Here is a 281,984-nt window from a genome sequence, read left to right as displayed (position 1 = left end):
TGTTTCTAACAGGACACATGAGCAAAGTGATGTTTTTGTACTCGGGCGCTGTACATGTCCTCGCTCTCGCATTTTGAATCCTCAATATTTTTAATGGAGAATGTGTTTCGCATTCACCCATTTCAAAATCACCCATTTATTGTTTGAAATGAAAGCAGAAAATGCTGGAAACACTCAGCAGAACTGGCAGCACCTGTCCTTGGATCCCAGGACTGTGCACTGAGCATATTATAAATGAAAGGCACCGTCATCCCAGAGGACCATAGGCTTTCTCATTAAAAAGAGGTGACTGATGGCGAATTTAACCCGAGGGTCACCATACCTCAGGTGAGGAGCGAGAGGTTGAGAAGGCAGGGGCTTCATGGATGACCTCAGCTGGTACAGGAATTGAACCCACGCTGTTGGTGTCACTCTGCATCACAAACCAGCCGTCCAGTCAACTTAGCTAAATGACACCACCCCCCCCACCACCGCCCCCCCTGCCTCCGACCTCTCATGTTATAAAGATTATTTGGACGCACTGGAGAAGGTGCAAAAGAGTTTTTCATAGAGAACACCAGAACTGAGAGGTTATACCTACCAACAAAAACTGAACAAGCGTGTGCTCTTGGCTGCAGGAAAGTGAAGCCTTGAAGATTACGAAAGGATCAGATATCGTAGGCATAGAGATGATGCTTTCACTTCTGGATGGGAGAGCAGAACTGGGGACCATAAATGTAACGTGGTCAGTAATAAATCCAATTGGGTATTCAGAAAAAAAAGCTTCTTTGCCCAGAGAGTGGTGAGACTGTGGAACATGCTAACAAGCAGCTGAGGTGCATTTAAGGGAAAGCCGGATGTGAAAGAAAGAAAGTTATGTAGACAGGATGAGATAGAGAAAGCTGGGAGGAGGCTCCTGTGGAGCAGGAACACCAGCCTGGGCATGTTTGGGCTGAATAGTCTGTCTCTGTGCTGCAAATTCTATGTAATGTAATCCTATGTTAATGATTCTTGGCAGTTCCAATCGCAGCGTGTATGGAGCATTCACTACCTTGAGTTTCAAGGCTGAGACACATTGCTGGGGCTTTTCAGTTTGGGGGGGGGGTCTTCGTGTTAAGTCTAACCTGGAACAAATCCGACCTGTACACAAACCTGATGTTGAACACAAATGAAGGGAAGCCAGCAAGAAATGAATTTGCAGCCAACTTATGAGTCTCTCTCTTCCATTCTTTCTGTTTCTAAACAGTGAGAGGAATGATTGCCTTTGAGATTTCCACTGTTCATATCACTTAACATTCATGTAATCAGCACCAGCAACTGTGCTTTGCTGTTCACAGACCGCTGATTGAAAGGCACGATTTTATGTCACAAGCATTGCTGTAATACTATTACCTAAATTTGGAGTGAACCATTTTAATAAAAAGCTCCAAGTGATGCTCTGTTTTTCTTAACTTATGTTCAATATTTAAATTTCATTGAAGATAGAACAAATGATAGAAGTAGAACAGGATGCGGGCTTCATTAAGAAACCGAACTACCTGAGAGTGTGGCTGCCAATTCATTTGGCTGGGGAGCTTTTCGTGTAATTAGGAGCGGCTCCTTTGAAAAATATCTGCTCCAATGTGTAAGTAGAAATTGTTTCTGAGCAATTGTTGGCCACAGCCAGCCATTTTCATCTCCCCTTGCTGTCGTGTCACTCATTTCTCAGAACCAAAGGTCTTTTTTCTTGGTGTGGTTACTGCTGTAATGCAGGAAATACAGCAACCAATTTGTGCACAGCAAGATCCCCAAAAAAAACACAACTCGATGATGGCCAAACAATCTGTTGTTAGTTGACGGATAACTCGGATGCTCTTCTTCAAATGCTGTTGCGGGACCCTTGAATGCAGAGGCAGTTTAATGTCTCATCCAGAAGATGACACACCAGACAGTACAGCACTCCCTCCGTATTGCAGTGAGGCATCAGTTCGGATCATGTGAAGCCTCTAGAGCAGGTCTCCTGGATCAGGAGCGAGTGTCCTACCACTGAGGTGAGACAGAGGTATGAGAATGGTAGAGGAAGAATTGAGGCAACCCATTATCCCTTCATCTGGTAAAGATGAGAAGCCCTTGTGGCGCAGTGGGTAGCGGCACTGCCTCTGAGCCTGAATTTCCCTGGATTCGAGTCCCAAAGCCAGTTCATAATGTGGCCAGAATTAGTATTAACCTGTAACTCCTTCCAACACATGCCAACAGCAGGCAATAAAATCAACAGAGATTCCTGGACAGCCATCTGATGGGAAGAATGTTGGAGCTTCTGCCATCACTATCCAAAACTACAACATGTATGTAAAAGTGCACATTACCACAACAACACAGATTTCGTGAGTGACCTTTAACACACCACCACCACCACTTGGGGAAGATGTTCTCTGGCTCAGAAATGATTTCTTGAGACCCAGGTGCTCTCTGACAACTAAGTTATTGAGACTGACAATGACATGATTGTTAAGTTAGGGAGAAATTTGTTGACTATTTTGACTTCTTGTAATTTGCCAGCCCTTTCTGCCCTGCATATGTGGTATTTACATCCTTCACCCACCCAGCCAGCACTCCACCATCAGCTCACACCAGATTTGCCTCTGTGTTGGGATTGGAACTGGGATGAGGTTGAGGTTGAGTTTGGGATTGTGATTGGGTTGAGGTTAATACGTAAATTATAAAACGACAGACCAAAGCACCTTTCATGATCTCAGGATGTTCCAAATTGTGGTGTGGGAACATGTCACCCAGATCTGCAGACAGCCAGGTCCCAGAAGCAGCAAGATAAAAGCAAAATACTGCAGATGCTGGAAATCTGAAACAAAAACAGAAAATGCTGGAAAAACTCAGCAGGTCTGACAGCATCTGTGGAGAGAGAAACAGAGTTAACATTTCGAGTCCGTACGACTCTTCTTCAGAGACAGCAATATGATAATGGCCAGACAATCAGTTTTAGTGATGTTGACCAGGATACCTGACCATCTTTGGGTGACTCACCTCCTGAATTCTCCAAACATTCCCACCATCTACAAGGCACAAGTCAGGGTTGTGGGAAATACTTTCTACTTGCCTTGATTACTGTAGCTCACGGGGCTGGACACGATCTGCTTGGTCGGCACCCCATCCACCATCTTATGCATTCAATTCCTCCATCACGGTGTGCCAAGGCTACCCTGCTTATTATCTACAAGACTCACTGCAGCAATTCACCAAGGCTTCTCCAACAGCACCTTCCAAACATAAGTGGAAAAGATCAGGCTTCATTGTGCTGACCGATTGGGAGGAATGACCACCCTGGACATTGTCTGCGCTCAAATAATGGAAGGCCAGATTGGGCAAAGCACCAGAAGGCAGCCAATTCCCATTCAACTGTCCCCCGGGCAACAGTTGGCACCTTGGTGCAGTGGAGAGAGGATTTGGGGATGTGTCAAAGAAATATGGAACAAATTTCTAACCCTCTTCTTACACTTGAAACATTCTTCTGCCTTTTATGAAAACAGGATCACCAATGCAGAACACATGTCTATGTTTAGTAAAATGCCAAATTAGAAACTTTAAATCATAACTGTTGAGCAGGCTACACAGGACGACGCTTGTCTTGCATGACCTTGCTGGAAGTTATTGAATTTCTGTGTGTTTACTGCTCGTTCCTGGGATCTATTTAGCCAAAGTGCCCAATTCAGCTTCAGTTTTTTTGATAGATTTCACAGTGGGAGACCACATTGCTCTTCAAAACTCAAAGGCTACCTCGTTTATTTCTTAAGCTGGAGTTGAATCAGTCGATTCATTCGCAAAATTATCGTTTGTCAGCTACAAGACTGCTTCAATAAAAAAAAACACACACACGTACACAGTAGTGGTTGGGAATTTATATAGTGCCTTTCATTACCACCAGAAGTATCGGAGTACTTTCTAACTCTATGGCTTTATCGAGCACTAACGCATTCTCATATCTCAGGTGAGTCACTGCTTCCGTGTGTAGGCTTGACAGCAGTTATTGTAACTGGGTTACTCACATGGTTCAAAGGGCAGAAGCCGTGTGGGACTAAGGAACAGACAGCACAGAGTAGCAGTAATAAAAACAAAAAACTGCGGATGCTGGAAATCCAAAACAAAAACAGAATTAACTGGAAAAACTCAGCAGGTCCGGCAGCATCGGCGGAGAAGAAAAGAGTTGACGTTTCGAGTCCTCATGACCTCTTCTCCGCCGATGCTGCCGGACCTGCTGAGTTTTTCCAGAGTAGCAGTGATTGGTTGATTTTTTTCAGACTGGATGGGATTTGATTTTAGGACCATGGCATTTTGTTTTCTGGTAATATATTCATGGCCGAGGATGGAATCTTCTGCTGTTGCTGGGGCCAAGCTTGGAGGTGGGAAGGGCATTTACTTAGGTGGGATTAGGCGGGCTACCTGAATCTGCTCCACCCACCTGCTGCCGCAGTTAGTCCCCGGGCAGAATGACCCAGGGTCGACCTTCCCGCCTCGCTGCCAAACTGAGACCCTTGAGTGGTCAGTTAGTGACCGCTTCAGGACCTCGTCCCATCGCCGCTGGGATTAAGCATGAGGTGTGGGGGCGGAGTCGCTGCTCGATCATATGGGCAATTGGTGCCTGAATGAAGGACTGGACATCGGGAAAGGGAGTCCTGCTGAAATCTACCATCTGCCTTGGCTTCCGAGTCCCCACCACCTTCTCCCCACTCCCCGCAACTCCCACCCTGCGAAATACATCCCCCACCAACCCTCCCCCCACCCCCTCCATGCCCACATCGCTTATTTTTGTCTTGGGTCGCTCCACGATCCTACGACCTTGGAGGATCTTCTTCCCGCAGTAGCCGTGAGCTCCTCGTTGGTGCTGCTGAGCGCGACAGCCGCTGGCCTCTGATTGGCAGGCGGCTCTTGGTAGGCGGGACCTCCGCCCCTGGCTTTTGATTCCAAAGGGATGGTCTCACCAATGCCTGTTTGGCTTGTGGTTTGGCGGGCCTTCCTGAAAAGGGGCACCGTGGATCTATCACCAGCTCTCCAGCCGGGAGGCGAGACCCCCAGTGCCTGAACAGGATTCCGCCCCTTGTCTATGGCACAGGGCAGAATTCCAAAGCTTGTGGATGCCACCAAAATCAGAAGCATACAGCAGGGCGGCAATGGACTTCTCAGAGGACGCTGGCAGACTGGTGCAATGGGTAGGCACATGGCAGATGCAATTTAGCAAAGCCATTCATTATGCTGGTGAGAATGAGGAGAAGCAACACAAGCCAAATGGTATCATTTTAAATGGGGTGCAGGGGCAGAGAGACCAGCGTTGGGGGTGGGGTGGAGGTGGGAGGGCGAGGGGCAGGGGGACAGTGGGGTGTGGTGGTACACGTACACAAATCTTTGAAGGCGGCAGGACAAATTCCGGAGACTTCGACACCATCCCCCACCACCCCCCCCCCCCCCCCCCCCCCCACCCCATTAAAACGTGTCCAGGTCTCTGCTCCGTCATGGCTGCTGCCTCCTCGGAGAAAGAGGAGAGAAGGGAAAGAAAACGCGGATGAGTGGACAATTGCTCTTGGGATGGGTGATACGGCATACAAAGGCTTTAGCGCAGGTAAGCAAATACATGAAGAAGGAAGTCACGATGGGCGGGACTTCACTGTGCAGGATTGGTGGCTTTTTAAACAGAAGCGCAGATAACAAAAGCAAGGAAGCTGTACTGGATCATTACAAATCACTAGAAAGATCAAAGATGGGGTATCGTGTCCAATTCTGGGCACCGTAGTTTCAAAAATACATCATGGACTCAGGGGGAGTGTCAGAGGTTTACAAAGGAAACCAGAGAAGCCCAAATAGTTCTCATTACAACAGCTCCAGCAACACTCAAGAAGCTCGACACCATCCAAGATAAAGCAGCCCATTTAATTGGCATCCTATCCACCACCTTAGACGTTCATTCCCTCCACCAGTGACGCACAGCCGGAGCAATGTGTACCATCTACAGGATGCACTGCAGCAACTCAATGCAGCAAGCCCCTTTCGACAGCACCTTCCAAACCCATGACCTCTATCACCTAGAAGGACAAGAGCAGCAGACACATGGGAACACCACCCCCTTCAAGCTCCCCTCCAAGCCACTCACCATCCTGGCTTGGAAATATATCGCCATTTCTTCACTGTCGCTGGGTCAAAACCCTTCTAAAAAGCACTGTGGGTGTACCAATACCACATGGACTGCAGTGGTTCAAGAAAGTGGCTCACCACCACCTTCTCAAAGACAGTTAGGGATTGGCAACAAACACTGGCCTAGCCAGTGACATCCACACCCCATGAACGAATAAATTTAAAAAAGGCTTAAGGGGAGATTTGGTAGAGACGTTCCAACTCATGATGTGTTGTGATGTAGTAAATCAGGAGAAACGGTTTCCAGCGGCAGAAGAGTTGGTGACCAGAGGACACAGATTTAAGGTGAACCAGAGGCAAAGTGAAAGCACATTTTTTACGCAGTGAAAAATTGTGATTTGAAATGTGCAGTCTGAAAGCATTGTGGAAACAGATGCAACAGTAACACTCAGAAGGCAATCAGATAAATCCTGGAAGGGGAAAAGAGCAGGCAAGTGGGACGAATTGGATAGATCTTTCAAAGAGCCAGCACAGGCATGATGGCCGAATGGCCTCCTTCTCTGCTATAACATTCTATCATTCCACGATAGCCAGCATCAACTTTTAACCAACATGTGTCTTCCACCAGGGGTCTCAGGCAGGGGCAAGGAGCTGAAAACAGTGGAGGATAGTTTCCTTGCCTGCCTAACTCAAAGATCCCAATTCACCTACCTTAACATAAGCTGGGCTCAGGCAAGCAGCTTCCTTGAGTTGTGATATGAAATCGGACATAAAACAAGCTGGCTAACCCATGATCCTGGCTGCCCACCAAACTCCATTGCTTGCCGGTTGCACGCAAGTACATCATGCCGTGCACTTGCAAGGTTCCAAGTCCATCACCTGAGCCAACAAGGAAGGGCAGCCCATTGAGGCAACTCACCGCAGACTTTTATGAAGTTTCTCAAAAGGAGCACTGTGCTGATTTCTCAGTGATTTTCTTTCTGACTGTTTGCGAAGGCCCACAGATTACCAAAGCCCCAATAAATGCTATAATTACAACTTGCATTTATGTAGCACCTCTAACCCAGTAAAAATGACACAAGAGCAATTATCAAACAAAGTGACAATTGTTCCTGACTTGGAATTATATCGCCACTCCCTCACTGTTGCAGGGCCAAAATTACACTTGAGACTGATCCTGTTCTCATCACCGTACCATACAATTACAGAGCGATCACAGCACAGAAGGAGGCTGTTCAGCCCATCACGTCTGTGCTGGCACTTGTTTGGGTGAGTGCAGCTCAAGAAGCTTGACACCATCCAGGACAAAGCAGCCCGCTTGATTGGCGCCCCATACACCACCTGAAACATTCACTCCCTCCACCAGCGCACACTGGATGTACCATCCACAAGGTGCACAGCAGCAATGCACCAAGGCTCCTTCGACCGGACCTTCCAAACCCACCACCTCTACCACCTAGGAGGACAAGGGCAGCAGATACATGGGAACAGCACCACCTGCAAATTCCCCTACAAGCCACACACCATCCTGACCTGGATCTATATGGTCGTTCCTTCTTTGTCACTGGATTAAATTCTTTGAACTCCCTTCCTAACGGCACTGTGGGTGTACCTACACCACATGGACTGCAGCGGTTCAAGAAGGTTGGTCACCACCACCTTCTTAAGGGCAGTTAGGGATGGGAAACAAACGTTGGCCTAAGGCTCACATCCCCCAAATGAATAAAAAAGTAAAATCAAATCGCATAAGAAGATATCAGGGGCAAGTGGGCCAAAAGCTTGATCAAGTTGGTAGCTTTCAAAAAAGCAAAGAAAAATTTGAATGTATATAGTGCCTTTCATACCACCAAAAGTAAAATGCTTTACAGCCAATGAAGTGCTTTCTTTGAAGTCTAGTAACGCAGAAAACATGGTAACCAACTTGCGCACAGCAAGCTCCCACAAATAGCAATGTGATAATAAGCAGTCAACCTCCTATCGTGATATTGATTGAGAGCTAAATATTGGCCAGTACATTCTTCAGAATGGTGACATGGGATCTTTTACACCCGTCTCAGTTCAACATCTCATCCCAAAGACAGCCCACTGACCGTGCAGCATTCCCTCACAACTGCGCTGAAGTGTCGGCCTAGGTTTTTGTACTCAAGCCCCGCAGTGGAATTTGAACTCACAACTCAGAGGCAAGAGGGCTACTCACTAAGCCACAGCTGACCCCAGGTGAAGACAAACTTCAATGAGTCATATTCCATAGAAGTCTGTATGTGTGCCATGCTTATTTAATATGTGCATAAATGATCAGATCTGAAGAATTGAGGGAATATCGGCATTCTCTGACACTTTGAAAGTGGGAGGCATAGCAAGTTTATGACAGGAAGAGCAAAAGACAGCGACAGAGGATCAGGATGGGCAGGTGGAAGACAGAGCTCAATAAAACATAGGGTGACAAATGGGCTCCTTCATTTTGCATCTCGAGGTGGAGTACAAAAACAAGAGGATGTCAATGGACATTTACAAAACCTTAATTAATCCACGTTTGGAGTTGTGTGGGCTGTTGGAGCACCTCATTAAATCAAAGCAATTGGAAAGCTGTTAGATAATGCCACTCGGCAGGGATGGGAATTAGTCAAAGGTCTAACCAGCTCTTGTCTTCTCACTGGAGCTGAGAAGGTTGAGGGGGTGGCCTCATAAAAGCTCTTCAGACTGAACATAACACAACATAAATAGTGATATTTCCAGAGATCTATAGCAAGAGAGCACAAACTTGAGTCACATGAATTGAAAGAGGAGGGTAGAAAAATGTCTTTCCACATTAGTTGGTTAGAATATAGAGCTCCCGCCCATTAAGAAATATTTAGATATTCACTTGAGTTGCCATAGCCTCCAGGGCTATGGGCCAAGCACTGGAGAATGGGATTAGTGTTGTCAGATCTTTGTTGACCAGTGCCGAATGAAGGGCCGAATGGCCTCCTTCTGTGTGCCATAAACTTCTGTGAGTCTGTAAGTCATTGTTGAAGAAGAAAGGCTTAAATGAGGGCCAAGAAATGGACATGTTTAGAGAGGCTGGAAGAACGTCTTTCCACATTAGTTGGTTAGAATGTAGAGCTCCCTTCTGTAACTCATTGTTGAAGCAGAATGGTTTAAATGAGGAGTGAGAGATGGACACATTCAGGGAGGAAATTCCAGAGCTAAGGGTCTTGGCAGATGAAAGCACAGCCATCAATGATGGTCTGATTCAAATTGGGATTACACAAGAAGTGTGAATTGGAGGAGCACAGAGATCAAGGAGGCTTGTAAGGCTGAAGGAGATTTCAGAGACAGGGAGGGCCAAAGCCATTGAAGGATTTAAACACAAGGATGAGAATTTGAAAATAAACACTTAAATTTGTAGTTTTTGCCATGAGAAACTGGAGAACAAACACATACAAACATACGCAATTGGAGCAGGAGTAGGCCCCTTGGCCCCTCGAGCCTGCTCTGCCATTCAATAAGATCATGGCTGATCTGAATGTAACCTCAACTCCACATTCCTGCCTACCCCTGATAACCTTTCAACCCCTTGTTAATCAAGAATCTATCTATCTCCACCTCAAAAATATTCAAAGGCTCTGCTTCCACTGCCTTTTGAGGAAGAGAGTTCCAAAGACTCACAACCCTCTGAGTGAAAAATGTTTCCTCATCTCTTTCTTAAATGAGTGACCCCTTATTTTTAAACAGTGACCCCCTAGTTCTTGTGATTTTCAGCATGGTGCAGAGTAATAAGATTAGAATTCTTTAATAGTCACAAAATATGTGTTAACTTGATCCTTAACTCTAACCTGTTGACAAACTGTGATCAACTTCATTAAGAGACAATGATAAAAACAGAATTACCTGGAAAAACTCAGCAGGTCTGGCAGCATCGGCGGAGAAGAAAAGAGTTCACGTTTCGAGTCCTCATGACCCTTCGACAGAACTTGAGTTCGAGTCCAAGAAAGAGTTGAAATATAATCTGGTTTAAGGTGTGTGTGTGGGGGGGCGGAGAGATAGAGAGACAGAGAGGTGGAGGGGGGGGTGTGGATGTAAGGATAAACAAGCAGTGATAGAAGCAGATCATCAAAAGATGTCAACGACAATAGTACAATAGAACACATAGGTGTTAGAGTTAAAGTTGGTGATATTATCTAAACGAATGTGCTAATTAAGAATGGATGGTAGGGCACTCAAGGTATAGCTCTAGTGGGGTTTTTTTTTATTATATAATGGAAATAGGTGGGAAAAGGAAAATCTTTATAATTTATTGGAAAAAAAAAGGGAAGGGGGAAACAGAAAGGGGGTGGGGATGGGGGAGGGAGCTCACGACCTAAAGTTGTTGAATTCAATATTCAGTCCGGAAGGCTGTAAAGTCCCTAGTCGGAAGATGAGGTGTTGTTCCTCCAGTTTGCGTTGGGCTTCACTGGAACAATGCAGCAAGCCAAGGACAGACATGTGGGCAAGAGAGCAGGGTGGAGTGTTAAAATGGCAAGCGACAGGGAGGTTTGGGTCATTCTTGCGGACAGACCGCAGGTGTTCTGCAAAGCGGTCGCCCAGTTTACGTTTGGTCTCTCCAATGTAGAGGAGACCACATTGGGAGCAACGAATGCAGTAGACTAAGTTGGGGGAAATGCAAGTGAAATGCTGCTTCACTTGAAAGGAGTGTTTGGGTCCTTGGACGGTGAGGAGAGAGGAAGTGAAGGGGCAGGTGTTGCATCTTTTGCTTGGGCATGGGGTGGTGCCATAGGAGGGGGTTGAGGAGTGGGGGGTGATGGAGGAGTGGACCAGGGTGTCCCGGAGGGAGCGATCCCTACGGAATGCCGATAAAGGGGGTGAAGGGAAGATGTGTTTGGTGGTGGCATCATGCTGGAGTTGGCGGAAATGGCGGAGGATGATCCTTTGAATGCGGAGGCTGGTGGGGTGATAAGTGAGGACAAGGGGGACCCTATCATGTTTCTGGGAGGGAGGAGAAGGCGTGAGGGCGGATGCGCGGGAGATGGGCCGGACATGGTTGAGGGCCCTGTCAACGACCGTGGGTGGAAAACCTCGGTTAAGGAAGAAGGAGGACATGTCAGAGGAACTGTTTTTGAATGTAGCATCATCGGAACAGATGCGACGGAGGCGAAGGAACTGAGAGAATGGGATGGAGTCCTTACAGGAAGCGGGGTGTGAGGAGCTGTAGTCGAGATAGCTGTGGGAGTCGGTGGGTTTATAATGGATATTGGTGGACAGTCTATCACCAGAGATTGAGACAGCGAGGTCAAGGAAGGGAAGGGAAGTGTCAGAGATGGACCACGTGAAAATGATGGAGGGGTGGAGATTGGAAGCAAAGTTAATAAATTTTTCCAAGTCCCGACGAGAGCATGAAGCGGCACCGAAGTAATCATCGATGTACCGGAGAAAGAGTTGTGGAAGGGGGCCGGAGTAGGACTGGAACAAGGAATGTTCCACATACCCCATAAAGAGACAGGCATAGCTGGGGCCCATGCGGGTACCCATAGCCACACCTTTTATTTGGAGGAAGTGAGAGGAGTTGAAGGAGAAATTGTTCAGTGTGAGAACAAGTTCAGCCAGACGGAGGAGAGTAGTGGTGGATGGGGATTGTTCGGGCCTCTGTTCGAGGAAGAAGCTAAGGGCCCTCAGACCATCCTGGTGGGGGATGGATGTGTAGAGGGATTGGATGTCCATGGTGAAGAGGAAGCGGTTGGGGCCAGGGAACTGGAAATTGTTGATGTGACGTAAGGTGTCAGAGGAATCACGCTGTTGTTGTCTGGCGCACTGACCTCTACCTCGCGGAGGCTGAGCGTCAACTCGCAGACACTTCCTCCTACCTCTCCCTGGACCATGACCCCACCACTGAACATCAAGCCATTGTTTCCAGGACTGTCACTGACCTCATCTCCTCTGGGAATGTCCCTCCCACAGCTTCCAACCTGATAGTCGCCCAACCTTGGACGGCCCGCTTCTATCTCCTACCCAAAATCCACAAACAGAACTGCCCCGGTAGACCGATCGTCTCAGCTTGCTCCTGCCCCACAGAACTCATTTCTCGTTATCTTGACTCCCTTCTCTCTCCCCTTGTCCAGTCCCTTCCCACCTACATCCGTGATTCCTCTGACACCTTATGTCACATCAACAATTTCCAGTTCCCTGGCCCCAACCACTTCCTCTTCACCATGGACGTCCAATCCCTCTACACCTCCATCCCCCACCAGGATGGTCTGAGGGCCCTTAGCTTCTTCCTCGAACAGAGGCCCGAACAATCCCCATCCACCACTACTCTCCTCCGTCTGGCTGAACTTGTTCTCACACTGAACAATTTCTCCTTCAACTCCTCTCACTTCCTCCAAATAAAAGGTGTGGCTATGGGTACCCGCATGGGCCCCAGCTATGCCTGTCTCTTTATGGGGTATGTGGAACATTCCTTGTTCCAGTCCTACTCCGGCCCCCTTCCACAATTCTTTCTCCGGTACATCGATGATTACTTCGGTGCCGCTTCATGCTCTCGTCGGGACTTGGAAAAATTTATTAATTTTGCTTCCAATCTCCACCCCTCCATCATTTTCACGTGGTCCATCTCTGACACTTCCCTTCCCTTCCTTGACCTCTCTGTCTCAATCTCTGGTGATAGACTGTCCACCAATATCCATTACAAACCCACCGACTCCCACAGCTATCTCGACTACAGCTCCTCACACCCCGCTTCCTGTAAGGACTCCATCCCATTCTCTCAGTTCCTTTGCCTCCGTTGCATCTGTTCCGATGATGTTACATTCAAAAACAGTTCCTCTGACATGTCCTCCTTCTTCCTTAACCGAGGTTTTCCACCCACGGTCGTTGACAGGGCCCTCAACCATGTCCGGCCCATCTCCCGCGCATCTGCCCTCACGCCTTCTCCTCCCTCCCAGAAACATGATAGGGTCCCCCTTGTCCTCACTTATCACCCCACCAGCCTCCGCATTCAAAGGATCATCCTCCGCCATTTCTGCCAACTCCAGCATGATGCCACCACCAAACACATCTTCCCTTCACCCCCTTTATCGGCATTCCGTAGGGATCGCTCCCTCTGGGACACCCTGGTCCACTCCTCCATCACCCCCCACTCCTCAACCCCCTCCTATGGCACCACCCCATGCCCACGCAAAAGATGCAACACCTGCCCCTTCACTTCCTCTCTCCTCACCGTCCAAGGACCCAAACACTCCTTTCAAGTGAAGCAGCATTTCACTTGCATTTCCCCCAACTTAGTCTACTGCATTCGTTGCTCCCAATGTGGTCTCCTCCACATTGGAGAGACCAAACATAAACTGGGCGACTGCTTTGCAGAACACCTGCAGTCTGTCCGCAAGAATGACCCAAACCTCCCTGTCGCTTGCCATTTTAACACTCCACCCTGCTCTCTTGCCCACATGTCTGTCCTTGGCTTGCTGCATTGTTCCAGTGAAGCCCAACGCAAACTGGAGGAACAACACCTCATCTTCCGACTAGGGACTTTACAGCCTTCCGGACTGAATATTGAATTCAACAACTTTAGGTCGTGAGCTCCCTCCCCCATCCCCACCCCCTTTCTATTTCCCCCTTCCCTTTTTTTTTCCAATAAATTATAAAGATTTTCCTTTTCCCACCTATTTCTATTATATAATAAAAAAAAACCCACTAGAGCTATACCTTGAGTGCCCTACCATCCATTCTTAATTAGCACATTCGTTTAGATAATATCACCAACTTTAACTCTAACACCTATGTGTTCTATTGTACTATTGTCGTTGACATCTTTTGATGATCTGCTTCTATCACTGCTTGTTTATCCTTACATCCACACCACCCCCCTCCACCTCTCTGTCTCTCTATCTCTCCGCCCCCCACACACACACCTTAAACCAGCTTATATTTCAACTCTTTCTTGGACTCGAACTCAAGTTCTGTCGAAGGGTCATGAGGACTCGAAACGTCAACTCTTTTCTTCTCCGCCGATGCTGCCAGACCTGCTGAGTTTTTCCAGGTAATTCTGTTTTTGTTTTGGATTTCCAGCATCCGCAGTTTTTTTGTTTTTATCTCTGTGTTTAATTGACTGCCACTGCTCTTCAAGAAATGCCTACCTCCTTGAAGAAGTTCTGTTCCTCTCTGCGACAAGATTTCCGTATCTCTCTGTTGTCTTGCTCACCTTCGTTGCTTTCCATTTCCCTCCTAGTGTTTGACAAGGTGTTTACTAAAACCCGCTTTCACAGCCATATCTCCTTTCTCAGTGACTGTCTCCGTCTCCGACTTACCCCACGTGGATTTCAACTGAAATTCCACCCCTCATGTTTCGAACCCACCCAGGATTACAGGTATCTCCGGGACATAAAACGTTTCTCGGATTGCTGTTCCCGTCACATTCTGAAATCCACACTCAGTGCCATGCGCCGCCATATGAACACACTCGACCTCTCCCTCCAGCAGCACCGCCGTACCCTTTTTCAAAGCTGCGCGTGCCCCCAGTTTCATTTTATCCTTCGGCTCAATCGACGCCTCAACAAGAAACTTTTTCTCTTTCTCTCAAGTGCTAAGGAACGCAAGCTCCAACAACTCATCGACACCAACACCCATCTAGGACCCTCCACCACTGCCTGTCCCTCCGTCCCCACCCTTTCTTCCAATCCCAACCCCAGCCGTGTATTCACTATACCCCCTGACCTTCCCCTCTCCGATGCTGAACGTTCAGTGCTCAGCAAAGGACTTAGTTTCATACCCTTACGCCCTCACCTCAATGAATTTCGGGCTCGGCATGATACTGAACTCTTCTTCCGCCGTCTTCGTCTCCGGGCTCACTTCTTTGGGCAGGAGTCCTCTCCCAGTTCAACGGATCCTTTTACCCATCTCCAAATTCTCCCTCCACCTGGACCCCTCCCTCTGGATTCTTACCTTCTCTCGATCTTTTCATTGAGAACTGTCGGCGCGACATTAGTCGTCTCAATTTCTCTGCTCCTCTCACCCATTCTAACCTGTCTCTCTCTCAACTTACTGCACTCCATTCTCTCAGGTCCAAACCTGACATCATCATCAAACCCGCTGACAAGGGTGGTGCTGTTGTTGTCTGGCGCACTGACCTCTACCTCGCGGAGGCTGAGCGTCAACTCGCAGAAACTTCCTCCTACCTCTCCCTGGACCATGACCCCACCACTGAACATCAAGCCATTGTTTCCAGGACTGTCACTGACCTCATCTCCTCTGGGGATCTCCCTCCCACAGCTTCCAACCTGATAGTCGCCCAACCTCGGACGGCCCGCTTCTATCTCCTACCCAAAATCCACAAACAGAACTGCCCCGGTAGACCGATCGTCTCAGCTTGCTCCTGCCCCACAGAACTCATTTCTCGTTATCTTGACTCCCTTCTCTCTCCCCTTGTCGAGTCCCTTCCCACCTACATCCGTGATTCCTCTGACACCTTACGTCACATCAACAATTTCCAGTTCCCTGGCCCCAACCGCTTCCTCTTCACCATGGACGTCCAATCCCTCTAAACATCCATCCCCCACCAGGATGGTCTGAGGGCCCTTAGCTTCTTCCTCAAACAGAGGCCCGAACAATCCCCATCCACCACTACTCTCCTCCGTCTGGCTGAACTTGTTCTCACACTGAACAATTTCTCCTTCAACTCCTCTCACTTCCTCCAAATAAAAGGTGTGGCTATGGGTACCCGCATGGGCCCCAGCTATGCCTGTCTCTTTATGGTGTATGTGAAACATTCCTTGTTCCAGTCCTACTCCGGCCCCCTTCCACAACTCTTTCTCTGGTACATCGATGATTACTTTGGTGCCGCTTCATGCTCTCGTCGGGACTTGGAAAAATTTATTAACTTTGCTTCCAATTTCCACCCCTCCATCATTTTCACGTGGTCCATCTCTGACACTTCCCTTCCCTTCCTTGACCTCTCTGTCTCAATCTCTGGTGATAGACTGTCCACCAATATCCATTACAAACCCACCGACTCCCACAGCTATCTCGACTACAGCTCCTCACACCCCGCTTCCTGTAAGGACTCCATCCCATTCTCACAGTTCCTTTGCCTCCGTCGCATCTGTTCCGATGATGCTACATTCAAAAACAGTTCCTCTGACATGTCCTCCTTCTTCCTTAACCGAGGTTTTCCACCCACGGTCGTTGACAGGGCCCTCAACCATGTCCGGCCCATCTCCCGCGCATCCGCCCTCACGCCTTCTGCTCCCTCCCAGAAACATGATAGGGTCCCCCTTGTCCTCACTTATCACCCCACCAGCCTCCGCATTCAAAGGATCATCCTCCGCCATTTCCGCCAACTCCAGCATGATGCCACCACCAAACACATCTTCCCTTCACCCCCTTTATCGGCATTCCGTAGGGATCGCTCCCTCCGGGACACCCTGGTCCACTCCTCCATCACCCCCCACTCCTCAACCCCCTCCTATGGCACCACCCCATGCCCACGCAAAAGATGCAACACCTGCCCCTTCACTTCCTCTCTCCTCACCGTCCAAGGACCCAAACACTCCTTTCAAGTGAAGCAGCATTTCACTTGCATTTCCCCCAACTTAGTCTTTTGCTTTCGTTGCTCCCAATGTGGTCTCCTCTACATTGGAGAGACCAAACGTAAACTGGGCGACCGCTTTGCAGAACACCTGCGGTCTGTCCGCAAGAATGACCCAAACCTCCCTGTCGCTTGCCATTTTAACACTCCACCCTGCTCTCTTGCCCACATGTCTGGCCTTGGCTTGCTGCATTGTTCCAGTGAAGCCCAACGCAAACTGGAGGAACAACACCTCATCTTCCGACTAGGGACTTTACAGCCTTCCAGACTGAATATTGAATTCAACAACTTTAGGTCGTGAGCTCCCTCCCCCATCCCCACCCCCTTTCTGTTTCCCCCTTCCCTTTTTTTTCCCAATAAATTATAAAGATTTTCCTTTTCCCACCTATTTCCATTATATAATAAAAAAAACCCCCCACTAGAGCTATACCTTGAGTGCCCTACCATCCATTCTTAATTAGCACATTCGTTTAGATAATATCACCAACTTTAACTCTAACACCTATGTGTTCTATTGTACTATTGTCGTTGACATCTTTTGATGATCTGCTTCTATCACTGCTTGTTTATCCTTACATCCACACCCCCCCCTCCACCTCTCTGTCTCTCTATCTCTCCGCCCCCCACACACACACCTTAAACCAGCTTATATTTCAACTCTTTCTTGGACTCGAACTCAAGTTCTGTCGAAGGGTCATGAGGACTCGAATGGTCAACTCTTTTCTTCTCCGCCGATGCTGCCAGACCTGCTGAGTTTTTCCAGGTAATTCTGTTTTTGTTTTGGATTTCCAGCATCTGCAGTTTTTTTGTTTTTATTATTAAGAGACAATGATGTTGGATGGACAGAATATATATTTTTAAAATTTCGATGGGAAATTTACCACAAATTTCAACCGTGTCTAGTGTTCAGAGGTTGGCAGGGGTAGTGAATCATTTGGGATGTCCTGGGGTGGTGAAAGTTGCTATACGAGCATAGATTTTCCTTGTATTTCATTCAAGAGGCTTTTCTTTGTGGGTGAGCCCAGAAAGTGAGGGTCAACAAGCTGTTCAACCTCAAAGGGGCATTACAGCTGACCCTGATCCCTGTAGAGACTAATAACTTTTTAAAAGAGATGAATTTCCCAGCATGGAATCAGACAGAGGACAAAGTTTTAAGTTTTCAGACTTTTAGTGCAAAAGGAGACTAAAATCAACTTAGTCCAAACATTGCCTAACAGGCAACTCATACATCAAACTAAAGAAAAGGTACTTCCACATTAACTGATTGACGCCACAGAGATATGTCTTACAATTCTTTAGCTGTGCGCTGTACTTCAGGCAGCATTATTAGAACAAATCCAAAACAACTTGCAGCTCTTTCACAGGCTTCCGCCTCCCTGCCACATTCGATTGAAAGGTCTGGTGCCCTTCAAAAATCGTTCCACTCAGCCTGAGCCTTACAGGCCTAATTTTCACCAGCAAGGCTCGCCTTTGTGATTCCCTATGCCTTAAATTTCCAAGAGTCCCATCATTATTTTTCCCTTCCTTTGAAACAGAGTATGACCTCTTACAAGCACCCTGCTTGGATGTTAACACAAAACAGTCCTTCTGCTTCTCCACAGCAGCAGCTGCTTTGTCTCTCTCTATGTGTCTCAAAAAGCAGCTGTCCCTTCTTCTGTGAGTTACTGTATAAAGATGTGAAACTGTCACTTGATATTTCAGTAGCTTTCTGTTTAGATATTCTCCCCCACCCCCATGGCAACCAGATCACATGGGCATGGCTCCAATTGGAGATGTTTGTTAAGGACTCACTGTCCCTCCTTCAGAGCGTTCTATTTTGGCTTATGTTAAAAGAGACATTTTAAAACATAACCGGCTTGAAAAGTCCAGTTTCACTTCTCACTACCTTAATTTGACATCCACTAGTGGTCACTGGATAACCACTGGCAGTGGTAACCTTTATGAGTTTCACCCTCCTGAACCCAAAGTTACCAAGTCCAGTTGCAGCAGTCCAGCTGCCTGACATGGTTTCTTAACTGCAGCAAAACAGAAGCTCAAAGCAAGTGTTTAAATTGTCTGTGGTTCAACTTGAATGGTTTCTGCTAAATCAAAACCATCAGTAACTGCAGAACAGCCGGACGATAAAGTCATCAGATAAGCCTGGTTCAAGAACTAGAATAAAATCCACTTCCAAAAGAAACGGAGAAAATAAACCTGTCAATCAGGGGAACAACTCAAAACCCAGCAGTGCAATTAGTTGGAAATGACGACCTCCAACTGCACTGCAGTGGCTTAGTGCTAGCACTCTTGAGTCGGAAGGCTGTGGGTTCAAACCGCACTCCAGTGACTGGAGCACAACATGTAGGCTGACATTTAAATGGGATTGGAAGGGGTGGGAGGGGATGCCTTTTGGATAATTGCTTAAATTGGAACCCCAGTCACCATTTCAATGAAGAGCAGTGGCGATTTCCTGGTGTCCAGGCCAACTTTTGTCTGTCAATGAACATAATGAAGAAATCATTTTATCTGGTCATTATCTCATTACAATTTGTGGGAGACTGCTGTGTGCAAATTGGCTTCTGAGTTTCCTCTAGTACAACAGTGACTACACTTCAAAAGTGCTTCACTGGCTGTAGAACATTTCAGGGATTCCTTGAGGTCATGAAAGGCACTATGTAAATGCAAACCTTTTCTTCTTCTGCTATTGCTTGAAGTGATGTAAATCCAAATCAGGAACAACAGAGTGGATTAAACAGTGTCAATGCTCGGTCTTGTTACATTCCTGTCTGCCCAACTAGAGGGGGGTTTGCCCCATGCACTGGTCAATACTTTATAACTCAACCACTGAAAGAGATGATGTTACAATCTATCTCGTTGCTGCCTGTGGAGCCTTGAGGTGCAAAACCCCTCTGCTGCACCTCCCTGCCTGTGTCCACTTGAAAGTAGTTCATTGGCCTGCTGAGGTTTTGAAAGGTGCACTGAAAGCGCAAGCTCGTTCAAGCTTTCCTTTGCGTCAGGTTAATACTGTTGACAACTCCTTTACAGCATGTTAGCCATTGCATTAAATTAGTACAGATGTCAGTTTAACGCTTCATTAACCAGTGCACAAAGTAATGGCAGGGAAAGTGAGGAACACAAAGCTCACAGAGTGGGGCAATTGCCAAAATCAAGAATGGAACGAAAAAAAAAGCAGTTTCTTTTCGCAAATTTGGATAAGGCCAGATACAGCCCAAAGGTTACCTGCGGACTCTGTGCTTTCCTACAGTGAATGCAGCACTGAGGAGCTTTTGAATAAAGAAAGAAAGATTTCGGGCCTCTTTTACTCAGTAGGCACTGACAGCATATTGCAGATATTCTTGGACATTTATCACCCATCCTCTTCCCTTGTGTTCGTTTGTTTTTTGCAACCTGAATCATTAATGGAGTGCTGCACTTTAGGCTGTAAATCAACTATTGCAGTAGGGAACACAAGGCACTCACTAACTTCTGATTACAGGTCTGACAACTGCAACTAAAGCAGCAGCTTCATTTACATCTCAAGAGAAAATAATGCATTGATTGACACTGCCAGAGAGAGATACAGAATGGCTTGAGAAGGCATGGCTGCTTTAATCCCATTATATAGCAGTTCATTCTCGGCCAGCTGCCTGTTTTACAACACCATGCCCACCGAACACGGCGTCACCGAACACCAGCGTCGACGTGTTCGCCGGCGTGAGCCCTACAATATGGCGCGATCGGTTTCCCGCCGGCGTGTTTTATAACAGCACGTAAGCGATATGCACTTGGCAGGCTGCAACTCGTTCAGGACTTCAAGGTTTGTTTGCCTACCTTGCTTCGGTCAGCACTCGCAGTCATGAGCGCCAGGCTTCACGGACAGCACCACATCCCTTTCAGGGGACCTCACGGGTAGGTCTCTACCTATCAAATCAGCCCTATGTGGGTGGCTTTTCCATGTCTGCAGGGCAAGGCCTTGATGGCGAAGGGGGAGAAGTGGCCTCAGGCAAGGGAAGAGGCTGCAGGGCAAGGGCTGTACTGATGTTGGAGGGTAAACCAGGGTGTGTGTGGGGGGACACATGTTGATCTGTGCAAGTGGCCTCAAGATGGTGAGGGCTGAGGAGGCAGCCTCCAGAGGGAGATGAGGCCAGATGGACATGCGAGGGTGTGTGTGTGTGAGAATGGGTGGCAGTGAGTGAGGTGCCAGTGAGTGTGTGATGGGTTTGGGTGTGTGAGATTAGAGTGCTGAGATGGTTGCCATATCCTGGCTGCATGGATGAGATCATGCACCCTGTATGTGTGTTGGATGGCCGATCTTTTCTGTGCAGCATTGGCACTGACCACCACTGCCATCGCCTGCCAAGCTGGACTGGTAATGTTGCTGCCCCTCCAGAGCGGGGGTAGAGGACATCACAGTGGGGCCTCCATGGCATTCAAAAGATGCACGAGGGCTGTAATCTTGCCTTTCGGGGCCATGTCTCCCTTGCTGCAGTCCTGGGCTGGAAGCACTGAGCACGGCTGTACTTTAAACGTGGTGCTTGGCCGGATGTAGTGGTGAAGTATTGGCGTGACAGGTGAATCGGAGCCCGCCCACTATGGGAACGGTGTGCTTCCCAGGAATGCATAAATAATGCGGCTGGTTTGGGACGAAACTGCATGAAAACCCACCATTGTGGCCGGCGAGTAAAACAACATTTTATCTGCCCGCTACCACACTTAGTGCAAATGTGGGATGATTCCACCCTCCCAGGACAGGTACAGCACGGGGTTAGATACAGAGTAAAGCTCTCTCTACATTGTCCCCATCAAACACTCCCAGGACAGGTACAGCACGGGGTTAGATACAGAGTAAAGCTCTGTCTACACTGTCCCCATCAAATACTCCCAGGACAGGTACAGCACGGGGTTAGATACAGAGTAAAGCTCCCTCTACACTGTCCCCATCAAACACTCCCAGGACAGGTACAGCACGGGGTTAGATACAGAGTAAAGCTCTCTCTACACTGTCCCCATCAAACACTCCCAGGACAGGTACAGCACGGGGTTAGATACAGAGTAAAGCTCCCTCTACACTGTCCCCATCAAACACTCCCAGGGCAGGTACAGCACGGGGTTAGATACAGAGTAAAGCTCCCTCTACACTGTCCCCATCAAACATTCCCAGGACAGGTACAGCACGGGGTTAGATACAGAGTAAAGCTCTCTCTACACTGTCCTCATCAAACACTCCCAGGACAGGTACAGCACAGGGTTAGATACAGAGTAAAGCTCCCTCTACACTGTCCCCATCAAACACTCCCAGGGCAGGTACAGCACGGGGTTAGATACAGAGTAAAGCTCCCTCTACACTGTCCCCATCAAACACTCCCAGGGCAGGTACAGCACGGGGTTAGATACAGAGTAAAGCTCCCTCTACACTGTCCCCATCAAACATTCCCAGGACAGGTACAGCACGGGGTTACATACAGAGTAACATTCCCTCTACACTGTCCCCATCAAACATTCCCAGGACAGGTACAGCACAGGTTAGATACAGAGTAAAGCTCTCTCTACACCGTCCCCATCAAACACTCCCAGGACAGGTACAGCACAGGGTTAGATACAGAGTAAAGCTCTCTCTACACTGTCCCCATCCAACACTCCCGGCTGGAGTTGGGCAGAAGCACTCATTTTGCAGAACGAGGCAGTAGTCTTGCCTAGGAAGATGGTGAGCTCACAGGGAGCGTTAGGTATTTGGTGCAGGGACAGCCGGTGATTGTCCATCAATCAAAAATCAAAGGGAAGGGATCATGGTTTGTGGCAGACAGTTTTTCAGCCTGCATTTCCCACCAGCAGCATTCCTCGCTGAATTCAGAAGCATCCCTCTAGCCTGCCATACTGAGCAGGCGAGTTCAAACACAATCGCCATAAAGCTCCTTAAAATTCAATCATATGCACCCATTCCCCCTACACCCTATTACATAAGAGTTCAATTTGAACAAACATCCGAGTGAGCATGCCAGTTACAACAAAGTTGGCAGTCGGTGCCGATTCAGATACGTTCAGGATTAAGGTCGCTCCATATTCCTGTTGTGGGAGGCCCCAAGCAAAGACAGAGAGATTTCCATCCCATTATATCTTGCTGTGTTGAAATCCGGGTCTCAGGTGAGCAGGAACCACTCTCTATGTCATTCTGTGTCATTTTAACACTCCCACTCACTTTATGCTAAATTTCCTCTTCAGTGCCTGTGAAGCAAATGCTTGGATTTCGAATATTCTGGTGCAGATGGGTCTTGGTACTGTTCCTGGTACTGAGAGATTCCCCCAACATGAGCTCAAACACAACGTGACAGAGAAGAATATTAAGTTAGAAATAAGCAAGGAAATCACATGGAATGTTTTTGTGCCAACATTGTGAATTATAGGAAGAAAGGGCTTGCATTTTAGTTCTCATTGTGACTTCACGACACTTTGCAGCCAAAACTGTTGGAAGGTAGGAAAAGTAGCAGCCAATTTATGGATAATCAGTCTCACAAACAGCAATTAAGCAGTTGACACCACCAACGCACAACGACAGCAGTGTGTAAGATCTTTTTTTCATTCATTCACAGGATGTGGGCATCACTGGATCGTTCCAGTCTCTGTGGTGTAGGTACACCCACAGTGCTGTTAGGGAGGGAGTTCTAGGATTTTGACCCAGCGACAGTGAAGGAACGGTGATATATTTCCAAGTCAGAGAGGTGAGTGGCTTGGAGGGGAACTTCCAGGTGGTGTTATTACCATGTGTCTGCTTGCCCTAGTCCTCCTAGGTGGTAGTGGTCATGGGTTTGGGAGGTGCTCTCTAAGGAGCCTTCATGAGTTCCTACAGTGCATCTTGTAGATGGTACACACCATTGCTGCAGTGCGTCGGTGGTAAAGTGAGTGAATGTTTGCAGATGGGATGACAATCAAGTGGGCTGGATGGTGTCAAGCTTCCTGTGTGGTGTTGGAGCTGAACTCATCCAGGCAAGTGGGGAGTATTCCATCACACTCCTGACTTGTGCCTTGTAGATGCTGGACAGGCTTTGGGGAGTCAGGAGGTGAGTTACTCACCACATGGTTCCTAGCCTCTGACCTGCTCTTGTAGCCAATATATTTATATGGCTAGTCCAATTCAGTTTATGGTCAATGGTAGCCCCAAGGATGTTGATAGTGGGGGATCCAGTAATAGTATAGCCATTGAACATCAAGGGGTGATGGTTGGATTCTCTCTTGTTGGAGATGGTTATTGCCTGGCACTTGTGTGGCGCGAATGTTACTTGCCACTTGTAAGCCCAAGCCTGGATATTGTCTAGGCCTTTGGACATGGACTGCTTCAGTATCTGGGAGTTATGAATGGTGTTGAACATTGTGCAATCATCAATGAACATCCCCACTTCTGACCTTATGATGGAAGGAAGATCATTGATGAAGCAGCTGAAGATGGTTGGGCCAAGGACACTACCCTGAGGAACGCCTGCAGTAATATCCTGGAACTGAGGTGATTGACCTTCAACAACCACAGCTATCTTCTTTTGTGCTAGATATAACTCCAACCAGTAGAGAGTTTTTCCTCTGATTCACAATGACTCCAGTTTTGCCAGGACTCCTTGATGCCAGCTTGGTCCTTGATGTCAAGGCCAGTCACTCTCACCTCACCTCTGAAGTTCAGCTCTTTTGTCCATGTTTGAACAAAGGCTGAAATGAGGTCAGGAGCTGAGTGGCTCTGACGGAACCCAAACTGAGCGTCAGTGAGCAGGTTATTGCAAAGCAAGTGTCACTTGAATGCACTGTTGATGACCCCTCTAGCACTTTACTGATGATGGAGAATAGACTGATGGGCCGGTAATTGGCTGGATTGGATTTGTCTTGCTTTTTGTATACAGGGCATTTCTGGCATTTTTCCACATAGCCGGGTAAATACCATTGTTGTAGCTGTACTGGAACAGCTTGGCTAGGGGCGTGGCTATTTCTGGAGCACAAGTCTTCAGTACTATTGCCGGAATATTGTCAGGGCCCATAGCCTTTGCAGTATCCAGTGCTTTCAGCCATTTCTTGACATCATATGGTGTGAATCAAATTGGCTGAAGACTGGCATCTGTGATGCTGGGGCCTCCGGAGGAGGCTGAGGTGGATCATCCACTCGGCATTTCTGGCTGAAGAATGGTGCAAATGCTTCAGCCTTATCTTTTGCACTGATGTGTTGGGCTCCTCCATCATTGAGGATGGGGATATTTATGAGTTGTTTAATAGTCCACCACCATTCACAACTGGATGTGGCAGGGTTGCAGAGTTTAGATCTGATCCGTTGGTTCTGGAATCACTTAGTTCTGTCTATTGCTCGCTGCTTATGCTGATTGGCATGAATGTAGTCCTGAGTTGTAGCTTCACCAGGTTGACACCTCATTTTTAAGTATGCCTGGTGCTGCTCCTGGCATGCCCTCCTGCAGAGGTTACAGATTGTGGTTAAGTACAGTTCTGCTGCTGCTGATGGCCCACAGTGCCTCATGGTTGCCAAGTCTTGAAACCTATCCCATTTAGCACGATGGTAGTGCCACACAACACAATGGAGGTATCCACAATGTGAAGCTGGGACTTTGCCTCCACAATGACTGTGCGGTGGTCACTCCTACTGACACTGTCATGGACAGGTGCATCTGCAGCAGGCAGGTTGGTGAGGATGTGGTCAAGTATGTTTTTCCTCTTGATGGTTCCCTCACCACCTTTCGCAGATTCAGTCTAGCAGCTGTGTCTTTTAGGACTCGGCCAGCTCAGTCAGTAATGGTGCCACCAAGCCACTCTTGGTGATGGACATTGAGGTTCCCCACCCAGAGTACATTCTGCACACTTGCCATTCTCAGTGCTTCCTCCAAGTGGCGGCACGTGGTAATCAGCAGGAGGTTTCCTTGCTCATGTTAGACTTTGCCATGAGACATGAAGTCCACATTGAGGACTCCCGGGGGAACTCCATCCTGACTGTATACCACTGTGCCACCACCTTTGGTGAGTCTGTTCTGAGGGTGGGACAGGACATACCCAGGAATGGTGATGCTGGTGTGTCTGTTATGATTCCATGAGTATGACTATATTTCTTTACTAGTCTGTGAGACAGCTCTCCCACTTTTGGCACTAGCCCCCCCCAGTAAAGATGGCATTGCAGGGTCTACAAGGCAGGTTTCCCATTGCCATTTCTGGTGCCTAGGTTGATGCTGGGTGATCTATCCAGATTCATTCCTTTCAGTCATCAGAGCAGTTTGATACAACTGAGTGGCTTTGCTGTAGAGTCAGATAAACCAGACCAGGTAAAGACAACAGATTTCATCCTCTAAAGGGCATTCATTTTTATGACAGTTGACAATGGTTTCATGGCCATCATTAGACTTCTAATTCCAGATTGCTACTGAATTCAAATTTTACCACCTGTCTTGGTGGGATTCAAACCCAGGTCCCCAGAGCATTACCCTGGGTTTCTGGATTACTAGTCCAGTGACAATACCACTATGCTACTGCCTCCCCATAGAATGCACTGCAGAAACTCACCCAGGCTCCTTAGACAGCACCTTTCAAACCCATGGCCGCTACTATCTAGAAGGACAAGGGCAGCAGACACATGGGAACACCACCGCAGGAAGTTCCCCTCCAAGCCACTCACCATCCTGACTTGGAAATATATCGGCCGTTCCTTCACTGTCACTGGGTCAAAATCCTGGAACTCCCTCCCTAACAGCACTGTGCAGCAGTTCATGAAGGCAGCTCACCACCACCTTCTCAAGGGGCAATTAGGGAAGGGCAATAAATGCTGGCCCATCCAGCAAAGCCCATATCCTATGAATGAACTGAAAAAAATGAATCTGAAATGTTAGGGGGTGCAGGTGTGGATGGGCACACAGGACCCCAGTTAAAAATCTTAACAGAAGGCCAATATCATCCAATAGTACAGTAGCCCCTCGGAACCGCACTGGGAGAGTCAGTCAAGATTAAACGGAGGTCTCTGGCGTGGGCCTCAAACCCACATCATTCTGGCTCAGAGGTTGGAGTGTTACCTGTCGAGATGCAGCTGACACCTTCGCTAATTCTTGGGAGAAAGGACATTGGAGGGAACAGTTTAAACAGAAGCCAGCGAATGGAGTAATGCAGCCCAAAGCAATGCAATCATTGGTTGACATGGTGAAGAGCACTGAAATGCTCTTCTGTCTTGTGGGTACATGAGATCAAGGAGACACAACTGAAAATGAACCAGTAAACTAATGTGCATGTTGCCTAATGGCGACTCAGGTGTCAACCATGATCTACAATCTGGTGGTCTCTTAGCAGAACATAATTTCAGAAATGCATAAGCACAATTCCCTCATTCCAGGCTCCTCTTCCTTAAAGCTTCTGTTGTCAAATCCAAGGCTTGTGGCAATTACAACATATGGCTGCATTTGGGAACTGGTTGGCACAATTTACTGCTCAGTCATAATTCTGATGATGGAAAATGCACTTTGTATAATTAGCACTCCGTTTGTGTTTAATATATGTCAAAATTCACTCTGCTTTCGTTCATCTGGATGCAGAGGAAAGGATATTTTATTTCTGCCATGGATACTTTCCAAGGTTTATATTTCTTCCCTTCCAATTTCTATCCTTCTCTGCTGAAAGTGCAGATTCCTATTGGGCTTCTGTTCAATCTGCCCTCCAGTACAGGTGGCAGCCTTGCTCCTGAGTCGAAAGATTGTGGGTACACAGTAACCCTCCAGAAACCTGAACACAAATTGTCCGCTGACAAGTCTGTGCACAGTTCTGAGGGAATGTTGCACCGTTGGGGGCGTTTTCTTTCGATTGAGAGATTAAACCGAGGTCCCTTCTGAGCTCCCGAGGAGGTAGTGGCAAGCCACCTTCTTGGACTGCTGCAGTCCGTGTGGTGAAGGTACATCACGTTGCTGTTTGGCGGGAGGGTGCAGGGAGCGGTGGGAGAGCAGTACTCCCAGGATTTTAACCCAGCAATGATGAATGAACACTAATACTTGCCCAAGTCAGAATGGTCTGTTGGTTGGAGGTGATGCTGGTGTTCCCATGCATCTGCTGCCCTTGTTCTTTTGCATGCTGGGGTCACCGGTTTGGAAGGTGCTTTTGAAGGGTCCTGACGATTTGTTGCAGTGCATCTTGGAGCTGGTGAACACTGCTGCCACTGTGCACTGGGGCTGGAGGCAGTGAATGCTTAATGCCTTTCACGGTCTCAGCAACAGATTAATTTGCGTTCCCATCCCTTGGAAGCATCATGCACAATTGCATTCACTCTGTCGTTTATGCAAATGGAGCAGACATTTTACATGTAACAAGGACCCTTGAGCAAACTTGAAATGCGACCAGTTGATCCAGTTTTGTTGGTGGCGTCGGTTGAGGGAAGCACATTGACCAAGAGAATTCCCTAGTCTACTTTCAGCACTGCTATGAGGCTTTTCGATATCTGTCTCTGAACCAAGGCTTAAGTTTCACTTCAAAGGATTCTGACAAAGCAGCAATGACTCGGTGCTGCCAAAAGTATCAGCCACTTATAAGCATAATCAGGCTAACCCTTAAATATGTCAAGCATGTAAAACAGGATATTTCATGCATTGGTTTAACATTGAGGAAAACTCTGCAGGACAGATTTTCATGGTGTTAGAAACTAAATATATTTTAAGGAAGTTGTATTTGTATTTGTGTGTGTTACGAATCTTTAATTTTAAGTTTTGGCTTTAAATTTAAGTAAGTTATATGTTTTATTTGTGGGTTAAAAGGGTGAAATAGGGTCTAGTTTCATTTTAAATAATGGGCCTGCAACTCTGTGGGTTTGTTTGCAAACCTGAATTTTTAATGAGATTTTACGACTCTTGAAGTGGTTTAGGAAAGTTAAAACAAAGTAGAAAAACTGGGGCTGTTGCCTAGCAACAGGAGGGCCACAGGTATAAAGAAATAGAAAGCAGTTTGAGTTGGTGATTATGCTGTAAGATGAAGGAAGCTGTTTAAGTCTCTCTTCAGCTGGGCATATGAGCAATTTGCTGAGGAAAATAAGTCGGAGAATCTTAGATGAGTTGCTCTAAAGTTAAATTAAAAGTGAATGTCGAGTGAGTTCTGGATCTCAAGGGAGTTACCTAGTTGGCAGTAGTCTACTGGGAGAGGGAACTGCAGGGAGCAGGTCCTAAAGTAAAAAGAGAAAGATTCTAAGAAGATCTTTAAGTTACATCAGAGGACAAGGATGCAAATCCTGTTCAGCTGAAGTGAAAGGAGCAGAGGCAAAGGCTCTGAATTAAAGAGAGAAAGCTGCAGGAAGCAAACTCAAGGCAAATTGGGCTTGCAAGAAGCCCAAAGATCTGAGGAGACAGCCAAAAGTTGGTGACTCCTGACTATGGGGATGTGAAGCAGTGGTGTTCTGTTGTCAAGGCTGAGTATCTGAGAAAGAGAGTGCATGGAAGGCAAAGCTTGAATACACGTGGCAGTCCAGGGGAGAGGAGCATCGGAAGGAGAGTTAGAAACTCTGGATGTGGACACTTGCAGAAGGCATCCAAGGAAAAGCATTGTTTGAGCTAAGTTTCCAAAGCAAATTATTTGATAATCGAGATCGGAAACCCTCATGTGAAAGAAGGAGTTCAATGAGACTGGTTGGTTCACGACATTATAAGCACCAGGGGGACATTGATGGGAGATCCGAGTATCTGTTTGAGGTGACACCTGTCAGTTGTTTCAGAATGTGGTGTGTCTCATCACAGGTCACCTATTGGTTTACATGGACTATGTACTAACTGTGAACATTAGAGTATAAGATAATTTTTGTAACTTGGGTTATCCTTATGAATCTGTTTATATCTGTAAAGGTATGGTTGTGGGTGAAGGAGTATTATAATATAGTTAATCTTTTCTTGTTTAATAAATGTTTTATTCTTTTGTTAAAATTTCATTAGCTGACTCCTGTAACTCTGTTCAGTTGCTGCCCCCATGTTTCTAAACAATAAAATATAAGTTAGGATCTATCAAGCCAGGTTCTACTCTGGGATCTGACTTGTCCAGTAATAACATCAGTTGGGATCATAACACTGGAGTCCATGGATATTTAAAAATAGCAGGTGGGACCAGGTGTGGAAGTCCCACCTCCATTTTCAACACATCTAACTTTTGCTGTTGGAGAAACCCAAACTCAACAGGGCCATTTGAACTTAATGCTCAGTTCAAACAGACCCCATCTTGACTGCTCCAAGGGCCTTAAGCAGCAGTGTGGGAGTCACAAATTGATGGAGTAGCACTCTTGATGGGCAGATAAGGTCTATACAACTGTAATGATCTGAAGGTTTTTCAATCCCCCACTCTTTAAGCAATAAAGAAGGCTGCAGTTAAAAAAAAACCTTTTGACTGACAGGCCATCTGGTGCAGGTTATAAAAAACCATTAACATCTGGTTGTGCAGTTTCAATAGAGTTCTTTGTCAATATTTCCCCAAGGGGTAACATTATATCATTGTGAATGCATGGTTGAGTTTCAAAAGCTATATTTATCTCAGCAAGGGGTCCTGAGTTCTGAGTTTGATTGACAGTTTAAAGAGGCTAGTCAAGGATTAGCTGTCTTTGATGTGAGTTCTGAATAGACGTTTGTCTTTATAGGAGATTAACCACTTGAGGACATTTAAAGCTTTGAATTGATTTTATGAAGGAGTTTTTTCACTATTAAGTGTTTATGAGTGAGAGGTATATTAGATTGTTAGAAGTTTATTTTTGTTTAATCTCCCCAAGGCTCCTAAGGTCTGCCTCTGGTGGATATTGAGTGAGTGGCTGTGGATGGGGTAGGAGAGGGGGAAAGCTTATCGGGGGTAAGTGGGAATGTGGAGTTGAGGTCACAGTCAGATCAGCCTCGAGCTTATTGAATGGCGGAGCAGGCTCGAGGGGCCGAGTGGCCTACTCCTGCTCCCGACTTGTATGTTCGGATGCAGGGGGTTGTGTGGGGGATAATGAGTTGACATTGAGTTGGCACGGAGGTATGGGCAGACATGGGTTAGGTGAGAGGGTGCAATGTTGAGGGCTAAAGGGCTAAACAGCTTCTGAAACAACTGGGCCCTTCTAACTAGTTCAGCTCGGCACTTGCCTGCTCCCATGGCTGACCGGGCTTTGCTTCTGGTGTCAGTGGGCCCTGACTCCAACCGCCACCCACTACCCCCACTGGAGCAAGATTCACGCATCTCGGGGTACCTTTTAACCGAGGCGGGTCCCTCGAGTCGGAAAATTTCCCAACTCGAGCTCCTGCCTCAGTAGCCAAAATCCGGCCCTGTATCTCTCTCTGTCTTCCCTCTCTTCAGGGCTATCTAACTCAAGCGTGGCATCACCTCTTGACTTACCTCATCATCTCGCTCTCTCTCCCTCTCTCTCTCTCTCGGTCCGACCTTGGTGATTGATATCCTTATTTTGGGCCTTGGCTCTATCTCAATAAAGACTCAGATTCCTGAAGACACCTGTTCCTTCATTTGTGAGAATTGTAGGAATGGAGTGCGGATGAGGCCAACAGTTGAGGAAAGAAATCAGAGTTGGAAAGGGTTATCTGTGATTTTATCCGTGTTGCAGTTTTGAACTAACAAGACTTATAAATTGCTGTATCAGTAACCTTCAGAAATGAAAGGCTTGTGGCACCTGTGAACTGTGGGAGATTTGTGAAAATAAGCTGCAATTCCAAAAGTATCTTAAAAGTACGATCGGTAAAATAATTTTAACAGCTCTGCCAGGAAGACATGACTGTCTATAAAATGTCAAGGTTTTTATAGTAATTTGTTAAAAAAAAAACAGTTGATCTTGCAAATTCAGCATCTGTTGTTGCTTCAGTATCCCTGGCAGGATTCTCACTCCGCAACATGTCGTTAACCGTACAGGAACATTACTCTGCCGAAACTTTCCCTTCTCTCCTGGCCGTGATTCGGCCTGTCACAGAGCAGTTCTAAGTGAGCAGGAGGCCCACAGCACATGGATGGTTCGGCTTCACCCTGTGCTCAAAGCCTCACCTCACACAGTGACCTCCTTAAGCAGCCGGTGGTCCAGCGCTTCACACAGTGACCTCCTTAAGCAGCCGGTGATCCAGCGCTTCACACAGTGACCTCCTTAAGCAGCCGGTGGTCCAGCGCTCCCAATGGCTCAGCTAATTGACACACGGGGATGAGCTGAGCCTGTTCAAACCAGGAAGATTTGCCAAGCCAGGGATTCAGTGGCCGAGGTTGAAATGCTCAACTCATTTACAAGATGCCCGGATATGCGCCTGCAAGGCTAGGGACCAGGCACTGGAAAGCGAGGATTAAAAGTAAGCGGCGAGCTTCTGTTTTCTCTTTTTATAGCTGGCACAGACATGATAGGCTGAACCCCATCTTTCTGCACAGTCACTTTTCTCTGGTTCTATGGTTAAAATTCCAAAGTTCAATCCCTCAGCTTGCTAAGTCACCGTGCAAGCATTCTTCCCTCAACCATGCACACCAGAAAAAAAATTCACTATTCATTCATTCGCCTACCAAACTGTGTGCAAATTGGGTAGAAAGCAGTACGAGCAAGGTACAGATAGCCCTAGTGGGGGTGGGGTGGGTGTCCCTTGCTTGTCCTGCTTTCTACCCTCAATTAGCCCATCCCTTAGATAATATCACCACCTTCAACACCTCTTTGTCCTATTGTCTATGACATCTTTTGGTTATCTCTACCTATCACTGGCCCTCTATCCAGCTCTTCTTGCCCCAATACTGCCCCCCCCCCGCCTTAAACCAGCTTATATTTCACCCCTTTTCTATTTTTCCTTAGTTCTGTTGAAGAGTCATACGGACTTGAAACGTTAACTGTGTCCCTCTCCGCAGATGCTGTCAGACCTATGCGTTTTTCCAGGTATTTTTATTTTTGTTTTGGATTTCCAGCATCTGCAGTTTTTTGCTTTTATCTCAGTATCAATGTTGTTGGGTAATGCTCCTGTGATACACTTTGGGATATTTTGCTGTGTTAATGGCGTTATATGAATGTCCTGAAGATGTGCAAGGCACTATATAAATTTTGGACCTCACTTTCTTTTTTTGTTATTCATTCATGGAATGTGGGCTCTGCCACTATTTATTGCCCATTCCTAGTTTCCCTTGAGAAGGTGGTGGTTAGCCACCTTCTTGTGCCATTGCAGTGGACATATAGTGATGGAGTGGTCCGTCCATTCCTTATGGACTTCGTAGCCATTGGGTACAGGTGAGTGGATTGCTAGGCCATTTCAGTAGGCATTTAAGAGTCAAGCTGGGGGTCTGGAATCACATGTAGGCCAAACTAGGTAAAGACAACAGATTTTCTTCCCTCAAGGACATTAGTGAACCAGATGGGTTTTTATGACAAGCCACAATGGTGCCATGGTCATCATTAGACTTTTAATTCCAGATTTTTATTGAATTGACTGAACACAAGACCACAAGAGCAGGAATAGACCATGTGGCCCATCAAGCCTGCTCTACCATTCAATGCGATCATGGCTGATCTTTGGCTTCAACTCTAGGGACCAAAAATATGTCTACCCCAGTGTGGTAAAGTGAGGTACCCTGTTCCTTTAAGAGAATGCAAGCGTACTGATCATACGACAACAGTGATGAATCACTGTACAGCACGGGCAACTGGGAACTGTAAATCTAGTTCTGGAGGTTTCTGAGTGAGCACATATGATCTGGTGCTCTGCCCTATGTCTCAATAAACCATCACTGTTTACTCTTACATCTGTCTCTCCCCATTATTGATTGCAAGCAGCAATTGATGAGAACATAGAAAGGCATGCAAGTTAGAGTTCGGTTGGCCAACAAATTCACTACCCCAAAACATAAAACCTGGCCTTAAATATATTCAACAATGTAGCATCCACAACCCTCTGGGATACAGAATTCCAAAGATTCACAACCCTTTGAGTGAAGTAATTTCTCTTTATCTCAATTCTGTCAGCCCCTTAACTTGAGGCTGTGCCCTGAACAGTGGAAACAATCTCTCAGCGTCAAACCCCTTCAGAATCTTGTATATTTCAATGAGATGCCTCTCATTCTTCTAAACTCCAGAGGATATAGGCCTAATTTACACAGCTTCTCAAGGGTAATTAGGGATGGACAATAAATGCTGGCCTAGCCAGCAATGCACGCATCCCATGAACATAAGAACAAACCTTCACAACACAGGGCAAACCCCTCTTCCCAAGGACCAATCTAATGAGCCTTCACTGTACCTCGAATGCAAGTATATCCTTCCTTAAATATGGAGACCAAAACAATATTCCAGGTATGGTCTCACCAAAGCATTGTACAAATGATTATTTTAACTGTATTCCAATCCCCTTGTGACTTAATTCATAAACATCTCTTGTGGGTCTCTGAAGATGGAGGGTCTCAAATTCCCCTGTTTCTTGCTCTGCAAAGACAGCCTTGATCACCACAGTTTTATCATTTTTATATGTTACAATCCCTCTTTTTGTTCCAAAAGGGTAAGAACAATTAAGTTTAGACGTGGTAGCAAAGCCCCTGGTTTTGTGATCAGCTGCAACCTCAATGACCAATGCCAATGATGACATAGCAGTTGACTGCAACATCCACTGGAGAACAATCCTGGTGTTCCAAATGAGATTCCAAAACTTGAATGTTTGATTTGTGTTGTATTTTACCTTCTCCTTGTAATACACTCTCACTGTGTGTGTTCCTAAGGTAAAAATCTACTCAATGTTCCCTGTCGTGTTTGTATCTTGCTGTACAGCATGAGCTTCTGACTTCTTTCCACCTTTATTTGTGATTCCCAGCAGGTCAGAAGCTGGGAATCTTGCAATGAGTAACCCACCTCCTGACTCCCCAAAGCCTGTCCACCATCTACAAGGCACAAGTCAGGATTGTGATGGAATTTTCTCCACTTGCCTGGATGAGTGTAGCTACCACAACACTCAAGAAGCTGGACACCATCCAGGACAAAGCAGCCCACTTGATTGACACCACATCCACAAACATTCACTCTCTCCATGACCAACGCATAGTAGCAGCAGTGTGTGTACCATCTATAAGATGCACTGCAGGAGTTCATCAAGGCTCCTTAGGCGGCACCTTCCAAACCCATGACCACTACCATCTTGAAGGACAAGGGCAGCAGCTAGATGGGAGCACCAGCACCTGGAAGTTCCCCTCCAAGCCACTCGCCATCCTGCCTTGGAAATATATTGCCATGCTTTCCTGCTGTTGCTTCACAATCCTGGAACTCCCTTCCTAACAGCACAGTGGGTGTACCGACACCACATAGACTGCAACGGTTCAAGAAGGCAGCTCACCACCACCTTCTCAAGGGCAACTAGGGATGGGAAATAAATGCCCAGCGAAGCCCAGATCCCATGAATGAATAATTTTAAAAAACCCTCTCTACAATGGTACTGACTGCTGTAACTGGAGTTAGAGAACAGCCTGTGTGGGGAAACCAGGGGAATTCGTTCCCGAAATCACTTTCATCTCCAAAGTCTTGTATCCTGCATTCCAACAGTGACTGTGCTTCAAAAGTACTTCATTGGCTGCAAAATGCTTTGAGACATCCGATAGTTTTTAAAGGCGATATATGAACGCATGTCTTCCCTTCTTTTTTCATTCATTCTGTCACCTCCTGGATGAATGCCTATTTCTCCTGAAAGTTCTTATTTGTACTCTTCCAATTAAAATTTCCCTCACCCCACATCACCACAATGGTACTTTGCAAACTCGTGGGCCAGGGTTTTATGGGCCCTCCCACCCGGCGGGATATTATGGCCCCGCCAAACTCGCCGCGCCCACCTAGGGAGGCACACTGTGGTGAGGCTGTAAAATCCTGGCCATGGATGCCATTCTTTGGGACTACAACTACGATGCAGTATGTCTCCTCAACCTCGCCGCATCCATTGCCATGGTTCACCACATCATCCTGCACCAACACCGAGAATCATTAGTCAAGATGGCACAAAAGGAAGCCATTCAGCCCATCCTATCCATGTCGGCTCTTTGAAAGAATTCATCAATTCATTCCACAGCTTTGTTCTCTTCCCACAACCCTGAAAAATTGTTCCCCTTCAAATATTTGTCCGATTTCCTTTTGGAACTTACCATTGGACCTGCTTCCAACATCCTTGCCGGCAGTGCATTCCAGGTCATGACAACTTGCTGCATGAAATAATACTTCAATAAGCCGCCCCTTATTTCTTGCAAAGCATCTTAAACCTGTGTCCTTTGTTTTTCTTTATTTGTTCTTTCATGGGTTGCGGGCATCACTGGCAAGGCCAGCATTTGGTCCCCATTCCTAATTGCTGTTGAACTGAATGACTTGCTAGGTCATTGCAGAGTGCAGTTGAGAGTCAAACACATGCCTGTGGGTCAGGAGTCACGTATAGGCCAGACCAGTTAAGGATGGTTTATGCCCTTCCCGAAGGGACATGAGTGAACCAGATGGAGTTTTACAACAATTGATGATAGTTTCATAGAGCCAGAACCTTTTACCACAGGGAAACTGTTTCTCCTCAAATGAAACATCGTAACTTAGGAACTGAGGTTGGTCACTTAGCCAATGAGCCTGTTCCAACATTCAATGAGATCATGGCTGATCTGTGATCTACCTTTATATTCCTGCCTTTGCCTCAAATCCTTTAGCAACTTCAGCTGACAAAATCTTTCATTCTCAGATTTAACATGAGCGGTGGACCGAGCATCAATTGCCATTTGCGGAAGAGAGTTCCAAATTTTTGCATGATGTGGTTTTCTGTCCTGAAAGGTTTGGCTCTAATTTTTAGACTGTGCCTGTTGGTCCTCGATTCCTGAACCAGCAGCAATAGTTTGTCTCTATCTACCCTGTCCGTTTCCTTTACCATAATGAAAACTTCACTCAAAGCATCCCTTAACCTTATAAATGTCTCAGAATACAACTCTAGTTTGTGTCATCTCTCCTCATAATTTAACCTCTGGAGTCCAGAAGTCATTCTAGAAAATGTACACTCCACTCCATCTGAGGCCAATAGATCCTTCCTCAGGTGTGGTGCCTGGAACTGCTCACAGTATTCCATCTGTGATCTAGCTGGGCCTTTGCATAGCTGAAGCTTGACTTCTACCTCCTTGTGTTCCAGGCATCTAGATATAAAGGTCAGCAATCCATAAGACTTTTTGATTTTTTTTTTGGGTAGGTTCAATTGGGGCATTTGAGAGAGCATTGGATGATTATTTAAATAGAAACAATGTGCAGGCTTATGGGGAAAAGACAAGAGATTGGCACAAAGTTAAAATGCTCAGACAGCTGGTGCAGACACGATGGGCCGATTGGCCTCCTTCTAAAGCGCAACAATTCTGTGATTCTGTGATTGTTTGATTATTGTTTTGTGATGAAATGAGCATTTTTTTCATTATATTATTGTGGTTTATTGTACAGTAGGTACATGGGTGTGAGATATGTCTGTGCGATTTAATTGAATTAGAGTCAGATAGACTGCAAGCTTGAAATTATCAAAGTAAGTTAGGGGTAAAAGGTATTTGAAATGCTAATGAGTAAATATGGATGAGGGCAGCATGTAGGGTGTGTAGGAAATTTACATTTTTAGATAAGTGAAGGGGTTGTTTGGATTTGATAGGATTGATAGGATGTTTACAACTAACAAGATAAGCAAAGCCAAGCACTATGTTTATTTTTCCCAAAGGTAATGACCATATTGGCAACATGAAAGATTTTTATATTATGGGAGAAGTAAATTTCCAAAGACATATAGAACAATGGAATTTACAGATTAAAGTGAGGGAAACATATATTAAGAAGGAGGCAAGGTTATGTTGAGGGACCATGTAAGATCTAAAAGGACCATGTTAAATAGCTTTTGGGAAGCTTCCAGCTACTTTCGAAGAATTCTGCTGTGTCCAGTAACCAAAGGTGGAGGAAAGCCTTTGAAATTCCACTGTTGAGTGGGTGCTGTAGTAAACTTGCTGGCTTGCCTATCTAAATTTAAAATCTATTTTGGACTGTTGCCTTAAAGAGGGTGTGTCATTGGGAGTCAGGTTAATTAGGAATTTTGGGATTTGTTATGGTATTAAGTAAGCGTCATCTTATGTATCTTTCCTTTTGTTAATAAATGTTTTAATTTTGTTTTTAAAATCTCAAAAGATGTTAGTGGACACCTTACTTCTGAATTCAGTGCAAAAATCTTCTTGTAATAAATACAAATTGCAAAACCATTTTGATAGTGTGGCCAAGATTCCCTTGTCAGTTTGATCTGCCTGGAACACATCATCTGCCACATCATAACAGTTTACTAACCAATACCAGGAATGGGTGGGTTGTCTTATGAGGAAAGGATGGACAAGCTAGGCTTCTACCCTCTGGAGTTCAGGAGAGTAAGAGGTGACTTGAGTGAAACATATAAGATCCTGTGGGGTCTTGACGGGTAGATGTAGAGAGGATGTTTCCTCTTGTGAGAGAATCTAGAACTAGGGGGTAACTGTTTAAAAATAAGGGGTCGCCCATTTAAGACAGAGACGAAGAGATTTTTTTCTCTCTCAGAGGGTCGTGAGTCTTTGGAACTCTCTTCGTTGAAAGGCAGTGGAAACATGGTCTTTGGATATTTTTAAGGCAGATGTAGATAGATTCTTGATTAATTAGGGGGTGAAAGGTTATCGGGGGTAGGCTGGAGGTTACAATCAGGTCAGACATGATCTTATTGAATGGCAGAGCAGGTTTGAGGGGCCGATTGGCCTGCCCCTGCTTCTAATTCGTAATTCTTATTTTTTGAAACTGCCCGCAACCTTTTCATGATTTATGCACATGGAAACCCTTCGACTGCTTCTAGTTTTTCACTGTTTGGGAAGTGTTCTGTTATTAAGGTTGAAAGTGGATGACCTCACATTTGTCTACATTGCATTCCGTTTGCCACAGTTTTGTCCATTCACTAATCCATCTATATCTCTTTCTAAATGAATGTCTTCAAGCCTACAATACTCTTTGTGTCATCAGCAAACTTGGTTGTGGGAATCTCTATCACATCCGCTAAGTTGTTAATAACATTACAGTGAATAGCTGAGACCCGTTGGCTGTTGGGAGCTGGTCTTCCATATTTTATTCTCGCTCTAATCAGGTAAAAGAACTCCCGATGATCGTCAGAAGAACCCAAAGGCAGACTCGGAGTTGTTTATTTTTCTGTTTTCCGACGCAGCGGGTTGCTAAGATCTGGAATGCGCCGTCTGAAAGGGCGATGGAAGCAGATTCAACAACAGCTTTCTGAGGGGAAGTGGATACAGGCTTGGCAAGGAAATGAAACATAGCAGGCCCGTGGGGGAAAGAGCAGGCGAGCGAGACGAATTAGATAGCTCTGTTGGAGAGCCAGCACAGATACAAAGGGGGAAAACCGGCCCCCTTCTGTGCTGTGATTCACAGTTACCACATCACACGTCAGCTTGCCACAAGATCAACAAATTACAGAAACTTAACAAGCGGGAAAGCAGCAAACTCAGGCAGGGAAAGTAAAAATGACAACTGGAAAAACGACTTTGAAAATCCAGGTCTTGTTTCCTGGAGTGTGCCTCAATTATTAAAGAGTAGAGCAATTGTAAAACCAACTGCCCAATGCTGTGAATTCTGAACCAAAAGAGGAAAAGGTCAGCCTCTCACTCCACAATTATTTGGTGTCTTCTTCCCAAAGCTTTCTCAAGGCTCTGTCCAGTATATCCGACTCCAGGAACCTGAGGTGCAATACTGAGAGAAAGCTGCACAGTCAGAGATGCTGTCTTTCAGGGGAGATGTTAAAACTGAGGCCCTGTCTGCTGACTCAGTCGGACATAAAAAAATCCCAAGGCAACATTCCAAAAAAGTCAAGGGAGTTCTCCCCAGGTCCTGGCTAATATTTATATTTGATTTAAATCAATGAAACTAAAAAAAAACTGGTCATTATACTGTTGCTTGTGGGAGCTTGCTGTGTGCAAATTGGTTGCCTATAATACAACAGTGACTGCACTTCAGAGGTATTTCATTGGCTGGAAAGTGCTTCGGGGCGTTCTGAAGTCTTGAAAGGTGCGATAGAAATCCAAGCCTTTTTTCTTTTCATTGAGTTGGAATCGCAAAATGATACCCCAGTGCAGGAGGCCATTCGTTCCATTGAGCCTGTGTCAGCTCTTTAAAAGAGTTTCCTAATTAGTCACACTCCTTTTCTCCTTCACCCATAGCCCTGCAAATGTTTCCCCTTTAAGTCATTATCCAATTCTCTTGCGCAAATTGCTATTCACTTTGCCTCCACTACTTTTGAAGGCAGTACTTCCAGAACAACTCGCTGTGCGTAAAAAAAAAATGCCTCAACATCCCTCTGGTTCTTTTGCCAATTATCTTAAATCAAAAACCTGGATCTTCCAAGGGGCGGCAATCATCCTAGGATTGACCACTCCACTCGAACCTCCCCCAGCCTCGACGCTGCTCTGCGTTTCTTGCCGGGTCTTCCGAGCCCGGCTTTACCAGGAATACGGAGTGCAAGTCCCTCCGAGAGCTTTGCTGCGGCACCATCGCTTTGGGGGGTGGCGGGGGGGAGACAGGGCACGTCCCATTTTTACAGCACCAGCTGCCGCATTGTCAGTTTACATGTGGGTGTTAGTGAACGGGTGAAGGGATGAATGAGTGAATGGGTAACGTGGCAGGGTAGATAGGTGTGTGAGGTAAGTGGGTAGATCGGTAGGTTGGATGAGTTGCTGGGTGGGCGGGGTGGTGGTAGGGAGTGAGGTGGCAATTGGCTGGGGTTGCAAGTGGGCAGGGTGGTAGGTGGATGGGATGGCAGGTGGGTGAGGTGACCGGTGGGTGAGGTGACAAGTGGTTGCGGTGGTAGGTGGGTAGGGTGATGGATGGGTGAAGTGTCAGATGGGTGAGGTGGCAGATGGGTGGTAGGGTGGTAGGTGGGTAAGGTGGTAGGTGGTTGTGGTGGTAGGTAGGTGAGTTGATAGGTGGGTAGAGTGCCAGATGGGTACGGTGCCAGGTGGGTGAGGTGGTAAGAGGTGGCAGGTGGGTGAGGTGGGAGGTGGGTGAGGTGGCAGGTGGGTGAGGTGACAGGTGGGTGAGGTGACAGGTGGGTGAGGTGACAGGTGGGTGAGGTGGCTGGTAGGGTCAGTTGGTAGGTGGGTGAGGTGACAGGTGGGTGAGGTGACGGGTGGGTGAGGTGGTAGGTCGGTAAGTTGATAGGTGAGTAGAGTGGCAGGTGGGTGAGGTGACCGGTGGGTGAGGTGACAGGTGGTTGCGGTGGTAGGTGGGTAGGGTGATGGATGGGTGAAGTGTCAGATGGGTGAGGTGGCAGATGGGTGGTAGGGTGGTAGGTGGGTAAGGTGGTAGGTGGTTGTGGTGGTAGGTAGGTGAGTTGATAGGTGGGTAGAGTGCCAGATGGGTACGGTGCCAGGTGGGTGAGGTGGTAAGAGGTGGCAGGTGGGTGAGGTGGGAGGTGGGTGAGGTGGCTGGTGGGTCAGTTGGCAGGTGAGTGAGGTGACAGGTGGGTGAGGTGACAGGTGGGTGAGGTGACGGGTGGGTGAGGTGGTAGGTCGGTAAGTTGATAGGTGAGTAGAGTGGCAGGTGGGTGAGGTGGTAAGAGGTGGCAGGTGGGTGAGGGGGGAGGTGGGTGAGGTGGACTGAGGCTGACTGCTGCACCCAATCCACTGCCCTAAAATAATTCAGCAAAGAATGGAAATGGAGGGGGACATAGTGGTAATGTTACTATACTAGTAATCCAGAGGCATGGACTAATGGTTCAGGGATAAGTGTTCAAATCCCCCATGGTAGGTTGAGGAATTTTAATTTAATTCATTGACCTGGAATAAAATGTTATTCTCATTGTCATAAAACCTATCTGTTCCATAAATGACCTTCAGGGGAGGAAATCTACCATCCTTACCTGCTCTGGTCTGTACATGACTCCATTTCCACAGGTTGATTCTGAGCGGTTGACTCTTAACTGCTCTCTGAAATGGCATAGCACAACTCCCTCAATTGGACCAAAGCATGGCAGAAAAAAGCACCCCGGGTACACCTATTCCACATGGACTGCAGTAGTTCAAGGAGGCAGCTCACCCCTATCTTCTCAATAGCGACTGGAAATGGGCAACAAATGCTGGCCTTGACAGTGACACATCCCGAGATCAAATTCAATAAAACCTTGAATCTTGTTTACCTTTTGTACCATACGTGATGCACAGCTAAACCATCAGTGGGGAACGCTGATGTGGAAATAATTCAGCAAAGGAGGAAGAAATTATATTTTAATCCAGAGGAGAGCAATTAAAAAAAAGGATGATTTTTGTCTTGCCTGCAGTCTTTAATGCAGACCTCTACTCTGAAATATCCTGCATTTCTTGTTCCTGCTAATTCACTGTAATGTCACAACTGTAGGTAATATTAATCATTAATGTTGCCCGCTGTGCCAAACTCCAATCTAACACACCATAATTTTAAGCTTTCAATAAAATGGTAAATGCAATGAGGCTTATCATTGACATTGCTGGAAGCTTGAGTTCATATTTCATATATTTCCCCATGGGCTAGTGGTCAGTCTTGAATTATACTCTGTCAGTCAGTCAACAACTTGCTAAACTGGGAACAATGCAATTCTATTATCATTCCCTTTTAAATTTACAAATTATTGTTCTGCAGAGAGAAAGAAAAAAAGTCCTTGGCATTTAGAGATGACCCTCTCAGCAATATAGAACTGAATTATTAAGTTCTGGGAGGAACAGTTCAGCTGTGGTGATAAAGGGGGATTATCTGAGAGGTCAGTAAATCATTATCATGAGTTTTTACGTATGATTAACTGAGACATGCCCAGGATCAGGCTATTTTTTTTGCTGTCAATTTTCTCGCCTGCTCCTCCCCTGAAGGTGTTTATTCATGTTGGGCACAATGCCGTTTCTCACAAGCTGGCACCTCACTCATGTGGCCCTTCTTGACTTGTGAGGCCAGACTTCTTACGGGCCTGCCCTTCTAGACCTACTCCCTGCTTATACAACAGCAATATGCAGACACTTTCCAGCCGAGCGTACCAAATAATCAAGATGGCTGGCTGACCTTTCCCCTCCCTAGAGTACCAGGGCTGCGAGGCCAGTGAGTCATCAGGGGAACCAACCCAATTATTTGCAAGGTTTGCAGGGGGAAGATGATAATGTCATTCGCAATCCAAAGGACCAGATTAATTTTCTGGGCACATGGGTCCAAATCCCACTGCAGCTGCTGGTAGACTTTGAATTCAATTCATAAGATCTGGAGTTAAGAGCTAGCCTCAGCAATGGCAAACTCTGAAACTATCATCAATTGTTGTAAAACCCCATCTGGTTCACTAATATCCTTTAGGGGAGGAAATCTGCCATCCTCACCTGGTCTGGCCTACATGTGATCGCAGGGCAAGGGCAATGTGGTTGACTCTTAACTGTACAGCGAAATGGCCTAGCAAGCCACTCATTTCAAGGGTCAACCAATGCTGGCCTTGCCAGTGATGCCCACATCCCATGAAAGAATCAAGACAAAAGATATAGCTGGGGCCCCATGTATCAGAAGCACTCACTTCCAATTTGAGCCTACGTTCATGACTTAACCAAATCAACCGTCGATAGTGAGCCTTGTATGCTGCTGCAGGTAAAGGGAGATCTTGCACGCAAAGCATTTGGTAGTCGTTTGGTAGCACAGAACTTGAGCATTGCTGAAAAATGAGACATGCTATTAAAGCTGTTCATCTTGCACTCATCAGGACAGCTACGCAAGATAAACCAATAGTAAAGGGAACAATAATTTATACTGCATGAGAAGAGAGTGCCGAATGGTTGGCTAGTGGACTCTGATTGGAAGGTTCCCCGTTGCCATGGGGAATGCAGCAGAGAACAGTTAGCTGTTTGCTGGCACATTTTTGTTTCAAATTGAAACCAGGCAGGTTGGGTCTGGTTGGTCAAGACATTGCCATGAGGAATGAACCAGTGAATGGCTATCCCCAAAGCTTTTGTTTAGTTGGAAAAGGTGTAATGCGTGGAAATGCTCCTTCTATCTGAAGAGGGCAGGGCCTCGTGTGTGAATGTATGTGACCTCTTGCATGCATAAGTCAGCCACACTATGAGCCCAACTGATAATCTTAAATTGGTTTTCAGTGTAATTCTTAGCACAATCAGGGTTGTTTAGCAAGTGTTCTCCAAACACAGAATCACTTCTAATGTTGGGCATTATGTTTTGAGTTTTGCAAGCATGGGCTGCTTGGGTGCAGTTAGCAACTTGCCTGTTGTGAACAGCACAAGGGATATACTGTTTGATACGATCCACCAGCCATTGGGATGTATGGTCTACATACTTGGCACCACACCGGCACTGAAATTCATGTAGCACATTACACATTTACCTGATAGGCAGAGCGTCTTTTTGGCTTGATGGCAGGATCCTGTTAGTGGAGAATACTGCTCGTGTTGCTACTGCATAGTTGCAGTATGAAACGACTGGCTTCACCTGTTGCTTAAATTTTTGAGACACCTTACCATCCCAGGGTAGTCTGAGGTGAATTGAGCACTTTTCAGTGCTGAAAGTGGCGGCCTTAGTTCATGAGTTTGGTTCTGGTACACTCTATTGCAGCATCAACTTTGCATAGTGAGCAAATCGGGCCCTATTTACGAGGTTGCCGATAAGGCCAATGTTACAGCATGTGGTGCTGTAGGAATCCAAACGTGTATAGTGACCAGTGAAGGTCAGCTTGCGGCAGACAGTAGTGGAGAACCCATTGGCAGATTTCTCAACCGGCACGTTGAGGACGGGGAGCTTGTTTGACTGCTCCATTTCAAAGGTGAATTGAAGCGCAGGTTGGGGCCCATTAAGGTGCGTAAAGAATTTCACAACCAAACAAAAGCTTGGGGGATTGCCGCTGCCTGGTTCATTCCCCATGGCAATGGCAATGTCTTGACCAATCAGAGTTGACCTGCCTGGTTTGAATTTAAAACAAGAGTGTGGCAGTTGACAGTTAACTGTTCTCTGCTATACTGCCCACGGCAACACCTCACAGGGGCTAGCTTCCCAGCTAATGTGTCAGTTGGAATTGGACTGTTCACAACCTCAGACCGCTCATCCATGACCCAATGCCAAAATTCCTTGGCATGGCTCTTGACTGTCAGTTGGCTGAGCAGGGCCAAGGTCAAGACCAATGTAGGTCTCACACAGAAAGTGGCAAGGACCACCTGGGGCAACACAGCCAACAAACCACGCACTGCTTCACTCGGCCTGGTCTGCCCAACAGCAGAGCAATGCTGCTCGAGCTGGCTCAGGAACTGCCAAGCGAATCTGGCGAACATCCACCACCGGGAGCCATGGGTATTAATTGAGACCAGCGCGGGTCGAGTGGGTTCCTGTGCTGGCACATACCGAATCCCCTGGGGCCTGCCGTGAAAATACCCTCCTCAAAGGACACCACCGGCTGACAACCAATGAAACATTCCCATTGACGCAGGACCTCAAAAAAAAACCAAAACTCACGCGCTTGTTCTAAATCCTGTCGTCCCAACTGGAGCAGGCTGGGCACCCAACAGAATGGTGACAGCCCCGCCTCTCGATTTCACACCTCCTGGCGGGCTGCAAACATCACCATAGGTACAAAAAACAGAAAACCCTAGAAATATTCAGCAGGTTAAGGCAGCAGCTGTGGAGAGGAGCAGAGTCGATGCTTCAGTCCTGTGAGCCTTCCATCATCAGAACTTGCTTCTCGATCACCAGCCGCAACCTGGTAACTGAACCGAATGGACAAGTCCCAGGTTTCAGCCTTTCACGCAAAATGCGGACAATCCTCAACCGCTTGGGGAATGGGCCAGAGAAGATGCGGCTGCTTGCTCCACAAGTGCAACATGAGGAACAGCTGAAATTGGGACCGCGACCATCGGAGTCAGGCCATCGCTCATATAGTCAGCTTCAGCTCTGAGAGATTCAACACAACCATTCACACTGGATCAGCTGAAGCCACCGAATAGATTGTTAGCCTCGACATCAAACGATCACTGCTTCTCCAGCTATATGGACAAAAAAAAAGCCTCAGAATTAAGCTCAACAGAGCAGCTGCCATTCTCTATCACTAAGACTATCTATGACCACCTCTGTTCCCACCTCAGTCAGTAAAACACTTACCCATAACCTTCTCACCTCCAGACTTTTGACTAGTTCAATACCTTCTTGGCTAGTATCCCACACCTTATCCTCCTTACAGTTCTGTCCATTCAAAGCACTGCGGCCTGTATCCTATCTTGCAAAAAGGCCACTTGGTTATCATTCTGTTCTACAACATCTCCCAGTCTTCTTCTAGCTCCGATTTAAAATACTCATAATTCTGTATAAATTCCTCCATGGCCTTGCCTTTACCAATATACATGTCACCCCCTTCAGCACCACAAACTTCCCAAGTGCTGACTCGCCCCTCTCCATCCAGCCTCTTCAGCATTTCTTCTTTCTTTGCCTTTGCAACCATTGCTGACTGTGCCTGGAGCTGTCTAAGGCCCACACTCTGTGGGATCTCCTCCGTAAATATCTCCGTCCCTCCCCTTCCCTCTCCTTCCAGGGCCGCTTCTTCGAGGAAGCTTTTGGCACTCTTCCAAATATGTCCTCCTTTGATTCGGCATCAATTCCTAACTGTTTATGTCTCTATACACAATACATTTTTACTGCATTAAAGTTCATCCTGCAAACAGTGCTGGAGTTCTTATTGTGTCATAGCTAATGTATATCTTCCTCTAACTTCACGATCAGAAACAGGCAATCAAATTATTCTCATCATTGTGACTTGTGGATGGATGACTAATACTGCACTTGAAAGTAATTCATTTTAAGTTCAGTTAAGTTCTTTCAGATGTATCTGAGATTTGTGCTCAGCTGCTCCTAGACCCAAGCCTTTTCGAAATGAATAGCGCATCTGAGAGAAAAGGGAGAGTCATGTCAATGTTTGGGGTTTAGAGTTTGAAACATGACCTTTTCTTTACACTTTCAGGAGCTGACTGACCTGTTATGTTCTTTTGCTTTTGATCTAGTGATTAACTGATGGACTATATAATATAATTAACAACTGATTAATTACACAGCTTATAAATATGATCTTTGGATGTATATCAGTACAATAACATCATTACAAATAATTATATCCCAACGCAATTGAAAAGCCAATTACTGAGCTATCTTTTCAGGAGCCTTGTCTGATAGCTGTTTTTACATGTTCTACTTAAGCTAATTAATCGGCACTTCAACCTTCGTGTCATTTCAAAGTAATAACATTTCGAAATACATGTGACAGATAAGCTTTAAAGTGAGGTTTACAATCTTGAAGCTAATTGATTTCTTTCAATGTCTGAGGTGAACCGGCAATGAGTAGGTTTTATAATGGATGGGAGTAGGTCTTATTGAAAGAAAACAGTCATTTTATTTGGCTTGCTGGTCATTCTGAGCCATTAATGTAAAGAAGTTGGGTTTTTAAAAAAATTGCAGATGCACCACTGAATGCAAGGCTGAATTTTGGTTCATCTGAAGGCCTTAAAAAGGAAAACTTTCATTTCTACGTAACCTTGTCATGCACTCAAAGCTCTTTACATGATGAATTTGCCCTATGAACAGCACCGCTCCCACCTCCCAAACGCTCTTTTTGAAATCTCCATTTCTCACCGATATCTTGTCTACTCCCTCTCATTTGCCTTACCATGAGCAACTATGGCTTCAACTACTGAGGGTTCACATTGTGGATTCCCCAGTGCTTCTCCACCTCCCTCTCCAACATTAAGCCTCTCCCTAAAACCCAACTTCTGATTAAACCTTGGCCATCCCTCCTGAAATCTCCTTCTGTGGCTTCACGCTCACTTTTAACCTTAAGTGACTGCAAGGCACCATGTACCATGCCCTATGAACGCCAGTTGTTGTTCCGATGTTAGATTGGGCACCAGGAAAACTCTTCTGCGGTCTGAAAGATGGCATGAGAGAAATAAATAGATTGAAACAGGTAGACACCAGCAATTCACCAAGAGAGGATGCAGAGGAGATTTACCAGAATGGCACCACTGATAATTTCATAAGAGCTTTGAATGTACTTCTCTCTCTGAATATAGTCATGGTTTCAACTGGTCTCTTCAGGCTATTATGAAGGAAAGGACAATTACGAACCCTGTAACTTTAGGAATTGCCGGTTGTCCCACACCAGCATTTACAGTGGGTACTTGATGGAGGGACCAATGCGTGGCCACAATGGGGATCAGGAAGCAGCAAGAGAATGGCATTGCAGTTCATTGGTGAGGTAACTTTTGCCTGCATCGCGAACGGTCTCAACTCACGAACGAGTTCCTTCAGATGCCCTTCTAATCAGCACTTGACGAGAGAATAATTCATCTATCCTTTCATTGTGCACCTGAAAGTTGAACAGGAACAGAAAAAACCTGGAATGCAACAAGCTCAGAAGTCAGAACAACAGTAAAACGTCCCAGAGCACTTCACAGGAGTGTTAATCAACAAAATTTAACACTGAGCCATGTGAGCTAGATACAAGGAGAAATGACCAAAACCTTAGTCAAAGAAATAGGTTTTAAGGAGCGTCTTAAGCAGGGAGAGGGTAGAGAGTTGGGCAAGCGAAGGAAGGGAATTGATGATCAGCAAATTTAGGAGTTTGATGGGAAGTCATGCTCATGAAAACATTGAATTTGAGCAGTCAAGTTAAGATCAAGCTGGTGATCTGCTCGGGCTAGGTAGGACTTCTGAGGGAAAGTAAGGGATAACAGTCTGATTGTAATGTGATCTGTACCTAATAATGATTTCTAGGTATAATAATAGCCTGTGCATTGGGAAACTGCACTCAACCTTGCTTCCCCAGTCTTGGATTCAAGTAGTTACAAACAGCACTTAGAGTCCAATGAAACATAGCTCTGAGTAAAACACAATCACTATGACAACAGCTTGTGCCACAGATCTCATGGTGCCTTGATCAAGCAGGAGGGTTCCCAACCTTAATTGCTTTCTCGTTATCCTGAATGGAAAGTTCATGGATGGAATGAAAAATCAGATGAGGGCAGGATTGAGCGCAACTTCAAAATGCATTCAGTGAGACTGAGTGAAGAGTCTGGCCTCGCACAGAATGAAAGGGCCACTCAGATGAGGTACTGGAAGCTCCTTGTAGTTCATGATGGCATGTCTCAGCAGGAACCAGCACTTACAGAAAAACATCATAGAACGGTACAGCACAGGAGGAGGCCATCTTGTTTGTGCTGGTTCTTTGATAGAGCTATCGAATTAGTTCCACACCCTTGCTCGTTCCCCGGAACGCTACATATATTTCCTTTTCAGCCATGCATCCAATTCCCTTTGAAAATTATAATTGAGTCTACTTCCAACTTCCTAATTGGTAGTTCCTTTGAAGTAACTCGCTGTTCTCTTTGCCAATTACGTGAAACCTGTGTCTTCTGGTTACCAACGCTCTTGCCACTGAAAGCAGTTATTCGTTATTTACGCTATCAAAATCTTGCACGATTTTGAACACTTCTAATAAATCTCCCATTAACTTTCTCTCTTTAAGGAGAATAATCATTTTTTTTTAGAAAGAAACCTTTCAGCAAAAAACAGGGTAACATAAAGCAAGGATTATTATTTTATTAAAAGGTCGCTTGGCAAAGAGATAGGGAACCTTTTCCTATTTAACATTCAATATTATTCACTTTGTAACAGATTTCTAACAATGTTCAAGGTGTGAATGGATGTGAAATTGCAGAATAATTCAGTTGTCAGTCATACTTTTTGTTGTTGGTTTGAAGAAATGGTTTTAATATTTTCCGTGTGCATTTGGGCAGAGCATATTCTCTCACAAGCCATCCAATCTGACACATGAGAAAGATATAGAGCTGCTGTGAATAACAGGGAAGCCATAGAGTTTATGTGGGTCCCAAGAATTAAGCTGGCTCACTCTCTCTTGGAGATATGTTTTCTGTTGTCACGCACCAAAGGTATTGTGAAGAAAGCGTTGTTTTAACCAACATTTTGTGGAGAATCCCAAAGAATCTTATTGAAAAACGATTCCCAGGAATGTTCCATCCATTTGGAACATCGGTCTGTAATTCCACATACAATGAGCACCTCGTTTTTGTGTGTCATATTATGTTTCAATATGGTTAGTTTCCTTCTGCGTTCATTTATAAATTTGTGGTTACTGTCCCCCTTTCTTGACACCTGCCATCCTAATTGGCACATTAAAAATGTTAGGACCAGTAATCGCTCAAAATACTGAAGCTTGTATGCCTGGAACAGCAAGTCTGTGGAGGGCCACAGGAAAGACACGAGGAAAGGCAAATTACCCCTGGTTTTCACACCCACCCCCTTTCACAATGGTGGAGGGTGGTATAAGCTCTTTCGGCACGAGGTGGGGTGGGGGGGAGGTGGGGGGGCAACAGGGCACAAGGGACCAGGGAGACAAATGATATAAGAATAAAGAGAATTAGAATAAGTAATCAGAATAATCAAACAGGAAGAAAATGCATGGCAAGCAAACAAAGGTGGGTTTGGAGTCATTGTGTGTTGATGTGCAGGGTAAAAAAGATCGTTGAGCTGCAGGCGCATGTAGCCCCGTGGGATTATGATTCTGTAGCAACGCCAAGAGATCTGACTAAAGCAAGGGGAGGAATGGGCCACTAATATTCTTGGCTACAATGGTATTCAGGAAAGATGTAATTCAGGGCAAAAAAAGAAGGAAGTCAGTTGCATTGTCAGAAGATAATACTGGGTTACTAGAAAGGCATAAAATACCTTTTTTTCTTTTTATTCCTTCATAGGATGTGGGCATTGCTGGCTAGGCCAGCATTTATTGTCATCCATAATTGCCTTTGAGAGGGTGGTGGGTGAGCTGCCTTCTTGAACCGCTGCAGTCCATGTGCTGTCGGTAGACCCAGAGTGCTGTTGGGGAGGAAATTCCAGGATTTTGACCCAGTGACAGTGAAGGGAAAGGTGATGTATTTCCAAGTCAGGATGGTGAGTGGCTTGGAGGGAAACTTCCAGTTGGTGGTGTTCCTATGTGTCTGCTGCCATTGGCTTTCTGCATGGGAGGAAAAACAGAATCTATACGATCAGGATTAAGGAACAATAATGGAGCTGAAATTGCTGCTAACTGCACACTCCATAGACCTCCAAATATTGGAAAGGAGATAATATGCAGCAAATTGCAGAAAATTTTTCAGTAAGATGCAATAACTTTAGAGTCATGACAATAAGGAACTTCAATTATCTTAACATAGACTGGGAAAATAGCGCTGTAAATGGAAAAGAGGAGAAAGAATTCCAGAAACCTGCGCAAGAGAACTTTATTAATCATTGTGTTTCCAGACCAATGACAAAGGAAGCAGTGCTGGATCTAGCTCTGAGGAATGAAGTGGGCAAATAGATCATGTTTCAGTGGGGGAGCATTTGGGAAACAGCAATCACAACATAATTAGGTTGAGAGGTGTTACGGAATAGGACAAGGAAAATAATCAACTGGAGGAGCACCAATTTCAGTGAGTTGAATCGGTATCTGGGCAACGTAAATTGGAATTAAAGGTTGGCTGGTAAAGCAGTAACGGGAGGCCTTGAAAGAGGAGACAATGCTCACACAAACTATGCACATTCCCATCAGAGGGAGAGGGATAAACTCTTCAACTACAGCCCAGCCAGCCAATCTGTTGGGGAAACAATTAGATTCAATAATCTGAGACAAATGTCTTTAGCATTTGGAAAAGATATGGGTTAATAAAGGAACTAGCACAGGCTGGTAAAGGCATATCATGTTTGCTACTTTGATTGAGTTCTTTGATGAAGTCATAAAGAGGGTTGAGAAGGGTAAGTGAAGTTGATGTTGTGTACATGGACTTTCAAAAAGTGTTTGATAAAGGTCCACATAATAGACTGATGAGCAAAATTAAAACCCACAGGATTAAAGGGGCAGTAGACGCATGGCTAAGGCACAGAGAACAAAGAATAGTGGTGAATGGTTGTTTCTCCAGACTGGATCAAAATGTTTACTCATGTCCCACAGGGGCCAGTGCTGGCACCTTGGACTTTGGTATGCAGAGTATCACATCAAAGTTTGCAAATGACCCCAATATAGTAGACAGTGAGGACGACAGCTGCAGATTTCAGGAGTGCACAGACAGACTGGTGAAATAGGATGCCAAGGCTTTGGAGGAAGTGCAGAGATTTACTGGATTGGGATTTCTGATTCATGGGGTTGCCCTCCTCTGGGCAAAGGGAAAGGTTTTATCAAGGTGTTCAAAACCATGAAGGGCTTTGATCAATAAACCAGAAACAGTTTCACGTGGCAAAGGGCCAGTAGCCGGAGAGTACAGAATAATGTAACCGGCAAAATAATTACAGAGCCATAGAAAAGGTACAGCACAGAGAGAGGCCATTCAGCCCATCCTGGGTGCACTGGCTGAAAAACAGAAAAGAAAAAGGAAACAAGAAAGAAGAATAAAAAAACTAGCCACCCATCTTAATCCCACCTTCCAACACCCGGTCCGTAGCCTTTGCAGGTTAGAGCACTTTAGGTGCAGCTCCAGGTGCCTTTCCAATGAGTTGAGGGTTTCTGCCTCCACTGCCAAACCAGGCGGCAAATTCCAAACACCCACCACCCTCTGGGTGAAGACGTCCCCTCTAATACTTCTACCAATCACCTTAAATCTGTGCCCCCTGGTCACTGACCTCCCTGCAAGGGGAAACAGGGCATCCCAGTCTACTCTAGCTAGAAAAATCACCCCAGCCTATCCAATCTTTCCTCATGACTGCAATCTTCAATTTTCATGAGGCATGGTGATGGAAGAATAATGTACACAGCAGGTTGTTATGATTTAGAATATGCTTCCACCAAAGGATGGTGGAAGAAGATTCAAGAGGGAACATTCAGGAGGAACTTGGGTAAATAATTCAAGCGGGCGAACATAACCTGCAGGACTATAGGAAAGAGTGGGTGAATGGAACTAATTGGAGAGTCTGTTGAAAGAGCCAACATAGATATGAGGGGCCTTCCTGTGTGCTGCATCATTTTATGATTCCATGATTGATGAGAACAAATCCATTCTGTCCCCAGCAGAGGGAAAATCGACTGCATAAATAGAAAAAAAGACAGCTTACTCACTGGAACCAGAATAGCTGTCACAAGATGGGACTGTTATTGAGTGGACAAGACAGTTCAATGTGGGCCTTTTAGACACAGTTGCAGGCACTGACAGCCTACTGAAAGTCACCGACTCGAGTTCCACACGAGATTTGCCAAAACAAATGGGTGAGACCTACTCTTTAGTGTTCCAAGCAAAAAATACTCATGACGACAAATCCATAACCCCTCTGCTTTCTTAAGCCTCCATTCAAATGTTGAGCATCTTGACACCTTATTAACAGCGATCTGGTTAGACACAAATTTTCTTGTTACCTTAGCTCCCGTTGTCCTTCATCAGCAACCCCCCCCACCCCAACCCAGTTTAGTGCTTGGCTGAAAAAGCAGCCTCAGGATTGAAGGCCATTCACACTGCTCAGTTGAAAAATCAAGTGTTAGCTGATGGCAAAGTGGGGAGCACAAGAGAAAGGCTCTCAGTAACATTCTTTATGATTCTCAATGAGATGGCATAAAATTCCACCAATAATAGCCAAGAAAATTAAACTGCTGTGTTTCACACCAAAGTGCACAGAATGATTAGCGACCCAAATATCAGTGGATGTGCAGTTTACAAATGAGGAAAAGCAGGGGTGAGATGGGAAGGCAAGTATTTCTCTTTCACCCGAAGAATTAAAGAATTTGAGAAGGTTAAAGGTGGCGAACCTTTGTGGCCTCCTGGCATGAGACCCTGTGCTCCTCACTGATGATGTGAGGACCCAAAGGTAGCACCGGTGCCCTGAGGTAATTGCTAGATCTTTCTCTCTCCTTCCTGACACCGGCTGTGTCTTAGTCTTCAGCATTACTTCCTGCTTCAGCACGCATTCTCAGGAATGCTTTTACAAACTTTGGGGTGATTATGAATAGGATCCAATCCAGTTGGTGAAGTCGAAACCGAGACACAGAGCTTTTCTTTATCAAGGGAGTTTATTGACTTTGTTCAGTCTCACGGCTCTCCTCCCACTCACTCAGTGTCCCAGCTGTCCCCCATCTAAATGTGCTCAAAGTACTTAATTAAACAATGTCCTTGTCTGTGTATCCTAACAATATAATTTAAGTAGCATTGACAGTGATCTGCATTTTAGCCATGACAAGTCCACTTAGCACGATCTTCAACAGCCAACTAAACATATAGCAAATGGGCAAATTGGCAGCCCTTTATGTGGGTATCATCCTCTTGCGCCCTTAGCCAAGTAGCCATTCATTGATCCAGGGTGGGTGGATGTGGGTGATTGCTGTGGCTGCCTCCTCTCTTCCTCAGTCTTGCAGATGGAAGGCACAGCATGCAGGAAGACATCTGAGGCTGGTAGGCACCGTAACCACTAGGGAGCTTTGTGGATCCCAGAAATAACATTCTCATTTCATTTTACAAGTCTCTTTCTGTGTATTGCACAAAATTACTGATGAAAAAGGTGAAGAAAGAGCAAAAATGTACTGAAGCACCCGATGACACACCTAATAGTTTGGGCTCCTTCAAAAAGAGACGGCTTCACTGCACATGAGATGAGAAGTCCATTAGGAATAGTTCAGGGTAGTTCATGATTTAGCTGTAACCTTATTACACTGTGAAAACCGACAGCAAAAGATGTGACAATCCGTGAGGAATTGAAACCTTAAAAAAGCTGAAATATTCATTTTCTAGCGATAATATATTACGCCTCGCTTCTGAGAAAGACCACAGGATTCTTGGGAGATGGAAGTCCAGTTGGTTTGGAGCTTATTAAAAGTGATAAAGTCTCTTAATAGAACTGTCAGTTCTAATAGTTATTGCGTACACATGAACAATACAGTTTGTTGTGGACAAGAGACACTTTGTACACGATAAAGAGTATCACATTTTCATATGCAACAACAATTTGTATTTGAATAGTGCCATCAGTGTTATAAAATGTCCCAAGGCAGTTCACAGGGGCCTTACAAAGATTTGACACCGGCCATATAAAACAAGACTGGGTAAGTGGCCCAAAAACTTGGTCAAAGAGCTAGGTTTTAAGGTGCACCTCAAGTCACAAAAGGAGAGAAAGGGCTAGGGATTTATGAAGGGAATTCCGGAGATTAGGGCCTTATCAGCTGAGGAAATGTGGAGTTGAGACCACAGCCAGATCAGCCCTGATCTTACCGAATAGCAGAGCAAGCTTGAAGGGCCGAATGGCCTACTTTTGTTCCTAAGTCCCATGTTCCTCTGATCCAGAGCTGGCTTTTGCACTGGTACAATATAAAGGATGAGGAAGTCAGGTAGTTTTGTGTCTGACTCCCAAACCTAAATGCGACAGAAACTGCTTTTCAAAACCAGCTGAATGGGTTATTAGCTTCTGTGAACAGTAGGAGATGTCACACACCTTCATGCTCGACTAAATCAGACAAGGAAAAGAAGAAAGATCCTATGCCACAGGCTGTGATAAAATGCCAACGTACAACTAACCACTTGTATTGAGCTGCTGCCCCCCACCATCTACTTCCCATCACAAAGACGGCCTACTTCAACCCCTGCAGCACTAACCACTCCTGCCTCAGCCCACCTGAAAGCCTTGTTCATATCCGTCCCCCTGTCAGACTCAAGAATACTTGCCCAGCCTCCCATCAACCACCCTTCATCAACTTCAGTTCAGCCAAATCTCGACAATCTGTAACCTCATCCACACCGAGTCCTGGTCACTCAGTTCACTCCTTGCTGGCCTACATTGGCTCCCAACTCCCATTGCCCGTTTCGAACCTCAAATGTAAAATCTTCACCCTTGTGTTTAATGCCCTTTATGATGTGACACTCTTCCATGTTATTTAACCTTCTCCAGCCCAACAGACCCCCTCCAAATTCTCAATTATTCGAACTCTTCGTGAATCTCCTTGACCTGCACCCCACCAGCAGTGGCCATGTCTTCAGCCTTGTAGCTTCTCAAACTCTACAATTCCCTCCCTGAACCTCTCCTGCTCTCTATCTTTCTCTCTCCTCCTTAAGGGTCTTCTGTAAAACCCATTTCCCTTCACCCCATCAAATATGTTGATTCTTCTTGCTGCAGCCATTTTTCTCTAATGATGCCTCTGTGAAGAAGCTGCTGATTGGATAATATCTATTTTGCAAAGTGGGTGTTGATCTACATGAAGCCTTCCCAACAGACTCAAGTCACAATTTCACAAGATATACAGAAATTGAAATTCTAAAACCATCTCAAATTCTCAAGCCACACGACCATAACATTTTCGCTCATGGAACTTGGAACGGTCTATCAAGTAATTGCTCAGAATCTTCAGATTTTATAGGGGGGGGGCAGTCTTGCCTATGATTGGTTTCACAAATATAGGATAATATCTCACACTCCAAATGGTAATTTGTGACCTTAAATAGCTTCCTGCTCACTTCAGCAAGCTACCAATGAAGTGTATACATGTGTAAATCACACAGCATGGTTGTATTTGAATCGAGGGGCTTGGCTCTTCTCTCAAGTTCTGCCTGGTGACCAACAAAACAAGCCTTGAGCTGAGCTGTGGCATTATCTTATCTTTTCATGAAGCTGCTTTTTAAATTGTGTGTGTGTTGGGACAGAGTTTTGAAAAGCCAGAAGCCAAATAAATATTCAACAAAAATGTTTAATTTTTGATACGATAATTTCGCAGCTTATTTTGCATCATTTTATACACACTCAATCATTTATAACGCGCTCAATCATTTACGCACACCAAGGCGATGGTGCACATTGTCAGCAACATAGGACAGTTGTTCTATTTCTGAGGAACACCTCTCGCACTCCTCCACTGAATGTAGGGAAATGATTGTATTTCTCACCTCTGTCCTTCATCGAAGCTTGCATAGAATCACACAGAATATACAGCACAATATACAGGCCAGCTGACCCAAACAGTCCATACAGGCATTATTGTTCCACTCAAGCTTCCTTCCATCCTTCCTTATCTGACTTTATCAGCTTTTTTATTCACTTCTTCATGCTCTTTCCTTCCATCCCCTTTCTTCTTTCTCTTGTTCTCTCTCTATAGCTTGTCCTTTCCTCTTTGTCTTCCATTGGTATTTTCTTTCTATTGGTTCTATCCCTCCCCTTTTCCTCTTTGTCTAAGGGAAATGGATAACCTAATGCACATGTCAGTAACGCTTACTTTCATGACAGACAAGATAAAGGATATTTATTCTACTCCACTCTCTTCTTCCTCATATGCCTATCCAAAACCCTCTCCTAGCACAGCCTTTTCTTCCCAATGACAATGCAGTTCTCCTTTGAACTTCCTCCCCTTACTCCTCCTGAGTTACAAATGTATTGTTGTACATCCTCGTTACATCAAGACTCCCCTCAGAACATATTGTGATCTCTGGAGAGTAAAACTGTTCAACTTCTAGCTGCCTCCTTCTTCTCTCCTTCTGAAAACGCCTCAAATGTTCTTTTATACCACAGGCTTCAGTCACCTGTCACCACTCTTGACTTACCATGTCTTTTGTCTAGCCCCTCTTCAACCTTGACAATACAAGGATCTACGGCCTTGGCTGTTCATCCAAGCTTCTCAATGAAAAGAGCTTCAGTGAAACTGGAACAGGAGTCAAATTATGAAGTAGAGGCATTCATAATGAATCAAAGCGCAGAAACATAAGCCTATTTTTATCAAGTCAATACATTGCATTGATATCGGCAGTTATCAACAGCCCAGACTTTAGAAAGAGAAATCAATGACTTAATGTTCATTTGTTTGTAGGATGTGGGTGATGATGGCAAGGTTGGAATTCATTGTTCATCTTTAGTTGGTTGAGGAGATAGTGATAGGCCTTCTGCCTGAACCACGGCAGTCCACTGTGATCATGGTTTTCTCATAATGGTGTCAAAACGAGAGCTGTACGTTGATCTTTGGTGGATCTTTCAGCCACGTAGCATAGATGCACAGCTTAGTTTTTAGGTTCAGGTGAATAAATATCCTTTAGCTTGTCCGTCATGAAGGTGAGCATTACTGACATGTACATTAGGTTATCCATTTCCCACAAAGAGGAAAAGGAGAGGGATAGAACCAATAGGAAGAAAATGCCAATGGGAGACAAAGGGGAGAGGACAGGCTATAGAGAGAGATAACAAGAGAAAGAATAAGGGGATGGAAGAAAAGAGAATGAAAAAGTGAAGGAAAATATATAGAAAGGAAAAGAGCAGGACAAAACTGAGGAGAAGGGTAAAATGAAATTGAGGAAAAGAACAGGACAAAGAAAAGGAAAGTTTAGAAGAAAAGAGCTGGAAGTGGATGACTGAGAAAAGAACGGTCAAGATGAATACAAAGAAAAGAGAGAAAATGAAGAATGAATGATAGGAGAAGACGGGAGATAAAAAAGGAGACTGAAAAAAAGAGATCAAAGCAAGGAGAAGGGAGTAAAAGAGAAAGGGTGACAAAGGATGTGAGTGAGAGAGAAGAATAGTAGAGGAGAAAGACAAAGTATGAGCAAGAGAAAGAGCGCAGAGAAGGGAACATAAGAAATACTAGCAGAAGCAGGCCATTTGGCCCATTGCTATGCCATTCAATATGTCCATGGCCCATCTTGTGCCTCCAAAGGGAAAGAGTGAGGGAGTTAGAGCAAACATGAAAGAGGAACAAAAGTGAAGAAAGGAAGACAGAACTTGTATTTCTTGACCCCAGAGCGTCCCAAAGAACTTCACAGCTAATCACGTATTTTGAAGCGCAGTCGCTGCTGTAACTCAGCAGCCAACAAAATAGGAAATACATATATCGACAGAGTGATGGTGCTGGGAGATTGAGAAAAAGAGCAGAGGATTAAGAGAGAAAAATATAAATTACATAAACATTCAAAGAGTGTTATTTATGATTAAAAGGGACAAGGAAAAATGAAATGAAATATATTTCTGCAGCACTAGTTCACTTCGGCAGTGGAGGGACAGTGAGTAATGTAGAAAATAAGGGATTCTTGGGAATAAATTATATTTATTGAATTGTTCAGATGGTTTACTTATCCGATTGCTGGGAGTGATTTAGGGGTTGGAATCCCCTTGGGATGTTGTCCTATGTTAGTAGCATAATATAAATGAAGATTGTTGTTATTGTTCTTGAATCCAATTGAAAGCAGTTCACATGTACAATAACAGAGAGTAACCGAGTGAAATACAGAATGATATTCGAGTGAGAGGTGCATAAACTCTGCAAGTCTACTTATAAACTTCTCCACTTCTCTAACTCTCTCTCCTCCTTTAAGACTTTCCTTAACACCTACCACTTTGACATAATATCTTAGGCGGTTCACTGTCAAATGATATTTGATAACTCTCCTGTAAAGTGATTTGGGAGGGCTGACTATTGTTATGAGTGCAAGCTATTATAAAATGTTTTAAACTATCTCATTTAATTCAAGGTATAATGTAGCAGTAGAGAGGGTCATGTGATCTCCTACTAGTTCTGCCCAATGAAAAGCCAATAGGGACCAGGGGCCCATCACGCCCTATTGAAAACCAAGGGCCAGATTTAATGCCGGAATGTTCCGGCTGCTTGCAGACTTACTGTCTCAGAGACCCTGGACATGGGGAAAAGAGAGAGAGAAAGAGAAAGAGAGACAGAGACAGGAAAAGCAGCTGCTGCGAAAAGCAGATGATAAGGCTGTTCACTGTTAGCTGGCATTCAGGTGGGAGCATGTTCTCTGGTCGAAGAGATGGATGGGACCTCTAGAGATTTAAGGACATTAGAAGATTTTCACTGGTGTGGCTGGAAGAAGGAGTCGTTGGAGTGGGCCTTGCTGCTAGAAGTCAGTTTGTGGATTCTCAGAAGATTGAGGGAAACTGCTTTCAACAGACTCAAATAAGCAGGGAGAAGTGAGCCTGTTGCAAGTGGGAAGAAAATTTAGACTGGTTCTGCTAAAGACTACAATTCTGTGGAGAGTGAAGTGTAACACTTAAAGGTGGCATGGGCTTTTCAGATTGGTTAGGAAGTTAAGGTGGGGGGGGGGATATCTTTCCTGTAGTTTAGTGTATTCGTTGCCTGCAATGTAACGTTTCATCGCTCTTGCTTTAAGTCCATTTGTTACAGTAAAAGTCTGGAGTGAAATCTTAAAGTGTGTGATCCTTTGGCAGGAATTTTCTAGCCCCTCATAGTGACAGGATTTCCCAATCCCACCGATATGAATGCTAATTTCAACGGCTGGCTGGCCCCATCGCAGGGGGACCCCCCACCTTGGGGGTGCTGGAAAATTCTGGCGTTTGGGAATTCAAGCCTCTTTTATAGAAGTCATTGATCAGTTTCATAACACCATATTAAAAGTGTTTTATAGATGCAGGATCTTGTTTACATTTACTTGTATACTTATACATACACACACATATATATGTACATACACATATGCTCAGGGGTGAGTTGACATCTGGTATAAAACTGAAGCATGTGGGTGTTGATATTTAATCACAATGGAGTGAGGGACAAACTCCATCAGCAGAATTTTACTGCCCTGTCATGCCAGGGGGAGTGGCTGTAAAATATGGTGGGCCATTCAAAAATCCATTGACTTTGGCGGGGCCCTAAAATCCCACCGTGGTAAAATTCTGCCCCATGTGTGAATCGGGATGGCTGTTGTTTTTACCTGATGTACACAAATGGGGTGGTGGGGTGGGGGGGCATCGTGGCATTGCCCTGTATTTATCCTGGCTTGACCTCCATACATGCTTTGCAATGGGAATGGTGGCTCCAGGGCTCATGGGGGGGTGGGGGGCAGAAGCATTGTCCACGTTGCCACATCGGCTGGGAGCAGCTCAGTCACATCAGGCGCTGAAACTTGGGGGCTTCACAGAAATTTTCCAACTGACCTCCCGCTGCCGTTCGATCTGATTGCGAAGACGAAAATTAATTTGAGCTCTGTGGTAGCAGTGCTACCGTTTGCCTGATGTTTATCTCTGCGATTGTAAACAGTTCTATCTTTCTGAAATCCCCATTACATGCTTTGTCTTCAATGAACTACATTCTACCACTATTAATCTTCACCATGACCACTCTAAATTACCCAGGTCCAGACTGCTGGCACGTCCCATCAGCTGTCACTAAACCTTTCATTCTCTCAATCATATCAATTTCTCACTCTGAGGCACAGCTTGAACACCAAACAGAGCTGAGGTACAGAGAACAGAAGGATAAGTACGGAAGAGAGCTTTGCATTTATATAGTATCTCTCCCAGCATCTCAAAGCACTTTACAGCCAATGTGAGGTGAGTGTTGCATTGCAGGATGTACAGCAACCAGACTGCACAGAGTAAGCTCCAACAACCAGCCACACGGAGATGAGCAGGTCAGCAATGCTTTGCGCTCAACTCTCTGGAGCGGGGCTTGAACCCACAACGTTCTGATTCAGAGGCAACTGAGCCACATTTAACACCCTACAACAAGTCACATTGTCTTTGCACAGCTTCTGGGGATACTACCATTGACTGCAGAGACCCCTCTTGTGCTATTTACATGAAGAGGTCAGAGGTTGCAGGTCCGAAACAAGAACGTTTTGATGATTATTTTGTTCCCTGGCTTGGGCACAACATCTCAGCTCTCGCACCAACTCAAAATAAAAGATCTGCTGGGAACTAGTGGTCATAATATGATTGAATTCCATGTTAAGTTTCAAAGCAACGTACTCCAATCACAAACAAGAATCTTCAAATGAACAAAGCCAATTATATAGGTATGAGGGGCGAACTGGATAGGATTGATTGGATAAATAGAAAAGGTGTGGCTATAAACAAAGTGGGAAACGTTTAAAGTAACAATTCAAAAGTTTCATCAAGAACTAGCTTGCATTGAAAAATGAACACTTAACAAGAAAGATTGATCCATGGCTTAACTCAGGTAATTCGGGATAGTTTTGGACTGAAACAAAGGCTTGGAATGTTGTGAAGAACAGCAGCAAGTCTAAGGAGTGGGAGTGGGAGTGTTAAAGCAGCAAAGGCTCACCAAAAGGTTCATCGAAAGGGGAAAAAAATAGCGTAAGAACTTATATAAGCATGTAAAAAGAGAGTAGCTGAAGCAAATGTTGGTCCCTCAGAAGCAGAGAGAGGAGACATGATTACTTGAACGAGGAAGTGGGCGTTGGCAGCCTGTGTCGAGTGAAATGCCGCAAGGATCAGGGCTGGGGTCTCAGCAAGTTACAATCTATATAAATATGTCGGACAAAGAGACAGAGAGGAATGTACCCACGTTTACTGATGATGCAAAGTCAGGGGGAAACATAAGCTGTGAGGAGGACATAAATATCTTGGGCAGGAATTTACACCCCACGGGCGGGTGCGTGTATGATCAGGTGTAATATAGTGCATGATGGCGTCAGGTGAGTGTCCTGTCATCATCGAGCACTCGCATGATATTCTGGTCGGTGGGCATGCTACTGATTCTCTTGCTCGCCCGCTGACAATAAAGAGGCCTATTAAGGCCCTTAATCAGTTAATTTAAAGATATTTTTCGCTGCCCTTACAGTTGGCGGGTTAGCGAATCAGCCGGGCGGGCTTTTGATTTTTGTTAGCAAACCTCATCCACGGGCGGGATGAGGTTCCCACTGGTAAATAAAAAATAAATATAAATTATCAGGAAGAATTTTTATTCTGTTCATGTAATTGCGTGAGTCCCATGTCGGGACATTTTTTTCAGATTTTAAATATATTCATTTTTGATTTTTAATTGTTCAGCTCCCTAGGACAGGCTTCAGGGAGGTTTGAGTGCATGTTCCCGAACACATGCACTCTGCGCTCCCACTCCTCCCAACCCCAGCATCACTGAGCTTCTCAGCGCACCTTGCGCGCTGGCTGGCTGCTAATTGGCCAGCCAGTGTGAAATCATGGTCATTGAAACATAGAAACATAGAAACTAGGAGCAGGAGTAGGCCAATCGGCCCTTCGAGCCTGCTCCGCCATTCATCATGATCATGGCTGATTGACCAACTCAATAGCCTGCTCCCACTTTCTCCCCGTACCCTTTGATCCCTTTCACCCCGAGAGCTATATCTAACTCCTTCTTGAAAACATACAATGTTTTGGCCTCAACTACTTTCTGTGGTAGCCAATTCCACAGGCTCACCACTCTTTGGGTGAAGACATTTCTCTTCATCTCAGTCTTAAATAGTCCACCCCGTATCCTCAGACTGTGACCCCTGGTTCTGGACCAGCTGGTCGGGGGCTAATTTCGTGGCCAGTCCCAGGCCCTCCCACCACACCCGAAAATCCTTCCCCTCGTGTCTGTCTTCATGGTACAAGACACAAGTTGCATACGAGAAACAAAGGGTAATCTGGGTGCTAAAATGAGTGAAGAAATTAGGTAATTAATATCAGCAGAGAAAAAGTACTGGAGCAACTTGAGGGATGAAAAGCTAACAAATCCCCAGGACTGGATGACATATATCCTAGGGTTCTTAGCGAGAGAGCTGCAGAGATAGCAGATACACTTTCTACAATTTTTGAAACTTCCCAAGGATCTGGAATTGGAGATTGGAAGTTAGCAAATGTAACACCCCCAGTCAAGAAAGGAGAGAGAGAGAAAACAGGGGACCACAGGTTAGTTAGCCTGATATCAGTCATCAGGACAGTGTTGGAGACTATTATTAAGGAAGTCTTAACAGTGCACTTAGAAAATCTGAGTCCAATCAGACAAAGTCAAAATGGCTTTACGGAAGGGAAATAGCATTTGACAAGTTCATTCGAGTTTTTTGAGGATGTAACTGGTAGGGTAGATGAGGGATCAATCGATGTATAGCTGAACTTCCAAATGGCATTCAATAAGGTGTTACACAAAAGCTTAATAGGCAAGATAAGGGCTCACGGAGTTCAGGATAATATATTAGAATGGATAAAGGATTGGTTAATGGATACGAGGCAAAGAGTAAACATAAATGGGGCATTTTCACCTTGGCAGCCTGTGACGAGTGAAATGCCACAAGGATCAGTCCTGGGGTTTCAGCTATTTACAATCTATATAAATAACTCAGACAAAGAGACAGAGAGTAATGTATCCGAGTTTGCTGATGATACAAAGTCAGGTGGAAATATAGGGCGTGATCGTCCCAGGTTTGCACTAAGTCCGGTCGCGGGCAAGGTAAACGACGTTTTACCCTCCGGCCGCGATGTCAGCTTCTCACGCCGTATCATCCCAGACCTGCGACATTAATTATTCATTCTCAGGAAACACGCCAACTCAATGGTGGGCGGGCTCTCATTCACCCTCCACACCATCACCTCACTGCTTCATCACGCCGGGCGCCATATTGAAAGTGTAGTTGCGCGCACACCACTCAGTGCTTCCAACCCACGACTGCTGCACAGAACACAGAAAGGCCCTGAAAGGCCATCAGACACTTCAGTGACGTAGCCCTTAAGCACCTTTTGAACGCTGCTGATCCCACCGTGATGTGCTCTAACCCCGCTCTGGCTGCAGGAGGGGCAGCTGCATCACCAATCCAGCATGGGAGGCATTGACAGCAGTGGTCAGCACCAATGTCCTGCAAAAGAGGAAAGCCACCCAGTGCCACCACAGGAAGAATGGTCTCATCTGTTCCGCCGGGGTAACTCACTCTTCTCATCACTCTCAACTCACACACTCACAAACCCATCACACATCCACAGGAATCTCACACCTCAAGTGACAACACCACTAACTCTCACACACAACTTCACATCTCCATCAGGCTCTTACCCTCTCGAGCTCGTGTCCTCATTCCCGTCCGTGGCTCCGTTCACCACACAAACATTCCACGCAGTGCCACGTGTCCCGCTCACACTCTCTCCGTTTGTTTCCACGCAGCAGAAGCCTGCTCACATCAGCAGGGAGAGGTCCCTGACTCGGGGTGGGGTAGACCACATCAGGCCCCTCACTCACGTTGAGTGTACCATCGCGCTGACTGGTGAGGCCATAGCCTATGCCTGCGGTGACGCTGAGGTCAGCAATGAACACCCTCATGAGGATCCTGCACATCATCATCTCTCTCAATGCAAATGTGAGTGCTCTCTCTCCTGTTTTTGACTGTGCTGCCACGCACTAATTATCTCTACATTGGCTCACAGGGAGATCTGCCAAGCAACCATTCCGCTCAGCCAGTCAGTCCCTCCATTCTCGTCCTCACCTCCAGCCAAGACCACTCCTCCTCCATTGAAGAGATGGAAATAAGCACCTGGAAGACCCATCACAGCGCTTACTCACACCCTGCACCAGCACAGAGACACACAGCTTGGTGGGACCAATTTCTAGAGCAGGCTTGGATTCACAATGTGGTGGTCACCGCTCGGACACATGTCCGCAGCAGGAGGAGGCAGGTTCGTTCGAGCTCCCCGGAACTTGGAAGAGGCATCCGTGAGGTCTGAGTCAGATGATGAGCCTCTGGATTCGGCCTTCCAACTCATCCTGAAGAGTCAGCAGTTGGGGTGGGAACATCACACAGAGCTGTTGGAAGTGACATGTGAGTCACACAATAGTTGCAGCAGTGCGTCTGCCTGCTCTCTGATGAATTGGTGCCCACATGAGCGTGTATGGAGGTCTCCATGAGAAGGATGATGGATGCCATGGAGACCCTGGTCCAACAGAACGTGGAGATGTGTGCAGACCTGCACTCCATCGCGGGAGCCATGGGTGAGTTCCTGCAGTGGCAACTTGAGAGGGAAATGGGGCACCTTGTCATCCCTCCAGGTGCTCCTTTCCCCCAAGGAGTCAGGACGGGGCCTATGGGCACCCGAAGGGAGGAGGTGCAGCAGACGGACACCCCTGGGTCATCCACTCAGGAATCTCAGAGGGTGTCTGCTCCCTCTGCGCCCCCTTTGTCTGTGAGACCCTCAACCTTGTACTCACCTCAGAGGGAGCAGCTGGCCAATGAGTGATTCTGGAGGGAGAAGCGTGTGTGTGTGGGGCAGAGCCTTTCACCTCCCCTCCGTGACAAACCAGCCACAATGCTTTTCCTTTGGGGATGTCCAGATGAACACACACGTTCCCTTCCTTACCAAATATCTCACCCCCGTGCACATTAACCTCCCCAACCTCTGCCTTCCATTCCAAGGTTCCATGTCTGCCTCCGAATCCCCACAACCACCCCTCATCGTCCTTCTACCACTACTGTTGAAATCTCACCCTCCCACCCCCCCCCTGCTTCACTCTGCCCTTGGTCAATCTCACCATTCCCTTATTCCACACTCACTCTCAGTTCACTCTCCAGGAGGCAGTCATGGACCCATTAGATCCCCCCCACCGCCCTTGCACATTCACCTGGACATCACCCCCTTCCCACCCAAAAACCCTTCCCCCCACCCGACCCCTTCCCCACTGGAACCCCTTGCCACACTGGACCCCTTCTCCCCTGAAACTCATTCCCCCCAAAATTCCTTCCCACCTTGGAACCCCTTCCCCCTATGGAACCCCTTTGCCCCGTGGAAACCCTTATACCATTAGATGTCCTTCTCCCCACCCCAGACTCCCCCACCTTTAGTCCTCTCCCCCACACTCCCCCAAACCCTTAGTCTTACCCCCACCCCGCTTAGTCCTTCCCCATTCCTGACTCCTTCAGACACCCTTACTTCTTCCTCCAGTCTTAATTCTTCCTCCAGCCTTACTCCCTGCTGTCCCCACACTCCTTCCTCCTGCCAGACTCCCTCCCCTCTCCGCACTCCGTCCCTGCTCCGAACCACTTCCCTTACACCTCTCTGGTTGCCGTATTCTCCCTTGTTACCACCTCCCCCCAACTCCCTGCCCCACTCCCAACCTCCCCACCGATGCTTTCATTCCCCCCCCACCGACCTCATTCCCCGATACCTTCATTCCCCCCCCCCAAACCTCACTGCATCCTGACACCTTCATTTCCTCTGTCCCAACCTCAGCCCATCCTCACACCTTAATTCCCCTTCTTGCAACCCTACCCCATCCTGACACCTTCATTTCCCCCACTCCCAGCCTCAGCCCCCACCCCCCCCTCCCCTGACACCTCTTCCTCTCCCAGTTGATCCTTGACCACTGCCCGGTACATCGTTCTCTCCCAAGCACAGCTGGACCTCACTTTCCACTCATTCCTCTACCATCATCCATTGTGAGCAGATCCTCAACGGTGACTTTCCAGCTTCCATCGGCTGCCTCGCAGCAGAGCCATGTCCGTGAGAATCCACCCGGTATGCCATGGACATCCTCCAGTGTGCCATTGCTGTCGGGCTCCAGCATCTCCTGCTCCTCGGTTGTCCGCGATGTAAGCAAGGCCCTGGCGGCAAGTCCCGACTTCTGCACATTACACTTGTCAAGACGTGTTCTGCATTGGCGTGCAATAGCGCCAACATGGGCGGACAATCCAGCGGGGAAGGGGGATTATTCCAACGGGCTGGCCTTACAATGCTAAGCAGATGTATCGCAATTAGATTCCCAACGTTTGGTGGGGGGGGGGGGGGTGGGGAATGCAGCCCACCATCGGCAGGCTGAGCGGCCGATCGCAAACTGGTTTCACCACAACATGCAACTGATTTCTGGCCTTCTCGCCATGCTGTCTGCTCTCGCCACTGAACACCCCCAGCGCCAGCGGGCACGGAAAATTCTGTCCCTTAAGTTGTGAGGAGGACAGAGAGTGGCTGCAAAGAGATTTAGACAGGTTAAGCATGCGGGCAATAAGATGGCAGATGAAGAATAAAGCGGGGAAGTGTGACGCTGTTCACTCTGGTCGTGTTAATAGAAAAGCATAATATTTTTTCAAAGACATGAAACTTGTGATGAATTTTTTCAAAGACATGAATACTGATGTTCAGAATGGTTTAGGGACTGCTCATCCAAACAGCACAGAAAGTTAGCATGCAGGTACAGCAAACAGCTAAAGAGGCAAATGGCATGTTAGCCTTAATTGCAAAGGAATTGGGGTACAAGAATAAAGAAGTCTTGCGGCTCTTGCACAGGACTTTGGTGAGACCACACTTGGAATACTGCATGGAGGTTTGGTCTCCATATTTAAGGAAGGTTTTCCTTGCATTGGAGGCCATACAGCCAAGGTTCACCTCCTTGGTCCCTGGGAGGAGAGGGTTTTCCTATGATGAGAAACTGAGTAAATTGGAACAATATTCTATGTACTTGAAAAGTCTGAGAGGTGATTTCATTGAGACATTCAAGTTTATCAAGGGGCTTGACAAGGTAGACACTGAGTGATTGTTTCCTCTGGCTGTGGAATCGAAAACATTGGGGCATAGTCTCAGGATAAGGGGCCAATTGTTTAAGGCTGATATGAGGAGAAATATCTTCACTCAAACGAATGTGAGCCTTTGGAAATCTCTCCCCAGAGGGTTGCGGTTGCTCCATCGTTGAATATATTTAAGGCTGAGATAGCCAGAGTTTTGGTCTCTCAGGTAATCAAAGGGTATGAGGGGTGGGCAGGAAATCGGAGTTGAAGTCCAAGATCAGCCACGATTGTCCTGAATGACAGAGGAGGCTCGACAGGCTGCAAGGTGTCCTCCTGCTCTTGTGCTCTTGTTTTCCTGCGCCAACTAGATCTAGGTGAGTAATCCCCAATCCTGCACATCAGATCGCACCATTCAGGAATTCAACGGCCAAGATGTTTCAGAACAGCTATCCACCAGAGGTAAGAACAGAAAATGCTTTAAAAACTCAGCAGGTCAGGCAGCGCCTGTGGAGAGAGGGAAGCAGAGTTAACGTTTCGAGTCCGTATGACTCTTCCTCAGAGCTGACTGAAAAGTGAGGACAAGGAGGATCCTATCATTGCTTCTGGGAGGGAGGGGAAGGGGTGAGGGCAGAGGTGCAGGATGTGGGTCGGACACGGTTGAGGGCCCTGTCAACCACAGTGGTGGTGGTGGGGTGGTGGGGGGTGGGTGAGGGGCTGCCCTCAGCCACGGAGTAAGGAAAGCTCTGAAAAAGAGTCGTACGGACTCAAAGCATTCACTGTTTCTCTCTCCACGAAGCTGCCAGACCTGCTGAGTTCTTCCAGCGTTTCCGTTTCTATTACAGGTTTCCAGCATCTGCAGTATTTTGCTTTTAATCTTTGGCAATTCGCCAGGCTGGTCCTGATGTAAGGTGGAGGACAAATGACTCCAGCAACGTCTCACATGGAAACACTGCCTGCTGATACCAATTTGGGCCAGGCACCACAGTGAGTGTGCAGTACCGCAACATTGGAATTGACTCCCAGCAAGACATAGCCCTTCGGAAACAAGGAGAAGAGCAGCAAAAAGAATTAGAAGCTACTCTGAAAGGAATACTCAAGATTTTCCCCACTTAATTTTAAAAAAAATGACTAATCCGGGGATATTCATTTTATTCCGCTTGATATGGTTTTCTAATCCAGTCATTTCTGAACTGTGTTGAATTTTTTTAACCAACCTTAAATCAAATGAAGTTTCAATTGGGGATATTAAACATCTAATTATTATTCAAATTAAAAACTGAAATAAAATCTTCCTGTGCTCATGTAGAACTTTGAATTGCAAGTACATCCTTCTGTTAAACCTTCTCTTGTACTTGGTACATTGTATTGTCAAAACGGGTATAACTGAAAAGGAAATAAAAACAAAAAACTGCGGATGCTGGAAATCCAAAACAAAAACAGAATTACCTGGAAAAACTCAGCAGGTCTGGCAGCATCAGCGGAGAAGAAAAGAGTTGACGTTTCGAGTCCTCATGACCCTTCGACAGAACTAAGTAGAAATAGGAAAGGAGTGAAATATAAGCTGGTTTAAGGTGTGTGTGTGTGTGTGTGTGTGTGTGTGTGTGTGTGGTTGGGTGGGGGTGCTGGGTTGGGTAGGGGGGAGAGAAGTGGAGGGGGGTGGGGTGTGGTTGTAGGGACAAACAAGCAGTGATAGAAGCAGATCATCAAAAGATGTCACAGACAACAGAACAAAAGAACACATAGGTGTTGAAGTTGGTGATATATATCTAAACAAATGTGCTAATTAAGAATGGATGGTAGGGCACTCAAGGTACAGCTCTAGTGGGGGTGGGGGGAGCATAACAGATTTAAAAATATTTAAAAATAATGGAAATAGGTGAGAAAAAGAAAAATCTATATAATTTATTGGAAAAAACAAAAGGAAGGGGGAAGAAACAGAAAGGGGGTGGGGATGGAGGAGGGAGGTTAAGACCTAAAGTTGTTGAATTCAATATTCAGTCTGGAAGGCTGTAAAGTGCCTAGTCGGAAGACGAGGTGTTGTTCCTTCAGTTTGCATTGGGCTTCACTACAACAATGCAGCAAACCAAGGACAGACATGTGGGCAAGAGAGCAGGGTGGAGTGTTAAAATGGCAAGCGACAGGGAGGTTTGGGTCATTCTTGCGGACAGACTGCAGGTGTTCTGCAAAGCGGTCGCCCAGTTTAGGTTTGGTCTCTACAATGTAGAGGAGACCGCATTGGGAGCAACGAATACAGTAGACTAAGTTGGGGGAAATGCAAGTGAAATGTTGCTTCACTTGAAAGGAGTGTTTGGACCCTTGGACGGTGAGGAGAGAGGAAGTGAAGGGGCAGATGTTACATCATTTGCGTGGGCATGGGGTGGTGCCATAGGTGGGAGTTGAGGAGTAGGGGGTGATGGAGGAGTGGACCAGGGTGTCCCGGAGGGAACGATCCCTACGGAATGTCGACAGGGGGGGTGAAGGGAAGATGTGTTTGGTAGTGGCATCATGCTGGAGTTGGCAGAAATGGTGGAGGATAATCCTTTGAATGCGGAGGCTGGTGGGGTGATAAGTGAACACTAGGGGGACCCTATCATGTTTCTGGGAGGGAGGAGAAGGCGTGAGGGCGGATGCGCGGGAGATTGGCCGGAAACGGTTGAGGGCCCTGTCAATGACCGTGGGTAGAAAACCTCGGTTAAGGAAGAAGGAGGACATGTCAGAGGAACTGTTTTTGAAGGTACATCATTGGAACAGATGCGACGGAGGCGAAGGAACTGAGAGAATGGGATGGAGTCCTTACAGGAAGTGGGGTGTGAGGAGCTGTAGTCAAGGTAGCTGTGGGAGTCAGTAGGCTTGTAATGGATATTGGTGGACAGTCTATCACCAGAGATTGAGACAGAGAGGTCAAGGAAGGGAAGGGAAGTGTCAGAGATGGACCACATGAAAATGATGGAGGGGTGGAGATTGGAAGCAAAATTAATAAATTTTTCCAAGTCCCGACGAGAGCATGAAGCAGCACTGAAGTAATCATCGATGTACCGGAAAAAGAGTTGTGGAAGGGGGCCAGAGTAGGACTGGAACAAGGAATGTTCCACATACCCCATAAAGAGACAGGCATAGCTGGGGCCCATGCGGGTACCCATAGCCACACCTTTTATTTGGAGGAAGTGAGAGGAGTTGAAGGAGAAATTGTTCAGCGTGAGAACAAGTTCAGCCAGACGGAGGAGAGTAGTGGTGGATGGGGATTGTTCGGGCCTCTGTTCGAGGAAAAAGCTAAGGGCCCTCAGACGATCCCGGTTTTTCCAGGTAATTCTGTTTTTGTTTTGGATTTCCAGCATCCGCAGTTTTTTTGTTTTTAGCCCTCAGACCATCCTGGTGGGGGATGGAGGTGTAGGCGGATTGGACGTCCATGGTGAAGAGGAAGCGGTTGGGGCCAGGGAACTGGAAATTGTTGATGTGACGTAAGGTGTCAGAGGAATCATGGATGTAGGTGGGAAGGGACTGGACAAAGGGAGAGAGAAGGGAGTCAAGATAACGAGAAATGAGTTCTGTGGGGCAGGAGCAAGCTGACATGATCGGTCTACCGGGACAGTTCTGTTTGTGGATTTTGGGTAGGAGGTAGAAGCGGGCCATCTGAGTTTGGGTGACTATCAGGTTGGAAGCTGTGGGAGGAAGATCCCCAGAGGAGATGAGGTCAGTGACAGTCCTGGAAACAATGGCTTGATGTTCAGTGGTGGGGTCATGGTCCAGGGAGAGGTAGGAGGAAGTGTCTGCGAGTTGACGCTCAGCCTCCACGAGGTAGAAGTCAGTGCGCCAGACAACAACAGCACCACCCTTGTCAGCGGGTTTGATGATGATGTCAGGGTTGGACCTGAGAGAATGGAGTGCAGTAAGTTCAGAGAGAGAGAGATTAGAATGGGTGAGAGGAGCAGAGAAATTGAGACGACTAATGTCGTGCCGACAGTTCTCAATGAAAAGATCAAGAGAAGGTAAGAATCCAGAGGGAGGGGTCCAGGTGGGGGGAGAATATTGGAGGTAAAAGGTGTGGCTATGGGTACCCGCATGGGCCCCAGCTATGCCTGTTTCTTTATGGGGTATGTGGAACATTCCTTGTTCCAGTCCTACTCCGGCCCCCTTCCACAACTCTTTCTCCGGTACATCGATGATTACTTCGGTGCTGCTTCATGCTCTCGTCGGGACTTGGAAAAATTTATTAATTTTGCTTCCAATCTCCACCCCTCCATCATTTTCACGTGGTCCATTTCTGACACTTCCCTTCCCTTCCTTGACCTCACTGTCTCAATCTCTGGTGATAGTTTGTCCACCAATATCCATTACAAGCCTACCGACTCCCACAGCTACCTCGACTACAGCTCCTCACACCCCGCTTCCTGTAAGGACTCCATCCCATTCTCTCAGTTCCTTCGCCTCCGTCGCATCTGTTCTGATGATGCTACCTTCAAAAACAGTTCCTCTGACATGTCCTCCTTCTTCCTTAACCGAGGTTTTCTACCCACGATCGTTGACAGGGCCCTCAACCGTTTCCGGCCAATCTCCCGCGCATCCGCCCTCACGCCTTCTCCTCCCTCCCAGAAACATGATAGGGTCCCCCTTGTCCTCACTTATCACCCCACCAGCCTCCGCATTCAAAGAATCATCCTCCGCCATTTCCGCCAACTCCAGCATGATGCCACTACCAAACACATCTTCCCTTCTCCCCCCCTGTCGGCATTCCGTAGAGATCGTTCCCACCGGGACACCCTGGTCCACTCCTCCATCACCCCCTACTCCTCAACTCCCACCTATGGCACCACCCCATGCCCACGCAAAAGAATGTAACACCTGCCCCTTCACTTCCTCTCTCCTCACCGTCCAAGGGCCCAAACACTCCTTTCAAGTGAAGCAACATTTCACTTGCATTTCCCCCAACTTAGTCTACTGCATTCGTTGCTCCCAATATGGTCTCCTCTACATTGGAGAGACCAAACCTAAACTGGGCGACCGCTTTGCAGAACACCTGCGGTCTGTCCGCAAGAATGACCCAAACCTCCCTGTCGCTTGCCATTTCAACACTCCACAGTGCTCTCTTGCCCACATGTCTGTCCTTGGCTTGCTGCATTGTTCCAGTGAAGCCCAACGCAAACTGGAGGAACAACACCTCATCTTCCAACTAGGCACTTTACAGCCTTCTGGACTGAATATTGAATTCAACAACTTTAGGTCTTGAACTCCCTCCTCCATCCCCACCCCCTTTCTGTTTCTTCCCCCTTCCTTTTGTTTTTTTCCAATAAATTATATAGATTTTTCTTTTTTCCACCTATTTTCATTATTTTTAAATATTTTTAAATCTTTTATGCTCCCCCCACCCCCACTAGAGCTATACCTTGAGTGCCCTACCATCCATTCTTAATTAGCACATTCATTTAGATATATATCACCAACTTCAACACCTATGTGTTCTTTTGTTCTGTTGCCTGTGACATCTTTTGATGATCTGCTTCTATCACTGCTTGTTTGTCCCTACAACCACACCCCACCCCCCTCCACTTCTCTCCCCCCCTACCCAACCCAGCACCCCCACCCAAACACACACACACACACACACACACACCTTAAACCAGCTTATATTTCACTCCTTTCCTATTTCTACTTAGTTCTGTCGAAGGGTCATGAGGACTTGAAACGTCAACACTTTTCTTCCCCGCCGATGCTGAGTTTTTCCAGGTAATTCTGTTTTTGTAACTGAAAAAGAACGTGTTTTTAAAAAGTTTTTTTGGCTCGTAAGTATTGATTTTCTTCAGTTCATAAATTGGGCAAATCCATTGGAAATTCAAAACTGTGGTGGAGGATATAGTGGCGCTGGAGGCAGTTCAAAAGAGATTCACTAGGCTGACTTCTGGGATGAAGGGTTTGGCTTATCAAGGACAGCTAAACAGGTTAGGGCTTTATTCATTAGAATTTAGAAGAATGAGGGGTGATCTTTTTGAAACGTGCAAGATTCTTACGGGGATGGACGAGGTAGACGTTGAGAAGATGCTTCCACTAGTGGGAGAATCTCGAACTAGGTACAAAGTTACAGAATAAGGGGGACACACATTTATAGCCAAGATGCAAGGGAGTTTCTTCTCTCGGGGGGTAGTGAATGTCTGGAAGCTGTGGAGGCTAGATTACTGAAAGTATTTAAAAAGGAGGTAAATAGATTTTTGAAAGATCGGGGAGTTGAGGGCTATGAGGAGTTAGCATGAAAGAGGAGTTGAGGCCTAGGGCAGATCAGTCATGATCTGATTGAATGTCGGGGCAGGGCTTGAGGGGATGAATGGCCTACTCCTGCTCCTATTTCTTATGTTCTTATAGACATAAGAACTATGGGGGAGCGACAGTGTTGGGAGGGAGGTTGTGAGGGGAGATCTACGGACTAAGAAACTGTGTCCATAATTCTCAATGCCAGGGTCCTGTGAATGGAACCTTGCATATAAGGTCAAGACGTCCTCACAGAATCACGCACGCAATCTCTTGCCCTTTACACCGACACAATGCTGTCTCACCTACTCATTCAAGGATTTTTAAAAAATGTATTCTTTCATGGGATGTGGGCATCGCTGGCAAGCGTTCCTTGCCGATCCATAATATGGGAAAATGCGAGGTTATGCGCTTTGGCAGGAAGAATAGAGGAGCTGAATATTATAAATGGAGAAAGACTGTAGAAAGCTGCAGCACAGCAGGATTTTGGGGTCCTTGTGCATGAATCCCAAAAAGCTAACATACAAGTTCAGAAGGTAATAGGGAAAGCAAATGGAATGTTGGCCTTTATTTCAAAGGGAATGGAATATAAAAATAGGGAAGACTTGTTAAAACTACACAAAGCACTAGTTAGATCACTAGTTAGAATACTGTGAACAGTTTTGGTCCCCTTATCTAAGGAAAGACATACTGGCATTGGAGGCAGTCCAGAGAAGGTTCACTAGGTTGATCCCGGGTATAGAGAGATTTTCTTATGAGGAGAAGTTGAGTAGGTTGGACCTTTAACTTATTGGAGTTTAGAAGAATGCAAGGTGACCTTATTGAAATGTAAGATTCTTAATGGACTTGACAGAGCAGATGCTGAGTGGTTGTTTCCCCTTGTGGGGGAGTCCAGAATCAGAGGGCATAATCTCAGAGTAAGGGGTCACCCATTTAAAACAGAGGTGAGGAGGAATTTCTTCTCTCAGAGGGTTGTTAATCTGTGGAATTCTTTACCACAGAGGGCTGTAGAGGCTGGGTCATTAAGTATATTCAAGGCTGAGATAGAGAGATTTTTAATCAGTAAGGGAATCAAGGGTTATGGGGAAAAGGCAGGAAAGTGAAATTGAGGATTATCAGATTCGGCCATGATCTCATTGAATGGCGGAGCAGACGCGATTGGCCAAGTGGCCTACTTCTGCTCCTACGTCTTTGGCCTAATTGCCCTTGAACTGTGTGGCTTGCTCAGCTACTTTAGAGGGCAGTTAAGAGTCAACCACATTGCTGTGGGTCTGGAGTCACATGTAGGCCAGACAGGGTAAGGATGGCAGATTTCCCTCCCTAAAGGACAGTCATGAACCAAATGGGTGACAATCAATGAAAGTTTCATAGCTACCATGACTAAGGCAAACTCTGTATTGAAGATTTTATTAATTGGATTTAAATTCCACCAGCTGCCGTCATGGGATTTGAACCCATATCCCCAGAGCATTAGCCTGGCCCTCTGGATTACAGGTCCAGTGACATTACCACGATGCCAGCATCTCCACTTCATGAGTGGCCAACATTGCTTGCTATTGTGCTATCCAGTGAAATATCTGTGAAAAGCCCATACGAGGTTTGATGGCAGCATCTGATTTTCTCCTGTTGTCCTCCTATTGCAGCCTCTTGCACCGAAAAGAACAAGGACAGTGGGTGCATGGGAACACCACCGCCTATGAATTCATGCGCCACCCTGGTTTGGAAATATATTGCTTTCCTTTACCGTCACTCAGTGAAAATCCTGGATCTCTGTCCTGAGATAGCCATACTGCATGTTCCACCACTTAATATGAACATAGTCCCTCAACTCCGCCTTCGCATGATCATCACTCTCTGTTGATTGAAGTGATCTCAGCTGGCACTGCAACAACATTATCCTCGTGTGCCTCTGCACTTGTTTTGAGTTCAAAGTCAGCAGCACTTTCTCATGTTATGTCTTTATTGAACTGGTCTACAACAGCAGCTTACAGAGACTACATTGTGGCAGAGGTCACATGACTATGGAAAGCCAGACAGGACATGTAGTACTGCTGCAGTTCAAAACCTTCAAAACATCCCTCTTTTCATACCGAACAAAAGACACAAACATCCCCCTTTTCCTAACCAACAAAAGACAAATTTGCATGCACGATCATGTTTATCTGAATTATCCAAGTCACCCTCTATACACCCATTGTTCTCATGCATTAACAACGGCTTGCTCTACCTGTCAGTCTCTGCATCTGCATTGCGCACATAGGCCTGAATTTTTAGGTTGACAGGTGGGGCAGCATTAGCGGGGGAATGGACCGCTGACCACGATTTCACCCCAGCTGGCCGATTATTGGCCAGGCAGCGTGAAGCATGCACTGAGAAGCTCAGCACTGCAGGGATGGAGGCAGGAAGAGGGTGGACGCTGACGTCAACGTGGGTTCGGGCCAACCCTGGGGGAAAGCTCCCCTTGTTCAGAGAGAGTCATTCCCATGGCACTTTTGCCTTGGTACCTATTGTTGTTCTATTTCTGTTGTTGGGGACCAGTCGATCTCTGGGAGTGATGGTTGTCCTGTGCTCTGTACAGCCGGTGAGATCCCATCTTCCTGACCATCCAACTGCCATGAGGGAACATCTTCGGTAGTTGCTCGGATACGCCTGCGGTTGCGCCAGTATATCTGGTTGTTCACTTCCGCCACGTACGATCGAGGTGACAATTTCACTCCGCAGGTCCTGAGCTGCCACATGGGCTGACTTCCTCTGGGAGCGTTGAAGGTTTGTACCCTGACTGGCTTTCCAATGCTCAGCTCTGGCAATGGTTTGGCACTCTTGTCAAAATGAAATTTGGCTCTCTGCTGTTTCACCTTGATTTTTACACTCATGCCTGTTAGTACTTCTGGTTTCAGTAGCTGTTTTTGCTATTGGTAATTTTTGCGCTGCATGACATTGGTCTTTGGACAGGAATGCTTCCCATGCCTTCAGTCAGTGTGTTTCTCCACTCGAGGGTTGCCTTCTATACGCTTGTGCTAGATTTGCTTGATTTCCTAATGATTCCTTTGGCAATTTTCACTGCCACCTCAGCCTTTCCATTCGACTGTGGATTGTATGGAGATGATGCGTCATGTTGAATTTCCCAATCCTTCGTGAGATGGCTGAATTCTTCACTCATCAACTGAGGGTCATTGTCACTCATCCCAATGTCTGGAATGCCTTCATGACTGAAGTGTGCTTTCAGACATTCTACTGTTTCTCCTGTCATCATTGAAGTCAGCTGGAATAACTCCCAGTAGCCAGAATACTGGTCTACAGTGACAAGATCATCAGTTCCTGCTATAGTGAAGAGGTCTACTCCCAACTTCATCCATGGTCTGTCTGGGAAGTCATGAGTCATCAATGGCTCTCAAGTTTGTTTAGCTTGGTACTTGTTACAAGCACCACGCTGGTCTATCTGGTCTTTAATTTCATTGCTCATGGTTGCTCAGCCTTTCTCAGACTCAACTCCCTTGATGGCTTGCAAGGATGCATTTCAGCATCTCCCCTCTCACCTCCTCAGGGACGATGACTCGATTTCCTTTGTACAAGATGCCATTCTGGGCTGTCAATTCATCTCGGTGTGCCCAATATGGGCTTGTGACCACAAGTGTGTCCTAGATGCTTCCAGGCCACCCCTTCATCACTACTTCTTGTAGCACTTGGAGAGTTGCATTGTGTTGGGTAGTTCACTTGATGTGGGAAGGCACTTGTCTGTCAGATTCACTATCTCTGCTGGGTTGATGACTTCCAGATCATGTCGAGCTGCTGCTTCATGTTGAATCTGGAAGATTTCACATTCTGTTGTAGCATCCTCAACTTCCTTCATGGGGAGTGCTGCTCTCAACAGCATGTCAGCAATGTACATCTGTTTCCCTTGCTTGTATGTCATGTCCAGATGGTATCTCTGCAAACAAAGTAACATTCTTTGCAGATGCTTTGGAACAGATAGTAGTGGTTTGCAAAAAATGCTTTGCAGTGGCTTGTGGTCAGACTCCGCTCTTACCTTGTCTCTCCCAAACAAGTATTGATGAAAATGCTCACAAGTAAAGACAATAGCCATGCACTCTTCCTTAATCTGAACATAGCATTGTTCAATTTGCTTTAGTGCCCTGGTTGCAAATGCGACTGATCATCCTTGCTGCATTAGGGATGCTCCAAGACCTGTCTCGCTGGTGTCACACTGCAAGGTGACTTGGTCATTGACATTGTAGTACTTCATCACTGGTGCTGCTGTCCCTAATTGTTGGATTTTAGTGAACACTGCTTCTTGTTCTGTTCCCCAACACCCCTTGGCAGTGAGCTGGCATAATGGTTCATACTCTGACGACAAATTAGGCAAAGATTTTGCAAAATAGTTCAAGAATCCAACAAATCGTTGCGCTGCTTTCACATCTATTGGTTGTTGCATCGCTGCTGCAGCTCTCACCTTGTCTGGATCCAGGCGAAGACTTGTTGCTGTCAATACATGACCTATGTCCTTGACTTCAGGCGTCTTCAGTTGCAATATTTTCCTTTTTCAGCTTCAGATTCATTTGGCGAGCTCACTCTTGCAGCTGTATTACATTCTGATTGTGGTCAGCTATGGTTTCTTCCACGGTGCCTCCACTTCCATAGTTGAGTCGATCATCCAATACGGGTTGCACTCTGAGAAGATCACTCACTGTCTCATGCCGCCTGTGTTGATACTCGTCTGGAGCCATGGAAATGCCAAATGGCACGCAAAACCACCTGTGTTCCCCAAATGGTGCCAGAATGTAGTTAGAAAACTGCTGTTTTCACCCAGTTCACTTGCCAGTAACCATCCTTCATATCTCAGACAGTAAAGTTCTTTGCCCTTGCAAATTGTGGTAAAATTCCTTTGATGGTTGGAATGGGGTAGTGAGGTCCCTTCAGTGCTTTATTTAGGACTTTTGGGTCTAACATGCTTGCAGCTTTCCACATTGTTTCACTGCTAACATGCTGCCAAACCAGTCTGCAGGCATTGTCACTTCCTGGACTACCACCCCTTTCTTTTCCAGCTCTTTTATCTTGCCTTTTGGGCTTGACATGGAGGCAACTGGAACTCTGCTCAGCAGATGCTGAATTGGTCTTACACTCTCATCTACCTCTAGATGATATTCTCCTGGTAGACATCCCAACCCTGTAAGCACAACTTTGTATTCCTCTAGAATCTGTGCGGCAGTCAATGGTTTTGTGCACTGCGACAGGTTATAAACCCCTGTTGGCATGTTCAGGGTCACCAGTCCAAGTTTAAGACTCACTTCAGCTGAGATGAGCGGCTGTTGTGTACCGTCTATGACCTTCCTTCTTGCCATTGCATTGGGGTCTCAAACTAATTTGCGCTCTCAATATGAGTGTCGTACCATCATGTAGCCTCAAACTTATTTTCAAGGGGTTTCAATTTTGGATCTCCACATTGGGTCACTTCACACAGGTTCTGTGAAGGTCATGACGTTGTTTGATGCACCAATGTCCATCTGACACTTTTGTTCGCTTGATAATCTCCTTCTGTGGTCATCAGTGTAACAGTCACAAACTATTTATCACCTCTCAACTTGATGGAACCAACTTGTATTGTGTATAGTTCTTCATCAGGCTCCTTTGCTGATATCTCTCCAGTGGCCACCTGTATAGGCTTGTTTTGCTTCTTTCTCGCCATGCACTTGTATGCAAAACGATTCAGCTTCTAGCAGTTAAAACACTGCCTTTCCCATGCTGGGCAATCCTTCTTGATGTCATCTGCAGTATCTGCATCCTTTGTCTGTGATTATATTGCTTTTTTGACCTGGAATGTTTCTCAGTATGATATATCTCCTGGTCTGTAATCCCATTCATGTGCTCTAACTGACGTTTTACAAGCTCCGCATTTAACGCATGTCCAATGCTTTCCTGAGCGTAAGTTTCTCCTCTTTTAGTAGATTTGCTTTCACTGAGGAGGTCTCAGAAGCCTAAGACTACTCAATCTTTAATCAGATCATCTTTTAGATGCCTGAATTCACATGATTCTGCAAGCTGTGTTACTGCTGTTTATACTGTTCATTGGGCTTGTTCACACCTTGAACTCAAGTGCTGAATACATAGCGTTCATAATTAACCTTCACTTGGGGTTCAAAATGTGCGTTCAAGGTGTTCAAATTCTCTGTCGTCTGTTACTTTTGATTGTTGAATATATTTAATGTGGAATACAATTTGTAGCAGTCCTTCCCCAGCAGTGTTAAAAGTGTGGCTAGTCTTATCGGTTCCGGCTTGTTAATTAAATTGTTGCCAGCTTGTAGTTTTTCCATTGCAAGTGGAAAAACTGCCTGTTCCGCCACATATCACCTTTCATTGCTACCAGAGAAGGGAGGGGGAAGTTTATAGCTATGATGACTCACCCAGTATTTTACTTGCAGTCTTCGGTTTGTTTTTGCTTTTCCTTGCCATTATGCAATAGCTTTTTGCAGATTTGAATATTCCTGTGTGCCTTTGAGCTATGGCTTCTCTGAAGAAGTTCCAGGGTTTTAAAACTTTAGTTCAAAGGCAGCAGTGCTTTCTCAGTGAGAATTGTTATTGAACTCTAAAAGGACAGCTTATTGAGAGACTGCCTCATGGCAGAGGTCACATGACTACAGCAAGCCAGATAGGAAATGTAGTACTGTTGCGTTTCAAGCCCCCAACAGCACTCCTAGGCTGAGAGGGAAATGTGGTCAGCCAGATTTTCTATTGCTAATTGCTAACCAGTGTCTCCTGCGATACAGGCTGAGTGAGACCAGGGCCAACTCACCTGTGATGTCCATCACTCTCAAATTAACTGCCAAACCTGGAGAATTGGCCATTTGGTCAGAGTACAAGTCTGTCCAGTGTTATATTAATCAGGACCTTCAGGAAGAGTGGGCAGGGGAAGGAGGGAATGCTGGCAAGGGGAGCAAAAACATCGAAGGATTGACAGCCCTGGTCAAATCGCGATACCATTTATTGCATTGATCAAGTTACAAGGTATGGAATCGCCTTGGCCAATGTCGGTCTTCTCTGTTTGGTCCATACACCAGCTAAGTTTGTCCACCTTGAACTTCCCCTCTGAAGCAAATGCTTCCCACTTCATCCTTGAAGAGAAACTTCAGTAAATCACTTTCTCCATTAAGTTGAGCTGGCACAATATTTTATTTACTGTGTTTTAACATCTCGCAATTGACAAGGCGTGAAAAGATTTACGAGTGCAGCAGCTCATTCGACAAGCCGGCAAAGCCGCTCTGCAAACAGTCATCTCTCTGCAAAACTACAGGACATTTGGGAAGATGCCCTGACTGTCTGCTGCGCCCTTTCTCGCTAACACGGAAAGGTATTCAGGGGCACTGACTCATTCAAGCCACTGGAACAAAATTACCCCTCGTTCTCCCACCAATTTTCTCCTCGCCTTGAAAACTTTGCCTCTTCCTAATCCACATTTTCAAAGGTGTCGGCAACCTATGTTAATTCCAATAATCATATGTTGAGGAAAGAATGAGCCCGAAGCCAGCCTGTGCCTTCAGACAGGTTTATTTCCAAGCCCACAGAGTAAAGGCACAGACTCTTCCAATTACCCCAACACCCAGTGTGGACATCTTTTTATGCCCTTGAAACCCTCACTCATCCCCAATTGAGGACAGCTGCTCTTGATTACCAACTTAAAGCACGCACTCCACTGCAGCACAATTCCGACATGAATATGCCAGTCCTACCCTCAGCAAACTCACACTTTCTAGGTTGGTCCTCATGAGCAGAAATGTTCACTGAGGTTTCCCCTGTTTTCTTCTGGGGTGGTGCTGAGGCCAGCTGTAGCAGCTATAGTTAAGATTAGGTACCTCAGCACAGGCCGGGGATAGTTGTCCTCGAGTCCTGGATTAGTCAGTGAGTCACCGATGAAGCCACTGACACAGTTGCAGCCAAGAATTTTACTGGCACGAGATCGACAGGATTTACTTGCTTGTCAGATAGAAGTTAATTACTTTCACCCTGAAGCATCAATATCTAAATCTTTGAAAGTGAAGCGAAGCATGAACAAAAGCGGAGCAGTGTTCCCCCAGTCCAAAAATAATCAGCACCTTAATGTACCATCTCAGCTGACGCCATGTTAAAAATGAACAGGGCAACAGCTTTCCTGTATGAGCAGACAACATTTGGAAGTCAAGCTTCACCGAACACACCCAACTTCATTTTCCCCACATATTTAAAACCCCAAGTAGCGCTTGAGGTCAAACAGTGAAAATGCTGAGAGCTGAACACCAAATCTGTTGCATACCTTTGCCACAATTTTTGCCACTTAAGTTATCATGAAAGAATGTCCCCTCACATAAATAGTCGTTTGGTAAAAGAGAACTTGAGTGTTGCTGAACAAAGACACACGCTGTCAAAGCTTTTTGCCTTGCACTCATCAGAACAATTAGGCAGAAGACCAAATTGTGAAAGGAACAACAATTTATATTGCATGAGAAGAGAGTGCTGATTGGTTGGCAAGTTAACTTGCATGGCAGGTTATTCCAAAACCTCCTGCATTCTGAGTCAAGAGACTCTTCCTGTTTCAAATTTATTTCTGACTCATTTACATTTACACCTTCTGGACTTTACTTGGCTTGAAGGAACACTCTGGGCTTATCTTATGTCTGATAGGGAAAGGGATATGAATGGAAGGTAGCTGAGGGTGAAGTCTTTCAAAAGTGAGGCAAGTGCTTTGGGACTAAGGATTCTTTACCTGTTTCTTTTTCTTCTCAAGTAATCGATGAGGATATTTCAACATTATTAATAACCAAGTAAGCAACTCAATTTGCTCAATTACTAATTTGAGCTGTCTGTGATTGGAAGTCAAGTCCACGGCGCAGGGTACAACAAAACAAGAAGCAAAGGGAAAGACGATCTAAATGAAGCAGCAAAGAGGTGCGCTTTAGAAACCGATAGACTACGGGAGGAAGGGAAGAATGAGACCATTTATTCAGGTCAGCCTAGCTTGCAAGGAATCGCAAATTTTGAATACAGAAAGGAAAAGCAAGATTGACCTGAACAGCAAAGAGAATGAGCAATGAGAAAAGATCAAAGAAGCTCAACCTCATATGTATGAAATGAAGGTAATCATAGGGGAGGTGAACCTTGTAATGTTATATGTGGCACTAAACAGTTCAGAAATGAGCTAAGCCAGAATATTCCTTCAAGCCAAGTCAAGATCAGAGGGTGTAAATGTAAATGAGTGAGAGATAAATTCAAAACAGGAGGAGTCTCTTAACTCAGGATGCAGAACGTTTTGGAATAACCTGCCATGCAAGTCAAAAGAGGAGTTATTCAAAATATTTTCAGATGCTATTATGAGAAACTTAATGTCCCAAAACGTGAAGCTTTCATGAGACATGGGCTAAAGCTTCTTGCGATGTTCTTCCACATTAAAGGCACTACATAAATGCAAGTTGTTGTTGTGGTTACTGCTTGACCCGTCTCTAAATTAGTTTTTAACCAGCCTCCACATCACCGTCGTTAATGTGCTTAGTACAGTCAGTGAACAGTCACACAATCTATACCTGGAACCCAAGACTGCTTGGCTTGAACTCCAGACTCAAACCTAACATAAATTAACCCTTATTATAATCCTCTGCAGCAGGCAGCCCCTCCACCTGTAAGCAATGAGCAGCATAATCTGGCTCCCTATCACTCCCTGCTCCTGTCTTTGTTTCATTATTGGTGGCACAGTCATTACCTGTCTGGGTTCCGACACTCGTAAACTCCCTAAACACCCTCTGTCTTGCTAACTCTTCTACTTTCAAGAACCTTTGCTAAAACTATCAAAATCTCTTTGGTTTGTGCCTTAGGCCAGCCCTTCACTAGTTGGCATCTGTTAGCACCCCAGGGAAATGCTTTGGGCTATGTGGCAACTCAGAGGATTATAGGATATGTCTTTAGTTTAAAGTGAAATGAAGGGGGTCATATAACCTTGTCTGAAATCTGCCTGACAGCTAGCCTGGGTGATTTAATTGTTGGAGATTAAAGGAAGGCCCAGAATGTTTCACTGGGAAGAAGGGGTGAGACGTTCATTTATACTTGGAGTCAATGGCAGCAGCCTGTATGCTTAAGTGGCTAGACTGTGAGTCTCCAAAATCATTCTTGGTGTCTCAAGGATAGCTAATTAGCGTTTTTACCTGGATACAAGGCCCATGTGATTCACATTGCCTTGGAAATGGGCTTTGAGAGAGGAAGCCTCTCTATGAGGCTGCTTCCCTTGGCTGGAGAGTGTAGAACTTGCAGGGGACGTGGTGTCAAGGTAAGGGTGTCGCCCATTGTGAGTGAGATGAGGAGGAACTTCTTCACTCAGAAAGTTGCGAATCTTTGGCATTTTCTTTCCCAGGGGCTGAAGATGTTTGGTCATTGAGTACATTCAAGGCAGAGATGGATAGAATTTTGGATGGTGAGGGAATCGAGGGATATGGCGATACTGCAGGAAGGTGGAGTTGAGGTGGAAGATGAGCCAAGATCTCACTGAACAGTGGACCAGGTTCATTTTGGATCTATCGGAGCAGCAATTTGTCATGTCAGGAGACGTTTCTGAATGCTGTGGGGGGGATACAGCACATTGACCTAAGAATTAGGAGCAGAAGTAGGCCATACGGTGCCTTAAACCTAGGAAAGAAAATTCCAAAGATTCACAACCCTCTGAGTGAAGAAGTTCCTCCTCATCTCACTCAAACCGCTTTACTTTAACATCATGGCCCCTGCAAGTTCTCCAGCAAAGGGAAGCAGCTTCATTTACATTTCTACCCTGTCTCTATGAGCATTCTCAGTATTGAAGTTGGGTTACAATTTCCAAAACTACAAATGCAGGTTTTCTGGCAGTGGTGCAAGTCAAAAATCTGATAATCCAATCAGATTGTTGACAAAAACAAAAATAAAAATACCGGGAAAAACTCAGCAGGTCTGACAGCATCTGCGGAGAGAAATACAGTTAACATTTCGAGTCCGTATCACTCTTCTTCAGAAATAAGGAAAAATAGAAGAGAGGTGAAATATAAACTGGTTTAAGTGGGGGGTGGGGGGGTGGGACAGGTTGAACTGGATAGAGGGCCAGTGATAGGTGGAGATTGCCAAAGGATGTCATAGACAAAAGGATAAAGAGGTGTTGAAGGTGGTGATATTAGCTAAGGAATGTGCTAATAGGTGGCATTAAGGGTAGAAAGCAGGACGAACAAGGTACAGATAGCCCTTGTGGGGGTGGGGTGGGAGGGAAGGGATCAAAATAGGCTAAAAGGTAGAGATAAAATAATGGATGGAAATACATTTAAAAATAATGGAAATAGGTGGGAAAAGAAAAATCTATATAAATTATTGGAAAAAGTGGGATCGGAAAGGGGGTGGGGATGGAGGAGAGAGTTCATGATCTAAAGCTGTTGAACTCAATATTCAGTCCAGAAGGCTGTAAAATGCCTAGTCGGAAGATGAGGTGCTGTTCATCCAGTTTGCGTTGAGCTTCACTGGAACAATGCAGCAGGTCAAGGTCGGACATGTGGGCATGAGAGCAGGGTGGAGTGTTAAAATGGCAAGCGACAGGTCATGATGCGGACAGACCGAAGGTGTTCCTCAAAGCGGTCACCCAGTCTGCGTTTGGTCTCTCCAATGTAGAGGAAACCACATTGGGAGCAGCGAATGCAGTAGAATAAATTGAGGGAAGTGCAAGTGAAATGCTGCTTCCTTTGAAAGGAGTGTTTGGGCCCTTGGATGGTGAGGAGAGAGGAAGTAAAGGGGCCGGTGTTGCACCTTCTGCAGTTGCATGGGAAGGTGCCGTGGGAGGGGGTTGAGGAGTAGGGGGTGATGGAGAAGTGGATCAGGGTGTCCCGGAGGGAACGATCCCTGCGGAATGTTGCCAGAGCGGGTGCAGGGAAGATGTGTTTGGTGGCGGCATCATGCTGGAGTTGGCGGAAATGGCGGAGGATGATCCTTTGAATGCGGAGGCTGGTGGGGTGATAAGTGAGGACAAGGGGGACCCTATCATGTTTCTGGGAGGGAGGAGAAGGCGTGAGGGCGGATGTGCGGGAGATGGGCCGGACACGGTTGAGGGCCCTGTCAACCACCGTGGGTGAAAAACCTCGGTTAAGGAAGAAGGAGGACATGTCAGAGGAACTGTTTTTGAAGGTAGCATCATCAGAACAGATGCGACGGAGGCGAAGGAACTGAGAGAATGGGATGGAGTCCTTACAGGAAGCGGGGTGTGAGGAGCTGTAGTCGAGGTAGATATGGGAAGGCTTGTAATGAATATTGGTGGACAGTCTATCACCAGAAATTGAGACAGAGTAGGTCAAGGAAGGGAAAGGAAGTGTCAGAGATGGACCATGTGAAAATGATGGAGGGATGGAAATTGGAATCAAAATTAATAAATTTTTCCAGGTCCAGACGGGAGCATGAAGCAGCACTGAAGTAATCATCGATGTACTGGAGAAAGAGTTGCGGAAGGGGGCCGGAGTAGGACTGGAACAAGGAATGTTCCACATACCCCATAAAGAGACAGGGCATAGCTGGGCTATGGGTACCCACATGGACCCCAGCTATGCCCTGTCCCCCTTGTCCTCACTTATCACCCCACCAGCCTCCGCATTCAAAGGATCATCCTCCGCCATTTCTGCCAACTCCAGCATGGTGCCACCACCAAACGCATCTTGGCTTCACCCCACCTGACAGCATTCCGCAGGGATCATTCCCTCCGGGACACCCTGGTCCACTTCTCCATCACCCCCTACTCCTCAACCCCCTCCCACGGCATCTTCCCATGCAACCGCAGAAGGTGCAACACCTGCCCCTTTACATCCTCTCTCCTCACCATCCAAGGGCCCAAACACTCCTTTCAAAGGAAGTAGCATTTCACTTGCACTTTCCTCAATTTAGTCTACTGCATTCGTTGCTCCCAATGCAGTTTCCTTTACATTGGAGAGACCAAACGCAGACTGGGTGACCGCTCTGCGTAACACTGTCTGTCTGCAAGCATGACCCAGACCTCCCTGTCGCTTGCCATTTCAACACTCCACCCTGCTCTCATGCCCACATGTCCATCCTTGACCTGCTGCAATGTTCCAGTGAAGCTCAACGCAAACTGGAGGAACAGCACCTCATCTTCCGACTAGGCACTTTACAGCCTTCTGGATTGAATATTGAGTTCAACAACTTTCGATCATGAACTCTCTCCTCCATCCCCACCCCCTTTCCAATCCCCTTTTTCCCAATAATTTACATAGATTTTTCTTTTCCCACCTATTTCCATTATTTTTAAATGTATTTCCATCCATTGTTTTATCTCTACTTTTTAGCCTATTTCGATCCCTTCCCCCCACCCCACCCCCACTAGGGCTATCTGTACCTTGTTCGTCCTGCTTTCTACCCTTAATGTCCCCATTAGCACATTTCTTAGCTAATATCACCATTGTCAACACCTCTTTGTCCTTTTGTCTATGACATCTTTTGGCAATCTCCACCTATCACTGGCCCTCTATCCAGTTCTACCTGCCCCACACCCCCACCCCCCTCTTAAACCAGTTTATATTTCACCTCTCTTTTACTTTTCCTTAGTTCTGTTGAAGAGTCATATGGACTCGAAACGTTAACTATGTTCCTCTCCACAGAAGCTGTCAGACCTGCTGAGTTTTTCCAGCTATTTTTGTTTTTGTTTTTGTTTTGAATTTCCAGCATCCGCAGTTTTTTACTCATATCAGACTGTTTGACAGTTTGGATGAAAAAAAAATAAATGATAACCAGCAATAAAAACAGAAAATGCTGGAAATTCTCAGCAGGTCTGGCAGCATCTGTGGTGAGAGAGGCTGAGATCATGTTCCAGATCAAGGACCTTTCATTGAAACTGGAAAAGGGTAGAAATGTAATAGTTTTTGAGCAAGCGATAGAGAGGAGGGTGGGGAAAAGAACAAAGGCAGAAGGTCTCTGTTCAGGTGGAGGGCAGGAGATACTAAGTGACAAAAGGTTCCATGGCCAAAGAGAGTGGTCATGGGACAAGCAAAGAAACAAATGAAGAGTCCAGAGAGGTTCCTATCTAGAATCCAAGCAAAGGGTTTGGATAGTTCATATGTAGAAGGGGTTACCATTAAGTGAGTGACAGGCTTGGTCCTCTTGTGGGAGAATCTAGAACTAGGGGCCACTATTTAAAAATAAGGAGTCGCCCATTTAAAACAGAAAGGAGGTGAATTTTTTCACTCAGAGGGTCGTGTGTCTTTGGAACTCTCTCCCTGAAAAGGTGGTGGAAGCAGAGGCTTTGGTGGATAGATTCTTGGTAAGCAAAGAGGCGATAGGTTATCCGGGGTAGGTGGGATGCAGATTTCAGGTTACTATCAGATCAGCCATAGTCTTATTAAATGGCGGAGCAGGCTCGATGGGCTGAATGGCCTACTCCTGCTCCTTGTTCGTTTGCTTGTATTGGTTTGAATGCTTTACATTATTGAGTAACGGATACTTGGGAGTGGGCAAAAAAATGGAATCTCATTGAGGATGATTTATATAGAATAATGCATGGAGAGTTTGCAGTCTCTAGATTCCCCAAACTCGCCGGGAACGTGCTCTCCTTGAGTTTGCGTCACATTCTTCCCCAGAACCTTTCGAACATTACAATGTTTTCACTCCTAGTACGATTGCCTGATACAGCACAAAACCAAAAGTGAAATTGCACCATATCAATGTATTAATATTAAATTGTGAATGACAAGCAGACTATGACCTTCCAACCACACTTCAAGCTTCAGAAGAAAAATGTTAAAAAAAAAAGTCAGTGTCAATGAAAGATGAAGACTTGCCTATGAAGCGTTTCACAGCCTCATGTCACAGCCAATGAAATACTTTTGAAATGCAGTCACTGCTGTAATGTAGGAAACACGGGAGCCAATTTGCACACAGCAAGCTCCCACAAATAGCAATGCGGTCATCACCAGTTGACCTGTTGTTAGGTGTTGGATTGAGGGATAAATGTTGGGCAGGAGACCGGGGTCAACCTCACTGCTCATTTCTGAAATAATGCAACATGATCTTTTACATCCAGCTGGAAGGGCAGACAGGTCCTCAGTTTAGTATCCCATCTGAAAACAGCACCACTGTTCAGTGCATCATTGCCATTTCAGCTGAGGTTTTATGCTCTCTGAACCCAGGCCTTCGACCTCAGAGACAAGTGTGCTACCAACTGAACCCGTGCTATCAGGAGAAAGGCCATCCAACTCATTTTTCCTTAAAACTCTTTGGTTCCCCCACCAGCCACAGCATCTAAGGAAATCTTTATTGCCTCCAGGATGGTTGGCTCAACCAGGACCTCTTCACATCAGGCCTGACCTTGCCTTTTCCGAGTTTGGACCTGGGTCCCATGATTGTGGTCTAACATGGAACGCTGTTACCAATTCACTCTTTTTCTATGTTGCATGACACCTTCAATTGCTGCAAGAATGCATCTCATTTGCCTCCTTCTACACCTGAAGACAAATGTTTTTCTGGCCTTTTCTCAGAATACAACCATCTGGTGGGAGGGATCAGCCTCAAAGCTCATCATCTCTACGGGCTTTGATGTTTCCATGGTGAGTCTCAATGGATGCCATGTTCAAGGTCAGGCTTCAGACACAGATATAAGGTTGTAGTAATCTGAGGTGTAATACTCCTTTAAGAGAATGTAAGCAGATTGACCATGTGACTGTAAGACCCAATAGCTGTGTAGCGTGGGCGACCATGTCAATGTTGGTCTAGAGTAGGTTCTGTTTGGAGAAGCACACGTCATGTTAATTTTCTGTTGTTTGTGTAAATAAAAGCATGTGCTTCATTTCACATTGGTCTCTGCGTCTGCAGTGTATTGTAATCAACTCACCTGTCGACAGATAAGCGTGCAACCGGTTTGCAAGCAAAGCGACCCCACAGTAGAACGTAACAAAGATTTTGGGTAAGGTACGCAGCAGGAATTTGAGGAAGAATTTTTTTTTTACCGCTGCAAATGTTAGGCGGCCTAGAATGGCACTACCTATGAGAGTGGTGGAAGCAGAGATGATCAATGATTTCAAAATAAAATTGGAGGGGCAGTTGAAGGAAATAAACTGGCAGGGCTATAGGGAAGGAGTAAGGAAATGGGACTGACAGGATCGTTAGGCAGAGAGCCAGTGAGCCAAATGGCCTCCTTCTGTGCAGTTATGTCTCTATGGATTATAAATCCTTCAACTCTGATTCACCAACATGACACAAATCCAAGTGATGTAATGAGCGCACTGCCAGTGTAAACATTAAAACAAAAATCAAGAAATCTTTCTTTACAACTGTTCCTATTCCATAAGTCATTTTATTTTTAAATATATATAATTCCAGACCCAGTGGCACAGTCTGAACAAAATCATACCAAAACAAAAGCATTGTGCTGGCCCCTGAATCTCAATTCACACATTCCACCTTTATTTAAAGGCCAATGGTTCGAGGGAGAGAGAGAGCCGGCATAATTCAAGTCAGCACTTGACGTAGTCCTGATTCTGCTGAGGGATAATTGGACCCGCAAGGATTTGGGCTTGTGTGGTATTCAGACCATGTACAATCCCTGTCTATTTACTTTACTTCTCTGCTACAACAGAAATGGCAGCCAAGTCCAGGGGGATATGACCTGAAGGCACAACTTCAAAAGGTGTGGAATTTAGCAGATCAAGCTCCCACCGATTTATGGTTTAGCTCAATTAGATAACTCCCAGAAGATGCTGAAAGATCTGCATGAACCTCTTGCACGGTTCTAATTCTCCGGCAGCTGAATAAAGGGGCTGAGGCACTCAGCCACCGGGTTACTCTGGCGAAGCTCACTCACAGTTTCAAGCAAAAAAATAAATTCTGACCTCAAATGGACACATGGGCCCCAACTTTAACTCACCTCCCCATCCCTCCAAACCACCAGATAGGCAGGCAAGTGTCAGGCAAGGGGTTAAAATTTCAACCTGCTCAATCCCTGAATGGGAACACCAAGGGCGTTGCTGAGGAGGGTCAGCACCCATTCAGTGTGCCTGAGTCACAGACTGATGGCATTGATCATGCCTCAATGTTATTTTCAGTTTAAGTCAGTGAGGTACGCTGGCAGCAGAACCACAATGGAGAAACCAACTCATCAGAATAGCCAAGATAACTCTTGAACAACTACTTATCTACAAACTCCTTGTGGGCTAGGGTTGCTTTACCCCAGCCCAAGGAGTCTTTGGATATCCCCATCATCCCTGGTCCCTGTAACTCCCATCTTGTGAGAAACACCCCCACGCGCTCTCCGAATGCCTCCAGTCCCCTCCTCACACTGACCGAGACCAACCCCTTGCCAGAACCAGCATCCCTCCCAGCCTCTTCAACCAATCAGATTGAAGAATCCTCAGTGAGCCGCACGCAGAGTTTAAAAACAGGAAATGCGAACCAGAAAGTACAGATGAGATCTAAATCATGGACAGAAAGTGAAAGCTGGCTGGAAGTTGCAGAGGTTAGAGGCAGAAGCAAAGGGCGGAATCGTCCAGTGATGGCAGGTTTTCACGCCGTCTCGTCTCAAACCCGCCACATTACGCATTCCCGGGAAACACGCCGTTTCCATGAGTGGCGGGTTCTCATCCGCTCGCCGGCCGCCAACTTACCGTTTCGTCACACCGGGCGCCATATTTAAAGTGCAGCCGTGCGCACACGCATCTCGGTGCTTCCAGCCCCCAATGGCTGCTGGGAAGATGTCCACGAGAGGCAAAAAGCCTGCTCCCCTGCTTGAATGACACGTCACTGGAATGCCATTTGGATGCTGTGGAGGCTCTGGCCACAGGACAGGCAGCGGCATCACCAATTCAGCATGGCAGGCCGAGGCACTGGTGGCCAGCGCTAGAATTGGACCCAATGCCTCCGCTGGGGGAGATCAAAGGATTCGTGCCACTGATTGCGACTCCGGCTGTGAAGTGAACCTGTGTGGATGTTCACCAGGCAAAAGCCCAGACTCTGTTGTCTTTCAGAGTGAGGACACCCAACACTGTTCACCCATCGCCCCTGTGCAGCTCCCAGGCTGGCGGCACTTCTAAAGTAAAGGTCTCACCCTTGTCTTCAAACCCCTCAATCGCCTGGCCCCCAGCTGAGGTGTTGCTCAGTCGAAGCCAGGCTTGTCCTAAGGGCCGGACGCTGCTGGCCAAGGTCCTGTTTGCGGACGGCGGAGACAGTTTACAAAGGTCTAGTCAAGCAGGTGAGTTCCAATGGAAGGAAGGTCTGCATGGAGCTGCTCCTGCAATCAGAGAGTGCTTCTTTGCCACGCTTGCTGCTGATAGGCTCAGCATTAGAGGGACAGCAAAACACCGGAGCTGGGGATAGGGCTGTGGGCCGCCAGGAGGGACAGCAAAGGATCATCGGGGCTGGAACCTGGGGAGCCCAAGATCGACAGGGAAGGAGCCCAAGGAGCCAGAGACGATAGGCTCACTGAGGGCAAAGTATTGGAGAACCAGGAGGCCCGTGGACTAGATGGTGTAGCTGTGAGCGTGTAGCAGTCAGACAGTGTGTGTGTGTGTGTGTGTGTGTGTGTGTGTGTGTGTTTGTGAGTGAAAGCGTCAGTGTGTGTGGGAGTGAGGCACTGTGATTGACTGCGCATGTGTGTGTGTCAGGGAAGTGAGTGTGTGTGAATGAGTGAGTGTTTGGGGGGAGTGAGAGAGTGTGACTGATTGAGTGTGTGGGGAGTGAGAGAGTGTGACTGAGTGAGTGTTTGGGGGGTAGTGAGAGAGTGTGACTGAGTGAGTGTTTGGGGGGAGTGAGAGTGTGTGATTGAGTAAGTGTTTGGGGGGAATGAGAGAGGGTGACTGAGTGAGTGTTTGGGGGGAGTGAGAGAGTGTGACTGAGTGAGTGTTTGGGGGGAGTGAGAGAGTGTGACAGAGTGAGTGTTTGCGGGGGAGTGAGAGAGTGTGACTGAGGGAGTGATTGGGGGAATGAGAGAGTGTGACAGAGTGAGTGTTTGGGCGGAGTGAGAGAGTGTGACTGAGTGAGTGTTTGGGGGGAGTGAGAGAGTGTGTCTGAGTGAGTGTTTGGGGGGAGTGAGAGAGTGTGACTGAGTGAGTGTTTCGGGGAGTGAGAGAGTGTGACTGAGTGAATGTTTGGGTGAGTGAGAGAGAGTGACTGAGTGAGAGTTAAGGGGGAGTGAGAGAGTGTGACTGAGTGAGTGTTTGGGAGGAGTGAGAGAGTGTGACTGAGTGAATGTTTGGGTGAGTGAGAGAGTGTGACTGAGTGAGTGTTTGGGGGGGAGTGAGAGTGAGACTGTGTGAGTGTTTGGGGGGGAGTGAAAGAGTGTGACTGAGTGAGTGTTTGGGGGCGTGAGAGAGTGTGACTGAGTGAGTGTTTGGGTGAGTGAGAGAGTGTGACTGAGTGAGTGTTTGGGGGGGAGTGAAAGAGTGTGACTGAGGGAGAGTTTGGGTGAGTGAGAGAGTGTGACTGAGTGAGTGTTTGGGGGCGTGAGAGAGTGTGACTGAGTGAGTGTTTGGGGGGAGTGAGAGAGTGTGACTGATTGAGTGTTTGGGAGGAGTGAGAGAGTGTGACTGAGTGAGGGATTGGGGGGAGTGAGAGTGTGACTGAGCGAGTGTTTGGTGGGAGTGAGAAAGTTTGACTGAGTGAGTGTTTGGAGGTAGTGAGAGAGTGTGACTGAGTGAGTGTTTGGGGAGTAAGAGAGTGTGACTGAGTGAGTGGGGAGTGAGAGTGTGTGACTGAGTGACTATTGGGGGGAGTGAGAGAGTGTGTCTGAATGAGTGTTTTGGGGGGGGGGGTTTGAGTGTGACTGAGTGAGTGTTTGGGGGAATGGGAGAGTGTGACTGAGCGAGTGTTTGGTGGGAGTGAGAAAGTTTGACTGAGTGAGTGTTTGGGGGGAGTGAGAGAGTGTGACTGAGTGAGTGTTTGGGGGGGAGTGAGAGAGTTTGACTGAGTGAGTGTTTGGGGGGAGTGAGAGAGTGTGACTGAGTGAGTGGTTGGGGAGTAAGAGAGTGCGACTGAGTGAGTAGGGAGTGAGAGTGTGTGACTGAGTGAGTATCGGGGGGAGTGAGAGAGTATGTCCGAGTGAGTGTTTTGGGGGGTTGAGAGTGTGACTGAGTGAGTGTTTGGGGGGAGTAAGAGAGTGTGACTGTGTGATTGTGAGTGTATGTGGAGTGAGAGTGTGTGACTGAGTGAGTGTTGGGGGTGGTGAGAGTGTGAGACTGAGTGAGTGATTGAGGGGGAGTGAGAGAGTGTGACTGAGAGAGCATTTGAGGGTGAGTGATAAAGTGTGACTGAGTATGTGTTTTAGTGAAGTGAGAGACTGAAACTGAGTGAGTGTGCGGGGCATGAGGAAGTGTGACTGAGTGAGTGCTTGGGGGGAGTGAGAGAATGTGACTGAGTGAGACTTTGGGGTGTTGAGCGAGTGTGAATCAGTGAGTGTGGTTTGTAGTGAGAGAGTGTGAATGAGTCACTATGTGGGTAGTGAGAGAGTGTGACTGAGTGAGTGTGTCTGGAGTGAGACAGTGTGACTGTTTGAGAGTGGAGTGGGGAATTAGAGAATGTGACTTTGTGAGTGTTTGGGGGGAGTGAGAGAGTGTGACTGAGTGAGTGTTTGGGGGGCGTGAGAGAGTGTGACTGAGTGAGTGTTTGGGGGGAGTGAGAGAGTGTGACTGAGTGAGTGTTTGGGGGGGAGTGTCAGAGTGTGACTAAGTGAGTGTTTGGGGGGAGTGAGAGAGTGTGACTTTGTGAGTGTTTGGGGGGAGTGTCAGAGTGTGACTAAGTGAGTGTTTGGGGGGAGTGAGAGAGTGTGACTGAGTGAGTGTTTGGGGGGGAGTGTCAGAGTGTGACTTTGTGAGTGTTTGGGGGGAGTGTCAGAGTGTGACTAAGTGAGTGTTTGGGGGGAGTGAGAGAGTGTGACTGAGTGAGAGTGGAATGGGGAATTAGAGAATGTGACTGTGTGACTGTTTTGGGGGAGTGAGAGAGTGACTGAGTGAGTGCTTGGGGGGAGTGAGGGAGTGGGACTGAGTGAGTGTTTGTGGGGGAGTGAGGGATTGTGACGGAGTGAGTGTTTGGGGAGTGAGAGAGTGTGACTGAGTGAGTTTTTCAAGGGAGTGAGAGAGTGTGACTGAGAGAGAGTTTTGGGGAATGAGAGAGTGTGACTGAGTGAGTGCTTCGGGGAGCGAGAGATTGCGACTGAGTGAGCGTTTGGGGGGAGTGAGATAGTGTGACTAAGTGAGTGTTTGGGTGAGTGAGAGAGTGTGACTGAGTGTTTGGGGGGCAGTGAGAGAGTGTGACTGAGTGAGTGTTTGGGGGGTAGTGAGAGAGTGTGACTGAGTGAGTGTTTGGGGGGAGTGAGAGTGTGTGATTGAGTAAGTGTTTGGGGGGAATGAGAGAGGGTGACTGAGTGAGTGTTTGGGGGGAGTGAGAGAGTGTGACTGAGTGAGTGTTTGGGGGGAGTGAGAGAGTGTGACAGAGTGAGTGTTTGCGGGGGAGTGAGAGAGTGTGATATAGTGAGTGTTTGGGGGGAGTGAGAGAGTGTGACTGAGTGAGTGTTTGGGAGGAGTGAGAGAGTGTGACTGAGTGAGTGTTTGGGGGGGAGTGAGAGTGAGACTGTGTGAGTGTTTGGGGGGGAGTGAAAGAGTGTGACTGAGTGAGTGTTTGGGGGCGTGAGAGAGTGTGACTGAGTGAGTGCTTGGGTGAGTGAGAAAGTGTGACTGAGTGAGTGTTTAGGGGGGAGTGAAAGAGTGTGACTGAGTGAGAGTTTGGGTGAGTGAGAGAGTGTGACTGAGTGAGTGTTTGGGGGCGTGAGAGAGTGTGACTGAGTGAGTGTTTGGGGGGAGTGAGAGAGTGTGACTGAGTGAGTGTTTGGGGAGTAAGAGAGTGTGACTGAGTGAGTGGGGAGTGAGAGTGTGTGACTGAGTGGCTATTGGGGGGAGTGAGAGAGTGTGTCTGAATGAGTGTTTTGGGGGGCGGTTTGAGTGTGACTGAGTGAGTGTTTGGGGGAATGGGAGAGTGTGACTGAGCGAGTGTTTGGTGGGAGTGAGAAAGTTTGACTGAGTGAGTGTTTGGGGGGAGTGAGAGAGTGTGACTGAGTGAGTGTTTGGGGGGGAGTGAGAGAGTGTGACTGAGTGAGTGTTTGGGGGGAGTGAGAGAGTGTGACTGAGTGAGTGGTTGGGGAGTAAGAGAATGCGACTGAGTGAGTAGGGAGTGAGAGTGTGTGACTGAGTGAGTATCAGGGGGAGTGAGAGAGTATGTCCGAGTGAGTGTTTTGGGGGGTTGAGAGTGTGACTGAGTGAGTGTTTGGGGGGAGTAAGAGAGTGTGACTGCGTGATTGTGAGTGTATGTGGAGTGAGAGTGTGTGACTGAGTGAGTGTTGGGGGTGGTGAGAGTGTGAGACTGAGTGAGTGATTGAGGGGGAGTGAGAGAGTGTGACTGAGAGAGCATTTGAGGGTGAGTGATAAAGTGTGACTGAGTATGTGTTTTAGTGAAGTGAGAGACTGAAACTGAGTGAGTGTGCGGGGCATGAGGAAGTGTGACTGAGTGAGTGCTTGGGGGGAGTGAGGGAATGTGACTGAGTGAGACTTTGGGGTGTTGAGCGAGTGTGAATCAGTGAGTGTGGTTTGTAGTGAGAGAGTGTGACTGAGTCACTATGTGGGTAGTGAGAGAGTGTGACTGAGTGAGTGTGTCTGGAGTGAGACAGTGTGACTGTTTGAGAGTGGAGTGGGGAATTAGAGAATGTGACTTTGTGAGTGTTTGGGGGGAGTGAGAGAGTGTGACTGAGTGAGTGTTTGGGGGGCGTGAGAGAGTGTGACTGAGTGAGTGTTTGGGGGGAGTGAGAGAGTGTGACTGAGTGAGTGTTTGGGGGGGAGTGTCAGAGTGTGACTAAGTGAGTGTTTGGGGGGAGTGAGAGAGTGTGACTTTGTGAGTGTTTGGGGGGAGTGTCAGAGTGTGACTAAGTGAGTGTTTGGGGGGAGTGAGAGAGTGTGACTGAGTGAGTGTTTGGGGGGGAGTGTCAGAGTGTGACTTTGTGAGTGTTTGGGGGGAGTGTCAGAGTGTGACTAAGTGAGTGTTTGGGGGGAGTGAGAGAGTGTGACTGAGTGAGAGTGGAATGGGGAATTAGAGAATGTGACTGTGTGACTGTTTTGGGGGAGTGAGAGAGTGACTGAGTGAGTGCTTGGGGGCAGTGAGGGAGTGGGACTGAGTGAGTGTTTGTGGGGGAGTGAGGGATTGTGACTGAGTGAGTGTTTGGGGAGTGAGAGAGTGTGACTGAGTGAGTTTTTCAAGGGAGTGAGAGAGTATGACTGAGAGAGAGTTTTGGGGAATGAGAGAGTGTGACTGAGTGAGTGCTTCGGGGAGTGAGAGATTGCGACTGAGTGAGTGTTTGGGGGGAGTGAGATAGTGTGACTAAGTGAGTGTTTGGGTGAGTGAGAGAGTGTGACTGAGTGAGTGTTTGGGGGGCAGTGAGAGAGTGTGACTGAGTGAGTGTTTGGGGGGTAGTGAGAGAGTGTGACTGAGTGAGTGTTTGGGGGGAGTGAGAGTGTGTGATTGAGTAAGTGTTTGGGGGGAATGAGAGAGGGTGACTGAGTGAGTGTTTGGGGGGAGTGAGAGAGTGTGACTGAGTGAGTGTTTGGGGGGAGTGAGAGAGTGTGACAGAGTGAGTGTTTGCGGGGGAGTGAGAGAGTGTGACTGAGTGAGTGTTTGGGGGGAGTGAGAGAGTGTGACTGAGTGAGTGTTTGGGCGGAGTGAGAGAGTGTGACTGAGTGAGTGTTTGGGGGGGAGTGAGAGTGAGACTGTGTGAGTGTTTGGCGTGGAGTGAAAGAGTGTGACTGAGTGAGTGTTTGGGGGCGTGAGAGAGTGTGACTGAGTGAGTGTTTGGGTGAGTGAGAGAGTGTGACTGAGTGAGTGTTTGGGGGGGAGTGAAAGAGTGTGACTGAGGGAGTGTTTGGGTGAGTGAGAGAGTGTGACTGAGTGAGTGTTTGGGTGAGTGAGAGAGTGTGACTGAGTGAGTGTTTGGGGGGGAGTGAAAGAGTGTGACTGAGTGAGTGTTTGGGGGGGAGTGAAAGAGTGTGACTGAGTGAGAGTTTGGGTGAGTGAGAGAGTGTGACTGAGTGAGTGTTTGGGGGCGTGAGAGAGTGTGACTGAGTGAGTGTTTGGGGGGAGTGAGAGAGTGTGACTGATTGAGTGTTTGGGAGGAGTGAGAGAGTGTGACTGAGTGAGGGATTGGGGGGAATGAGAGTGTGACTGAGCGAGTGTTTGGTGGGAGTGAGAAAGTTTGACTGAGTGAGTGTTTGGAGGTAGTGAGAGAGTGTGACTGAGTGAGTGTTTGGGGAGTAAGAGAGTGTGACTGAGTGAGTGGGGAGTGAGAGTGTGTGACTGAGTGACTATTGGGGGGAGTGAGAGAGTGTGTCTGAATGAGTGTTTTGGGGGGGGGGGTTTGAGTGTGACTGAGTGAGTGTTTGGGGGAATGGGAGAGTGTGACTGAGCGAGTGTTTGGTGGGAGTGAGAAAGTTTGACTGAGTGAGTGTTTGGGGGGAGTGAGAGAGTGTGACTGAGTGAGTGTTTGGGGGGGAGTGAGAGAGTTTGACTGAGTGAGTGTTTGGGGGGAGTGAGAGAGTGTGACTGAGTGAGTGGTTGGGGAGTAAGAGAGTGCGACTGAGTGAGTAGGGAGTGAGAGTGTGTGACTGAGTGAGTATCGGGGGGAGTGAGAGAGTATGTCCGAGTGAGTGTTTTGGGGGGTTGAGAGTGTGACTGAGTGAGTGTTTGGGGGGAGTAAGAGAGTGTGACTGTGTGATTGTGAGTGTATGTGGAGTGAGAGTGTGTGACTGAGTGAGTGTTGGGGGTGGTGAGAGTGTGAGACTGAGTGAGTGATTGAGGGGGAGTGAGAGAGTGTGACTGAGAGAGCATTTGAGGGTGAGTGATAAAGTGTGACTGAGTATGTGTTTTAGTGAAGTGAGAGACTGAAACTGAGTGAGTGTGCGGGGCATGAGGAAGTGTGACTGAGTGAGTGCTTGGGGGGAGTGAGAGAATGTGACTGAGTGAGACTTTGGGGTGTTGAGCGAGTGTGAATCAGTGAGTGTGGTTTGTAGTGAGAGAGTGTGAATGAGTCACTATGTGGGTAGTGAGAGAGTGTGACTGAGTGAGTGTGTCTGGAGTGAGACAGTGTGACTGTTTGAGAGTGGAGTGGGGAATTAGAGAATGTGACTTTGTGAGTGTTTGGGGGGAGTGAGAGAGTGTGACTGAGTGAGTGTTTGGGGGGCGTGAGAGAGTGTGACTGAGTGAGTGTTTGGGGGGAGTGAGAGAGTGTGACTGAGTGAGTGTTTGGGGGGGAGTGTCAGAGTGTGACTAAGTGAGTGTTTGGGGGGAGTGAGAGAGTGTGACTTTGTGAGTGTTTGGGGGGAGTGTCAGAGTGTGACTAAGTGAGTGTTTGGGGGGAGTGAGAGAGTGTGACTGAGTGAGTGTTTGGGGGGGAGTGTCAGAGTGTGACTTTGTGAGTGTTTGGGGGGAGTGTCAGAGTGTGACTAAGTGAGTGTTTGGGGGGAGTGAGAGAGTGTGACTGAGTGAGAGTGGAATGGGGAATTAGAGAATGTGACTGTGTGACTGTTTTGGGGGAGTGAGAGAGTGACTGAGTGAGTGCTTGGGGGGAGTGAGGGAGTGGGACTGAGTGAGTGTTTGTGGGGGAGTGAGGGATTGTGACGGAGTGAGTGTTTGGGGAGTGAGAGAGTGTGACTGAGTGAGTTTTTCAAGGGAGTGAGAGAGTGTGACTGAGAGAGAGTTTTGGGGAATGAGAGAGTGTGACTGAGTGAGTGCTTCGGGGAGCGAGAGATTGCGACTGAGTGAGCGTTTGGGGGGAGTGAGATAGTGTGACTAAGTGAGTGTTTGGGTGAGTGAGAGAGTGTGACTGAGTGAGTGTTTGGGGGGCAGTGAGAGAGTGTGACTGAGTGAGTGTTTGGGGGGTAGTGAGAGAGTGTGACTGAGTGAGTGTTTGGGGGTAGTGAGAGTGTGTGATTGAGTAAGTGTTTGGGGGGAATGAGAGAGGGTGACTGAGTGAGTGTTTGGGGGGAGTGAGAGAGTGTGACTGAGTGAGTGTTTGGGGGGAGTGAGAGAGTGTGACAGAGTGAGTGTTTGCGGGGGAGTGAGAGAGTGTGATATAGTGAGTGTTTGGGGGGAGTGAGAGAGTGTGACTGAGTGAGTGTTTGGGAGGAGTGAGAGAGTGTGACTGAGTGAGTGTTTGGGGGGGAGTGAGAGTGAGACTGTGTGAGTGTTTGGGGGGGAGTGAAAGAGTGTGACTGAGTGAGTGTTTGGGGGCGTGAGAGAGTGTGACTGAGTGAGTGTTTGGGTGAGTGAGAAAGTGTGACTGAGTGAGTGTTTAGGGGGGAGTGAAAGAGTGTGACTGAGTGAGAGTTTGGGTGAGTGAGAGAGTGTGACTGAGTGAGTGTTTGGGGGCGTGAGAGAGTGTGACTGAGTGAGTGTTTGGGGGGAGTGAGAGAGTGTGACTGAGTGAGTGTTTGGGGAGTAAGAGAGTGTGACTGAGTGAGTGGGGAGTGAGAGTGTGTGACTGAGTGGCTATTGGGGGGAGTGAGAGAGTGTGTCTGAATGAGTGTTTTGGGGGGCGGTTTGAGTGTGACTGAGTGAGTGTTTGGGGGAATGGGAGAGTGTGACTGAGCGAGTGTTTGGTGGGAGTGAGAAAGTTTGACTGAGTGAGTGTTTGGGGGGAGTGAGAGAGTGTGACTGAGTGAGTGTTTGGGGGGGAGTGAGAGAGTGTGACTGAGTGAGTGTTTGGGGGGAGTGAGAGAGTGTGACTGAGTGAGTGGTTGGGGAGTAAGAGAGTGCGACTGAGTGAGTAGGGAGTGAGAGTGTGTGACTGAGTGAGTATCAGGGGGAGTGAGAGAGTATGTCCGAGTGAGTGTTTTGGGGGGTTGAGAGTGTGACTGAGTGAGTGTTTGGGGGGAGTAAGAGAGTGTGACTGCGTGATTGTGAGTGTATGTGGAGTGAGAGTGTGTGACTGAGTGAGTGTTGGGGGTGGTGAGAGTGTGAGACTGAGTGAGTGATTGAGGGGGAGTGAGAGAGTGTGACTGAGAGAGCATTTGAGGGTGAGTGATAAAGTGTGACTGAGTATGTGTTTTAGTGAAGTGAGAGACTGAAACTGAGTGAGTGTGCGGGGCATGAGGAAGTGTGACTGAGTGAGTGCTTGGGGGGAGTGAGGGAATGTGACTGAGTGAGACTTTGGGGTGTTGAGCGAGTGTGAATCAGTGAGTGTGGTTTGTAGTGAGAGAGTGTGACTGAGTCACTATGTGGGTAGTGAGAGAGTGTGACTGAGTGAGTGTGTCTGGAGTGAGACAGTGTGACTGTTTGAGAGTGGAGTGGGGAATTAGAGAATGTGACTTTGTGAGTGTTTGGGGGGAGTGAGAGAGTGTGACTGAGTGAGTGTTTGGGGGGCGTGAGAGAGTGTGACTGAGTGAGTGTTTGGGGGGAGTGAGAGAGTGTGACTGAGTGAGTGTTTGGGGGGGAGTGTCAGAGTGTGACTAAGTGAGTGTTTGGGGGGAGTGAGAGAGTGTGACTTTGTGAGTGTTTGGGGGGAGTGTCAGAGTGTGACTAAGTGAGTGTTTGGGGGGAGTGAGAGAGTGTGACTGAGTGAGTGTTTGGGGGGGAGTGTCAGAGTGTGACTTTGTGAGTGTTTGGGGGGAGTGTCAGAGTGTGACTAAGTGAGTGTTTGGGGGGAGTGAGAGAGTGTGACTGAGTGAGAGTGGAATGGGGAATTAGAGAATGTGACTGTGTGACTGTTTTGGGGGAGTGAGAGAGTGACTGAGTGAGTGCTTGGGGGCAGTGAGGGAGTGGGACTGAGTGAGTGTTTGTGGGGGAGTGAGGGATTGTGACTGAGTGAGTGTTTGGGGAGTGAGAGAGTGTGACTGAGTGAGTTTTTCAAGGGAGTGAGAGAGTATGACTGAGAGAGAGTTTTGGGGAATGAGAGAGTGTGACTGAGTGAGTGCTTCGGGGAGTGAGAGATTGCGACTGAGTGAGTGTTTGGGGGGAGTGAGATAGTGTGACTAAGTGAGTGTTTGGGTGAGTGAGAGAGTGTGACTGAGTGAGTGTTTGGGGGGCAGTGAGAGAGTGTGACTGAGTGAGTGTTTGGGGGGTAGTGAGAGAGTGTGACTGAGTGAGTGTTTGGGGGGAGTGAGAGTGTGTGATTGAGTAAGTGTTTGGGGGGAATGAGAGAGGGTGACTGAGTGAGTGTTTGGGGGGAGTGAGAGAGTGTGACTGAGTGAGTGTTTGGGGGGAGTGAGAGAGTGTGACAGAGTGAGTGTTTGCGGGGGAGTGAGAGAGTGTGACTGAGTGAGTGTTTGGGGGGAGTGAGAGAGTGTGACTGAGTGAGTGTTTGGGCGGAGTGAGAGAGTGTGACTGAGTGAGTGTTTGGGGGGGAGTGAGAGTGAGACTGTGTGAGTGTTTGGCGTGGAGTGAAAGAGTGTGACTGAGTGAGTGTTTGGGGGCGTGAGAGAGTGTGACTGAGTGAGTGTTTGGGTGAGTGAGAGAGTGTGACTGAGTGAGTGTTTGGGGGGGAGTGAAAGAGTGTGACTGAGGGAGTGTTTGGGTGAGTGAGAGAGTGTGACTGAGTGAGTGTTTGGGTGAGTGATAGAGTGTGACTGAGTGAGTGTTTGGGGGGGAGTGAAAGAGTGTGACTGAGTGAGTGTTTGGGGGGGAGTGAAAGAGTGTGACTGAGTGAGAGTTTGGGTGAGTGAGAGAGTGTGACTGAGTGAGTGTTTGGGGGCGTGAGAGAGTGTGACTGAGTGAGTGTTTGGGGGGAGTGAGAGAGTGTGACTGATTGAGTGTTTGGGAGGAGTGAGAGAGTGTGACTGAGTGAGGGATTGGGGGGAATGAGAGTGTGACTGAGCGAGTGTTTGGTGGGAGTGAGAAAGTTTGACTGAGTGAGTGTTTGGAGGTAATGAGAGAGTGTGACTGAGTGAGTGTTTGGGGAGTAAGAGAGTGTGACTGAGTGAGTGGGGAGTGAGAGTGTGTGACTGAGTGACTATTGGGGGGAGTGAGAGAGTGTGTCTGAATGAGTGTTTTGGGGGGGGGGTTTGAGTGTGACTGAGTGAGTGTTTGGGGGAATGGGAGAGTGTGACTGAGCGAGTGTTTGGTGGGAGTGAGAAAGTTTGACTGAGTGAGTGTTTGGGGGGAGTGAGAGAGTGTGACTGAGTGAGTGTTTGGGGGGGAGTGAGAGAGTGTGACTGAGTGAGTGTTTGGGGGGAGTAAGAGAGTGTGACTGCGTGATTGTGAGTGTATGTGGAGTGAGAGTGTGTGACTGAGTGAGTGTTGGGGGTGGTGAGAGTGTGAGACTGAGTGGGTGATTGAGGGGGAGTGAGAGAGTGTGACTGAGAGAGCATTTGGGGGGGAGTGAAAGAGTGTGACTGAGGGAGTGTTTGGGTGAGTGAGAGAGTGTGACTGAGTGAGTGTTTGGGTGAGTGAGAGAGTGTGACTGAGTGAGTGTTTGGGGGGGAGTGAAAGAGTGTGACTGAGTGAGTGTTTGGGGGGGAGTGTTTGGGGGCGTGAGAGAGTGTGACTGAGTGAGGGATTGGGGGGAGTCAGAGTGTGACTGAGCGAGTGTTTGGTGGGAGTGAGAAAGTTTGACTGAGTGAGTGTTTGGAGGTAGTGAGAGAGTGTGACTGAGTGAGTGTTTGGGGAGTAAGAGAGTGTGACTGAGTGAGTGGGGAGTGAGAGTGTGTGACTGAGTGACTATTGGGGGGAGTGAGAGAGTGTGTCTGAATGAGTGTTTTGGGGGGTGGTTTGAGTGTGACTGAGTGAGTGTTTGGGGGAATGGGAGTGTGTGACTGAGCGAGTGTTTGGTGGGAGTGAGAAAGTTTGACTGAGTGAGTGTTTGGGGGGAGTGAGAGAGTGTGACTGAGTGAGTGTTTGGGGGGGAGTGAGAGAGTGTGACTGAGTGAGTGTTTGGGGGGAGTGAGAGAGTGTGACTGAGTGAGTGGTTGGGGAGTAAGAGAGTGCGACTGAGTGAGTAGGGAGTGAGAGTGTGTGACTGAGTGAGTATCAGGGGGAGTGAGAGAGTATGTCCGAGTGAGTGTTTTGGGGGGTTGAGAGTGTGACTGAGTGAGTGTTTGGGGGGAGTAAGAGAGTGTGACTGTGTGATTGTGAGTGTATGTGGAGTGAGAGTGTGTGACTGAGTGAGTGTTGGGGGTGGTGAGAGTGTGAGACTGAGTGGGTGATTGAGGGGGAGTGAGAGAGTGTGACTGAGAGAGCATTTGAGGGTGAGTGATAAAGTGTGACTGAGTATGTGTTTTAGTGAAGTGAGAGACTGAAACTGAGTGAGTGTGCGGGGCATGAGGAAGTGTGACTGAGTGAGTGCTTGGGGGGAGTGAGAGAATGTGACTGAGTGAGACTTTGGGGTGTTGAGCGAGTGTGAATCAGTGAGTGTGGTTTGTAGTGAGAGAGAATGACTGAGTCACTATGTGGGTAGTGAGAGAGTGTGACTGAGTGAGTGTGTCTGGAGTGAGACAGTGTGACTGTTTGAGAGTGGAGTGGGGAATTAGAGAATGTGACTTTGTGAGTGTTTGGGGGGAGTGAGAGAGTGTGACTGAGTGAGTGTTTGGGGGGCGTGAGAGAGTGTGACTGAGTGAGTGTTTGGGGGGAGTGAGAGAGTGTGACTGAGTGAGTGTTTGGGGGGGAGTGTCAGAGTGTGACTAAGTGAGTGTTTGGGGGGAGTGAGAGAGTGTGACTTTGTGAGTGTTTGGGGGGAGTGTCAGAGTGTGACTAAGTGAGTGTTTGGGGGGAGTGAGAGAGTGTGACTGAGTGAGTGTTTGGGGGGGAGTGTCAGAGTGTGACTTTGTGAGTGTTTGGGGGGAGTGTCAGAGTGTGACTAAGTGAGTGTTTGGGGGGAGTGAGAGAGTGTGACTGAGTGAGAGTGGAATGGGGAATTAGAGAATGTGACTGTGTGACTGTTTTGGGGGAGTGAGAGAGTGACTGAGTGAGTGCTTGGGGGAGTGAGGGAGTGGGACTGAGTGAGTGTTTGTGGGGGAGTGAGGGATTGTGACTGAGTGAGTGTTTGGGGAGTGAGAGAGTGTGACTGAGTGAGTTTTTCAAGGGAGTGAGAGAGTATGACTGAGAGAGAGTTTTGGGGAATGAGAGAGTGTGACTGAGTGAGTGCTTCGGGGAGTGAGAGATTGCGACTGAGTGAGTGTTTGGGGGGAGTGAGATAGTGTGACTAAGTGAGTGTTTGGGTGAGTGAGAGAGTGTGACTGAGTGAGGGTTTGGGGGGCAGTGAGAGAGTGTGACTGAGTGAGTGTTTGGGGGGTAGTGAGAGAGTGTGACTGAGTGAGTGTTTGGGGGGTAGTGAGAGAGTGTGACTGAGTGAGTGTTTGGGGGGAGTGAGAGAGTGTGACTGAGTGAGTGTTTGGGGGGTAGTGAGAGAGTGTGACTGAGTGAGTGTTTGGGGGGAGTGAGAGTGTGTGATTGAGTAAGTGTTTGGGGGGAATGAGAGAGGGTGACTGAGTGAGTGTTTGGGGGGAGTGAGAGAGTGTGACTGAGTGAGTGTTTGGGGGCGTGAGAGAGTGTGACTGAGTGAGTGTTTGGGTGAGTGAGAGAGTGTGACTGAGTGAGTGGGGGGGGAGTGAAAGAGTGTGACTGAGTGAGAGTTTGGGTGAGTGAGAGAGTGTGACTGAGTGAGTGTTTGGGGGCGTGAGAGAGTGTGACTGAGTGAGTGTTTGGGGGGAGTGAGTGAGTGTGACTGATTGAGTGTTTGGGAGGAGTGAGAGAGTGTGACTGAGTGAGGGATTGGGGGGAGTGAGAGTGTGACTGAGCGAGTGTTTGGTGGGAGTGAGAAAGTTTGACTGAGTGAGTGTTTGGAGGGAGTGAGAGAGTGTGACTGAGTGTGTGTTTGGGGAGTAAGAGAGTGTGACTGAGTGAGTGGGGAGTGAGAGTGTGTGACTGAGTGACTATTGGGGGGAGTGAGAGAGTGTGTCTGAATGAGTGTTTTGGGGGGGGGTTTGAGTGTGACTGAGTGAGTGTTTGGGGGAATGGGAGAGTGTGACTGAGCGAGTGTTTTGTGGGAGTGAGAAAGTTTGACTGAGTGAGTGTTTGGGGGGAGTGAGAGAGTGTGACTGAGTGAGTGTTTGGGGGGGAGTGAGAGAGTGTGACTGAGTGAGTGTTTGGGGGGAGTGAGAGAGTGTGACTGAGTGAGTGGTTGGGGAGTAAGAGAGTGCGACTGAGTGAGTAGGGAGTGAGAGTGTGTGACTGAGTGAGTATCGGGGGGAGTGAGAGAGTATGTCCGAGTGAATGTTTTGGGGGGTTGAGAGTGTGACTGAGTGAGTGTTTGGGGGGAGTAAGAGAGTGTGACTGCGTGATTGTGAGTGTATGTGGAGTGAGAGTGTGTGACTGAGTGAGTGTTGGGGGTGGTGAGAGTGTGAGACTGAGTGGGTGATTGAGGGGGAGTGAGAGAGTGTGACTGAGAGAGCATTTGAGGGTGAGTGATAAAGTGTGACTGAGTATGTGTTTTAGTGAAGTGAGAGACTGAAACTGAGTGAGTGTGCGGGGCATGAGGAAGTGTGACTGAGTGAGTGCTTGGGGGGAGTGAGAGAATGTGACTGAGTGAGACTTTGGGGTGTTGAGCGAGTGTGAATCAGTGAGTGTGGTTTGTAGTGAGAGAGTGTGACTGAGTCACTATGTGGGTAGTGAGAGAGTGTGACTGAGTGAGTGTGTCTGGAGTGAGACAGTGTGACTGTTTGAGAGTGGAGTGGGGAATTAGAGAATGTGACTTTGTGAGTGTTTGGGGGGAGTGAGAGAGTGTGACTGAGTGAGTGTTTGGGGGGCGTGAGAGAGTGTGACTGAGTGAGTGTTTGTGGGGGAGTGTCAGAGTGTGACTAAGTGAGTGTTTGGGGGGAGTGAGAGAGTGTGACTTTGTGAGTGTTTGGGGGGAGTGTCAGAGTGTGACTAAGTGAGTGTTTGGGGGGAGTGAGAGAGTGTGACTTTGTGAGTGTTTGGGGGGGAGTGTCAGAGTGTGACTTTGTGAGTGTTTGGGGGGAGTGTCAGAGTGTGACTAAGTGAGTGTTTGGGGGGAGTGAGAGAGTGTGACTGAGTGAGTGTTTGGGGAGTGAGAGAGTGTGACTGAGTGAGTGTTTGGGGGGCAGTGAGAGAGTGTGACTGAGTGAGTGTTTGGGGGGTAGTGAGAGAGTGTGACTGAGTGAGTGTTTGGGGGGAGTGAGAGTGTGTGATTGAGTAAGTGTTTGGGGGGAATGAGAGAGGGTGACTGAGTGAGTGTTTGGGGGGAGTGAGAGAGTGTGACTGAGTGAGTGTTTGGGGGGAGTGAGAGAGTGTGACAGAGTGAGTGTTTGCGGGGGAGTGAGAGAGTGTGACTGAGGGAGTGATTGGGGGAATGAGAGAGTGTGACAGAGTGAGTGTTTGGGCGGAGTGAGAGAGTGTGACTGAGTGAGTGTTTGGGGGGAGTGAGAGAGTGTGACTGAGTGAGTGTTTGGGGGGAGTGAGAGAGTGTGACTGAGTGAGTGTTTGGGGGGAGTGAGAGAGTGTGACTGAGTGAGAGTTTGGGTGAGTGAGAGAGTGTGACTGAGTGAGTGTTTGGGGCCGTGAGAGAGTGTGACTGAGTGAGTGTTTGGGGGGAGTGAGAGAGTGTGACTGATTGAGTGTTTGGGAGGAGTGAGAGAGTGTGACTGAGTGAGGGATTGGGGGGAGTGAGAGTGTGACTGACCGAGTGTTTGGTGGGAGTGAGAAAGTTTCACTGAGTCAGTGTTTGGAGGTAGTGAGAGTGTGTGACTGAGTGAGTGTTTGGGGAGTAAGAGAGTGTGACTGAGTGAGTGGGGAGTGAGAGTGTGTGACTGAGTGACTATTGGGGGGAGTGAGAGAGTGTGTCTGAATGAGTGTTTTGGGGGGGGGTTTGAGTGTGACTGAGTGAGTGTTTGGTGGGAGTGAGAAAGTTTGACTGAGTGAGTGTTTGGGGGGAGTGAGAGAGTGTGACTGAGTGAGTGTTTGGGGGGAGTGAGAGAGTGTGACTGAGTGAGTGTTTGGGGGGAGTGAGAGAGTGTGACTGAGTGAGTGGTTGGGGAGTAAGAGAGTGCGACTGAGTGAGTAGGGAGTGAGAGTGTGTGACTGAGTGAGTATCAGGGGGAGTGAGAGAGTATGTCCGAGTGAGTGTTTTGGGGGGTTGAGAGTGTGACTGAGTGAGTGTTTGGGGGGAGTAAGAGAGTGTGACTGCGTGATTGTGAGTGTATGTGGAGTGAGAGAGTGTGACTGAGTGAGTGTTTGGGGGGGAGTGTCAGAATGTGACTTTGTGAGTGTTTGGGGGGAGTGTCAGAGTGTGACTAAGTGAGTGTTTGGGGGGAGTGAGAGAGTGTGACTGAGTGAGAGTGGAATGGGTAATTAGAGAATGTGACTGTGTGACTGTTTTGGGGGAGTGAGAGAGTGACTGAGTGAGTGCTTGGGGGGAGTGAGGGAGTGGGACTGAGTGAGTGTTTGTGGGGGAGTGAGGGATTGTGACTGAGTGAGTGTTTGGGGAGTGAGAGAGTGTGACTGAGTGAGTTTTTCAAGGGAGTGAGAGAGTATGACTGAGAGAGAGTTTTGGGGAATGAGAGAGTGTGACTGAGTGAGTGCTTCGGGGAGTGAGAGATTGCGACTGAGTGAGCGTTTGGGGGGAGTGAGATAGTGTGACTAAGTGAGTGTTTGGGTGAGTGAGAGAGTGTGACTGAGTGAGTGTTTGGGGGGCAGTGAGAGAGTGTGACTGAGTGAGTGTTTGGGGGGTAGTGAGAGAGTGTGACTGAGTGAGTGTTTGGGGGGAGTGAGAGTGTGTGATTGAGTAAGTGTTTGGGGGGAATGAGAGAGGGTGACTGAGTGAGTGTTTGGGGGGAGTGAGAGAGTGTGACTGAGTGAGTGTTTGGGGGGAGTGAGAGAGTGTGACAGAGTGAGTGTTTGCGGGGGAGTGAGAGAGTGTGACTGAGGGAGTGATTGGGGGAATGAGAGAGTGTGACAGAGTGAGTTTTTGGGCGGAGTGAGAGAGTGTGACTGAGTGAGTGTTTGGGGGGAGTGAGAGAGTGTGACTGAGTGAGTGTTTGGGGGGAGTGAGAGAGTGTGACTGAGTGAGTGTTTGGGCGGAGTGAGAGAGTGTGACTGAGTGAGTGTTTGGGGGGGAGTGAGAGTGAGACTGTGTGAGTGTTTGGGGGGGGGTGAAAGAGTGTGACTGAGTGAGGGTTTGGGGGCGTGAGAGAGTGTGACTGAGTGAGTGTTTGGGTGAGTGAGAGAGTGTGACTGAGTGAGTGTTTGGGGGGGAGTGAAAGAGTGTGACTGAGTGAGAGTTTGGGTGAGTGAGAGAGTGTGACTGAGTGAGTGTTTGGGGGCGTGAGAGAGTGTGACTGAGTGAATGTTTGGGGGGAGTGAGAGAGTGTGACTGATTGAGTGTTTGGGAGGAGTGAGAGAGTGTGACTGAGTGAGGGATTGGGGGGAGTGAGAGTGTGACTGAGCGAGTGTTTGGTGGGAGTGAGAAAGTTTGACTGAGTGAGTGTTTGGAGGTAGTGAGAGAGTGTGACTGAGTGAGTGGTTGGGGAGTAAGAGAGTGTGACTGAGTGAGTGGGGAGTGAGAGTGTGTGACTGAGTGACTATTGGGGGGAGTGAGAGATTGTGTCTGAATGAGTGTTTTGGGGGGGGTTTGAGTGTGACTGAGTGAGTGTTTGGGGGAATGGGAGAGTGTGACTGAGCGAGTGTTTGGTGGGAGTGAGAAAGTTTGACTGAGTGAGTGTTTGGGGGGAGTGAGAGAGTGTGACTGAGTGAGTGTTTGGGGGGGAGTGAGAGAGTGTGACTGAGTGAGTGTTTGGGGGGAGTGAGAGAGTGTGACTGAGTGAGTGGTTGGGGAGTAAGAGAGTGCGACTGAGTGAGTAGGGAGTGAGTGTGTGTGACTGAGTGAGTATCAGGGTGAGTGAGAGAGTATGTCCGAGTGAGTGTTTTGGGGGGTTGAGAGTGTGACTGAGTGAGTGTTTGGGGGGAGTAAGAGAGTGTGACTGCGTGATTGTGAGTGTATGTGGAGTGAGAGTGTGTGACTGAGTGAGTGTTGGGGGTGGTGAGAGTGTGAGACTGAGTGGGTGATTGAGGGGGAGTGAGAGAGTGTGACTGAGAGAGCATTTGAGGGTGAGTGATAAAGTGTGACTGAGTATGTGTTTTAGTGAAGTGAGAGACTGAAACTGAGTGAGTGTGCGGGGCATGAGGAAGTGTGACTGAGTGAGTGCTTGGGGGGAGTGAGAGAATGTGACTGAGTGAGACTTTGGGGTGTTGAGCGAGTGTGAATCAGTGAGTGTGGTTTGTAGTGAGAGAATGTGACTGAGTCACTATGTGGGTAGTGAGAGAGTGTGACTGAGTGAGTGTGTCTGGAGTGAGACAGTGTGACTGTTTGAGAGTGGAGTGGGGAATTAGAGAATGTGACTTTGTGAGTGTTTGGGGGGAGTGAGAGAGTGTGACTGAGTGAGTGTTTGGGGGGCGTGAGAGAGTGTGACTGAGTGAGTGTTTGGGGGGAGTGAGAGAGTGTGACTGAGTGAGTGTTTGGGGGGGAGTGTCAGAGTGTGACTAAGTGAGTGTTTGGGGGGAGTGAGAGAGTGTGACTTTGTGAGTGTTTGGGGGGAGTGTCAGAGTGTGACTAAGTGAGTGTTTGGGGGGAGTGAGAGAGTGTGACTGAGTGAGAGTGGAATGGGGAATTAGAGAATGTGACTGTGTGAGTGTTTTGGGGGAGTGAGAGAGTGACTGAGTGAGTGCTTGGGGGAGTGAGGGAGTGGGACTGAGTGAATGTTTGTGGGGGAGTGAGGGATTGTGACTGAGTGAGTGTTTGGGGAGTGAGAGAGTGTGACTGAGTGAGTTTTTCAAGGGAGTGAGAGAGCATGACTGAGAGGGAGTTTTGGGGAATGAGAGAGTGTGACTGAGTGAGTGCTTCGGGGAGTGAGAGATTGCGACTGAGTGAGTGTTTGGGGGGAGTGAGATAGTGTGACTAAGTGAGTGTTTGGGTGAGTGAGAGAGTGTGACTGAGTGAGTGTTTGGGGGGCAGTGAGAGAGTGTGACTGAGTGAGTGTTTGGTGGGAGTGAGAGAGAGTGTTTGAGGGGAGTGAGAGAGTGTGACTGAGTGAGTGTTTGAGAGGAGTGAGAGAGTGTGACTGAGTGAGTGTTTGGTGGGAGTGAGAGAGTTTGACTGAGTGAGTGTTTGGGGGGAGTGAGAGAGTGTGACTGAGTGAGTGTTTGGGGGGAGTGAGAGAGTGTGACTGAGTGAGTGTTTGGGGTGTAAGTGAGTGTGACTGAGTGAGTGTTTGGGGGGAGTGAGAGAGTGTGTCTGAGTGAGTGTTTTGGGGGGGTGAGAGAGTGTGACTGAGTGGGTGTTTGGGGGGAGTAAGTGAGTGAGACTGAGGGAGTGTATGTGGAGTGAGAGAGTGTGACTGAGTGAGTGTTTGGGAAGTGAGAGTGTGTAACTGAATGAGTGTTGGGGGGGTGAAAGTGTGTGACTGAGTGAGCGTTTGAGGGTGAGTGATACAGTGTGACTGAGTATGTGTTTGAGTAAAGTGAGAGACTGAAACTGAGTGACTGTGCGGGGCATGAGGAAGTGTGACTGAGTGAGTGTTTGGGGGGAGTGAGAGAATGTGACTGAGTGAGACTTTGGTGTGTTGAGCAAGTGTGAATCAGTGAGTGTGGTTTGTCGTGAGAGACTGTGACTGAGTGAGTATGTGGGTAGTGAGGGAGTGTGACTGAGTGAGTGTGTCTGGAGTGAGATAGTGTGACTGAATGAGAGTGGAGTGGGGAATTAGAGAATGTGACTTTGTGAGTGTTTGGGGGGAGTGAGTGACTGTGACTGATTGAGTGTTTGGGGGGAGTGAGAGAGTGTGACTGAGTGAATGTATGAGGGAATGAGAGAGTGTGACTGAGTGAGTGATTCGGGGAATGAGAGAGTGTGACTGAGTGAGTGTTTGGGAGGAGTGAGAGAGTGTGACTGAGTGAGCGTTTGAGGGTGAGTGATACAGTGTGACTGAGTATGTGTTTGAGTGAAGTGAGAGACTGAAACTGAGTGAGTGTGCGGGGCATGAGGAAGTGTGACTGAGTGAGTGTTTGGGGGGAGTGAGAGAATGTGACTGAGTGAGACTTTGGTGTGTTGAGCAAGTGTGAATCAGTGAGTGTGGTTTGTAGTGAGTGACTGTGACTGAGTGAGTATGCGGGTAGTGAGAGAGTGTGACTGAGTGAGTGTGTCTGGAGTGAGACAGTGTGACTGTTTGAGAGTGGAGTGGGGAATTAGAGAATGTGACTTTGTGAGTGTTTGGGGGGAGTGCGAGTGTGACTAAGTGAGTGTTTGGGGGGAGTGAGAGAGTGTGACTGAGTGAGAGTGGAGTGGGGAATTTGAGAATGTGACTGTGTGACTGGGGGGAGTGAGAGAGTGACTGAGTGAGTGCTTGGGGGGAGTGAGGGAGTGGGACTGAGTGAGTGTTTGTGGGGGAGTGAGCGATTGTGACTGAGTGAGTGTTTGGGGAGTGAGAGAGTGTGACTGAGTGAGAGTTTGGGGGGAGTGAGAGAATGTGACTGAGTGAGTGTTTGGGGGGATGTGAGAGAGTGTGACTGAGTGAGTGTTTGGGCGGAGTGTGAGAGTGTGACTGAGTGCGTGTTTGGGGGGGAGTGAGAGAGTGTGACTGAGGGAGTGTTTGGGGGAATGAGAGAGTGTGCCTGAGTGAGTGTTTGGGGGGAGTGAGAGAGTGTGACTGAGTGAGTGTTTGGGGGCGAGTGAGAGAGTGTGACTGAGGGAGTGTTTGGGGGAATGAGAGAGTGTGCCTGAGTGAGTGATTCGGGGAATGAGAGAGTGTGACTGAGTGAGTGTTTGGGGTGAGTGGGAGAGTGTGTCTGAGTGAGAGTTTCGGGGGAGTGAGAGAGTGTGACTGAGTGAGTGTATTGGGTGGAGTGAGAGAGTGTAACTGAGTGAGAATCTGTGGGGAGTGAGAGAGTGTTACTGAGTGAGTGTTTGGGGGTCGTGAGAGAGTGACTGAGTGAGTGTTTGGGGTGAGTGAGAGAGTGTGACTGAGTGAGTGTTTGGGGAGTGAGAGAGTGTGACTGAGTGAGTGTTTGCGGGGAGTGAGAGAGTGTGACTGAGTGAGTGTTTGGGGTTAGTGGGAGAGTGTGTCTGAGTGAGAGTTTCGGGGGAGTGAGAGAGTGTGACTGAGTGAGTGTTTGGGGGGAGTGAGAGAGTGTGACTGAGTGAGTGATTGGGTAGAGAGAGAGTGTGACTGATTGAATGTGGGGGGGAGTCAGAGAGTGTGACTGAGTGAGTGTATTGGGTGGAGTGAGAGAGTGTAACTGAGTGAGAGTCTGTGGGGAGTGAGAGAGTGAGACTGAGTGAGTGTTTATGGGGAGATAGAGAGTTGACTGAGTGAGTGTTTGGGCGGAGTGAGAGATTGTGACTGAGTGAGTGTTGGGGGAGTGAGAGAGTGTGTCTGAGTGAGAGTTTCGGGGGAGTGAGAAGGTGTGTCTGACTGAGTGATTGGGGGGAGTGAGAGACTGTGACTGAGTGAGTGTTTGTGGGGGAGTGAGAGAGTGTGACTGAGTGAGTGTTTGGGGGGAGTGAGAGAGTGTGACTGAGTGAGTGTTTGGGGGTTAGTGAAAGATTGTGACTGAGTGAGTGTTTGGGGTGCGTAAGAGAGTGTGACTGAGTGAGTGTTTGGGGGGAGTGAGAGAGTGTGACTGAGTGAGTGTTCGGGAGGAGTGAGAGAGTGTGACTGAGTGAGAGCTTGGGGGAGTGAGAGAGTGTGACTGAGTGAGTGTTTGGGGGAGTGAGAGAGTGTGACTGAGGGAGTGTTTGGGGGAATGAGAGAGTGTGCCTGAGTGAGTGATTCGGGGAATGGGAGAGTGTGACTGAGTGAGTGTTTGGGGTGAGTGGGAGAGTGTGTCTGAGTGAGAGTTTCGGGGGAGTGAGAGAGTGTCACTGAGTGAGTGTATTGGGTGGAGTGAGAGAGTGTAACTGAGTGAGAATCTGTGGGGAGTGAGAGAGTGTTACTGAGTGAGTGTTTGGGGGTCGTGAGAGAGTGACTGAGTGAGTGTTTGGGGTGAGTGAGAGAGTGTGACTGAGTGAGTGTTTGGGGAGTGAGAGAGTGTGACTGAGTGAGTGTTTGCGGGGAGTGAGAGAGTGTGACTGAGTGAGTTTTTGGGGGAGTGAGAGAGTGTGACTGAGGGAGTGTTTGGGGGAATGAGAGAGTGTGCCTGAGTGAGTGATTCGGGGAATGGGAGAGTGTGACTGAGTGAGTGTTTGGGGTGAGTGGGAGAGTGTGTCTGAGTGAGAGTTTCGGGGGAGTGAGAGAGTGTCACTGAGTGAGTGTATTGGGTGGAGTGAGAGAGTGTAACTGAGTGAGAATCTGTGGGGAGTGAGAGAGTGTTACTGAGTGAGTGTTTGGGGGTCGTGAGAGAGTGACTGAGTGAGTGTTTGGGGTGAGTGAGAGAGTGTGACTGAGTGAGTGTTTGGGGAGTGAGAGAGTGTGACTGAGTGAGTGTTTGCGGGGAGTGAGAGAGTGTGACTGAGTGAGTGTTTGTGGTGAGTGGGAGAGTGTGTCTGAGTGAGTGATTGGGTAGAGAGAGAGTGTGACTGATCGAATGTGGGGGGGAGTCAGAGAGTGTGACTGAGTGAGTGTATTGGGTGGAGTGAGAGAGTGTAACTGAGTGAGAGTCTGTGGGGAGTGAGAGAGTGAGACTGAGTGAGTGTTTACGGGGAGATAGAGAGTTGACTGAGTAAGTGTTTGGGCGGAGTGAGAGATTGTGACTGAGTGAGTGTTGGGGGAGTGAGAGAGTGTGTCTGAGTGAGAGTTTCGGGGGAGTGAGAAGGTGTGTCTGACTGAGTGATTGGAGGGAGTGAGAGACTGTGACTGAGTGAGTGTTTGGGGGGAGTGAGAGAGTGAGACTGAGTGAGTGTTTGTGGGGGAGTGAGAGAGTGTGACTGAGTGAGTGTTTGGGGTGAGTGGGATAGTGTGTCTGAGTGAGAGTTTCGGGGGAGTGAGAGAGTGTGACTGAGTGAGTGTTTGGGGGGAGTGAGAGAGTGTGACTGAGTGAGTGATTGGGTAGAGAGAGAGTGTGACTGATTGAATGTGGGGGCGAGTCAGAGAGTGTGACTGAGTGAGTGTATTGGGTGGAGTGAGAGAGTGTAACTGAGTGAGAGTCTGTGGGGAGTGAGAGAGTGAGACTGAGTGAGTGTTTACGGGGAGATAGAGAGTTGACTGAGTGAGTGTTTGGGCGGAGTGAGAGATTGTGACTGAGTGAGTGTTGGGGGAGTGAGAGAGTGTGTCTGAGTGAGAGTTTCGGGGGAGTGAGAAGGTGTGTCTGACTGAGTGATTGGGGGGAGTGAGAGACTGTGACTGAGTGAGTGTTTGGGGGGAGTGAGAGAGTGAGACTGAGTGAGTGTTTGTGGGGGAGTGAGAGAGTGTGACTGAGTGAGTGTTTGGGGGGAGTGAGAGAGTGTGACTGAGTGAGTGTTTGGGGGTTAGTGAAAGATTGTGACTGAGTGAGTGTTTGGGGTGCGTAAGAGAGTGTGACTGAGTGAGTGGGGAGTGAGAGTGTGTGACTGAGTGAGAATCGGGGGGAGTGAGAGAGTGTGTCTGAATGACTGTTTTCGGGGGGGGGGGTGAGAGTGTGACTGAGTGAGTTTTTGGGGGAGTGAGAGACTGTGACTGAGCGAGTGTTTGGTGGGAGTGAGAAAGTTTGACTGAGTGAGTGTTTAGTGGGAGTAAGAGAGTGTGACTGAGTTAGTGTTTGGGGGGAGTGAGACTGTGACTGAGCGAGTGTTTGGTGGGAGTGAGAATGTTTGTCTGAGTGAGTGTTTGCGGGGAGGAGATTGTGTCTCTGAGTGAGTGTTTGGGGAGTAAGAGAGTGTGACTGAGTGAGTGCTTGGAAAAGTGAGAGTGTGACTGAGTGAGTGTTCAGTGGGAGTAAGAGAGTGTGACTGAGTTAGTGTTTGGGGGGAGTGAGAGTGTGACTGAGCGAGTGTTTGGTGGGAGTGAGAATGTTTGTCTGAGTGAGTGTTTGCGGGGAGGAGATTGTGTCTCTGAGTGAGTGTTTGGGGAGTAAGAGAGTGTGACTGAGTGAGTGGTGAGTGAGAGTGTGTGACTGAGTGAGTATCGGGGGAGTGAGAGAGTGTGTCTAAATGAGTGTTTTCGGGGGGTGAGAGTGTGAGTAAGTGAGTGTTTGGAGAATGAGAGAGTGTGACGTAGCGAGTGTTTGGTGGGAGTGAGAAAATTTGACTGAGTGAATGTTTGGGGGGAGTGAGAGAGTGTGACTGAGTGAGTGTTTGGAGAGAAAGAGAGTGTGCCTGAGTGAGTGGGGAGTGAGAGTGCGTGACTGAGTGAGTATCGGGGGAGTGAGAGAGTGTGTCTGAATGAGTGTTTTCGGGGGGGCTGAGAGTGTGATTGAGTGAGTGTTTGGGGGGAGTGAGAGAGTGTGACTGAGTGAGTGGGGAGTAAGAGAGTGTGACTGAGTGAGTAGGGAGTGAGAGTGTGTGACTGAGTGAGTATCGGGGGAGTGAGAGTGTCTGAGTCAGTGATTTGGGGGGGTGAGAGTGTGACTGATTGAGTGCTTGGGGGGAGTAAGAGAGTGTGACTTATTGAATGTGAGTGTATGTGGACTGAGAGAGTGTGACCGAGTGAGTGTTTGGGGAGTGAGTGTGTGTGACTGAGTGAGTGTTGGGGGTGGTGAGAGTGTGAGACTGAGTGAGTAATTGAGGGGGAGTGAGAGAGTGTGACTGAGTGAGCGTTTGAGGGTGAGTGCTACAGTGTGACTGAGTATGTGTTTGAGTGAAGTGAGAGACTGAAACTGAGTGAGTGTGCGGGGCATGAGGAAGTGTGACTGAGTGAGTGTTTGGGGGGAGTGAGAGAATGTGACTGAGTGAGACGTTGGGGTGTTGAGCAAGTGTGATTCAGTGAGTGTGGTTTGTAGTGAGAGAGTGTGACTGAGTGAGTATGTGGGTAGTGAGAGAGTGTGACTGAGTGAGTGTGTCTGGAGTGAGACAGTGTGACTGAGTGAGAGTGGAGTGGGGAATTAGAGAATATGACTTTGTGAGTGTTTGGGGGGAGTGAGAGAGTGTGACTAAGTGAGTGTTTGGGGGGAGTGAGAGAGTGTGACTGAGTGAGAGTGGAGTGGGGAATTAGAGAATGTGACTGTGTGAGTGTTTGGGGGGAGTGAGGGAGTGTGACTGAGTGAGTGTTTGGAGAATGAGAGAGTGTGACTGAGTGAGTGTTTCAAGGGAGTGAGAGAGTGTGACTGAGAGAGAGTTTTGGGGAATGAGAGAGTGTGACTGAGTGAGTGTTTGGGGGAATGAGAATGTGACTGAGTGAGTTTTGGGGGATAGTGAGATAATGTGTCAGAGTGTTTGTGAGGGGGGTGAGAGAGCGCGACTGAGTGACTGTCGGGGGAATGAGTGAGTGTGAAGTGTGTGACTGAATGAGTGTTTTGGGGAAGTGATAGAGTGTGACTGAGTGCATATTGTGGGGAGTGGGAGAATGTGACTGAGTGATTGTGAGGGGAGTGAGAATTGTGACTGAGTGAATGTGAGGGGAGTGAGAGAGGGTGACTGAGTCTGTGGGTAGTGAGAGAGTGTGTCTGAGTGTGTGTGAGGGGAGTGAAAATGTGTGACTGAGTGATAGTGGGGGAGTTAGAGAATTTGTCCCAATGTGTGTGTGTGGGGAGTGATAGAGCGTCACCTAATGAGTGTAGGGGGGCAGTGAGTGTGTGTGGGGAGTGATAGAGAGTGACCTTATGAATGAAGGGGGGCAGTGAGTGTGTGTGAGGAGAGATAGAGAGTGACCTAATGAGTGTAGGGGGGCAGTGAGTTTGCGTGGGGTGTGATAGAGAGTGATCTAATGAGTGTGGGGGGGCAGTGAGTGTGGGTGGGGAGTGATAGAGAGTGACATAATGAGTGTAGGGAGGCAGTGAGTGTGTGTGGGGTGTGATAGAGAGTGACCTAATGAGTGTAGGGGGGCAGTGAGTGTGTGTGGGGAGTGATAGAGAGTAACCTAATGAGTGTAGGGGGGCAGTGAGTGTGTGTGGGGAGTGATAGAGAGTGATCTAATGACTGTGTGGGGGCAGTGAGTGTGTGTGGGGTGTAATAGAGAGTGACCTAATGAGTGTTTGGGGGCAGTGAGTGTGTGTGGGAAGTGATAGAGAGTGACCTAATGAGTGCAGGGGGGCAGTGAGTGTGTGACGGGATTGATAGAGAGTGACATAATGAGTGTAGGGGGGCAGTGAGTGTGTGTGGGGAGTGATAGAGAGTGACCTAATGAGTGTAGGGGGGCAGTGAGTGTGTGTGCGGAGTGATAGAGTGTGACCTAATGAGAGTAGGGGGGCAGTGAGTGTGTGTGGCTGAGTGGTTTTTGGTGGCGGATTGTGAGAATGTGACTGAGTGGGTTCATGCGGAGTGAGGGAGTGTGACAGAGTGAGTGTTTTGGGGGAGTGAGAGAATGTAACTGAGTGAGTGTTTCGGGGGAGTGAGAGAGTGTGACAGAGTGAGTGTTTGTGGGGGAGTGAGAGAGTGTGACTGAGTGAGTGTTTGGGAGGAGTGAGATAGTGCGACTGAATGAGTTTTTGGGGTGAGTGGGAGAGTGTGTCTGAGTGAGAGTTTCAGGGGAGTGAGAGCGTGTGACTGACTGAGTGTTTGGGGGAAGTGAGAGAGTGTGAGTGAGTGTTTGGGGAGTGAGAGTGAGACTGAGTGAGTGATTGCGGGGAGTGAGAGAGTTGACTGAATGAGTGTTTGGGCGGAGTGAGAGATTGTGACTGAGTGAGTGTTGGGGGAGTGAGAGAGTGTGTCTGAGTGAGAGTTTTGGGGGAGTGAGAGAGTGTGTCTGACTGAGTGATTGGGGGGAGTGAGAGACTGTGACTGAGTGAGTGTTTGGGGGGAGTGAGAGAGTGAGACTGAGTGAGTGTTTGGGGGGTAGTGAGAGAGTGTGACTGAGTGAGTGTTTGGGGGAATGAGAGAGTGTGACTGAGTGAGTGTTTGGGAGAAGTGAGAGAATGTGACTGAGTGCGTGTTTGGGGAGTGAGAGAGTGAGACTGAGTGAGTGTTTGCGGGGGAGTGAGAGAGTGTGACCGTGAGTGTTTGGGGGAATGAGAGAGTGTGACTGAGTGAGAGTTTGGGGGAATGAGAGAGTGTGACTGATTGAGTGTTTGAGGAGGTCTTGAGAGAAATGGACTTTCTGAGAGATTGGGTGGAGTGAGAGAGTGTGACGCAGTGAGGGTTTGGGTAGAGAGAGAGTGTGACTGATTGAATGTGGGGGGGGGGAGTCAGAGAGTGTGACTGAGTGAGTGTATTGGGTGCAGTGAGAGAGTGTAACTGAGTGAGAGTGTGGGGGTAGTGAGAGAGTGCTACTGAGTGAGTGTTTGGGGGTCGTTAGAGAGTGTGAATGAGTGAGTGTTTGGGGGGGAGTGAGAGAGTGCGATTGAGTGAGTATTTGGGGTGAGTGGGAGAGTGTGTCTGAGTGAGAGTTTCGGGTTAGTGAGAGAGTGTGACTGAGTGAGTGTTTGGGGGGAGTGAGAGAGTGTGACTGAGTGCGTGTTTGGGGAGTGAGAGAGTGAGACTGAGTGAGTGATTGCGGGGAGTGAGAGTTGACTGAGTGAGTGTTTGGGCGGAGTGAGAGATTGTGACTGAGTGAGTGTTGTGGGAGTGAGAGAGTGTGTCTGAGTGAGAGTTTCGGGGGACTGAGAGAGTGTGTCTGACTGAGTGATTGGGGGGAGTGAGAGACTGTGACTGAGTGAGCGTTTGGGCGGAGTGAGAGATTGTGACTGAGTGAGTGTTTGGGCGGAGTGAGAGATTGTGACTGAGTGAGTGTTGTGGGAGTGAGAGAATGTGTCTGAGTGAGAGTTTCGGGGTACTGAGAGAGTGTGTCTGACTGAGTGATTGGGGGGAGTGAGAGACTGTGACTGAGTGAGTGTTTGGGGGCAGTGAGAGAGTGAAACTGAGTGAGTGTTTGGGGGGTAATGAGAGCGTGTAACTGAGTGAGTGTTTGCGGGGAGTGAGGGAGTTTGAATGAGTGAGTGTTTGGGAGGAGTGAGAGAGTGTGACTGAGTGAGAGTTTGGGTGAGGGAGAGAGTGTGACTGAGTGAGTGTTTGGGGGAGTGAGAGAGTGTGACTGAGTGAGTGTTTGTGGGGCAGTGAGAGTGTGACTCTGTGAGTGTTTGGGGGGAGTGAAAGAGTGTGACTGAGTGAGTGTTTGGGAGGGAATGAGAGAGTGTGACTGATTGAGTGTTTGGGAGGAGTGAGAGAGTGTGACTGAGTGAGAGCTTGGGGCAGTGAGAGAGTGAGACTGAGTGAGTGTTTGGGGGAGTGAGAGAGTGTGACTGAGTGAGTGTTTGTGGGGCAGTGAGAGAGTGTGACTCTGTGAGTGTTTGGGGGGGAGTGAAAGATTGTGACTGAGTGAGTGTTTGGGGGGGAATGAGAGAGTGTGACTGAATGAGTGTTTGGGAGGAGTGAGAGAGTGTGACTGAGTGAGAGCTTGGGGCAGTGAGAGAGTGTGACTGAGTGAGTGTTTGGGGGAGTGAGAGAGTGTGACTGAGGGAGCGTTTGGGTGAATGAGAGAGTGTGACTGAGTGAGTGTTTGCGGGGAGTGAGAGAGTGTGACTGAGTGAGTGTTTGGGGTGAGTGGGAGAGAGTGTCTGAGTGAGAGTTTCGGGGGAGTGAGAGAGTGTGACTGAGTGAGTGTTTGGGGGGAGGGAGAGAGTGTGACTGAGGGAGTGTTTGGGGGAATGAGAGAGTGTGACTGAGTGAGTGTTTGGGAGAAGTGAGAGAATGTGACTGAGTGCGTGTTTGGGGAGTGAGAGAGTGTGACTGAGTGAGTGTTTGCGGGGGAGTGAGAGAGTGTGACTGCATGAGTGTTTGGGGGAATGAGAGAGTGTGACTGAGTGAGAGTTTGGGGGAATGAGAGAGTGTGACTGAGTGAGTGTTTGGGGGAATGAGAGAGTGTGACTGAGTGAGAGTTTGGGGGAATGAGAGAGTGTGACTGATTGAGTGTTTGAGGGGGTCGTGAGAGAAATGGACTTTCTGAGAGTTTGGGTGGAGTGAGAGAGTGTGATGCAGTGAGTGTTTGGGTAGAGAGAGAGTGTGACCGATTGAATGTTGGGGGGGGAGTCAGAGAGTGTGACTGAGTGAGTGTATTGGGCGGAGTGAGAGAGTGTAACTGAGTGAGAGTGTGGGGGTAGTGAGAGAGTGCTACTGAGTGAGTGTTTGGGGGTTGTGAGAGAGTGTGAATGAGTGAGTGTTTGGGGTGAGTGAGAGAGTGTGACTGAGTGAGTGTTTGGGGAGTGAGAGAGTGTGACTGAGTGAGTGTTTGGGGGGAGTGAGAGAGTGCGATTGAGTGAGTGTTTGGGGTGAGTGGGAGAGTGTGTCTGAGTGAGTGTTTGGGGAGTGAGAGAGTGTGACTGAGTGAGTGTTTGGGGAGTGAGAGAGTGTGACTGAGAGAGGGATTGGGGGGAGTGAGAGAGTGTGACTGAGTGAGTGTTTGGGGGGAGTGAGAGTGTGACTGTGTGAGTGTTTGGGGGGAGTGAGAGACTGAAACTGAGTGAGTGTGCGGGGCATAAGGAAGTGTGACTGAGTGAGTGTTTGCGGGGAGTGAGAGAATGTGACTGAGTGAGACTTTGGGGTGTTGAGCGAGTGTGAATCAGTGAGTGTGGTTTGTAGTGAGAGATTGTGACTGAGTGAGTATGTGGGTAGTGAGAGAGTGTGACTGATTGAGCGTGTCTGGAGTGAGATAGTGTGACTGAATGAGAGTGGAGTGGGGAATTAGAGAATGTGACTTTGTGAGTGTTTGGGGAAGTGAGAGAGTGTGACTGAGTGAGTGTTTGTGGGGAGTGAGATAGTGCAACTGAGCGAGTGTTTCAGGGGGGCGTGAGAGAAATGGAGTTTCTGAGAGTTTGGGTGGAGTCAGAGAGTGTGACTGAGTGAGTCTTTGGGTAGAGAGAGAGTGTCACTGATTGAATGTGGGGGGGGGAGTCAGAGAGTGTGACGGAGTGAGTGTATTGGGTGGAGTGAGAGAGTGTAACTGAGTGAGAGTCAGGGGGGAGTGAGAGAGGGTTACTGTGTGAGTGTTTGAGGGTCGTGAGAGAGTGTGACTGAGTGAGTGTTTGGGGTAAGTGAGAGAGTGTGACTGAGTGAGTGTTTGGGGAGTGAGAGAGTGTGACTGAGTGAGTGTTTGGGAGGAGTGAGAGAGTGCGACTGAATGAGTTTTTGGGGTGAGTGGGAGAGTGTGTCTGAGTGAGAGTTTCAGGGGAGTGAGAGAGTGTGACTGACTGAGTGTTTGGGGGAAGTGAGAGAGTGTGAGTGAGTGTTTGGGGAGTGAGAGTGAGACTGAGTGAGTGATTGCGGGGAGTGAGAGAGTTGACTGAATGAGTGTTTGGGCGGAGTGAGAGATTGTGACTGAGTGAGTGTTGGGGGAGTGAGAGAGTGTGTCTGAGTGAGAGTTTTGGGGGAGTGAGAGAGTGTGTCTGACTGAGTGATTGGGGGGAGTGAGAGACTGTGACTGAGTGAGTGTTTGGGGGGAGTGAGAGAGTGAGACTGAGTGAGTGTTTGGGGGAATGAGAGAGTGTGACTGAGTGAGTGTTTGGGAGAAGTGAGAGAATGTGACTGAGTGCGTGTTTGGGGAGTGAGAGAGTGAGACTGAGTGAGTGTTTGCGGGGGAGTGAGAGAGTGTGACTGCGTGAGTGTTTGGGGGAATGAGAGAGTGTGACTGAGTGAGAGTTTGGGGGAATGAGAGAGTGTGACTGATTGAGTGTTTGAGGGGGTCTTGAGAGAAATGGACTTTCTGAGAGATTGGGTGGAGTGAGAGAGTGTGACGCAGTGAGGGTTTGGGTAGAGAGAGAGTGTGACCGATTGAATGTGGGGGGGGGGGGGAGTCAGAGAGTGTGACTGAGTGAGTGTATTGGGTGCAGTGAGAGAGTGTAACTGAGTGAGAGTGTGGGGGTAGTGAGAGAGTGCTACTGAGTGAGTGTTTGGGGGTCGTTAGAGAGTGTGAATGAGTGAGTGTTTGGGGGGGAGTGAGAGAGTGAGACTGAGTGAGTGTTTGTGGGGGAGTGAGAGAGTGCGATTGAGTGAGTATTTGGGGTGAGTGGGAGAGTGTGTCTGAGTGAGAGTTTCGGGTTAGTGAGAGAGTGTGACTGAGTGAGTGTTTGGGGGGAGTGAGAGAGTGTGACTGAGTGAGTGTTTGGGGAGTGAGAGAGTGAGACTGAGTGAGTGATTGCGGGGAGTGAGAGTTGACTGAGTGAGTGTTTGGGCGGAGTGAGAGATTGTGACTGAGTGAGTGTTGTGGGAGTGAGAGAGTGTGTCTGAGTGAGAGCTTCGGGGGACTGAGAGAGTGTGTCTGACTGAGTGATTGGGGGGCGTGAGAGACTGTGACTGAGTGAGTGTTTGGGGGCAGTGAGAGAATGAAACTGAGTGAGTGTTTGGGGGGTAATGAGAGCGTGTAGCTGAGTGAGTGTTTGCGGGGAGTGAGGGAGTTTGACTGAGTGAGTGTTTGGGAGGAGTGAGAGAGTGTGACTGAGTGCGTGTTTGGGGAGTGAGAGAGTGAGACTGAGTGAGTGATTGCGGGGAGTGAGAGTTGACTGAGTGAGTGTTTGGGCGGAGTGAGAGATTGTGACTGAGTGAGTGTTGTGGGAGTGAGAGAGTGTGTCTGAGTGAGAGTTTCGGGGGACTGAGAGAGTGTGTCTGACTGAGTGATTGGGGGGAGTGAGAGACTGTGACTGAGTGAGCGTTTGGGCGGAGTGAGAGATTGTGACTGAGTGAGTGTTTGGGCGGAGTGAGAGATTGTGACTGAGTGAGTGTTGTGGGAGTGAGAGAGTGTGTCTGAGTGAGAGTTTCGGGGGACTGAGAGAGTGTGTCTGACTGAGTGATTGGGGGGAGTGAGAGACTGTGACTGAGTGAGTGTTTGGGGGCAGTGAGAGAGTGAAACTGAGTGAGTGTTTGGGGGGTAATGAGAGCGTGTAACTGAGTGAGTGTTTGCGGGGAGTGAGGGAGTTTGACTGAGTGAGTGTTTGGGAGGAGTGAGAGAGTGTGACTGAGTGAGAGTTTGGGTGAGGGAGAGAGTGTATCTGAGCGAGTGTTTGGGGGAGTGAGAGAGTGTGACTGAGTGAGTGTTTGTGGGGCAGTGAGAGAGTGTGACTCTGTGAGTGTTTGGGGGGGAGTGAAAGAGTGTGACTGAGTGAGTGTTTGGGGGGGAATGAGAGAGTGTGACTGATTGAGTGTTTGGGAGGAGTGAGAGAGTGTGACAGAGTGAGAGCTTGGGGCAGTGAGAGAGTGTGACTGAGTGAGTGTTTGGGGGAGTGAGAGAGTGTGACTGAGTGAGTGTTTGTGGGGCAGTGAGAGAGTGTGACTCTGTGAGTGTTTGGGGGGGAGTGAAAGAGTGTGACTGAGTGAGTGTTTGGGGGGGAATGAGAGAGTGTGACTGATTGAGTGTTTGGGAGGAGTGAGAGAGTGTGACTGAGTGAGTGATTGGGGAGTGAGAGAGTGTGACTGAGTGAGTGTTTGGGGGGAGTGAGAGAGTGCGATTGAGTGAGTGTTTGGGGTGAGTGGGAGAGTGTGTCTGAGTGAGTGTTTGGGGAGTGAGAGAGTGTGACTGAGTGAGTGTTTGCGGAGTGAGAGAGTGTGACTGAGAGAGGGATTGGGGGGAGTGAGAGAGTGTGACTGAGTGAGTGTTTGGGGGGAGTGAGAGTGTGACTGAGTGAGTGTTTGGGGGGAGTGAGAGACTGAAACTGAGTGACTGTGCGGGGCATAAGGAAGTGTGACTGAGTGAGTGTTTGCGGGGAGTGAGAGAATGTGACTGAGTGAGACTTTGGGGTGTTGAGCGAGTGTGAATCAGTGAGTGTGGTTTGTAGTGAGAGATTGTGACTGAGTGAGTATGTGGGTAGTGAGGGACTGTGACTGATTGAGCGTGTCTGGAGTGAGATAGTGTGACTGAATGAGAGTGGAGTGGGGAATTAGAGAATGTGACTTTGTGAGTGTTTGGGGAAGTGAGAGAGTGTGACTGAGTGAGTGTTTGTGGGGAGTGAGAGAGTGCAACTGAGCGAGTGTTTCAGGGGGACGTGAGAGAAATGGAGTTTCTGAGAGTTTGGGTGGAGTCAGAGAGTGTGACTGAGTGAGTCTTTGGGTAGAGAGAGAGTGTCACTGATTGAATGTGGGGGGGGGAGTCAGAGAGTGTGACGGAGTGAGTGTATTGGGTGGAGTGAGGGAGTGTAACTGAGTGAGAGTCAGGGGGGAGTGAGAGAGGGTTACTGAGTGAGTGTTTGAGGGTCGTGAGAGGGTGTGACTGAGTGAGTGTTTGGGGTAAGTGAGAGAGTGTGACTGAGTGAGTGTTTGGGGAGTGAGAGAGTGTGACTGAGTGAGTGTTTGGGAGGAGTGAGAGAGTGTGACTGAGTGAGAGCTTGGGGCAGTGAGAGAGTGTGACTGAGTGAGTGTTTGGGGGAGTGAGAGAGTGTGACTGAGTGAGTGTTTGTGGGGCAGTGAGAGAGTGTGACTCTGTGAGTGTTTGGGGGGGAGTGAAAGAGTGTGACTGAGTGAGTGTTTGGGGGGGAATGAGAGAGTGTGACTGATTGAGTGTTTGGGAGGAGTGAGAGAGTGTGACTGAGTGAGAGCTTGGGGCAGTGAGAGAGTGTGACTGAGTGAGTGTTTGGGGGAGTGAGAGAGTGTGACTGAGGGAGTGTTTGGGTGAATGAGAGAGTGTGACTGAGTGAGTGTTTGCGGGGAGTGAGAGAGTGTGACTGAGTGAGTGTTTGGGGTGAGTGGGATAGTGTGTCTGAGTGAGAGTTTCGGGGGAGTGAGAGAGTGTGACTGAGTGAGTGTTTGGGGGGAGGGAGAGAGTGTGACTGAAGGAGTGTTTGGGTGAATGAGAGAGTGTGACTGAGTGAGTGTTTGGGGGAATGAGAGAGTGTGACTGAGTGAGTGTTTGGGAGAAGTGAGAGAATGTGACTGAGTGAGTGTTTGGGGAGTGAGAGAGTGAGACTGAGTGAGTGTTTGCGGGGAGTGAGAGAGTGTGACTGCATGAGTGTTTGGGGGAATGAGAGAGTGTGACTGAGTGAGAGTTTGGGGGAATGAGAGAGTGTGACTGAGTGAGTGTTTGGGGGAATGAGAGAATGTGACTGATTGAGTGTTTGAGGGGGTCGTGAGAGAAATGTACTTTCTGAGTGTTTGGGTGGAGTGAGAGAGTGTGACTGCATGAGTGTTTGGGGGAATGAGAGAGTGTGACTGAGTGAGAGTTTGGGGGAATGAGAGAGTGTGACTGAGTGAGTGTTTGGGGGAATGAGAGAGTGTGACTGAGTGAGAGTTTGGGGGAATGAGAGAGTGTGACTGAGTGAGTGTTTGGGGGAATGAGAGAGTGTGACTGAGTGAGTGTTTGGGAGAAGTGAGAGAATGTGACTGAGTGCGTGTTTGGGGAGTGAGAGAGTGAGACTGAGTGAGTGTTTGCAGGGGAGTGAGAGAGTGTGACTGCATGAGTGTTTGGGGGAATGAGAGAGTGTGACTGAGTGAGAGTTTGGGGGAATGAGAGAGTGTGACTGAGTGAGAGTTTGGGGGAATGAGAGAGTGTGACTGATTGAGTGTTTGAGGGGGTCGTGAGAGAAATGTACTTTCTGAGTGTTTGGGTGGAGTGAGAGAGTGTGACTCAGTGAGTGTTTGGGTAGAGAGAGAGTGTGACCGATTGAATGTGGGGGGGGTAGTCAGAGAGTGTGACTGAGTGAGTGTATTGGGCGGAGTGAGAGTGTAACTGAGTGAGAGTGTGGGGGTAGTGAGAGAGTGCTACTGAGTGAGTGTTTGGGGGTTGTGAGAGAGTGTGAATGAGTGAGTGTTTGGGGTGAGTGAGAGAGTGTGACTGAGTGAGTGTTTGGGGAGTGAGAGAGTGTGACTGAGTGAGTGTTTGGGGGGAGTGAGAGAGTGCGATTGAGTGAGTGTTTGGGGTGAGTGGGAGAGTGTGTCTGAGTGAGTGTTTGGGGAGTGAGAGAGTGTGACTGAGTGAGTGTTTGGGGAGTGAGAGAGTGTGACTGAGAGAGGGATTGGGGGGAGTGAGAGAGTGTGACTGAGTGAGTGTTTGGGGGGAGTGAGAGTGTGACTGAGTGAGTGTTTGGGGGGAGTGAGAGACTGAAACTGAGTGAGTGTGCGGGGCATAAGGAAGTGTGACTGAGTGAGTGTTTGCGGGGAGTGAGAGAATGTGACTGAGTGAGACTTTGGGGTGTTGAGCGAGTGTGAATCAGTGAGTGTGGTTTGTAGTGAGAGATTGTGACTGAGTGAGTATGTGGGTAGTGAGAGAGTGTGACTGATTGAGCGTTTCTGGAGTGAGATAGTGCGACTGAATGAGAGTGGAGTTGGGAATTAGAGAATGTGACTTTGTGAGTGTTTGGGGAAGTGAGAGAGTGTGACTGAGTGAGTGTTTGTGGGGAGTGAGAGAGTGTGACTGAGTGAATGTTTGGGGGGAATGAGAGAGTGTGACTGAGTGAGAGTTTGGGGGGAGTCAGAGAGTGTGACTGAGTGAGTGTTTGGGGGAGTGAGAGAGTGTGACTGAGTGAGTGTTTGGGAGAATGAGAGAGTGTGACTGAGTGAGTGTTTCGGGGAATGAGAGAGTGCGACTGTGTGAGTGTGTGGGAGGAGGGAGAGTGTGTGACTGAGTGCGTGTTTGGGGAGTGAGAGAGTGAGACTGAGTGAGTGTTTGGGGGGGAGTGAGAGAGTGTGACTGCGTGAGTGTTTGGGGGAATGATAGAGTGTGACTGAGTGAGAGTTTGGGGGAATGAGAGAGTGTGACTGATTGAGTGTTTGAGGGGGTCGTGAGAGAAATGGTCTTTCTGAGTGTTTGGGTAGAGAGAGAGTGTGACTGATTGAATGTGGGGGGGGTGAGACAGAGAGTGTGACTGAGTGAGTTTATTGGGTGCAGAGAGAGAGAGTAACTGAGTGAGAGTCTGGGGGGAGTGAGAGAGTGTGACTGAGTGAGTGTTTGGGGTGAGTGAGAGAGTGTGACTGAGTGAGTGTTTGGGGAGTGAGAGAGTGTGACTGAGTGAGTGTTTGGGGGGAGTGAGAGAGTGTGACTGAGTGAGTGTTTGGGAGGAGTGAGAGAGTGTGACTGAGTGAGAGCTTGGGGGAGTGAAAGAGTGTGACTGAGTGAGTGTTTGGGTGGCGTGAGAGAGTGTGACTGATTGAGTGTTTGGGAGGAGTGAGAGAGTGTGACTGAGTGAGTGTTTGGGGAAAGTGAGAGTGTGACTGAGCGAGTGTTTGGTGGGAGTGAGAGAGTTTGACTGAGTGAGTGTTTGGGGGAAGTGAGAGAGTGTGACTGAGTGAGTGTTTGTTGAGTAAGAGAGTGTGACTGAGTGAGTGGGGCGTGAGAGTGTGTGACTGATTGAGTATCGGGGGAGTGAGAGAGTGTGTCTGAGTGAGTGTTTTTGGGGGATGAGAGAGTGTGACTGAGTGAGTGTTGGGGGGCTGAGAGTGTGTGACTGAGTGAGCGTTTGAGGGTGAGTGATACAGTGTGACTGAGTATGTGTTTGAGTGAAGTGAGAGACTGAAACTGAGTGAGTGTGCGGGGCATGAGGAAGTGTGATGATTGAGTGTTTGGGGGGAGTGAGAGAATGTGACTGAGTGAGTGTTTGGGGGGAGTGAGAGTGTGACTGAGCGAGTGTTTGGTGGGAGTGAGAGAGTTTGACTGAGTGAGTGTTTGGGGGGAGTGAGAGAATGTGACTGAGTGAGAATTTGGGGTGTTGAGCAAGTGTGAATCAATGAGTGTGGTTTGTAGTGAGAGATCGTGACCGAGTGAGTATGTGGGTAGTGAGAGAGTGTGACTGAGTGAGTGTGACTGGAGTGAGATAGTGTGACTGAATGAGAGTGGAGTGGGGAATTAGAGAATGTAACTTTGTGAGTGTTTGGGGGAGTGAGAGAGTGTGACTGAGTGAGTGTTTGTGGGGAATGAGAGAGTGTGACTGACTGAGAGTTTGGGGTGAGTGAGAGAGTGTGACTGAGTGAGTGTTTGGGGGGAGGGAGAGAGTGTGACTGAGGGAGTATTTGGGGGAATGAGAGAGTGAAAATGAGTGAGTGTTTGGGGGGTAATGAGAGCGTGTAACTGAGTGAGTGTTTGCGGGGAGTGAGAGAGTTTGACTGAGTGAGTGTTTGGGAGGAGTGAGAAAGTGTGACTGAGTGAGAGTTTGGGTGAGGGAGAGAGTGTGATTGAGTGAGCGTTTGGGGGAGTGAGAGAGTGTGACTGACTGAGTGTTTGTGGGGCAGTGAGAGAGTGTGACTCTGTGAGTGTTTGGGGGGGAGTGAAACAGTGTGACTGAGTGAGTGTTTGGGTGGCGTGAGAGAGTGTGACTGAGTGAGTGTTAGGGGGGGAATGAGCGAGTGTGACTGAGTGAGTGTTTGGGAGGAGTGAGAGAGTGTGACTGTGTGAGAGCTTAGGGGCAGTGAGAGAGTGTGACTGAGTGAGTGTTTGGGGGAGTGAGAGAGTGTGACTGAGTGAGTGTTTGTGGGGCAGTGAGAGAGTGTGACTCTGTGAGTGTTTGGGGGGGAGTGAAAGAGTGTGACTGAGTGAGTGTTTGGGGGGGAATGAGAGAGTGCGACTGAGTGAGTGTTTGGGGGAGTGAGAGAGTGTGACTGAGTGAGTGTTTGGGGGGAGGGAGAGAGTGTGACTGAGGGAGTGTTTGGGTGAATGAGAGAGTGTGACTGAGTGAGTGTTTGCGGGGAGTGAGAGAGTGTGACTGAGTGAGTGTTTGGGGTGAGTGGGAGAGTGTGTCTGAGTGAGAGTTTCGGGGGAGTGAGAGAGTGTGACTGAGTGACTGTTTGTGGGGAGGGAGAGAGTGTGACTGAGAGAGTGTTTGGGGGAATGAGAGTGTGTGACTGAGTGAGTGTTTGGGGGAATGAGGGAGTGTGACTGAGTGAGTGTTTGGGGAGTGAGAGAGTGTGACTGAGTGAGTGTTTGCGGGGGAGTGAGAGAGTGTGACTGAGTGAGTGTTTGGGGGGGAGTGAGAGAGTGTGACTGCATGAGTGTTTGGGGGAATGAGAGAGTGTGACTGAGTGAGTGGGGGAATGAGAGAGTGTGACTGATTAAGTGTTTGAGGGGGTCGTGCGAGAAATGGACTTTCTGAGAGTTTGGGTGGAGTGAGAGAGTGTGACTGAGTGAGTGTTTGGGTGAAGTGAGAGAGTGTGACTGATTGAGTGTTTGGGTAGAGAGAGAGTGTGACTGATTGAATGTGGGGGGTGAGTCAGAGAGTGTGACTGAGTGAGTGTATTGGGTGGAGTGAGAGTGTGTAACTGAGTGAGAGTGTGGGGGTAGTGAGAGAGTGCTACTGAGTGAGTGTTTGGGGGTCGTGAGAGAGTGTGACTGAGTGAGTGTTTGGGGTGAGTGAGAGAGTGTGACTGAGTGAGTGTTTGGGGAGTGAGAGAGTGTGACTGAGTGAGTGTTTGGGGAGTGAGAGAGTGCGATTGAGTGAGTGTTTGGGGTGAGTGGGAGAGTGTGTCTGAGTGAGAGTTTCGGGGTAGTGAGAGAGTGTGACTGAGTGAGTGTTTGGGGGGAGTGAGAGAGTGTGACTGAGTGAATGTTTGGGAGGAGTGAGAGAGTGTGACTGAGTGTGTGTTTGTGGGGCAGTGAGAGAGTGTGACTGAGTGAGTGTTTGAGGGGCAGTGAGAGAGTGTGACTGAGTGAGTGTTTGGGGGAGTGAGAGACTGTGACTGAGTGAGGGATTGGGGGGAGTGAGAGAGTGTGACTGAGTGAGTGTTTGGGGGGAGTGAGAGTGTGCCTGAGCGAGTGTTTGGTGGGAGTGAGAAATGTTTGACTGAGTGAGTGTGTGTGGGGAGTGATAGAGAGTGACCTAATGAGTGTAGGGGGGCAGTGAGTGTGTGTGGGGAGTGATAGAGAGTAACCTAATGAGTGTAGGGGGGCAGTGAGTGTGTGTGGGGAGGGATAGAGAGTGACCTAATGAGTGTAGGGGGGCAGTGAGTGTGTGTGGGGAGTGATAGAGAGTGATCTAATGAGCGTAGGGGGGCAGTGAGTGTGTTTGGCTAAGTGGTTGTTGGTGGCGGATTGTGAGAATGTGACTGAGTGAGTTCATGCGGAGTGAGGGAGTGTGACTGAGTGAGTGTTTTGGGGGAGTGAGAGAGTGTAACTGAGTGAGTGTTTGGGGGGGAGTGAGAGAGTGTGACTGCATGAGTGTTTGGGGGAATGAGAGAGTGTGACTGAGTGAGTGTTTGGGGGAATGAGAGAGTGTGACTGATTGAGTGTTTGAGGGGGTCGTGCGAGAAATGGACTTTCTGAGAGTTTGGGTGGAGTGAGAGAGTGTGACTGAGTGAGTGTTTGGGTGGAGTGAGAGAGTGTGACTGAGTGAGTGTTTGGGTAGACAGAGAGTGTGACTGATTGAATGTGGGGGGGAGTCAGAGAGTGTGACTGAGTGAGTGTATTGGGTGGAGTGAGAGAGTGTAACTGAGTGAGAGTGTGGGGGTAGTGAGAGAGTGCTACTGAGTGAGTGTTTGGGGGTCGTGAGATAGTGTGACTGAGTGAGTGTTTGGGGTGAGTGAGAGAGTGTGACTGAGTGAGTGTTTGGGGAGTGAGAGAGTGTGACTGAGTGAGTGTTTGGGGGGAGTGAGAGAGTGCGATTGAGTGAGTGTTTGGGGTGAGTGGGAGAGTGTGTCTGAGTGAGAGTTTCGGGGTAGTGAGAGAGTGTGACTGAGTGAGTGTTTGGGGGGAGTGAGAGAGTGTGACTGAGTGAATGTTTGGGAGGAGTGAGAGAGTGTGACTGAGTGTGTGTTTGTGGGGCAGTGAGAGAGTGTGACTGAGTGAGTGTTTGAGGGGCAGTGAGAGAGTGTGACTGAGTGAGTGTTTGAGGGGCAGTGAGAGAGTGTGACTGAGTGAGTGTTTGGGGGAGTGAGAGACTGTGACTGAGTGAGGGATTGGGGGGAGTGAGAGAGTGTGACTGAGTGAGTGTTTGGGGGGAGTGAGTGTGTGCCTGAGCGAGTGTTTGGTGGGAGTGAGAAATGTTTGACTGAGTGAGTGTGTGTGGGGAGTGATAGAGAGTAACCTAATGAGTGTAGGGGGGCAGTGAGTGTGTGTGGGGAGTGATAGAGAGTAACCTAATGAGTGTAGGGGGGCAGTGAGTGTGTGTGGGGAGGGATAGAGAGTGACCTAATGAGTGTAGGGGGGCAGTGAGTGTGTGTGGAGAGTGATAGAGAGTGACCTAATGAGTGTAGGGGGGCAGTGAGTGTGTGTGGGGAGTGATAGAGAGTGATCTAATGAGCGTAGGGGGGCAGTGAGTGTGCTTGGCTGAGTGGTTGTTGGTGGCGGATTGTGAGAATGTGACTGAGTGAGTTCATGCGGAGTGAGGGAGTGTGACTGAGTGAGTGTTTTGGGGGAGTGAGAGAGTGTAACTGAGTGATTATTTGGGAGGAGGGAGAGAGTGTGACTGAGTGCGTGTTTGGGGAGTGAGAGAGTGAGACTGAGTGTGTGTTTGGGGGGAGTGAGAGAGTGTGACTGAGTGAGTGTTTGGGGGGAGTGAGAGACTGAAACTGAGTGACTGTGCGGGGCATAAGGAAGTGTGACTGAGTGAGTGTTTGCGGGGAGTGAGAGAATGTGACTGAGTGAGACTTTGGGGTGTTGAGCGAGTGTGAATCAGTGAGTGTGGTTTGTAGTGAGAGATTGTGACTGAGTGAGTATGTGGGTAGTGAGAGAGTGTGACTGATTGAGCGTTTCTGGAGTGAGATAGTGCGACTGAATGAGAGTGGAGTTGGGAATTAGAGAATGTGACTTTGTGAGTGTTTGGGGAAGTGAGAGAGTGTGACTGAGTGAGTGTTTGTGGGGAGTGAGAGAGTGTGACTGAGTGAATGTTTGGGGGGAATGAGAGAGTGTGACTGAGTGAGAGTTTGGGGGGAGTCAGAGAGTGTGACTGAGTGAGTGTTTGGGGGAGTGAGAGAGTGTGACTGAGTGAGTGTTTGGGAGAATGAGAGAGTGTGACTGAGTGAGTGTTTCGGGGAATGAGAGAGTGCGACTGTGTGAGTGTGTGGGAGGAGGGAGAGTGTGTGACTGAGTGCGTGTTTGGGGAGTGAGAGAGTGAGACTGAGTGAGTGTTTGGGGGGGAGTGAGAGAGTGTGACTGCATGAGTGTTTGGGGGAATGATAGAGTGTGACTGAGTGAGAGTTTGGGGGAATGAGAGAGTGTGACTGATTGAGTGTTTGAGGGGGTCGTGAGAGAAATGGTCTTTCTGAGTGTTTGGGTAGAGAGAGAGTGTGACTGATTGAATGTGGGGGGGGTGAGACAGAGAGTGTGACTGAGTGAGTTTATTGGGTGCAGAGAGAGAGAGTAACTGAGTGAGAGTCTGGGGGGAGTGAGAGAGTGTGACTGAGTGAGTGTTTGGGGTGAGTGAGAGAGTGTGACTGAGTGAGTGTTTGGGGAGTGAGAGAGTGTGACTGAGTGAGTGTTTGGGGGGAGTGAGAGAGTGTGACTGAGTGAGTGTTTGGGAGGAGTGAGAGAGTGTGACTGAGTGAGAGCTTGGGGGAGTGAAAGAGTGTGACTGAGTGAGTGTTTGGGTGGCGTGAGAGAGTGTGACTGATTGAGTGTTTGGGAGGAGTGAGAGAGTGTGACTGAGTGAGTGTTTGGGGAAAGTGAGAGTGTGACTGAGCGAGTGTTTGGTGGGAGTGAGAGAGTTTGACTGAGTGAGTGTTTGGGGGAAGTGAGAGAGTGTGACTGAGTGAGTGTTTGTTGAGTAAGAGAGTGTGACTGAGTGAGTGGGGCGTGAGAGTGTGTGACTGATTGAGTATCGGGGGAGTGAGAGAGTGTGTCTGAGTGAGTGTTTTTGGGGGATGAGAGAGTGTGACTGAGTGAGTGTTGGGGGGCTGAGAGTGTGTGACTGAGTGAGCGTTTGAGGGTGAGTGATACAGTGTGACTGAGTATGTGTTTGAGTGAAGTGAGAGACTGAAACTGAGTGAGTGTGCGGGGCATGAGGAAGTGTGATGATTGAGTGTTTGGGGGGAGTGAGAGAATGTGACTGAGTGAGTGTTTGGGGGGAGTGAGAGTGTGACTGAGCGAGTGTTTGGTGGGAGTGAGAGAGTTTGACTGAGTGAGTGTTTGGGGGGAGTGAGAGAATGTGACTGAGTGAGAATTTGGGGTGTTGAGCAAGTGTGAATCAATGAGTGTGGTTTGTAGTGAGAGATCGTGACCGAGTGAGTATGTGGGTAGTGAGAGAGTGTGACTGAGTGAGTGTGACTGGAGTGAGATAGTGTGACTGAATGAGAGTGGAGTGGGGAATTAGAGAATGTAACTTTGTGAGTGTTTGGGGGAGTGAGAGAGTGTGACTGAGTGAGTGTTTGTGGGGAATGAGAGAGTGTGACTGACTGAGAGTTTGGGGTGAGTGAGAGAGTGTGACTGAGTGAGTGTTTGGGGGGAGGGAGAGAGTGTGACTGAGGGAGTATTTGGGGGAATGAGAGAGTGAAAATGAGTGAGTGTTTGGGGGGTAATGAGAGCGTGTAACTGAGTGAGTGTTTGCGGGGAGTGAGAGAGTTTGACTGAGTGAGTGTTTGGGAGGAGTGAGAAAGTGTGACTGAGTGAGAGTTTGGGTGAGGGAGAGAGTGTGATTGAGTGAGCGTTTGGGGGAGTGAGAGAGTGTGACTGACTGAGTGTTTGTGGGGCAGTGAGAGAGTGTGACTCTGTGAGTGTTTGGGGGGGAGTGAAACAGTGTGACTGAGTGAGTGTTTGGGTGGCGTGAGAGAGTGTGACTGAGTGAGTGTTAGGGGGGGAATGAGCGAGTGTGACTGAGTGAGTGTTTGGGAGGAGTGAGAGAGTGTGACTGTGTGAGAGCTTAGGGGCAGTGAGAGAGTGTGACTGAGTGAGTGTTTGGGGGAGTGAGAGAGTGTGACTGAGTGAGAGTTTGGATGAGGGAGAGAGTGTGACTGAGTGAGTGTTTGGGGGAGTGAGAGAGTGTGACTGAGTGAGTGTTTGTGGGGCAGTGAGAGAGTGTGACTCTGTGAGTGTTTGGGGGGGAGTGAAAGAGTGTGACTGAGTGAGTGTTTGGGGGGGAATGAGAGAGTGCGACTGAGTGAGTGTTTGGGGGAGTGAGAGAGTGTGACTGAGTGAGTGTTTGGGGGGAGGGAGAGAGTGTGACTGAGGGAGTGTTTGGGTGAATGAGAGAGTGTGACTGAGTGAGTGTTTGCGGGGAGTGAGAGAGTGTGACTGAGTGAGTGTTTGGGGTGAGTGGGAGAGTGTGTCTGAGTGAGAGTTTCGGGGGAGTGAGAGAGTGTGACTGAGTGACTGTTTGTGGGGAGGGAGAGAGTGTGACTGAGAGAGTGTTTGGGGGAATGAGAGTGTGTGACTGAGTGAGTGTTTGGGGGAATGAGGGAGTGTGACTGAGTGAGTGTTTGGGGAGTGAGAGAGTGTGACTGAGTGAGTGTTTGCGGGGGAGTGAGAGAGTGTGACTGCATGAGTGTTTGGGGGAATGAGAGAGTGTGACTGAGTGAGTGGGGGAATGAGAGAGTGTGACTGATTAAGTGTTTGAGGGGGTCGTGCGAGAAATGGACTTTCTGAGAGTTTGGGTGGAGTGAGAGAGTGTGACTGAGTGAGTGTTTGGGTGAAGTGAGAGAGTGTGACTGATTGAGTGTTTGGGTAGAGAGAGAGTGTGACTGATTGAATGTGGGGGGTGAGTCAGAGAGTGTGACTGAGTGAGTGTATTGGGTGGAGTGAGAGTGTGTAACTGAGTGAGAGTGTGGGGGTAGTGAGAGAGTGCTACTGAGTGAGTGTTTGGGGGTCGTGAGAGAGTGTGACTGAGTGAGTGTTTGGGGTGAGTGAGAGAGTGTGACTGAGTGAGTGTTTGGGGAGTGAGAGAGTGTGACTGAGTGAGTGTTTGGGGAGTGAGAGAGTGCGATTGAGTGAGTGTTTGGGGTGAGTGGGAGAGTGTGTCTGAGTGAGAGTTTCGGGGTAGTGAGAGAGTGTGACTGAGTGAGTGTTTGGGGGGAGTGAGAGAGTGTGACTGAGTGAATGTTTGGGAGGAGTGAGAGAGTGTGACTGAGTGTGTGTTTGTGGGGCAGTGAGAGAGTGTGACTGAGTGAGTGTTTGAGGGGCAGTGAGAGAGTGTGACTGAGTGAGTGTTTGGGGGAGTGAGAGACTGTGACTGAGTGAGGGATTGGGGGGAGTGAGAGAGTGTGACTGAGTGAGTGTTTGGGGGGAGTGAGAGTGTGCCTGAGCGAGTGTTTGGTGGGAGTGAGAAATGTTTGACTGAGTGAGTGTGTGTGGGGAGTGATAGAGAGTGACCTAATGAGTGTAGGGGGGCAGTGAGTGTGTGTGGGGAGTGATAGAGAGTAACCTAATGAGTGTAGGGGGGCAGTGAGTGTGTGTGGGGAGGGATAGAGAGTGACCTAATGAGTGTAGGGGGGCAGTGAGTGTGTGTGGGGAGTGATAGAGAGTGATCTAATGAGCGTAGGGGGGCAGTGAGTGTGTTTGGCTAAGTGGTTGTTGGTGGCGGATTGTGAGAATGTGACTGAGTGAGTTCATGCGGAGTGAGGGAGTGTGACTGAGTGAGTGTTTTGGGGGAGTGAGAGAGTGTAACTGAGTGAGTGTTTGGGGGGGAGTGAGAGAGTGTGACTGCATGAGTGTTTGGGGGAATGAGAGAGTGTGACTGAGTGAGTGTTTGGGGGAATGAGAGAGTGTGACTGATTGAGTGTTTGAGGGGGTCGTGCGAGAAATGGACTTTCTGAGAGTTTGGGTGGAGTGAGAGAGTGTGACTGAGTGAGTGTTTGGGTGGAGTGAGAGAGTGTGACTGAGTGAGTGTTTGGGTAGACAGAGAGTGTGACTGATTGAATGTGGGGGGGAGTCAGAGAGTGTGACTGAGTGAGTGTATTGGGTGGAGTGAGAGAGTGTAACTGAGTGAGAGTGTGGGGGTAGTGAGAGAGTGCTACTGAGTGAGTGTTTGGGGGTCGTGAGATAGTGTGACTGAGTGAGTGTTTGGGGTGAGTGAGAGAGTGTGACTGAGTGAGTGTTTGGGGAGTGAGAGAGTGTGACTGAGTGAGTGTTTGGGGGGAGTGAGAGAGTGCGATTGAGTGAGTGTTTGGGGTGAGTGGGAGAGTGTGTCTGAGTGAGAGTTTCGGGGTAGTGAGAGAGTGTGACTGAGTGAGTGTTTGGGGGGAGTGAGAGAGTGTGACTGAGTGAATGTTTGGGAGGAGTGAGAGAGTGTGACTGAGTGTGTGTTTGTGGGGCAGTGAGAGAGTGTGACTGAGTGAGTGTTTGAGGGGCAGTGAGAGAGTGTGACTGAGTGAGTGTTTGAGGGGCAGTGAGAGAGTGTGACTGAGTGAGTGTTTGGGGGAGTGAGAGACTGTGACTGAGTGAGGGATTGGGGGGAGTGAGAGAGTGTGACTGAGTGAGTGTTTGGGGGGAGTGAGTGTGTGCCTGAGCGAGTGTTTGGTGGGAGTGAGAAATGTTTGACTGAGTGAGTGTGTGTGGGGAGTGATAGAGAGTAACCTAATGAGTGTAGGGGGGCAGTGAGTGTGTGTGGGGAGTGATAGAGAGTAACCTAATGAGTGTAGGGGGGCAGTGAGTGTGTGTGGGGAGGGATAGAGAGTGACCTAATGAGTGTAGGGGGGCAGTGAGTGTGTGTGGAGAGTGATAGAGAGTGACCTAATGAGTGTAGGGGGGCAGTGAGTGTGTGTGGGGAGTGATAGAGAGTGATCTAATGAGCGTAGGGGGGCAGTGAGTGTGCTTGGCTGAGTGGTTGTTGGTGGCGGATTGTGAGAATGTGACTGAGTGAGTTCATGCGGAGTGAGGGAGTGTGACTGAGTGAGTGTTTTGGGGGAGTGAGAGAGTGTAACTGAGTGATTATTTGGGAGGAGGGAGAGAGTGTGACTGAGTGCGTGTTTGGGGAGTGAGAGAGTGAGACTGAGTGTGTGTTTGGGGGGAGTGAGAGAGTGTGACTGAGTGAGTGTTTGGGGGGGAGTGAGAGAGTGTGACTGAGTGAGTGTTTGGGAGGAGTGAGAGATTACGACTGAGTGAGAGTTTGGGGGAATGAGAGAGTGCGACTGAGTGAGTGTTTGAGGGGGACGTGAGAGAAATGGAGTTTCTGAGAGTTTGGGTGGAGTGAGAGAGTGTGACTGAATGAGTCTTTGGGTAGAGAGAGAGTGTCACTGATTGAATGTGGGGGGGGGGTGTCAGAGAGTGTGACGGAGTGAGTGTATTGGGTGGAGTGAGAGAGTGCAACTGAGTGAGAGTCAGGGGGGAGTGAGAGAGGGTTACTGAGTGAGTGTTTGGGGGTCGTGAGAGAGTGTGACTGAGTGAGTGTTTGGGGAGTGAGAGTGAGACTGAGTGAGTGATTGCGGGGAGTGAGAGAGTTGACTGAATGAGTGTTTGGGCGGAGTGAGAGAGTGTGACTGAGTGAGTGTTTGGGCGGAGTGAGAGATTGTGACTGAGTGAGTGTTGGGGGAGTGAGAGAGTGTGTCTGAGTGAGTGTTTGGGGGGTCGTGAGAGAGTGTAACTGAGTGAGTGTTTGGGGGGAGTGAGAGAATTTGACTGAGTGAGTGTTTGGGAGGAGTGAGAGAGTGTGACTGAGTGAGAGTTTGGGTGAGTGAGGGAGTGTGACTGAGTGAGTATTTGGGGGAGTGAGAGAGTGTAACTGAGTGAGTGTTTTGGGGGCAGTGAGAGAGTGTGATTGTGTGCGTGTTTGGGGGAGAGTGAAAGAGTGTGACTGAGTGAGTGTTTGGGGGGCGTGAGAGAGTGTGACTGAGTGAGTGTTTGGGGGGGAGTGAGAGAGTGTGACTGATTGAGTGTTTGGGAGGTGTGATAGAGTGTGACTGAGTGATAGCTTGGGGGAGTGAGAGAGTGTGACAGAGTGAGTGTTTGGGGGTGTGAGAGAGTGTGACGGAGTGAGTGATTTGGGGGAGTGAGAGAGTTTGACTGAGTGAGTGTTTGGGAGGAGTGAGAGAGTGTGACTGAGTGAGAGCTTGGGTGAGTGAGGGATTGTGACTGAGTGAGTATTTGGGGGAGTGAGAGATTGTGACTGACTGAGTGTTTGGGGGGCAGTGAGAGAGTGTGACTCTGTGAGTGTTTGGGGGAGAGTGAAAGAGTGTGACTGAGTGAGTGTTTGGGGGGCATGAGAGAGTGTGACTGAGTGAGTGTTTGGGGGGGAGTGAGAGAGTGTGACTGATTGTGTGTTTGGGAGTAGTGATAGAGTGTGACTGAGTGAGAGCTTGGGGGAGTGAGAGAGTGTGACTGAGTGAGTGTTTCGGGGAATGAGAGAGTGTGACTGAGTGAGTGTGTGGGAGGAGGGAGAGTGCGTGACTGAGTGCGTGTTTGGGGAGTGAGAGAGTGAGACTGAATGAGTGTTTGGGGGGGAGTGAGAGAGTGTGACTGAGTGAGTGTTTGGGGGGGAGTGAGAGAGTGTGACAGAGTGCGTGTTTGGGGGAATGATAGAGTGTGACTGAGTGAGAGTTTGGGGGAATGAGAGAGTGTGACTGACTGAGTGTTTGAGGGGGTCGTGAGAGAAATGGACTTTCTGAGTGTTTGGGTAGAGAGAGAGTGTGACTGATTGAAGGTGGGGGGGTGAGTCAGAGAGTGTGACTGAGTGAGTTTATTGGGTGCAGAGAGAGAGTAACTGAGTGAGAGTCTGGGGGGAGTGAGAGAGTGTGACTGAGTGAGTGTTTGGGGTGAGTGAGAGAGTGTGACTGAGTGAGTGTTTGGGGAGTGAGAGAGTGTGACTGAGTGAGTGTTTGGGGGGAGTGAGAGATTGTGACTGAGTGAGTGTTTGGGGGGGAGTGAGAGAGTGTGACTGAGTGAGAGCTTGGGGGAGTGAAAGAGTGTGACCTATTGAGTGTTTGGGAGGTGTGAGAGAGTGTGACTGAGTGAGAACTTGGGGGAGTGAAAGAGTGTGACTGAGTGAGTGTTTGGGGGAGTGAGAGAGTGTGACTGAGTGAGGGATTGGGGGGAGTGAGAGAGTGTGACTGAGTGAGTGTTTGGGGGGAGTGAGAGAGTGTGACTGAGTGAGTGTTTGGGGGAGTGAGAGTGTGGCTGAGCTAGTGTTTGGTGGGAGTGAGAAATGTGTGACTGACTGAGTGTGTGTGGGGAGTGATAGAGAGTGACCCAATGAGTGTAGGGGGGCAGTGAGTGTTTGTGGGGATTGATAGAGAGTAACCTAATGAGTGTAGGGGGGCAGTGAGTGTGTGTGGGGAGTGATAGAGAGTGACCTAATGAGTGTTGGGGGGCAGTGAGTGTGTGTGGGGAGTGATAGTGAGTGACCTAATGAGTGTAGGGGGGCAGTGAGTGTGTGTGGGGAGTGATAGAGAGTGACCTAATGAGTGTAGGGGGGCAGTGAGTGTGTGTGGGGAGTGATAGTGAGTGACCTAATGAGTGTTGGGGGGCAGTGAGTGTGTGTGCGGAGTGATAGAGAGTGACCTAATGAGCGTAGGGGGGCAGTGAGTGTGTTTGGCTGAGTGGTTGTTGGTGGCGGATTGTGAGAATGTGACTGTGTGAGTTCATGCGGAGTGAGGGAGTGTGACTGAGTGAGTGTTTGGGAGGAGTGAGAGAGTGTGACTGAGTGAGAGTTTGGGTGAGTGAGGGAGTGTGACTGAGTGAGTATTTGGGGGAGTGAGAGAGTGTGACTGCGTGAGTATTTGGGGGGGAGTGAGAGACTGTGACTGAGTGAGTGTTTGGGGGGGAGTGAGAGAGTGTGACTGATTGAGTGTTTGGGAGGAGTGAGAGAGTGTGACTGAGTGAGTGTTTGGGGGGGAGTGAGAGAGTGTGACTGATTGAGTGTTTGGGGGGGAGTGAGAGAGTGTGACTGATTGAGTGTTTGGGAGGAGTGAGAGAGTGTGACTGAGTGAGTGTTTGGGGGGGAGTGAGAGAGTGTGACTGATTGAGTGTTTGGGAGGAGTGAGAGAGTGTGACTGAGTGAGTGTTTGGGGGGGAGTGAGAGAGTGTGACTGATTGAGTGTTTTGGGGGCAGTGAGAGAGTGTGACTGAGTGAGTGTTTGGGGGGGAGTGAGAGAGTGTGACTGATTGAGTGTTTGGGAGGAGTGAGAGAGTGTGACTGAGTGAGAGCTTGGGGGAGTGAGAGAGTGTGACTGAGTGAGTGTTTGGGGGTGTGAGAGAGTGTGACTGAGTGAGGGATTGGGGGGAGTGAGAGAGTGTGACTGAGTGAGTGTTTGGGGTGAGTGAGAGACTGAAACTGAGTGAGTGTGCGGGGCATAAGGAAGTGTGACTGAGTGAGTGTATGTGGAGTGAGAGAGTGTGACTGAGTGAGTGTTTGGGGGAGTGAGAGAGTGTGACTGAGTGCGTGTTTGGGGGAATGAGAGAGTGTGACTGAGTGAGGGATTGGGGGGAGTGAGAGAGTGTGACTGATTGAGTGTTTTGGGGGCAGTGAGAGAGTGTGACTGAGTGAGTGTTTGGGGAGAGTGAGAGAGTGTGACTGATTGAGTGTTTGGGGGGAGTGAGAGTGTGAGACTGAGTGAGTGGTGGGGGAGTGAGAGAGTGTGTCTGAGTGAGAGTTTTGGGGGAGTGAAAGAGTGTGTCTGACTGAGTGATTGGGGGGAGTGAGAGACTATGACTGAGTGAGTGTTTGGGGGTAGTGAGACAGTGAGACTGAGTGAGTGTTTGGGGGGGAGTGAGAGAGTGTAACTGAGTGAGTGTTTGGGGGGAGTGAGAGAGTTTGACTGAGTGAGTGTTTGGGAGGAGAGAGTGTGACTGAGTGAGAGTTTGGGTGAGTGAGGGAGTGTGACTGAGTGAGTATTTGGGGGAGTGAGAGAGTGTGACTGATTGAGTGTTTGGGGGGCAGTGAGAGAGTGTGACTGTGTGAGTGTTTGGGGGAGAGTGAAAGAGTGTGACTGAGTGAGTGTTTGGGGGGCGTGAGAGAGTGTGACTGAGTGAGTGTTTGCGGGGGAGTGAGAGAGAGTGACTGATTGAGTGTTTGGGAGGAGTGATAGCATGTGACTGAGTGAGAGCTTGGGGGAGTGAGAGAGTGTGTCTGAGTGAGAGTTTCGGTGGACTGAGAGAGTGTGTCTGACTGAGTGATTGGGGGGAGTGAGAGACTATGACTGAGTGCGTGTTTGGAGGGAGTGAGAGAGTGAGACTGAGTGAGTGTTTGGGGGGTAATGAGAGAGTGTGACTGAGTGAGTTTTTGGGAGGAGTGAGAGAGTGTGACTGAGTGAGTGTTTGGGGGAGTGAGAGAGTGTGACTGAGTGAGGGATTGGGGGGAGTGAGAGAGTGTGACTGAGTGAGTGTTTGGGGGAGTGAGAGATTGTGACTGAGTGAGTGTTTGGGGGAGTGAGAGAGTGTGACTGAGTGAGGGATTGGGGGGAGTGAGAGAGTGTGACTGAGTGAGTGTTTTGGGGGAGTGAGAGTGTGGCTGAGAGAGTGTTTGGGGGGTAATGAGAGAGTGTAACTGAGTGATTGTTTGGGGCAGTGAGAGAGTGTGACTGAGTGAGTGTTTGGGGGGAGTGAGAGAGTGTGACTTAGCGAATGTTTGGGAGGAGTGAGAGAATCTGACTGAGTGAGAGTTTGGGTGAGTGAGAGAGTGTGACTGAGTGAGTGTTTGGGGGGGGACTGAGAGAGTGTGACTGATTGAGTGTTTGGGTGACGTGAGAGAGTGTGACTGATTGAGTGCTTGGGAGGAGTGAGAGAGTGTGACTGAGTGAGTGTTTGGGGGAATGAGAGAGTGTGACTGAGTGAGTGTTTCGGGGAATGAGAGAGTGTGACTGAGTGAGTGTTTGGGAGGAGTGAGAGTGTGCGACTGAGTGCGTATTTGGGGAGTGAGAGAGTGAGATTGAGTGAGTGTTGGGGGGGAGTGAGAGAGTGTGACTGCGTGAGTGTTTGGGGGAATGATAGAGTGTGACTGAGTGAGTGTTTGGGGGAATGATAGAGTGTGACTGAGGGAGAGTTTGGGTGAATGAGAGAGTGTGACTGATTGAGTGTTTGAGGGAGTCATGAGAGAAATGGACTTTCTGAGAGTTTGGGTGGAGTGAGAGAGTGTGACGGAGTGAGTGTTTTGGTAGAGAGAGAGTGTGACTGAGTGAGTGTTTGGGGGGAGTGAGAGAGTGTGACTTAGCGAATGTTTGGGAGGAGTGAGAGAATCTGACTGAGTGAGAGTTTGGGTGAGTGAGAGAGTGTGACTGAGTGAGTGTTTGGGTGACGTGAGAGAGTGTGACTGATTGAGTGCTTGGGAGGAGTGAGAGAGTGTGACTGAGTGAGTGCTTGTAGGTCAGTGGGAGAGTGTGACTATGTGAGTGTTTGGGGGGGAGTGAAAGAGTGTGACTGATTGAGTGTTTGGGAGGAGTGAGAGAGTGTGACTGAGTGAGAGCTTGGGGGAGTGAGAGTGTGACTGATTGAGGGATTGCGGGGAGTGACAGAGTGTGGCTGAGCGAGTGTTTGGTGGGAGTGAGAAATGTTTGACAGAGTGTGTGTGGGGAGTGATAGAGAGTGATCTAATGAGTGTAGGGGGGCAGTGAGTGTGTGTGGGGAGTGATAGAGAGTGACCTAATGAGTGTAGGGGGGCAGTGAGTGTGTGTGGGGAGTGATAGAGAGTGACCTAATGAGTGTAGGGGGGCAGTGAGTGTGTGTGCGGAGTGATAGAGAGTGACCTATTGAGCGTAGGGGGGCAGTGAGTGAGTTTGCCTGTGTGGTTGTTGGTGGCGGTTTGTGAGAATGTGACTGAGAGAGTTCATGCGGAGTGAGGGAGTGTGACTGAGTGAGTGTTTTGGGGGAGTGAGAGAGTGTGACTGAGTGAGTGATTGGGGTGAGTGAGAGAGTGTGACAGAGTGAGTGTTTAGGGGGGAGTGAGAGACTGTGACAGGGTTAGTGTTTGGGGCGAGTGAGAGAGAGTGACTGAGTGAGTGTTTGGGGGGGGAGTGAGATAGTGTAACTGAGTGAGTGTTGGGGGGAGTGACAGAGTGTGACTGTGTGAGGGTTTGGGGGGGAGTGAAAGAGTGACTGAGTGAGTGTTTGGGGGGCATGAGAGAGTGTGACTGAGTGAGTGTTTGGGGGGGAGTGAGAGAGTGTGACTGAGTGAGTGTTTGGGAGGCCTGAGAGAGTGTGCATGAGTGATTGTTTGGGGGAGTGAGAGAGTGTGAATGAGTGAGTGTTTGGGGTGAGTGAGAGAGTGTGACTGAGTGAGTGTTTGGGAAGTGAGATTGTGTAACTGAGTGAGTGTTGGGGGGGGTGAGATTGTGTGACTGAGTGAGCGTTTGAGGGTGAGTGATATAGTGTGACTGAGTATGTGTTTGAGTGAAGTGAGAGACTGAAACTCAGTGAGTGTGCGGGGCATGAGGACGTGTGACTGAGTGAGTATTTGGGGGGAGTGAGAGAATGTGACTGAGTGAGACTTTGGGGTGTTGAGCGAGTGTGAATCAGTGAGTGTGGTTTGTAGTGAGAGAGTGTGACTGAGTGAGTATGTGGGTAGTGAGAGAGTGTGACTGAGTGAGTGTTTGGGGGGAGTGCGAGAGTGTGACTGAGTGAGTGTTTGGGGGGTAATGAGAGAGTGTGACTGAGTGAGTGTTTGGGGGGGAGTGATAGAGTGTGACTGAGTGAGTGTTTGGGGTGAGTGAGAGAGTGTGACTGAGTGCGTGTTTGGGGGGAGTGAGAGAGTGTGACTGAGTGAGTGTTTGGGGGGGAGTGAAAGAGTGTGACTGAGTGAGTGTTTTGGGGGAGTGAGAGTGTGGCTGAGCGAGTGTTTGGTGGGAGTGAGAAATGTTTGACTGAGTGAGTGTGTGTGGGGAGTGATAGAGAGTGACCTAATGAGTGTAGGGGGGCAGTGAGTGTGTGTGAGGTGTCACAGAGAGTAACCTAATGAGAGTCGGCGGGCAGTGTGTGTGTTTGGGGAGTGATAGAGAGTGATCTAATGAGTGTAGGGGGGCATTGAGTGTGTGTGGGGGGTGATAGAGAGTGACCTAATGAGTGTAGGGGGGCAGTGGGTGTGTGTGGGGAGTCATAGAGAGTGACCTAATGAGTGTCGAGGGGCAGTGACTGTGTGTGCAGAGTGATAGAGAGTGACCTAATGAGCGTAGGGGGGCAGTGAATGTGTTTGGCTGAATGGTTGTTGGTGGCGGATTGTGAGAATGTGACTGAGAGAGTTCATGCGGAGTGAGGGAGTGTGACTGAGTGAGTGTTTTGGGGGAGTGAGAGAGTGTAACTCAGTGAGTGTTTGGGGGGTGTGAGAGAGTGTGACTGAGTGAGTGTTTGGGGTGAGTGGGAGAGTGTGACAGAGTGAGTGTTTGTGGGGGAGTGAGAGACTGTGACAGAGTGAGTGTTGGGGGGAAGTGAGAGATTGTGACAGAGTGAGTTTTTGGGGAGAGTGAGAGAGAGTGACTGAGTGAGTGTTTGGGGGGGGCGTGAGAGAGTGTGACTGAGTGAGTGTTTGGGGGAGTGAGAGAGTGTGACTGAGTGAGGGATTGGGGGGAGTGAGAGAGTGTGACTGAGTGAGTGTTTGGGGGGAGTGAGAGTGTAGCTGAGCGAGTGTTTGGTGTGAGTGAGAAATGTTTGACTGAGTGAGTGTGTGTGGGGTGTGATAGAGAGTGACCTAATGAGTGTAGGGGGGCAGTGAGTGTGTGTGGGGAGTCTTAGAGAGTAACCGAATGAGTGTCGGGGGGCAGTGTGTGTGTGGGGAGTGATAGAGAGTAACCTAATGAGTGTAGGGGGGCAGTGAGTGTGTGTGCGGAGTGATAGAGAGTGACCAAATGAGCGTAGGGGGGCAGTGAGTGTGTTTGGCTGAGTGGTTGTTGGTGGCGGATTGTGAGAATGTGACTGAGTCAGTTTATGCGAAGTGAGGGAGTGTGACTGAGTGAGTGTTTTGTGGGAGTGAGAGAGTGTGACTGAGTGAGTGTTTTGGGGGAGTGAGAGAGTGTGACTGAGTGAGTGTTTTGGTGGAGTGAGAGAGTGTGACTGAGTGAGTGTTTGGGGTGAGTGAGAGAGTGTGACAGAGTGAGTGTTTGGGGGGGATTGAGAGACCGTGACTGAGTGAGTGTTTGGGAGGAATGAGAGAGTGTGACAGAGTGAGTGTTTGGGGAGTGAGCGAGTGAGACTGAGTGAGTGATTGCGGGGAGTGAGAGAGTTGACTGAGTGAGTGTTTGGGCGAAGTGAGAGATTGTGACTGAGTGAGTGTTGTGGGAGTGAGAGAGTGTGTCTGAGTGAGAGTTTCGGGGGACTGAGAGAGTGTGTCTGACTGAGTGATTGGGGGGAGTGAGAGACTATGACTGAGTGCGTGTTTGGAGGGAGTGAGAGAGTGAGACTGAGTGAGTGTTTGGGGGGTAATGAGAGAGTGTGACTGAGTGAGTGTTTTGGGGGAGTGAGAGTGTGGCTGAGAGAGTGTTTGGTGGGAGTGTGAAATGTTTGACTGAGTGAGTGTGTGTGGGGAGTGATAGAGAGTGACGGAATGGGTGTAGGGTGGCGGTGATTGTGTGTGGGGAATGATAGAGAGTGACCGAATGGGTGTAGGGTGGCGGTGATTGTGTGTGGGGAATGATAGAGAGTGACCGAATGGGTGTAGGGTGGCGGTGATTGTGTGTGGGGAATGATAGAGAGTAACCTAATGAGTGTAGGGTGGCGGTGATTGTGTGTGGGGAGTGATAGAGAGTAACCTAATGAGTGTAGGGGGGCAGTGAGTGAGTGTGGGAAGTGATAGAGAGTGATCTAATGAGTGTAGGGGGGTAGTGAGTGTGTGTGGGGGGTGACAGAGAGTGACCTAATGAGTGTAGGGGGGCAGTGGGTGTGTGTGGGGAGTCATGGAGAATGACCTAATGAGTGTCGAGGGGCAGTGACTGTGTGTGTAGAGTGATAGAGAGTGACCTAATGAGCGTAGGGGGGCAGTGAATGTGTTTGGCTGAGTGGTTGTTGGTGGCGGATTGTGAGAATGTGACTGAGAGAGTTCATGCGGAGTGAGGGAGTGTGACTGAGTGAGTGTTTTGGGGGAGTGAGAGAGTGTAACTCAGTGAGTGTTTGGGGGGTGTGAGAGAGTGTGACTGAGTGAGTGTTTGGGGTGAGTGGGAGAGTGTGACAGAGTGAGTGTTTGTGAGGGAGTGAGAGACTGTGACAGAGTGAGTGTTGGGGGGAAGTGAGAGATTGTGACAGAGTGAGTTTTTGGCGAGAGTGAGAGAGAGTGACTGAGAGAGTGTTTGGGGGGGGCGTGAGAGAGTGTGACTGAGTGAGTGTTTGGGGGAGTGAGAGAGTGTGACTGAGTGAGGGATTGGGGGGAGTGAGAGAGTGTGACTGAGTGAGTGTTTGGGGGGAGTGAGAGTGTAGCTGAGCGAGTGTTTGGTGTGAGTGAGAAATGTTTGACTGAGTGAGTGTGTGTGGGGTGTGATAGAGAGTGACCTAATGAGTGTAGGGGGGCAGTGAGTGTGTGTGGGGAGTCTTAGAGAGTAACCGAATGAGTGTCGGGGGGCAGTGTGTGTGTGGGGAGTGATAGAGAGTAACCTAATGAGTGTAGGGGGGCAGTGAGTGTGTGTGCGGAGTGATAGAGAGTGACCAAATGAGCGTAGGGGGGCAGTGAGTGTGTTTGGCTGAGTGGTTCTTGGTGGCGGATTGTGAGAATGTGACTGAGTCAGTTTATGCGAAGTGAGGGAGTGTGACTGAGTGAGTGTTTTGTGGGAGTGAGAGAGTGTGACTGAGTGAGTGTTTTGGGGGACTGAGAGAGTGTGACTGAGTGAGTGTTTTGGTGGAGTGAGAGAGTGTGACTGAGTGAGTGTTTGGGGTGAGTGAGAGAGTGTGACAGAGTGAGTGTTTGGGGGGGATTGAGAGACCGTGACTGAGTGAGTGTTTGGGAGGAATGAGAGAGTGTGACAGAGTGAGTGTTTGGGGAGTGAGCGAGTGAGACTGAGTGAGTGATTGCGGGGAGTGAGAGAGTTGACTGAGTGAGTGTTTGGGCGAAGTGAGAGATTGTGACTGAGTGAGTGTTGTGGGAGTGAGAGAGTGTGTCTGAGTGAGAGTTTCGGGGGACTGAGAGAGTGTGTCTGACTGAGTGATTGGGGGGAGTGAGAGACTATGACTGAGTGCGTGTTTGGAGGGAGTGAGAGAGTGAGACTGAGTGAGTGTTTGGGGGGTAATGAGAGAGTGTGACTGAGTGAGTTTTTGGGAGGAGTGAGAGAGTGTGACTGAGTGAGTGCTTGGGGGAGTGAGAGATTGTGACTGAGTGAGTGTTTGGGGGAGTGAGAGAGTGTGACTGAGTGAGGGATTGGGGGGAGTGAGAGAGTGTGACTGAGTGAGGGATTGGGGGGAGTGAGAGAGTGTGACTGAGTGAGTGTTTTTGGGGAGTGAGAGTGTGGCTGAGAGAGTGTTTGGTGGGAGTGAGAAATGTTTGACTGAGTGAGTGTGTGTGGGGAGTGATAGAGAGTGACCGAATGGGTGTAGGGTGGCGGTGATTGTGTGTGGGGAATGATAGAGAGTAACCTAATGAGTGTAGGGGGGCAGTGAGTGAGTGTGGGAAGTGATAGAGAGTGATCTAATGAGTGTAGGGGGGTAGTGAGTGTGTGTGGGGGGTGATAGAGAGTGACCTAATGAGTGTAGGGGGGCAGTGGGTGTGTGTGGGGAGTCATAGAGAGTGACCTAATGAGTGTCGAGGGGCAGTGACTGTGTGTGCAGAGTGATAGAGAGTGACCTAATGAGCGTAGGGGGGCAGTGAATGGGTTTGGCTGAGTGGTCGTTGGTGGCGGATTGTGAGAATGTGACTGAGAGAGTTCATGCGGAGTGAGGGAGTGTGACTGATTGAGTGTTTTGGGGGATTGAGAGAGTGTAACTCAGTGAGTGTTTGGGGGGTGTGAGAGAGTGTGACTGAGTGAGTGTTTTGTGGGAGTGAGAGAGTGTAACTGAGTGAGTGTTTGGGGTGAGTGGGCGAGTGTGACAGAGTGAGTGTTTGTGGGGGAGTGAGAGACTGTGACAGAGTGAGTGTTGGGGGGAAGTGAGAGATTGTGACAGAGTGAGTTTTTGGGGAGAGTGAGAGAGAGTGACTGAGTGAGTGTTTGGGGGGGGCGTGAGAGAGTGTGACTGAGTGAGTGTTTGGGGGAGTGAGAGAGTGTGACTGAGTGAGGGATTGGGGGGAGTGAGAGAGTGTGACTGAGTGAGTGTTTGGGGGGAGTGAGAGTGTAGCTGAGCGAGTGTTTGGTGTGAGTGAGAAATGTTTGACTGAGTGAGTGTGTGTGGGGTGTGATAGAGAGTGACCTAATGAGTGTAGGGGGGCAGTGAGTGTGTGTGGGGAGTCTTAGGGAGTAACCGAATGAGTGTCGGGGGGCAGTGTGTGTGTGGGGAGTGATAGAGAGTAACCTAATGAGTGTAGGGGGGCAGTGAGTGTGTGTGCGGAGTGATAGAGAGTGACCAAATGAGCGTAGGGGGGCAGTGAGTGTGTTTGGCTGAGTGGTTGTTGGTGGCGGATTGTGAGAATGTGACTGAGTCAGTTTATGCGAAGTGAGGGAGTGTGACTGAGTGAGTGTTTTGTGGGAGTGAGAGAGTGTGACTGAGTGAGTGTTTTGGGGGAGTGAGAGAGTGTGACTGAGTGAGTGTTTTGGTGGAGTGAGAGAGTGTGACTGAGTGAGTGTTGTGGGAGTGAGAGAGTGTGTCTGAGTGAGAGTTTCGGGGGACTGAGAGAGTGTGTCTGACTGAGTGATTGGGGGGAGTGAGAGACTATGACTGAGTGCGTGTTTGGAGGGAGTGAGAGAGTGAGACTGAGTGAGTGTTTGGGGGGTAATGAGAGAGTGTGACTGAGTGAGTTTTTGGGAGGAGTGAGAGAGTGTGACTGAGTGAGTGCTTGGGGGAGTGAGAGATTGTGACTGAGTGAGTGTTTGGGGGAGTGAGAGAGTGTGACTGAGTGAGGGATTGGGGGGAGTGAGAGAGTGTGACTGAGTGAGGGATTGGGGGGAGTGAGAGAGTGTGACTGAGTGAGTGTTTTGGGGGAGTGAGAGTGTGGCTGCGAGAGTGTTTGGTGGGAGTGAGAAATGTTTGACTGAGTGAGTGTGTGTGGGGAGTGATAGAGAGTGACCGAATGGGTGTAGGGTGGCGGTGATTGTGTGTGGGGAATGATAGAGAGTAACCTAATGAGTGTAGGGGGGCAGTGAGTGAGTGTGGGAAGTGATAGAGAGTGATCTAATGAGTGTAGGGGGGTAGTGAGTGTGTGTGGGGGGTGATAGAGAGTGACCTAATGAGTGTAGGGGGGCTGTGGGTGTGTGTGGGGAGTCATAGAGAGTGACCTAATGAGTGTCGAGGGGCAGTGACTGTGTGTACAGAGTGATAGAGAGTGACCTAATGAGCGTAGGGGGGCAGTGAATGGGTTTGGCTGAGTGGTCGTTGGTGGCGGATTGTGAGAATGTGACTGAGAGAGTTCATGCGGAGTGAGGGAGTGTGACTGATTGAGTGTTTTGGGGGATTGAGAGAGTGTAACTCAGTGAGTGTTTGGGGGGTGTGAGAGAGTGTGACTGAGTGAGTGTTTTGTGGGAGTGAGAGAGTGTAACTGAGTGAGTGTTTGGGTTGAGTGGGCGAGTGTGACAGAGTGAGTGTTTGTGGGGGAGTGAGAGACTGTGACAGAGTGAGTGTTGGGGGGAAGTGAGAGATTGTGACAGAGTGAGTTTTTGGGGAGAGTGAGAGAGAGTGACTGAGTGAGTGTTTGGGGGGGGCGTGAGAGAGTGTGACTGAGTGAGTGTTTGGGGGAGTGAGAGAGTGTGACTGAGTGAGGGATTGGGGGGAGTGAGAGAGTGTGACTGAGTGAGTGTTTGGGGGGAGTGAGAGTGTAGCTGAGCGAGTGTTTGGTGTGAGTGAGAAATGTTTGACTGAGTGAGTGTGTGTGGGGTGTGATAGAGAGTGACCTAATGAGTGTAGGGGGGCAGTGAGTGTGTGTGGGGAGTCTTAGAGAGTAACCGAATGAGTGTCGGGGGGCAGTGTGTGTGTGGGGAGTGATAGAGAGTAACCTAATGAGTGTAGGGGGGCAGTGAGTGTGTGTGCGGAGTGATAGAGAGTGACCAAATGAGCATAGGGGGGCAGTGAGTGTGTTTGGCTGAGTGGTTGTTGGTGGCGGATTGTGAGAATGTGACTGAGTCAGTTTATGCGAAGTGAGGGAGTGTGACTGAGTGAGTGTTTTGGGGGAGTGAGAGAGTGTGACTGAGTGAGTGTTTTGGTGGTGTGAGAGAGTGTGACTGAGTGAGTGTTTGGGGTGAGTGAGAGAGTGTGACAGAGTGAGTGTTTGGGGGGGATTGAGAGACCGTGACTGAGTGAGTGTTTGGGAGGAATGAGAGAGTGTGACAGAGTGAGTGTTTGGGGAGTGAGCGAGTGAGACTGAGTGAGTGATTGCGGGGAGTGAGAGAGTTGACTGAGTGAGTGTTTGGGCGAAGTGAGAGATTGTGACTGAGTGAGTGTTGTGGGAGTGAGAGAGTGTGTCTGAGTGAGAGTTTCGGGGGACTGAGAGAGTGTGTCTGACTGAGTGATTGGGGGGAGTGAGAGACTATGACTGAGTGCGTGTTTGGAGGGAGTGAGAGAGTGAGACTGAGTGAGTGTTTGGGGGGTAATGAGAGAGTGTGACTGAGTGAGTTTTTGGGAGGAGTGAGAGAGTGTGACTGAGTGAGTGCTTGGGGGAGTGAGAGAGTGTGACTGAGTGAGGGATTGGGGGGAGTGAGAGAGTGTGACTGAGTGAGGGATTGGGGGGAGTGAGAGAGTGTGACTGAGTGAGGGATTGGGGGGAGTGAGAGAGTGTGACTGAGTGAGTGTTTTGTGGGAGTGAGAGTGTGGCTGAGAGAGTGTTTGGTGGGAGTGTGAAATGTTTGACTGAGTGAGTGTGTGTGGGGAGTGATAGAGAGTGACGGAATGGGTGTAGGGTGGCGGTGATTGTGTGTGGGGAATGATAGAGAGTGACCGAATGGGTGTAGGGTGGCGGTGATTGTGTGTGGGGAATGATAGAGAGTGACCGAATGGGTGTAGGGTGGCGGTGATTGTGTGTGGGGAATGATAGAGAGTAACCTAATGAGTGTAGGGTGGCGGTGATTGTGTGTGGGGAGTGATAGAGAGTAACCTAATGAGTGTAGGGGGGCAGTGAGTGAGTGTGGGAAGTGATAGAGAGTGATCTAATGAGTGTAGGGGGGTAGTGAGTGTGTGTGGGGGGTGATAGAGAGTGACCTAATGAGTGTATGGGGGCAGTGAGTGTGTGCGCGGAGTGATAGAGAGTGACCTAATGAGTGTAGGGGGGCTGTGAATGTGTTTGGCTGAGTGGTTGTTGGTGGCGGATTGTGAGAATGTGACTGAGAGAGTTCATGCGCAGTGAGGGAGTGTGACTGAGTGAGTGTTTCGGGGAATGAGAGAGTGTGACTGAGTGAGTGTTTGGGAGGAGTGAGTGTGTGCGACTGAGTGCGTGTTTGGGGAGTGAGAGAGTGAGATTGAGTGAGTGTTGGGGGGGAGTGAGAGAGTGTGACTGCGTGAGTGTTTGGGGGAATGATAGAGTGTGACTGAGTGAGTGTTTGGGGGAATGATAGAGTGTGACTGAGGGAGAGTTTGGGTGAATGAGAGAGTGTGACTGATTGAGTGTTTGAGGGGGTCATGAGAGAAATGGACTTTCTGAGAGTTTGGGTGGAGTGAGAGAGTGTGACTGATTGAGTGTTTGGGAGGAGTGAGAAAGTGTGACTGAGTGAGAGCTTGGGGGAGTGAGAGAGTGTGACTGAGTGAGTGTTTGGGGGAGTGAGAGAGTGTGACTGAGTGAGGGATTGGGGGGAGTGAGAGAGTGTGACTGAGTGAGTGTTTGGGGGGAGTGAGAGTGTGACTGAGTCAGTGTTTGGTGGGAGAGAGAAATGTTTGACTGAGTGAGTGTGTGTGGGGAGTGATAGAGAGTGACCTAATGAGTGTAGGGGGGCAGTGAGTGTGTGTGGGGAGTGATAGAGAGTGACCTAATGAGTGTAGGGGGGCAGTGAGTTTGTGTGGGGAGTGATAGTAAGTAACCTAATGAGTGTAGGGGGGCAGTGAGTTTGTGTGGGGAGTGATAGGGAGTGATCTAATGAGGTTAGGGGGCAGTGAGTGTGTGTGGGGGGTGATAGAGAGTGACCTAATTAGTGTCGAGGGGCAGTGACTGTGTGTGCGGAGTGATAGAGAGTGACCTAATGAGCGTAGGGGGGCAGTGAATGTGTTTGGCTGAGTGGTTGTTGGTGGCGGATTGTGAGAATGTGACTGAGAGAGTTCATGCGGAGTGAGGGAGTGTGACTGAGTGAGTGTTTTGGGGGTGTGAGAGAGTGTAACTCAGTGAGTGTTTGGGGGGAGTGAGAGAGTGTGACTGAGTGAGTGTTTTGTGGGAGTGAGAGAGTGTAACTGAGTGAGTGTTTGGGGTGAGTGGGAGTGTGTGACAGAGTGAGTGTTGGGGGGGGAGTGAGAGATTGTGACAGAGTGAGTTTTTGGGGAGAGTGAGAGAGAGTGACTGAGTGAGTGTTTGGGGGGGGGCGTGAGAGAGTGTGACTGAGTGAGTGTTTGGAGGCAGTGAGAGAGTGTAACAGAGTGAGTGTTTGGGGGGGAGTGAGAGAGTGTGACTGAGTGAGTGTTGGGGGGAGTGAGAGATTGTGATTGAGTGAGTGTTTGGGGGTAGTGACAGAGTGTGACTGAGTGAGTGTTTGGGGGGAGTGAGAGAGTGTGACTGAGTGAGTGTTTGGTGGGAATGAGAGAGTGTGACTGAGTGAGTGTTTGGGGAGGTGTGAGAGTGTGACTGAGTGAGTGGGGAGTGAGAGTGTGTGACTGAGTGAGTATCGGGGGGAGTGAGAGAGTGTGTCTGAGTGAATGTTTTGGGGGGGTGAGATAGTGTGACTGAGTGAGTGTATGTGGAGTGAGAGAGTGTGACTGAGTGAGTGTTTGGGAAGTGAGATTGTGTAACTGAGTGAGTGTTGGGGGATGAGAGTGTGTGACTGAGTGAGCATTTAGGGTGAGTGATATAGTGTGACTGAGTATGTGTTTGAGTGAAGTGAGAGACTGAAACTGAGTGAGTGTGCGGGGCATGAGGAAGTGTGACTGAGTGAGTGTTTGCGGGGAGTGAGAGAATGTGACTGAGTGAGACTTTGGGGTGTTGAGCGAGTGTGAATCAGTGAGTGTGGTTTGTAGTGAGAGAGTGTGATTGAGTGAGTATGTGGGTAGTGAGAAAGAGTGACTCAGTGAGTGTGTCAGGAGTGAGATAGTGTGACTGAACGAGAGTGGAGGGGGGATTAGAGAAAGTGACTTTGTGAGTGTTTGGGGGAGTGAGAGAGTGTGACTGAGTGAGTGTTTGGGGGAGTGAGAGAGTGTGACTGAGTGAGGGATTGGGGGGAGTGAGAGTGTAGCTGAGCGAGTGTTTGGTGTGAGTGAGAAATGTTTGACTGAGTGAGTGTGTGTGGGGTGTGATAGAGAGTGACCTAATGAGTGTAGGGGGGCAGTGAGTGTGTGTGGGGAGTCTTAGAGAGTAACCGAATGAGTGTCGGGGGGCAGTGTGTGTGTGGGGAGTGATAGAGAGTAACCTAATGAGTGTAGGGGGGCAGTGAGTGTGTGTGCGGAGTGATAGAGAGTGACCAAATGAGCATAGGGGGGCAGTGAGTGTGTTTGGCTGAGTGGTTGTTGGTGGCGGATTGTGAGAATGTGACTGAGTCAGTTTATGCGAAGTGAGGGAGTGTGACTGAGTGAGTGTTTTGTGGGAGTGAGAGAGTGTGACTGAGTGAGTGTTTTGGGGGAGTGAGAGAGTGTGACTGAGTGAGTGTTTTGGTGGAGTGAGAGAGTGTGACTGAGTGAGTGTTTGGGGTGAGTGAGAGAGTGTGACAGAGTGAGTGTTTGGGGGGGATTGAGAGACCGTGACTGAGTGAGTGTTTGGGAGGAATGAGAGAGTGTGACAGAGTGAGTGTTTGGGGAGTGAGCGAGTGAGACTGAGTGAGTGATTGCGGGGAGTGAGAGAGTTGACTGAGTGAGTGTTTGGGCGAAGTGAGAGATTGTGACTGAGTGAGTGTTGTGGGAGTGAGAGAGTGTGTCTGAGTGAGAGTTTCGGGGGACTGAGAGAGTGTGTCTGACTGAGTGATTGGGGGGAGTGAGAGACTATGACTGAGTGCGTGTTTGGAGGGAGTGAGAGAGTGAGACTGAGTGAGTGTTTGGGGGGTAATGAGAGAGTGTGACTGAGTGAGTTTTTGGGAGGAGTGAGAGAGTGTGACTGAGTGAGTGCTTGGGGGAGTGAGAGAGTGTGACTGAGTGAGGGATTGGGGGGAGTGAGAGAGTGTGACTGAGTGAGGGATTGGGGGGAGTGAGAGAGTGTGACTGAGTGAGGGATTGGGGGGAGTGAGAGAGTGTGACTGAGTGAGTGTTTTGGGGGAGTGAGAGTGTGGCTGAGAGAGTGTTTGGTGGGAGTGAGAAATGTTTGACTGAGTGAGTGTGTGTGGGGAGTGATAGAGAGTGACCGAATGAGTGTAGGGTGGCGGTGATTGTGTGTGGGGAGTGATAGAGAGTAACCTAATGAGTGTAGGGGGGCAGTGAGTGAGTGTGGGAAGTGATAGAGAGTGATCTAATGAGTGTAGGGGGGTAGTGAGTGTGTGTGGGGGGTGATAGAGAGTGACCTAATGAGTGTATGGGGGCAGTGAGTGTGTGTGCGGAGTGATAGAGAGTGACCTAATGAGCGTAGGGGGGCTGTGAATGTGTTTGGCTGAGTGGTTGTTGGTGGCGGATTGTGAGAATGTGACTGAGAGAGTTCATGCGCAGTGAGGGAGTGTGACTGAGTGAGTGTTTCGGGGAATGAGAGAGTGTGACTGAGTGAGTGTTTGGGAGGAGTGAGAGTGTGCGACTGAGTGCGTGTTTGGGGAGTGAGAGAGTGAGATTGAGTGAGTGTTGGGGGGGAGTGAGAGAGTGTGACTGCGTGAGTGTTTGGGGGAATGATAGAGTGTGACTGAGTGAGTGTTTGGGGGAATGATAGAGTGTGACTGAGGGAGAGTTTGGGTGAATGAGAGAGTGTGACTGATTGAGTGTTTGAGGGAGTCATGAGAGAAATGGACTTTCTGAGAGTTTGGGTGGAGTGAGAGAGTGTGACTGATTGAGTGTTTGGGAGGAGTGAGAGAGTGTGACTGAGTGAGAGCTTGGGGGAGTGAGAGAGTGTGACTGAGTGAGTGTTTGGGGGAGTGAGAGAGTGTGCCTGAGTGAGGGATTGGGGGGAGTGAGAGAGTGTGACTGAGTGAGTGTTTGGGGGGAGTGATAGTGTGACTGAGTCAGTGTTTGGTGGGAGAGAGAAATGTTTGACTGAGTGAGTGTGTGTGGGGAGTGATAGAGAGTGACCTAATGAGTGTAGGGGGGCAGTGAGTGTGTGTGGGGAGTGATAGTAAGTAACCTAATGAGTGTAGGGGGGCAGTGAGTTTGTGTGGGGAGTGATAGGGAGTGATCTAATGAGGTTAGGGGGCAGTGAGTGTGTGTGGGGGGTGATAGAGAGTGACCTAATGAGTGTCGAGGGGCAGTGACTGTGTGTGCGGAGTGATAGAGAGTGACCTAATGAGCGTAGGGGGGCAGTGACTGTGTTTGGCTGAGTGGTTGTTGGTGGCGGATTGTGAGAATGTGACTGAGAGAGTTCATGCGCAGTGAGGGAGTGTGACTGAGTGAGTGTTTTGGGGGTGTGAGAGAGTGTGACTCAGTGAGTGTTTGGGGGGAGTGAGAGAGTGTGACTGAGTGAGTGTTTTGTGGGAGTGAGAGAGTGTAACTGAGTGAGTGTTTGGGGTGAGTGGGAGAGTGTGACAGAGTGAGTGTTTGTGGGGGAGTGAGAGACTGTGACAGAGTGAGTGTTGGGGGGGGAGTGAGAGATTGTGACAGAGTGAGTTTTTGGGGAGAGTGAGAGAGAGTGACTGAGTGAGTGTTTGGGGGGGGGCGTGAGAGAGTGTGACTGAGTGAGTGTTTGGGGGGGAGTGAGAGAGTGTGACTGAGTGAGTGTTTGGAGGCAGTGAGAGAGTGTAACAGAGTGAGTGTTTGGGGGGAGTGAGAGAGTGTGACTGAGTGAGTGTTGGGGGGAGTGAGAGAGTGTGATTGAGTGAGTGTTTGGGGGTAGTGACAGAGTGTGACTGAGTGAGTGTTTGGGGTGAGTGAGAGAGTGTGACTGAGTGAGTGTTTGGTGGGAATGAGAGAGTGTGACTGAGTGAGTGTTTGGGGGGGTGTGAGAGTGTGACTGAGTGAGTGGGGAGTGAGAGTGTGTGACTGAGTGAGTATCGGGGGGAGTGAGAGAGTGTGTCTGAGTGAATGTTTTGGGGGGGTGGGATAGTGTGACTGAGTGAGTGTATGTGGAGTGAGAGAGTGTGACTGAGTGAGTGTTTGGGAAGTGAGATTGTGTAACTGAGTGAGTGTTGGGGGGGTTGAGAGTGTGTGACTGAGCGAGCGTTTAGGGTGAGTGATATAGTGTGACTGAGTATGTGTTTGAGTGAAGTGAGAGACTGAAACTGAGTGAGTGTGCGGGGCATGAGGAAGTGTGACTGAGTGAGTGTTTGCGGGGAGTGAGAGAATGTGACTGAGTGAGACTTTGGGGTGTTGAGCGAGTGTGAATCAGTGAGTGTGGTTTGTAGTGAGAGAGTGTGACTGAGTGAGTATGTGGGTAGTGAGAAAGTGTGACTGAGTGAGTGTGTCAGGAGTGAGATAGTGTGACTGAACGAGAGTGGAGGGGGGATTAGAGAAAGTGACTTTGTGAGTGTTTGGGGGAGTGAGAGAGTGTGACTGAGTGAGTGTTTGGGGGAGTGAGAGAGTGTGACTGAGTGAGGGATTGGGGGGAGTGAGAGAGTGTGACTGAGTGAGGGATTGGGGGGAGTGAGAGAGTGTGACTGAGTGAGTGTTTTGGGGGAGTGAGAGTGTGGCTGAGAGAGTGTTTGGTGGGAGTGAGAAATGTTTGACTGAGTGAGTGTGTGTGGGGAGTGATAGAGAGTGACCGAATGAGTGTAGGGTGGCGGTGATTGAGTGTGGGGAGTGATAGAGAGTAACCTAATGAGTGTAGGGGGGCAGTGAGTGAGTGTGGGAAGTGATAGAGAGTGATCTAATGAGTGTAGGGGGCTAGTGAGTGTGTGTGGGGGGTGATAGAGAGTGACCTAATGAGTGTATGGGGGCAGTGAGTGTGTGTGCGGAGTGATAGAGAGTGACCTAATGAGCGTAGGGGGGCTGTGAATGTGTTTGGCTGAGTGGTTGTTGGTGGCGGATTGTGAGAATGTGACTGAGAGAGTTCATGCGCAGTGAGGGAGTGTGACTGAGTGAGTGTTTCGGGGAATGAGAGAGTGTGACTGAGTGAGTGTTTGGGAGGGGTGAGAGTGTGCGACTGAGTGCGTGTTTGGGGAGAGAGAGAGTGAGATTGAGTGAGTGTTGGGGGGAGTGAGAGAGTGTGACTGCGTGAGTGTTTGGGGGAATGATAGAGTGTGACTGAGTGAGTGTTTGGGGGAATGATAGAGTGTGACTGAGGGAGAGTTTGGGTGAATGAGAGAGTGTGACTGATTGAGTGTTTGAGGGAGTCATGAGAGAAATGGACTTTCTGAGAGTTTGGGTGGAGTGAGAGAGTGTGACTGATTGAGTGTTTGGGAGGAGTGAGAGAGTGTGACTGAGTGAGAGCTTGGGGGAGTGAGAGAGTGTGACTGAGTGAGTGTTTGGGGGAGTGAGAGAGTGTGACTGAGTGAGGGATTGGGGGGAGTGAGAGAGTGTGACTGAGTGAGTGTTTGGGGGGAGTGAGAGTGTGACTGAGTCAGTGTTTGGTGGGAGAGAGAAATGTTTGACTGAGTGAGTGTGTGTGGGGCGTGATAGAGAGTGACATAATGAGTGTAGGGGGGCAGTGAGTGTGTGTGGGGAGTGATAGTAAGTAACCTAATGAGTGTAGGGGGGCAGTGAGTTTGTGTGGGGAGTGATAGGGAGTGATCTAATGAGGTTAGGGGGCAGTGAGTGTGTGTGGGGGGTGATAGAGAGTGAACTAATGAGTGTCGAGGGGCAGTGACTGTGTGTGCGGAGTGATAGAGAGTGACCTAATGAGCGTAGGGGGGCAGTGACTGTGTTTGGCTGAGTGGTTGTTGGTGGCGGATTGTGAGAATGTGACTGAGAGAGTTCATGCGGAGTGAGGGAGTGTGACTGAGTGAGTGTTTTGGGGGTGTGAGAGAGTGTAACTCAGTGAGTGTTTGGGGGGAGTTAGAGAGTGTGACTGAGTGAGTGTTTTGTGGGAGTGAGAGAGTGTAACTGAGTGAGTGTTTGGGGTGAGTGGGAGAGTGTGACAGAGTGAGTGTTTGTGGGGGAGTGAGAGACTGTGACAGAGTGAGTGTTGGGGGGGGAGTGAGAGATTGTGACAGAGTGAGTTTTTGGGGAGAGTGAGAGAGAGTGACTGAGTGAGTGTTTGGGGGGGGGCGTGAGAGATTGTGACTGAGTGAGTGTTTGGAGGCAGTGAGAGAGTGTAACAGAGTGAGTGTTTGGGGGGGAGTGAGAGAGTGTGACTGAGTGAGTGTTGGGGGGAGTGAGAGAGTGTGATTGAGTGAGTGTTTTGGGGTAGTGACAGAGTGTGACTGAGTGAGTGTTTGGGGTGAGTGAGAGAGTGTGACTGAGTGAGTGTTTGGTGGGAATGAGAGAGTGTGACTGAGTGAGTGTTTGGGGGGGTGTGAGAGTGTGACTGAGTGAGTGGGGAGTGAGAGTGTGTGACTGAGTGAGTATCGGGGGGAGTGAGAGAGTGTGTCTGAGTGAATGTTTTGGGGTGGTGAGATAGTGTGACTGAGTGAGTGTATGTGGAGTGAGAGAGTGTGACTGAGTGAGTGTTTGGGAAGTGAGATTGTGTAACTGAGTGAGTGTTGGGGGGATGAGAGTGTGTGACTGAGTGAGCGTTTAGGGTGAGTGATATAGTGTGACTGAGTATGTGTTTGAGTGAAGTGAGAGACTGAAACTGAGTGAGTGTGCGGGGCATGAGGAAGTGTGACTGAGTGAGTGTTTGCGGGGAGTGAGAGAATGTGACTGAGTGAGACTTTGGGGTGTTGAGCGAGTGTGAATCAGTGAGTGTGGTTTGTAGTGAGAGAGTGTGACTGAGTGAGTATGTGGGTAGTGAGAGAGTGTGACTGAGTGAGTGTGTCTGGAGTGAGATAGTGTGACTGAACGAGAGTGGAGGGGGGATTAGAGAAAGTGACTTTGTGAGTGTTTGGGGGAGTGAGAGAGTGTGACTGAGTGAGTGTTTGGGGGAGTGAGAGAGTGTGACTGAGTGAGGGATTGGGGGGAGTGAGAGAGTGTGACTGAGTGAGTGTTTGGGGGGAGTGAGAGTGTAGCTGAGCGAGTGTTTGATGTGAGTGAGAAATGTTTGACTGAGTGAGTGTGTGTGGGGTGTGATAGAGAGTGACCTAATGAGTGTGGGGGGCAGTGAGTGTGTGTGGGGAGTCTTAGAGAGTAACCGAATGAGTGTCGGGGGGCAGTGTGTGTGTGGGGAGTGATAGAGAGTAACCTAATGAGTGTAGGGGGGGCAGTGAGTGTGTGTGCGGAGTGATAGAGAGTGACCAAATGAGCGTAGGGGGGCAGTGAGTGTGTTTGGCTGAGTGGTTCTTGGTGGCGGATTGTGAGAATGTGACTGAGTCAGTTTATGCGAAGTGAGGGAGTGTGACTGAGTGAGTGTTTTGTGGGAGTGAGAGAGTGTGACTGAGTGAGGGATTGGGGGGAGTGAGAGAGTGTGAGTGAGTGTTTGGGGGGAGTGAGAGTGTGACTGAGACAGTGTTTGGTGGGAGAGAGAAATGTTTGACTGAGTGAGTGTGTGTGGGGAGTGATAGAGAGTGACCTAATGAGTGTAGGGGGGCAGTGAGTGTGTGTGGGGAGTGATAGAGAGTGACCTAATGAATGTAGGGGGGCAGTGAGTGTGTGTGGGGAGTGATAGTAAGTAACCTAATGAGTGTAGGGGGGCAGTGAGTTTGTGTGGGGAGTGATAGGGAGTGATCTAATGAGGTTAGGGGGCAGTGGAGTGTGTGTGGGGGGTGATAGAGAGTGACCTAATGAGTGTAGGGGGGCAGTGGGTGTGTGTGGGGAGTGATAGAGAGTGACCTAATGAGTGTCGAGGGGCAGTGACTGTGTGTGCGGAGTGATAGAGAGTGACCTAATGAGCATAGGGGGGCAGTGAATGTGTTTGGCTGAGTGGTTGTTGGTGGCGGATTGTGAGAATGTGACTGAGAGAGTTCATGCGGAGTGAGGGAGTGTGACTGAGTGAGTGTTTCGGGGAATGAGAGAGTGTGACTGAGTGAGTGTTTGGGAGGAGTGAGAGTGTGCGACTGAGTGCGTATTTGGGGAGTGAGAGAGTGAGATTGAGTGAGTGTTGGGGGGGAGTGAGAGAGTGTGACTGCGTGAGTGTTTGGGGGAATGATAGAGTGTGACTGAGTGAGTGTTTGGGGGAATGATAGAGTGTGACTGAGGGAGAGTTTGGGTGAATGAGAGAGTGTGACTGATTGAGTGTTTGAGGGAGTCATGAGAGAAATGGACTTTCTGAGAGTTTGGGTGGAGTGAGAGAGTGTGACGGAGTGAGTGTTTTGTTAGAGAGAAAGTGTGACTGAGTGAGAGCTTGGGGGAGTGAGAGAGTGTGACTTAGCGAATGTTTGGGAGGAGTGAGAGAATCTGACTGAGTGAGAGTTTGGGTGAGTGAGAGAGTGTGACTGATTGAGTGCTTGGGAGGAGTGAGAGAGTGTGACTGAGTGAGTGCTTGTAGGTCAGTGGGAGAGTGTGACTATGTGAGTGTTTGGGGGGGAGTGAATGAGTGTGACTGAGTGAGTTTTTGGGTGGAGTGAGAGAGTGTGACTGAGTGAGTGTTTGGGTGGGACTGAGAGAGTGTGACTGATTGAGTGTTTGGGAGGAGTGAGAGAGTGTGACTGAGTGAGAGCTTGGGGGAGTGAGAGTGTGACTGATTGAGGGATTGCGGGGAGTGACAGAGTGTGGCTGAGCGAGTGTTTGGTGGGAGTGAGAAATGTTTGACAGAGTGTGTGTGGGGAGTGATAGAGAGTGATCTAATGAGTGTAGGGGGGCAGTGAGTGTGTGTGGGGAGTGATAGAGAGTGACCTAATGAGTGTAGGGGGGCAGTGAGTGTGTGTGCGGAGTGATAGAGAGTGACCTATTGAGCGTAGGGGGGCAGTGAGTGAGTTTGCCTGTGTGGTTGTTGGTGGCGGTTTGTGAGAATGTGACTGAGAGAGTTCATGCGGAGTGAGGGAGTGTGACTGAGTGAGTGTTTTGGGGGAGTGAGAGAGTGTGACTGAGTGAGTGTTTGGGGTGAGTGGGAGAGTGCGACAGAGTGAGTGTTTAGGGGGAAGTGAGAGACTGTGACAGGGTTAGTGTTTGGGGGGAGTGAGAGAGAGTGACTGAGTGAGTGTTTGGGGGGGGGAGTGAGAGACTGTGACAGAGTGAGTGTTGGGGGGGGAGTGAGAGATTGTGACAGAGTGAGTTTTTGGGGAGAGTGAGAGAGAGTGACTGAGTGAGTGTTTGGGGGGGGGCGTGAGAGATTGTGACTGAGTGAGTGTTTGGAGGCAGTGAGAGAGTGTAACAGAGTGAGTGTTTGGGGGGGAGTGAGAGAGTGTGACTGAGTGAGTGTTGGGGGGAGTGAGAGAGTGTGATTGAGTGAGTGTTTTGGGGTAGTGACAGAGTGTGACTGAGTGAGTGTTTGGGGTGAGTGAGAGAGTGTGACTGAGTGAGTGTTTGGTGGGAATGAGAGAGTGTGACTGAGTGAGTGTTTGGGGGGGTGTGAGAGTGTGACTGAGTGAGTGGGGAGTGAGAGTGTGTGACTGAGTGAGTATCGGGGGGAGTGAGAGAGTGTGTCTGAGTGAATGTTTTGGGGTGGTGAGATAGTGTGACTGAGTGAGTGTATGTGGAGTGAGAGAGTGTGACTGAGTGAGTGTTTGGGAAGTGAGATTGTGTAACTGAGTGAGTGTTGGGGGGATGAGAGTGTGTGACTGAGTGAGCGTTTAGGGTGAGTGATATAGTGTGACTGAGTATGTGTTTGAGTGAAGTGAGAGACTGAAACTGAGTGAGTGTGCGGGGCATGAGGAAGTGTGACTGAGTGAGTGTTTGCGGGGAGTGAGAGAATGTGACTGAGTGAGACTTTGGGGTGTTGAGCGAGTGTGAATCAGTGAGTGTGGTTTGTAGTGAGAGAGTGTGACTGAGTGAGTATGTGGGTAGTGAGAAAGAGTGACTGAGTGAGTGTGTCAGGAGTGAGATAGTGTGACTGAACGAGAGTGGAGGGGGGATTAGAGAAAGTGACTTTGTGAGTGTTTGGGGGAGTGAGAGAGTGTGACTGAGTGAGTGTTTGGGGGAGTGAGAGAGTGTGACTGAGTGAGGGATTGGGGGGAGTGAGAGAGTGTGACTGAGTGAGTGTTTGGGGGGAGTGAGAGTGTAGCTGAGCGAGTGTTTGATGTGAGTGAGAAATGTTTGACTGAGTGAGTGTGTGTGGGGTGTGATAGAGAGTGACCTAATGAGTGTGGGGGGCAGTGAGTGTGTGTGGGGAGTCTTAGAGAGTAACCGAATGAGTGTCGGGGGGCAGTGTGTGTGTGGGGAGTGATAGAGAGTAACCTAATGAGTGTAGGGGGGCAGTGAGTGTGTGTGCGGAGTGATAGAGAGTGACCAAATGAGCGTAGGGGGGCAGTGAGTGTGTTTGGCTGAGTGGTTCTTGGTGGCGGATTGTGAGAATGTGACTGAGTCAGTTTATGCGAAGTGAGGGAGTGTGACTGAGTGAGTGTTTTGTGGGAGTGAGAGAGTGTGACTGAGTGAGGGATTGGGGGGAGTGAGAGAGTGTGAGTGAGTGTTTGGGGGGAGTGAGAGTGTGACTGAGACAGTGTTTGGTGGGAGAGAGATTTGTTTGACTGAGTGAGTGTGTGTGGGGAGTGATAGAGAGTGACCTAATGAGTGTAGGGGGGCAGTGAGTGTGTGTGGGGAGTGATAGAGAGTGACCTAATGAATGTAGGGGGGCAGTGAGTGTGTGTGGGGAGTGATAGTAAGTAACCTAATGAGTGTAGGGGGGCAGTGAGTTTGTGTGGGGAGTGATAGGGAGTGATCTAATGAGGTTAGGGGGCAGTGGAGTGTGTGTGGGGGGTGATAGAGAGTGACCTAATGAGTGTAGGGGGGCAGTGGGTGTGTGTGGGGAGTGATAGAGAGTGACCTAATGAGTGTCGAGGGGCAGTGACTGTGTGTGCGGAGTGATAGAGAGTGACCTAATGAGCATAGGGGGGCAGTGAATGTGTTTGGCTGAGTGGTTGTTGGTGGCGGATTGTGAGAATGTGACTGAGAGAGTTCATGCGGAGTGAGGGAGTGTGACTGAGTGAGTGTTTCGGGGAATGAGAGAGTGTGACTGAGTGAGTGTTTGGGAGGAGTGAGAGTGTGCGACTGAGTGCGTATTTGGGGAGTGAGAGAGTGAGATTGAGTGAGTGTTGGGGGGGAGTGAGAGAGTGTGACTGCGTGAGTGTTTGGGGGAATGATAGAGTGTGACTGAGTGAGTGTTTGGGGGAATGATAGAGTGTGACTGAGGGAGAGTTCGGGTGAATGAGAGAGTGTGACTGATTGAGTGTTTGAGGGAGTCATGAGAGAAATGGACTTTCTGAGAGTTTGGGTGGAGTGAGAGAGTGTGACGGAGTGAGTGTTTTGGTAGAGAGAGAGTGTGACTGAGTGAGTGTTTGGGGGGAGTGAGAGAGTGTGACTTAGCGAATGTTTGGGAGGAGTGAGAGAATCTGACTGAGTGAGAGTTTGGGTGAGTGAGAGAGTGTGACTGATTGAGTGCTTGGGAGGAGTGAGAGAGTGTGACTGAGTGAGTGCTTGTAGGTCAGTGGGAGAGTGTGACTATGTGAGTGTTTGGGGGGGAGTGAATGAGTGTGACTGAGTGAGTTTTTGGGTGGAGTGAGAGAGTGTGACTGAGTGAGTGTTTGGGTGGGACTGAGAGAGTGTGACTGATTGAGTGTTTGGGAGGAGTGAGAGAGTGTGACTGAGTGAGAGCTTGGGGGAGTGAGAGTGTGACTGATTGAGGGATTGCGGGGAGTGACAGAGTGTGGCTGAGCGAGTGTTTGGTGGGAGTGAGAAATGTTTGACAGAGTGTGTGTGGGGAGTGATAGAGAGTGATCTAATGAGTGTAGGGGGGCAGTGAGTGTGTGTGGGGAGTGATAGAGAGTGACCTAATGAGTGTAGGGGGGCAGTGAGTGTGTGTGCGGAGTGATAGAGAGTGACCTATTGAGCGTAGGGGGGCAGTGAGTGAGTTTGCCTGTGTGGATGTTGGTGGCGGTTTGTGAGAATGTGACTGAGAGAGTTCATGCGGAGTGAGGGAGTGTGACTGAGTGAGTGTTTTGGGGGAGTGAGAGAGTGTGACTGAGTGAGTGTTTGGGGTGAGTGGGAGAGTGCGACAGAGTGAGTGTTTAGGGGGAAGTGAGAGACTGTGACAGGGTTAGTGTTTGGGGGGAGTGAGAGAGAGTGACTGAGTGAGTGTTTGGGGGGGGGAGTGAGATAGTGTAACTGAGTGAGTGTTGGGGGGAGTGACAGAGTGTGACTGTGTGAGGGTTTGGGGGGGAGTGAAAGAGTGACTGAGTGAGTGTTTGGGGGGCATGAGAGAGTGTGACTGAGTGAGTGTTTGGGGGGGAGTGAGAGAGTGTGACTGAGTGAGTGTTTGGGAGGCCTGAGAGAGTGTGCATGAGTGATTGTTTGGGGGAGTGAGAGAGTGTGAATGAGTGAGTGTTTGGGGTGAGTGAGAGAGTGTGTCTGAGTGAGTGTTTTGGGGGAGTGAGAGAGTGTGTCTGAGTGAGTGTATGTGGAGTGAGAGAGTGTGACTGAGTGAGTGTTTGGGAAGTGAGATTGTGTAACTGAGTGAGTGTTGGGGGGGGTGAGATTGTGTGACTGAGTGAGCGTTTGAGGGTGAGTGATATAGTGTGACTGAGTATGTGTTTGAGTGAAGTGAGAGACTGAAACTCAGTGAGTGTGCGGGGCATGAGGACGTGTGACTGAGTGAGTATTTGGGGGGAATGAGAGAATGTGACTGAGTGAGACTTTGGGGTGTTGAGTGAGTGTGAATCAGTGAGTGTGGTTTGTAGTGAGAGAGTGTGACTGAGTGAGTATGTGGGTAGTGAGAGAGTGTGACTGAGTGAGTGTTTGGGGGGAGTGCGAGAGTGTGACTGAGTGAGTGTTTGGGGGGTAATGAGAGAGTGTGACTGAGTGAGTGTTTGGGGGGGAGTGATAGAGTGTGACTGAGTGAGTGTTTGGGGTGAGTGAGAGAGTGTGACTGAGTGAGTGTTTGGGGGGGAGTGAAAGAGTGAGACTGAGTGAGTGTTTGGGGGGGACTGAGAGAGTGTGACTGAGTGAGTGTTTGTGGGGGGAGTGAGAGAGTGTGGCTGAGCGAGTGTTTGGTGGGAATGAGAAATGTTTGACTGAGTGAGTGTGTGTGGGGTGTGATAGAGAGTGACCTAATGAGTGTAGGGGGGCAGTGAGTGTGTGTGAGGAGTCACAGAGAGTAACTTAATGAGAGTCGGGGGGCAGTGTGTGTGTTTGGGGAGTGATAGAGAGTGATCTAATGAGTGTAGGGGGGCATTGATTGTGTGTGGGGAGTGATAGAGAGTGACCTAATGAGTGTAGGGGGGCAGTGATTGTGTTTGGCTGAGGGGTTGTTGGTGGCGGATTGTGAGAAAGTGACTGAGTGAGTTCATGCGGAGTGAGGGAGTGTGACTGAGTGAGTGTTTTGGGGGAGTGAGAGAGTGTAACTGAGTGAGTGTTTGGGGGGAGTGACAGAGTGTGACTGAGTGAGTGTTTTGGGGGAGTGAGAGAGTATGACAGAGTGAGTGTTGGGGAGGAGTGAGAGAGTGTGGCTGAGTGAGAGCTTGGGGGAGTGAGAGAGTGTGACTGAGTGAGTGTTTGGGGGAGTGAGAGAGTGTGACTGAGTCAGTGTTTGGTGGGAGGGAGAAATGTTTGACTGAGTGAGTGTGTGTGGGGAGTGATAGAGAGTGACCTAATGAGTGTAGGGGGGCAGTGAGTGTGTGTGGGGAGTGATAGAGAGTGACCTAATGAGTGTAGGGGCGCAGTGAGTGTGTGTGGGGAGTGATAGTAAGTAACCTAATGAGTGGAGGGGGGCAGTGAGTTTGTGTGGGGAGTGATAGGGAGTGATCTAATGAGGTTAGGGGGCAGTGAGTGTGTGTGGGGGGTGATAGAGAGTGACCTAATGAGTGTAGGGGGGCAGTGGGTGTGTGTGGGGAGTCATAGAGAGTGACCTAATGAGTGTCGAGGGGCAGTGACTGTGTGTGCAGAGTGATAGAGAGTGACCTAATGAGCGTAGGGGGGCAGTGAATGTGTTTGGCTGAGTGGTTGTTGGTGGCGGATTGTGAGAATGTGACTGAGAGAGTTCATGCGGAGTGAGGGAGTGTGACTGAGTGAGTGTTTTGGGGGAGTGAGAGAAGGAACTCAGTGAGTGTTTGGGGGGTGTGAGAGAGTGTGACTGAGTGAGTGTTTTGTGGGAGTGAGAGAGTGTAACTGAGTGAGTGTTTGGGGTGAGTGGGAGAGTGTGACAGAGTGAGTGTTTGTGGGGGAGTGAGAGACTGTGACAGAGTGAGTGTTGGGGGGAAGTGAGAGATTGTGACAGAGTGAGTTTTTGGGGAGAGTGAGAGAGAGTGACTGAGTGAGTGTTTGGGGGGGGCGTGAGAGAGTGTGACTGAGTGAGTGTTTGGGGGAGTGAGAGAGTGTGACTGAGTGAGGGATTGGGGGGAGTGAGAGAGTGTGACTGTGTGAGTGTTTGGGGGGAGTGAGAGTGTAGCTGAGCGAGTGTTTGGTGTGAGTGAGAAATGTTTGACTGAGTGAGTGTGTGTGGGGTGTGATAGAGAGTGACCTAATGAGTGTAGGGGGGCAGTGAGTGTGTGTGGGGAGTCTTAGAGAGTAACCGAATGAGTGTCGGGGGGCAGTGTGTGTGTGGGGAGTGATAGAGAGTAACCTAATGAGTGTAGGGGGGCAGTGAGTGTGTGTGCGGAGTGATAGAGAGTGACCAAATGAGCGTAGGGGGGCAGTGAGTGTGTTTGGCTGAGTGGTTCTTGGTGGCGGATTGTGAGAATGTGACTGAGTCAGTTTATGCGAAGTGAGGGAGTGTGACTGAGTGAGTGTTTTGTGGGAGTGAGAGAGTGTGACTGAGTGAGTGTTTTGGGGGAGTGAGAGAGTGTGACTGAGTGAGTGTTTTGGTGGAGTGAGAGAGTGTGACTGAGTGAGTGTTTGGGGTGAGTGAGAGAGTGTGACAGAGTGAGTGTTTGGGGGGGATTGAGAGACCGTGACTGAGTGAGTGTTTGGGAGGAATGAGAGAGTGTGACAGAGTGAGTGTTTGGGGAGTGAGCGAGTGAGACTGAGTGAGTGATTGCGGGGAGTGAGAGAGTTGACTGAGTGAGTGTTTGGGCGAAGTGAGAGATTGTGACTGAGTGAGTGTTGTGGGAGTGAGAGAGTGTGTCTGAGTGAGAGTTTCGGGGGACTGAGAGAGTGTGTCTGACTGAGTGATTGGGGGGAGTGAGAGACTATGACTGAGTGCGTGTTTGGAGGGAGTGAGAGAGTGAGACTGAGTGAGTGTTTGGGGGGTAATGAGAGAGTGTGACTGAGTGAGTTTTTGGGAGGAGTGAGAGAGTGTGACTGAGTGAGTGTTTGGGGGAGTGAGAGAGTGTGACTGAGTGAGGGATTGGGGGGAGTGAGAGAGTGTGACTGAGTGAGTGTTTGGGGGAGTGAGAGAGTGTGACTGAGTGAGGGATTGGGGGGAGTGAGAGAGTGTGACTGAGTGAGTGTTTTGGGGGAGTGAGAGTGTGGCTGAGAGAGTGTTTGGTGGGAGTGAGAAATGTTTGACTGAGTGAGTGTGTGTGGGGAGTGATAGAGAGTGACCGAATGGGTGTAGGGTGGCGGTGATTGTGTGTGGGGAATGATAGAGAGTAACCTAATGAGTGTAGGGGGGCAGTGAGTGAGTGTGGGAAGTGATAGAGAGTGATCTAATGAGTGTAGGGGGGTAGTGAGTGTGTGTGGGGGGTGATAGAGAGTGACCTAATGAGTGTATGGGGGCAGTGAGTGTGTGTGCGGAGTGATAGAGAGTGACCTAATGAGCGTAGGGGGGCTGTGAATGTGCTTGGCTGAGTGGTTGTTGGTGGCGGATTGTGAGAATGTGACTGAGAGAGTTCATGCGCAGTGAGGGAGTGTGACTGAGTGAGTGTTTCGGGGAATGAGAGAGTGTGACTGAGTGAGTGTTTGGGAGGAGTGAGAGTGTGCGACTGAGTGCGTGTTTGGGGAGTGAGAGAGTGAGATTGATTGAGTGTTGGGGGGGAGTGAGAGAGTGTGACTGCGTGAGTTTTTGGGGGAATGATAGAGTGTGACCTAATGAGTGATTGTTTGGGGGAATGATAGAGTGTGACTGAGGGAGAGTTTGGGTGAATGAGAGAGTGTGACTGATTGAGTGTTTGAGGGAGTCATGAGAGAAATGGACTTTCTGAGAGTTTGGGTGGAGTGAGAGAGTGTGACTGATTGAGTGTTTGGGAGGAGTGAGAGAGTGTGACTGAGTGAGAGCTTGGGGGAGTGAGAGAGTGTGACTGAGTGAGTGTTTGGGGGAGTGAGAGAGTGTGACTGAGTGAGGGATTGGGGGGAGTGAGAGAGTGTGACTGAGTGAGGTTTGGGGGGAGTGAGAGTGTGACTGAGTCAGTGTTTGGTGGGAGAGAGAAATGTTTGACTGAGTGAGTGTGTGTGGGGAGTGATAGAGAGTGACCTAATGAGTGTAGGGGGGCAGTGAGTGTGTGTGGGGAGTGATAGAGAGTGACCTAATGAGTGTAGGGGGGCAGTGAGTGTGTGTGGGGAGTGATAGTAAGTAACATAATGAGTGTAGGGGGGCAGTGAGTTTGTGTGGGGAGTGATAGGGAGTGATCTAATGAGGTTAGGGGGCAGTGAGTGTGTGTGGGGGTGATAGAGAGTGACCTAATGAGTGTCGAGGGGCAGTGACTGTGTGTGCGGAGTGATAGAGAGTGACCTAATGAGCGTAGGGGGGCAGTGAATGTGTTTGGCTGAGTGGTTGTTGGTGGCGGATTGTGAGAATGTGACTGAGAGAGTTCATGCGGAGTGAGGGAGTGTGACTGAGTGAGTGTTCTGGGGGTGTGAGAGAGTGTAACTCAGTGAGTGTTTGGGGGGAGTGAGAGAGTGTGACTGAGTGAGTGTTTTGTGGGAGTGAGAGAGTGTAACTGAGTGAGTGTTTGGGGTGAGTGGGAGAGTGTGACAGAGTGAGTGTTTGTGGGGGAGTGAGAGACTGTGACAGAGTGAGTGTTGGGGGGGGAGTGAGAGATTGTGACAGAGTGAGTTTTTGGGGAGAGTGAGAGAGAGTGACTGAGTGAGTGTTTGGGGGGGGGGCGTGAGAGAGTGTGACTGAGTGAGTGTTTGGAGGCAGTGAGAGAGTGTAACAGAGTGAGTGTTTGGGGGGGAGTGAGAGAGTGTGACTGCTTGAGTGTTGGGGGGAGTGAGAGAGTGTGATTGAGTGAGTGTTTGGGGGTAGTGACAGAGTGTGACTGAGTGAGTGTTTGGGGTGAGTGAGAGAGTGTGACTGAGTGAGTGTTTGGTGGGAATGAGAGAGTGTGACTGAGTGAGTGTTTGGGGGGGTGTGAGAGTGTGACTGAGTGAGTGGGGAGTGAGAGTGTGTGACTGAGTGAGTATCGGGGGGAGTGAGAGAGTGTGTCTGAGTGAATGTTTTGGGGGGGTGAGATAGTGTGACTGAGTGAGTGTATGTGGAGTGAGAGAGTGTGACTGAGTGAGTGTTTGGGAAGTGAGATTGTGTAACTGAGTGAGTGTTGGGGGGATGAGAGTGTGTGACTGAGTGAGCGTTTAGGGTGAGTGATATAGTGTGACTGAGTATGTGTTTGAGTGAAGTGAGAGACTGAAACTGAGTGAGTGTGCGGGGCATGAGGAAGTGTGACTGAGTGAGTGTTTGCGGGGAGTGAGAGAATGTGACTGAGTGAGACTTTGGGGTGTTGAGCGAGTGTGAATCAGTGAGTGTGGTTTGCAGTGAGAGAGTGTGACTGAGTGAGTATGTGGGTAGTGAGAAAGAGTGACTCAGTGAGTGTGTCAGGAGTGAGATAGTGTGACTGAACGAGAGTGGAGGGGGGATTAGAGAAAGTGAATTTGTGAGTGTTTGGGGGAGTGAGAGAGTGTGACTGAGTGAGTGTTTGGGGGAGTGAGAGAGTGTGACTGAGTGAGGGATTGGGGGGAGTGAGAGAGTGTGACTGAGTGAGTGTTTGGGGGGAGTGAGAGGGTAGCTGAGCGAGTGTTTGCTGTGAGTGAGAAATGTTTGACTGAGTGAGTGTGTGTGGGGTGTGATAGAGAGTGACCTAATGAGTGTAGGGGGGCAGTGAGTGTGTGTGGGGAGTCTTAGAGAGTAACCGAATGAGTGTCGGGGGGCAGTGTGTGTGTGGGGAGTGTTAGAGAGTAACCTAATGAGTGTAGGGGGGCAGTGAGTGTGTGTGCGGAGTGATAGAGAGTGACCAAATGAGCGTAGGGGGGCAGTGAGTGTGTTTGGCTGAGTGGTTGTTGGTGGCGGATTGTGAGAATGTGACTGAGTCAGTTTATGCGAAGTGAGGGAGTGTGACTGAGTGAGTGTTTTGTGGGAGTGAGAGAGTGTGACTGAGTGAGTGTTTTGGGGGAGTGAGAGAGTGTGACTGAGTGAGTGTTTTGGTGGAGTGAGAGAGTGTGACTGAGTGAGTGTTTGGGGTGAGTGAGAGAGTGTGACAGAGTGAGTGTTTGGGGGGGATTGAGAGACCGTGACTGATTGAGTGTTTGGGAGGAATGAGAGAGTGTGACAGAGTGAGTGTTTGGGGAGTGAGCGAGTGAGACTGAGTGAGTGATTGCGGGGAGTGAGAGAGTTGACTGAGTGAGTGTTTGGGCGAAGTGAGAGATTGTGACTGAGTGAGTGTTGTGGGAGTGAGAGAGTGTGTCTGAGTGAGAGTTTCGGGGGACTGAGAGAGTGTGTCTGACTGAGTGATTGGGGGGAGTGAGAGACTATGACTGAGTGCGTGTTTGGAGGGAGTGAGAGAGTGAGACTGAGTGAGTGTTTGGGGGGTAATGAGAGACTGTGACTGAGTGAGTTTTTGGGAGGAGTGAGAGAGTGTGACTGAGTGAGTGCTTGGGGGAGTGAGAGATTGTGACTGAGTGAGTGTTTGGGGAAGTGAGAGAGTGTGACTGAGTGAGGGATTGGGGGGAGTGAGAGAGTGTGACTGAGTGAGGGATTGGGGAGAGTGAGAGAGTGTGACTGAGTGAGTGTTTTGGGGGAGTGAGAGTGTGGCTGAGAGAGTGTTTGGTGCGATTGAGAAATGTATGACTGAGTGAGTGTGTGTGGGGAGTGATAGAGAGTGACCGAATGAGTGTAGGGTGGCGGTGATTGTGTGTGGCGAGTGATAGAGAGTAACCTAATGAGTGTAGGGGGGCAGTGAGTGAGTGTGGGGAGTGATAGAGAGTGATCTAATGAGTGTAGGGGGGTAGTGAGTGTGTGTGGGGGGTGATAGAGAGTGACCTAATGAGCGTAGGGGGGCTGTGAATGTGTTTGGCTGAGTGGTTGTTGGTGGCGGATTGTGAGAATGTGACTGAGAGAGTTCATGCGCAGTGAGGGAGTGTGACTGAGTGAGTGTTTTGGGGGAGTGAGAGAGTGTAACTCAGTGAGTGTTTGGGGGGAGTGAGAGAGTGTGACTCAGTGAGTGTTTTGGGGGAGTGAGAGAGTGTAACTCAGTGAGTGTTTGGGGGGAGTGAGAGAGTATGACTGAGTGAGTGTTTGGGGGGGGACTGAGAGAGTGTGACTGATTGAGTGTTTGGGAGGAGTGAGAGAGTGTGACTGAGTGAGTGCTTGGGGGAGTGAGAGAGTGTGACTGAGTGAGTGTTTGGGGGAGTGAGAGAGTGTGACTGAGTGTGGGATTGGGGGGAGTGAGAGAGTGTGACTGAGTGAGGGATTGGGGGGAGTGAGAGAGTGTGACTGAGTGAGTGTTTTGGGTGAGTGAGAGTGAGGCTGAGCGAGTGTTTGGTGGGAGTGAGAAATGTTTGACTGAGTGAGTTTGTGTGGGGAGTGATAGAGAGTGACCTAATGAGTGTAGGGTGGCGGTGATTGTGTGTGAGGAGTGATAGAGAGTAACCTAATTAGTGTTGGGGGGCAGTGAGTGAGTGTGGGGAGTGATAGAGAGTGATCTAATGAGTGTAGGGCGGTAGTGAGTGTGTGTGGGGGGTGATAGAGAGTGACCTAATGAGTGTATGGGGGCAGTGAGTGTGTGTGCGGAGTGATAGAGAGTGACCTAATGAGCGTAGGGGGGCTGTGAATGTGTTTGGCTGAGTGGTTGTTGGTGGCGGATTGTGAGAATGTGACTGAGAGAGTTCATGCGGAGTGAGGGAGTGTGACTGAGTGAGTGTTTTGTGGGAGTGAGAGAGTGTAACTGAGTGAGTGTTTGGGGTGAGTGGGAGAGTGTGACAGAGTGAGTGTTTGGGAGGGAGTGAGAGACTGTGACAGAGTGAGTGTTTGGGGGGAGTGAGAGAGTGTGACTGAGTGAGTGTTTGGGGGGGGGACTGAGAGAGTGTGACTGATTGAGTGTTTGGGAGGAGTGAGAGAATGTGACTGAGTGAGTGCTTGGGGAGTGAGAGAGTGTGACTGAGTGAGTGTTTGGGGGAGTGAGAGAGTGTGACTGAGTGAGGGATTGGGGGGAGTGAGAGAGTGTGACTGAGTGAGGGATTGGGGGGAGTGAGAGAGTGTGACTGAGTGAGTGTTTTGGGGGAGTGAGAAATGTTTGACTGAGTGAGTGTGTGTGGGGAGTGATAGAGAGTGACCTAATGAGTGTAGGGGGGCAGTGAGTGTGTGCGCGGAGTGATAGAGAGTGACCTAATGAGCGTAGGGGGGCTTTGAATGTGTTTGGCTGAGTGGTTGTTGGTGGCGGATTGTGAGAATGTGACTGAGAGAGTTCATGCGGAGTGAGGGAGTGTGACTGAGTGAGTGTTTTGGGGGAGTGAGAGAGTGTAACTCAGTGAGTGTTTGGAGGGAGTGAGAGAGTGTGACTGAGTGAGTGTTTTGTGGGAGTGAGAGAGTGTATCTGAGTGAGTGTTTGGGGTGAGTGGGAGAGTGTGACAGAGTGAGTGTTTGGGGGGGAGTGAGAGACTGTGACAGAGTGAGTGTTTGGGGGAAGTGAGAGAGAGTGACTGAGTGAGTGTTTGGGGGGGAGTGAGAGAGTGTGACTGAGTGAGTGTTCGGAGGGAGTGAGAGAGTGTGACAGAGTGAGTGTTTGGGGGGGAGTGAGAGAGTGTGACTGAGTGAGTGTTGGGTGGAGTGAGAGAGTGTGATTGAGTGAGTGTTTGGGGGTAGTGACAGAGTGTGACTGAGTGAGTGTTTGGGGTGAGTGCGAGAGTGTGACTGAGTGAGTGTTTGGGGGGAGTGAGAGAGTGTGACTGAGTGAGTGTTTGGTGGGAGTGAGAGAGTGTGACTGAGTGAGAGTTTGGGGGGTGTGAGAGTGTGACTGAGCAAGTGTTTAGTGGGAGTAAGTGAGTGTGACTGAGTGAGTGGGGAGTGAGAGTGTGTGACTGAGTGAGTATCCGGGAGAGTGAGAGAGTGTGTTTGAGTGAGTGTTTTGGGGGGGTGAGAAAGTGTGACTGAGTGAGTGTATGTGGAATGAGAGAGTGTGACTGAGTGAGTGTTTGGGAAGTGAGATTGTGTAACTGAGTGAGTGTTGGAGGGGTGAGAGTGTGTGACTGAGTGAGCGTTTGAGGATGAGTGATACAGTGTGACTGAGTATGTGTTTGAGTGAAGTGAGAGACTGAAACTGAGTGACTGTGTGGGGCATGAGGAAGTGTGACTGAGTGAGTGTTTGGGGGGAGTGAGAGAATGTGACTGAGTGAGACTTTGGGGTGTTGAGCGAGTGTGAATCAGTGAGTGTGGTTTGTAGTGAGAGAGTGTGACTGAGTGAGTATGTGGGTAGTGAGAGAGTGTGACTGAGTGATTGTGTCTGGAGTGAGATAGTGTGACTGAATGAGAGTGGAGGGGGGATTAGAGAATGTGAATTTTTCGTTTTTGGGGGAGTGAGAGAGTGTGACTGAGTGAGTGTTGTAGGAGTGAGAGAGTGTGACTGAGTGAGTGTTTGGGAGGAGTGAGAGAGTGTGACAGAGGGAGTGTTTGGGGGGAGTGAGAGAGAGTGACTGAGTGAGTGTTTTGGGGGAGTGAGAGAGTGTAACTGAGTGAGTGTTTGGGGGGAGTGAGAGAGTGTGACTGAGTGAGTGTTTGGGGGGGACTGAGAGAGTGTGACGGAGTGAGAGATTGGGTGAGTGAGAGACTGTGACTGAGTGAGTGTTTGGGAGCAGTGAGAGAGTGTGACAGAGGGAGTGTTTGGGAGGAGTGAGAGAGTGTGACAGAGGGAGTGTTTGGGGGGAGTGAGAGAGAGTGACTGAGTGAGTGTTTTGGGGGAGTGAGAGAGTGTAACTGAGTGAGTGTTTGGGGGGAGTGAGAGAGTGTGACTGAGTGAGTGTTTGGGGGGGACTGAGAGAGTGTGACGGAGTGAGAGTTTGGGTGAGTGAGAGACTGTGACTGAGTGAGTGTTTGGGAGCAGTGAGAGAGTGTGACAGAGGGAGTGTTTGGGGGGAGTGAGAGAGAGTGACTGAGTGAGTGTTTGGGGGTGAGTGAGAGAGTGTGACTGAGTGAGTGATTGCGGGGAGTGAGAGAGTTGACTGAGTGAGTGTTTGGGCGGAGTGAGAGATTGTGACTGAGTGAGTGTTGTCGGAGTGAGAGAGTGTGTCTGAGTGAGAGTTTCGGGGGACTGAGAGAGTGTGTCTGACTGAGTGATTGGGGGGAGTGAGAGACTGTGACTGAGTGCGTGTTTGGGGAGAGTGAGAGAGTGTGACTGAGTGAGTGTTTGGGGGGAGTGAGAGTGTGTGACTGAGTGAGTGTTTGGGGGGGAGTGAGAGTGTGTGACTGAGTGAGTGTTTTGGGGGAGTGAGAGTGTGGCTGAGCGAGTGTTTGGTGGGAGTGAGAAATGTTTGACTGAGTGAGTGTGTGTGGGGAGTGATAGAGAGTGATCTAATGAGTGTAGGGGGGTAGTGAGTGTGTGTGGGGGGTGATTGAGAGTGACCTAATGAGTGTCGGGGGGCAGTGAGTGTGTGTGGGGAGTGATAGAGAGTAACCTAATGAGTGTAGGGTGGCAGTGAGTGTGTGTGCGGAGTGATAGAGAGTGACCTAATGAGCGTAGGGGGGCAGTGAATGTGTTTGGCTGAGTGGTTGTTGGTGGCGGATTGTGAGAATGTGACTGAGAGAGTTCATGCGGAGTGAGGGAGAGTGACTGAGTGAGTGTTTTGGGGGAGTGAGAGAGTGTAACTGAGTGAGTGTTTGGGGTGAGTGAGAGAGTGTGACAGAGTGAGTGTTTGGTGGGGTGTGAGAGACTGTGACAGAGTGAGTGTTTGGTGGGAGTGAGAGAGTGTGACTGAGTGAGTGTTTAGTGGGAGTAAGAGAGTGTGACTGAGTGAGTGTTTTGGGGGTGTGAGAGTGTGACTGAGCGAGTATCGGGGGGAGTGAGAGAGTGTGTCTGAGTGAGTGTTTGGGGAGTGAGATTGTGTAACTGAATGAGTGTTGGAGGGGTGAGAGTGTGTGACTGAGTGAGCGTTTGAGGGTGAGTGAAACACTGTGACTGAGTATGTGTTTGAGTGACGTGAGAGACTGAAACTGAGTGACTGTGCGGGGCATGAGGAGGTGTGACTGAGTGAGTGTTTGGGGGTGTGAGTGAATGTGACAGTGAGACTTTGGGATGTTGAGCGACTGTGAATCAGTGAGTGTGGTTTGTAGTGAGAGAGTGTCACTGAGTGAGTATGTGGGTAGTGAGAGAGTGTGACTGAGTGAGTGTGTCTGGAGTGAGATACAGTGACTGAATGAGAGTGGAGGGGGGATTAGAGAATGTGACTTTGTGAGTGTTTGGGGGAGTGAGAGAGTGTGACTGAGTGAGTGTTTGGGGGGAGTGAGAGAGTGTGACTGAGTGAGTGTTGTGGGAGTGAGAGAGTGTGTCTGAGTGAGTGTTTCGGGGGACTGAGAGAGTCTGTCTGACTGGGTGATTGGGGTGAGTGAGAGAGTGTGACTGAGTGAGTGTTTGGGGGGAGTGAGAGAGTGTGACTGAGTGAGTGTTTGGGGGGCAGTGAGAGAGTGTGACTGAGTGAGTGTTTGGTGGGAATGAGAGAGGGTGACTGAGTGAGTGTTTGGGGGGGTGTGAGAGTGTGACTGAGTGAGTGGGGAGTGAGAGTGTGTGACTTAGTGAGTGTTTTGGGGGAGTGACAGAGTGTGACTGAGTGAGTGTTTGGGGTGAGTGAGAGAGTGTGACTGAGTGAGTGTTTGGTGGGAATGAGAGAGTGTGACTGAGTGAGTGTTTGGGGGGGTGTGAGAGTGTGACTGAGTGAGTGGGGAGTGAGAGTGTGTGACTTAGTGAGTATCGGGGGGAGTGAGAGAGTGTGTCTGAGTGAATGTTTTGGGGGGGTGAGAGAGTGTGACTGAGTGAGTGTATGTGGAGTGAGAGAGTGTGACTGAGTGAGTGTTTGGGAAGTGAGATTGTGTAACTGAGTGAGTGTTGGGGGATGAGAGTGTGTGACTGAGTGAGCGTTTAGGGTGAGTGATATAGTGTGACTGAGTATGTGTTTGAGTGAAGTGAGAGACTGAAACTGAGTGAGTGTGCGGGGCATGAGGAAGTGTGACTGAGTGAGTGTTTGCGGGGAGTGAGAGAATGTGACTGAGTGAGACTTTGGGGTGTTGAGCGAGTGTGAATCAGTGAGTGTGGTTTGTAGTGAGAGAGTGTGACTGAGTGAGTATGTGGGTAGTGAGAAAGTGTGACTCAGTGAGTGTGTCTGGAGTGAGATAGTGTGACTGAACGAGAGTGGAGGGGGGATTAGAGAATGTGACTTTGTGAGTGTTTGGGGGAGTGAGAGAGTGTGACTGAGTGAGTGTTTGGGGGAGTGAGAGAGTGTGACTGATTGAGGGATTCGGGGGAGTGAGAGAGTGGGACTGAGTGAGTGTTTTGGGGGAGTGCGAGTGTGGCTGAGCGAGTGTTGGGTGGGAGTGAGAAATGTTTGACTGAGTGAGTGTGTGTGGGGAGTGATAGAGAGTGACCTAATGAGTGTAGGGTGGCGGTGATTGTGTGTGGGGAGTGATAGAGAGTAGCCTAATGAGTGTAGGGGGGCAGTGAGTGAGTGTGGGGAGTGATAGAGAGTGATCTAATGAGTGTAGGGGGGTAGTGAGTGTGTGTGGGGGGTGATAGAGAGTGACCTAATGAGTGTATGGGGGCAGTGAGTGTGTGTGCGGAGTGATAGAGAGTGACCTAATGAGCGTAGGGGGCCTGTGAATGTGTTTGGCTAAGTGGTTGTTGGTGGCGGATTGTGAGAATGTGACTGAGAGAGTTCATGCGCAGTGAGGGAGTGTGACTGAGTGAGTGTTTTGTGGGAGTGAGAGAGTGTAACTCAGTGAGTGTTTGGGGGGATTGAGAGAGTGTGACTGAGTGAGTGTTTGGGTGGGGACTGAGAGAGTGTGACTGATTGAGTGTTTGGGAGGAGTGAGAGAGTGTGACTGAGTGAGTGCTTGGGGGAGTCAGAGAGTGTGACTGAGTGAGTGTTTGGGGGGGAGTGAGAGAGTGTGACTGAGTGAGTGTTTGGGGGGAGTGAGAGAGTGTGACTGAGTGTGGGATTGGGGGGAGTGAGAGAGTGTGACTGAGTGAGGGATTGGGGGGAGTGAGAGAGTGTGACTGAATGAGGGATTGGGGGGAGTGAGAGTGTGACTGAGCGAGTGTTTGGTGGGAGTGAGAAATGTTTGACTGAGTGAGTGTGTGTGGGGAGTGATAGAGAGTGACCGAATGAGTGTAGGGTGGCGGTGATTGTGTGTGAGGAGTGATAGAGAGTAACCTAATGAGTGTTGGGGGGCAGTGAGTGAGTGTGGGGAGTGATAGAGAGTGATCTAATGAGTGTAGGGCGGTAGTGAGTGTGTGTGGGGGGTGATAGAGAGTGACCTAATGAGTGTATGGGGGCAGTGAGTGTGTGTGCGGAGTGATAGAGAGTGACCTAATGAGCGTAGGGGGGCTGTGAATGTGTTTGGCTGAGTGGTTGTTGGTGGCGGATTGTGAGAATGTTACTGAGAGAGTTCATGCGCAGTGAGGGAGTGTGACTGAGTGAGTGTTTTGTGGGAGTGAGAGAGTGTAACTGAGTGAGTGTTTGGGGTGAGTGGGAGAGTGTGACAGAGTGAGTGTTTGGGAGGGAGTGAGAGACTGTGACAGAGTGAGTGTTTGGGGGGATTGAGAGAGAGTGACTGAGTGAGTGTTTCGGGGGGAGTGAGAGAGTGTGACTGAGTGAGTGTTTGGAGGGAGTGAGAGAGTGTGACAGAGTGAGTGTTTGGGGGGGAGTGAGAGAGTGTGACTGAGTGAGTGTTGGGCGGAGTGAGAGAGTGTGATTGAGTGAGTGTTTGGGGGTAGTGACAGAGTGTGACTGAGTGAGTGTTTGGGGTGAGTGCGAGAGTGTGACTGAGTGAGTGTTTGGGGGGGGACTGAGAGAGTGTGACTGATTGAGTGTTTGGGAGGAGTGAGAGAGTGTGACTGAGTGAGTGCTTGGGGGAGTGAGAGAGTGTGACTGAGTGAGTGTTTGGGGGAGTGCGAGAGTGTGGCTGAGCGAGTGTTTGGTGGGAGTGAGAAATGATTGACTGAGTGAGTGTGTGTGGGGAGTGATAGAGAGTGACCTAATGAGTATAGGGGGGCAGTGAGTGTGTGAGCGGAGTGATAGAGAGTGACCTAATGAGCGTAGGGGGGCTTTGAATGTGTTTGGCTGAGTGGTTGTTGGTGGAGGATTGTGAGAATGTGACTGAGAGAGTTCATGCGGAGTGAGGGAGTGTGACTGAGTGAGTGTTTTGGGGGAGTGAGAGAGTGTAACTCAGTGAGTGTTTGGAGAGAGTGAGAGACTGTGACTGAGTGAGTGTTTTGTGGGAGTGAGAGAGTGTAACTGAGTGAGTGTTTGGGGTGAGTGGGAGAGTGTGACAGAGTGAGTGTTTGGGGGGGAGTGAGAGACTGTGACAGAGTGAGTGTTTGGGGGAAGTGAGAAAGAGTGACTGAGTGAGTGTTTGGGGGGGAGTGAGAGAGTGTGACTGAGTGAGTGTTCGGAGGGAGTGAGAGAGTGTGACAGAGTGAGTGTTTGGGGGGGAGTGAGAGAGTGTGACTGAGTGAGTGTTGGGTGGAGTGAGAGAGTGTGATTGAGTGAGTGTTTGGGGGTAGTGACAGAGTGTGACTGAGTGAGTGTTTGGGGTGAGTGCGAGAGTGTGACTGAGTGAGTGTTTGGGGGGAGTGAGAGAGTGTGACTGAGTGAGTGTTTGGTGGGCGTGAGAGAGTGTGACTGAGTGAGAGTTTGGGGGGTGTGAGAGTGTGACTGAGCAAGTGTTTAGTGGGAGTAAGTGAGTGTGACTGAGTGAGTGGGGAGTGAGAGTGTGTGACTGAGTGAGTATCCGGGAGAGTGAGAGAGTGTGTCTGAGTGAGTGTTTTGGGGGGGTGAGAAAGTGTGACTGAGTGAGTGTATGTGGAATGAGAGAGTGTGACTGAGTGAGTGTTTGGGAAGTGAGATTGTGTAACTGAGTGAGTGTTGGAGGGGTGAGAGTGTGTGACTGAGTGAGCGTTTGAGGGTGAGTGATACAGTGTGACTGAGTATGTGTTTGAGTGAAGTGAGAGACTGAAACTGAGTGACTGTGCGGGGCATGAGGAAGTGTGACTGAGTGAGTGTTTGGGGGGAGTGAGAGAATGTGACTGAGTGAGACTTTGGGGTGTTGAGCGAGTGTGAATCAGTGAGTGTGGTTTGTAGTGAGAGAGTGTGACTGAGTGAGTATGTGGGTAGTGAGAGAGTGTGACTGAGTGAGTGTGTCTGGAGTGAGATAGTGTGACTGAATGAGAGTGGAGGGGGGATTAGTGAATGTGAATTTTTGCGTTTTTGGGGGAGTGAGAGAGTGTGACTGAGTGAGTGTTGTAGGAGTGAGAGAGTGTGACTGAGTGAGTGTTTGGTGGGAGTGAGAGAGTGTGACTGAGTGAGTGTTTGGGGTGAGTGAGAGAGTGTGACAGAGTGAGTGTTTGGGGGGGAGTGAGAGACTGTGACTGAGTGAGTGTTTGGGAGGAGTGAGAGTGTGTGACAGAGGGAGTGTTTGGGGGGAGTGAGAGAGAGTGACTGAGTGAGTGTTTTGGGGGAGTGAGAGAGTGTAACTGAGTGAGTGTTTGGGGGAAGTGAGAGAGTGTGACTGAGTGAGTGTTTGGGGGGGACTGAGAGAGTGTGACGGAGTGAGAGTTTGGGTGAGTGAGAGACTGTGACTGAGTGAGTGTTTGGGAGCAGTGAGAGAGTGTGACAGAGGGAGTGTTTGGGGGGAGTGAGAGAGAGTGACTGAGTGAGTGTTTGGGGGTGAGTGAGAGAGTGTGACTGAGTGAGTGATTGCGGGGAGTGAGAGAGTTGACTGAGTGAGTGTTTGGGCGGAGTGAGAGATTGTGACTGAGTGAGTGTTATGGGAGTGAGAGAGTGTGTCTGAGTGAGAGTTTCGGGGGACTGAGAGAGTGTGTCTGACTGAGTGATTGGGGGGAGTGAGAGACTGTGACTGAGTGCGTGTTTGGGGAGAGTGAGAGAGTGTGACTGAGTGAGTGTTTGGGGGGAGTGAGAGTGTGTGACTGAGTGAGTGTTTGGGGGGAGTGAGAGTGTGTGACTGAGTGAGTGTTTTGGGGGAGTGAGAGTGTGGCTGAGCGAGTGTTTGGTGGGAGTGAGAAATGTTTGACTGAGTGAGTGTGTGTGGGGAGTGATAGAGAGTGATCTAATGAGTGTAGGGGGGTAGTGAGTGTGTGTGGGGGGTGATTGAGAGTGACCTAATGAGTGTCGGGGAGCAGTGAGTGTGTGTGGGGAGTGATAGAGAGTAACCTAATGAGTGTAGGGTGGCAGTGAGTGTGTGTGCGGAGTGATAGGGAGTGACCTAATGAGCGTAGGGGGGCAGTGAATGTGTTTGGCTGAGTGGTTGTTGGTGGCGGAATGTGAGAATGTGACTGAGAGAGTTCATGCGGTGTGAGGGAGTGTGACTGAGTGAGTGTTTTGGGGGAGTGAGAGAGTGTAACTCAGTGAGTGTTTGGGGTGAGTGTGAGAGTGTGACAGAGTGAGTGTTTGGGGGGGTGTGAGAGACTGTGACAGAGTGAGTGTTTGGGTGGAGTGAGAGAGAGTGACTGAGTGAGTGTTTGGGGGGGAGTGAGAGAGTGTGACTGAGTGAGTGTTTGGAGGGAGTGAGAGAGTGTGACAGAGTGAGTGTTTGGGGGGGAGTGAGAGAGTGTGACTGAGTGAGTGTTGGGCGGAGTGAGAGAGTGTGATTGAGTGAGTGTTTGGGGGTAGTGACAGAGCGTGACTGAGTGAGTGTTTGTTGGGAGTGAGAGAGTGTGACTGAGTGAGTGTTTGGGGGGAGTGAGAGAGTATGACTGAGTGAGTGTTGTGGGAGTGAGAGAGTGTGTCTGAGTGAGTGTTTTGGGGGTGTGAGAGTGTGACTGAGCGAGTATCGGGGGGAGTGAGAGAGTGTGTCTGAGTGAGTGTTTGGGGAGTGAGATTGTGTAACTGAATGAGTGTTGGAGGGGTGAGAGTGTGTGACTGAGTGAGCGTTTGAGGGTGAGTGAAACACTGTGACTGAGTATGTGTTTGAGTGACGTGAGAGACTGAAACTGAGTGACTGTGCGGGGCATGAGGAGGTGTGACTGAGTGAGTGTTTGGGGGTGTGAGTGAATGTGACAGTGAGACTTTGGGATGTTGAGCGACTGTGAATCAGTGAGTGTGGTTTGTAGTGAGAGAGTGTCACTGAGTGAGTATGTGGGTAGTGAGAGAGTGTGACTGAGTGAGTGTGTCTGGAGTGAGATACAGTGACTGAATGAGAGTGGAGGGGGGATTAGAGAATGTGACTTTGTGAGTGTTTGGGGGAGTGAGAGAGTGTGACTGAGTGAGTGTTTGGGGGGAGTGAGAGAGTGTGACTGAGTGAGTGTTGTGGGAGTGAGAGAGTGTGTCTGAGTGAGTGTTTGGGGGGAGTGAGAGAGTGTGACTGAGTGAGTGTTTGGGGGGCAGTGAGAGAGTGTGACTGAGTGAGTGTTTGGGGGGCAGTGAGAGAGTGTGACTGAGTGAGTGTTTGGTGGGAATGAGAGAGTGTGACTGAGTGAGTGTTTGGGTGGGTGTGAGAGTGTGCCTGAGTGAGTGGGGAGTGAGAGTGTGTGACTTAGTGAGTGTTTTGGGGGAGTGACAGAGTGTGACTGAGTGAGTGTTTGGGGTGAGTGAGAGAGTGTGACTGAGTGAGTGTTTGGTGGGAATGAGAGAGTGTGACTGAGTGAGTGTTTGGGGGGGTGTGAGAGTGTGACTGAGTGAGTGGGGAGTGAGAGTGTGTGACTTAGTGAGTATCGGGGGGAGTGAGAGAGTGTGTCTGAGTGAATGTTTTGGGGGGGTGAGAGAGTGTGACTGAGTGAGTGTATGTGGAGTGAGAGAGTGTGACTGAGTGAGTGTTTGGGAAGTGAGATTGTGTAACTGAGTGAGTGTTGGGGGATGAGAGTGTGTGACTGAGTGAGCGTTTAGGGTGAGTGATATAGTGTGACTGAGTATGTGTTTGAGTGAAGTGAGAGACTGAAACTGAGTGAGTGTGCGGGGCATGAGGAAGTGTGACTGAGTGAGTGTTTGCGGGGAGTGAGAGAATGTGACTGAGTGAGACTTTGGGGTGTTGAGCGAGTGTGAATCAGTGAGTGTGGTTTGTAGTGAGAGAGTGTGACTGAGTGAGTATGTGGGTAGTGAGAAAGTGTGACTCAGTGAGTGTGTCTGGAGTGAGATAGTGTGACTGAACGAGAGTGGAGGGGGGATTAGAGAATGTGACTTTGTGAGTGTTTGGGGGAGTGAGAGAGTGTGACTGAGTGAGTGTTTGGGGGAGTGAGAGAGTGTGACTGATTGAGGGATTCGGGGGAGTGAGAGAGTGGGACTGAGTGAGTGTTTTGGGGGAGTGCGAGTGTGGCTGAGCGAGTGTTGGGTGGGAGTGAGAAATGTTTGACTGAGTGAGTGTGTGTGGGGAGTGATAGAGAGTGACCTAATGAGTGTAGGGTGGCGGTGATTGTGTGTGGGGAGTGATAGAGAGTGATCTAATGAGTGTAGGGGGGTAGTGAGTGTGTGTGGGGGGTGATAGAGAGTGACCTAATGAGTGTATGGGGGCAGTGAGTGTGTGTGCGGAGTGATAGAGAGTGACCTAATGAGCGTAGGGGGCCTGTGAATGTGTTTGGCTAAGTGGTTGTTGGTGGCGGATTGTGAGAATGTGACTGAGAGAGTTCATGCGCAGTGAGGGAGTGTGACTGAGTGAGTGTTTTGGGGGAGTGAGAGAGTGTAACTCAGTGAGTGTTTGGGGGGATTGAGAGAGTGTGACTGAGTGAGTGTTTGGGGGGGGACTGAGAGAGTGTGACTGATTGAGTGTTTGGGAGGAGTGAGAGAGTGTGACTGAGTGAGTGCTTGGGGGAGTCAGAGAGTGTGACTGAGTGAGTGTTTGGGGGGGAGTGAGAGAGTGTGACTGAGTGAGTGTTTGGGGGGAGTGAGAGAGTGTGACTGAGTGTGGGATTGGGGGGAGTGAGAGAGTGTGACTGAGTGAGGGATTGGGGGGAGTGAGAGAGTGTGACTGAGTGAGGGATTGGGGGGAGTGAGAGTGTGACTGAGCGAGTGTTTGGTGGGAGTGAGAAATGTTTGACTGAGTGAGTGTGTGTGGGGAGTGATAGAGAGTGACCGAATGAGTGTAGGGTGGCGGTGATTGTGTGTGAGGAGTGATAGAGAGTAACCTAATGAGTGTTGGGGGGCAGTGAGTGAGTGTGGGGAGTGATAGAGAGTGATCTAATGAGTGTAGGGCGGTAGTGAGTGTGTGTGGGGGGTGATAGAGAGTGACCTAATGAGTGTATGGGGGCAGTGAGTGTGTGTGCGGAGTGATAGAGAGTGACCTAATGAGCGTAGGGGGGCTGTGAATGTGTTTGGCTGAGTGGTTGTTGGTGGCGGATTGTGAGAATGTGACTGAGAGAGTTCATGCGCAGTGAGGGAGTGTGACTGAGTGAGTGTTTTGTGGGAGTGAGAGAGTGTAACTGAGTGAGTGTTTGGGGTGAGTGGGAGAGTGTGACAGAGTGAGTGTTTGGGAGGGAGTGAGAGACTGTGACAGAGTGAGTGTTTGGGGGGATTGAGAGAGAGTGACTGAGTGAGTGTTTCGGGGGGAGTGAGAGAGTATGACTGAGTGAGTGTTTGGAGGGAGTGAGAGAGTGTGACAGAGTGAGTGTTTGGGGGGAGTGAGAGAGTGTGACTGAGTGAGTGTTGGGCGGAGTGAGAGAGTGTGATTGAGTGAGTGTTTGGGGGTAGTGACAGAGTGTGACTGAGTGAGTGTTTGGGGTGAGTGCGAGAGTGTGACTGAGTGAGTGTTTGGGGGGGGACTGAGAGAGTGTGACTGATTGAGTGTTTGGGAGGAGTGAGAGAGTGTGACTGAGTGAGTGCTTGGGGGAGTGAGAGAGTGTGACTGAGTGAGTGTTTGGGGGAGTGCGAGAGTGTGGCTGAGCGAGTGTTTGGTGGGAGTGAGAATTGATTGACTGAGTGAGTGTTTGGTGGGAGTGAGAGAGTGTGACTGAGTGAGAGTTTGGGGGGTGTGAGAGTGTGACTGAGCAAGTGTTTAGTGGGAGTAAGTGAGTGTGACTGAGTGAGTGGGGAGTGAGAGTGTGTGACTGAGTGAGTATCCGGGAGAGTGAGAGAGTGTGTTTGAGTGAGTGTTTTGGGGGGGTGAGAAAGTGTGACTGAGTGAGTGTATGTGGAATGAGAGAGTGTGACTGAGTGAGTGTTTGGGAAGTGAGATTGTGTAACTGAGTGAGTGTTGGAGGGGTGAGAGTGTGTGACTGAGTGAGCGTTTGAGGATGAGTGATACAGTGTGACTGAGTATGTGTTTGAGTGAAGTGAGAGACTGAAACTGAGTGACTGTGTGGGGCATGAGGAAGTGTGACTGAGTGAGTGTTTGGGGGGAGTGAGAGAATGTGACTGAGTGAGACTTTGGGGTGTTGAGCGAGTGTGAATCAGTGAGTGTGGTTTGTAGTGAGAGAGTGTGACTGAGTGAGTATGTGGGTAGTGAGAGAGTGTGACTGAGTGATTGTGTCTGGAGTGAGATAGTGTGACTGAATGAGAGTGGAGGGGGGATTAGAGAATGTGAATTTTTCGTTTTTGGGGGAGTGAGAGAGTGTGACTGAGTGAGTGTTGTAGGAGTGAGAGAGTGTGACTGAGTGAGTGTTTGGGAGGAGTGAGAGAGTGTGACAGAGGGAGTGTTTGGGGGGAGTGAGAGAGAGTGACTGAGTGAGTGTTTTGGGGGAGTGAGAGAGTGTAACTGAGTGAGTGTTTGGGGGGAGTGAGAGAGTGTGACTGAGTGAGTGTTTGGGGGGGACTGAGAGAGTGTGACGGAGTGAGAGATTGGGTGAGTGAGAGACTGTGACTGAGTGAGTGTTTGGGAGCAGTGAGAGAGTGTGACAGAGGGAGTGTTTGGGAGGAGTGAGAGAGTGTGACAGAGGGAGTGTTTGGGGGGAGTGAGAGAGAGTGACTGAGTGAGTGTTTTGGGGGAGTGAGAGAGTGTAACTGAGTGAGTGTTTGGGGGGAGTGAGAGAGTGTGACTGAGTGAGTGTTTGGGGGGGACTGAGAGAGTGTGACGGAGTGAGAGTTTGGGTGAGTGAGAGACTGTGACTGAGTGAGTGTTTGGGAGCAGTGAGAGAGTGTGACAGAGGGAGTGTTTGGGGGGAGTGAGAGAGAGTGACTGAGTGAGTGTTTGGGGGTGAGTGAGAGAGTGTGACTGAGTGAGTGATTGCGGGGAGTGAGAGAGTTGACTGAGTGAGTGTTTGGGCGGAGTGAGAGATTGTGACTGAGTGAGTGTTGTCGGAGTGAGAGAGTGTGTCTGAGTGAGAGTTTCAGGGGACTGAGAGAGTGTGTCTGACTGAGTGATTGGGGGGAGTGAGAGACTGTGACTGAGTGCGTGTTTGGGGAGAGTGAGAGAGTGTGACTGAGTGAGTGTTTGGGGGGAGTGAGAGTGTGTGACTGAGTGAGTGTTTGGGGGGAGTGAGAGTGTGTGACTGAGTGAGTGTTTTGGGGGAGTGAGAGTGTGGCTGAGCGAGTGTTTGGTGGGAGTGAGAAATGTTTGACTGAGTGAGTGTGTGTGGGGAGTGATAGAGAGTGATCTAATGAGTGTAGGGGGGTAGTGAGTGTGTGTGGGGGGTGATTGAGAGTGACCTAATGAGTGTCGGGGGGCAGTGAGTGTGTGTGGGGAGTGATAGAGAGTAACCTAATGAGTGTAGGGTGGCAGTGAGTGTGTGTGCGGAGTGATAGAGAGTGACCTAATGAGCGTAGGGGGGCAGTGAATGTGTTTGGCTGAGTGGTTGTTGGTGGCGGATTGTGAGAATGTGACTGAGAGAGTTCATGCGGAGTGAGGGAGAGTGACTGAGTGAGTGTTTTGGGGGAGTGAGAGAGTGTAACTGAGTGAGTGTTTGGGGTGAGTGAGAGAGTGTGACAGAGTGAGTGTTTGGTGGGGTGTGAGAGACTGTGACAGAGTGAGTGTTTGGTGGGAGTGAGAGAGTGTGACTGAGTGAGTGTTTAGTGGGAGTAAGAGAGTGTGACTGAGTGAGTGTTTTGGGGGTGTGAGAGTGTGACTGAGCGAGTATCGGGGGGAGTGAGAGAGTGTGTCTGAGTGAGTGTTTGGGGAGTGAGATTGTGTAACTGAATGAGTGTTGGAGGGGTGAGAGTGTGTGACTGAGTGAGCGTTTGAGGGTGAGTGAAACACTGTGACTGAGTATGTGTTTGAGTGACGTGAGAGACTGAAACTGAGTGACTGTGCGGGGCATGAGGAGGTGTGACTGAGTGAGTGTTTGGGGGTGTGAGTGAATGTGACAGTGAGACTTTGGGATGTTGAGCGACTGTGAATCAGTGAGTGTGGTTTGTAGTGAGAGAGTGTCACTGAGTGAGTATGTGGGTAGTGAGAGAGTGTGACTGAGTGAGTGTGTCTGGAGTGAGATACAGTGACTGAATGAGAGTGGAGGGGGGATTAGAGAATGTGACTTTGTGAGTGTTTGGGGGAGTGAGAGAGTGTGACTGAGTGAGTGTTTGGGGGGAGTGAGAGAGTGTGACTGAGTGAGTGTTGTGGGAGTGAGAGAGTGTGTCTGAGTGAGTGTTTCGGGGGACTGAGAGAGTCTGTCTGACTGGGTGATTGGGGTGAGTGAGAGAGTGTGACTGAGTGAGTGTTTGGGGGGAGTGAGAGAGTGTGACTGAGTGAGTGTTTGGGGGGCAGTGAGAGAGTGTGACTGAGTGAGTGTTTGGTGGGAATGAGAGAGGGTGACTGAGTGAGTGTTTGGGGGGGTGTGAGAGTGTGACTGAGTGAGTGGGGAGTGAGAGTGTGTGACTTAGTGAGTGTTTTGGGGGAGTGACAGAGTGTGACTGAGTGAGTGTTTGGGGTGAGTGAGAGAGTGTGACTGAGTGAGTGTTTGGTGGGAATGAGAGAGTGTGACTGAGTGAGTGTTTGGGGGGGTGTGAGAGTGTGACTGAGTGAGTGGGGAGTGAGAGTGTGTGACTTAGTGAGTATCGGGGGGAGTGAGAGAGTGTGTCTGAGTGAATGTTTTGGGGGGGTGAGAGAGTGTGACTGAGTGAGTGTATGTGGAGTGAGAGAGTGTGACTGAGTGAGTGTTTGGGAAGTGAGATTGTGTAACTGAGTGAGTGTTGGGGGATGAGAGTGTGTGACTGAGTGAGCGTTTAGGGTGAGTGATATAGTGTGACTGAGTATGTGTTTGAGTGAAGTGAGAGACTGAAACTGAGTGAGTGTGCGGGGCATGAGGAAGTGTGACTGAGTGAGTGTTTGCGGGGAGTGAGAGAATGTGACTGAGTGAGACTTTGGGGTGTTGAGCGAGTGTGAATCAGTGAGTGTGGTTTGTAGTGAGAGAGTGTGACTGAGTGAGTATGTGGGTAGTGAGAAAGTGTGACTCAGTGAGTGTGTCTGGAGTGAGATAGTGTGACTGAACGAGAGTGGAGGGGGGATTAGAGAATGTGACTTTGTGAGTGTTTGGGGGAGTGAGAGAGTGTGACTGAGTGAGTGTTTGGGGGAGTGAGAGAGTGTGACTGATTGAGGGATTCGGGGGAGTGAGAGAGTGGGACTGAGTGAGTGTTTTGGGGGAGTGCGAGTGTGGCTGAGCGAGTGTTGGGTGGGAGTGAGAAATGTTTGACTGAGTGAGTGTGTGTGGGGAGTGATAGAGAGTGACCTAATGAGTGTAGGGTGGCGGTGATTGTGTGTGGGGAGTGATAGAGAGTAGCCTAATGAGTGTAGGGGGGCAGTGAGTGAGTGTGGGGAGTGATAGAGAGTGATCTAATGAGTGTAGGGGGGTAGTGAGTGTGTGTGGGGGGTGATAGAGAGTGACCTAATGAGTGTATGGGGGCAGTGAGTGTGTGTGCGGAGTGATAGAGAGTGACCTAATGAGCGTAGGGGGCCTGTGAATGTGTTTGGCTAAGTGGTTGTTGGTGGCGGATTGTGAGAATGTGACTGAGAGAGTTCATGCGCAGTGAGGGAGTGTGACTGAGTGAGTGTTTTGTGGGAGTGAGAGAGTGTAACTCAGTGAGTGTTTGGGGGGATTGAGAGAGTGTGACTGAGTGAGTGTTTGGGTGGGGACTGAGAGAGTGTGACTGATTGAGTGTTTGGGAGGAGTGAGAGAGTGTGACTGAGTGAGTGCTTGGGGGAGTCAGAGAGTGTGACTGAGTGAGTGTTTGGGGGGGAGTGAGAGAGTGTGACTGAGTGAGTGTTTGGGGGGAGTGAGAGAGTGTGACTGAGTGTGGGATTGGGGGGAGTGAGAGAGTGTGACTGAGTGAGGGATTGGGGGGAGTGAGAGAGTGTGACTGAATGAGGGATTGGGGGGAGTGAGAGTGTGACTGAGCGAGTGTTTGGTGGGAGTGAGAAATGTTTGACTGAGTGAGTGTGTGTGGGGAGTGATAGAGAGTGACCGAATGAGTGTAGGGTGGCGGTGATTGTGTGTGAGGAGTGATAGAGAGTAACCTAATGAGTGTTGGGGGGCAGTGAGTGAGTGTGGGGAGTGATAGAGAGTGATCTAATGAGTGTAGGGCGGTAGTGAGTGTGTGTGGGGGGTGATAGAGAGTGACCTAATGAGTGTATGGGGGCAGTGAGTGTGTGTGCGGAGTGATAGAGAGTGACCTAATGAGCGTAGGGGGGCTGTGAATGTGTTTGGCTGAGTGGTTGTTGGTGGCGGATTGTGAGAATGTTACTGAGAGAGTTCATGCGCAGTGAGGGAGTGTGACTGAGTGAGTGTTTTGTGGGAGTGAGAGAGTGTAACTGAGTGAGTGTTTGGGGTGAGTGGGAGAGTGTGACAGAGTGAGTGTTTGGGAGGGAGTGAGAGACTGTGACAGAGTGAGTGTTTGGGGGGATTGAGAGAGAGTGACTGAGTGAGTGTTTCGGGGGGAGTGAGAGAGTGTGACTGAGTGAGTGTTTGGAGGGAGTGAGAGAGTGTGACAGAGTGAGTGTTTGGGGGGGAGTGAGAGAGTGTGACTGAGTGAGTGTTGGGCGGAGTGAGAGAGTGTGATTGAGTGAGTGTTTGGGGGTAGTGACAGAGTGTGACTGAGTGAGTGTTTGGGGTGAGTGCGAGAGTGTGACTGAGTGAGTGTTTGGGGGGGGACTGAGAGAGTGTGACTGATTGAGTGTTTGGGAGGAGTGAGAGAGTGTGACTGAGTGAGTGCTTGGGGGAGTGAGAGAGTGTGACTGAGTGAGTGTTTGGGGGAGTGCGAGAGTGTGGCTGAGCGAGTGTTTGGTGGGAGTGAGAAATGATTGACTGAGTGAGTGTGTGTGGGGAGTGATAGAGAGTGACCTAATGAGTATAGGGGGGCAGTGAGTGTGTGAGCGGAGTGATAGAGAGTGACCTAATGAGCGTAGGGGGGCTTTGAATGTGTTTGGCTGAGTGGTTGTTGGTGGAGGATTGTGAGAATGTGACTGAGAGAGTTCATGCGGAGTGAGGGAGTGTGACTGAGTGAGTGTTTTGGGGGAGTGAGAGAGTGTAACTCAGTGAGTGTTTGGAGAGAGTGAGAGACTGTGACTGAGTGAGTGTTTTGTGGGAGTGAGAGAGTGTAACTGAGTGAGTGTTTGGGGTGAGTGGGAGAGTGTGACAGAGTGAGTGTTTGGGGGGGAGTGAGAGACTGTGACTGAGTGAGTGTTTGGGGGCAGTGAGAGAGAGTGACTGAGTGAGTGTTTGGGGGGGAGTGAGAGAGTGTGACTGAGTGAGTGTTCGGAGGGAGTGAGAGAGTGTGACAGAGTGAGTGTTTGGGGGGGAGTGAGAGAGTGTGACTGAGTGAGTGTTGGGTGGAGTGAGAGAGTGTGATTGAGTGAGTGTTTGGGGGTAGTGACAGAGTGTGACTGAGTGAGTGTTTGGGGTGAGTGCGAGAGTGTGACTGAGTGAGTGTTTGGGGGGAGTGAGAGAGTGTGACTGAGTGAGTGTTTGGTGGGCGTGAGAGAGTGTGACTGAGTGAGAGTTTGGGGGGTGTGAGAGTGTGACTGAGCAAGTGTTTAGTGGGAGTAAGTGAGTGTGACTGAGTGAGTGGGGAGTGAGAGTGTGTGACTGAGTGAGTATCCGGGAGAGTGAGAGAGTGTGTCTGAGTGAGTGTTTTGGGGGGGTGAGAAAGTGTGACTGAGTGAGTGTATGTGGAATGAGAGAGTGTGACTGAGTGAGTGTTTGGGAAGTGAGATTGTGTAACTGAGTGAGTGTTGGAGGGGTGAGAGTGTGTGACTGAGTGAGCGTTTGAGGGTGAGTGATACAGTGTGACTGAGTATGTGTTTGAGTGAAGTGAGAGACTGAAACTGAGTGACTGTGCGGGGCATGAGGAAGTGTGACTGAGTGAGTGTTTGGGGGGAGTGAGAGAATGTGACTGAGTGAGACTTTGGGGTGTTGAGCGAGTGTGAATCAGTGAGTGTGGTTTGTAGTGAGAGAGTGTGACTGAGTGAGTATGTGGGTAGTGAGAGAGTGTGACTGAGTGAGTGTGTCTGGAGTGAGATAGTGTGACTGAATGAGAGTGGAGGGGGGATTAGTGAATGTGAATTTTTGCGTTTTTGGGGGAGTGAGAGAGTGTGACTGAGTGAGTGTTGTAGGAGTGAGAGAGTGTGACTGAGTGAGTGTTTGGTGGGAGTGAGAGAGTGTGACTGAGTGAGTGTTTGGGGTGAGTGAGAGAGTGTGACAGAGTGAGTGTTTGGGGGGGAGTGAGAGACTGTGACTGAGTGAGTGTTTGGGAGGAGTGAGAGTGTGTGACAGAGGGAGTGTTTGGGGGGAGTGAGAGAGAGTGACTGAGTGAGTGTTTTGGGGGAGTGAGAGAGTGTAACTGAGTGAGTGTTTGGGGGAAGTGAGAGAGTGTGACTGAGTGAGTGTTTGGGGGGGACTGAGAGAGTGTGACGGAGTGAGAGTTTGGGTGAGTGAGAGACTGTGACTGAGTGAGTGTTTGGGAGCAGTGAGAGAGTGTGACAGAGGGAGTGTTTGGGGGGAGTGAGAGAGAGTGACTGAGTGAGTGTTTGGGGGTGAGTGAGAGAGTGTGACTGAGTGAGTGATTGCGGGGAGTGAGAGAGTTGACTGAGTGAGTGTTTGGGCGGAGTGAGAGATTGTGACTGAGTGAGTGTTATGGGAGTGAGAGAGTGTGTCTGAGTGAGAGTTTCGGGGGACTGAGAGAGTGTGTCTGACTGAGTGATTGGGGGGAGTGAGAGACTGTGACTGAGTGCGTGTTTGGGGAGAGTGAGAGAGTGTGACTGAGTGAGTGTTTGGGGGGAGTGAGAGTGTGTGACTGAGTGAGTGTTTGGGGGGAGTGAGAGTGTGTGACTGAGTGAGTGTTTTGGGGGAGTGAGAGTGTGGCTGAGCGAGTGTTTGGTGGGAGTGAGAAATGTTTGACTGAGTGAGTGTGTGTGGGGAGTGATAGAGAGTGATCTAATGAGTGTAGGGGGGTAGTGAGTGTGTGTGGGGGGTGATTGAGAGTGACCTAATGAGTGTCGGGGAGCAGTGAGTGTGTGTGGGGAGTGATAGAGAGTAACCTAATGAGTGTAGGGTGGCAGTGAGTGTGTGTGCGGAGTGATAGGGAGTGACCTAATGAGCGTAGGGGGGCAGTGAATGTGTTTGGCTGAGTGGTTGTTGGTGGCGGAATGTGAGAATGTGACTGAGAGAGTTCATGCGGTGTGAGGGAGTGTGACTGAGTGAGTGTTTTGGGGGAGTGAGAGAGTGTAACTCAGTGAGTGTTTGGGGTGAGTGTGAGAGTGTGACAGAGTGAGTGTTTGGGGGGGTGTGAGAGACTGTGACAGAGTGAGTGTTTGGGTGGAGTGAGAGAGAGTGACTGAGTGAGTGTTTGGGGGGGAGTGAGAGAGTGTGACTGAGTGAGTGTTTGGAGGGAGTGAGAGAGTGTGACTGAGTGAGTGTTTGGGGGGGGACTGAGAGAGTGTGACTGATTGAGTGTTTGGGAGGAGTGAGAGAGTGTGACTGAGTGAGTGCTTGGGGGAGTGAGAGAGTGTGACTGAGTGAGTGTTTGGGGGAGTGCGAGAGTGTGGCTGAGCGAGTGTTTGGTGGGAGTGAGAAATGATTGACTGAGTGAGTGTGTGTGGGGAGTGATAGAGAGTGACCTAATGAGTATAGGGGGGCAGTGAGTGTGTGAGCGGAGTGATAGAGAGTGACCTAATGAGCGTAGGGGGGCTTTGAATGTGTTTGGCTGAGTGGTTGTTGGTGGAGGATTGTGAGAATGTGACTGAGAGAGTTCATGCGGAGTGAGGGAGTGTGACTGAGTGAGTGTTTTGGGGGAGTGAGAGAGTGTAACTCAGTGAGTGTTTGGAGAGAGTGAGAGACTGTGACTGAGTGAGTGTTTTGTGGGAGTGAGAGAGTGTAACTGAGTGAGTGTTTGGGGTGAGTGGGAGAGTGTGACAGAGTGAGTGTTTGGGGGGGAGTGAGAGACTGTGACAGAGTGAGTGTTTGGGGGAAGTGAGAGAGAGTGACTGAGTGAGTGTTTGGGGGGGGAGTGAGAGAGTGTGACTGAGTGAGTGTTCGGAGGGAGTGAGAGAGTGTGACCGAGTGAGTGTTTGGGGGGGAGTGAGAGAGTGTGACTGAGTGAGTGTTGGGTGGAGTGAGAGAGTGTGATTGAGTGAGTGTTTGGGGGTAGTGACAGAGTGTGACTGAGTGAGTGTTTGGGGTGAGTGCGAGAGTGTGACTGAGTGAGTGTTTGGGGGGAGTGAGAGAGTGTGACTGAGTGAGTGTTTGGTGGGCGTGAGAGAGTGTGACTGAGTGAGAGTTTGGGGGGTGTGAGAGTGTGACTGAGCAAGTGTTTAGTGGGAGTAAGTGAGTGTGACTGAGTGAGTGGGGAGTGAGAGTGTGTGACTGAGTGAGTATCCGGGAGAGTGAGAGAGTGTGTCTGAGTGAGTGTTTTGGGGGGGTGAGAAAGTGTGACTGAGTGAGTGTATGTGGAATGAGAGAGTGTGACTGAGTGAGTGTTTGGGAAGTGAGATTGTGTAACTGAGTGAGTGTTGGAGGGGTGAGAGTGTGTGACTGAGTGAGCGTTTGAGGGTGAGTGATACAGTGTGACTGAGTATGTGTTTGAGTGAAGTGAGAGACTGAAACTGAGTGACTGTGCGGGGCATGAGGAAGTGTGACTGAGTGAGTGTTTGGGGGGAGTGAGAGAATGTGACTGAGTGAGACTTTGGGGTGTTGAGCGAGTGTGAATCAGTGAGTGTGGTTTGTAGTGAGAGAGTGTGACTGAGTGAGTATGTGGGTAGTGAGAGAGTGTGACTGAGTGAGTGTGTCTGGAGTGAGATAGTGTGACTGAATGAGAGTGGAGGGGGGATTAGTGAATGTGAATTTTTGCGTTTTTGGGGGAGTGAGAGAGTGTGACTGAGTGAGTGTTGTAGGAGTGAGAGAGTGTGACTGAGTGAGTGTTTGGTGGGAGTGAGAGAGTGTGACTGAGTGAGTGTTTGGGGTGAGTGAGAGAGTGTGACAGAGTGAGTGTTTGGGGGGGAGTGAGAGACTGTGACTGAGTGAGTGTTTGGGAGGAGTGAGAGTGTGTGACAGAGGGAGTGTTTGGGGGGAGTGAGAGAGAGTGACTGAGTGAGTGTTTTGGGGGAGTGAGAGAGTGTAACTGAGTGAGTGTTTGGGGGAAGTGAGAGAGTGTGACTGAGTGAGTGTTTGGGGGGGACTGAGAGAGTGTGACGGAGTGAGAGTTTGGGTGAGTGAGAGACTGTGACTGAGTGAGTGTTTGGGAGCAGTGAGAGAGTGTGACAGAGGGAGTGTTTGGGGGGAGTGAGAGAGAGTGACTGAGTGAGTGTTTGGGGGTGAGTGAGAGAGTGTGACTGAGTGAGTGATTGCGGGGAGTGAGAGAGTTGACTGAGTGAGTGTTTGGGCGGAGTGAGAGATTGTGACTGAGTGAGTGTTATGGGAGTGAGAGAGTGTGTCTGAGTGAGAGTTTCGGGGGACTGAGAGAGTGTGTCTGACTGAGTGATTGGGGGGAGTGAGAGACTGTGACTGAGTGCGTGTTTGGGGAGAGTGAGAGAGTGTGACTGAGTGAGTGTTTGGGGGGAGTGAGAGTGTGTGACTGAGTGAGTGTTTGGGGGGAGTGAGAGTGTGTGACTGAGTGAGTGTTTTGGGGGAGTGAGAGTGTGGCTGAGCGAGTGTTTGGTGGGAGTGAGAAATGTTTGACTGAGTGAGTGTGTGTGGGGAGTGATAGAGAGTGATCTAATGAGTGTAGGGGGGTAGTGAGTGTGTGTGGGGGGTGATTGAGAGTGACCTAATGAGTGTCGGGGAGCAGTGAGTGTGTGTGGGGAGTGATAGAGAGTAACCTAATGAGTGTAGGGTGGCAGTGAGTGTGTGTGCGGAGTGATAGGGAGTGACCTAATGAGCGTAGGGGGGCAGTGAATGTGTTTGGCTGAGTGGTTGTTGGTGGCGGAATGTGAGAATGTGACTGAGAGAGTTCATGCGGTGTGAGGGAGTGTGACTGAGTGAGTGTTTTGGGGGAGTGAGAGAGTGTAACTCAGTGAGTGTTTGGGGTGAGTGTGAGAGTGTGACAGAGTGAGTGTTTGGGGGGGTGTGAGAGACTGTGACAGAGTGAGTGTTTGGGTGGAGTGAGAGAGAGTGACTGAGTGAGTGTTTGGGGGGGAGTGAGAGAGTGTGACTGAGTGAGTGTTTGGAGGGAGTGAGAGAGTGTGACAGAGTGAGTGTTTGGGGGGGAGTGAGAGAGTGTGACTGAGTGAGTGTTGGGCGGAGTGAGAGAGTGTGATTGAGTGAGTGTTTGGGGGTAGTGACAGAGCGTGACTGAGTGAGTGTTTGTTGGGAGTGAGAGAGTGTGACTGAGTGAGTGTTTGGGGGGAGTGAGAGAGTATGACTGAGTGAGTGTTGTGGGAGTGAGAGAGTGTGTCTGAGTGAGTGTTTTGGGGGTGTGAGAGTGTGACTGAGCGAGTATCGGGGGGAGTGAGAGAGTGTGTCTGAGTGAGTGTTTGGGGAGTGAGATTGTGTAACTGAATGAGTGTTGGAGGGGTGAGAGTGTGTGACTGAGTGAGCGTTTGAGGGTGAGTGAAACACTGTGACTGAGTATGTGTTTGAGTGACGTGAGAGACTGAAACTGAGTGACTGTGCGGGGCATGAGGAGGTGTGACTGAGTGAGTGTTTGGGGGTGTGAGTGAATGTGACAGTGAGACTTTGGGATGTTGAGCGACTGTGAATCAGTGAGTGTGGTTTGTAGTGAGAGAGTGTCACTGAGTGAGTATGTGGGTAGTGAGAGAGTGTGACTGAGTGAGTGTGTCTGGAGTGAGATACAGTGACTGAATGAGAGTGGAGGGGGGATTAGAGAATGTGACTTTGTGAGTGTTTGGGGGAGTGAGAGAGTGTGACTGAGTGAGTGTTTGGGGGGAGTGAGAGAGTGTGACTGAGTGAGTGTTGTGGGAGTGAGAGAGTGTGTCTGAGTGAGTGTTTGGGGGGAGTGAGAGAGTGTGACTGAGTGAGTGTTTGGGGGGCAGTGAGAGAGTGTGACTGAGTGAGTGTTTGGGGGGCAGTGAGAGAGTGTGACTGAGTGAGTGTTTGGTGGGAATGAGAGAGTGTGACTGAGTGAGTGTTTGGGTGGGTGTGAGAGTGTGCCTGAGTGAGTGGGGAGTGAGAGTGTGTGACTTAGTGAGTGTTTTGGGGGAGTGACAGAGTGTGACTGAGTGAGTGTTTGGGGTGAGTGAGAGAGTGTGACTGAGTGAGTGTTTGGTGGGAATGAGAGAGTGTGACTGAGTGAGTGTTTGGGGGGGTGTGAGAGTGTGACTGAGTGAGTGGGGAGTGAGAGTGTGTGACTTAGTGAGTATCGGGGGGAGTGAGAGAGTGTGTCTGAGTGAATGTTTTGGGGGGGTGAGAGAGTGTGACTGAGTGAGTGTATGTGGAGTGAGAGAGTGTGACTGAGTGAGTGTTTGGGAAGTGAGATTGTGTAACTGAGTGAGTGTTGGGGGATGAGAGTGTGTGACTGAGTGAGCGTTTAGGGTGAGTGATATAGTGTGACTGAGTATGTGTTTGAGTGAAGTGAGAGACTGAAACTGAGTGAGTGTGCGGGGCATGAGGAAGTGTGACTGAGTGAGTGTTTGCGGGGAGTGAGAGAATGTGACTGAGTGAGACTTTGGGGTGTTGAGCGAGTGTGAATCAGTGAGTGTGGTTTGTAGTGAGAGAGTGTGACTGAGTGAGTATGTGGGTAGTGAGAAAGTGTGACTCAGTGAGTGTGTCTGGAGTGAGATAGTGTGACTGAACGAGAGTGGAGGGGGGATTAGAGAATGTGACTTTGTGAGTGTTTGGGGGAGTGAGAGAGTGTGACTGAGTGAGTGTTTGGGGGAGTGAGAGAGTGTGACTGATTGAGGGATTCGGGGGAGTGAGAGAGTGGGACTGAGTGAGTGTTTTGGGGGAGTGCGAGTGTGGCTGAGCGAGTGTTGGGTGGGAGTGAGAAATGTTTGACTGAGTGAGTGTGTGTGGGGAGTGATAGAGAGTGACCTAATGAGTGTAGGGTGGCGGTGATTGTGTGTGGGGAGTGATAGAGAGTGATCTAATGAGTGTAGGGGGGTAGTGAGTGTGTGTGGGGGGTGATAGAGAGTGACCTAATGAGTGTATGGGGGCAGTGAGTGTGTGTGCGGAGTGATAGAGAGTGACCTAATGAGCGTAGGGGGCCTGTGAATGTGTTTGGCTAAGTGGTTGTTGGTGGCGGATTGTGAGAATGTGACTGAGAGAGTTCATGCGCAGTGAGGGAGTGTGACTGAGTGAGTGTTTTGGGGGAGTGAGAGAGTGTAACTCAGTGAGTGTTTGGGGGGATTGAGAGAGTGTGACTGAGTGAGTGTTTGGGGGGGGACTGAGAGAGTGTGACTGATTGAGTGTTTGGGAGGAGTGAGAGAGTGTGACTGAGTGAGTGCTTGGGGGAGTCAGAGAGTGTGACTGAGTGAGTGTTTGGGGGGGAGTGAGAGAGTGTGACTGAGTGAGTGTTTGGGGGGAGTGAGAGAGTGTGACTGAGTGTGGGATTGGGGGGAGTGAGAGAGTGTGACTGAGTGAGGGATTGGGGGGAGTGAGAGAGTGTGACTGAGTGAGGGATTGGGGGGAGTGAGAGTGTGACTGAGCGAGTGTTTGGTGGGAGTGAGAAATGTTTGACTGAGTGAGTGTGTGTGGGGAGTGATAGAGAGTGACCGAATGAGTGTAGGGTGGCGGTGATTGTGTGTGAGGAGTGATAGAGAGTAACCTAATGAGTGTTGGGGGGCAGTGAGTGAGTGTGGGGAGTGATAGAGAGTGATCTAATGAGTGTAGGGCGGTAGTGAGTGTGTGTGGGGGGTGATAGAGAGTGACCTAATGAGTGTATGGGGGCAGTGAGTGTGTGTGCGGAGTGATAGAGAGTGACCTAATGAGCGTAGGGGGGCTGTGAATGTGTTTGGCTGAGTGGTTGTTGGTGGCGGATTGTGAGAATGTGACTGAGAGAGTTCATGCGCAGTGAGGGAGTGTGACTGAGTGAGTGTTTTGTGGGAGTGAGAGAGTGTAACTGAGTGAGTGTTTGGGGTGAGTGGGAGAGTGTGACAGAGTGAGTGTTTGGGAGGGAGTGAGAGACTGTGACAGAGTGAGTGTTTGGGGGGATTGAGAGAGAGTGACTGAGTGAGTGTTTCGGGGGGAGTGAGAGAGTGTGACTGAGTGAGTGTTTGGAGGGAGTGAGAGAGTGTGACAGAGTGAGTGTTTGGGGGGGAGTGAGAGAGTGTGACTGAGTGAGTGTTGGGCGGAGTGAGAGAGTGTGATTGAGTGAGTGTTTGGGGGTAGTGACAGAGTGTGACTGAGTGAGTGTTTGGGGTGAGTGCGAGAGTGTGACTGAGTGAGTGTTTGGGGGGGGACTGAGAGAGTGTGACTGATTGAGTGTTTGGGAGGAGTGAGAGAGTGTGACTGAGTGAGTGCTTGGGGGAGTGAGAGAGTGTGACTGAGTGAGTGTTTGGGGGAGTGCGAGAGTGTGGCTGAGCGAGTGTTTGGTGGGAGTGAGAATTGATTGACTGAGTGAGTGTGTGTGGGGAGTGATAGAGAGTGACCTAATGAGTATAGGGGGGCAGTGAGTGTGTGAGCGGAGTGATAGAGAGTGACCTAATGAGCGTAGGGGGGCTTTGAATGTGTTTGGCTGAGTGGTTGTTGGTGGAGGATTGTGAGAATGTGACTGAGAGAGTTCATGCGGAGTGAGGGAGTGTGACTGAGTGAGTGTTTTGGGGGAGTGAGAGAGTGTAACTCAGTGAGTGTTTGGAGGGAGTGAGAGACTGTGACTGAGTGAGTGTTTTGTGGGAGTGAGAGAGTGTAACTGAGTGAGTGTTTGGGGTGAGTGGGAGAGTGTGACAGAGTGAGTGTTTGGGGGGGAGTGAGAGACTGTGACAGAGTGAGTGTTTGGGGGAAGTGAGAGAGAGTGACTGAGTGAGTGTTTGGGGGGGAGTGAGAGAGTGTGACTGAGTGAGTGTTCGGAGGGAGTGAGAGAGTGTGACAGAGTGAGTGTTTGGGGGGGAGTGAGAGAGTGTGACTGAGTGAGTGTTGGGTGGAGTGAGAGAGTGTGATTGAGTGAGTGTTTGGGGGTAGTGACAGAGTGTGACTGAGTGAGTGTTTGGGGTGAGTGCGAGAGTGTGACTGAGTGAGTGTTTGGGGGGAGTGAGAGAGTGTGACTGAGTGAGTGTTTGGTGGGCGTGAGAGAGTGTGACTGAGTGAGAGTTTGGGGGGTGTGAGAGTGTGACTGAGCAAGTGTTTAGTGGGAGTAAGTGAGTGTGACTGAGTGAGTGGGGAGTGAGAGTGTGTGACTGAGTGAGTATCCGGGAGAGTGAGAGAGTGTGTCTGAGTGAGTGTTTTGGGGGGGTGAGAAAGTGTGACTGAGTGAGTGTATGTGGAATGAGAGAGTGTGACTGAGTGAGTGTTTGGGAAGTGAGATTGTGTAACTGAGTGAGTGTTGGAGGGGTGAGAGTGTGTGACTGAGTGAGCGTTTGAGGGTGAGTGATACAGTGTGACTGAGTATGTGTTTGAGTGAAGTGAGAGACTGAAACTGAGTGACTGTGCGGGGCATGAGGAAGTGTGACTGAGTGAGTGTTTGGGGGGAGTGAGAGAATGTGACTGAGTGAGACTTTGGGGTGTTGAGCGAGTGTGAATCAGTGAGTGTGGTTTGTAGTGAGAGAGTGTGACTGAGTGAGTATGTGGGTAGTGAGAGAGTGTGACTGAGTGAGTGTGTCTGGAGTGAGATAGTGTGACTGAATGAGAGTGGAGGGGGGATTAGTGAATGTGAATTTTTGCGTTTTTGGGGGAGTGAGAGAGTGTGACTGAGTGAGTGTTGTAGGAGTGAGAGAGTGTGACTGAGTGAGTGTTTGGTGGGAGTGAGAGAGTGTGACTGAGTGAGTGTTTGGGGTGAGTGAGAGAGTGTGACAGAGTGAGTGTTTGGGGGGGAGTGAGAGAGTGTGACTGAGTGAGTGCTTGGGGGAGTGAGAGAGTGTGACTGAGTGAGTGTTTGGGGGAGTGCGAGAGTGTGGCTGAGCGAGTGTTTGGTGGGAGTGAGAATTGATTGACTGAGTGAGTGTGTGTGGGGAGTGATAGAGAGTGACCTAATGAGTATAGGGGGGCAGTGAGTGTGTGAGCGGAGTGATAGAGAGTGACCTAATGAGCGTAGGGGGGCTTTGAATGTGTTTGGCTGAGTGGTTGTTGGTGGAGGATTGTGAGAATGTGACTGAGAGAGTTCATGCGGAGTGAGGGAGTGTGACTGAGTGAGTGTTTTGGGGGAGTGAGAGAGTGTAACTCAGTGAGTGTTTGGAGGGAGTGAGAGACTGTGACTGAGTGAGTGTTTTGTGGGAGTGAGAGAGTGTAACTGAGTGAGTGTTTGGGGTGAGTGGGAGAGTGTGACAGAGTGAGTGTTTGGGGGGGAGTGAGAGACTGTGACAGAGTGAGTGTTTGGGGGAAGTGAGAGAGAGTGACTGAGTGAGTGTTTGGGGGGGAGTGAGAGAGTGTGACTGAGTGAGTGTTCGGAGGGAGTGAGAGAGTGTGACAGAGTGAGTGTTTGGGGGGGAGTGAGAGAGTGTGACTGAGTGAGTGTTGGGTGGAGTGAGAGAGTGTGATTGAGTGAGTGTTTGGGGGTAGTGACAGAGTGTGACTGAGTGAGTGTTTGGGGTGAGTGCGAGAGTGTGACTGAGTGAGTGTTTGGGGGGAGTGAGAGAGTGTGACTGAGTGAGTGTTTGGTGGGCGTGAGAGAGTGTGACTGAGTGAGAGTTTGGGGGGTGTGAGAGTGTGACTGAGCAAGTGTTTAGTGGGAGTAAGTGAGTGTGACTGAGTGAGTGGGGAGTGAGAGTGTGTGACTGAGTGAGTATCCGGGAGAGTGAGAGAGTGTGTCTGAGTGAGTGTTTTGGGGGGGTGAGAAAGTGTGACTGAGTGAGTGTATGTGGAATGAGAGAGTGTGACTGAGTGAGTGTTTGGGAAGTGAGATTGTGTAACTGAGTGAGTGTTGGAGGGGTGAGAGTGTGTGACTGAGTGAGCGTTTGAGGGTGAGTGATACAGTGTGACTGAGTATGTGTTTGAGTGAAGTGAGAGACTGAAACTGAGTGACTGTGCGGGGCATGAGGAAGTGTGACTGAGTGAGTGTTTGGGGGGAGTGAGAGAATGTGACTGAGTGAGACTTTGGGGTGTTGAGCGAGTGTGAATCAGTGAGTGTGGTTTGTAGTGAGAGAGTGTGACTGAGTGAGTATGTGGGTAGTGAGAGAGTGTGACTGAGTGAGTGTGTCTGGAGTGAGATAGTGTGACTGAATGAGAGTGGAGGGGGGATTAGTGAATGTGAATTTTTGCGTTTTTGGGGGAGTGAGAGAGTGTGACTGAGTGAGTGTTGTAGGAGTGAGAGAGTGTGACTGAGTGAGTGTTTGGTGGGAGTGAGAGAGTGTGACTGAGTGAGTGTTTGGGGTGAGTGAGAGAGTGTGACAGAGTGAGTGTTTGGGGGGGAGTGAGAGACTGTGACTGAGTGAGTGTTTGGGAGGAGTGAGAGTGTGTGACAGAGGGAGTGTTTGGGCGGAGTGAGAGAGAGTGACTGAGTGAGTGTTTTGGGGGAGTGAGAGAGTGTAACTGAGTGAGTGTTTGGGGGAAGTGAGAGAGTGTGACTGAGTGAGTGTTTGGGGGGGACTGAGAGAGTGTGACGGAGTGAGAGTTTGGGTGAGTGAGAGACTGTGACTGAGTGAGTGTTTGGGAGCAGTGAGAGAGTGTGACAGAGGGAGTGTTTGGGGGGAGTGAGAGAGAGTGACTGAGTGAGTGTTTGGGGGTGAGTGAGAGAGTGTGACTGAGTGAGTGATTGCGGGGAGTGAGAGAGTTGACTGAGTGAGTGTTTGGGCGGAGTGAGAGATTGTGACTGAGTGAGTGTTATGGGAGTGAGAGAGTGTGTCTGAGTGAGAGTTTCGGGGGACTGAGAGAGTGTGTCTGACTGAGTGATTGGGGGGAGTGAGAGACTGTGACTGAGTGCGTGTTTGGGGAGAGTGAGAGAGTGTGACAGAGTGAGTGTTTGGGGGGGAGTGAGAGAGTGTGACTGAGTGAGTGTTGGGTGGAGTGAGAGAGTGTGATTGAGTGAGTGTTTGGGGGTAGTGACAGAGTGTGACTGAGTGAGTGTTTGGGGTGAGTGCGAGAGTGTGACTGAGTGAGTGTTTGGGGGGAGTGAGAGAGTGTGACTGAGTGAGTGTTTGGTGGGCGTGAGAGAGTGTGACTGAGTGAGAGTTTGGGGGGTGTGAGAGTGTGACTGAGCAAGTGTTTAGTGGGAGTAAGTGAGTGTGACTGAGTGAGTGGGGAGTGAGAGTGTGTGACTGAGTGAGTATCCGGGAGAGTGAGAGAGTGTGTCTGAGTGAGTGTTTTGGGGGGGTGAGAAAGTGTGACTGAGTGAGTGTATGTGGAATGAGAGAGTGTGACTGAGTGAGTGTTTGGGAAGTGAGATTGTGTAACTGAGTGAGTGTTGGAGGGGTGAGAGTGTGTGACTGAGTGAGCGTTTGAGGGTGAGTGATACAGTGTGACTGAGTATGTGTTTGAGTGAAGTGAGAGACTGAAACTGAGTGACTGTGCGGGGCATGAGGAAGTGTGACTGAGTGAGTGTTTGGGGGGAGTGAGAGAATGTGACTGAGTGAGACTTTGGGGTGTTGAGCGAGTGTGAATCAGTGAGTGTGGTTTGTAGTGAGAGAGTGTGACTGAGTGAGTATGTGGGTAGTGAGAGAGTGTGACTGAGTGAGTGTGTCTGGAGTGAGATAGTGTGACTGAATGAGAGTGGAGGGGGGATTAGTGAATGTGAATTTTTGCGTTTTTGGGGGAGTGAGAGAGTGTGACTGAGTGAGTGTTGTAGGAGTGAGAGAGTGTGACTGAGTGAGTGTTTGGTGGGAGTGAGAGAGTGTGACTGAGTGAGTGTTTGGGGTGAGTGAGAGAGTGTGACAGAGTGAGTGTTTGGGGGTGAGTGAGAGACTGTGACTGAGTGAGTGTTTGGGAGGAGTGAGTGTGTGTGACAGAGGGAGTGTTTGGGGGGAGTGAGAGAGAGTGACTGAGTGAGTGTTTTGGGGGAGTGAGAGAGTGTAACTGAGTGAGTGTTTGGGGGAAGTGAGAGAGTGTGACTGAGTGAGTGTTTGGGGGGGACTGAGAGAGTGTGACGGAGTGAGAGTTTGGGTGAGTGAGAGACTGTGACTGAGTGAGTGTTTGGGAGCAGTGAGAGAGTGTGACAGAGGGAGTGTTTGGGGGGAGTGAGAGAGAGTGACTGAGTGAGTGTTTGGGGGTGAGTGAGAGAGTGTGACTGAGTGAGTGATTGCGGGGAGTGAGAGAGTTGACTGAGTGAGTGTTTGGGCGGAGTGAGAGATTGTGACTGAGTGAGTGTTATGGGAGTGAGAGAGTGTGTCTGAGTGAGAGTTTCGGGGGACTGAGAGAGTGTGTCTGACTGAGTGATTGGGGGGAGTGAGAGACTGTGACTGAGTGCGTGTTTGGGGAGAGTGAGAGAGTGTGACTGAGTGAGTGTTTGGGGGGAGTGAGAGTGTGTGACTGAGTGAGTGTTTGGGGGGAGTGAGAGTGTGTGACTGAGTGAGTGTTTTGGGGGAGTGAGAGTGTGGCTGAGCGAGTGTTTGGTGGGAGTGAGAAATGTTTGACTGAGTGAGTGTGTGTGGGGAGTGATAGAGAGTGACCGAATGAGTGTAGGGGGGCAGTGAGTGAGTGTGGGAAGTGATAGAGAGTGATCTAATGAGTGTAGGGGGGTAGTGAGTGTGTGTGGGGGGTGATAGAGAGTGACCTAATGAGTGTATGGGGGCAGTGAGTGTGTGTGCGGAGTGATAGAGAGTGACCTAATGAGCGTAGGGGGGCAGTGAATGTGTTTGGCTGAGTGGTTGTTGGTGGCGGATTGTGAGAATGTGACTGAGAGAGTTCATGCGGTGTGAGGGGGTGTGACTGAGTGAGTGTTTTGGGGGAGTGAGAGAGTGTAACTCAGTGAGTGTTTGGGGTGAGTGTGAGAGTGTGACAGAGTGAGTGTTTGGGGGGGTGTGAGAGACTGTGACAGAGTGAGTGTTTGGGTGGAGTGAGAGAGAGTGACTGAGTGAGTGTTTGGGGGGGAGTGAGAGAGTGTGACTGAGTGAGTGTTTGGAGGGAGTGAGAGAGTGTGACAGAGTGAGTGTTTGGGGGGGAGTGAGAGAGTGTGACTGAGTGAGTGTTTGGGGGGGAGTGAGAGAGTGTGACTGAGTGAGTGTTGGGCGGAGTGAGAGAGTGTGATTGAGTGAGTGTTTGGGGGTAGTGACAGAGCGTGACTGAGTGAGTGTTTGTTGGGAGTGAGAGAGTGTGACTGAGTGAGTGTTTGGGGGGAGTGAGAGAGTATGACTGAGTGAGTGTTGTGGGAGTGAGAGAGTGTGTCTGAGTGAGAGTTTCGGGGGACTGAGAGAGTGTGTCTGACTGGGTGATTGGGGTGAGTGAGAGAGTGTGACTGAGTGAGTGTTTGGGGGGAGTGACAGAGTGTGACTGAGTGACTGTTTTGGGGGAGTGACAGAGTGTGACTGATTGAGTGTTTGGTGGGAATGAGAGAGTGTGACTGAGTGAGTGTTTGGGGGGGTGTGAGAGTGTGACTGAGTGAGTGGGGAGTGAGAGTGTGTGACTGAGTGAATGTTTTGGGGGGGTGAGAGAGTGTGACTGAGTGAGTGTATGTGGAGTGAGAGAGTGTGACTGAGTGAGTGTTTGGGAAGTGAGATTGTGTAACTGAGTGAGTGTTGGGGGGATGAGAGTGTGTGACTGAGTGAGCGTTTAGGGTGAGTGATATAGTGTGACTGAGTATGTGTTTGAGTGAAGTGAGAGACTGAAACTGAGTGAGTGTGCGGGGCATGAGGAAGTGTGACTGAGTGAGTGTTTGCGGGGAGTGAGAGAATGTGACTGAGTGAGACTTTGGGGTGTTGAGCGAGTGTGAATCAGTGAGTGTGGTTTGCAGTGAGAGAGTGTGACTGAGTGAGTATGTGGGTAGTGAGAAAGAGTGACTCAGTGAGTGTGTCAGGAGTGAGATAGTGTGACTGAACGAGAGTGGAGGGGGGATTAGAGAAAGTGACTTTGTGAGTGTTTGGGGGAGTGAGAGAGTGTGACTGAGTGAGTGTTTGGGGGAGTGAGAGAGTGTGACTGAGTGAGGGATTGGGGGGAGTGAGAGAGTGTGACTGAGTGAGTGTTTGGGGGGAGTGAGAGGGTAGCTGAGCGAGTGTTTGCTGTGAGTGAGAAATGTTTGACTGAGTGAGTGTGTGTGGGGTGTGATAGAGAGTGACCTAATGAGTGTAGGGGGGCAGTGAGTGTGTGTGGGGAGTCTTAGAGAGTAACCGAATGAGTGTCGGGGGGCAGTGTGTGTGTGGGGAGTGTTAGAGAGTAACCTAATGAGTGTAGGGGGGCAGTGAGTGTGTGTGCGGAGTGATAGAGAGTGTCCAAATGAGCGTAGGGGGGCAGTGAGTGTGTTTGGCTGAGTGGTTGTTGGTGGCGGATTGTGAGAATGTGACTGAGTCAGTTTATGCGAAGTGAGGGAGTGTGACTGAGTGAGTGTTTTGTGGGAGTGAGAGAGTGTGACTGAGTGAGTGTTTTGGGGGAGTGAGAGAGTGTGACTGAGTGAGTGTTTTGGTGGAGTGAGAGAGTGTGACTGAGTGAGTGTTTGGGGTGAGTGAGAGAGTGTGACAGAGTGAGTGTTTGGGGGGAATTGAGAGACCGTGACTGAGTGAGTGTTTGGGAGGAATGAGAGAGTGTGACAGAGTGAGTGTTTGGGGAGTGAGGGAGTGAGACTGAGTGAGTGATTGCGGAGAGTGAGAGAGTTGACTGAGTGAGTGTTTGGGCGAAGTGAGAGATTGTGACTGAGTGAGTGTTGTGGGAGTGAGAGAGTGTGTCTGAGTGAGAGTTTCGGGGGACTGAGAGAGTGTGTCTGACTGAGTGATTGGGGGGAGTGAGAGACTATGACTGAGTGCGTGTTTGGAGGGAGTGAGAGAGTGAGACTGAGTGAGTGTTTGGGGGGTAATGAGAGAGTGTGACTGAGTGAGTTTTTGGGAGGAGTGAGAGAGTGTGACTGAGTGAGTGCTTGGGGGAGTGAGAGATTGTGACTGAGTGAGTGTTTGGGGAAGTGAGAGAGTGTGACTGAGTGAGGGATTGGGGGGAGTGAGAGAGTGTGACTGAGTGAGGGATTGGGGAGAGTGAGAGAGTGTGACTGAGTGAGTGTTTTGGGGGAGTGAGAGTGTGGCTGAGAGAGTGTTTGGTGGGATTGAGAAATGTATGACTGAGTGAGTGTGTGTGGGGAGTGATAGAGAGTGACCGAATGAGTGTAGGGTGGCGGTGATTGTGTGTGGCGAGTGATAGAGAGTAACCTAATGAGTGTAGGGGGGCAGTGAGTGAGTGTGGGGAGTGATAGAGAGTGATCTAATGAGTGTAGGGGGGTAGTGAGTGTGTGTGGGGGGTGATAGAGAGTGACCTAATGAGCGTAGGGGGGCTGTGAATGTGTTTGGCTGAGTGGTTGTTGGTGGCGGATTGTGAGAATGTGACTGAGAGAGTTCATGCGCAGTGAGGGAGTGTGACTGAGTGAGTGTTTTGGGGGAGTGAGAGAGTGTAACTCAGTGAGTGTTTGGGGGGAGTGAGAGAGTGTGACTGAGTGAGTGTTTTGGGGGAGTGAGAGAGTGTAACTCAGTGAGTGTTTGGGGGGAGTGAGAGAGTATGACTGAGTGAGTGTTTGGGGGGGGACTGAGAGAGTGTGACTGATTGAGTGTTTGGGAGGAGTGAGAGAGTGTGACTGAGTGAGTGCTTGGGGGAGTGAGAGAGTGTGACTGAGTGAGTGTTTGGGGGAGTGAGAGAGTGTGACTGAGTGTGGGATTGGGGGGAGTGAGAGAGTGTGACTGAGTGAGGGATTGGGGGGAGTGAGAGAGTGTGACTGAGTGAGTGTTTTGGGGGAGTGAGAGTGAGGCTGAGCGAGTGTTTGGTGGGAGTGAGAAATGTTTGACTGAGTGAGTTTGTGTGGGGAGTGATAGAGAGTGACCTAATGAGTGTAGGGTGGCGGTGATTGTGTGTGAGGAGTGATAGAGAGTAACCTAATTAGTGTTGGGGGGCAGTGAGTGAGTGTGGGGAGTGATAGAGAGTGATCTAATGAGTGTAGGGCGGTAGTGAGTGTGTGTGGGGGGTGATAGAGAGTGACCTAATGAGTGTATGGGGGCAGTGAGTGTGTGTGCGGAGTGATAGAGAGTGACCTAATGAGCGTAGGGGGGCTGTGAATGTGTTTGGCTGAGTGGTTGTTGGTGGCGGATTGTGAGAATGTGACTGAGAGAGTTCATGCGGAGTGAGGGAGTGTGACTGAGTGAGTGTTTTGTGGGAGTGAGAGAGTGTAACTGAGTGAGTGTTTGGGGTGAGTGGGAGAGTGTGACAGAGTGAGTGTTTGGGAGGGAGTGAGAGACTGTGACAGAGTGAGTGTTTGGGGGGAGTGAGAGAGAGTGACTGAGTTAGTGTTTCGGGGGGAGTGAGAGAGTGTGACTGAGTGAGTGTTTGGAGGGAGTGAGAGAGTGTGACAGAGTGAGTGTTTGGGGGGGAGTGAGAGAGTGTGACTGAGTGAGTGTTGGGCGGAGTGAGAGAGTGTGATTGAGTGAGTGTTTGGGGGTAGTGACAGAGTGTGACTGAGTGAGTGTTTGGGTTGAGTGCGAGAGTGTGACTGAGTGAGTGTTTGGGGGGGGACTGAGAGAGTGTGACTGATTGAGTGTTTGGGAGGAGTGAGAGAGTGTGACTGAGTGAGTGCTTGGGGAGTGAGAGAGTGTGACTGAGTGAGTGTTTGGGGGAGTGAGAGAGTGTGACTGAGTGAGGGATTGGGGGGAGTGAGAGAGTGTGACTGAGTGAGGGATTGGGGGGAGTGAGAGAGTGTGACTGAGTGAGTGTTTTGGGGGAGTGAGAAATGTTTGACTGAGTGAGTGTGTGTGGGGAGTGATAGAGAGTGACCGAATGAGTGTAGGGGGGCAGTGAGTGTGTGTGGGGAGTGATAGAGAGTGACCTAATGAGTGTAGGGGGGCTTTGAATGTGTTTGGCTGAGTGGTTGTTGGTGGCGGATTGTGAGAATGTGACTGAGAGAGTTCATGCGGAGTGAGGGAGTGTGACTGAGTGAGTGTTTTGGGGGAGTGAGAGAGTGTAACTCAGTGAGTGTTTGGAGGGAGTGAGAGAGTGTGACTGAGTGAGTGTTTTGTGGGAGTGAGAGAGTGTATCTGAGTGAGTGTTTGGGGTGAGTGGGAGAGTGTGACAGAGTGAGTGTTTGGGGGGGAGTGAGAGACTGTGACAGAGTGAGTGTTTGGGGGAAGTGAGAGAGAGTGACTGAGTGAGTGTTTGGGGGGGAGTGAGAGAGTGTGACTGAGTGAGTGTTCGGAGGGAGTGAGAGAGTGTGACAGAGTGAGTGTTTGGGGGGGAGTGAGAGAGTGTGACTGAGTGAGTGTTGGGTGGAGTGAGAGAGTGTGATTGAGTGAGTGTTTGGGGGTAGTGACAGAGTGTGACTGAGTGAGTGTTTGGGGTGAGTGCGAGAGTGTGACTGAGTGAGTGTTTGGGGGGAGTGAGAGAGTGTGACTGAGTGAGTGTTTGGTGGGAGTGAGAGAGTGTGTCTGAGTGAGAGTTTGGGGGGTGTGAGAGTGTGACTGAGCAAGTGTTTAGTGGGAGTAAGTGAGTGTGACTGAGTGAGTGGGGAGTGAGAGTGTGTGACTGAGTGAGTATCCGGGAGAGTGAGAGAGTGTGTTTGAGTGAGTGTTTTGGGGGGGTGAGAAAGTGTGACTGAGTGAGTGTATGTGGAATGAGAGAGTGTGACTGAGTGAGTGTTTGGGAAGTGAGATTGTGTAACTGAGTGAGTGTTGGAGGGGTGAGAGTGTGTGACTGAGTGAGCGTTTGAGGATGAGTGATACAGTGTGACTGAGTATGTGTTTGAGTGAAGTGAGAGACTGAAACTGAGTGACTGTGCGGGGCATGAGGAAGTGTGACTGAGTGAGTGTTTGGGGGGAGTGAGAGAATGTGACTGAGTGAGACTTTGGGGTGTTGAGCGAGTGTGAATCAGTGAGTGTGGTTTGTAGTGAGAGAGTGTGACTGAGTGAGTATGTGGGTAGTGAGAGAGTGTGACTGAGTGAGTGTGTCTGGAGTGAGATAGTTTGACTGAATGAGTGGAGGGGGGATTAGAGAATGTGAATTTTTGCGTTTTTGGGGGAGTGAGAGAGTGTGACTGAGTGAGTGTTGTAGGAGTGAGAGAGTGTGACTGAGTGAGTGTTTGGGAGGAGTGAGAGAGTGTGACAGAGGGAGTGTTTGGGGGCAGTGAGAGAGAGTGACTGAGTGAGTGTTTTGGGGGAGTGAGAGAGTGTAACTGAGTGAGTGTTTGGGGGGAGTGAGAGAGTGTGACTGAGTGAGTGTTTGGGGGGGACTGAGAGAGTGTGACGGAGTGAGAGTTTGGGTGAGTGAGAGACTGTGACTGAGTGAGTGTTTGGGAGCAGTGAGAGAGTGTGACAGAGGGAGTGTTTGGGGGGAGTGAGAGAGAGTGACTGAGTGAGTGTTTGGGGGTGAGTGAGAGAGTGTGACTGAGTGAGTGATTGCGGGGAGTGAGAGAGTTGACTGAGTGAGTGTTTGGGCGGAGTGAGAGATTGTGACTGAGTGAGTGTTGTGGGAGTGAGAGAGTGTGTCTGAGTGAGAGTTTCGGGGGACTGAGAGAGTGTGTCTGACTGAGTGATTGGGGGGAGTGAGAGACTGTGACTGAGTGCGTGTTTGGGGAGAGTGAGAGAGTGTGACTGAGTGAGTGTTTGGGGGGAGTGAGAGTGTGTGACTGAGTGAGTGTTTGGGGGGAGTGAGAGTGTGTGACTGAGTGAGTGTTTTGGGGGAGTGAGAGTGTGGCTGAGTGAGTGTTTGGTGGGAGTGAGAAATGTTTGACTGAGTGAGTGTGTGTGGGGAGTGATAGAGAGTGATCTAATGAGTGTAGGGGGGTAGTGAGTGTGTGTGGGGGGTGATTGAGAGTGACCTAATGAGTGTCGGGGTGCAGTGAGTGTGTGTGGGGAGTGATAGAGAGTAACCTAATGAGTGTAGGGTGGCAGTGAGTGTGTGTGCGGAGTGATAGAGAGTGACCTAATGAGCGTAGGGGGGCAGTGAATGTGTTTGGCTGAGTGGTTGTTGGTGGCGGATTGTGAGAATGTGACTGAGAGAGTTCATGCGGAGTGAGGGAGTGTGACTGAGTGAGTGTTTTGGGGGAGTGAGAGAGTGTAACTGAGTGAGTGTTTGGGGTGAGTGAGAGAGTGTGACAGAGTGAGTGTTTGGGGGGGTGTGAGAGACTGTGACAGAGTGAGTGTTTGGTGGGAGTGAGAGAGTGTGACTGAGTGAGTGTTTGGGGGGAGTAAGAGAGTGTGACTGAGTGAGTGTTTTGGGGGTGTGAGAGTGTGACTGAGCGAGTATCGGGGGGAGTGAGAGAGTGTGTCTGAGTGAGTGTTTGGGGAGTGAGATTGTGTAACTGAATGAGTGTTGGAGGGGTGAGAGTGTGTGACTGAGTGAGCGTTTGAGGGTGAGTGAAACACTGTGACTGAGTATGTGTTTGAGTGACGTGAGAGACTGAAACTGAGTGACTGTGCGGGGCATGAGGAGGTGTGACTGAGTGAGTGTTTGGGGGTGTGAGTGAATGTGACAGTGAGACTTTGGGAGGTTGAGCGACTGTGAATCAGTGAGTGTGGTTTGTAGTGAGAGAGTGTCACTGAGTGAGTATGTGGGTAGTGAGAGAGTGTGACTGAGTGAGTGTGTCTGGAGTGAGATACAGTGACTGAATGAGAGTGGAGGGGGGATTAGAGAATGTGACTTTGTGAGTGTTTGGGGGAGTGAGAGAGTGTGACTGAGTGAGTGTTTGGGGGGAGTGAGAGAGTGTGACTGAGTGAGTGTTGTGGGAGTGAGAGAGTGTGTCTGAGTGAGTGTTTCGGGGGACTGAGAGAGTCTGTCGGACTGGGTGATTGGGGTGAGTGAGAGAGTGTGACTGAGTGAGTGTTTGGGGGGAGTGAGAGAGTGTGACTGAGTGAGTGTTTGGGGGGCAGTGAGAGAGTGTGACTGAGTGAGTGTTTGGTGGGAATGAGAGAGTGTGACTGAGTGAGTGTTTGGGTGGGTGTGAGACTGTGACTGAGTGAGTGGGGAGTGAGAGTGTGTGACTTAGTGAGTGTTTTGGGGGAGTGACAGAGTGTGACTGAGTGAGTGTTTGGGGTGAGTGAGAGAGTGTGACTGAGTGAGTGTTTGGTGGGAATGAGAGAGTGTGACTGAGTGAGTGTTTGGGGGGGTGTGAGAGTGTGACTGAGTGAGTGGGGAGTGAGAGTGTGTGACTTAGTGAGTATCGGGGGGAGTGAGAGAGTGTGTCTGAGTGAATGTTTTGGGGGGGTGAGAGAGTGTGACTGAGTGAGTGTATGTGGAGTGAGAGAGTGTGACTGAGTGAGTGTTTGGGAAGTGAGATTGTGTAACTGAGTGAGTGTTGGGGGATGAGAGTGTGTGACTGAGTGAGCGTTTAGGGTGAGTGATATAGTGTGACTGAGTATGTGTTTGAGTGAAGTGAGAGACTGAAACTGAGTGAGTGTGCGGGGCATGAGGAAGTGTGACTGAGTGAGTGTTTGCGGGGAGTGAGAGAATGTGACTGAGTGAGACTTTGGGGTGTTGAGCGAGTGTGAATCAGTGAGTGTGGTTTGTAGTGAGAGAGTGTGACTGAGTGAGTATGTGGGTAGTGAGAAAGTGTGACTCAGTGAGTGTGTCTGGAGTGAGATAGTGTGACTGAATGAGAGTGGAGGGGGGATTAGAGAATGTGAATTTTTGCGTTTTTGGGGGAGTGAGAGAGTGTGACTGAGTGAGTGTTGTAGGAGTGAGAGAGTGTGACTGAGTGAGAGTTTCGGGGGACTGAGAGAGTGTGTCTGACTGAGTGATTGGGGGGAGTGAGAGACTAGGACTGAGTGCGTGTTTGGAGGGAGTGAGAGAGTGAGACTGAGTGAGTGTTTGGGGGGTAATGAGAGAGTGTGACTGAGTGAGTTTTTGGGAGGAGTGAGAGAGTGTGACTGAGTGAGTGCTTGGGGGAGTGAGAGAGTGTGACTGAGTGAGTGTTTGGGGGAGTGAGAGAGTGTGACTGAGTGAGGGATTGGGGGGAGTGAGAGAGTGTGACTGAGTGAGGGATTGGGGGCAGTGAGAGAGTGTGACTGAGTGAGTGTTTTGGGGGAGTGAGAGTGTGGCTGAGCGAGTGTTTGGTGGGAGTGAGAAATGTTTGACTGAGTGAGTGTGTGTGGGGAGTGATAGAGAGTGACCGAATGAGTGTAGGGTGGCGTTGATTGTGTGTGGGGAGTGATAGAGAGTAACCTAATGAGTGTAGGGGGGCAGTGAGTGAGTGTGGGGAGTGATAGAGAGTGATCTAATGAGTGTAGGGGGGTAGTGAGTGTGTGTGGGGGGTGATAGAGAGTGACCTAATGAGTGTATGGGGGCAGTGAGTGTGTGTGCGGAGTGATAGAGAGTGACTTAATGAGCGTAGGGGGGCTGTGAATGTGTTTGGCTGAGTGGTTGTTGGTGGCGGATTGTGAGAATGTGACTGAGAGAGTTCATGCGCAGTGAGGGAGTGTGACTGAGTGAGTGTTTTGGGGGAGTGAGAGAGTCTAACTCAGTGAGTGTTTGGGGGGAGTGAGAGAGTGTGACTGAGTGAGTGTTTTGTGGGAATGAGAGAGTGTAACTGAGTGAGTGTTTGGGGTGAGTGGGAGAGTTTGACAGAGTGAGTGTTTGGGAGGGAGTGAGAGACTGTGACAGAGTGAGTGTTTGGGGGGAGTGAGAGAGAGTTACTGAGTGTGTGTTTGGGGGGGAGTGAGAGAGTGTGACTGAGTGAGTGTTTGGAGGGAGTGAGAGAGTGTGACAGAGTGAGTGTTTGGGGGGGAGTGAGAGAGTGTGACTGAGTGAGTGTTGGGCGGAGTGAGAGAGTGTGATTGAGTGAGTGTTTGGGGGTAGTGACAGAGTGTGACTGAGTGAGTGTTTGTTGGGAGTGCGAGAGTGTGACTGAGTGAGTGTTTGGGGGGGGACTGAGAGAGTGTGACTGATTGAGTGTTTGGGAGAAGTGAGAGAGTGTGACTGAGTGAGTGTTTGGGAGGAGTGAGAGAGTGTGACTGAGTGAGTGTTTGGGGGAGTGAGAGAGTGTGACTGAGTGAGGGATTGGGGGGAGTGAGAGAGTGTGACTGAGTGAGGGATTGGGGGGAGTGAGAGAGTGTGACTGAGTGAGTGTTTTGGGGGAGTGAGAGTGTGGCTGAGCGAGTGTTGGGTGGGAGTGAGAAATGTTTGACTGAGTGAGTGTGTGTGGGGAGTGATAGAGAGTGACCTAATGAGTGTAGGGGGGCAGTAAGTGTGGGTGCGGAGTGATAGAGAGTGACCTAATGAGCGTAGGGGGGCTTTGAATGTGTTTGGCTGAGTGGTTGTTGGTGGCGGATTGTGAGAATGTGACTGAGAGAGTTCATGCGCAGTGAGGGAGTGTGACTGAGTGAGTGTTTTGGGGGAGTGAGAGAGTGTGACTGAGTGAGAGTTTGGGGGGTGTGAGAGTGTGACTGAGCAAGTGTTTAGTGGGAGTAAGTGAGTGTGACTGAGTGAGTGGGGAGTGAGAGTGTGTGACTGAGTGAGTATCCGGGAGAGTGAGAGAGTGTGTCTGAGTGAGTGTTTTGGGGGGGTGAGAAAGTGTGACTGAGTGAGTGTATGTGGAATGAGAGAGTGTGACTGAGTGAGTGTTTGGGAAGTGAGATTGTGTAACTGAGTGAGTGTTGGAGGGGTGAGAGTGTGTGACTGAGTGAGCGTTTGAGGGTGAGTGATATAGTGTGACTGAGTATGTGTTTGAGTGAAGTGAGAGACTGAAACTGAGTGACTGTGCGGGGCATGAGGAAGTGTGACTGAGTGAGTGTTTGGTGGGAGTGAGAGAATGTGACTGAGTGAGACTTTGGGGTGTTGAGCGAGTGTGAATCAGTGAGTGTAGTTTGTAGTGAGAGAGTGTGACTGAGTGAGTATGTGGGTAGTGAGAGAGTGTGACTGAGTGATTGTGTCTGGAGTGAGATAGTGTGACTGAATGAGAGTGGAGGGGGGATTAGAGAATGTGAATTTTTGCGTTTTTGGGGGAGTGAGAGAGTGTGACTGAGTGAGTGTTGTAGGAGTGAGAGAGTGTGACTGAGTGAGTATGTGGGTAGTGAGAGAGTGTGACTCAGTGAGTGTGTCTGGAGTGAGGTAGTGTGATTGAATAAGAGTGGAGGGGGGATTAGAGAATGTGACTTTGTGAGTGTTTGGGGGAGTGAGAGAGTGTGACTGAGTGAGTGTTTGGGGGGAGTGAGAGAGTGTGACTGAGTGAGTGTTTGGGGGGCAGTGAGAGAGTGTGACTGAGTGAGTGTTTGGTGGGAATGAGAGAGTGTGACTGAGTGAGTGTTTGGGTGGGTGTGAGAGTGTGACTGAGTGAGTGGGGAGTGAGAGTGTGTGACTTAGTGAGTGTTTTGGGGGAGTGACAGAGTGTGACTGAGTGAGTGTTTGGGGTGAGTGAGAGAGTGTGACTGAGTGAGTGTTTGGTGGGAATGAGAGAGTGTGACTGAGTGAGTGTTTGGGGGGGTGTGAGAGTGTGACTGAGTGAGTGGGGAGTGAGAGTGTGTGACTTAGTGAGTATCGGGGGGAGTGAGAGAGTGTGTCTGAGTGAATGTTTTGGAAGGGTGAGAGAGTGTGACTGAGTGAGTGTATGTGGAGTGAGAGAGTGTGACTGAGTGAGTGTTTGGGAAGTGAGATTGTGTAACTGAGTGAGTGTTGGGGGATGAGAGTGTGTGACTGAGTGAGCATTTAGGGTGAGTGATATAGTGTGACTGAGTATGTGTTTGAGTGAAGTGAGAGACTGAAACTGAGTGAGTGTGCGGGGCATGAGGAAGTGTGACTGAGTGAGTGTTTGGTGGGCGTGAGAGAGTGTGTCTGAGTGAGAGTTTGGGGGGTGTGAGAGTGTGACTGAGCAAGTGTTTAGTGGGAGTAAGTGAGTGTGACTGAGTGAGTGGGGAGTGAGAGTGTGTGACTGAGTGAGTATCCGGGAGAGTGAGAGAGTGTGTTTGAGTGAGTGTTTTGGGGGGGTGAGAAAGTGTGACTGAGTGAGTGTATGTGGAATGAGAGAGTGTGACTGAGTGAGTGTTTGGGAAGTGAGATTGTGTAACTGAGTGAGTGTTGGAGGGGTGAGAGTGTGTGACTGAGTGAGCGTTTGAGGATGAGTGATACAGTGTGACTGAGTATGTGTTTGAGTGAAGTGAGAGACTGAAACTGAGTGACTGTGCGGGGCATGAGGAAGTGTGACTGAGTGAGTGTTTGGTGGGAGTGAGAGAATGTGACTGAGTGAGACTTTGGGGTGTTGAGCGAGTGTGAATCAGTGAGTGTGGTTTGTAGTGAGAGAGTGTGACTGAGTGAGTATGTGGGTAGTGAGAGAGTGTGACTGAGTGAGTGTGTCTGGAGTGAGATAGTGTGACTGAATGAGTGGAGGGGGGATTAGAGAATGTGAATTTTTGCGTTTTTGGGGGAGTGAGAGAGTGTGACTGAGTGAGTGTTGTAGGAGTGAGAGAGTGTGACTGAGTGAGTGTTTGGGAGGAGTGAGAGAGTGTGACAGAGGGAGTGTTTGGGGGGAGTGAGCGAGAGTGACTGAGTGAGTGTTTTGGGGGAGTGAGAGAGTGTAACTGAGTGAGTGTTTGGGGGGAGTGAGAGAGTGTGACTGAGTGAGTGTTTGGGGGGGACTGAGAGAGTGTGACGGAGTGAGAGTTTGGGTGAGTGAGAGACTGTGACTGAGTGAGTGTTTGGGAGCAGTGAGAGAGTGTGACAGAGGGAGTGTTTGGGGGGAGTGAGAGAGAGTGACTGAGTGAGTATTTGGGGGTGAGTGAGAGAGTGTGACTGAGTGAGTGATTGCGGGGAGTGAGAGAGTTGACTGAGTGAGTGTTTGGGCGGAGTGAGAGATTGTGACTGAGTGAGTGTTGTCGGAGTGAGAGAGTGTGTCTGAGTGAGAGTTTCGGGGGACTGAGAGAGTGTGTCTGACTGAGTGATTGGGGGGAGTGAGAGACTGTGACTGAGTGCGTGTTTGGGGAGAGTGAGAGAGTGTGACTGAGTGAGTGTTTGGGGGGAGTGAGAGTGTGTGACTGAGTGAGTGTTTGGGGGGAGTGAGAGTGTGTGACTGAGTGAGTGTTTTGGGGGAGTGAGAGTGTGGCTGAGCGAGTGTTTGGTGGGAGTGAGAAATGTTTGACTGAGTGAGTGTGTGTGGGGAGTGATAGAGAGTGATCTAATGAGTGTAGGGGGGTAGTGAGTGTGTGTGGGGGGTGATTGAGAGTGACCTAATGAGTGTCGGGGTGCAGTGAGTGTGTGTGGGGAGTGATAGAGAGTAACCTAATGAGTGTAGGGTGGCAGTGAGTGTGTGTGCGGAGTGATAGAGAGTGACCTAATGAGCGTAGGGGGGCAGTGAATGTGTTTGGCTGAGTGGTTGTTGGTGGCGGATTGTGAGAATGTGACTGAGAGAGTTCATGCGGAGTGAGGGAGTGTGACTGAGTGAGTGTTTTGGGGGAGTGAGAGAGTGTAACTGAGTGAGTGTTTGGGGTGAGTGAGTGAGTGTGACAGAGTGAGTGTTTGGGGGGGTGTGAGAGACTGTGACAGAGTGAGTGTTTGGTGGGAGTGAGAGAGTGTGACTGAGTGAGTGTTTGGGGGGAGTGAGAGAGTGTGACTGAGCGAGTGTTTAGTGGGAGTAAGAGAGTGTGACTGAGTGAGTGTTTGGTGGGTGTGAGAGTGTGACTGAGTGAGTGTTTGGGGGGAGTGAGAGAGTGTGACTGAGCGAGTGTTTAGTGGGAGTAAGAGAGTGTGACTGAGTGAGTGTTTGGGGGTGTGAGTGAATGTGACAGTGAGACTTTGGGATGTTGAGCGACTGTGAATCAGTGAGTGTGGTTTGTAGTGAGAGAGTGTCACTGAGTGAGTATGTGGGTAGTGAGAGAGTGTGACTGAGTGAGTGTGTCTGGAGTGAGATACAGTGACTGAATGAGAGTGGAGGGGGGATTAGAGAATGTGACTTTGTGAGTGTTTGGGGGAGTGAGAGAGTGTGACTGAGTGAGTGTTTGGGGGGAGTGAGAGAGTGTGACTGAGTGAGTGTTGTGGGAGTGAGAGAGTGTGTCTGAGTGAGTGTTTCGGGGGACTGAGAGAGTCTGTCTGACTGGGTGATTGGGGTGAGTGAGAGAGTGTGACTGAGTGAGTGTTTGGGGGGAGTGAGAGAGTGTGACTGAGTGAGTGTTTGGGGGGCAGTGAGAGAGTGTGACTGAGTGAGTGTTTGGTGGGAATGAGAGAGTGTGACTGAGTGAGTGTTTGGGTGGGTGTGAGAGTGTGACTGAGTGAGTGGGGAGTGAGAGTGTGTGACTTAGTGAGTGTTTTGGGGGAGTGACAGAGTGTGACTGAGTGAGTGTTTGGGGTGAGTGAGAGAGTGTGACTGAGTGAGTGTTTGGTGGGAATGAGAGAGTGTGACTGAGTGAGTGTTTGGGGGGGTGTGAGAGTGTGACTGAGTGAGTGGGGAGTGAGAGTGTGTGACTTAGTGAGTATCGGGGGGAGTGAGAGAGTGTGTCTGAGTGAATGTTTTGGGGGGGTGAGAGAGTGTGACTGAGTGAGTGTATGTGGAGTGAGAGAGTGTGACTGAGTGAGTGTTTGGGAAGTGAGATTGTGTAACTGAGTGAGTGTTGGGGGATGAGAGTGTGTGACTGAGTGAGCGTTTAGGGTGAGTGATATAGTGTGACTGAGTATGTGTTTGAGTGAAGTGAGAGACTGAAACTGAGTGAGTGTGCGGGGCATGAGGAAGTGTGACTGAGTGAGTGTTTGCGGGGAGTGAGAGAATGTGACTGAGTGAGACTTTGGGGTGTTGAGCGAGTGTGAATCAGTGAGTGTGGTTTGTAGTGAGAGAGTGTGACTGAGTGAGTATGTGGGTAGTGAGAAAGTGTGACTCAGTGAGTGTGTCTGGAGTGAGATAGTGTGACTGAATGAGAGTGGAGGGGGGATTAGAGAATGTGAATTTTTGCGTTTTTGGGGGAGTGAGAGAGTGTGACTGAGTGAGTGTTTGGGGGAGTGAGAGAGTGTGACTGAGTGAGAGTTTCGGGGGACTGAGAGAGTGTGTCTGACTGAGTGATTGGGGGGAGTGAGAGACTAGGACTGAGTGCGTGTTTGGAGGGAGTGAGAGAGTGAGACTGAGTGAGTGTTTGGGGGGTAATGAGAGAGTGTGACTGAGTGAGTTTTTGGGAGGAGTGAGAGGGTGTGACTGAGTGAGTGCTTGGGGGAGTGAGAGAGTGTGACTGAGTGAGTGTTTGGGGGAGTGAGAGAGTGTGACTGAGTGAGGGATTGGGGGGAGTGAGAGAGTGTGACTGAGTGAGGGATTGGGGGCAGTGAGAGAGTGTGACTGAGTGAGTGTTTTGGGGGAGTGAGAGTGTGGCTGAGCGAGTGTTTGGTGGGAGTGAGAAATGTTTGACTGAGTGAGTGTGTGTGGGGAGTGATAGAGAGTGACCGAATGAGTGTAGGGTGGCGGTGATTGTGTGTGGGGAGTGATAGAGAGTAACCTAATGAGTGTAGGGGGGCAGTGAGTGAGTGTGGGGAGTGATAGAGAGTGATCTAATGAGTGTAGGGGGGTAGTGAGTGTGTGTGGGGGGTGATAGAGAGTGACCTAATGAGTGTATGGGGGCAGTGAGTGTGTGTGCGGAGTGATAGAGAGTGACTTAATGAGCGTAGGGGGGCTGTGAATGTGTTTGGCTGAGTGGTTGTTGGTGGCGGATTGTGAGAATGTGACTGAGAGAGTTCATGCGCAGTGAGGGAGTGTGACTGAGTGAGTGTTTTGGGGGAGTGAGAGAGTCTAACTCAGTGAGTGTTTGGGGGGAGTGAGAGAGTGTGACTGAGTGAGTGTTTTGTGGGAGTGAGAGAGTGTAACTGAGTGAGTGTTTGGGGTGAGTGAGAGAGTTTGACAGAGTGAGTGTTTGGGAGGGAGTGAGAGAGTGTGACAGAGTGAGTGTTTGGGGGGGAGTGAGAGAGTGTGACTGAGTGAGTGTTGGGGCGGAGTGAGAGAGTGTGACTGAGTGAGTGTTTGGAGGGAGTGACAGAGTGTGACAGAGTGAGTGTTTGGGGGTGAGTGCGAGAGTGTGACTGAGTGAGTGTTTGGGGGAGTGAGAGAGTGTGACTGAGTGAGTGTTTGGTGGGCGTGAGAGAGTGTGACTGAGTGAGTGTTTGGGGGGAATGAGAGTGTGACTGAGTGAGTGTTTGGGGGGGAGTGAGAGAGTGTGACTGAGTGAGTGTTGGGGAGTGAGAGTGTGTGACTGAGTGTGTATCGGGGGGAGTGAGAGAGTGTGTCTGAGTGAGTGTTTTGGGGGAGTGAGAGAGTGTGACTGAGTGAGTGTATGTGGAGTGAGAGAGTGTGTCTGAGTGAGTGTTGGGTGGGAGTGAGAAATGTTTGACTGAGTGAGTGTGTGTGGGGAGTGATAGAGAGTGACCTAATGAGTGTAGGGGGGCAGTAAGTGTGGGTGCGGAGTGATAGAGAGTGACCTAATGAGCGTAGGGGGGCTTTGAATGTGTTTGGCTGAGTGGTTGTTGGTGGCGGATTGTGAGAATGTGACTGAGAGAGTTCATGCGCAGTGAGGGAGTGTGACTGAGTGAGTGTTTTGGGGGAGTGAGAGAGTGTGACTGAGTGAGAGTTTGGGGGGTGTGAGAGTGTGACTGAGCAAGTGTTTAGTGGGAGTAAGTGAGTGTGACTGAGTGAGTGGGGAGTGAGAGTGTGTGACTGAGTGAGTATCCGGGAGAGTGAGAGAGTGTGTCTGAGTGAGTGTTTTGGGGGGGTGAGAAAGTGTGACTGAGTGAGTGTATGTGGAATGAGAGAGTGTGACTGAGTGAGTGTTTGGCAAGTGAGATTGTGTAACTGAGTGAGTGTTGGAGGGGTGAGAGTGTGTGACTGAGTGAGCGTTTGAGGGTGAGTGATATAGTGTGACTGAGTATGTGTTTGAGTGAAGTGAGAGACTGAAACTGAGTGACTGTGCGGGGCATGAGGAAGTGTGACTGAGTGAGTGTTTGGTGGGAGTGAGAGAATGTGACTGAGTGAGACTTTGGGGTGTTGAGCGAGTGTGAATCAGTGAGTGTGGTTTGTAGTGAGAGAGTGTGACTGAGTGAGTATGTGGGTAGTGAGAGAGTGTGACTGAGTGATTGTGTCTGGAGTGAGATAGTGTGACTGAATGAGAGTGGAGGGGGGATTAGAGAATGTGAATTTTTGCGTTTTTGGGGGAGTGAGAGAGTGTGACTGAGTGAGTGTTGTAGGAGTGAGAGAGTGTGACTGAGTGAGTATGTGGGTAGTGAGAGAGTGTGACTCAGTGAGTGTGTCTGGAGTGAGGTAGTGTGATTGAATAAGAGTGGAGGGGGGATTAGAGAATGTGACTTTGTGAGTGTTTGGGGGAGTGAGAGAGTGTGACTGAGTGAGTGTTTGGGGGGGAGTGAGAGAGTGTGACTGAGTGAGTGTTTGGGGGGAGTGAGAGAGTGTGACAGAGTGAGTGTTTGGGGGGGAGTGAGAGAGTGTGACTGAGTGAGTGTTGGGCGGAGTGAGAGAGTGTGATTGAGTGAGTGTTTGGGGGTAGTGACAGAGTGTGACTGAGTGAGTGTTTGGGGTGAGTGCGAGAGTGTGACTGAGTGAGTGTTTGGGGGGAGTGAGAGAGTGTGACTGAGTGAGTGTTTGGTGGGCGTGAGATAGTGTGATTGAGTGAGTGTTTGGGGGGGAATGAGAGTGTGACTGAGTGAGTGTTTGGGGGGGAGTGAGAGAGTGTGACTGAGTGAGTGGGGAGTGAGAGTGTGTGACTGAGTGTGTATCGGGGGGAGTGAGAGAGTGTGTCTGAGTGAGTGTTTTGGGGGGGTGAGAGAGTGTGACTGAGTGAGTGTATGTGGAGTGAGAGAGTGTGACTGAGTGAGTGTTTGGGAAGTGAGATTGTGTAACTGAGTGAGTGTTGGAGGGGTGAGAGTGTGTGACTGAGTGAGCGTTTGAGGGTGAGTGATACAGTGTGACTGAGTATGTGTTTGAGTGAAGTGAGAGACTGAAACTGAGTGACTGTGCGGGGCATGAGGAAGTGTGACTGAGTGAGTGTTTGGGGGGAGTTAGAAAATGTGACTGAGTGAGACTTTGGGGTGTTGAGCGAGTGTGAATCAGTGAGTGTGGTTTGTAGTGAGAGAGTGTGACTGAGTGAGTATGTGGGTAGTGAGAGAGTGTGACTGAGTGAGTATGTGGGTAGTGAGAGAGTGTGACTCAGTGAGTGTGTCTGGAGTGAGGTAGTGTGACTGAATAAGAGTGGAGGGGGGATTAGAGAATGTGACTTTGTGAGTGTTTGGGGGAGTGAGAGAGTGTGACTGAGTGAGTGTTTGGGGGGGAGTGAGAGAGTGTGACTGAGTGAGTGTTTGGAGGGAGTGAGAGAGTGTGACAGAGTGAGTGTTTGGGGGGGAGTGAGAGAGTGTGACTGAGTGAGTGTTGGGCGGAGTGAGAGAGTGTGATTGAGTGAGTGTTTGGGGGTAGTGACAGAGTGTGACTGAGTGAGTGTTTGGGGTGAGTGCGAGAGTGTGACTGAGTGAGTGTTTGGGGGGAGTGAGAGAGTGTGACTGAGTGAGTGTTTGGTGGGAGTGAGATAGTGTGATTGAGTGAGTGTTTGGGGGGGAATGAGAGTGTGACTGAGTGAGTGTTTGGGGGGAGTGTGAGTGTGGCTGAGCGAGTGTTTGGTGGGAGTGAGAAATGTTTGACTGAGTGAGTGTGTGTGGTGAGTGATAGAGAGTGACCTAATGAGTGTAGGGGGGCAGTAAGTGTGGTTGCGGAGTGATAGAGAGTGACCTATTGAGCGTAGGGGGGCAGTGAATGTGTTTGGCTGAGTAGTTGTTGGTGGCGGATTGTGAGAATGTGACTGAGAGAGTTCATGCGGAGTAAGGGAGTGTGACTGAGTGAGTGTTTTGGGGAGTGAGAGAGTGTGACTGAGTGAGTGTTTGGGGGGAGTGAGAGATTGTGACTGAGTGAGTGTTTTGGGGGAGTGAGAGAGTGTGACTGAGTGAGTGTTTGGTGGGAGTGAGATAGTGTGATTGAGTGAGTGTTTGGGGGGGAATGAGAGTGTGACTGAGCGAGTGTTTAGTGGGAGTAAGAGAGTGTGACTGAGTGAGTGGGGAGTGAGAGTGTGTGACTGAGTGTGTATCGGGGGGAGTGAGAGAGTGTGTCTGAGTGAGTGTTTTGGGGGGTGAGAGAGTGTGACTGAGTGAGTGTATGTGCAGTGAGAGAGTGTGACTGAGTGAGTGTTTGGGAAGTGAGATTGTGTAACTGAGTGAGTGTTGGAGGGGTGAGAGTGTGTGACTGAGTGAGCGTTTGAGGGTGAGTGATACAGTGTGACTGAGTATGTGTTTGAGTGAAGTGAGAGACTGAAACTGAGTGACTGTGCGGGGCATGAGGAAGTGTGACTGAGTGAGTGTTTGGGGGGAGTTAGAAAATGTGACTGAGTGAGACTTTGGGGTGTTGAGCGAGTGTGAATCAGTGAGTGTGGTATCTAGTGAGAGAGTGTGACTGAGTGAGTATGTGGGTAGTGAGATAGAGTGACTGAGTGAGTGTTGTGGGAGTGAGAGAGTGTGTCTGAGTGAGAGTTTCGGGGGACTGAGGGACTGTGTCTGACTGAGTGATTGGGGGGAGTGAGAGACTGTGACTGAGTGAGTGTTTGGGGGGAGTGAGTGAGTGAGACTCAGTGAGTGTTTGGGGGCTAATGAGAGAGTGTAACTGAGTGAGTGTTTGGGGCAGTGAGAGAGTGTGACTGAGTGAGTGTTTGGGGGAGTGAGAGAGTGTAACTAAGTGAGTGTTTGGGAGGCAGTGAGAGAGTGTGACTGTGTGAGTGTTTGGGGGGGAGTGAAAGAGTGTGACTGAGTGAGTGTTTGGGTGGCGTGAGAGAGTGTGACTGAGTGAGTGTTTTGGGGGAGTGAGAGAGTGTAACTGAGTGAGTGTTTGGGGGGAGTGAGAGAGTGTGACTGAGTGACTGTTTTGGGGGAGTGACAGAGTGTGACTGAGTGAGTGTTTGGGGTGAGTGAGAGAGTGTGACAGAGTGAGTGATTGGGGGGGAGTGAGAGACTGTGACTGAGTGAGTGTTTGGGAGGAGTGAGAGAGTGTGACAGAGTGAGTGTTTGGGGGAGTGAGAGAGAATGACTGAGTGAGTGTTTGGGGGGAGTGAGAGAGTGTGACTGAGTGAGTGTTTAGGAGGAGTGTGAGAGTGTGACTGAGTGAGTGTTTGGGAGGAGTGAGAGAATGTGACTGAGTGAGTGTTTGGGGGGAGTGAGAGAGTGTGACTGAGTGAGTGTTGTGGGAGTGAGAGTGTGTGTATGAGTGAGAGTTTCGGGGGACTGAGAGAGTGTGTCTGACTGAGTGATTGGGGGGAGTGAGAGACTGTGACTGAGTGAGGGATTGGGGGGAGTGAGAGGGACTGTTGACTGAGTGAGGTTTGGGGGGAGTGAGAGAGTGTGACTGAGTGAGTGTTTGGGGGAGTGAGAGTGTGTGACTGAAGTGAGTGTTTGGGGGAGTGAGAGACTGTGACTGAGTGCGTGTTTGGGGGAGTGAGAGAGTGTGACTGAGTGAGTGTTTGGGGGGAGTGTGAGTGCGGCTGAGCGAGTGTTTGGTGGGAGTGAGAAATGTTTGACTGAGTGAGTGTGTGTGGGGAGTGATAGAGAGTGACCTAATGAGTGTAGGGGGGCAGTAAGTGTGGTTGCAGAGTGATAGAGAGTGACCTATTGAGTGTAGGGGGGCAGTGAATGTGTTTGGCTGAGTAGTTGTTGGTGGCGGATTGTGAGAATGTGACTGAGAGAGTTCATGCGGAGTAAGGGAGTGTGACTGAGTGAGTGTTTTGGGGAGTGAGAGAGTGTGACTGAGTGAGTGTTTGGGGGGAGTGAGAGATTGTGACTGAGTGAGTGTTTTGGGGGAGTGAGAGAGTGTAACTGAGTGAGTGTTTGGGGTGAGTGAGAGAGTGTGACAGAGTGAGTGTTTGGAGGGAGTGAGAGAGTGTGACAGAGTGAGTGTTTGGGGGGGAGTGAGAGAGTGTGACTGAGTGAGTGTTGGGCGGAGTGAGAGAGTGTGATTGAGTGAGTGTTTGGGGGTAGTGACAGAGTGTGACTGAGTGAGTGTTTGGGGTGAGTGCGAGAGTGTGACTGAGTGAGTGTTTGGGGGGAGTGAGAGAGTGTGACTGAGTGAGTGTTTGGTGGGCGTGAGATAGTGTGATTGAGTGAGTGTTTGGGGGGGAATGAGAGTGTGACTGAGTGAGTGTTTGGGGGGGAGTGAGAGAGTGTGACTGAGTGAGTGGGGAGTGAGAGTGTGTGACTGAGTGTGTATCGGGGGGAGTGAGAGAGTGTGTCTGAGTGAGTGTTTTGGGGGGGTGAGAGAGTGTGACTGAGTGAGTGTATGTGGAGTGAGAGAGTGTGACTGAGTGAGTGTTTGGGAAGTGAGATTGTGTAACTGAGTGAGTGTTGGAGGGGTGAGAGTGTGTGACTGAGTGAGCGTTTGAGGGTGAGTGATACAGTGTGACTGAGTATGTGTTTGAGTGAAGTGAGAGACTGAAACTGAGTGACTGTGCGGGGCATGAGGAAGTGTGACTGAGTGAGTGTTTGGGGGGAGTTAGAAAATGTGACTGAGTGAGACTTTGGGGTGTTGAGCGAGTGTGAATCAGTGAGTGTGGTTTGTAGTGAGAGAGTGTGACTGAGTGAGTATGTGGGTAGTGAGAGAGTGTGACTGAGTGAGTATGTGGGTAGTGAGAGAGTGTGACTCAGTGAGTGTGTCTGGAGTGAGGTAGTGTGACTGAATAAGAGTGGAGGGGGGATTAGAGAATGTGACTTTGTGAGTGTTTGGGGGAGTGAGAGAGTGTGACTGAGTGAGTGTTTGGGGGGGAGTGAGAGAGTGTGACTGAGTGAGTGTTTGGAGGGAGTGAGAGAGTGTGACAGAGTGAGTGTTTGGGGGGGAGTGAGAGAGTGTGACTGAGTGAGTGTTGGGCGGAGTGAGAGAGTGTGATTGAGTGAGTGTTTGGGGGTAGTGACAGAGTGTGACTGAGTGAGTGTTTGGGGTGAGTGCGAGAGTGTGACTGAGTGAGTGTTTGGGGGGAGTGAGAGAGTGTGACTGAGTGAGTGTTTGGTGGGAGTGAGATAGTGTGATTGAGTGAGTGTTTGGGGGGGAATGAGAGTGTGACTGAGTGAGTGTTTGGGGGGAGTGTGAGTGTGGCTGAGCGAGTGTTTGGTGGGAGTGAGAAATGTTTGACTGAGTGAGTGTGTGTGGTGAGTGATAGAGAGTGACCTAATGAGTGTAGGGGGGCAGTAAGTGTGGTTGCGGAGTGATAGAGAGTGACCTATTGAGCGTAGGGGGGCAGTGAATGTGTTTGGCTGAGTAGTTGTTGGTGGCGGATTGTGAGAATGTGACTGAGAGAGTTCATGCGGAGTAAGGGAGTGTGACTGAGTGAGTGTTTTGGGGAGTGAGAGAGTGTGACTGAGTGAGTGTTTGGGGGGAGTGAGAGATTGTGACTGAGTGAGTGTTTTGGGGGAGTGAGAGAGTGTGACTGAGTGAGTGTTTGGTGGGAGTGAGATAGTGTGATTGAGTGAGTGTTTGGGGGGGAATGAGAGTGTGACTGAGCGAGTGTTTAGTGGGAGTAAGAGAGTGTGACTGAGTGAGTGGGGAGTGAGAGTGTGTGACTGAGTGTGTATCGGGGGGAGTGAGAGAGTGTGTCTGAGTGAGTGTTTTGGGGGGGTGAGAGAGTGTGACTGAGTGAGTGTATGTAGAGTGAGAGAGTGTGACTGAGTGAGTGTTTGGGAAGTGAGATTGTGTAACTGAGTGAGTGTTGGAGGGGTGAGAGTGTGTGACTGAGTGAGCGTTTGAGGGTGAGTGATACAGTGTGACTGAGTATGTGTTTGAGTGAAGTGAGAGACTGAAACTGAGTGACTGTGCGGGGCATGAGGAAGTGTGACTGAGTGAGTGTTTGGGGGGAGTTAGAAAATGTGACTGAGTGAGACTTTGGGGTGTTGAGCGAGTGTGAATCAGTGAGTGTGGTATCTAGTGAGAGAGTGTGACTGAGTGAGTATGTGGGTAGTGAGATAGTGTGACTGAGTGAGTGTTGTGGGAGTGAGAGAGTGTGTCTGAGTGAGAGTTTCGGGGGACTGAGGGACTGTGTCTGACTGAGTGATTGGGGGGAGTGAGAGACTGTGACTGAGTGAGTGTTTGGGGGGAGTGAGTGAGTGAGACTCAGTGAGTGTTTGGGGGCTAATGAGAGAGTGTAACTGAGTGAGTGTTTGGGGCAGTGAGAGAGTGTGACTGAGTGAGTGTTTGGGGGAGTGAGAGAGTGTAACTAAGTGAGTGTTTGGGAGGCAGTGAGAGAGTGTGACTGTGTGAGTGTTTGGGGGGGAGTGAAAGAGTGTGACTGAGTGAGTGTTTGGGTGGCGTGAGAGAGTGTGACTGAGTGAGTGTTTTGGGGGAGTGAGAGAGTGTAACTGAGTGAGTGTTTGGGGGGAGTGAGAGAGTGTGACTGAGTGACTGTTTTGGGGGAGTGACAGAGTGTGACTGAGTGAGTGTTTGGGGTGAGTGAGAGAGTGTGACAGAGTGAGTGATTGGGGGGAGTGAGAGACTGTGACTGAGTGAGTGTTTGGGAGGAGTGAGAGAGTGTGACAGAGTGAGTGTTTGGGGGAGTGAGAGAGAATGACTGAGTGAGTGTTTGGGGGGAGTGAGAGAGTGTGACTGAGTGAGTGTTTAGGAGGAGTGTGAGAGTGTGACTGAGTGAGTGTTTCGGAGGAGTGAGAGAATGTGACTGAGTGAGTGTTTGGGGGGAGTGAGAGAGTGTGACTGAGTGAGTGTTGTGGGAGTGAGAGAGTGTGTATGAGTGAGAGTTTCGGGGGACTGAGAGAGTGTGTCTGACTGAGTGATTGGGGGGAGTGAGAGACTGTGACTGAGTGAGGGATTGGGGGGAGTGAGAGAGTGTGACTGAGTGAGTGTTTGGGGGGAGTGAGAGTGTGTGACTGAGTGAGTGTTTGGGGGAGTGAGAGACTGTGACTGAGTGCGTGTTTGGGGGAGTGAGAGAGTGTGACTGAGTGAGTGTTTGGGGGGAGTGTGAGTGCGGCTGAGCGAGTGTTTGGTGGGAGTGAGAAATGTTTGACTGAGTGAGTGTGTGTGGGGAGTGATAGAGAGTGACCTAATGAGTGTAGGGGGGCAGTAAGTGTGGTTGCGGAGTGATAGAGAGTGACCTATTGAGCGTAGGGGGGCAGTGAATGTGTTTGGCTGAGTAGTTGTTGGTGGCGGATTGTGAGAATGTGACTGAGAGAGTTCATGCGGAGTAAGGGAGTGTGACTGAGTGACTGTTTTGGGGAGTGAGAGAGTGTGACTGAGTGAGTGTTTGGGGGGAGTGAGAGATTGTGACTGAGTGAGTGTTTTGGGGGAGTGAGAGAGTGTAACTGAGTGAGTGTTTGGGGTGAGTGAGAGAGTGTGACAGAGTGAGTGTTTGGAGGGAGTGAGAGAGTGTGACAGAGTGAGTGTTTGGGGGGGAGTGAGAGAGTGTGACTGAGTGAGTGTTGGGCGGAATGAGAGAGTGTGATTGAGTGAGTGTTTGGGGGTAGTGACAGAGTGTGACTGAGTGAGTGTTTGGGGTGAGTGCGAGAGTGTGACTGAGTGAGTGTTTGGGGGGAGTGAGAGAGTGTGACTGAGTGAGTGTTTGGTGGGTTTGAGATAGTGTGATTGAGTGAGTGTTTGGGGGGGAATGAGAGTGTGACTGAGCGAGTGTTTATTGGGAGTAAGAGAGTGTGACTGAGTGAGTGGGGAGTGAGTGTGTGACTGAGTGTGTATCGGGGGGAGTGAGAGAGTGTGTCTGAGTGAGTGTTTTGGGGGGGTGAGAGAGTGTGACTGAGTGAGTGTATGTGGAGTGAGAGAGTGTGACTGAGTGAGTGTTTGGGAAGTGAGATTGTGTAACTGAGTGAGTGTTGGAGGGGTGAGAGTGTGTGACTGAGTGAGCGTTTGAGGGTGAGTGATACAGTGTGACTGAGTATGTGTTTGAGTGAAGTGAGAGACTGAAACTGAGTGACTGTGCGGGGCATGAGGAAGTGTGACTGAGTGAGTGTTTGGGGGGAGTTAGAAAATGTGACTGAGTGAGACTTTGGGGTGTTGAGCGAGTGTGAATCAGTGAGTGTGGTTTCTAGTGAGAGAGTGTGACTGAGTGAGTATGTGGGTAGTGAGAGAGTGTGACTGAGTGAGTGTTGTGGGAGTGAGAGAGTGTGTCTGAGTGAGAGTTTCGGGGGACTGAGGGACTGTGTCTGACTGAGTGATTGGGGGGAGTGAGAGACTGTGACTGAGTGAGTGTTTGGGGGGAGTGAGAGAGTGAGACTCAGTGAGTGTTTGGGGGTTAATGAGAGAGTGTAACTGAGTGAGTGTTTGGGGCAGTGAGAGAGTGTGACTGAGTGAATGTTTGGGGGAGTGAGAGAGTGTAACTAAGTGAGTGTTTGGGAGGCAGTGAGAGAGTGTGACTGTGTGAGTGTTTGGGGGGGAGTGAAAGAGTGTGACTGAGTGAGTGTTTGGGTGGCGTGAGAGAGTGTGACTGAGTGAGTGTTTTGGGGGAGTGAGAGAGTGTAACTGAGTGACTGTTTTGGGGGAGTGACAGAGTGTGACAGAGTGAGTGTTTGGGGTGAGTGAGAGAGTGTGACAGAGTGAGTGATTGGGGGGGAGTGAGAGACTGTGACTGAGTGAGTGTTTGGGAGGAGTGAGAGAGTGTGACATAGTGAGTGTTTGGGGGGAGTGAGAGAGAATGACTGAGTGAGTGTTAGGGGGGAGTGAGAGAGTGTGACTGAGTGAGTGTTTAGGAGGAGTGTAAGAGTGTGACTGAGTGAGCGTTTGGGAGGAGTGAGAGAATGTGACTGAGTGAGTGTTTGGGGGGAGTGAGAGAGTGTGACTGAGTGAGTGTTGTGGGAGTGAGAGAGTGTGTCTGAGTGAGAGTTTCGGGGGACTGAGAGAGTGTGTCTGACTGAGTGATTGGGGGGAGTGAGAGACTGTGACTGAGCGCCTGTTTGGGGAGAGTGAGAGAGTGTGACTGAGTGAGTGTTTGGGGGGTAATGAGAGAGTGTAACTGAGTGAGTTTTTGGGGCAGTGAGAGAGTGTGACTGAGTGAGTGTTTGGGGGGAGTGAGAGAGTGTGACTGAGTGAGTGTTTGGGAGGAGTGAGAGAGTGTGACTGAGTGAGTGTTTGGGTGAGAGAGAGAGTGTGACTGAGTGAGTGTTTGGGGGGGACTGAGAGAGTGTGACTGAGTGAGTGTTTGGGGGAGTGAGAGAGTGTGACTGAGTGAGGGATTGGGGAGAGTGAGAGAGTGTGACTGAGTGAGTGTTTGGGGGGAGTGAGAGTGTGTGACCGAGTGAGTGTTTGGGGGAGTGAGAGACTGTGACTGAGTGCGTGTTTGGGGGAGTGAGAGAGTGTGACTGAGTGAGTGTTTGGGGGGAGTGTGAGTGTGGCTGAGCGAGTGTTTGGTGGGAGTGAGAAATGTTTGACTGAGTGAGTGTGTGTGGGGAGTGATAGAGAGTGACCAAATGAGTGTAGGGGGGCAGTAAGTGTGGGTGCGGAGTGATAGAGAGTGACCTATTGAGCGTAGGGGGGCAGTGAATGTGTTTGGCTGAGTAGTTGTTGGTGGCGGATTGTGAGAATGTGACTGAGAGAGTTCATGCGGAGTAAGGGAGTGTGACTGAGTGAGTGTTTTGGGGAGTGAGAGAGTGTGACTGAGTGAGTGTTTGGGGGGAGTGAGAGATTGAGACTGAGTGAGTGTTTTGGGGGAGTGAGAGAGTGTAACTGAGTGAGTGTTTGGGGTGAGTGAGAGAGTGTGACAGAGTGAGTGTTTGGAGGGAGTGAGAGAGTGTGACAGAGTGAGTGTTTGGGGGGCAGTGAGAGAGTGTGACTGAGTGAGTGTTGGGCGGAGTGAGAGAGTGTGATTGAGTGAGTGTTTGGAGGGAGTGAGAGAGTGTGACAGAGTGAGTGTTTGGGGGGGAGTGAGAGAGTGTGACTGAGTGAGTGTTGGGCGGAGTGAGAGAGTGTGATTGAGTGAGTGTTTGGGGGTAGTGACAGAGTGTGACTGAGTGAGTGTTTGGGGTGAGTGCGAGAGTGTGACTGAGTGAGTGTTTGGGGGGAGTGAGAGAGTGTGACTGAGTGAGGGATTGGGGGGAGTGAGAGAGTGTGACTGAGTGAGTGTTTGGGGGGAGTGAGAGTGTGTGACTGAGTGAGTGTTTGGGGGAGTGAGAGACTGTGACTGAGTGCGTGTTGGGGGGAGTGAGAGAGTGTGACTGAGTGAGTGTTTGGGGGGAGTGTGAGTGCGGCTGAGCGAGTGTTTGGTGGGAGTGAGAAATGTTTGACTGAGTGAGTGTGTGTGGGGAGTGATAGAGAGTGACCTAATGAGTGTAGGGGGGCAGTAAGTGTGGTTGCGGAGTGATAGAGAGTGACCTATTGAGCGTAGGGGGGCAGTGAATGTGTTTGGCTGAGTAGTTGTTGGTGGCGGATTGTGAGAATGTGACTGAGAGAGTTCATGCGGAGTAAGGGAGTGTGACTGAGTGAGTGTTTTGGGGAGTGAGAGAGTGTGACTGAGTGAGTGTTTGGGGGGAGTGAGAGATTGTGACTGAGTGAGTGTTTTGGGGGAGTGAGAGAGTGTAGCTGAGTGAGTGTTTGGGGTGAGTGAGAGAGTGTGACAGAGTGAGTGTTTGGAGGGAGTGAGAGAGTGTGACAGAGTGAGTGTTTGGGGGGGAGTGAGAGAGTGTGACTGAGTGAGTGTTGGGCGGAGTGAGAGAGTGTGATTGAGTGAGTGTTTGGGGGTAGTGACAGAGTGTGACTGAGTGAGTGTTTGGGGTGAGTGCGAGAGTGTGACTGAGTGAGTGTTTGGGGGGAGTGAGAGAGTGTGACTGAGTGAGTGTTTGGTGGGTTTGAGATAGTGTGATTGAGTGAGTGTTTGGGGGGGAATGAGAGTGTGACTGAGCGAGTGTTTATTGGGAGTAAGAGAGTGTGACTGAGTGAGTGGGGAGTGAGTGTGTGACTGAGTGTGTATCGGGGGGAGTGAGAGAGTGTGTCTGAGTGAGTGTTTTGGGGGGGTGAGAGAGTGTGACTGAGTGAGTGTATGTGGAGTGAGAGAGTGTGACTGAGTGAGTGTTTGGGAAGTGAGATTGTGTAACTGAGTGAGTGTTGGAGGGGTGAGAGTGTGTGACTGAGTGAGCGTTTGAGGGTGAGTGATACAGTGTGACTGAGTATGTGTTTGAGTGAAGTGAGAGACTGAAACTGAGTGACTGTGCGGGGCATGAGGAAGTGTGACTGAGTGAGTGTTTGGGGGGAGTTAGAAAATGTGACTGAGTGAGACTTTGGGGTGTTGAGCGAGTGTGAATCAGTGAGTGTGGTTTGTAGTGAGAGAGTGTGACTGAGTGAGTATGTGGGTAGTGAGAGAGTGTGACTCAGTGAGTGTGTCTGGAGTGAGGTAGTGTGACTGAATAAGAGTGGAGGGGGGATTAGAGAATGTGACTTTGTGAGTGTTTGGGGGAGTGAGAGAGTGTGACTGAGTGAGTGTTGTGGGAGTGAGAGAGTGTGACTGAGTGAGTGTTTGGGAGGAGTGAGAGAGTGTGACTGAGTGAGAGTTTGGGGGGAGTGAGAATGTGTGACTGAGTGAGTGTTTGGGGGAGGGAGAGATTGTGACTGAGTGAGTGTTTGGGAGGCAGTGAGAGAGTGTGACTCTGTGAGTGTTTGGGGGGGAGTGAAAGAGTGTGACTTAGTGAGTGTTTGGGTGGCGTGAGAGAGTGTGACTGAGTGAGTGTTTGGGGGGGAGTGAGAGAGTGTGACTGAGTGAGTGCTTGGGGGAGTGACAGAGTGTGACTGAGTGAGTGTTTGGGGGAGTGAGAGAGTGTGACAGAGTGAGGGATTGGGGGGAGTGAGAGAGTGTGACTGAGTGAGTGTTTGGGGGAGTGAGAGAGTGTGACTGAGTGAGGGATTGGGGGGAGTGACAGAGTGTGGCTGAGCGAGTGTTTGGTGGGAGTGAGAAATGTTTGACTGAGTGAGGGTGTGTGGGGAGTGATAGAGAGTGACCTAATGAGTGTAGGGGGGCCGTGAGTGTGTTTGGGGAGTGATAGAGAGTGATCTAATGAGTGTAGGGGGGCAGTGAGTGTGTGTGGGGAGTGATAGAGTGTGACCGAATGAGCGTAGGGGGCAGTGAATGTGTTTGGCTGAGTGGTTTTTGGTGCCAGATTGTGAGAATGTGACTGAGAGAGTTCATGCGGAGTGAGGGAGTGTGACTGAGTGAGTGTTTTGGGGGAGTGAGAGTGTGTGACAGAGTGAGTGTTTGGGGTGAGTGAGAGAGTGTGACTGAGTGAGTGTTTGGGGGGAGTGAGAGAGTGTGACTGAGTGAGTGTTTGGTGGGTTTGAGATAGTGTGATTGAGTGAGTGTTTGGGGGGGAATGAGAGTGTGACTGAGCGAGTGTTTATTGGGAGTAAGAGAGTGTGACTGAGTGAGTGGGGAGTGAGTGTGTGACTGAGTGTGTATCGGGGGGAGTGAGAGAGTGTGTCTGAGTGAGTGTTTTGGGGGGGTGAGAGAGTGTGACTGAGTGAGTGTATGTGGAGTGAGAGAGTGTGACTGAGTGAGTGTTTGGGAAGTGAGATTGTGTAACTGAGTGAGTGTTGGAGGGGTGAGAGTGTGTGACTGAGTGAGCGTTTGAGGGTGAGTGATACAGTGTGACTGAGTATGTGTTTGAGTGAAGTGAGAGACTGAAACTGAGTGACTGTGCGGGGCATGAGGAAGTGTGACTGAGTGAGTGTTTGGGAGGAGTTAGAAAATGTGACTGAGTGAGACTTTGGGGTGTTGAGCGAGTGTGAATCAGTGAGTGTGGTTTGTAGTGAGAGAGTGTGACTGAGTGAGTATGTGGGTAGTGAGAGAGTGTGACTGAGTGAGTGTTGTGGGAGTGAGAGAGTGTGTCTGAGTGAGAGTTTCGGGGGACTGAGGGACTGTGTCTGACTGAGTGATTGGGGGGAGTGAGAGACTGTGACTGAGTGAGTGTTTGGGGGGAGTGAGAGAGTGAGACTCAGTGAGTGTTTGGGGGTTAATGAGAGAGTGTAACTGAGTGAGTGTTTGGGGCAGTGAGAGAGTGTGACTGAGTGAATGTTTGGGGGAGTGAGAGAGTGTAACTAAGTGAGTGTTTGGGAGGCAGTGAGAGAGTGTGACTGTGTGAGTGTTTGGGGGGGAGTGAAAGAGTGTGACTGAGTGAGTGTTTGGGTGGCGTGAGAGAGTGTGACTGAGTGAGTGTTTTGGGGGAGTGAGAGAGTGTAACTGAGTGACTGTTTTGGGGGAGTGACAGAGTGTGACAGAGTGAGTGTTTGGGGTGAGTGAGAGTGTGTGACAGAGTGAGTGATTGGGGGGGAGTGAGAGACTGTGACTGAGTGAGTGTTTGGGAGGAGTGAGAGAGTGTGACATAGTGAGTGTTTGGGGGGAGTGAGAGAGAATGACTGAGTGAGTGTTAGGGCGGAGTGAGAGAGTGTGACTGAGTGAGTGTTTAGGAGGAGTGTAAGAGTGTGACTGAGTGAGCGTTTGGGAGGAGTGAGAGAATGTGACTGAGTGAGTGTTTGGGGGGAGTGAGAGAGTGTGACTGAGTGAGTGTTGTGGGAGTGAGAGAGTGTGTCTGAGTGAGAGTTTCGGGGGACTGAGAGAGTGTGTCTGACTGAGTGATTGGGGGGAGTGAGAGACTGTGACTGAGTGCCTGTTTGGGGAGAGTGAGAGAGTGTGACTGAGTGAGTGTTTGGGGGGTAATGAGAGAGTGTAACTGAGTGAGTTTTTGGGGCAGTGAGAGAGTGTGACTGAGTGAGTGTTTGGGGGGAGTGAGAGAGTGTGACTGAGTGAGTGTTTGGGAGGAGTGAGAGAGTGTGACTGAGTGAGTGTTTGGGTGAGAGAGAGAGTGTGACTGAGTGAGTGTTTGGGGGGGACTGAGAGAGTGTGACTGAGTGAGTGTTTGGGGGAGTGAGAGAGTGTGACTGAGTGAGGGATTGGGGAGAGTGAGAGAGTGTGACTGAGTGAGTGTTTGGGGGGAGTGAGAGTGTGTGACCGAGTGAGTGTTTGGGGGAGTGAGAGACTGTGACTGAGTGCGTGTTTGGGGGAGTGAGAGAGTGTGACTGAGTGAGTGTTTGGGGGGAGTGTGAGTGTGGCTGAGCGAGTGTTTGGTGGGAGTGAGAAATGTTTGACTGAGTGAGTGTGTGTGGGGAGTGATAGAGAGTGACCTAATGAGTGTAGGGGGGCAGTAAGTGTGGGTGCGGAGTGATAGAGAGTGACCTATTGAGCGTAGGGGGGCAGTGAATGTGTTTGGCTGAGTAGTTGTTGGTGGCGGATTGTGAGAATGTGACTGAGAGAGTTCATGCGGAGTAAGGGAGTGTGACTGAGTGAGTGTTTTGGGGAGTGAGAGAGTGTGACTGAGTGAGTGTTTGGGGGGAGTGAGAGATTGAGACTGAGTGAGTGTTTTGGGGGAGTGAGAGAGTGTAACTGAGTGAGTGTTTGGGGTGAGTGAGAGAGTGTGACAGAGTGAGTGTTTGGAGGGAGTGAGAGAGTGTGACAGAGTGAGTGTTTGGGGGGCAGTGAGAGAGTGTGACTGAGTGAGTGTTGGGCGGAGTGAGAGAGTGTGATTGAGTGAGTGTTTGGAGGGAGTGAGAGAGTGTGACAGAGTGAGTGTTTGGGGGGGAGTGAGAGAGTGTGACTGAGTGAGTGTTGGGCGGAGTGAGAGAGTGTGATTGAGTGAGTGTTTGGGGGTAGTGACAGAGTGTGACTGAGTGAGTGTTTGGGGTGAGTGCGAGAGTGTGACTGAGTGAGTGTTTGGGGGGAGTGAGAGAGTGTAACTAGTGAGTGTTTGGTGGGAGTGAGATAGTGTGATTGAGTGAGTGTTTGGGGGGGAATGAGAGTGTGACTGAGCGAGTGTTTAGTGGGAGTAAGAGAGTGTGACTGAGTGAGTGGGGAGTGAGAGTGTGTGACTGAGTGTGTATCGGGGGGAGTGAGAGAGTGTGTCTGAGTGAGTGTTTTGGGGGGGTGAGAGAGTGTGACTGAGTGAGTGTATGTGGAGTGAGAGAGTGTGACTGAGTGAGTGTTTGGGAAGTGAGATTGTGTAACTGAGTGAGTGTTAGAGGGGTGACAGTGTGTGACTGAGCGAGCGTTTGAGGGTGAGTGATACAGTGTGACTGAGTATGTGTTTGAGTGAAGTGAGAGACTGAAACTGAGTGACTGTGCTGGGCATGAGGAAGTGTGACTGAGTGAGTGTTTGGGGGGAGTGAGAGAATGTGACTGAGTGAGACTTTGGGGTGTTGAGCGAGTGTGAATCAGTGAGTGTGGTTTGTAGTGAGAGAGTGTGACTGAGTGAGTATGTGGGTAGTGAGAGAGTGTGACTCAGTGAGTGTGTCTGGAGTGAGGTAGTGTGACTGAATAAGAGTGGAGGGGGGATTAGAGAATGTGACTTTGTGAGTGTTTGGGGGAGTGAGAGAGTGTGACTGAGTGAGTGTTGTGGGAGTGAGAGAGTGTGACTGAGTGAGTGTTTGGGAGGAGTGAGAGAGTGTGACTGAGTGAGAGTTTGGGGGGAGTGAGAGTGTGTGACTGAGTGAGTGTTTGGGGGAGGGAGAGATTGTGACTGAGTGAGTGTTTGGGAGGCAGTGAGAGAGTGTGACTCTGTGAGTGTTTGGGGGGGAGTGAAAGAGTGTGACTTAGTGAGTGTTTGGGTGGCGTGAGAGAGTGTGACTGAGTGAGTGTTTGGGGGGGAGTGAGAGAGTGTGACTGAGTGAGTGCTTGGGGGAGTGACAGAGTGTGACTGAGTGAGTGTTTGGGGGAGTGAGAGAGTGTGACAGAGTGAGGGATTGGGGGGAGTGAGAGAGTGTGACTGAGTGAGTGTTTGGGGGAGTGAGAGAGTGTGACTGAGTGAGGGATTGGGGGGAGTGACAGAGTGTGGCTGAGCGAGTGTTTGGTGGGAGTGAGAAATGTTTGACTGAGTGAGGGTGTGTGGGGAGTGATAGAGAGTGACCTAATGAGTGTAGGGGGGCCGTGAGTGTGTTTGGGGAGTGATAGAGAGTGATCTAATGAGTGTAGGGGGGCAGTGAGTGTGTGTGGGGAGTGATAGAGTGTGACCGAATGAGCGTAGGGGGCAGTGAATGTGTTTGGCTGAGTGGTTTTTGGTGCCAGATTGTGAGAATGTGACTGAGAGAGTTCATGCGAAGTGAGGGAGTGTGACTGAGTGAGTGTTTTGGGGGAGTGAGAGTGTGTGACAGAGTGAGTGTTTGGGGTGAGTGAGAGAGTGTGACAGAGTGAGTGTTTGTGGGGAGTGAGAGAGATTGACTGAGTGAGTGTTTGGGGGGGAGTGAGAGAGTGTGACTGAGTGAGTGTTTGGAGGGAGTGAGAGAGTGTGACAGAGTGAGTGTTTGGGGGGGAGTGAGAGAGTGTGACTGAGTGAGTGTTTGGTGGTGTGAGAGAGTGTGACTGAGCGAGTGTTTAGTGGGAGCAAGAGAGTGTGACTGAGTCAGTTGGGTGTGAGAGTGTGTGACTGAGTGAGTATCGGGGGGAGTGAGAGAGTGTGTCTGAGTGAGTGTTTTGGGGGGGTGAGAGAGTGTGACTGAGTGAGTGTATGTGGAATGAGAGAGTGTGACTGAGTGAGTGTTTGGGGAGTGAGATTGTGTAACTGAGTGAGTGTTGGAGGGGTGAGAGTGTGTGACTGAGTGAGCGTTTGAGGGTGAGTGATACAGTGTGACTGAGTATGTGTTTGAGTGAAGTGAGAGACTGAAACTGAGTGACTGTGCGGGGCATGAGGAAGTGTGACTGAGTGAGGGATTGGGGGGAGTGAGAGAGTGTGACTGAGTGAGTGGTGGGAGTGAGAAATGTTTGACTGAGTGAGTGTGTGTGCGGAGTGATAGAGAGTGACCTAATGAGTGTAGGGGGACGGTGAGTGTCTGTGGGGAGTCATAGAGAGTAACCTAATGAGTGTAGGGGGGCAGTGTGTGTGTGTGGGCAGTGATAGAGAGTGACCTAATGAGTGTAGGGGGGCAGTGAGTGTGTGTGGGGAGTGATACAGAGTGACCTAATGAGTGTAGGGGGACGGTGAGTGTCTGTGGGGAGTCATAGAGAGTAACCTAATGAGTGTAGGGGGGCAGTGTGTGTGTGTGGGCAGTGATAGAGAGTGACCTAATGAGTGTAGGGGGGCAGTGAGTGTGTGTGGGGAGTGATAGAGAGTGACCTAATGAGTGTAGGGGGCAGTGAGTGTGTGTGGGGAGTGATAGAGAGTGACCTAGTGAGTGTAGGGGGGCAGTGAGTGTGTGTGGCTGAGTGGTTGTTGGTGGCGGATTGTGAGAATGTGACTGAGTGAGTTCATGTGGAGTGAGAGTGTGAGTGAGTGTTTGGGGGGGTATAAGCGAGTGTGACTGAGTGAGTGTTTGGGGGAGTGAGAGTGTGTGACTTAGTGAGTGTTTGGGGGAGTGAGAGAGTGTGACTGAGTGAGTGTTTGGGGGGAGTGAGAGAGCGTTACTGAGTTAGTGTTTGGGGGGAGTGAGAGAGTGTGACTGAGTGAGTGTTTGGGGGCAGTGAGAGAGTGTGACTGAGTGAGTATTTGGGGGGGTGAGAGAGTGTGACTGAGTGTGTGTTTGGGAGGTGTGAGTGAGTGTGACTGAGTGAGTATTTGAGGGGGAGTGCTACAGTGTGACTGAGTATGTTTTTGCGTGAAGTGAGAGGCTGAAACTGAGTGAATGTGCAGGGCATGAGGATGTGTGACTGAGTGAATGTTTGGGGGGGTTGAGTGAATGTGACTGAGTGAGTGTTTGTTGGGGCATGAGCGAGTGTGACTGAGTGAGTGTTTCGGGGGAGTGAGAGAGTGTGGCCGAGTGAGTTTTTGGGCAGAGTGGGAGAGTGTGACTGAGTGAGTGTTTGGGCAGAGTGAGAGAGTGTGACTGAGTGAGTGTTTGGGGGGAGTGAGAGATTGTGACTGAGTGAGTGTGTGGGGGGAGTGAGAGAGTGTGACTGAGTGAGTGTTTGGGGGGAGTGAGAGAGTGTGACAGAGTGAGAGTTTGGGGGGAGTGAGGGAGTGTGACTGAGTGAGTGTTTGGGAGGAGTGAGAGAGTGTGACTGAGTGAGTGTTTGGGGGGAGTGAGAGAGTGTGACTGAGTGAGAGCTTGGGGGAGTGAGAGAGTATGACTGAGTGAGTGTTTGGGCGGAGTGAGAGTGTGTGACTGAGTGAGTGTTTGGGAGGAGTGAGAGAGTGTGACTGAGTGAGTGTGTGCGGAGTGAGAGAGTGTGACTGAGTGAGTGTGTGGGGAGTGAGAGAGTGTGACTGAGTGAGTGTTTGGGGGGAGTGAGAGAGTGTGACAGAGTGAGCGTTTGGGGGGAGTGAGAGAGTGTGACTGAGTGAGTGTTTGGGGGGAGTGAGAGAGTGTGACTGAGTGAGTGTGTGCGGAGTGAGAGAGTGTGACTGAGTGAGTGTGTGGGGAGTGAGAGAGTGTGACTGAGTGAGTGTTTGGGGGGAGTGAGAGAGTGTGACAGAGTGAGTGTTTGGGGGGAGTGAGAGAGTGTGACTGAGTGAGTGTTTGGGGGGAGTGAGAGAGTGTGACAGAGTGAGTGTTTGGGGGGAGTGAGAGAGTGTGACTGAGGGAGTGATTGGGGGAATGAGAGAGTGTGACTGAGTGAGTGTTTGGGGGGAGTGAGAGTGTGACTGAGTGAGTGTTTGGGGGGGAGTGAGAGAGTGTGATTGAGTGAGTGTTTGGGGGAGTGAGTGAGTGTGACTGAGTGAGTGTTTGGGAGGAATGAGATGGTTTGACTGAGTGAGTGTCGGTGGGGGGTGGGGGTGTAGAAGTGCGAGTCTGCCTTGCATCCTGTCTCTATTTTTACATTATAATTTATTACGGTGACATTGTTGTACTTTTGCACAGCAATTGTTTCTTTCCTTGAAACCTCAACTTTATTTTGAAGTTCAGTTGATTGTTGTGCCAAATATTATCTTGCAAAAGTTTGCTCCTCAATCCCTTGAGTAAGGAAATAAACATATTTCTAACCACCCACCCCCCCCACCCCCCCCGCTCCCCCCACCACCAGCCCTGCCCCGCACCAAGTGAAAAGGCTGAACAAGCTTTGTCTCAGCCATGAGCTTTCTCCTGCTTGGATCTTGGTCACTTGACTCTTTTACATCAGCAAGTGGGAGGTCCTGTCTCTCCAGTCCCACCCATGAACTCTTTCAGCTTGAACACCCTCATACTCCAGTGACCAGCTCCAGCCAACACGCCGCCGGTAACTCTGCGTTCTCCCAATTCTGGCCGATGAAGCATCTGCAGATTCCTTCACTCCACCAGTGGCAGACTTGAATTCGGAAGGCCCTAAGCCTTGGAATTCCCTCCCTAAACCTCTCCACCTCTCTTCCTGCTTTCAAGACGCTCTGTTTAAAAACTACCTTTTTGACCAAGCTTTGGACCACCTGATCCCAACATCTCCTTACCTGGCATGGTGTCAAATCCTGACTGATCAGTCACCTGTGAAGCTCCCTGGCACATGTTGCTACGCTGAGGCTGCCATATAAATACCAGTTGTTGCTGTCTGCAAAGACATATGAAGGGTGACCATATATTTTCACCCATTAGGCAAGAGTCAGTGCCTTCAGCAAAGGAATGAGGCAGCAATTGGAGATAAGGATTGACTGTTTTGTGATTAGATGAATGATTAATATTTCCAGACACTGTGAGCTTGATCCCTGAAGTCTGTGCAATTATTGTAGAGAGAGAGAGAGACAGAGAGAGCTCAGGGATTATTGAACTAAGAGATCAAAATGGCCTGGCATTTGGGAAACAGTACCAGCTTTAATCAACACGAGCTAACAATCCTTTTTAATTAAGCACCAACACTGGGGATCTGGGTTCGCATGAGGGAGTGGCCTTTTATTGGTCAAGTGTTTAACATTCCATCACTGAGAGATCTAAATAATAAGAACTGATCTAAAAAGCGATTTTTCTGGAAATCTCTCAGCGACCCATGGGTAGGAAGGTCCAAAGGGTCAAAAGCACTTGGAATGTTCTTTCCCGATTCCATCTTGCGTCCCCACCTATCCTTCCTCGCCCCTTATCCTCAGTATTGATTCGAGGTTGACCACCCTCTGTGGCTGGCACCACAAGCTTCAGTCCCTCATTCATGAGCTCAGTGACTTGAAGCAGCTTTTAATGAGCAGCAGAAAGGATCAATGCCAGGTGTGTGCCCCACTTATTTATTAGGGTTGAGCCCCGCTGGAGGCTCAGGCCAAAGTGGGAGCCAAACAATACACCAAAGGTGACTGGCAATGCTCACACCTGAAGCACAGTCAAGGCAGTGGGAGGGCTACCGGTCCTTCTGGAATCATAGGCATTTTCAGAAGAGAATGAGGAACTTTGGCAAGAAAATGTCCGCTTGCACACTTGAGTGTCTCATGTGTCAACTCAGCATTGACATCAGGTTGTGCATCATTAAAGAGCATTCTAGAATCCGTATTGGCAGTATTACCCAGAAATTAGCCAGAGATGTGACCAGCTCTAACAGCTAGTCTAAACCAGCTACAGCAGAGGTTTACTTATTTCACCATTTTCTCCATTTCTTGTTCAGGCCTGGTTGCACGGTTGGTGCCCACCCTCCAGTATCTCAAACATGTTCATCTGTGAACTTCGATGTATATGTCAACGAGCTTTTGTTGGAGACTGGTTAAATCCAATTCTGTTCTCCACGGCCCTCAACGCATGCACTCTCTCCAGCATTCATACTGAGTTCTAACACTTCAACGCATGCATCTCTCCAGCATTCATACTGGGTTCTAACTCTTCAACGCATGCATCCTCTCCAGCATTCATACTGAGTTCTAACTCTTCAACGCATGCACTCTCTCCAGCATTCATACTGGATTCTAACTCTTCAATGCATGCGCTCCCTCCAGCATTCATACTGAGTTCTAACTCTTCAACGCATGCACTCTCTCCAGCATTCATACTGGGTTCTAACTCTTCAACACATGCGCTCACTCCAGCATTCATACTGGGTTCTAACTCTTCAACGCATGCACTCTCTCCAGCATTCATACTGAGTTCTAACTCTTCAACGCATGCACTCTCTCCAGCATTCATACTGGGTTCTAACTCTTCAACGCATGCACTCTCTCCAGCATTCATACTGGGTTCTAACTCTTCAACACATGCGCTCACTCCAGCATTCATACTGGGTTCTAACTCTTCAACGCATGCACTCTCTCCAGCATTCATACTGAGTTCTAACTCTTCAATGCATGCGCTCCCTCCAGCATTCATACTGAGTTCTAACTCTTCAACGCATGCACTCTCTCCAGCATTCATACTGAGTTCTAACTCTTCAATGCATGCGCTCCCTCCAGCATTCATACTGAGTTCTAACTCTTCAACGCATGCATCCTCTCCAGCATTCATACTGAGTTCTAACTCTTCAACGCATGCACTCTCTCCAGCATTCATACTGGATTCTAACTCTTCAATGCATGCGCTCCCTCCAGCATTCATACTGAGTTCTAACTCTTCAACGCATGCACTCTCTCCAGCATTCATACTGGGTTCTAACTCTTCAACACATGCGCTCACTCCAGCATTCATACTGAGTTCTAACTCTTCAACGCATGCACTCTCTCCAGCATTCATACTGAGTTCTAACTCTTCAACGCATGCACTCTCTCCAGCATTCATACTGGGTTCTAACTCTTCAACGCATGCACTCTCTCCAGCATTCATACTGGGTTCTAACTCTTCAATGCATGCGCTCCCTCCAGCATTCATACTGAGTTCTAACTCTTCAACGCATGCACTCTCTCCAGCATTCATACTGGGTTCTAACTCTTCAACACATGCGCTCACTCCAGCATTCATACTGGGTTCTAACTCTTCAACGCATGCACTCTCTCCAGCATTCATACTGAGTTCTAACTCTTCAACGCATGCACTCTCTCCAGCATTCATACTGGGTTCTAACTCTTCAACGCATGCACTCTCTCCAGCATTCATACTGGGTTCTAACTCTTCAACACATGCACTCTCTCCAGCATTCATACTGTTCTAACTCTTCAACGCATGCACTCTCTCCAGCATTCATACTGGGTTCTAACTCTTCAATGCATGCACTCTCTCCAGCATTCATACTGGGTTCTCACTCTTCAACGCATGCACTCTCTCCAGCATTCATACTGTTCTAACTCTTCAACGCATGCACTCTCTCCAGCATTCATACTGGGTTCTAACTCTTCAACGCATGCACTCTCTCCATCATTCATACTGTTCTAACTCTTCAACGCATGCACTCTCTCCAGCATTCATACTGGGTTCTAACTCTTCAACGCATGCACTCTCTCCAGCATTCATACTGGGTTCTAACTCTTCAACGCATGCACTCTCTCCAGCATTCATACTGGATTCTAACTCTTCAATGCATGCACTCTCTCCAGCATTCATACTGGGTTCTAACTCTTCAACGCATGCACTCTCTCCAGCATTCATACTGGGTTCTAACTTTTCAATGCATGCACCCTCTCCAGCATTCATACTGGGTTCTAACTCTTCAACGCATGCACTCTCTCCAGCATTCGTACTGGGTTCTAACTTTTCAACGTATGCACTCTCTCCAGCATTGATACTGGGTTCTAGCTCTTCCCTCAATCAACATCATGAACAAAAAATTGCCTGGTCATTTATCTCATCGCTGTTGATGGGACCCTGCTCTGTCTAAATTAGTTACCGTGTCGCCCTGAACTATAACAGTAAATGAACTTTGACAAGTATTTCATTGACTGTAAACTGCTTTAGAAGTCCTGAAACTGAACAGTGTTAAACGCCAGTTCTTTCTAAAATCTTAACCAATCTTGCTCGAAGGCAGTGCAACCCATACTAGGACCACCCATTCTGCTGAACTGGAAACGTCAAATCCAGATGGAGCTCTGAAGGCCTGACTTTCCCCATCCTTACGTCCCACGCTTAACTCGGTATTCGTGCCTGATAACATGTTTTGATGGAGGTATTGCCTAGCAATAGAGCATCGAGTCAAACCAGTGAGCTTTCACAAGGCCCAAGTTAATCACCTTAGTCAGCCTCCAGTACTGATTGCTGTGAGATAAGTTTACAGGTATAGGAGCATATGACACCTGCAGCAAGGGCATCTCAGGCAGCCTAAAATCAGTGCCAAGCGCTGAGTCGAACTTCCTCTGTACAGTCCCAGGACCGGGACAACCGGCTTTGGCACCATATTAAAGGCAGAGGAAAGCTCCCACTGACCTCCCTCAACCTCAGAATGAACTGTGCTTGCCTAACGTTTCCCCATTATGGAGCATCTTTGAACGAGATTGTCAAATTAATTTGACTCCAGCTGAATTTGAGCCAGAGTTTGTACCACAGGGTCTCTGTGCACCTGGAAATGGTTGGAGACTGGCACAGTTTGTACAGCCGACAGACAGAAATGACTCGCCTCCCATCGGTCTTGGCTTCAACAACCCCCACCCTTCTGTTTCCTCTGGCAAAGTCTTCTTTAACAACATCCTGACAGAACTGCACAGCAAGGCAATTTTCCCATTTAACTAGTCCCAGAAACCAATTTTCATGTGTTAATTGGATTGTACGATTCTAAAAGAAGAAAACAAATTTTTAACAAAGGGCATCGTCATCATCCTGGGAGAGCGGGTGGCTTCTCAGTGCACTAGCTTTGTGAGCAGAACGGCTTGTTTATGAGAAGTGCAGTGAAAGCTCCTGCTGAACTCTCTCAACTCCTTCGACAGCACCTTCCAAACCCGCAACCTCTACCACCTAGAAGGACAAGGGCAGCAGATACATGGGAACGCCATCGCCCGGAGGTTCCCCTCCAAGCCACTCACCATACCGACTTGGAACTATTTCACCGTTCCTTCACTCCTAGAACACCCTCCCCGATGAGCACCGTGGGCGTACCTACACCGCAAGGAGAGCAGCGGTTCAAGAAGGCGGTTCACCACCACCTTCTCAGGGGCAATTGGGGACGGCAATAAAGGCTGGTCAAGCCTGCGACGCCCACATCCCACGAATGAATCTTAAAAATTCTACACGACAGTAGCAAACTCGTCCGATGGTTTCGGCTGCCATCTGTGGACCGATTGCAAGTGGCCAATCGCGGCGGGGTCCATCAGTAAAGAGTTAAGGTTTGAAAAGGTGGGGCGGGGTAAATGCAGGGTGTTTCCCCCAATTGTTATCCAGCGGCTGGAAAGAATGCAGCTGTCAGCTGGGGGGTAGGATGCGGCTTACGTTTGAAAGGCCTCTTCCTCCTCAAATTCCCTTCTGTGCAGGTTCGCGCATACAGAATAGTTACTTGGGCAAAAGTACCTTGAGGGCACAGAGCAGAATCTCCCTGCTTCAATAAAAGCAAAATACTGCAGGTGCTGGAGGTCTGAAATTAAAAAAAACAGAACTCAGCAGGTCTGGAGAGAATAGCAGAGTAGACATTATGAGCCCGATAGGACTCTTCTTCCAAATTCCGCTCTTCCTGCTGCATGTGGTTTGGTGTCGTGGGTAGCATCTTTACCCAGTGGGCTTTTCACGTCATCTCGCCACTAACCCTCCCTGTTCGAAACATACATCCCAGGCCGCAGCAGAGGTTTGCCAGATCTGTGGATTGTCGCTTTCTTCAAAAGTAGAACTTTTCCGCGGTTTCGTTGAGGTGTTCCCCACAACCACGGCGCATTTGCAACAAATGCTGGCCCAGCCAGCGAAGCACACATCCCATGAGTTAATAAAATAAAAAACAATTTAAATTTATGACTGAATTAGTTAAGTATCTCCGAGGCCACATAGCTATTACAGCCATCTCGTGATTGGCCACCTTTTCTCATTACTGTCAATGGAATTTTATTCTCACGCACTTTAAAATATGCACGTCCACACTTCTGTTAGTCAGCTGATCACAAATTATCATGAAAGATAGGCATTCCATCCGTTCTTTGAAGCAGGAGGTAATTATGTCCTTTAATAGCAATGGCCTTCAAATTATACTGGCAGAGCAACAAATGGAAACACTTCCTGCAATCCTCTGAAAATTTCTGTCCACTGTTTTATTCGAGGTGTTGAACCCATTTAAGATAAATGAGAAAAGAATTTCAAGCAAACAGTGCAAAATGATAGCTACTTATTATTTCACAGTGTCATCTTCAGGCATGTAATCTTTGTAGCAAATCAAAGAGCAATGGGACACCAAACCCATCTCGAATCGAGACCTAAATGTCTTCCTTATAGAATCATGCCACTCAGTTTCTATTTGTGGCTTTTCCACTACTGCCCTCTGGGAAAATTAAGCACTTACCTTACCTCCTGCTGACTGTCCATCTATTTGCAAATATGAATGACTGGTCAAAACAGAAACCTTTTATTTCAACAAGTCAATTCATGTCATTTTCTTACATCACATCATTTGTTTCTTCTGTCAATCTCATTATTAAAATTACATTGTGTATCTATGGTTTTGGGATGGGAGAAAGTGCCCAAAGGAACGTGTGGAGAGAAGAGGGAAGATGATGCCCTTGTAGCTGTCAGCACGTCAGGTAAAGCACAGAGATGTCCAACTGAAGTTCAGGATCATAGTCCCCTCAGGAAACATAAAAGCCGGCCGTAAAAGTTGCTATGTGTGTGTAAAAAGGAAAAGATTGGCAAAGACAAATTTGAGCCCATTGCAGGCAGAGACAGGAACAGAACTTCTGGCAGGGAAACCAAACAAATACTTTGTCTGTCTTCATGAAGCAAGATTGGGGTTATATACTGCTATGGGCTGAGAATTGGTTAACAAACAAAAAACAGAAGGGGTTCAGACAGGCTAAGTGAATGGTCAGGAACATGGCAGATGGAATATAATGTGAAAAAACGGTGATGTTATTCGCTTTGGTGGGAAAGCCAAAATATTTTTTAAGTGGTGAAAGGTTAGGAGGTGTTGATATCCAGAGGGATATCAGTCACTGAAAGCTTGCACCTCTTTGCAGCAAACAATTAGGAAGGCCTTTATTGCAAGAGGATTTGAGTGCAGGAGTAAAGATGTCTTGCTGCAATTGTATAGAGCCTTGGTGAGACTGCACTCCAGGGTATTGCATACAATTGTCCAAAGGATATACTTGCCATAGAGGGGGTGCAACAAAGGTCCATCAGACCTTGCTGGGATGGCAGGATTGGCCTATGAGGAGAGATTGATGAGAGTGGGACTCTCTTCTCCAGGGCTTGGAAGAATGAGAGGCGATCTCATTGAAACATACAAAATTCTAACAGTGCTCGACAAGGTAGATGCAGGAAGGGTATATTTCCTTTGGCTGAGGTGGCCGGGGGGGGTGGGGGGGGGGGGGGGGTGGGGGGAGGGGGGTGGCGGTGGGGGGGGTGCGGTGTGGGTGGTTGCGGGTGGGGGGAGGAGGAGGAGAGGGCTGGGGAGGGTGGGGAGCAGAGGTGGGGGGGGCGGTGTCTAGAACCAGGGCACACAGTCTCAGAATAAAGAATAGACCATTTAGGACTGAGATGAGGAGGAATTTCTTCACTTTGAGGGTGGTGAATCTTTGGAATTCTCTGCCACAAAGGGCTGCAGAAGCTCAGTCACTGAGTATGTTCAAGACCGAGATTGATAGATTTCAGGATAATAAAAACATCAAGGGATGTGGAGATGGTGCAGGAAAATGTCGTTGATTGAGATGATCAGCCATGATCTATTTGAATGGTAGTACAGGCTCGAGGGGCTTACTCCTGCTCCTATTTCCCATGTTTCTATGTTCCTCATATCTAGAAGCTTTTCATGGATCATATTTATCAATTCCCTTCTTCGCCACAAAATCCATAATATTGAAGTCGAAACAGAAAATGCTGGAAAAACGCAACAGCTCTGACAGCATCTGTGAAGACGGAAACAGAGTTAACGTTTCGAGTCCGTATGACTCTGCTTCAGAGTACAAGAGTCTGAAGAAGAGTCTGAGTCTGAGTTAGATCTGAAGAAGAGTCATACAGACTCAAGTTTCTCACTCCGCAGATGCTGTCAGACCTGCTGAGTTTTTCCAAAATTTTCTCTCTTTATTTCGGATTTCCAACATCCGCAGTATTTTGCTTTTCTAATATTGAAGTCGCTTCGATTCCCTAGAAAACAGAACCAAATTCTGCAACTTATGCTGAGAACCAACTTCCAATTATCCCTATTGCCCTCCCATCTAGTCTCAAGGCTGGCAGTGTTCTTTCAAGGATTCGGAGACAACCACACAAAATCCAAGTGACCAGGCAAGATGCTGAATTGACACCAAGTTCAATAAACCTGAAATCAGTCCATAAAAGATTGAAATATACTTTTCATAATCTATGTCTTCCAGAGATGGTTAATCATCAAGATGCCGGGATTCATTAATTTGGTTTGCCTCTTCCTGGAGGAATTTCCAGGTGCCTGATCTCACTGATGAACCAATGTGAATCTCAGCCTTCACAGGCTTTGGATTTCTTGCCAAAGCTCCAGGCTTTTGGGAGAATTCCCTAATTCCAAAGGTGTGACGTCACGGGTGTCAATCATGCACGATTAAAGGCGCAGTGTCATGCACGGCTATCTGGAGGAGCGCTGATCAGCAGATGCTAACAAGCTGTCTGGTTTCCAAGTGCCTGCTATTACCTTGGCCCATATGCAATTTAATTAGCACGTTTAAAACCCCCATATCCCAGCTAACATCCAGAACAGCTGGTTCTGTCCGAGAGACAGTTTACCTCCAGGCATCCATTTTGAAATCTGGTACACTTCATTTTTAAGTGGAGCTACTGAACAATGATACGAAATAAAATGCACCAATCTCTCTATTTTATCATCCCAATTCTCTCTCAGGAACCCATTTGTTGGTCTCCAGAATCCCTTTGTAGCATGTGCTCCAATGAAATTCACATGCAACAAGTCTTGCAACTCTAAAAACATGGGAAATGTACCCCACAGTGGGAGGCCATTCTGCCCATCATGTCTGAACCAGCCAAGAAAGAACGTTTCATCCTAAATCCAGTTTCCAGCTCTTGATCCTGTAGGTTCGGGACCATCAGGTGAATGTCCAAGTATTTTTAAATGCAGTGAGGCTTTTTGCCAGGATCACCCTTCAAAGCAGTGAGTACTCAAAACCCTACCGTCCCTGGGGTGAAAAAATTACTCCTCAACTCCCCTTTAACCTTCTACCAACTCCTTTAAATCTATGCATCTTGGTTATTGGCTCTCTGCTAATGGAAATAGGTCTTTCCTATCCACTCTATTTAACAGGTCCTTCCAATCCACTCCAGCTCGGTCCCACATAATTTTAAACACCAATTATATCTCCCTTCAGTCTCCACAGTTTCCAAGAAAACAACCCTATATTATCCAATCTTTCTTCTGGGCATTAGCATGCAAGAGTGCCATCTGACAATCCTGTTGCACTTAAACCTCCTTAGCATTTAACTCATATCCTGAGTATCGGAACCCTTAAACCAGAGTGAGCAACTTCAGCATATCAGTTTTATCCCATCATCAACCTAAAACATACTGATATAAAAATTTTAATTCGTTGCTCATTAGGAAAGGTCCTTGTTCCTTTATTGGTTATTTACCTTCATTAAGATAAGACACCACTTTATTTTAATTCCTTCTACTCTCCATTAATGGACTACTTCATACGTCGCTTCCAATAACTGAAAATTAGATCTTAAGATGGGTTTAATAGCATCATTCATTTAAAAATTAGTGGCTAGTTAGCATAAAGCTGCCAATAATTTTTCCTGAACACTGCAGCAGCTTTGACTCAGAGAGATAAGAAAATGTATTAACATGAGCTGCTGAACTAAATTGAATCTGGCTCCATCAATTACCTGTGTTTTAGATATTTTAACATCCCTTTCCATCCCTATCCATGCTACGAATTAATTCAAATGTCTGGAGTTCTTTGTTGAACCAGTTAATTACCAAACAGTCTTCAAGCAGAATTGTGAGTTAAACAAAAAAAAACACATTTTTGGTGCAATTTCTTCAAGTTGTCTGCTTGCTATTTAATTTGTCAAATGCTGAGTGTTCTTTTCGTGAGCAACAGCTGGTTTCAAAATCTTCAGCCTTGTTTTCAAATCTTTCCGTGGCCTTAACCCTCCCTACGTCTGTAAACACCTTCAAGCCCAAAAACCATCTGCGATTTCTGCACTTCCCCAATTCTGGCCTCCTGTGCAGCCCCCATTTTAATGGCTCCAATATTGGCGACCATGCTTTCAGCAGCCAAGGTCCTAAGCTCTGGAACTCACTCCCTCATCTTCACTGCCCCTCTCTGTTCCTTTAAGAAGTTCCTGAAAGCCTACCTCTTTAACCAAATGTTTGGTCATCAATCCTGGTATCTTCTTATACAACCTGGTGTCAAATTGTGTTTGATAACAAACCGGTGAAGTATCTTGGGACATTTTGTCATGAGAAAGGCACTGGATGAATAAAGCCTGTTGTTGCTGGTTCCTCTTCATCCCTCCTGGGGATGATTCTCAAGGGGATTGTAGCAACGCACTGCTGGATTCCAGCCTTCTGACTCCCTGTTGATAGTGCCGCCTATTGAGCCGTGACAATCACTGACACTGCTGATGGGGACGGTCAATTCTGGAAGATTGTCACATGACATCCTGCCTCCTGCCCCCAGGTCCCCATGTGATGAAAATATACCCCCATGCTGTCAGTCAGGAAAACCCAGGATTTTGACCCAGTGACAATGAAAGAACAATGGTATATTTCTAAGTCAGGTTGATGGAGAGGAACTTGCAAGTGGTTGTCTTCCCTTGCGCCTAATGCCCTTTTCCTTCTTGGTGCTAGAGGTTCTGGGTTTGGAAGGTGCTGTCGAAGGAGACTTAGTGAGTTGCTTCAGTGCATCTTGCAAATGGTGGACACTGCTGGCACTGTGCACTGGTGACAGTGGGGATGAATGTTTAGGCTTGTGGATAGGGTGCCAATCAAGTGAACTGCTTTTTACTGGATGGTGTTAAGCTTTTTGAGTGTTTTTGGAGATGCACTTATCCGGGTAACTGGAAAGTATTCCATCACACTCCTGGCTTCTGTGGATGGTGTACAGGATTTGGGGAGTCAACAGGTGAGATATTCACTGCAAACTTCCCAGCCTCTGACTTGCTCTTATAGCCACAATTTTATATGGATGGTCCAGTTAAGTTTCTGGTTAATGGTAATCTGCCCAGGATGTTGACAGTGGGGGACTCAGCAATGGTAATGCCATTGAATGGCAAGGAGAGGTAGTTCAATTCTCTCTTGTTGGAGATGGTCATTGACTGGCATTTATGTGGCACTAACATTACTAGCTACTTACCAGCCCAAGTCTGAATGTAATACAGGTCTTGCTGCATATGGGCACGGGCTTCTTCAGTATCTAAGGAGTTATGAATAGGACTGAATATTGTGCAAGTGTCAATGAATATCCCCATTACCGACCTTATGATGGAGGGGAGGTCAGGAGCCTTAAGCATAAATGATCTGGGTTGAGGACGCTGCACTGTCAGAGGCAGGTCTTTTGGTTGAGACATTAAACTGCTTTACTATCAGCATTATTATGGCATAATTTTGAAGTTCACCCCAGTGTCCTCAATCAATATTTGTCCCTCAATCAGCAACACACAAAAAAACAAATTTGGTTATTATCACATTGCTGTTTGTGGGAGCTTGCTGTGCGCAAATTAGCTGCTGTGGTTTTTTTACATTACAACAATTACTACACTTCTGAAGTACTTCATTGGCTGTAAAGCACTTTTGGACATCCTAACGTTATGAAAGATGCTCTATAAATGTAAGTTCGCTCTTTCTATTGGTTGCCCAGCACTTGCAAACCCACCAACCAGATGTCAAATAGACGCTTTCTGGCCTGAAAAGATGAAACAGCCCTTTTCCCCATCTCTGATATTTCTCTATCTCTCCAGGGTTTCTCACAGTAGTGTCCAGAAGATTAATCATTCATTCCCGTGGATCGCAGGACAATCGTGGAGGATTCCCCAACTCCCCAGGAACAATCGCTGTCATCACAAATTGTGGCTATAGATGTTAACCGTTATGCCAAAGGGCACCCAGAAATAATTCAGAATACTTTTAACACGACTTGTCTTTCATTTCTCCCAAAACGTCTGAAATGACAAGCAGGAAAAGGCCAACTTGCCTGCCCCAGAATCATGAGGGCTGGAACACCAATGGCCAGTGACTTCCTACCCAACATCCCTGGCAACCACGTCATCTCCCACAAAACACTGGAGAAAATAAACCAGGGGGCCAATAAGGGAAAAAATATTCTAGAAAACTCCTCTCTGATCGCCTCAGGATGTTGAAGCAAGTCCAGGAGATCAATGGGCCCAGGAAAGAGACATACCTTCTGTGTGATTGGACCTTTGCCCCTACTCAGGTACTGGTCCAGCGCCCTGTGTAATCAAGAATAGATGCTTGCCGAAGCCACCTTCGTCGGATGTTACCTGGCAGATTCTTGAAGCCGGCAAGGAAATTCATCAGTCAAATGCAAATGGAAGTGTAATCAACTTAATCAGGCAATTGTCGTTAAAGCCATTTATCTCTCTGCTCTCGTGTACAACTCTTCCAGGAGTAAAAAAACTGTCTTCAAATCTGCCCTTTCCTTCCAAACATGATGAACGAGCTGATTTTTTTGGTAAGTTCACGGGTAAAGGGTGAGCTGCATCAGTTCCTGCAGCATCAGGGCCAGGTTTCCTTACCTCTGTTCTTTCCCCAAGGGTGGCTGGTTCTCACTCGACTGCGGCTTGACTTCACCCAAGTGATCATTTCTCATGCGTGGCACCAGCAAGGAGACTCTGCTGGGCCTAAGCCCAGTTGCGTTTGATTGCATGCTCGCAATGGGCAAAAGTGAATCAGGCCTGTTCACACCTAATCAAACGAACATGATCAATTCTAATTACTGTCAGGAAATCAGCCTTACTCCTTTTATGGTGCTCTCCATCGTTCCCGATTTTCCAATATCTGCTGCACCCAGGTGGTCCAGCCACTTGGAGGCAGGCCCACACAACTCTTCCCTTCAAGGTCAGCAGGCTGGTGGACCACATGTGGCATCACAGCTTAGCCCAACCCTGTACTAACCTTGGACGGGGAAGGGATGGTTGTCCTTGTTTTGTAACGAACTGACATCTACGACCATGCAGTTTAGAGATGGGTCACTCCCAAGAAGGAGGTTTATCTGCAGAAATAAAAACGATGTAACAACAACAAAAAAAATGTAACAATCACCTTGAGACACATCTCACACATCCCCCTCAACTGGTGTAAATTGGATGCTTGCACAACTTAACGTGGAATATGGATGATAGTCCATTTCCCAAAGGTCATTTTACAGGCCAGGACGAGAGAGACTTGCACTTGCATAGTGCCTTTCACAACCTCGAGAAAGTCCCAGCGTAAAACAGGAGCTTCAAAGGTGAAGCAACTGGAAGTTCCTGTTGTTCTCCAAGAAGAGTATTGAAGTTATCTGACCTTTAGGGATTGTTGAGCACAATGGACCTTACGGTATGTATAGACTATTCAGACGCTATGTGATTTGTGAAATATGTTACATGTCTATACAGGTGGCTGCACTCAAATGCATACAGCAACTTAAGAGCCAAGTAGATGTGCACTTGCGTGCTCATAATATATCATCTGCTTTCTTCAACAGCAAAGGGAATCCTCTCACAATCAAGCTAAACCTGGTGTGACCGAAATGTAACATCCACTGTTCCGTTACACTCTTGCCTCTAAAGTCAGGAGGCTCTGGGCTTCAGTCCCACTCCAAAATATTGAGCACAGGAAAAAAAATCTAGGCTGACGCTCAGTGAAGTATCAAGGGAGTGCTGCACTGTCAAAGGTACTGCATTTCGGGTCGGGTTTTAAACCTGCCCCGACAGGGTGGGATGTTAAAGATCCCATGGCACTGTTTGGTAGAAGGGCAGGGTCCCCGGCCAATATTTATCCCTCAATCAATATCGCCGAAACAGATGATCAGGTCACGATCACCTGGCCATTTGTGGGAGCTTGCTGTGTGCAAACTGGCTGCTGTGTTTCCGACATTACAACACTGACCGCACTTCGACAGGAATTCACTGGCTGTGAAACGTTCTTCTGAGCAACGTGAGAGGCGCTGTGCGAAAAGTAGTTGCCCCTTTTCTTCAGCTTGCCCAATGATGTATAGTGATTAGTTCCTCACACCGGGTACCATTTAATACGTTCCCAATGCAACGGAATTTGGATCCATCCATCGGATTTCTGCAAATGGTTCTCTGCTGCCCCCACCCCAACCAAACTTGACCCATCCCCCCCAAAAGGAAAATGTGTTTATAGCTCCCCCAACTTCCTGAGCCCTGTGCAGCGCTAGTGAGTCGAAGGGAAGGTACAGAGTGTATCCTTGATGATGTGTAAAAACAGAAGTTCAACATCAGAAACAAATTATTCAGCCTATTATAGAAAAAAAATCATCAGGCGAGGTATGCTCAGGGGATTTGTAAGGGTAAATTGGATAGCTTTCTTTTTGCTTGATCAACTGTATTATATATTAAAAAAAAATGCCGAAGCAATTACTGGAGTTAATTTTCCATTCCTAGACTGTCCTCTGATGTGGTAGTTGGTTGTGATTCACAGATTGTGCTGTAGAACAGACTCCAGCGTGGAAAGCTGCATTGCCACACGGACAAGGGCCATTGCTCTCAATTTTCTGATCTACAAGGTCAGGAGATATATCTTATTCCGTATTTAATCATTTGCTACTCCTTTGCTCTTTGGCATTTATTGCAAGGGGAATGGAATATAAAAGGAGGGCTGTTTTACTGCAGCTGTGCAGGGCCTTGGTGAGGCCACACCTGGAGCACCGTGTACAGGTTTGGTCTTTGTATTTGAAAAAAAGATAGAATTGCATTAGAAGCTGTACAGAGAAGTTTCACTCGACTCATTCCTGGGATGAAGGGCTTATCCTATGAGAGAAGGTTGAATGGCCTATGCCCATTGTAATTTAAAAGAAGTAGAGATGATCTTGTTGAAACATATAAGATCCTGAGGAGACTTGACAGGGGGATGTTTCCATTCACTGGGGAGACTAGAACGAGGGGACACAGTTTAGGAATAAGAGGTCTCCCTTTTAAGACTCAGATGGGGAGATTTTTTTCTCTCTCTCTCTGAGAGTCATTAGTCTATGCAATTCTCTTCTCCAGGCAGCATTGGAGGCTGGGTCATTGAATTTTTTCAAGGCAGAGTTAGACAGGTTTTTTGATTGACAAGGGAGTCAAGGGTCATGGGGCCAGGCTGGAAAGTGGAGCTGAGACCATAACCAGATCAGCCATGATCTTATTGAATGGTGGCACAGGATCAAAAGACCCAATAGCCTATTTCTCTCTCCTAACTCCTATTTTCTATCACAAAGTTAAGTACAGACAAATAAATCCATTGGCTCATGTTCCTCTTGAAACCTGGAGGTCCTTTATCACATCTAAATGTCTCTTCAATAATTCCAGGGTTTTTGCCAACCTGACGCTTCCATCCAGTTATTAATTAAGTTGCATCATGTTTCCCAAAATCTGTACATGAATACCATGGCTACAAGACCAAGTCAGGGACTGGGAATTCTGTGGTTAGTAATTCACCTTCTGACTCTCCAAAGCCTGCCCACCATTTATAAGGCAAAAGTCAGGAGAGTACCTGATGGAATACTCTCCACTTGCTTGGCTGACTGTAGCTCCAACAACACACGAGTAGCTCAACGCCATCCAGGACAAAGCAGACTGCTTGGTCGGTACCTTATCCACCACCTTAAACATTCACTCCTTCCACAACTGGTGCACTGTTTCTGCAGTGTGTACCATCTACAAGATACATTGCCCTGGACAAGTCCCCTTTGACAGCACAACCTCAAACTCAAGACCTCTGTCCTGAGAAGGACAGGAGCAGCAGACGCATGGGAATACCACCGTCTGCAAGTTCCCCTTCAAGCCACGCACCACCCTGACGAGGAAATGTATCCCCATTCCTTCACTGTTGCTGGATCGAAATTCTGGAACCCCCCTACCTAACCAGACTGTGGATGTATCTACGCCACACAAACTGCAGCAGTTCAAGGAGGCAGCTCACTGCTACTTTCTCAAGGACAATTCGGGATGGTGTCGAGCTCCTTGAGAACCCACAGTCATGCCTCTTCCAGCCAAGGTGGGTGTATTAGGTAATAGCTAAACATATCAAGCTAAGAGCTGATGTCTGCAGTGTGACCTTGTCTAGATTGTTCATGCAAGCTATCACTCGCACAGTGCGAAATCACCCACTGTCGTCTCACAAAGAAGCAAGAGAAGGTGTGTTTTAGCATTCCTGGGAGCTCTGAAAGGATGACCAAAAACCCCAAGCTGCACATAAAAGGGACACTCGTGAACCCTCAGGAACTGAGATATAAAATACAATCAATGCGGCGATGGCTGGAAGGGCAACGCTGAGCGACTGGGTTGCTCACCGTGTCCTTTGCTGAAAGATGTACGTCTGTGGGCTGTTGGTGAAGGAGAGAGTCTGGATTGCTCACCCTGGGTCAGTGCAGCACTCGATCTGGATCAGACGTGCCAGGGCGCCCAGAAGGTAAAAACTGGAAAATCAGAATACTGGTCCAAAGTATTTATTTATTTCTGGGTGGTGAACAAATCAGAGGCAACATGGGAGAAAACCTCCTTTCACAGTGAATGGTTAGGATCTGGAATGCGCTGCCTGAGTGGGTGGTGGAGGCAGAGCCAATTATGGCTTTCAAAAGGAAATGGGCTAAACACCTGAAGAGAAAAAAGTTGCAAGCCTGCGGGACTAGCTAAATTGCTCTTGGCGCGAGATAGCATGGATACAACGGGCCCAATGGCCTCCTTCTGTGCCATAAGCATTCGATGATTCTATGTACGTCCGCTTGCCAACTGCTTGACAATTTGCACCCACACTGAAAAACACAACTGGCTCCTGATTTGTGACATGTTGGAGTATCAATAAACCCTCATATTTCAAAAGACCTTGCTGTCCGCATCGATAAGTCTGCAAATAAGTGGTGATTAGGGCGAGGATCCCTGGCTGCATTTCCCCTTCGCTAGTTCAGGGGGCCATAAAGCCAAACATAGTGTCATAATCTCTCTGTGATCAGGGCAGCCTGGGGCTGAAACCTAGTGCATTCTGGCATGTAAGGCTTAAAGGTTCACCACATGACCTTTAACCCTCTGCTTAGTACCCCGCCGACCCCATCAAACAAATACAAATTGTTGCTCTTGATGGTGGTCTGGCAGCTTTCCATTCTTAAGTGCCTCTTTCATTGTGAATTGATAAGCAATTTCCCAATCCCGTCAGGTAAAGCAGATGATCTTGTGTGCGAGATGATGATGGTGATGTGGGTGTCGCTGGCAAGGCCAGCACTGGTTGCCTGTGACTAATTGTCCTTGAGAAGGTGGTGGTGAACTTGGTAGATGGTGTTAGGGGTCAGTTCTTATGGTGGGTCAGGAGTCACGTTATTGAGCCAGATGGGTTTTAAGGACAATTTGGTAGTTTCATGGTCATCATGACTGATACAAGCTTTTTATTAGTGATGCATTTCGTTAACTGAACTTACATGTGGGACTTGAACCCATGTCTGTGCGTCACTCGTGCAGCAGACCTCTGGATTACCAGCCCAGTGACAGAATATATTACTGTACCCCCAAATGAATGGTGAAGGACAGCAAAAAAGGGGCCTTTCAATATGAAATCCATGCAAATTTTAGTCAGAGAGTTGTTAATCCAGCGACAACAATGATGCAGAAAATCGCCGAATGCAGTTAGGCAGAAGAGAGGCAAATAGAGTTCAAGTTGGAGAAGTGTAAAGTAATGCATTTGAGGAAGGATATCAAAGCAAGGGAATACACAGTGAAAAGAAGTATACTGAGAAGGGTAAAATACCTCGGAGCTCATGTCTACAAGTCTTTGAATGTGGCTGGACAGGTAGATAAGGTGGCCAAGAAGATATATGCCTTTCTCCACTGGGGCAAAGAATATAAGAACGGTGGGGGGTCATACTGAAACTATATGAAATGCTAGTTAGGCCGCAGCTGAAGTACTGCGTGCAGTTCTGGTCACTGTTCTATGGGAAAAATGCGATTGCACTCAAGAGGATACAAAGGAGATTTTTCTTACGTTTATTCATGGGATGTGGGCGTCGCTGGCTAGACCAGCATTTATTGCCCATTCCTAATTGCCCTAGAGAAGGCGGTGGTGAGCTGCCTTCTTGAACCACGGCAGTCCATGTGGTGTTCACCCACAGTGCTATTAGTGGGGGCAGTTCCAGGATTTACACCCAGCAATAGTGAAGCAACAGTGCTATATTTCCAAGTCAGGATGGTGGGTAGCTTGGAGGGGAACAGCCAGGGGGCGGTGTTCCCGTATATCTGCTGCCCTTGTCCTTCTAGAAGGTAGCAGTTGTGGGTTTGGAAGGCGCTGTCGAAGGAGCCTTGGTGAGTTTGATTCTCTCTTGTTGAAGATGGTCATTGACTGGCACCTGTGTGTTGTGAATATTACTTGCCACTTGTCAGCCCAAGCCTGGATATTGTCCAGGTCTTTCTGCATATGGACCTGGACTGTTGCAGCATCTGAGGAGTCGCGAATGGTGCTGAACATTGTGCAATCATCAGTGAACTTCTGACCTGATTATGGAAGGAAGGTTATTGATGAAGCAGCTGAAGATGGTTGGGCCTAGGACGCTGCCCTGAGGAACTCCTGCAGTGATGTCCTGGAGCTGAGATGACTGACCTCCAACAGCCACAACCATCTTCCTTTGTGCTAGGTATGACTCCTATCAGCAGAGAGTTTTTCCCCTGATTCCCATTGACTCAGTTTTGCTAGGGCTCCTTGATTCCACACTCGGTCAAATGCGGCCTTGATGCCAAGGGCAATCACTCTCACCTCACCTCAGGAGTTCAGCTCTTCTGTTCATATTTGAACCAAGGCTGTAATGAGGTCAGGAACTGAGTGGCCCTGACAGAACCAAATCTGAGCATCAGTGAGCAGGTTATTGTTAAGCAAGTACCACTTGATAGCACTGTTGATGAACCCTTCTATCACTTCACTGATGACTGACAGTAGGTTGATGGGGCAGTAATTGGTTGTATTAAATTTATCCTGCTTTTTGTGTACAGAACATACCTGGGCAATTTTCCACATAGCTGGGTAGATGCCAGTGTTGTAGCTGTAATGGGACATCTTGGCTAGGGGTGCAGCAAGTTCTGGAGCACAAGTCTTCAGTACTATTGCTGGAATATTGTCAGGGCCCACAGACTTTGCCGTATCTACTGCCTTCAGCTGTTTCTTGATGTCACGTGGAATGAATTGCATTGGCTGAAGACTGGCATCTGTGATGCTGGGGACCTCCAAAGGAGGCCGTGATGGATTTACCAGGTTGTTGCCTGGACTGGAGAATTTTAGTTATTAGGAAAGAGTGGTTAGGCTGGGGTTTTGCCCTTTGGAACAGAGGATGCTGAGGGGAGATTTAATTGAGGTGTATAAAATCATGATGGGTCTAGATAGAGTGGAGAGGAAGGTCCTATTCCTCTTGGTTGAGGGGCCCATCCCAAGGGGCATTGAGTTAAGCTAATAGATGAGAGGTTTAAAAGAGATTCAAGGGGAATTTGTTTTTCACCCAGAGAGTAGTGGATATCTGTAGCTCACTGCCTGACAAGGTGGTAAAGCAGAAACTTCATGACATTTAATAAGTGCTTGGGCCGTAACCTGCCAGGCTATGGACTAAGAGCTGGCAAATGGGATAAGGCTGGATGGCTACTTGTCAGCCGGCATGAAGACGATGGGCCGAATGCCCTCCTTGCTTGCTGTAAAATACTATGATCCAAAGGCTGCTATCCTCTCGCCTTGCTTAGGAGAAAGCAAAACCCTCATAGCAAAAAAAATAGTCTATTAAACTGATTACAAAATGGTTCCAATTCCAAAGCAGCCGAAGAAAATGGAGCAAATATTTGCTGAAATGATTATTTTGATCTTCCTCAAATAATAATGCAGCTTGCACACACATTGTAGAAGAAAGTGTGGCCAAGCAGTGAAAGGGGAATAAACTGAATGAAGCCTACGCTGCCTGTGGTTGGCAACGTTCCCCCTGCCTGTGAGGCAAGTGTTAGCTGATTGTTACAGTTGTAACTCAAAGGGTTTCTCTCGGTCATGTTCTTGGTCAGAGATTTGTGTGTTCAAAGCCCACAGTGGCGACTTGAGCACGTAATCAAGGCGAGCACTTCAATGTAGCCCTGGTAAGAAGAGAAGGCTGTCTTTCATTTGTGATATTAAACCGAGGAACAATTGAACCCCTCAGGTTGACATAAAAGGTCCCAAAGTTATAAGAGATCTGAAGAAGGCCAGGAAGATTCAACGACTTGTACCAGCCAATATTTATCCCCGAAACAAGGCCTAAACCCAATGGCCTGCTCATTTTTTCCTTTGCTGTCTGTGGGATCTTGCTGTGCAAATTCCCTGCCATGTTTTTGACGGAACAACAGCAAATCCTCCTCCTCTCCTCCAGGTACCATGCCTTAAGAGGGCATTGGCAACCACGGACTTCCATTAGATCGGTCAATGATTATGCTTGGCAAAGCACTGCAGTACTTTGGCATGACCTTCTTCAGTATGACTGACTGGGAAACTCTCCCGCTCTTACCACCTGCCAACAGGCACATCGGAAAGATTTACAGGCTGACAATCAACCTGCTTGACCACGTTATGAACGCATCTTCCGTGGCCATCAAGTCCTGAAGTGGGACTTGAACCTTGGAGCTACTGGCCCAGAAATAGGGACACCACCCACTGTGCCACAAGACCTCCCCACAGCAGCAACTACCACTTCAAAAAGTACCTCATTGGCTGTGAAGAGGTTTGGGAGCCCCCGCCGTTGTGAAAGGTGCGATATGAGTGCAATGTGCTAACATTTGGCCTAGCTAAAGTCAGGGAGATTGTGAAGGAAGACTGGGATCATCCTGAACTGCATGGCTCAGTGTGGTACAGCGACACAGCAAGCAATCACATGTTTCCCCGGGGATCTCCCTGACTAGCCCAGCATTTGTTACCCATCCCTAATTGCCCTTGATAAGGTAGTGGTGAGCCATCTTCTTGAGTGGCTGGGGTCCATGTGGTTCAGGTACACCCACAGCGCTATGAGCAAGGAAATGCCAGGATTTTGATCCAGCGACAGTGAAGCAATAGCGATACAGTTTGAAGGTGTGTGGATTGGAGGGGGAACTTGGAGCTGGTCATGTCCCATACATCTCCTACCCTTGCCCTTTTAGGTAAGAGAGCTTGTGGGTTTGGAAGGTCCTGTCGATGGAGCCTTGGTAAATTGCTGCAGCGCATCTTGTAGATGGTGCACATGATGTTACTGTGCGTCCATGGTGCAGAGAGTGAATGCTTAAGGGTGGATGGGGTGCCAGTCAGGTGGGCTGCTTTGTCCTGGATGGTGTTGAGCTTCTTGAGTGCTGTTGGAGCTGCACTCATCCAGGCACGTGGAGAGCGTTCCATCTCACTCCTGACTTGTGCCTTGTAGATGGTGGACCGGCCTTGGGGAGTCAGGGGGTGAGTTACTCGCTGCAGAATTCGAAGCCTTTGACCTGCTCTTACAGCCACACTATTCGTGTGTATTTTCAAATAAAAGGGAATTGGAATAATTTTTAGGGCTATGCGTAAAGAGCAGAGGGCATGGAAATAATTGAACAGCTCTATCAAATAGCTGGCACAAACTCTGTGGACCAAATGGCCTCCTCACCTGCTCTATCAGTCTACAATTCAATGAAATGTCACACCCTACAATTGAAAATAGACACAATGTAGTTGCAAAGATCTGACTGCAAGGGTCAACCTTATCAAGAAGGCAAATGGAATTTTGGCCTGTATTGCTCGGGGGTTGGAGTTTAAAAATAGGGTGAGGCGGCACCTGGAGTACTGTGTACACTTTTGGTCCCCATATTTAAGAATGGATATACTGGCATTGGAGGCAGTTCAAAAGAGATTCATTCTGCTGATTCCTGGGACGAAGGGGTTGACTTGTCAAGAACGGTTAAACAGATTAGGCCTTTATTCATTAGAGTTTATTAGAATGAAGGGCGATCTTATTGAAACCTACAAGATTCTGAGGGGGTTTGACAGGGTAAATGTTGAGAAGATGATTCCACCAGTGGGGGTATCTCGAATTAGGGGACATAGTTACAGGATAAGGGGGCACTCATTTAAAACTGAGATGCGAAGGAATTTCTTCTCTCGGAGGGTAGTGAACGCCTGGAATTCATTGCCCCCAGAGAGTTGAGGAGGCTAGATCATTGAAATAATTTAAAGAGGAGGTGGATGGATTTTTGAAACATCGGGGAGTTGAGGGCAATGAGGAGTTGGCATGAAAGAGGAGTTGAGGCCTGGGGCAGATCAGCCATGATCTTATTGAATGGTGGGGCAGGCTTGAGGGGCCGAATGGCCTACTCCTGCTCCTATTTCTTATGTTCTTATGTTCTTATTCATAGACAAGGGGGATTTTCACCATCAGGGCCTTTCATTCTACTAAATCAGTTACAGAGGATAATAATCAATGTTGTTATTCTTTCAATTTTATTTTTTTCTCTCTTGTCCTTGCTTTGAGAGTTCAAGGAGCCCAGTTTGATGAAGGACATGAATTATACAGTCGGTTTACAATTATTAACTCAAGAGCGTTTCAGCAATTATCTTGTCCCAATTTGGGTACGTGTTAATTGTCTCTCTCTCTTGCACTAACTCCTCAAACAATATCATTGCAGCATTTCAACCAATTTTCTTTCACTCAGCCAGGAGAGGAGTGTGGGAGAATATAATCTCAGACTTGACTTCTTCTTTGGGAATTGCTTTTAAAGGAAGTTCTAATGGTGACATGGCCTGGATTTTTGCAATCAGTGGTCAAGCGATGACATTCAATGCTAATCTTGAAGAAAGCTGCTCACAAAGAATGAGCGACCACCGGAATGGCTTGGACCGCGGGCGGCCATTCACCTGGATTTCCAGGTGGTCTGTCTATCCTCTGTCTGGTACCCGATTTGAACCAGTTGCCTTATTGTCTGTTTGTTTTTTTTATTTTGAAGTGCACTGTCTTTAGGGGAGCAAGCACTGGTCCTGCTTGTGCTTGCAAATGCCCAGCTCGAGGCCAGTGTAACAGCTTCCAAAGATCCTCTGCGTGCTTCCTTATGATGCCCTCACACGATAGCACAAGTGCCCCTATTAATGCAGACATAGAGCCACACTGATGCACACTGCTCTTGAAGATAGGAGAGACACAACGGCAGCTTGGCAAAAACTCTCCATGTCCGTCTGCGCCTTGCTCCTATTCTCAACCTGGATATTGCTGCCCATAACATGGATCAGGTTAATAGGCAGTCTCAATGCCTGGAGTCACAGTTTCTGATTCCTTTTTAACTTGAGTATTGCGGGTAGGGGAGACAAGCTGTCAAAACTTTCTTGTCTTGCACTTCTCAGGAGAGAAGCAAGAACACCAAATTTCAAAAGAAGCAACAACTTATACTGCATGAGAACAGGGTGCCGATTGGTCAGCCAGTCACCTCTGATAGGTCAAGGCATTTCCAGCATTTGCTGACCAATCCCGAGTGTGCTAAGAATTACACTGGCAACCAATTTAAGATTATCAGACAGGCTCACAATGTCACTCACTTACACTTGCTGGAAGCTATATATGTTCAAATATAGGGCCCTGTCCTCTGCAAGCAAAAAGAGCATGTCCAGGCATTGCACCTTTTCTAATTAAGCATTAGCTCCCTGGTTTATTCTCCACGGCTATACCTCAGCCAATCAGAACTGACTGGCTAACCAATCAGCACACTTCTCTCATGCAATTTTAATCGTTGCTTCCTTTGAAATTTGGTATTCGTGCGTCTATCCTGATGAGTGCAAGACGAAAAGCTTTGACAGCATGTCTCTCTTATCAGTATCTTTGTCTTGTAACCTGCTGCAGTCCTCCCAAGTTCATTACCAGCTGGATACATACAAGCTCCCCAAGTTTAGCTTGCTCGAAGTCACTGGGTTCATTCTGTAAAGCATTCTCACTCCTTTGAGCAGGAGGTTCAAATCACTCTTTATTATTACTCTTAATCATCTATTTCAATAAAACAAAAGTGCACCAGTACTTGTTTGCCTGGATTGGGGGGGGGTGTTGAACATCCACAGCCCCCTGGGCTACAGAAATCCAAAGATTCACAGCCCTCTGAGTGAAGATATCTCTCTTCATCTCAGTCCTAAATGGCTGACCCACTTATCCTGTGTCTGTGACCACCACCCCCCCACCCACCTTGTCCAAGTGGGTGACCAGAATTCTTGAGGTCAGTCAGTGACCACCCAAACATGGATTTCTCCCTCCCACATCAGCTTTAATCTGATACCAAGTACAGGCTGAAGCCTGCAAAAGAGCCCAATTGTTGGAACAAAGCCCACATTGGGCGTGCTGGCTCTGCACCTACACTGGCATTTCATGCACAACCTGGCATCGTTGAGTGAATTCCCCCATCGGTGCTAAGATTCCGAATGAGAAGCCATCAGTGAAGTCCTAAGATTAATTCACTGTGAAAAGCAGTTGATCGTTTAATATTTTAAAAAGGTTTGGTTGCTTTGATGGCCAACAAACCAATATCCTGTGTAATTATTTTAGCGGCAATCAGTGGAGTGCACTGACCTCAACATGAGGGTTGACAGATAGGATTGTCAAAAGAGAGCTTCCTGCATTAATTCATTAACACTGACATTGAAATGGGACACAGAACGCACGGGCAAATTCCTGCTCTCCTGCTCCACAGCCAATAGCCAGGATTGTGCGAGCATCATTGATGCTGCAGCAACAGGGCCTGCCAGGTTGAATCATGTAAACCACTTATCAGCATGAGGTGGCTTTTAAAAAATTAAATAGCAGTGAACTTTAATTTTCAAGCATTTCCTTCTCTCGTCATTGGGCCTGAGCAGATGTCAACTTTTCCAACGATACGCATTGTTCATTCAAGCGGTGGATAGATCAAGCTGATCCAGGCAAATTGGCTCAGGGCTTAAAAAAACAGGGGACCCGAGATTTTGTCAACCGAATAGTGATAATCAAGTCACAGAACACGTTTTCAGGCAACAGCACTGAACGACACGAAATCAATAGCTTCATAAGAACGTGAGAAACAGAGGAAAGGGAGCAAGCTGTAAAGGCTCTCGAACCTGCTCCGCTATTCACTAAGATCATGGCTAACCTAACTCAATTCCAGTCTCCTGCTTAATCCACAAATCCCCGATTCCCTTAGCGCCCAAAAATCTATCGGTTTCAGTCTTGAATACGCTCAATGGCTGAGCATCCACAGTCCTCTGGGTGACAGAATTCCAAAGATTCACAACCCTCTGTGTGAAGAAACTTCTCTTTGTCTCAGTTCTTAAATGGCTGACCGCTTATCCTGCGTCTGTGACCCACCCCCCACCCCCCCCAACCCCCCTAGTTTGAGACTCTCCAGCCTGGGGAAACTCACAGCCTGAGTCAACTGAAATAGGTTACTGAGCTTATATAGAAAAAAGGAACTTGTATTTACGTAGTGCCTTTCACAACCGCAGGGTGTCACAAAGTGCTTTGCATCCAATCAAGGACTTTGAAAGTGTAGTCACTGTTAAAATGTAGCACAGCTTAGCAGCCAGTTTGCTTGCAGCAAGCTCCCACAAACAGCAATGGGATAATGACAAGATTTTCTGTTTTTGGAAGTGTTGGTGGGATAATGGGATAATAAACAACACCAGGGAAAACGCCCTTGCTCTTCTGCAAATGGTGCTGTGGGATCTTTGATGTCCACCCGCGAGAGAGAGAGAGATAGATCTCAATTTAATATCTCAAGTTAAAGAAATCCTGGTGATAGCAACCAGTTTTCAATGAATTTTCATTCCTCCCCTGCCGTCGGCTTATCTTCCTTCAGTATATGTTAGGGCTTTTGGTGTGAATGTCCGTGGGCAGGAGCTTAGGGATCATATTTGTTTGTTCACCCCATCCATCCCATAACAAGGACTTAGATTTGGGTAGCGACGTGAGAATAATAAAACGTCCCAAGTTGCTTCAGAGGAACACGAGAAGGCAAAGTGTGACGCCGGGCGGCATCAGGAGACAGCGGCCAGCGTCTACGCGGCAGGATCGAGCGCACAGCCAGCCCGACCTCGCGAGGAATCGCACACCAAAATCTCACCGTGTTACGGTCCCCTGCGGGTTCCCTCGGGAGTCGGAAGCGGGCCCGCCGACAGTCCAGCACATTAAAAATGCAACTGATTGAAATTTCGGGCGCAGCCCGTGCGATTATGTGGTCGGCGCCCAGACCACATGGCCGGGCGGCCGCCCCGGTTTCTCAGTGAGGCTCAGTCCAGGGCGGCCAGATCCGTGGCTCTGTGGGCGGGCGGGAGTTCAGGTGAGGGTTGGGCTGTGGGTGCTTTTCTGACGGTTAATTTGCACCTTCTGTGTTTTCTGGAGGACTCCTTGGCTTACAAGAGGCTGTCTGCCAAGTGCACCCTCCAAGGCGCTATCCCATGCCAGCTGTATTCCAGCACACGGGGGATTGTCTACTCCGCTGGCGGGGCCTTCTCTTCGGAGGAGGAAAGGGCCAGAAGGTCAAGGAGGGCTGGTATCCGCAGGCAGCATCCCAGAGAGTGACCTGTGGAAAGAGAGGCTCAGCCACATATGGTTGGCAGGGCCAGCAGCCAGTGCAAGATGGAAGGGTCCCTCGGAAGATGCTGTATTCCTGCAGCGAGAGTCTACAGGCAGCGCTCCAGCTACCTGGACATGTCAGAGGTCCAGTGCCGAAGGTGACTGTGACCTCTATTTGCCACATGATTGGCCCAGAGATTGCCCCAAACCTGTCTCGGTGGCCACTCGATGCCAGTGGCTCTGAAGGTGGCAGCGTCCCTTAACTTACTCGCCTCCTGTTCCTCCCAAGGGTCAGCGGGTGACCTACGTGGCGTTTCCCAATCTGCTGCCCGCTGCTGCGTCAAGCTGGTCACTGACGCTCCGGTCAGGCGGGTGATGAACTTGACTCATTTCTGGACCGATGAAGCCAGCCAGTCTGAGTGAGCCAGAGGCTCCGCTGCAATTGCTGGGCTCCCCTGCATCCAGGGTCCCATAGGTTGCACCCACCTGGCTATAAAGGCACCAGCGGCTGAGTCGGGTGCCTTCATCAACAGAAAGGTCTTCCGTTCCATCAATGTCCAGATTGTCTGTGAGCACAGGGCACAGATTTTGCAGGCCTGCGCCAGGTACCCTGCAGCTCCCATGATGTGTACATTGTGCGGCACTCCCAGGTGCTGAGGCCCTTCGGCTCTCCAGCTCGGTTGGATGGTCGGCTCCAGGGGGACAAAGGCTATCAACTGAAAAGCTGGCTCATGATGCCACTGAGACGCCCAAGGACAGAGCGAAGGGGACGTACAAGTCATGCCTCTTCAAGGGCGGTCATGGAGAGGACGGTTGGCCTGCTCTGGATGAGGTTCCACTGCCTGGGCCGATCGGGATTTTGGGGTTGGGGGGTGGGGGGGGGTGGGCGGGTTGGGAGCACTGCAATATCTTCCAGAGCATGTCTGGCTTGTTGTTGCTATATGCTGCGCTCTCCACAATTTGCTTCAGTCAAGGGGGGACCATTTTGGAGGATGAAGGCAGCGAGGCAGCTCCCCAGGGAGGCAGGGGATGACTCAACTGATGGGTCTGAGGGGCCGGAAGAGGCCCAGGGTGAGGGCGTGGATGTGGAAGTGATGAACGTCGCGGGAGGCAGGGAGACCAGGGAGGTCTTGGTTCTCTGATCATTCTGCTCGACATCCAAGGCTTGGCATCCAAGTGAGGGCAAGAGTGACACCTCCTTGCTGAACGTTCCTGATGAGGCTATCCTGTTGGTCTCTATGCCAACTAACTACCTCTGAAATGAAGTTTGCAGCCTCTCCCGCTTGTCACAAGCCACCCCCCATATACCCAACACCTTTGCGAAACATGAAGCACATTCAGACCATGAAACAGAATAACATCTTTAACTGATGGTCAAGTTTACACAATTTGAACAAAGAACATGCTTCAACAGAAGCAATATCAGCTGTGACAACCCCTCTTGTGTTTATAGTGCCGTAAACTTCCGCTGGCGAGTTCCGCGTCACCCGCTGCTCCCCACCCCCCTCTCTGGCAGTGGCATTTAGAGGCAGCGTTGTCCTGTCGACCCTGATGACCCTGATGACCCTGATGACCTTCCCCAGCTGGCGGAGCCTGTGGAGGCAGCACCCGGGAGGGACTGTCCGGCACCATGGCTGGGCACTCCTCAGTCCTCATGCCTTCATGAGATGGCACGGGCGCCGGCAGAGGGGAGGAGGGGCTGGTGCCTTTGTCTGAGAGGAGCCCGCAGATGCGACATGCGGCTGGTCCGCTAGCGTGATGTTAGCTCGAGCCCCCTTGCTCACCTTGGACGGATGGGCACTTAGCAGAGTGCCCATCCCTCACACTGGCAGCGGCCTGCTGAGGTTACTGCCGACGTGTGGGCTTGCAGGGCCAAGCGCAGCCTTCCTGCCTGGCGTGCCCAGAGGCTGCTGAGGCCGTCACCCCTGCCGTGCGAGCGATCTTGCTCTCTCTCATTGACAGCTTCCTGGGGCTCCTCCCCAACTCTTGGCGGCCTTCAGGGAGCTGCCTGCGCTCTTGTAAATGCTCCTTCCAAGTCACCCTCGGGCCCGGCACCCACCATGCTCCCATCCCCCGCCGGCAGGGCTGAACCAACGTCCGGGCGCATTTCGCGCTGTCCCGCGCCGGTTTGAGCGGCCAGTGTGAAATTGCGCCGGCTCGTGATCGTGGGCGGGGCTTGCCGATCGCACGCTCATGACTTGAATAAAATTCAGGCCAATAGGTCAGATGTCCAAAAGCTTGGTTAAAGAGACCGGTTTTAAGGAGCATCTTAAAGGAGGAAAATGAGGTAGAGGCAGAGAGGAGTGGGGGGGGGCGAGGGGGGGGTGGGGGTGTGGTGGTGGGGGGGGGGTGGTTGTCGGGGGGTAATTCCAGAGCTTAGGGCTGAGACAACCGGAGGCACAGCCACCAACAGAGTGGGGCAATTAAAACTGGAGATGCTCAAGAGGCCAGAATTAGACGAGTGTAGAGATCTTGGGAGGTTCTGGAGCTGGAGGAGTTTACGGAGACAGAGAGGGGCCAGGCCTTGGAGGGATTTGAAAACAAGGATGGGGGATTTCAAAATCAAGGCATTGCTTGACCGGGAGCCAGCAGAGGTCAGCGTGCACAGGGGTGAAAGGGGAGTGGGACTTCCTGCAAGTTAAGGCACGGACCGCTGAGTTTTGGACGAGCTCAGTTTTCTGGATGGTAGAATGCGAGAGTCCAACCTGGCAGTGGGGGGGGGCGGGGGGGGGGGCATCTGTTGGAATAGTTAAGCCTAGAGGTAACAAAGGCATGAATGAGGGTTTCAGCAGCAGATGAGCTGAGGCAGGGGCAATGCACCAGAGGTGGAAATAAGCGGTATCAGTGACGGCGCACTCCTAAACTGACTTGCGTTGTGCGAGGATAGTATCTCATCCAAGTGGTGAACCTTCGTGTGTAAACCCAAAGCTGCCCAAAACAGCGAGGAGTCCTTGTCTCGCGTTCAGTGGAATGAGCTTTGCAGCATGCTTCGTTGGGCTGCGATCAGAAGGAGGAGCCCAGGCTGTTTCTTTTCTCTCTCCCCTGTCTGCGGCAAGGGCACTGAGGATAACTGCCACATCGCGAGCTGGTTTTGCTCATCGTTTGCGGACTAAGGAACAGAGGGAGGATAAGGCAACGCCTGTTAAAATGCAACAAAAACAGAAAATGCTGGAGAATCTCAGCAGATCTGACAGCATGTGTGGAGAGAGAAAACCAGGGGTTTAACACTTCGGGTGCCTGTATGCGCCTTCTTGCTTCCTCAGCAAGGTGCACCTGCTGTCAGCCTGGATTCTGCGCTTGTGGTTGTCATGGGCCTTGAAACCAAGGCCACACGACGCGGGCAAATAGAGCTACCAACTGAGCCAAGTTAGCAGCACAAGTCGGCTCTGCACAAAGAAGTGTAATAAAAAAGCATTTCCCTCTCCATCAGCAACAACCAGTTGACAAAGTCACATGCACATTTTCCACTTGATAGGTTTCTGCAATCAATTAGGATTGAACGCACAAGGAAAAAATCCTGCGCCGATTGCTTCAAACATTTATTCTGGAGCAGGAAAAGACCATTTTGCTCGTGAAGGCTGCTTCATCCATGCATTCTACCTTGTACTCCCCTACCCCCACCTCCATCTCTTTCTCTTCACAGCTCTTGTATTGATTCCAGCTACTTTCACCTCTTTCATATTGATATTTTAATTCAGATTTGAGAAGTCAGTGGCTGCCTTTTATGCCATTAAACCTTGTTTCTCTGGACCCAAGGCAGACACGAGTTTAACCTGGTTCCACAAATCTTCAGCAGAAAATAGATTTAGCAGTGTAAGAACAGCAGGAGCTCAAATCCAAATTGACAGACCAAACTAAGAGACACTTAAGTTCTTTCCCCAATCTTCTGTGAAAAGAACTCACACATTGCTGGCAGCGTTTCAATCACCTCTTGTCAGTTATTGATCCAGATCCCTTTTACAATCTTCAATTATTCCTTAATCAACAACCATCTGTGGACGTTTGGTCTCCTTCTCCACTATTCTCTAGGCTACGGTCATTTTTTATTTCCTAATCTCTAGCAATGCTTGTGCACTTTGTGCTTGTGTCTCCTCAACACTCAAAGTTGCCTCCACCTTATCTTACCTTTCCCTGTTGAGAAATCACGCAACAACTCTCAGTCTTCCTTTCTCCAGTGAAGATAAAACATCGCTCGAGACATTCTTCAGAACTTGGTTCTCTTCAGCTATGGAATCACCTTCGTGTCTCACTCAACGCTCTTAAGTGAAAGTGTTCCTCTGCAAAGAAAAATGCAAGTCAAAGCACTCAGGTTTATTTCTGGAGGAACAGAACTGTAAAACAGGGCACTTGAATAGACCAGTAAGTTAAAGCAAAATACTGCGGATGCTGGAAATCTGAAACAAAAACGGAAAGTGCCGGAAAATCTCAGCAGGTCTGACAGCATTTGTGGAGAGAGAAGCAGAGTTAACGTTTCAAGTGTTAACTCTGCTCCTCTCTCCACAGATGCTGTCAGAGCTGCTGAGTTAGATAGACCACGCCTGGAATGCTGCATCCATTGTATCGCCATCTTACAAATAAAAATTGAGGCACTGGAGATGATGCGGAAAAATGACGGCCAACACCAGGGATGGGGGATGTGCATATCAGGAGAGGATGAACCTCTGGGGCTTCTTTCCCTTGAAAGAGAAGGCTGAGGAGCGATGGAGGTCTTTTAAAGTTTGGGAGGCTTTGATAGAGTAGACGCAGAGATTGTTTCCACTTGTGGGGGAAGACAAAAGCAAGAACCAAATCATTTAAGATAGTCGCCAGGAAATCGAATAGGGAATTCAGAAGAAACTTATTTCCCTGGAACGTGGTGAGGATGTGGAACAGGCTACCACAGGGCATGGTTGAAGCAAATCAGTTAGATGTTTTTAAGGGAGATTAGCTAAGTTCCTGAAGGAGGGGAAAGAGAGGTTTATGCTGATAGAGTGAGATGAGAAAAGCTGACAAGATACTGAAGTGGAGCATAAAGGTCTGCATGGATGAGTTATGCCAAATGGCCTAGTTTTGTGCTGCACATTCAATGCCATTTTATGGCATCAAAGAGATCATATTTAGAATAAGATGAGAACCTGTAATCTTATATAACCTCGCATATGTTGGTTTCCAGTTGAATATCTTCACTGTTCACTCTGGTATCATACTTCACATTCTTGAACCTCCACCAATTCGATTCTAGGGATAATGTCTACAGAGTCCCAGAGTGGGGTTAATCCTATGTACCCTACTCATTCAAAACTCCGATGCAACTCACAGCAAGTCCTGTCACCCAATCACCCCTGTGCACACTGATTTATTGTCTCCTGGTCTAGCAATGGCTCAAATTTAAAATTCTCATCATTGTCGTCACCTCCATGACTTCACCTTCCCTAACACTGTAAACTGCTCCAGCCCTTCAAACCTCCAAGATCTCTCCAGTTGCTCCTCCATAGGCAGCCATGCATTCAGCTGTGTTAGCCTAAACTTCCGGAATCCCCTCCCTAAACCTCTCTAACTCCCTCCTTAAAGATGCTCTGTTTAAAACCCACTTCTGACCAAGCTTTTGGTCATCTGACCTAATATCTCCTATGAAGCGCCTTGGGATTGTGTTCAAGTCATTACATAAATGCAAAGCATTGTTGAGCACAGAAATTTGACAAGCAGGAAAAGGCTAATTGATTTACCAAACCTCCCCACCCCCCCACCTCGGCACCACAGTAGCTGGATGATCATGGCTGAAGCAATTCTTCTCAGCTCTGAGCTCCCCCCTCCACCCTGTCAAAGACACCATGTGACATCCAGCCACACAGCTATGTAATCTCCTGGGAGAGACAGAAACACGGCAATCAAGAAGACTACTGTGGTCTTCCTTTCACTCACCCCTTGAATGACCAGTTCACTTCTTATTTATCCAACTGTGTTCCAGGGTAGGTCTATCATTGCAGCCTTGTCTTGTTAAGATGAGGATCTATTCTGTGACTTTCTACAGTAAGAATATTAGTGACCGGGTCCCAAAATATTCATGACAAGGTTCCAAGACAAAACTGAGCCTATTAAATTCCCATAAGATTCCAAGTTGGAGTGTTAGCCGAATGAAACAGGAATGAAATTTGATTGGTCAACCAACCATGTCTCATTTTCAATTTTAATATTCTTAATTTTATTCATAATGCCACCTTGATTAAAGAAAAAAAGATTTGTGTTTATCTCTCACATTTTTTGACTTCAGGATGTCCTAAAGTGCTTTACAGCCAGCGAATTATTTTTGAAGTGTGGCCACTCTTGTTTTTTTTACACTCATTTATGGCCTTCTCAAGGGCAATTAAGGATGGGCAATAAACGTTGGCCTAGCCAGCAACACCCTCATCCTGTAAATGAATAAAAAAAAACACAGCAAATTCCCACAAACAGTAATGAGGTCAAGACTAGATCATGTTTTTGAGATGTTGATTGAGGGATAAATATTGAGCAGGACACCATGGATGGGTCTCCAGATCTTCTTTGAAATTGCGCCATGGGGTCTTTAACAGTCATGTAAGAGGGCCTTAGTTTAACGTCTCATCTGAAAAATGGCACCTCCAGCAATGCAGTGCTCCCTCAGGATTGCACTGAAGTGTCAGCCTAGGATTTTGCATGCAGTTTTCCAGCATGGAACTTGACCCACAACCATTTGACTCAGAGACAAGGGTCTGTACAAAGGAGCTACAGCTGGCACGCATTCCTCCTCCCTCTTAAAATGCAAACTGACTAAGCAACAGGCTGATATCCCCTGGTGAGAAAGAAAGTCTCAACTGGGACATTTCACCCAGGGCAGTAAACTCTGCTAGTGTGCCTAAAAGGCTACAGAGAGAAAATGGTCCCGTTGGTTTTATATTAGAAATATGTCCCTGAAGCAGAGTGAAATTCTTCAGAGGAAACAAAGCCATTGTGAAAGAAGAATGATGCACAGGCAAGTGAATTATCACAATTTCGCTTGGTTTTATCTTCAGTTGTACAGACATTCTTTTGTAGCATGTTTAAGATGTAATTTAAAATACCACAGAGGAACTCGTCAGGAATACATTTGCTGTGTTGCTGCACATAAAGATTGGATGCACTGTACTCACACCCGTATATTGATCAAAAACATTTAAAGGATTTATGCTGTGCCTTATCATACAGTATCTCTGAGAAATACTTCAAAGTGCTTATCATCGAATGAATTGCCTTGTAGTCCTGTGTCTGTTGTTAGGCAAGATTTCTCAAACCGTAATAGGATGAATAACCAGTTAATCTATTCTTGGTGACGTTGATTGAAGAAGCAACGTTATCAAGGATTCTGTGAGAATCACCTACTGTCCTTTGATCGGTAATTTCAATATATTTTTTTCTCAGGACGTCAGCTTCACCTGCAAGGTCAGCATTTATTGCCCAGCCTAGATGCCCTTGAGAAGCTGGTGATGAACCTTCTTGAACTGTTGTCGTCCCCGTGCTGAATTAAGGTATTCCCACAGTGCTGTCAGGCAGGCAGATTGCACCTCGATTTAGAAGCACATCTGAAGGACAGCACCACCGGCAGTGCAGCATTCCCTCAGCCCTCCACTGGAGTGACAGCCCGGGTCATATACTCAAGTGCTGGAGTGGGGCTTGAACCCACATCTTTCTGACTCGGAGGCGGAAGACTCTCTATGTGCATTCCCTGACTTTTCGTCATAACTACGCAGGAATCTGCTGCCGGCCTGCGTGTCCTGTCATGGTGCCTAAATTTCGGTGTTTGGTTACGGTAAAAGGAAGACCATCATTTTCGTGAACTCTGAAGAAGAGTCACACAGACCCGAAACCTTAACTCTGTTTCTCCCTCCACAGATGCTGCCCGACCTGCTGAGCTTTTCCAGAATTTTCTGCTTTGATTTTCATGAGCTCTTCGGGATGGAGGTGGAGGTGGGGGGAACAATTCGCATTTTAATTCCAAGATTTGACAAAGAAGCAGAGGAATTAAGAAAGGCATGGTCAAAAATAGTTCAGATAAGGTAACAGTGGTGGGGGAAGGTTACTCCTTCAAGACCTGGGGAGAAATGGCGCCCACTGGTTTGGTCTGCTATTCAGCTAATAATGTAAATGTCTCTTCAGCTCTCTTCCCAACAAAACATAGAAGCTTCCTCTCTGTTCAAAAGGTGAGGTAAAAATAGCATCTTTCAGATTCTCTTTGCTGATTATGCTAATGCCTGCATAAATTACTAATCTGTGTGTTTGCCTGGCAGACTGACTAACTCTTAACTCATACGCCCTTCAAACCAGTGTTTAATTTTGTACATACATTATTTTACTCCTTGGGGTGATACATCTCAACGCCATATACTTCCATCGACGTGAAGGGCTGAATTTTGGTTTAGCCGAGGAGGGAGTAATTTCGAGTCCCCGAGCAACGCGCCAATTTTGGATAATCTCAGCGGTTTTGGAAGCGTCGGCGGTGGGATCTGGGATTGCCGGCCTCCAGCCTGAAGGTGGCAAGTTACCCCTAAGGCACTTGAGGGCTTAAGGGCACGGTCTGAAGCTTGATGGGGTTTTCAATTTGACTCCTGTCGTGTCAGAAGGCCATCATGGAAATGGCGTCAGGCTGCCAAGCGACAGGGCACGTGGATTCCCAATCCTCATTTCACCCAGCCAGTGGGGTCAGGATGTGGGAGTGAAAATTCAGCTGCACGTGCCTCACACTAATCATTCTTTACGTCCAGGTGGTGGATGATGGGCAGCAAGCTATTTAACAGCAAGGAGCTTCACAACCAAGCCTGGCATCCACACATGCGCAGCTCAGTGGAGTTGCCACGTGGTCATCAATTTCCTCATTCTTTCTGCTCAATCCAGGGACCCTATGGTTCAATGTTGACTTTCAGTCATTGTCACCTGCCCGTAGTCACTCATTATGTGACTATATGCTTTGTGAGGTGTTTTGAGGTCTCTTATTCCCTGCCAAGCTATAGTCCTGAACTGTTTACCACCTCCAGGACAGTGGAGCAAAACCATCCATGATGAAGCAGTGACTGAGGAGAGCTTGGCAATCTCACTCAGAGAGAAATTAAACAGGACATCAACCCAAGGGGTAGGCTCAATTCTGACACCGAGGACAAGGGTCCAATGTCAAGACTGTGTAAAGGCAGCTTAACTCTGCACCTCATCAGACCCAAACCTGACCTGGTAGCGATCGAAGGGAAGGTGCGGAGGGAGCTTTACTCTGTATCTAACCCCATACTGTACCTGCCCTGGGATTGTTTGATGGGGCATTGTGGAGGGAGCTTTACTTTCTATCTAACCCTGTGCTGTACCTGCCCTGGGAGTGTTTGATGGGGACAGTGTGGAGGGAGCTTTACTCTGTATCTAACCCCGTGCTGTACCTGTCCCAGGAGTGTTTGATGGGGACAGTGTAGAGGAAGCTTTACTCTGTATCTAACCCCGTGCTGTACCTGCCCGATGAGTGTTTGATGGGGACGGTGTGGAGGGAGCTTTACTCTGTATCTAACCCCGTGCTGTACCTGTCCTGGGAGTGTTTGATGGGGACAGTGTAGAGGGAGCTTTACTCTGTATCTAACCCCATGTTGTACCTGCCCTGGGAGTGTTTGATGGGGCATTGTGGAGGGAGCTTTACTCTGTATCTAACCCCGTGCTGTACCTGTCCTGGGAGTGTTTGATGGGGACAGTGTGGAGGGAGCTTTACTCTGTATCTAACCCCGTGCTGTACCTGTCCTGGGAGTGTTTGATGGGGACAGTGTAGAGGGAGCTTACCTGTCCTGGGAGTGTTTGATGGGGACAGTGTAGAGGGAGCTTTACTCTGTATCTAACCCCGTGCTGTACCTGTCCTGGGAGTGTTTGATGGGGACGGTGTAGAGGGAGCTGTACTCTGTATCTAACCCCGTGCTGTACCTGTCCTGGGAGTGTTTGATGGGGACAGTGTAGAGAGAGCTTTACTCTGTATCTAACCCCGTGCTGTACCTGTCCTGGGAGTGTTTGATGGGGACAGTGTAGAGAGAGCTTTATTCTGTATCTAACCCCGTGCTGTACCTGTCCTGGGAGTATTTGATGGGGACAGTGTAGAGGGAGCTTTACTCTGTATCTAACCCCGTGCTGTACCTGTCCTGGGAATGTTTGATGGGGACAGTGTAGAGGGAGCTTTACTCTGTATCTAACCCTGTGCTGTACCTGCCCTGGGAGTGTTTGATGGGGCTTTGTAGAGGGAGCTTTACTCTGTATCTAACCCCGTGCTGTACCTGCCCTGAGAGTGTTTGATAGGGACAGTGTAGAGGGAGCCTGACACTGTACCTAACCCCTGTGCATGATGTGGGAGTGTTTGATAACATTTAAAAATAATTTTGCTCAATAATACTTCTAAATAATTTACACTGTGACTTGGCTTAGGTTTTAGGTCAATCACTCATTACCAATGCCCACTTAATGATCATGATGTATCACATTATGCTGACAATGCATCTATCTCCACAATGACCATTAAATCAGATTTCTCTTATAGGATTGTTCCCCTTGGTAGGTAATCTTTTCAGATTTATCTTTCGATGTTGACTGAGGAGGAGGCTGCAGGCACTGTGTGTACAAGCTGCTTACAGACTGTACCCATGTTGAAACTCAGCCCTTTCCGCTTTAAAGTTTGCTCCTCAGGAGGGTCCCTATCAGCTCCTGTGTTTTGATTGAAGAGCTTGGCTTGTGGCCTGGGCGTTGAATCAGCACGATCCTTGGCACTGCCTTCCTGACAGGTGGAAATCATCGCTTAAGTCAGCTAGCTTCCCAGATTTGTCCCCTGACTTTGAAAATGCCAGGGGGGAGTTAATTTGCCCTCCTGTCCTCAAAACATGAAGTGCAATTCAATGCATGAATGGCCAGCGCTGTAGCTTTATTTGTGACATCCTCAAAACACTTCCCCATTGCTCAGTCACCCCACTGCCCAGCCCTCCTCTAATCAAAATCTCTTTAAACTCGGCGTCTCCTTGATTTCTCTCATTTCCTGTGTTATTCTTTCCAACCTTTTTGGAACAGGAGGAGTCCGCGTCGCACTATTGGAGGGTCAGTAATTGAGGGTGCACTGCACTATTGGAGAGTCAGTGTTTGAGTGTGTGCTGCACTATTGGTGTGTCAGTAATTAACGGTATGCTGCACTATTGGAGGGTCAAAATTGAAGGTGTGCTGCACTATTGGACCATTTTACCCCCCAGGGCCTGTTCCGCCATTCAATGAGATCATGACTTCTTTGTGACGTGGACCACCACCCCCCCGCCCCCCACCCCCCACACCCCCCCCCCCCCCCCACCCCCCCACCCCCCACCAACCCTCCTCTCCGTTATTCCTTTTCACGGACAAAAGCAGTTTTGAAATGAACAGTTCATCCAACGTCAACTGGCATTTGCAGACGTGAGCCTCAGACTTCTCACACCCTTGTGCGTAAAGAAGCACTTCTTAATTTCACTCCTGAAAGCTTTGGCCTTTTATCAACGACCACGCAAGTGAATGAATTTGGAGACATCTCAATGAGGTTCGATTTCTGTAGTGAAGATATGGCTGTGATCTCTCCAGCTGTGTTCAACTCGACCTTGAATGTAGTGTCTATGCCCTTGTATTGCGACAGTCATTTGCTTTCTCTTTCCAGCCTCTGTAACTGTAACATGTACCTTGCTGCTGCAAGTCAAAAATTTCAAAAGCTAAAATCGATAGCCCTTTAAGATAAAGTGCATTTACAGGCAAGCAGTCACACCAGGCAATTCAAAGCAAGTTCCCCACAGGTTTACAAGTGCCATGGGGGATTAATAAGTTAAGGAATAAGAGCAGATATCTCTGGTCGTTTTCTGAGTCAGACCACTGACGTGGATTTCAACAATTAAATGGTTATTAGAGTGTCAGACAAATGAAAATGGAGTCCTTGCGGGCCAGCGTGATTTGAACTTTGATGCTTGTCTGCCATTCCAATGTAGGATGACTAGGAAATAGCCTCTAATGGATTAGCAATCCAACTCCTTCCATCAGGGGAATTGTCAGCCCAAACAGATGGGACAGGGTGAACATAAAGTCAAGGCAGCTTGTGCTCAGACCTGTCGGAAACCAGTTGCTGTTTGAAGACATCTGTACATTCTTTGAGTGTTTGGGAGAGATAAGTGGCTTCACCCTGTAACGTGAATAGGGAGGGGATTAGCACTATCTACCACAATCTATCCGCAGAAGCTAGCTGGCTCAGCTCTCTGATTGCAAAAGTATCAAAGTCGAACCAAACAGCTCCTTAAGCACTCAGACACGCCTTTGTGTGAGCCTACTTCACAACCAGTAACAAATCAAAACGAACACAAAGCCTTCTTTCATTGTCAGGATATACATCCCAGATAAAACATAAACCATATCTTGGGGAAAAAAATTCCAAATTCCTGGTCAAGGAACTTATTGTCTGGTTAACTGTCTTCCTTTCCCAGCCAGTTAACTTCTGATCCCAGAAATGACTTTCGCTGTGTGGGTTACACTGGTGATTCCTTCCCTCTATCCCAAGCTCGGCAAATCTTTCAGCCTCCTTTAAATCCTCAGAAACTTGTGCTCTTCAATCTGCGTTCTGCACATTGGACAATACAGTCAGCACTTTCTCTGCTTCAGGTGCAGGACTGGCTGCATCTATCTCTTGCTCATTGCTTCTCAGATGGTTGTCAATTTTTCAGGTTACCAAGTGGCGCTTTTTTGTATTTGGAAGATTTCAATGCAGCGTGAGATGGCAAATGGCACATTACATGGATTTATCTGTATTTTTCCAATTAGAATCTCTCCTTGCTTCATGGACACTTGCTGTATCACATTCAAGTAGCCATTCTTCTGTGAATCTTGCTGATCAGATCTCAGTACTCTTCCAATTCTGGCCTCTTTCGCAGTCCGATTTTCAACTCTTCACCACTGGCCCAATACCTTCAGCTCTCCTGGGCCATAAGCTCAGAAAATCCCTCCATACCACAAATTCAAAATCCACATTCAAAATCATGAGGGGTCTGGGAAGAGTAGATCAGGAGAAACTGTTCCCACTCATGTAGGGATCAAGAACGAGAAGGAACAGACTGAAAGTAATTAGCAGAAGAAGCAAAAGTAAAAATGAGGAGAGACTTTCTTGTGCAGCGAGTGATTAGGGTTTGGAATACACTGCCTGAGAGTGTGGTGGAAGCAGGTTCAATGGAAGCAATCAAAAAGAAATTAGATTGATAACTGAAAAGGAAGATTGTGCAGGGTTATGGGGAGAAAGTGGGGGAATGGTGGTGGGGACTTGCTCATTCAGAGAACCAGTGCAGACACACAATGGGCTAAATGGCCTCATGTAACAAATTCTGTGACAAACATTTCTACCTCTCTCTCCTCCTTTTGGACACTCTTTATAAACTAACTCTTTGGCTGAACTTATGGTCACTCCTCATCGTATCTCCTATTTGATGCAGTGTCAAATTTTTCTTGATAACGTTCCTTGGACCAAACTAGGACATTAAAAGTATTATACATTGCAACCAATTGTTCGATATATTTGACCATATTGGTCACATTGGCTGATCCCAATTCTGCCCTCAGCCAGAGTCCACATTCAGAGGGCAGAATTTTACAGCACTGTTTCATCTTGGACAGGGCTGTAACATGCAGTGAGACATTCTAAACCTCATTGACTTCAGCGGGAATGTGAAATCCCGCTGCTGTAAAATTTCGCCCATAGCCTTGTCAGCAGGACCCAATGGAAAGCAATCAGAGGCAATAATACTGGCTCATGTCTTCCCCTTTCCCAGGGCTAATTGTGGCGCCCCGACCACAGTCCCTATTTGGATCAAACCAGACTGAGCACAAGCCAAAAACTGCACCTGTGTTGGTCGGGGAAGGATGCGGTAGAGCTGAGCTCAAAATGAATAGCCGGTTGACCCTCACTGTGTCGGCTCACTGGAAGGCTAGACACTCTTGCAATCTGAACTACAGATAGCACCTCCAAAAGACCCCAAGAGGAGGGCAGATTTATACATAGGTCTGTTCTCAGCAGACTACAATACCATACTATCTGGTGTTATGTTCTTTGTAGAGACCAATAACTTTGTAAAAGAGATTCAAGCTGCCAGTTAATAGCTGAAAGAGTGACCCAGCAAGATTTCACGTTTTAAAGCTTTTACTGAGATAAATGACTGTCAAAACACTACTTTCTTTATCATAGGCAATTTACACTTTAAATTACAGGGAAGATGTTTCCCATTTAACTTGTAGCATGACCGAACATCTCCCACTAAGGTTATATTTATCGTTGTCCCTTAAGTACACAGTTCAACTTCCAGAAACCAGTCTAAAATTGTCAGCCCTCAATGGCTTGCTCCCTTTTCACTTTCTCAGTCAGTAAAACTTCTGATCCCATAAATGACTTGCATTGTGTGGGTCATACTGGCGATTCCTTCCCTCTATCCCAAGCTAGGCAAATCTTCCAGCCTCCTTTAAATCCTCAGAAACTTGTGCTCTTCAATCTGAGCACAAGCTTCCGCCCACATTCTGCATGCTCAACAGTACAGTCAGCAGTTTCTGTATATCAGGTGCATGACTAGCTGCATCTATCTCATGCTCATTGCTTCTCAGCTGGTTGTAGAATACACCAATTGTTGTCTGGCTATGATATATCCTTTGATTTGCAGGGATCCTGAAACCTGATCTCAAAAATAGTTTCCACTGCCTTCATCCCCATGACAACATGAAAGACTTTAACCTTTTATATGGAAAGAAAGGCTAATTAGCTACCTTTAAATCCAACTCCCTTTCATCTTGAAGTAAGCTGACCATTTACAGTGCAACTGTTTAAAGCAACACCTTTCTAGGACTTTAGGAGACTCAATGTCTACTCATGTTATATTCAGGGATTGCTGCAATTGTCTCCAACTGTAAATACCTCTCACCATCTTCTCAGTAAAACAATCTAATCCTTTCTTTGATGTCTAACAGTCAAACTACCTGGCCTTACTGTCAGGCAGACTATAGACCAGGTCACATAACCTCATTTTGTTTACCCTAAATTTACAGATCAGGTCCCAAAATATCTTATGATCTTATAAACCTCATAAATGCAACACCATGCCCAATCAACGCCATGGTATTTGACATGGTCTGGAGTTTAGCTCTGACTGTACTTGGTCCAGAAACCCCTAACCAACTAAACTTGCTCGAGAATCATACTTGAATTGCCTGAGCTAAGGCTGGCTTAGCTGTGAGGCAGAACATGCATCATCCTGGAAATACTGATATCTAATACAGTTCAAAAAGCCTATCGCACTGCTTTAAAATCATCTTATGTTTTATTCGCTGAGGAATAACTTGCCATGTTACAAAAAAAAAACACAATAAAGTACACTGGCTTGCTTGACCCTCAGTTCTTGCAATAAAGTAGGGATTATACATGATTTTGTATGTCATGCGTAGCTTAATACATGTCAAATCGTACAGCAGCAATTGAACCTTGAGTAGGGTAACTACACAAGGTAA

This window comes from Carcharodon carcharias, chromosome 17 (assembly GCF_017639515.1).
Source record: "Carcharodon carcharias isolate sCarCar2 chromosome 17, sCarCar2.pri, whole genome shotgun sequence".
NCBI lineage: Eukaryota > Metazoa > Chordata > Chondrichthyes > Lamniformes > Lamnidae > Carcharodon > Carcharodon carcharias.
The sequence above is the reverse complement of the archived record's forward strand: the minus strand, read 5'-3'. Positions refer to the sequence as shown.